The sequence below is a fragment of the Petromyzon marinus genome, chromosome 6 (assembly GCF_048934315.1).
Source record: "Petromyzon marinus isolate PM22_M1 ecotype Great Lakes invasive population chromosome 6, UKy_Petmar_22M1.pri1.0, whole genome shotgun sequence".
In the NCBI taxonomy this organism is placed as follows: domain Eukaryota; kingdom Metazoa; phylum Chordata; class Hyperoartia; order Petromyzontiformes; family Petromyzontidae; genus Petromyzon; species Petromyzon marinus.
Genome location: NC_133672.1, coordinates 17,142,207 through 17,394,160, shown reverse-complemented (window position 1 = coordinate 17,394,160; position 251,954 = coordinate 17,142,207). Strand labels below are relative to the sequence as shown.

General features: G+C 44.7%; 10 protein-coding genes across 22 annotated transcripts; 5 read left to right on the top strand and 5 right to left on the bottom strand.

Moving 5' to 3' along the window:
• The first annotated feature begins 44,953 nt into the window (after positions 1–44,953).
• On the top strand, positions 44,954–77,094 carry LOC116939370 (palmitoyltransferase ZDHHC17-like). 2 transcript variants are annotated; one of them, XM_076065146.1, is made up of 17 exons: positions 44,954–45,249; positions 48,058–48,152; positions 50,618–50,740; positions 53,401–53,478; positions 55,165–55,309; positions 59,252–59,316; positions 62,874–63,036; positions 64,221–64,346; positions 65,329–65,471; positions 68,030–68,131; positions 69,707–69,827; positions 70,543–70,605; positions 71,579–71,672; positions 72,349–72,432; positions 74,482–74,645; positions 75,396–75,493; positions 76,327–77,094. In XM_076065146.1, the coding sequence occupies exons 2-17, from the start codon at positions 48,058–48,060 to the stop codon at positions 76,340–76,342; spliced, it is 1,680 nt and encodes a 559-aa protein (XP_075921261.1). In that variant the 5' UTR covers positions 44,954–45,249; the 3' UTR covers positions 76,343–77,094. The 2 variants fall into 2 exon arrangements, with proteins under 2 accessions (XP_075921261.1, XP_075921260.1); XM_076065145.1 differs by having other exon boundaries at positions 44,954–45,514.
• A 665-nt stretch (positions 77,095–77,759) lies between these two features.
• Positions 77,760–96,160, bottom strand: LOC116939371 (cysteine and glycine-rich protein 2-like). Of its 3 annotated transcripts, none has more exons than XM_032947628.2 (6): positions 95,971–96,160; positions 93,310–93,457; positions 89,065–89,233; positions 83,980–84,109; positions 83,797–83,890; positions 77,760–79,059 (listed from the first exon to the last, which is right to left on the bottom strand). In XM_032947628.2, the coding sequence occupies exons 2-6, from the start codon at positions 93,422–93,424 to the stop codon at positions 78,983–78,985; spliced, it is 585 nt and encodes a 194-aa protein (XP_032803519.1). In that variant the 5' UTR covers positions 93,425–93,457; positions 95,971–96,160; the 3' UTR covers positions 77,760–78,982. The 3 variants fall into 3 exon arrangements, with proteins under 3 accessions (XP_032803519.1, XP_032803518.1, XP_032803517.1); XM_032947627.2 differs by having other exon boundaries at positions 93,310–93,444; XM_032947626.2 differs by having other exon boundaries at positions 93,310–93,426; positions 95,971–96,159.
• Positions 96,161–98,125: 1,965 nt separating this feature from the next.
• NEURL2 (neuralized E3 ubiquitin protein ligase 2) lies at positions 98,126–108,932 on the bottom strand. The gene is made up of 7 exons (XM_076065144.1): positions 108,401–108,932; positions 105,605–105,724; positions 104,738–104,909; positions 103,347–103,464; positions 101,000–101,084; positions 99,459–99,602; positions 98,126–98,467 (listed from the first exon to the last, which is right to left on the bottom strand). The coding sequence occupies exons 1-7, from the start codon at positions 108,603–108,605 to the stop codon at positions 98,355–98,357; spliced, it is 957 nt and encodes a 318-aa protein (XP_075921259.1). The 5' UTR covers positions 108,606–108,932; the 3' UTR covers positions 98,126–98,354.
• Positions 108,933–110,015: 1,083 nt separating this feature from the next.
• On the top strand, positions 110,016–133,233 carry LOC116939373 (inositol 1,4,5-triphosphate receptor associated 2). 6 transcript variants are annotated; one of them, XM_032947634.2, is made up of 18 exons: positions 110,016–110,121; positions 114,906–115,105; positions 115,427–115,882; positions 116,932–117,042; positions 117,700–117,877; positions 118,242–118,312; positions 118,827–118,902; positions 119,706–119,864; positions 120,540–120,657; positions 121,330–121,380; positions 122,185–122,262; positions 125,012–125,068; positions 126,409–126,471; positions 126,682–126,746; positions 127,964–128,054; positions 129,908–130,097; positions 130,883–131,027; positions 132,199–133,233. In XM_032947634.2, the coding sequence occupies exons 2-18, from the start codon at positions 114,949–114,951 to the stop codon at positions 132,425–132,427; spliced, it is 2,295 nt and encodes a 764-aa protein (XP_032803525.2). In that variant the 5' UTR covers positions 110,016–110,121; positions 114,906–114,948; the 3' UTR covers positions 132,428–133,233. The 6 variants fall into 6 exon arrangements, with proteins under 6 accessions (XP_032803525.2, XP_075921255.1, XP_075921256.1 ...); XM_076065140.1 differs by lacking the exon at positions 110,016–110,121 and adding an exon at positions 110,712–110,817; XM_076065141.1 differs by lacking the exon at positions 110,016–110,121 and adding an exon at positions 110,832–111,093.
• A 1,350-nt stretch (positions 133,234–134,583) lies between these two features.
• On the top strand, positions 134,584–151,153 carry LOC116939374 (uncharacterized). The gene is made up of 7 exons (XM_032947637.2): positions 134,584–136,050; positions 139,013–139,169; positions 140,820–140,956; positions 141,420–141,577; positions 142,771–142,874; positions 144,266–144,346; positions 145,103–151,153. Exons 1-7 carry the CDS (start codon positions 135,004–135,006, stop codon positions 145,372–145,374), a joined length of 1,956 nt encoding a protein of 651 aa, XP_032803528.2. The 5' UTR covers positions 134,584–135,003; the 3' UTR covers positions 145,375–151,153.
• Positions 151,154–156,359: 5,206 nt separating this feature from the next.
• Positions 156,360–166,561, top strand: LOC116939730 (RILP-like protein 1). 3 transcript variants are annotated; one of them, XM_032948492.2, is made up of 8 exons: positions 156,360–157,085; positions 160,210–160,348; positions 160,701–160,879; positions 161,745–162,083; positions 162,811–162,920; positions 163,543–163,671; positions 164,277–164,444; positions 166,279–166,561. In XM_032948492.2, the coding sequence occupies exons 1-8, from the start codon at positions 156,669–156,671 to the stop codon at positions 166,313–166,315; spliced, it is 1,518 nt and encodes a 505-aa protein (XP_032804383.2). In that variant the 5' UTR covers positions 156,360–156,668; the 3' UTR covers positions 166,316–166,561. The 3 variants fall into 3 exon arrangements, with proteins under 3 accessions (XP_032804383.2, XP_075921257.1, XP_075921258.1); XM_076065142.1 differs by having other exon boundaries at positions 156,369–157,085; positions 160,704–160,879; XM_076065143.1 differs by having other exon boundaries at positions 156,373–157,085; positions 164,277–164,364.
• Positions 166,562–167,500: 939 nt separating this feature from the next.
• On the bottom strand, positions 167,501–197,982 carry TRIP11 (thyroid hormone receptor interactor 11). The gene is made up of 20 exons (XM_032947639.2): positions 197,263–197,982; positions 196,117–196,193; positions 195,212–195,322; positions 193,542–193,847; positions 192,900–192,968; positions 192,183–192,354; positions 191,078–191,260; positions 190,432–190,469; positions 188,290–188,529; positions 183,996–187,109; positions 183,333–183,473; positions 181,883–182,076; positions 181,005–181,168; positions 180,750–180,853; positions 179,700–179,799; positions 172,718–172,799; positions 171,904–172,018; positions 170,843–170,959; positions 170,555–170,675; positions 167,501–169,453 (listed from the first exon to the last, which is right to left on the bottom strand). Exons 1-20 carry the CDS (start codon positions 197,402–197,404, stop codon positions 169,239–169,241), a joined length of 5,805 nt encoding a protein of 1,934 aa, XP_032803530.2. The 5' UTR covers positions 197,405–197,982; the 3' UTR covers positions 167,501–169,238.
• A 690-nt stretch (positions 197,983–198,672) lies between these two features.
• On the top strand, positions 198,673–206,061 carry LOC116939377 (presenilin-1-like). 3 transcript variants are annotated; one of them, XM_032947642.2, is made up of 11 exons: positions 198,673–198,805; positions 199,455–199,635; positions 200,671–200,918; positions 201,835–201,976; positions 202,066–202,133; positions 202,358–202,578; positions 202,695–202,793; positions 203,008–203,100; positions 203,836–203,994; positions 204,211–204,332; positions 204,827–206,061. In XM_032947642.2, the coding sequence occupies exons 2-11, from the start codon at positions 199,486–199,488 to the stop codon at positions 204,980–204,982; spliced, it is 1,458 nt and encodes a 485-aa protein (XP_032803533.2). In that variant the 5' UTR covers positions 198,673–198,805; positions 199,455–199,485; the 3' UTR covers positions 204,983–206,061. The 3 variants fall into 3 exon arrangements, with proteins under 3 accessions (XP_032803533.2, XP_032803534.2, XP_032803532.2); XM_032947643.2 differs by having other exon boundaries at positions 198,718–198,805; positions 199,458–199,635; XM_032947641.2 differs by lacking the exon at positions 198,673–198,805 and adding an exon at positions 198,964–199,004.
• A 124-nt stretch (positions 206,062–206,185) lies between these two features.
• On the bottom strand, positions 206,186–213,811 carry LOC116939378 (opsin-3-like). Its single transcript, XM_032947644.2, has 4 exons — positions 212,573–213,811; positions 209,408–209,727; positions 208,159–208,443; positions 206,186–207,475 (listed from the first exon to the last, which is right to left on the bottom strand). The coding sequence occupies exons 1-4, from the start codon at positions 212,907–212,909 to the stop codon at positions 207,179–207,181; spliced, it is 1,239 nt and encodes a 412-aa protein (XP_032803535.2). The 5' UTR covers positions 212,910–213,811; the 3' UTR covers positions 206,186–207,178.
• A 301-nt stretch (positions 213,812–214,112) lies between these two features.
• FOXN3 (forkhead box N3) lies at positions 214,113–249,114 on the bottom strand. The gene is made up of 7 exons (XM_032947640.2): positions 248,917–249,114; positions 238,926–239,636; positions 233,359–233,495; positions 225,877–225,929; positions 219,408–219,476; positions 218,156–218,234; positions 214,113–217,697 (listed from the first exon to the last, which is right to left on the bottom strand). Exons 2-7 carry the CDS (start codon positions 239,619–239,621, stop codon positions 216,959–216,961), a joined length of 1,773 nt encoding a protein of 590 aa, XP_032803531.1. The 5' UTR covers positions 239,622–239,636; positions 248,917–249,114; the 3' UTR covers positions 214,113–216,958.
• Between the last annotated feature and the right edge of the window lie 2,840 nt (positions 249,115–251,954).

Below are 251,954 nucleotides of genomic sequence, written 5' to 3'. Positions count from 1 at the left end.
TGCAGTTTGTGGGTTGACACAGCCTCATGAACCCTCCGGGATCGGTACAATGTGTATCCACTGTGGGGGAGTCAAGAGTGGTGTCGTTTGGAGAGATCCTCTCCCCGCAGTAGGAATGTGAAATGTTGACCACTGGCTCAGGACTGTGAACAGGAGATGAGCACCGCCTCAATTCTCATTAAAGCAGGAAATCACTCTGACCTTTTACTTTGCACCTCCCATGGTGATTGATAGGGTTGCCACATCTGAGGTACCAAATAACCCAGGAAGAAAATGGGAAGAAGAAGAATACAGGTTTCCCTCGCTTTACGTGGGTTCGGTTCGCGCGGTTTCGTGTGTATGCGGCAAAGCTATTTTCTGCCAAAAATTCGCTATGTGCGATTTAAATTCACTCATATGCGGCAATGCGATCGGACGTGGGAGAACATTGTGTGTGTGTGTGCTGTATGCGCTACTCAGCAGGCAGCTGTCTTGTGCTGTGTCGCTACGTGCACCCTTTTATTGGAATGCATCTGCCACATAAAGCGAGGGAAACGACCTGTATCTCAAGAGGGGAGAATTACATTAAATGCGTAGTTGGAAGTGATGTATTATTATGTAATTTACAAAAGTTTAGATTTTTAAAAATGTATTTCTCAGCAGCACGATCTCAAAAAGAGGATAATCCTGGGAAACGCCAGGACAGGTGGAGAACGCGTCAATTGACCTCTGATCGGGGATTTGAACTCAAGGCCTTCTAATAAGTTTGACACTGACCCGTTTTGGCTATACAGTAGCACTTTATGTCCATGTTGTTCCTATTTGCGAAATGTTTATGGCAAAAAATATTTTCAGATTGGTCGAGAAAAATCCGAGCAGGGAAGGGAAATAGTTGGCATGAATGTCCCATTGCATTTCTGTTAACAGACGTGTTGCGTTTTAATTTAGTTGCCTTACATTCTATTTCGGAGGGATGCTCCTTGATGTTCTCTTGGCACGAAACAATGAGGGCTTGTTTGCGCATCATCAGCAAGTGCACACTCGGTCATGTGGAACACCCACGTGTTCCACTTGCCCGTAGTGCTTCTGGCCAACAGCCCGGAGCCAGGGGTTTATATTCCACGTTTCTAAGGCAGGTGCCAGTGTGTCCAAAGGACAGAAGCACTGGCTTGGGATAGCCTAAGCCAGTGGCTCTTAACATTTTTGGTGACCCCCCCCCCCCCACACACTCAAGAACACTGCCCCCCCCCCCCCACCCTTGGTTTCCCCCACCCTAGGCCAACAGGAACCACATTCCAACATAAATCTCATGTACGTTGAACTTCTTTCGCACCGTACGCAAACAACCGTCCTAATAAAAGGTGCAGGGGAAGGACAAGAGTCAATGTAAGCATTTGGTTTATATTCTTGGTTCTTTCGGTAAAGTCACGTAGAAGGGAAACAATAAAATAGTAAAAAAATATAAAACAATCAAATTCTCACGACGTTTCGACTGCAATCATCACACCTGATGATGATGATGATGATTGCTTGTGTTGCATTCGAAACGTCGTGAGAATTTTATTGTTTTACATATATATTTTTTATTTTATTGTTTCCCTTCTACGTGACTTTACCGAAAGAAACAAGAACATGAATCCCTGCAGTCACGAAAGCTTTAAATCATTTGGTTTATGTTGCGTGTTAGTCTGTGTTGCTGCATCGTGCCACTGGCATTCCTCATACACACATTCATACATTTTCCTGCACGGTATCCATGCCACAGGCTGAAAGGCTTTCAAACCGCATGGCTTCAGAACTGCTGGGCTACGGTAACCCAAAGTAAACTTTTTTTTAAATGTTGTTACTCTACTTCTTTTCTTTCCACCTAGCATATAGTATAAATGGGACCACCACAATGTTTCAATTGGCAGGTGGCCTGTAAAGGGGTAAAGTGTGGGTAGCGTCACCTCTTCCAAAATGTTAGGCCAGCATGGACGAGCAGGCTGAAATGAACCCCCCGGGGAGCTGCCGAGAGTGTGGTGACACGACCGCAGAGTAACTCCGCAAGCGCCGCGATTCCCTCCCGGCCCCTGCACTAAACACACAACCTGCACGCAGCGCATACACTTGGTAGTGTCCTGGCGGGGGATTGCCTGGCACGTCGGGTTTTAATCCGAAGGGCCCCTAGAAGGGAAGTCCCACGGTTTCCCCGGTTCCAGGAGATTGGCCGACCCCCCTCATAGGACAGGTTACATTGCGGTGCCCCTAAAATTGGCTTAAACTTGTACGGGCGCAGAAAGGAAAGGTTCACTGGGCCGACCGCGATGAGTTACTGACGACATTGGGGTAGGACGGAGGGTGGTATATTAAGCAAGAAAAACGTAAGCCGGACGCCCTTCCAGACAATGGGCAACGAGGGACAATGGGTGGGTGACAACACAGTACACGGTAACAGGGGGGCGGTAACCAGAGGTAAGCGTATGATTGGCCGTGCGGGGCCACGTCACCCTGGGCTTTTGAAGTTTAAGGGATAAAAAGAGTGGCCCAGGACGATTTTGATCAGTTGTCTTCAACCTCCGGGCCGTCACCACCCACTCCCTGCCGTCCTGCATCCTCGAGCCTCTCGCAGCTCCGTGTGATGCCAGCGAGTGCTGCTACGAGGCAGTGATAAGTAACGTTCTCTCTCGTCCTTCTCCCTCCGACTCTTACAGCGTCCGTGCGACGCCGTGAGTACAGCTTCGAGGTACGTGGTAGGACGTTTGAGTGACTGGGTTTGTAGGCAGAGTTAGGCTAAGCTCTTCTCGCAAAATATTCCCCCCAGGTAGTGTGTACTTGCGCCATTAATAAACTTTAGTACAGAGCATCGGCGCAGTGTGATTTGTGTGTGTGTGGGTGGAACCTGGGCGTGGTGTTGGTAATTTGAGCATGTGTGTGAGGCGCGCATGTATTACAACATAAACGGCCGCTGACACTCGCGCGTCCGTGCAGCCGTGCCGCGCGAGTATCAGGGCGGGTCGCGGGGGTAGCGAACGACCACCCGCTGGCGCGCATATTCATACAGCCGCTTTAGCGCGAGCCTTTGTGTAGAACAAGCGCCTGCAGGGGCGCGCGCATGCACGCAGCCGCCTTCGTATTAGTGGTGGTGTACGTGGGCGTGTGCGGAGTAACCCCGTGTGGTGGTGAGCCAGCGCTGCAGCCACGTCCCTCAGAGAGAGCGCCAGCGTGCGGGGACCGATCGCCCGGTCGGTGGGGACCCGGCGGGAGCCGATTGACATGGTGGAGGAGGGAGTGGAGGAGGGAGTGGAGGGGGGAAAACGTCCGCCCCACCGCCCGGCAGACGTCGGCCCCCACAAAAGCTCCCACTAAAGATAGCTCTCGGGTGCTCTCTCTCTCTCTCGTGGAAGCCCTTTTATCAGCAGTGGCGTGAGCAAAACATTTCAGGGCTGCACCGTTTACCTCTATACAGAAATGTAGGCCACAGTGACATGCTGGTGTGGGCTGTGGAAGAGTGCCCCAGAAACAAACAGCAACCATTGACTCTCACTGGGACAAGTTCCCCGCTGAATCGGAAACTGAAGCAGTTAACTTTTTGTTTGCTATCCCAGTATTTTGGTGTCGTGCACCTGAATACCGGAATCCAGGTGTGCCACGAATCTGAATGCCGCTATCAACGTTTTAAAGTGGCAGAAGTTCATCATGCCACGTGGTACAATTTGTGGGTATGAGAAATTAAGATGACAGACGAAACTTTTGCCGTCTTAAGTAATGAAGGCTGCGACCTGCTGCACAGTGAATGCAAGATTGTGTTTTTTTTTGGAAAATAACGTTTTTTTTAACTTGGTGGTTATAAATGTTTCCAATTAACATAATAGCACACACCAAAGAACAGTGTCTAAAGCTGATTAATCGTGCATCCACTCCTGTAATACGAATCCAATTGGAACTCGCTGGAATACCACGAGTCGTCATAGCAAGAAGTCAAAAGCATTACTCAAAAATGACCGACTGTAATTTTTTTTTCGGAAGGCAAAATCCATCTGGTGTGGTGGACATCAAAGCAAATATTAAATCACCATGACAAAGGCACACATGAGAATGCTAAGAAGCAGTGCTGTAAACCGCATTTTTCAGTGGCCTCTACTCAAACTTCTTGTTGCACGGTGCTGAGAAGAGTGTCTTGGCATTTAGCTGTGGGTTTTACCGGCTAAATGCCAATACACTCTTCTCAAAAATCACTCTTCCTCAGAGCCCTTATCTTCCTCTACCGGAGCAGATAGTATTGCCGTCTTTGCTCTAATAACTGTTGGTCACCTAATATACAAACCTATAGCCCATATTTTCAACCTCTCCATCAAAGAAGCATCAGTTCCTCTAGAATGTAAACATTCCTATGTCCTTGGTTCTTTTGGTATAGTCACGTAGAAGGGAAACAATGAAATAATGAAAATATTGTTTCCCTTCTACGTGGTGACTTTACTGAAAGAACCAAGAATATGAATCCCTGCAGTCACAAAAGCTTTAAATCAAACTTCCTATGTCCATCCACTTCACAAAGTGGGCCCTAAAGATGATCCAAATAACTACCGACCTATCTCAATTTTGTCCCCGTTGATGAAAATTTTTGAAAAATTATTGAACTACCAAATTAGCAGTTTCCTGTCCACCAACAATCTACTACATCTAAAACAATCTTGGTTCCGAAAAAAATACAGCACCACATCTGCTGCATTAGACTCTCTGAATCACATTTACAGTAGCCTTGATAATAAGCAGTACTGTGCCTGTCTTTTTCTTGACCTGTCCAAAGCTTTTGATACAGTAGACCACAACACCCTGCTTAGTAAACTAAGTTACCTCGGTTTTTCCAAAAACCCAGTAAAATGGATACAAAATTACCTCTTTTCTCGCACCCAAATTGTATTCACAGATGGTTGGAGGTCAAACAGTGTTAAGATAACAAAAGGGGTTCCACAGGGTTCCATCATCGGCCCCCATTTGTTCTCTTTATGTCAATAACTTGGGCACTGACCTGGATCATTCCAGGGTAAATCTTTTTTGCAGATGACACGATACTGATTACTGCTGACCGCTCTCCGGATGACGTGATTGCTAAGCTCCAGGGTGATTTCAACAAACTACAACATCAGCTAGTTGCTCTTAAACTAGTCCTGAATACCTCCAAAACCAAGGTGCTATGCTTCTCACCAGGATTAAAGCAGGAAGTTATTTTTCCACAATTACATTCCTTAAATAATTATCAAATAGAGCAAGTCAAGATCTATAAGTATCTTGGGGTCATCCTGGATTCAAAACTGAATTTTGAAGATCACATTGATTATATTGGTAAAAAGACAAAAATAAAAATTGGTTTTCTGTATCGACACAAGCACTGCTCCCCCCCTATGTTCCGTGTGGAATTGATAAAAGCTACCATACTGCCTCTACTTGACTACTGCAACATCGTGTGTAAATCAGCCCCAAGTACTGTACTGAAGAAGCTTGATTCTATCTATCACTCGGCCTTAAGATTTACATTGAACTGCCCATATAGGACTCACCACTGTGATCTCTACATTGGGTCAAACTTAACATCTCTTAATGTTCGACGGCTTGTGCACCAGATCTTATTTATTCACGATGTACTTACAAAAAAATCCGCAGACTACCTGCTGAATCTCCTCTCTGTTTCAAAGAATAAATTGACCTCAGGTCTTCGCTCATTTACCAGCTTCACATTCCCTATTGCCGTACAAAAACTGGAGGAAGGGCCTTTGCTATTGATGTCCCCAGGGTCTGGAATGCTATTGCCAATAAAATGCAACTTGAATCGCTACCAATGAGATTTTCTCTCAAAACTGCTCTAGAGGAGTTGTACACCCCTAGCTGCCACTGCTATTCATTGGCGTAAAATAAAATAAAATGTTTCGCTCCGGATGACGCTGCAAAGTATTATCTGTATATTGATTTAGCGTGCTGATCTTAAAGGTGCATTGAAAAATTTGATACTCCGACTGATGCTTCTGTTGTTGTGGAGTAACTCATGCAGCCAGCTATGGCTCTAGGATTTGGTGTTACATGTTATTTATGTAGTTTATTGTAAAAATTCGGTCACAGTCCCTGTGACCACTGTTACGTTGCAATTATGGCTTTATTTTTTGGTGATTTCGAAAACGTTTTTTGGTTTGGCCATGTTTGTTTTGTTGTAATACAGCGTTAGACTGATGGCCTTAATCTAAGTTTTATTGTGGTTATTGTTGTTGTTTGACTTGCATTCCACTGGGATTTTTGCACACCGCCTTGGTGTACGGTGCTATTTCAGGAATATTTTTCAGTTTTTTTCATGGATTTTCTGTTTGCACAGTCACATAGTCACTTTAAGATATGTTCTTGTTCGTGTTTTTGTTTGTTGCGGTTGCACCCGATTCAAGAGCCGAATAGCTCACAGGTCTATACCAAAATAAATGAAACTGAACTGAACTGAAATTAATTGACACACGGGCGTATTGCCATTGCCACTGCTTCCGAGCCCAGTATTCCAAACGTGCTGTTCTTATTATAAGAGCTGTCCTGGACATTTGAAGGGGGAAGATTGATGCACGTTTGCACCGACGATTATATTCTTTGAAAATAAAAGACATGCATCTGGACAACGTGTGGTGAAAATACGGTGCTTTAATATAACGTTATGTTCATCACGTCTAAACCAACAAAAAATGGCTATTCATAAGTTTGAGTTAATTACAATAACATGTGCTTAATATACAGTATTATAATGTGTTCACAAATGCCGCTCAATATTGTTATTTATTCATTACATTTTCCTGAATAAATTTGCATTGTAGCAAGTTATAGATTCAGGGGCTATTGTCATTAATTCTTATTGATCTTTGCCTCCCTGAAGATTTCTTTCCATCAGGGTCAGCCTTTGTGGGGTGACCTTGTTTTAAGGGCAAGCATACAAAAACAGTTCACGACAGTCAATGTTAAACAAACCTTAACCAAATGTTAAATACTAAATGGGATGAGTAATGGTATTACAAGCGTCTGTCTATAATGCATTCTGCTCAAGCTCTCTCTCTCTCTCTCACCCACTTTGCGTGAAATTTCGTTTGCCATTTTATCCAGCCCCTTCCATCCATATATAGATCGTTTGTATATCAGGAGAAGCCCATGAATTAAAAGGGAGAAGAGCGGGAGGAGGAGGAGGAGGAGGAGGGGGGGGCTGCACCCTTCTCCAACAGCCCGCATGGGGCTGAAGAGGGCCATACAAAGGCGCCTGAGAGCCGTGAAGCGCTCGTGAACGTGACGACAACTTGCGGCCGCCGTGAGAGTGGGGCACACGACGTGCGATGAGTCTGCGCTGTGTGTGTGGTCTGCGCGCTCCAAGCATCTGTGTGCTGTGTCTCTATATTGCTCACGTGGTTCAGTGGTAGTTTGGATTGAAGGTGGAGGGGTTACCCAGACCCTCGCACCCGTCCAGAGCCCCAATTTGGCCGCTGTGGTGTTGGCTACGAGCATCGGGGCCAGTCATCTCATCAGTCACTCAACGCGTGGCACCTGGGTCTGTCCCGTGACCCTCCTGCCAGCGGGCGTTCGACACCTCACGTGGCCTTAAAGTGCACCTAGCCTGGCAAAAGCGCCGTGGAGACGTCACCGCCACATGGTATAGCGAAAGGCGGTTGTTGTTGTTGTGTCTGTGTATGAGCGGTAGTGTCGCGGTTTGCGCGCTGCACTACGAACCCGGCAACCCGAGTTCGAATTCTGCTCACGGCCAACACCAGTGACGATTATTTGAACCGGTCCTGGGCCTCCCCTAGGTCGACTCAGCCTCAAATGAGTACCTGGTGCAGTGTGTAAACATCGCCACTGGGGAGACAAAGGCTGCCGGGCGTGATGGTGGCCACCCATCCCCTCATCTGCCGTGACGGCCTTCGTACTGTAGGTGCTCGCTAACAGCACTTACCCCAAAAGTCTGTTTATGCTATACGGGAGGATCTTTGTTTTTTTTTATATGAGCTGTCTATTTGAGCCATTCCACACTCACAAACCTCAGCAAAACAAAGGCAGCATAATGTATTGCATGTGTTCAGAGCATTGAGATGGCTTCTTAGCATCGTAAATCAAAGTCACCATCAATAAATCTGCTCAGCTTCTATCCATCTGACTCCCTGCAATGATCAGTCTTCTATTTGGTCATCCTCGAGTATTAACTCTACTGGAGGCAATTCCATCAAATGCAATGCCCATCAGTTACCACGCCTTTGATTACTGATGCTTGCCCTGACACGAGTAATGTCTTAGACTTTCATGTCTTCCAAAATACGTCTCAATTCCAGTTGTTCTACACACATCTATGGCACATTTCAGAACGTTGTGCGTTCAAATCCTGGTTGGGGGTTGACTCGGATCATCATCCCTCTGGGGTCAATAAAACAAGTACCACTCTGTGGGGAAGTCAACAGTAGTTGTCCGATGGATACTCGCCTTCACCATACGAATGTCGAATTTCCACCACTGGCTCAGAGCTGTAAATAGCAATGAATAGCACCTCAATACTACTCATTTGAGCAGGAAATCACTGTGATAATGAGTTTCGTGGGAATGTCATTTGATAGCTCTGAATTACCATGGATTCCACAGCCATGTATTTCAAGTCGTCGCTCTCTTGTTCGCTGCCATTTACGCAAGAACCACGACAGACACCATCGAGTCACGACGAGCTTATGCCCCGAATACAAAAGATGTCCACTTCAATGCCTGCTTATTGGCTTAATTTGAGTATGTTTGAACCAGAGAGAAGGGGCCAGGTCGTAATGGAAATCTCATCCTAAGCATACTGGCCATACAACAACTATTTAAATGAATGTAGCATATAAATGCAACCACATCTCAAGACGCTTCTCAAAACTGAAGGAGGAAAGCGGCGGGGGGGGGGGGAGATCAGAGCTGGGAAATATGGCAGAGAGAGAGAGCTGTTGCACACAGCGTTGATATGCGGTGCTTTTTCTGGAAGACTTTGCTGTGTTTTTCCTGGATTTTTTTTTATGTTGCGCGTAGTCACTTTAAGATGTTTCTTATTCTTTTTTTAGTTTGTTGCGGTTGCACCCGATTCAAGAGCCGAATGGCTCACAGGGCTATACCAAATAAATGAACTGAACTGATATGAAGCAACCCGCGCAGTTCGGCGTGAATAACAATCCCCAAGGGAAACCGCGACAGAAAAGGCAGCATCAACAAGTCCCGGAGCAATGTTACACGCTTTTATTTAACTCACTCTGTCTGTTCTTGTTGTTGTCGTTGTTGTCGTTGTATCCTCAAATCTTGTAACTCAATTTTAACCCACTTCCCAATGTGGTATCGACTGCAAACTCGGTATACTTATGTCATACTGATGACAATACTATTTTCTATTATTTAAAAAAATATTTTTAAACAATCTTTTTTATACGCTATGTTTCGGCTTGGCTCTAATTGTCCACGCTCAACTGACGTTGGCTGTAGTTGCCCACGGTCCCCTTACGTTGTGGCAAGCTTCGGGGTCACTGCCTTGAGTCGTGGAGTTCTTCCATTACTAGTACATTTCATTAAAGCGTGTTTTTAAAAAAAGTTTTTTTTTAATATTACTTATTTCAGATACACTTCTGCTGCCGTCTGGAAGGCTCTTCCTTCTGAAACAGTTTGAGGAAGCCACGAGAGACATGCACTTTCTAATCTAGATTGAAGTCTTCTTTTTTAGAACCGCTTTTGGTGTTTAGTTTGTTGTCCTTCCGCCACACCCCCAATGAGCACGGCTGGCTACGTGCAGTGCTAAATAAGATGAACATACCTGCATACGAGTTCAATGTACATGCATGTGCATGCAAAGAGCCATCACCAATAATTCACAGGTGCAGCCGGGACAGCACCAATAGGCATCTGGTAAGCTGCAGGGGCACAAGATGCCCTGGACACTGATGCGAAGGTGACGGTGTTGAGGAGAAGTCAGGCAAGGAGTCCAAATGCAGATGGAGAGATAAAAAATATATAAAAAGTGGAAATAGCGACAGGGACGCAGAGGGAAATGGCCAGTACAAGTCTGGCGTGGGCAGCAGAAACCAACAGCTTCAGCGCCTCGACGCATAAACCCAAGCAGAGGACAAGAGTGGAAGGGGGGTGGGATAGGTGCAGTCAAAGGCGGAACAGGAATCAAAGTGCAATTCACAGCACGGAGTTCAGTTTTTTTTTCCCCGTTTATACCAGAGATGTAAACAGCAATCCTGTCAGAAACGCTAAATATCCTGCTGGAATTTATGTGGTAGCGAGTATGTAATGGTGCTTAACTTGATTAAAGGTCACCAGACACGTAACGCCGCCCTGCACGTGTGTTATTGAATGACTTCATGGACAAGTCCACGTGACGTTTCCGTCACTTTCAAAACAACTGCAAATTGCTCACCAACGGACATCGGGGCCAATGCCATGGTTGCAATTGTTTTTGTTGGCACGGGCGTCCCCTTGTTATTCTCTAAGTGAGCAGCTTCCCCAGGCACTTAGTGCCCTCTGCAAAGAAATAAAAAACAGGACACATTACTCAGTGCACTGGGCAAGCCGTAGCAGGGCCACTCACTTTGTTTGTCTGCACTTCCACCTACAACACATGCTTCAAGTGCTCCACAGATACCCGAGGGCCCGTTAATAAAGTTAAATTGTTTTTTTTTGTGAGTGAGTTAATTGTTTATGAAGTAATTTATGAGGATTAAACCGTACGCAAACTCACAAGTTGCCGTGGAGTATTGTAGTGTGTGGGGGGGGGGGGGGGGATATGTATAAGCAGAACTCCGTTCTCTTTCCACATATGAATATATATTTAGACCATCCGTGTTCTGTATTTGGTTTTCCAGGTCAATATCATCAATCAGTATTTGCATAAGCAAGCACTGGTTTGGTCTTTTGGGGTTCATCAGCAGAGGCAAACTTAAATTTTGATTTAAAGCTTTCGTGACTGCAGTAATTCATATTCTTAGTTTTTTCGGTAAAGTCACGTTGAAGAGAAACAACAAAATAATAAAATATATATTTTGTTATTATTTTGTTGTTGTTTCTCTTCAACGTGACTTTACCGAAAAAACTAAGAATAAGAGGCAAACTTGTTAAAGGTAAAGATTATTTAGTTACATCACAGCGTACCTTACATTCCTCGTAATACAACTTACTTTATGTACGTTTGGACGTTTTTAATCCACCACGTGGCCAAGCTGACGTCGAAGGCAAAATACAAGAAACTGCATGTGGGACGGACCTCACGAGGGCAGATGCAACGCCTCCTGCACTCCACTTGGCTCAAAGCTGACCACGATATTTTCAACCGTTGCGCCATGGTATTGAGGACGAAGTACAACACAATTGCAGAAAGATACGGGATATGGCAGATTGCGACCAAGATATACGAGCTCTGCCGTTGCCAACTTAGCCACAAGTGATGAACACTGTGGCTCAAGCAAGCGCGGTCACTCAGTCTGCGGCCAGAGACGCACCACAAGCGCACGGCACGTCAATGACCTTGGGCTCTGCCGCACTACCACTGGAGGTTCGTTCGGACTCTGGCTCATGCTATAAGCCACCGTGTGACATCCCCCAGGTACGGTCGACTTGCCTCCCCAGTAGCCATCTATAGACGTCCATCCTCACCACTGTTGACGCGAGGTTCCCGAGTGTAGACCGTACCGCCAGGTTCTGTTTCCGCAGAGAGGGCCCCGCATTCACTTCAGCCACACCGCCACGCTCAGGCTACCGCGAGAGAGTGTGTCACCAGTCTCACCCATCACCACTCACCCGCGAGCACATTAATCATTAATTAGGAATGTGATTGTCACCTTCGTCAATCATAATCATCATTTACATGCTCGCCATTATCTGTATGTTCGTGCACCTATTTTTTCCACATCTGGTCCCATCCTGGGAGGTGTCAACCCGTGGGATTTTGTGGTGAAATTTCTGACACATTTTCGGCAGAATGCGTGTGACGGAAAACAATGGGAATAGTGCAGTCGTGGGGCACCACGTCCTCTCCACTCCTGAGGAGCTATGTCCACTCGTGTACAAAAAAAAATCTGCGATGCTCAGACAAGTTATCATCTTATGGAGGCCCTGGCCCGAATCCTGCCCGAGCTCTGCACACGCTTTCACCCATCCAATCGGGCAGATGGAGGTACGGAGGAATATTATTTGCCACTGCGGGAAAAGAGTTGAGGAATGGACGGTGACTTTCCATCCCACTGAAAAAAGGTTGTAATGGTTGCCAAAGATGCTTATTCAATTGAACAAAGTGTCTTTCGCAAGAAATATGGGACTTGTTCCACACGCTGGTGAAAAGGAGGTTTCTGTGTATATTTTTGATATAAATAAATAAAATTGTTACATTGCTGCCGTTTATTTGCAATGGCAGAACTTGTGTTTTTCGCTAATGTGTGAATCTGGTCCGTGGAGGCCAATCGTCGGCCAAGACGGAGTCGTCGGTGGGCGCTAAACCCGAGCAGGGTGGACGGCGGCGACCACGTGGGAGGCAGGCAATGCCGAGGCTCTATGATGATGGGTGATTAATGCTAAAGATGTTCATCATCATGATGATAGCCTTGTTGATGGACGTGACGGTGGTGGTTAGTTACAGGCTGATGATGTTGGTGAAGGTAACGATGACGACCGAGCTTGATATTGGGAGCGACAGGGAGGGAGACAAAGATAGATGGAGATATACATGGAGTGACAGACTATGAGTCAGAGGGACACTCAAGCAAGGAGAGATTGGGAGAAACAAATTACATTCACATCTAGGAACATGATCAGAGACAGGGTGTGAGAGACCTGGAGAGACATGAAGAAACAGCCACAGATATGACGGATCCATAGACAGACACGGAGAATAATCGGGAAGAGATGGAGACAGAGGGGACAGACAAAATATGCAGCCTCACTTCAACCAAAAAGGAGAATTCCACGTGCAGCTTCAACACAGCGGTGGTGGTTTGGCAGTCCCAGTTTTAGCGGGAGGGGGGCATAGGCGCTACTTTATAGTGGGTGGGGGGTCATGCCCCCCTGGGCTTCCCGTGGCTATAGGCCTAGCCCCACGGTATGCCAATTGGCTCTCTCATAGTCGTATGGATAAATACAGAGCATTGCAATGGATTGATTCTGCTCAGTAATGTAAACTCCATAATGTTGGAAGATGCAAATTTAAATAATCTAATAACTCATATTTAGTATTTTGACAACGTGAGGAGAGCACAAGGAGTTGCTGTAAGACTGCCACTGGGTGTGTGCATTGATTCATCCCAGATGCTTCACATAAATCTGCATATTTGGCCACTTTTAAAATAAAAAAATTAAAGTATAGTATTTTGTAATGTCCAGTGACTGCTGTCCTAATAAATCTCTTGGTTTTTTTATTTTCTTTATCCGTTTTTCACAGCATAGTTCCAACAATATACGGTCACTTTCATACAATCTTTGCGGTCTTACCCACTTTTGTTGAGGCAACTGTCTGTATAAATCTTAATATTACACTTTTATCAGGTGACGCGATTTTCGATTGGAATTCCTTTAAATAACCACCGATTTCACTGCAGTCGAGATTTTTAAAGAAAACACAGCGTCGTAATCAATTAAACATTTATTCCGAAAATATGTAAGGCACTTTCAGACTTGCAATTCAGCACAAGCACGAATTAGCTTCTCGGCAAAAAGTGGAAGCTCTTCAGCAGACCAGAAACAATGGGCCCCCTTCATGCACAGAATTTCCCCCGTCACTCTGTGCCACATTTTTGACAGTATGACAGCCGCCCTGTTATTTTGTGCGGCAAACTTGGCCCCATCCTACAGTTCGAATGGGCGGCCCACTTCTGGGGCCCCGCGGAAGAAGAGAGCGTTGTGCCCCACTCCTCATCCTTCACAGCACCGACAGAACGGGTCGCAGCAGGTTAGGGTCATTTATGGCAGAGCTGGGGAAGAACATTTCCGTCCCCCCCTGTGGCTTTTCCCCAGCTCTGACATAACCCTAACCCGCTGTGACCGTTTACTCGCCTGGACGTGGTTCCGGTAGCAGAATCTACTGGACATCTGTGGTAAAAAAAGAGCTTTATAGATCATCGGATTCCTCCAGTATAAATAATAATTCTGATTCGGAATCAATCGCGTGAGAATTTTGTGGGCCCTCGTCCAGCCCTGTAGCATGGCCTTATGCAAACAAAAGAGAGCTGCCACCCCCTTCCCCACCATGCTGAACCTTCAGCAGGGGGTGGGGGACCTTGAGTTTAATAGCCCCCACCCCCGCACTGCTCAGGCCTCAAAAAGATGGGGGAAAGGTGGGGGGAGGATTGTAGGTGATGGGCTCCTGAACGTGATTCAGATGTTGTTGTTGATGATGATTATGTTAATCTTCTGCGGCCGTCTGGAACCCTCTTCCTTATTATATTAGGAAGCCACTGGAACTACGCACTTTTAAATCGTTTAGATTGTAAACTCATTTCATTAGAACAGCTGTTTGTGTTTGGTTTGTGGTCCTTCCCCCGCACCTTCGATTAGCACGGTTGGTGGCTATGGTGCGAAAGAAGTTCAAATCGCAGCATGTCCAGCAAAGCCTTATTGAGTATCAAGACCTGTTCTCATGAGGGTCCTTGCATTGGATTGTTTACACAGTCAATTCTTCATTCGGAAAGGTATGCATCTGGAGGTGGGGAGGGGTGTGGAAATTGTGTACCTGGAGAAAACCCACACACACACACGACGAGATAACAATTGACGTTCGTCACAAGCAGGGGGGGGGGGGTTATGGACCTACTTGCCGTACTGCAGTCTCGTGGCAAAGAGGAATGCAGTTCCAACATTTAATCTTGCTTACGCAACTCTGTGGGTTCGATCAATAATACGTTGGTGCGGCCAAAACGCCTGACTTGTCCATGGCATTGCATGGAGGGGGGGGGTAGTGGGGGGCACGTTGCCACTCTTACCAAGACCCCCGCGTCTTACCATCCCCCCCCTACTTCTCGTCACCTTCTTCCGCATGGCCCTCCACGGAACGGTGGACGAGCGCAGTAGGTCCACGATGACCACCACTGCACCGCACCGCTGGGTAAACTCGCCGCAACTTTTGCGAAAAAATGTGGTGGATGAGATTATTTAACTGGGCTGCCACTAACGGGGATATCCACAGATTAGCTCAGGTCTGCAGATAATAGGAATTGTGGGTATAATGGAAGGTCACCGATTAGAGGAGTCACAAGTTGAGAGGCGTTTCTCCTCGAAGTAAACTGATAATAGGAGAGACGAGGCTTACACGTTTTATTACTTGGGCATTATCGTTATGGAATGTTTTAATGTCGTCTTTCAGAACCCGTAAGTATCGTACAATTGGCCTGCAGATTTTTTTTCTGCAACAACTGTGTGCATTTAAACAGGGTACAGTCTTTGCACTAATTGTTAAGCAGCAGTCCGTTGAGTGGAGAGCTGGATGAACCCACCCATCGCAAACCAACGCGGTGAGGGCAAAGGCAGTGGTGGTGGTGGCGGCGGTGGCGATAAACACACAATCTTCCAACAATGTGTTTGCGTGCAGTTGTCCAAACACCGAACCAAGAATGAACTCGGGTAACACATTCGACATGGACCTAAGGAGCCCCTTGGAGGGGCGCGCACAGCGGGTCAATTGCGTAAGTGCCACTTGTTTGACGATGACAATGGGCTAAAGCTTTATGCTACGGTACAATTGCATGCGTGCTATTCCACAAATCGATTGGGTCCGTATGCATGAGCTGTATAAGTAGAGGTTTTTTTTGTTTTCTATCTAAGAGTGCTATTGTTAGCTATCAAATTAAAGACATCATTGTCTATTGACTTCCTAAGGAAAGTAAGTGGGCTAAGCCAAGACACGTCACTCGAAGAGACGATTGCTGACGGGAACGGCGAGGGGATTGGCAGCCCCAGGAGAGAGAACAGGCACAGACGGATGACCCACTGTGGAAATTGAGGGCCGAGTGAGCTCATCTCGTGTGCGGGAGCGAGACGGATCGCGGCATCGCCGCTGACCCGTTGGAACAGCGTGGGGGGCAGCCTTCGTTGTTGATGTCAATTATTTTTGGTGATGAGCTATATGGAAAACATGTTCGCTTGCAGAGGAACGATACATTTATTCAGGTTGGAAGCCAAAACAACAGAACCTACACCAGTTCCAAAAACACGGTGACCTTTCTGCAGAGAGACGATTATAATTGAAGGTATGCAATGAAATGCGTTAACACCAAGACGAGCACGAACCCCTGAAACACTTGGGCGTACGTGCACAGGCTGTGCGTGCTGATCGTTGAGAGTGCGATATTTAAATAAAAGCGTTTTGTACATTATTGCACTGTAACAGTTGCGAGTGACTGGCTAAATCAAGGAATATCTGGAAAACTGCACCGATGCTCGCAAGATCACCGACTTTTAACTCGGCTTTGTGGAGTTGCCCAATGTACCACGAGGGACGTGATGAGGTCATTGGGCATTATGTGAAAAACTAAAGTTTGCTTTCGTTCATTATATTTCACGTTAATATATAAATACACAGTACAATATATAAATACACAGTACAATATATAAATACACTACAATATATAAATACACTACAATATAAATACACAGTATAATATATAAATACACACACAGTACAATATAACTATACACTACAATATAAATACACAGTACAATATATAAATACACTACAATATAAATACACAGTATAATATATAAATACACACACAGTACAATATAAATACACAGTACAATATAAATACACTACAATACATAAATACACTACAATATATACACACACAGTACAATATATAAATACACAGTACAATATAAATACACACACAGTACAATATATATATACACTACAATATATAAATACACTACAATATATACACACACAGTACAATATATGAATACACAGTACAATATAAATACACACAGTACAATATATACACACACACAGTACAATATATACACACAGTACAATATAAATACACAGTACAATATAAATACACTACAATATAAATACACAGTACAATATATACACACACAGTACAATATAAATACACTACAATATATACACACAGTGCAATATATAAACACAGTACAATAAATATACACAGTACAATATACACACACAGTAAATATATAAATACACACACAGTACAATATATAAATACACACAGTACAATATATACACAGTACAATATATACACAGTACAATATATAAATACACACACAGTACAATATATACACACAGTACAATATATAAATACACACACAGTACAATGCACACACAGTACAATATATACACACAGTACAATATAAATACACACACAGTACGGCCAAACAAATGTGTGGGTTCATGGCCCTGTATTCGTCTCCAGCTGTTCCTTCAGGTGCTGTGGACCCAAATTCACGTGGCCGACTTGCACCCACACACTGTATGAATTCCCACAAGAAAGTGCTCGGATAATGGTAGCAGTCTTTCCATAGTGTCGACCCCCCCCCCACCACCACCACCACTCCACTGCCCCAGCTCCCTCCCGTTTTGTTTTTAAAAACCACAGCTAGCTCATGGTGGAGCAAATCCAAAATCCACATTCCCCGCTCACAGCAAGAAAATTAGATCCAGATGTAAAGGGAAGGATGAATGGAAGCACTGCAGCTGCCTTGCTTTATTTGTCCTGATTTTTTTTTATTTAGAATAGAATTCTCCTCCAAATCACCACTACATGATTGTGTATGTGTGTGCGTGTGCGTGTGAGATTTTGATATTATTGCCACACGTGAGAAAAACCCCACACACACACACAACAGCTGGCCACGCTGTACAAATAGTAAACCACAATAAGCTCCTCGACAAAGTGTTAAGTTCCACATCACAAAATAGCCTGTCGTATAATAAAGTGTTATTTCTATGTCCTTGCTCTACTTGGCCCTCGATGTAAGTGTATTTGCTGCAGGGAACACTTCGGTCGCATTAATACAGCAGAGAGGCAACGTCACGCTGCAGGGCAGCTATAGTGGGGTTCCGAATGCAAGGCGACCAATTGTTTGAATTTGAAAAAAAAACTAAAGTCTCAATCACGCGGTGTTTTATGAGCAAATGCGAAACGTTTCCATCATCCTACAATAATAATGGTTTGCATACCGCGCGGCATTATTTGCTCATTCCATCGCTATTCGGCAAGGGGTGAGCAAAGGTTCTGGGGTTGCCACCTGCGCGTGGAGTCGCTGCAGATTGCTGCTGAACGCGTGGATCGTGAGCGATTAAGCGCCTACATACAGCCCCATCCCGCACACACACACAGACACCTACAGCCCCGCACACACAGACACCTACAGCCCCACCCCGCACACACACACAGACACCTACAACCCCGCACACAGACACCTACAGCCCCACCCCGCACACACACACAGACACCTACAGCCCCGCACACACACACACAAACACCTACAACCCCACCCCGCACACACACACAGACACCTACAGCCCCACCCCGCACACACACACAGACACCTACAGCCCCGCACACACACACAGACACCTACAACCCCACCCTGCATACACACACACACACACCTACAGCCCCACCCCGCACACACAGAGACACCTACAACCCCACCCCGCACACACAGACAGACACCTACAGCCCCGCGCACACACACACAGACACCTACAGCCCCGCACACACACACAGCCACCTACAGCCCCGCACACACACACAGACACCTACAACCCCCACCCTGCATACACAGACACCTACAGCCCCGCACACACACACAGACACCTATAACCCCGCACACACACACAGACACCTACAACCCCGCACACACACACAGACACCTACAACCCCGCACACACACACAGACACCTACAGCCCCGCACACACACACACAGACACCTACAGCCCAGAACACACACAGACACCTACAGCCCCGCACACACACAGACACCTACAACCCCACCCTGCATACACACACAGACACCTACAGCCCCACCCCGCACACACACACAGACACCTACAGCCCCGCACACACACACAGACACCTATAACCCCACCCTGCACACACACACACGGACACCTACAGCCCCACCCTGCACACACACACACCTACAGCCCTACCCCGCACACACACAGACACCTACAGCCCCGCACACACACACAGAGACACCTACAACCCCACCCTGCACACACACACACAGACACCTACAGCCGTCACCCCGCACACACACACCTACAGCCCCACCCCGCACACACACACAGACACCTACAACCCTGCACACAGACACCTACAACCCCACCCCGCACACACACACACCTACAACTCCACCCTGCACACACACAGACACCTACAGCCCCACCCTGCACACACAGACAGACATCTACAGCCCCACCCTGCACACACACAGACACCTACAACCCCACCCCGCACACACACACAGACACCTACAGCCCCGTCCCGCACACACACACACACAGACACCTACAGCCCCACCCTGCATACACACACAGACACCTACAACCCCACCCTGCATACACACACAGACACCTACAGCCCCACCCTGCACACACACAGACACCTACAGCCCCACCCTGCATACACACACAGACACCTACAGCCCCACCCCGCACACACACAGACACCTACAGCCCCACCCCGCGCACACACACAGACACCTACAGCCCCGCACATACACACAGACACCTACAACCCCACCCTGCCTACACACACACACACCTACAACCCCACCCTGCACACACACACCTGCAGCCCCACCATGCACACACACAGACACCTACAACCCCACCCCGCACACACACATACAAACACCTACAACCCCATCCCGCACACACACAGACACCCACAACCCCACCCCGCACACACACACAGACACCTACAGCCCCACCCCGCACACACACAGACACCTACAACCCCACCCCGCACACACACAGACACCTACAACCACACCCCGCACACACACACACACCTACAACCCCACCCTGCACACACACACCTACAATCCCACCCCGCACACAAAGATAAAACAAAGATCTCCCGACTGTAGGGGTAAGTGATGTTAGGGAGCACCTATGAAGGCCGGAACGGTACACGAGGGGGTGGGTGGCCAGCACCACGCCCGACCGCCTTTGTCTCGCTAGTGGCAATGTTTTTATCCACCGCACCAGACAGACACCTACAGCCCCACCCCGCACACACACAGACACCTACAACCCCACCCTGCACACACACAGACACCTACAACCCCACCCCGCACACACACAGCCACCTACAGCCCCGCACACACACACAGACACCTACAACCCCCACCCTGCATACACAGACACCTACAGCCCCGCACACACACACAGACACCTATAACCCCGCACACACACACAGACACCTACAACCCCGCACACACACACAGACACCTACAACCCCGCACACACACACAGACACCTACAGCCCAGCACACACACAGACACCTACAGCCCCGCACACACACACACAGACACCTACAGCCCAGAACACACACAGACACCTACAGCCCCGCACACACACAGACACCTACAACCCCACCCTGCATACACACACAGACACCTACAGCCCCACCCCGCACACACACACAGACACCTACAGCCCCGCACACACACACAGACACCTATAACCCCACCCTGCACACACACACACGGACACCTACAGCCCCACCCTGCACACACACACACCTACAGCCCTACCCCGCACACACACAGACACCTACAGCCCCGCACACACACACAGAGACACCTACAACCCCACCCTGCACACACACACACAGACACCTACAGCCGTCACCCAGCACACACACACCTACAGCCCCACCCCGCACACACACACAGACACCTACAACCCTGCACACAGACACCTACAACCCCACCCCGCACACACACACACCTACAACTCCACCCTGCACACACACAGACACCTACAGCCCCACCCTGCACACACAGACAGACATCTACAGCCCCACCCTGCACACACACAGACACCTACAACCCCACCCCGCACACACACACAGACACCTACAGCCCCGTCCCGCACACACACACACACAGACACCTACAGCCCCACCCTGCATACACACACAGACACCTACAACCCCACCCTGCATACACACACAGACACCTACAGCCCCACCCTGCACACACACAGACACCTACAGCCCCACCCTGCATACACACACAGACACCTACAGCCCCACCCCGCACACACACAGACACCTACAGCCCCACCCCGCGCACACACACAGACACCTACAGCCCCGCACATACACACAGACACCTACAACCCCACCCTGCCTACACACACACACACCTACAACCCCACCCTGCACACACACACCTGCAGCCCCACCATGCACACACACAGACACCTACAACCCCACCCCGCACACACACATACAAACACCTACAACCCCATCCCGCACACACACAGACACCCACAACCCCACCCCGCACACACACACAGACACCTACAGCCCCACCCCGCACACACACAGACACCTACAACCCCACCCCGCACACACACAGACACCTACAACCACACCCCGCACACACACACACACCTACAACCCCACCCTGCACACACACACCTACAATCCCACCCCGCACACAAAGATAAAACAAAGATCTCCCGACTGTAGGGGTAAGTGATGTTAGCGAGCACCTATGAAGGCCGGAACGGTACACGAGGGGGTGGGTGGCCAGCACCACGCCCGACCGCCTTTGTCTCGCTAGTGGCAATGTTTTTATCCACCGCACCAGACAGACACCTACAGCCCCACCCCGCACACACACAGACACCTACAACCCCACCCTGCACACACACAGACACCTACAACCCCACCCCGCACACACACAGACACCTACAGCCCCACCCCGCACACACACAGACACCTACAGCCCCACCTCGCACACACACAGACACCTACAGCCCCACCCCGCACACACACAGACACCTACAACCCCACCCTGCACACACACAGACACCTACAGCCCCACCCCGCACACACACAGACACCTACAACCCCACCTCGCACACACAGACACCTACAGCCCCACCCCGCACACACACAGACACCTACAACTCCACCCTGCATACACACACAGACAGCTATAACCCCACCCCGTACACCCACACCTACAACCCCACCCTGCACACACACAAACACCTACAACTCCACCCTGCATACACACACAGACACCTACAACCCCACCCTGCACACACACACACACACCTATAACCCCATCCTGCACATACACACCTGCAACCCCACCCCGCACACACACAGACACCTACAACCCCACCCCGCACACCCACACCTACAACCCCATCCTGCACATGCACAGACAGCTACAACCCTGCCCTGCACACACACACCTACAACAACAACAACCGCCATTCGCCATTAAGTGGCGGTGACGTCACCACGACGCTTGTGCCAGGCTATGTGCACCTTGAGGCCACGTGAAGTGTCGAACGCCCGCTGGCAAGAGGTCACGGGGCAGACCCAGCAGGTGCCACGGGTCGACTGACTGAGATGCGTGGCTGATGCACCACCTGTGCCCCCTACTGTGCCAACCTGCTGTGCTTTAGCCACCTGGCACTCCGCTCATTGTTATGAGCGTCGCTCCCTCCGCCCACCGTTGTTGTTGGAGGGCGACTGCCTCCAACTGCCCAGCAGTGTCCTTCACGAGCCTCCTCCAGAGAGGCTGATCTTAACACCGCTGGTACCAGTCATCGGCAAGTCCACTCAGCTCCACATCCTCTTGTACCACATCACTCCACGTCCGTCTAACCCCCTCTATCCGGCCAGACAAAAGCTGTTTAGGCATGCAGTGGCTGGGCATGCGGGCTACATCACCCAACCAAGGCAGCCTTGTCTGCCGGAGGAGCTCACCATTGTATCTGTACCAGATGGAAATTCCACCGGTACAGCCATCGAAGGCTTCACGAACTACGTGGTCGAAATCTTTTTTTAAACAATGTGGGAGCCAGAGGACATCCCTGTCGCACTCCAAGGTGAATAGGGAATGGCTCTAACTCCCGACCATGTAGTTTTACTCGGGCCTGCCCACCATCATTAAGGTCCTTAATGATTGTCAGCAGAAAGTCAGGGAGTCGGAAAGCATGAAGAACAACCCAGAGCCCAGGCCCTGTTAAAATGTCCTATACCTCTGCTGGAGCAGACCAAGGCCGTAGCCATGGAGTCAACATTGGGGGGGGGACCAAATCTACCAGGGGGTCTGGGGGTCCCCCCCAGAAAAAAATCTAAATTTGAAAACGAATTTCCTGCCTAAAATATTTTTAAAAAGTTCACTAACACATGGGATGGACTTTTTATTATTTTTTACAATAATGTCTAATAGTGTATATTGTATTACATTGCTCTATTTTCTTGTTTACCTTTTCTTGTTTCATTGTATGTAATGGCAGAGATTAGGGATTAATAAAGTACAACCATAACCACAATCATATAAACAGAAATATATTTTATAGTAATATATTGGGGGGGGGGGGGGACATTTTGAGCATATTTGAATATTATAATTACAGCCTTGGAGCAGACGGACAGAAAATATGACATCTGTGCAGGACAGCCCTGGCCTGAAACCATATTGGGGTTCCACACGCCTCTCCTCAGCGTGCCTGGCAGGGCGATATTGAATAATCCTTGTCAGGACCTTTCCGGTACACTGAAGAGGAAGATACTCCTGTAGTTGTTACAGTCTGTGTGGTCGCCCTTTTTACAGAGGGGAACTACCAGGGCATACTTCCAGTCCTGTGAAACCCACCCAGTGGTCCAGTCTGTTATTATGATGTTAATATAGGGCAGTCTGCGCATATACGCCATCCACCCTCAGAACTTTGCTTGGGAGATCATCTCTGGCCGGCACTTTTCCTGGTTTCAGACTCTGGATCACCGTCTGTACTTCAACAGATGGCACTTCAGCTAGCCACTCACAGGGGGTGACTACTTATTCCATTATTTGAGGCACAGCAGCCTCAGCAGGATCATCCTTAATTTTCCCTATAATATTTTACAGGTTGAGGGATTTCCCCTCCCCCAAGACATCACAGAAATGCTCAGCAAATCTGCAAACCTGTTCTTGGGGGTCAGAGATCGGATCACCTTTCTTTCCCCTAATGATGGTGATAGGTGTGGCGCTGCAAGTTACTTTTTTGATAGAGTTAAAGAGCAATTTGTGGTTGCCTGCTAATGAGCCCGAATCCATCTCCCTAGCAACCCGCGACCACCACCGATCCTTACAGCGCCACATGGCTCTCCAAACCTCTAGGCAAAGGCTGCGGTAAGCCTCTTCATTCTCTGATGTGGGATGCTGTAGACGGTGGGAGTGGGCCTGTGATTTTTGGACTGTGTACCCAAAACAGCCATTGCAGCTGCATGAGCCACAGTCCTAAACCTCACCCATTTCCCCTCGGCATCAGGAGGAGGGAGGAATGATGCCAACCACAGCTGCAAGCGATGATGAAATTCTTGATTGAAACGTTAATCAGCGAACTGAGATCAGGCCAATGTGGGTTTGAATGGGGTCGTGGATGTACACCCACCACCGCAGTGGAAGAATGGCAGGCGCATCTTACAGATGACAGCCGATGGTCAGTGCGCAGATCAGCTCCACAGTAGGTCCTGGTATCGAGAACATGAGCCAGCATCTGTTGTTCTGTTACTATATAGTTCAGCAGATGTTCTTGCTTGGACACGGCGTGCATTCATGATGCTGTGTGGATGCGCCAATGCCAGAATAGCGTGTTGATAATTACAAGCCCATTGGCTGCACACAAGTCTAGTAGCCTCCTACCGTTGTTATTGAGCTTATCTGGCCCAAGCCTTCCAATCGCTCAAGTTTAGGTGCCAGCATCATGACCCACTCGGGCAATAAAGTCACTCAACGGGATGACTCTATCCCGAGGGGCCACATCAGCTAGCACCTGTGACAGGAGGTCATGGGAAGGCATCTGTCTCATCGGTTTTGCTTGAATCCCTCCACTGATGTTCATCTTCGGTGGGGGCATAATCACCACCACTCCTCGCCTCTGGTTGATGGGATGGCGAGCCCACAGTAGCCTGGGGCTTACAGGTTCCCACACCTCACCGCCACGTTCCCCCACCCCCTTCATTCCTTTGTTCATAAGAAGAGCCACTCCCTGTTGTTTGGCAGTCTTCTACCCCGAGTAGAGGACTCTCCCCTAATGGTGGCAGGAGCCAGAGCCAGTCCGTCGGACCTCCTGAATACCAGAGATCCAGGCAATACCGGTCTAGCTCCCGACAGAGACGTGGCAGCCTCTCCTTCGCAGTGAGCGTTCAAACATGCCACGTGGCCACCCTACACACACAACTACAACCCCACCTCGCACCCACACCTACAACCCCACCCTGCACACACCCACACCTACAACCCCACCCTGCACACACACAAACACACCTACAACCCCACCCTGCAAACACACATACTTACAACCCCACCCTGCAAAAACACACACACACCTACAACCCCACCCTGCAAACACACACACACACCTACAACCCCACCCTGCAAACACACATACTTACAACCCCACCTTGCAAAAACACACACACACACACACCTACAACCCCACCCTGCAAACACACACACACACCTACAACCCCACCCTGCACACACAGTCCTATAACCCCACCCTGCAAACACACACACACACACCTACAACCCCACCCTGCACACACCCACACCTACAACCCCACCCTGCACACACACACCCCTACAACCCCACCCTGCAAACACACACACACACACCTACAACCCCACCCTGCACACACAGTCCTATAACCCCACCCTGCGCACACACAAACACCAACAACCCCTACTATTACTACTACACACACACACCAACAAACTCTACTACACACACACACCAAAACCCCTAATATTACTACTACTACTACACACACACACACCAACAATCCCTACTATACACACACCAATAACCCCTACCATTACTACTACAGACTTACCAACAAACTCTACTACACACACACACCAACAACCCCTACTATTACTACTACACACACACCAACAATCCCTACTATACACACACCAATAACCCCTACCATTACTACTACAGACTTACCAACAAACTCTACTACACACACGCCACTCGCGGGGTTTGTACCTCCAGTAAATTTCAATGATGCAAATATTAATACAAACATTTGCAAATGATATGCACATGTTGTAGTCGTGTTCATCCTTTTGTGAACGCTCTGCTAGATCAATGCCTGCACCGCGCCATGTCAGTCACGGCGTGTGACAGGACCACAGCACCACCCTGTTAATGCGGGTTGGTGAAGGACGTGCAGGAGGGTACAAACCACGGACAGCGGTTCAGATATCACCCATCAACTGATGCTGGCTGTGAATTAATCGCAGGTTCGCCGGGCTCACAGCGCAGTGTGTATAATCACTGAACGACGATTAACTCCCGTTCATGCCTGTTTACACAGCATTAGAGAACACCGTTAATGGCTGTGCGTCTCAGCAGCAGGCAGTTTCCACAGCTGATTAAAGATCTCCCCATGCATAGCCGACTGCGCATCGCTATGAAAATTGTTTTTACAACTGTCAGCTATTCGGTAACGAGTGCTCGATGGATGCCTCCCTTGATGACACAATACAACTCCGTGAAGATGCAGTTACATGCACGTGTTCCATATGTGCCATCCTTAATTTCTACTGCTCAGTACTCCTGTTTGCTCATGCCCGCAGGGTATTATTTTCACGTGACATCGGTAAAACGGATAATGATTCACCGACATTCTCTGGGGCCGAAAGTTACCCTATGATGTGCTAATCCACAATGTGTTTTCGGATTGTACCGCGTGCTGTGTAGCATACTGTCCGACGTTTCGCTCCACGTGCTGGAAGCATCTTCAGGAACTGAACAAACACACGGTGCAACCTGAAAACGAACCGGAGACCTGTACGGCGCAACCGCAGAAAAAACCTAGACATTGGTATGGCGTTGCTCATTTGATGAATAATTCATTTTTGCAGGTATTTTTTTAGGTAAATATAATAACGTTGCAAGCGTTGCTAATATGACGAAAATTGTATTTTTGCTGCACTAGCGCAAACTAAGTGCAAGATGTTTTCAAACCTGATAATGTAAATATTAACCCATCTTAATTTTCATATACTCTTTACATAATATTAAGATGGCATCCTGATGTAACCTCACACTTTTTCCCAACGAAGTTATCGATGAATAGATTACATTGGCACCAATAAAGTTTCACTCCATAAAATGCATTTTTTTTATTAATATTGTCATCAGCCATCGTATATCCACTGCTGGATGAAGGCCTGGCCACAGTGTTGCCATCATTCATGATCCCGTAGATGCCACAGTCCATCTCACTGCTGCGCACGAACTGGTCCAAGTGATCTCGAAACACTGGTTCATGTCTTTGTGTCAACGCGTCTGGATTACGGAAACGCTTTATACGCTGAGCTGCCTCGTGGACTGATTCGGAAACTGCCGCTGTTGCAAAATGTGGCTGCCCGCATGCGTAGACGTCTTAGCCGTTTCGCGAGCATAAAACCCATTCTCCGTGATCTGCACTGGGCCGCCAGTCAGCTTCCGCATACAATTTAAGTAAGCTGTAATGACTTACAAAGTTCAACACCGCATTGGTACTCAGTACCCGCAGTCCCCTCTTGCCCAACCAGACGACGTCTGATAGTAAGATACATACCTTGCGCTCCTGGGGCTGGCCCTTCGAGCTCAATCTAGAATGTTTCCTTCTCTGCTCGGCGGTTGTAGTCGGGGGCCTTCTCGAGTGTGGCGCCGAAGATATGCAACTCTCTACCGCCGGCCCTCAGATTTGCTCCGAGCACCAAACAATTCAGGAAACTCTGCAAGACTATTTTTTTTCCTTTTAGCTTTTCCTCAAGTTTGTCCTCTCATTTTGATACATTGATTTTATATGTGTCTCGATATTATAGGTAGGACTACCTTGGTTTAATTTCTGCGATAAAGTATTGAGATGTTCTCTTTAGTGGGGGCGAGTTCTTCCTCAAAAAATTAATTTAATGAATATTGCTCAATCCATATTTGTGTTCTCACCGCTTTTGCTACCATTCCAGCAAGCCAATGATTTTCCTTCATAGTAGTTCCAGTGTCAAGTTTATTTTTGCTTAATCTGGTAAGGAACTCAGTAAACCAGGATAGTCTCATTTGCACGAGCGACCCTGGTGACCAAAACGACCAAAGCAAAACATGTGAAGTAAAGTACAGCAAAGAAACAAACGGACATCGATATGAAGTTTCTGATTTGTGTTTGTTTCATGTCTTTGTAACTCAAGAGCTCGTAATTACTGTCATGCCGTCAAGGGAATCACGTTGCACATTAAGGACTGATGTAAGTAACATTCGACATTGTTGCGGCACCACTTTTGAACTGCTAGCGTGGACAACAGCAATAATTTTCATTATGCGTCCGTCTGCTGGTGAGCTCAGTTGTACTAACATAGAACAATACATTTGTTAGAAGCATTATACGGTGATGTTTAATTGGTGGCCTGTCAAACATGTGCTTTTTCAATGGACATTTTTTGCAAAATGGCAATGACACCCTCCGGTCGGTTTTACGGTATTCCGACACACTCCACGTGTTGCTTCGGTGTTTCGTACAGATCCAGGCGCAATCCGTCATCGAAATTTGATGCGCAATTAGTACACTGCCAGATGAAATGACAGCTCTCGTACAGCGGGTAGAAACGCCATGTCCCGATGTTAACTAGTGGCAACGCAGAGCGTGCTGTCCAGACGCGATCATAATTTGCCAGTCCTCAAGAGAAAACAAACCATGGGGTCCAGGAAATTATTACACTTTCGGCTACTCCTCTTTATTACACTCTGCAAATTTCCACTCTGCACCTATGATTGTGCAGTTTCCCCTAATGAACATACTCTGAGTACACTTTAAGGTAGTGTAAGGTCAGAAACCTGATTACTGCTTATCGTCAGAAGGATGTCGAAGCAGTCAAAGTAATGTCGATATAATATGACCCCTCTTCTCTGTGGCTCGAAGCGGTGGCGTAGCGTAACGAGTGTTTATAGTAGCTGGATCACTCGGAGAAAACCCACTTGAGGGAGGGGGCAACACTCGATACAAAATAGATGGAACAGATGGAGATCAGTCCAGGTTTTTTTGCTGTACCGCATTCTCTTGACATGCCAGGGCATGTCACCTCGACACCGACGGGAAGGGAATTTCGCAAGATTTGTGTGATTCACCAACCCTCGCTGCCTCCACAGTGCTGGATTTCAAGCGTGTGCCACTACCACCCAACATTCCATCAATTGGTCAGCCCTTCCCGCCCCCGCTTCCTCCAATGTCCGTTTTTTTGGAAACTGAGAATTTGGAAATCTGCACTAATCCGAAAGGACTACTTGCTTCTTAGTAGCCAGAGTCTTGTTCTCCATTTTTTTCTCGGGTTTGCTAAAAAAAAAGCACTGTCGCATCATAAAATGTTCAGAGTGAGGCGTTCTCCTCCTCTGCCACTGTCTGCCATTGTTGAAGTCAGCCGTGGCCTTCACATCTGCTCCAAACCTCTATGCCAAGCATCGACAGCCGATGGATCCTGTGCCGTTCCTTGGAAAGCACAAAGCGACCCTTGGCCTTGGTGGAACACCTGCTGTACACGCCAAGGGATGCGTGGAGAGGCCTGGCTTTCTCGCACAACGCAGGGCCATTGAAGGGGGCTCGCCATCCGCACACTTCGACTGCAACCACTGGGGCAGCACTTGCTGCTGCTGCACCAATCGTCTTCCGTTTGGCGTGGGAGAAGGCTTGTAAAATGTTTAGTAGCTTGTCCAGGTCGTCACAGACTGGTTTGTAGCCGATGTCAAAATCAGTTTTTTTTTTGCTCTGGGCTAAATTGTGGAAACATAACAAAAAACGTGGCTTTTTCGCTATATTTTTTTCAAACTTTATTTAAAAGTGTGAAGCTGGGAAATCTTTTTTTTCAAAGATACACAACAGCAAGTCGAATTTTAATAAAATTATCAAGTGTGGAATGCAAAACCTCCACAAACAGAAAACAATCTACAAAAGGTTTAGAGAGAAAAACACCTTCAGTGTTGATTTATTAAAATAAATATGCAATGACATAGCATAGAGATATAATGCGGTGAGAGAAGACAGATGAAGACATGATCGAGATAAGAACGATTAATTGGATTGTATTGTATACAAACATAATTAGTTGGTTACATTATTAGTATTTTATGTTATATTTTATGCATCGCCATTTTTTTCTCTCAGAAATCCTGGGCACTTTTAGGTGATGGGGGTCCAAAGCTTTTGCTTGGTTTGCTTTTCCCTATCACTGCCACCGCCTGGAGGTTTAATTCCGTGGGCTTCCTCTCCAACACAGATGGGTCAACCGCCAGGTGGCTCACCGGTAGAGCAAGAGGCTCGCAATCGTAACGCTTCGAGTTCAAATCTTGGTCGGGTTTTGACCGCCCCATCATCCCTCCGGGGTCAACAAATGAGTACCACTTGTGGGGAAGTCAACGGTGGAATGTGGAATTTGCAACACTGGCTCGGGGCTGTAAACGGGAGATGAACACCAAATGCCTCGATGTCCATATTAGCAGGAAATCGCTTTGAATTTCGCACCACACTCATCTCATTTGCTGATCTTGGCGAGTGAAATGTGGTGTGTGTCCGCGGGACTATCCATGGACATATTGTTGTCTGAGGTCCCTCCCCGTAGATAGCAGGACAACTTTGTGGAGGTTTGCATCGCAATGGGTGAGCCGAACAGAAGAGGTGATGTTTCATCTCAGCCACGCGTATAGTTGTCTGTGCCCAGTGCGCTGCGGTGGAGTTGTGCAGCTCCATCACAAGACGGCGGCAACAGCAAAAGGCAACTTTCACCATCTTGTAATTATCAACGTCTTCATCCTTCGTTAAAATATTCTTCCTCTGCATTGGCTGTCCGTTGCGACGTGATAAAAATGCATCTCACTACTTTACACCCCAGGCGATCTCATCACTCCATCTTCACGCTGATTACACTCTCGGACGCCTTCTCTCTTTTGGCTGCCATTCGCCACCAGTTTTACCCACACACAAGGGCAGACGACTGTGCAATCTGCACAGTGGTGGCTATGCAGGGCGTGAGACTGCACAAGCTGGCAACTGTGAGCCATGAATGTCATCAGCAGCTGCAGCATCAATAAAGGCAACACACAGCACTCATGGCATGGTATGATGATGATAATCATAATTTTAGGCATCTTTATCATCATCTAGGTCCTCCTATGCGCAGGAATTACCAAAAAAATATAATAAGGTTTCAGTATTCGCCCGTGACCACATCCAGATGACTCCTCATATCCGAAATTTTAAAAAATGCAGATAAAGAAGCATCATCCTGGCGATAGCGGGAATTTCTGCCGATCAATTTGGATCCACAGATAACAGGAGTCACAGATCAAAAGACTTGTGGACAAAAGGAATGTAAATGTATCGTCTTACTGTATCCTACATTGCTTTGAATCTCAGTATAACACTCTTCCAGAGCCCCCACATCGTAAGGTCAGAAGCCGACATGTGGTATTACTAAACATTCTGTATTGAACCAGAAATGGAAAACTTAAAATGGTTGAATTCCTAAGCTGACATGCTTGTTCCAAGATTCATAGAGTATGGACAACTAATGTATTTAATTTACCGTGCACGCTGAATCTTTATTTAGATGATCACTTTCCCTTGCCAATGCGTATCAGGAAAAGTGTCCTTTTTCTTGCCTTCATATAGCGGCTCCATTGTTTGATGATATTAATCGGTTATTTTAGGAAGTGCTGCCTAGACACATCCAATTGGTCCATCCCATAATCGACTGTCTACAGTTGCTGAAACCCAAACAACTATGGAAGTGGAATAAACATTTGCAACTAAATTTGAATGTTGTTCGTACAAGGTTTTTTTTTTCACGAGAGTTCATCTATTTATATTCTTTAGGTCGGCAATTAGGTTCAGTCAACATTAAGGAGTCTGACTGGATATAAAAAAAATACAATGAGCTGTTTATTTCACTTGATTTTTAAGCTTATGAAGATACTGAGAGACTCATTGTGGAGTGTATTACAGTGCTTGAATGTACTTTGGCCCCAGAGATGAGAAGGGGCCATGTGGAGAGACGTGTTTTGCAAGAACTGCTTTCTGGCAACCATGCAGCCTTGATTCAGGTAGATTCACCAATGTGTAATTATAGTGGCTGGACAGTGTTTCGCGTACATTAAACGAGTGGTTCTTAACCTGGGGTGCACGCTCCCCCTGGAGGTGCGAGATGCCCTTTCTGCGGGTGCGAGACGTGGACAACTACTTTGTTTCATCAAACCTATATATTTATTACCATTATAAAAACAAATTACAATGCAGAACTAAAGGGGTGTAAGCCTGCAGTACAGGTTAAGAACACGTCGTGGGCTTTCGCGACCAATATCATCCATAATAGAGGCTTTTGGGTTAGATCGCGTAAATATCTAAATGTGTCGTTAAAACCCGCCACCACCCGACACAGCCAACTAGTAAGGGTTGTCACGTAAACATGTAATTACTGGCGAAACGGCGTACTCAGATTGCAAATGTTGTGGCTTGGCTCTCCAACACACTGGTGTGCTGTACTAGTGACGAATTGGCCACGTTCTGTTGACGTGACAACCCTTACTAGTTGGCTGTGTCGGGTGGTGGCGGGTTTTAACGACACATTTATATATTTACGCGATCTAACAACCAAACAACCTCCATTATGAACCACTGCATTAAAACAATAATATAACAAACTCTTCATGCCATTACACTTATAAGTATCTCATTTGTAACCAGACCGTAAATATTGCGTTGTTTGGCTGCTTTTAATGCCAGTGGAGTGGAACATTTCATAAATGCCCTTTAGAATATATTAAATATACTGCACCCATTTGGGGAATAGCAGTGGGGCAGTGGTTTGCGCATTGTGACGTGAAGCCAGCCCGGCCTCAACTAACATCACGGGTGAGTGATGTCCGAACTATTTCTGAGCTCTTCCGCATCCTACCTTCACCAACATGTACTGACCATCATGGTAAAGTGTGTGAAAACAAAGCCTTCTAGCTGATGTGGCTTGGGCAGGTCTACATCCAGCAGTGGATTAATCAAGGAACTACACATTTTTAAAAATGTTATTACAAATGCTATTTAGTTTAACACGTAGGCTTTCGCGACCAATATCATCCATAAGAGAGGTGGGTTTTTTTGCGATCTAACCGGAAAAAAAACCTCAACTACTATTTATACAGCGTTTGTATTTTTACTATTAGTGCAACTGTAGAAATGTACACGGTGCTTATAAATACAATGCAGTACAATTTGAATTTATGTAGCGTCGAAATAAAGACTCATTCCAAGACCGGCTGCATCTACGAACGTAATGCGGTGGAGGTTGGTGGCTGGCAGGAGGACATCGGATCTGGTAACTCTTCCACTCCATGTGCGTGGACTGCATTGATGTGCTGTCCGCGCGCATACCGAGCACGCATCTCACACAGAGGAGCACTGAATGTCAACTTCTCTTCAGGGTCCTTCTAATACAGGTAGTCCTCTACTTACGACGGAGATGCGTTACGACGGCCCTATCGTAAGTCAAAAAATATCGTAAGTCGAAGATGGCCTCATCCACCCAGGAGTCTTAAAGAATGGTGATAATTTAGCAAAACAGAGCAGTTCACAGTCCCGTACAAGGCGGGGGACGAGAAAATCCCGGCAGCGTCCCAACGTACAGTATCGTACCTCGTACGCTGCTGCGTTTGCCTGCCGCGCGAAATTGTAAAATATCATACAGGTTTGTCGTATCGCTATCGCCATCGTAAGATCGAAATATCGTAAGTCGGACCGTCGTAAGTCGGGGACTATCTGTATTTGGTCGATTCTTACCATCACGGATCCAGGCGAATAATGCACGCTAAAATAACGTGAAATTGGACAGTTACGTAAGAATATATTGTGCTCTTCTTTGGTTCTTTCGGTAAAGTCACGTAGAATGAGAATAAAATAATAAATTGATCAAATAAAATAACACAATGAAATTCTCACGACGTTTCGGCCACAACACAAGCGGCCTTCATCAGGTGAAGGGACGAAACGTCGTGAGAATTTTATTGTGTTATTTTATTTTATCAATTTATTATTTTATTCTCATTCTACGTGACTTTACCGAAAGAACCAAAGAAGATGAATCCTTGCAGTCACGAAAGCTTTAAATCGCAATATATTGTGCTTTAGCTTATTTGATTAGTTTTAATTAATTCAAGTGGCCGCAAAGGTATATGTGGCCGTTGTAGTCACGTGATGGTTGTGGGAACAGAGCAAAAGGGTGGAGGGGTAGCCAGGGTGCATCGTTCTCCCATGTCTCTTCTGAATACTTTCATCACATGAGCCATGATCAATCCACTGTTGGACGAAGGCCTCCCTAAACCTCCCAATCCCACAATGTGAAAAAAATATCAACATGGCACTTGCACTGCACATGAGCTGACATCATCGCTAAATCTCAGTTCCTATGATCACTGTTACATTGCTTTTATGGCTTTATTTTGGTGATTTCGAAAACGTTTTTTGGTTTGGCCATGTTTGTTTTGTTGTAGTACGGAGTTAAGGCTGATGGCCTTAATCTAAGTTGTCTTGTGGTTGTGGTTGTTGTTTGACTTGCATCCCACTGGGATTTTTTGCACACAGCGTTGGTGTACGGTGCTTTTTCTGGAATATTTTGCTGGTTTTTTTCCTGGATTTTCTGTTTGCACAGTCACATAATCACTTTATGATCTTTTCTTGTTCATGTTTTTGTTTGTTGCGGTTGCACCCGATTCAAGAGCCGAATGGCTCACAGGGCGACATCAATTAAATGAAACTGAATCTCTCTGGTAGATGTACTTTCACATGTATCCCATCCCTTGGCTACCACTCCATCGCCATTCTTGCCCCTCTGTCACCAATCCCTTCTCACGACATGTCCTGCCCAAGCACGCGTACTTTTATTAACAGCTGAATTATGTAATTGACCTGCACGTGTTCTCTAATCCCCTTCATCTCTGAGTAATTGCAAGCATGCATATGTCCATGCTTCTTGGCCACTTTTAAGTTTTTGCTGCATTTTCTTCATTAAAGTCCATGTTTCTGATCCGTATATCGTAGCAGTAAGTGCACGCTGATTAAAAAAACATTCTTCTTGAGTCTAATGGATATATTGCTTGTCATTATCCAAGTTCTGGTTTCTAAAATCACTTCCAGGCTGCTCACGTCTATCGCTTTATTTCAACGTTTGAATTCCGGTCCGCATTCAAAAGCTATCGTAGGCACACATATTTTACTGTTTACCAGATGTGCCCTTCCAACAGGTACCTCCAATTGCTTAGCGAACATGTTGTACACGTTCATTGTTTTACCCATTTATCCCGAGCCCGACTATACACCTTTATTTATTTATTAAGCTGCCCTAACATTTCCTGTAAATTCCTTCCAATTGGACGTTATAATGTTGATGTCGTCAGCACATATAAGATGGTTAATGTTTTCTGTATTTTTGTTCATGTCATTTTGCATCACTTTGGTATTCATTTACTTTCTTTTTAGTGTGTCCTGTTTTTATAAATGTTTTATTCTTATTTCCCTCTTCGTTTCTTTGGTTTGTGACAGCTTTGATAACTGCATCATTTCCATAGTTTTCAAAGTCTGCATGGTACAATAATGGTCGTTGAAAGTCATTCGTTCCCCCCCCCCCCCCCCAGAATTTGATCAACAGCATTCGTGTGGTTTGATGGTAGATAATCATCCCAAAAAACTGCTTGCTCCCGTGGTTGCTTGGCCTCAAAATGTCTCGTTATTGTGTTCCCAATAATCTTCGCGAGCAATTCGTAAAATCGCTATAAGCCATCGTCAATCACTACACATCTATATGTTCAGCTCTGTAAACTCACTGGATGTATATCACAGATCGACCGTCTGGCAGGGGTACGCAGACAATTGGTAACTTCGGTGGAAAGTACATGACAAGCGAAAACTACATTCTTAGTTCTTTCTGTAAAGTCACGTTGAAGGGAAACAATAAATATTATTTTATTGTTTCCCTTCCACGTGACTTTACCGAAAGAACTAAGAATATTAATTACTGCAGTCACGAAAGCTTTAAATCAAAATTTAAGCGAAAACTATTTTAAAAGTTTTTTTTCATTTCACCAGGTAAGGAACACTGAGCTACATAGCTCTTTTTCAGAAGCGGCCTGGCTATCACAAATGTAGGCACAATGAAGTGGTGTATCGTGTGGAAATGTATATCAGCTAAATACTCTAAACGCACGTTTCTAAATGTGGAGGAGAAAGCAGGAGGACCCGGAGTCAACACGGCCACGGGGAGAGAGAGAGAACATGCAAACTGCAAATACACAGCAGGCGTCAGGGTCAGGGTATCGAACCCACAAACCTCCTGTATACCAGGCGAGGTAGTTAACATCTCGCCAGGTTGGAAGCCACTGACCTAGGCATTTTGCACATGCACTGCAATGGCAAAACACATTATTTCAAATTAAACCATGACAATTCATAGAATTGTGGACGAGTGGATCGTTGCATCCTAGTTAATAACACAAAAGTGCAACACCAGCTGTTACATCAGGGATTACTGTGAATCACCTATGAAGTAACCAGCAGGAACCCCGTTGAGATTCGATGGTAATAAATAACTTCAATGGTGTTCTCCGAAAAATTCGGGTTTCTTTTTTCAATAGGATTGCTTTGAGTACTGGGATTTTGCAGGAGCTGCGCGGTCATGGGTATCTCATCAACCTTAACCCCCAATGGCACACATACCTATTCATTGTATGGTCTGGCGTCCTCTGGTCTAGCACCAATTGGGTCGAGGCTCAAAAGAAAGCCGTCCCTGGTGTGGACCAATCAGTTTCAAGGACAATGCATATATTATCATAGTGTGTTTTTTGTTTGCATTTTGACCACAAGTATTGTGGTTAATGCACACATGATTCCTTGTAAAAGGTTGCAGTTTTGTTGCCAGAAAAAAAGGGGAAAACCCCCTATTATTATATTTTGGTACTGGCAAAGGAGGTTTAATGGATTATACAGATTATCTGCTTATATAACAGATAATAAATTACAGCCCTTTGCAAAGCAAATGCTGGATGACAGATTCCCCATGCTGTGTGGATGATGTAGTTGTTTAACCATACTTCACCACACAGCTCAGTGCGGGTTTGTGTGCCAGGTAGCCGGGACAAGTTCAGATACCACGAGCGAACTCAGATCGCTGATTCATATTACAGTGCACTCACCAATGCACCGCTGTTCTCCCAAATTGATGTATTGTGCATGAAATGATAAATGAATACATTTCTACACGATCTATATATATTGAATTGTGCACGCAGAAAACAATGCGTCATGTTTTGCTTTTTTTTTGCACTACTGGAGATTCTAAGGATTCATACAACTTTAAACTCATGGCCCAGTGGCTGTCATCATCAAAAACTGCATCTCCCAAGTGGTTAAGTTTCGGAGCCTAAATTTATCATAAGTGTTATACTTTTTGACAAGGCGGTAAGACTTTTAAGGGTGTTTGTTTTCATAAATATAAAACAAGGTCTCAATATTATTCAACCAAAGTGCATTAAGCCAGCGAGTCACTTTAATATTCAGATTGAAAGATAGTATCTGCCATGATCACGAGTTTAGGAGCTTCATCCTAATCAGGGTTACTCTGTTTTTCTTCCACCAACAAATCCATGAGGTTGTTTGGCATCGAGTCACTCTATAGCCACGTAAAATACAGCTTCCCTTCAACGAAGTATCTGCATTGTAAATCTAACGTCGGTGTAGCTGCCAGTACCCGATCCACCCAATACCACATGATAGTTGATTATTAGCTCTTTATATTTCGATTTAAAGCTTTCGTGACTGCAGGGATTCATATTCTTGGTTCTTTCGGTAAAGTCACCACGTAGAAGGGAAACAATAAAATACAAATAAAACAATAAAATTCTCACGACGTTTCGATTGCAACACAAGCAATCATTATCGGGTGTGAAAACCACGGCAAGAACATTTTCACGACAAATCTACAGATTTTCTTGCTGTGGTTTTGTTATCAGCCTCCTCGGTGATGCTGCGATGCTCTGAAAGACAGGCGTAGAATGCTGAGGTCCATTCCAATTGACAACAACATTCCTCGCCTGAGGCTCACAAACCTCTGCAGGAATTTCTCGAGCCGTAGCTTGTTAATGTCACGAGTCGAGAGCTGTTGTTGTTTGTAAGGACATTTGGGATGCTCCAGCTCATCAAAATACACGGTAAATTGGGAACAAAAGCACCGGCTTGTATGGCATCCAGAATTCGAATTTCGCAAATGCAGCGCCACACACATACCTTTACCAACTTCTGCGTTTGACATACTGCAGATCTATATGTTGTCTTCGGTTTTCCGCTCCCGTATCAAACAATACGTGCGGTTTGATGTCTCGTGCAAACTTCGCCAGTTGGACATCGGTGTCTGACTTTTTGACAATCGTTGACTCCTGTGGCGACAGTGAAGTCACATTGCAGACGATGCAAGATCATTCACAATTAGCTTCCTCTTGTGTTGAGTGCAGTTCTTCTGCCTCTTCTATTTGTGTAACCTCCCTGCCTGAACTAAAACATCTGCGCACTCACGAACTGAATTTTCCTTCGTAGGCTCCAGGACTTTGTCATTTTTCCGTTCTTCAAGGATATTTTTTTTTAAACGCTGCTTATTTTATGGATTTGGACTAAAAGAGGCTTCCACTCCCATGGATCGTTGCTTGATCTCCTTGTGCTTGCTCCCTCGACTTCTTTGCTTGGCAGAGTTTGAGGCACGTTGCACTTGTAGAAGTTGGTTAAACAAAACGTCCTGCTAAGTCTACAAATGCGTTTGATACAACTACCTGTGTTTGGAGACGTTTGCAGATGTGTGAAAAAAATACTGTAATACACCACCGATAGTTATAAGAAATTGTTAACCTTCTGGGTGCCACAGTAGCGAGATGTTAATTACCTCGCCTGGTATACAGGAGGTCGTGGGTTCGATCCCAATCCCGACCCTGACGCCTGCTGCTGCTGTATATTTGGAGTTTGCGTGTCTCCGACCCCGTGTTCGCGTGGATTTTTCTCCGGGTCTTCCAGTTTTCCCCTCCACATTTAAAATCAACATCAAGCGTTTAGAGTGTTTGTTTGCGAAATATTCCACGTGATAGGCCACTTCGTTAAGCTATCATCTGTGGCCAGGTCGCTTCTGAAAAATAGCTATATAGCTCAGGAGGCCATACCTGGTCAAATAAATATAGTTTAGATGGGGTTTTTTTTAAACAGTTTTTTAGTCAGGTGTGATTGGAATAATGATTGGTGGTGTTCAATGTGTTTAGCAGGCATATGTGAAAATATATCACCTTCAAAACATCGCTAGGAGAGAGAGAGGAGAGGCGGATTAGGGCAGGCCTATGGTTTAATAGCTTCTTCTTTGTGGAGGGCTGTGTGGTTGCCTCACATGTGCTTATTTTCTCATCTAAATATCAGGGCCATGATCAGGACGTGACCCCAGCCTTGAAAATATCCCAATCCAATCCATGCATGGCCAGTATAATCATTCAGTTATTTCGGGGGGGGGGGGGGGGTGGGGGGAATATCAGGTGGGATATGATTCGAATCTGCACCAATGGGTGCACCCTCTCACACTGCTGCAATTTGGTTGACTCTGTAAAGTGTTTCGTGTCATTAGGAAAGGACTTTGAGTCCCTGTTCACCACGAGGCGGTAGAAAGCGGCTAAATGTGGTTCGTTGATGCGGACTCAGAGGGCAGAGCTCCAACTCTTACCATTTGAAATCGGACAAGCCCAAATCGACTGAGAATAGGCTGGAAATTAAACTTGCACTCAAAGCGCCGATGGTGGTTTTATGCGTTTCAATTTTTTGAGGTGTCCGTACAGCACCATCTACTGTAGCTGCCCAGTAATACCTAGTAGCGACACATTTTCTTCGTAATGGTTTTTTTTCTGTGTAAGTTTAGGTTATACGAGGGGATCAATAAATACCATGGTCTTACATACAGCATCATCGATGATTTAACAGAATGCCAAATCGCCCGATGATGCTGGATGTAATTACCAGTAAAACGTCGTACTCAAATTGTAAATGTTGTGGATTTACTCTCCAACAGACCGGTGGGCTGAAGTAGTGAACTCATTGGCACGTTTTGATTACGTGACAAACCTTACTGACTGTGTTGGGTGCTGGAGGGTTACGACACATTCATACTTATGCAATCTAACCCCAAACACCTTCATTATGAATAATAGAAAGGCTGTTTTTGTTATGTTTTATCCGTGGTCGTGCAAAATACATACAATGTATGAAACACGAGCTTGTGTCGCACACAAAGAGTTTATGGACACTGAGGAGTATTCCATTATGCAATGAACATGAGAAAAATATCACAGAAATAATGTGAGTATATTGCATCCGTGACATTTTGAGTCTCTTTTTTGCTGACAACAAACCGGATAAATTTAGACTTCCCTAAAGGCTCTCTTTCAGTGGGAAAGGGCCATAATACAATCGCAAGATATACGTGGTTGTTCAAAAGGGCTTCTTAAGGAGTTATCGAGAAGCATGGATCCTGGGTCTGCATGAGATAGGGTTGACCTGTCTCGTGCGACAGAGCACAACATTGCCGAGAACCAAGTGTAACACATTCACGAACAATGTGCGCGCATTGTGTTACAAATTCGAGTTACAATTCAGCAAATCCAAAAAAAAATCACTCATGTCAGGGTTTTCGAATTAAATTTTAAAAAGGCAAGCATATTTTACGTTTTCCACACAACAAAATTTTATTTTAAATATACTATACATCCACTAGACCATCGGCGTCCTCTGGACAGCAGCCACATCACTCCCCTAGCCCTCCCTGATTAGCCCACAAAGAACACACACGCACATCACCGTCTTAAATTGACAAAGTTCACCAATATTTCTCACGACGCCCTCTACTGGTACAAAAGCTGCGTAGGCGTACACTCGCCTAACTGCAGTATCATAAAGAGCCCTGCAAACACTTGATGACGGAAGGGCCTCAAACTATACGTACCTCTAGCGAATCCCTCGAGAGCGATGTTCTTTATTGCATGGCCCGCGGGCCACTGGCAGCCCCTGGCGTGCAGCCCCAGACAATACACAGCACGTGGCGGTGTGGCGGCCCTCGCACTGATGATGTCTTATTGACGAAAGTGCCCCCCCCCCCCCGGCCTGAGAATTAATGAAGAACATCGCTCTAGAAAATATTTTGACCATCTCTTTGATGCTGGACAGAGTTCCTGCGAGAGATTGGTGCATCCATGCTCTACCCCACCGCACGTTATCTGCCTTATTTTTTATAATAACATTAGGCTTTCTGCTGGATGCTTATAGATGCTACCCACGCGCAGCAGTGTTTGTTCAGCCTGCATACGCATCTCCCGTGTAATCGCGGACTGTTCCTTAGCCTATATTATAGTCTATTACTTATTATACTGTAACGCGATACCACGTTATAGGAGAACATACCACTGTGCAGTGGGATCCTTTCTCAGTCCATATGATAAAATGATTGTTAATTAGCCAAGCAGAGGACCTCCTTTTAACTTGGAACATATCCCACGAACAGGCATTGTATAAAATACTCCTCGTTGATCAAACGTCGCTGGAGAGCTTATTCAAAAAGGGGGAAAGACTCAATAATGAAAACATATGACAATTTGAAAACATATAAACATGTATGTACTGGATGTAGCCAACCATGCTAACAACAAACACACAAAGCTGTTCTAAATAAATTAGTTTTCAATTAAACAAAAATATTTTGGTCATTGCCAGAATTTCTAAATTGACTCATCATGATAATCAGGCTTGTGCAACCGAAATTACTCCATCACCTGATATCTGCTTCCTCAATCTCACGTCTGGTGCCCATTTGTCTAAATATTAGCGCACATTGTTGCAGATTTACTGTGCTACGCTGAAAATTTCAATCTTAAAGGACTGGAGAGATCGTAAACAACTGACCTTTGAAATGTGCGACTTAGCAAGACGTACAATGTGGCTGCTGAGCATCTGGGTTGGATTATGTGGGAAGAGAAATTCCTTCAGATAACCTTCTCCCACGGGGTCAGAAAGGTAGTTCACTTGTTTTCTCTCTCGCTGTGGCTCTTTAATAGCAGTGGTTCTGGGTATTATTTCATTTTGCCGTGCAAAAGGCTGTTTGGTACGTTACATTTTCCCCCCAAAATCAGCATTCCTATCAAATCATGAGTACATTTACAGCACCAGGCTGTGACGAAGGTACCAGGTTTCACAAGGGTGTCGAATCTTACCTTGCATTCGGGGCAATAATGCGTATGTGACTTTACCCAAGTAGGTACTTTGCAAGTACATTTTAAAGTTGGAAGATTTGGGCCTACTCTTATTCGAATAACGTCCACTGGGAAATACATGGAGCGTGTCTTTTTTTTTGTAATACACCCGCAGTAGTGACTATAAAAGTGCGTGGTAGCAGGGATCGAACTGTGAACACATCGCCACGTCACGGGAACGCGATGTTATTCTCTTCCTCGCCTGGTATACGGGTCGGGAGCTCGATCACGACCATGGCGCCTGTATATTTGGAGTTTGCGTGTTCTCCCCGTGGTATGCATGGACTTTTTTTTCTACCGGGTCCTCGGTTTTGTCCCTCCAAATTTAGAAACAAGCATTGAGATTAAAGTTTGATTTAAAGCTTTCGTGACTGCAGGGATTCATATTCACGTAGAAGGGTAACAATAAAATAATAAAAATATTGCTTTACATTTTTATTATTTGATTGTTTCCCTTCTACGTGACTTTACCGAAAGAACCAAGAATATATAGCATTGAGATTATTTATGTTATTTGACTGCTATAAATGTCCACGTGATAAGCCATTTTGTTGACCTTCAATCTGTGGCCAGTGGCTTCTGAAAAACAAGATAATAGCCCACTGAGCTATTATCTTATTTTTCAGAAGCCATACCTGGTAAAACAAAAATTATGTTTTTAGTGATTTTCTTACCTTTTCTATAATTTGCAGTCCTATCGTGTTTTGTATTGTTTATGACCCGCCCCTAGGAGCCGGCCATAAATGACGTCACGCACCTGGGGGGGGGGGGGGGGTCAGACATTTGTGACGATGTGTGACGAGGGGAGGGGGTTTGAGAAATGTGACGTCACGTCAAAATGCGCAACTTTAAACAAATATAGACAACACGTTCTACTTAATTAAATAGACTTTTTAATAAATGTTTTCTCCTACAACATCAGAGTGCAGCGCCACATTAAATACGCACTACAATGACAATAGTTTAAAGCGATTTGAAGCATGTTTTATTTTTGAGGGAGGGGGGGAGGCAGTGCTTTGTGACGTCATATTTGAGGGGGGGTCTGACTTTTTGTGACGCCGTGTGACGAAGGGGGGGGGGGGGTCAAAAATCGTCCAAAATCGCGTGACGTCATTTATGGACAGCCCCCTACTGGACATCTGTGCAAAAAAGACATGTGTAGCTCAGCAGATTCCTTCAGGATAAATACAGGTTCTGATTCTGAACCTCCTCTTCAACTAAAGGCAGAGACGCCACTTCTGCTGAGACGACATGTCTCCACCCATAGCGCTGCGATCGTGGACACTTTTGAGATGTTTCTCGTTTCCCGCTCTCCTTTCTCTCTCAATGTCAACAACTCGGACACTATCGACACGTGCACTTGTCAATGTGCATTGCTCGTCTAAAGTTTACATTAAATCAAGATGTGCTACCTTTCAGCTGCCAGCGACAGAGGCATGTTTAGGTGAACCAATCAAAACGGCGACCGCTGGATTGCAAATCCATCACGGCAGCATATTCATGACATTGCTTCTTAAACAATCCAAATGTCTTTGTATGCAACACTGAAGAACACCACAAGTTCTAGATCTGTCCTCCAGACAGTCTCGTCCCTTCACCTGATGAAGGCCGCTTGTGTTGTGGCCGAAACGTCGTGATTTTTGTTATTTTATTTTTTTTTACCTGCGTGACTTTACCCAATAGAACCAAAGAGTATGAACACCACAAGTGACGCATTGTTTTATTTGTGTGTTTGAGTGACTCAGGGAAGGGTGTCTATTACCTTTGTCAGCCCTCGTGTGAACTAAAGAAATTAATCATGATTCTGATGCCAATGTAATATTAGCCTCGAAATGCATCAATGAGTTTCAAGGGTTTTTTTTTTTTCAAGAGGATCCTGGGATGTTTGAGGGGCAGTGGGTGGGGGGGGGAGGGCAAAAAACAAAAATCCCGCTTGCCAAATCAGCTGTGGCTACAATGTGAATCATCACGTCCGTTGCGTGTGAACGCAAATTTCAATGTGCAGCGTGGTGGGGCTCACGTTACACGGCACGACTAATTACACTTTCCACCAGACCGCATGCACGACTTCCCGACCCATCACAACAGGCGGCGAATACACTCAGCTGCAGGTATCTCGGCAGTGATGCGGTTGTAACTGTCTGCGTCTATGTTACAGCATGAAGACAGCCCCAAAAACATCTCTTACCTTAACTAAAAACGCGTGCCTCGTGACGAGTGCGTGCTTACAGCTCTTCCTTAAGCGCGGAAATTTGCGGTAATTGAATGATGCAATGCGCGCGCGCACTATCTAGCCAGCAGTGGATTGACAAAATATGGCTGTTAATTATAATATCAAATCATTACCCAATTTTGTTGTTTCCTTATAACCACTGTTGCTGACCACAGGACCGAAATGGGGGTTCGTGTTCCTTTCAAAAGTGTCGCTCCGAGCCTTTCATTGTTGTTCCTCGCAGTCGCGGCACGACGAGACAGGTTGTTGCACGTCGGATGATTTTTTTTTAAACCAACAGAAAAAAAACTACAACCCTCTCATCTGGCGTGACACGGCGCGAAGGAGTGGCCACCCACCGCCTCCACTCACGCAGAGTGAAACGAGGAAGTGCGTGCGGCAACAGCAGCAGGAACAAGGCACGAAGCGTGAGATCACTGCGTGAGACCCGAAGATCCTGGTGAATCCAGGTGCCACCCCCCCCCCCCCCGGCGTGAGTGGGGTCTCAACGTGAGATCACGGCGTGAGACCCGGTGATCCTGGTGAATCCAGGTCCCTACCAGCGTGAGTGGGGTCTCAGCGTGAGATCTCAGCGTGAGACCCGGTGATCCTGGTGAATCCAGGTCCCCCCCCCAGCGTGAGTGGGGTCTCAGCGTGAGATCTCAGCGTGAGGACCCATCCAGGCGTGAGGTTCCAGTGTGCAGAGGAGCCACGCGCTCCGGCATCAGGGGACAGGTGAGCGAACTGGCCGGCGTGTCGCCCTCGTCTCGAGCACTGTGGGCCTCGAACAACCGTGCCTCAATGCAATTGCAACCTACGCCTTGTGTCTCAATTGTCGTGCGTCTCCATTACCCTCCAATGCTTATACCACTTAGGGCTGAACGATTTGGGGAGCATATCTAATTGCGATTTTTCTGACATTGCGATTTGATTTGCGATTAAGCTTCAGTTTAATATTCGCTGTGTAATAGATTTAAAACATGTCATGGAGCATATCGCCGGTCTGATGCTCTCTTATATAATGCAAGGATGAGAACTTAAAATATATTAATTGCTTCCTACATGTTTTTAAAAATAATAATTGAAATAGAACAATCAAACACGGAAGAAGTGTTAAGTTAAATAAGTAAAGTTATAATAATAAATAAAACAATTCCAATAAAAAATCGATTTTAAATCGATGAATCGTTCAGTCCTAGTCGCACTTGCGAATGCATTGCATGTGTGACAGCCGGTTCTCAATGACAGCGCTGTACAGGGTGGTCCAGCTGTCTTGTGGCCCCCAATTAGTTGATCCAGAACATTTATTTTCCCCTTTGCTTATTCGTTTTCTGTCTTTCACACCCATTGGAATGCAACGACATTACGTTTTAGAGAATGAAATTGGTGGGTCACAAGACCATCTGGAGCACCCTGTACAGTAGTTAGGGCTACGATGTTTGGGATGGGTGAAGGTGTGCTGTGTCACACACACACACACCTACAGCTGTTGTGAGCGTGGTTTCCCACTTGCACGATGGGCCGTGCCTGGCATCACGCTATTATCGCGTTTGCCAACCGTTGGCTTGAGCCGTGCCTGTGATGACGACTGGCACGGCAGGATGCTGAGGGCTGCGGCCAATTGTGACCCACGTGGCACGTGCATCATGTACACGGGCGCTGTACGGGGTGGCCTTATCGTGGAGTAAAACGTCTGGAGTTTTTGTGGTGGGGAGAAAGGGTGGTTATGATTCACAAAGGGGTTGTAAAGTCAAGTTAGTTGTTCGCTGCGTTCACAAGGCAAGGCGAGCGACGCCACGTGCAGAGTCCGGCGCACAGGTCAGCACGCGCGTGTTTCTGGACATGCGGTGCACGTGGAAATGGTGCTCGTGTGATTTGCTTGGGGAAAGGAAGCGGCCAGTTTACGTGACTTGTATTCAATACACGGTACACAGTGGGCGACTGCTACCAAGTGTGTTCACGAGCGTTGGGGTAAAACACTTCCGCGATCTTTTCGTCAAATTCTCTTGACCGTAACTGCGCGTCTTCACGCTAAAGCGACGCGCAGGTGATTGCCATGGACTGCGATAATGGCACGCAAATGCAACAGCAGCAATGCCCCCCCCACTCCCACTCTGCCGAGTCTTGGTGCAGTACAGCCCAGTCGGGACTCGTGGTCGCCGCTAACAGGGATGTGGAAGTAGTATGGTGTGTGATACCCTCGTCATTAACGTGATCATCGTCGTCACTATCATCCGTCTTCATCATTCTCATCATCATACATTGTCATCAGAGTCCATGGTGATTAGTCTTCGCCGGGTGGAGTGGTGCTATACAGGATTTGGTTTCCACACTGCGCTCTGAACATGCAAACCCGAGTTTAACTCCCATCCAAGACTAAAATCAATGGCAAATGATACCCTGAACCAGTCCTGGGCCCCCTCCTTCACCAAGCAGCACTGACCAGTGTGGCGAAGTATGGTCAAACAACCCTCAAGATTGGCATGGCATGAGGATGCCTTAATCCACGAGTGGATCGACAAACGGTTGTAAATTATAATGTATTATATGAGTAATAGGTAATAATCGGTTAAATATTGTAAAACAAAAGGTTTGAAACGAAATATATTCTTTTTTTAATCATGGTTGATGAGCACAGGGTACCACAGGCGCCAAATGCCAAGGAGCCAACAACAACACAGCATCATTGAAGGTGTAACCGATTATATATTTCCTGAATTGAGCAAGGTTCTAAGTACTTGGGGTGGGGGAGAGACCGTGGGAGGGAATTCCAAAATCGAGCAGTGCAAGTGTAATGACAACTTAACACACTTCTCTTGAGATGGCACTTTATTGAAGACACGTTCACTTGACATCAGGCAGAGACCCCACTGCAACAGCCCCGAGTCTCCTGCTCATCCCCCTTATATACCGACCGAGGCCACGCCCCCCTTCCCGAACCTTCTCGCTGACTGGACGCTCGCTCCACCGGCAGACTCTACCGCCATCTTCCGTCACCTGACCACGCTCCTATTCTCGAATATTCCCGTAGCCACCAGTCCCTTCGCAGACACAACTGACACCCCTGTCATTACCTTCCCGCGGCAACTAGTGCATTCACACTGTAGGCTGCCTCCCCTTGTCATTACCTCCCGTGGCGAAGAGTCCCCTCGCGCCGCATGCAGGCCTCTCTTGCCATCACACAAGGAGAGAAAAGCAGGAAGAGAAGTGTGTTTGCTCTCAGTGCTTGATTTCAATTGTCCGCGTGCGTACGCCGGTGCTGTCGATGCTGTGTGCAGATGGGTTGTGAGCACGGAAACAAAGAGCAGCCTCAGAAGTGGCAGCAGGAAGTGGGAGGCGACGTCCGTACGTGGGACATTGTCAAGGCCACTCAGTGAGTATCCCTGTTGCACGGTTACAACGAACTGGCTTAGTTAATGCGGTAGATCAGTGTTCTTCACTAATTTTCAGAGAGGGGGGGGGGGCACTTCTGCCGATGAGTTTGAGGGCCGCCGTACATTTTAAACTATTGGCTTTGACAGCATGATGGGGGTGTTTTCACATCTGTGTATTGTTGGGGGCCGCACACCATCGGCCGCACCACATGGGCCGCACTAAAGGCCACCAGTGGCCCGCAGGCCTTGCAGTGAAGACCACTGCGCGAGATTCATCGTTTAACTCCACATACATGAAGGCCACGTTCAACTACAATGTACATGGTCACCAACGCTCCCAACTATTTGATCACAGCACACGTTGCTTCGTTTTGACCAGAAAATAGCTTTCTGCGCAAGTGAGTCATTAACTGTGGAGACATCTGGATGCCACTTGGGAGCCAGATATTTCTAGATTTAAAGCTTTCGTGACTGCCAGATATATGTCTAAGAATATCTTCTTGCCATCCAAGTAGAAAACTCTACTTATAGGAAATGTCTCTTTTCTGTGAAAGTAACCAAGTAAGATGCCACAGAAAAAAGGGATTCGTGATGGAGAACACATTATAAGCAACACATAAAAACCCCACTCAGTTCTGTTTTTATCAGCAATTGAATATTTAAAATAAAAACTACAGATGTCATCCGATCCGAATTGCCTGTAGACATTGCTCATGACTTTAATATCAAAGATACTCACTTCACCTTAACCACAGATCACCGGGAGAGCCTAAGTAAGCAACCTTTATGCCTGGGCCACTTCATATTGCCCGTGACGATGGCAGTCAATGTCACAATTTTAAAGTGTAGAACCCCGATTTGATAGAAAGAGGAACAGATCAACATGTCATCTTAATAACCGAGCGAACTGGGTGTTGTAGACTTTAGCTGCCAGGTGGCCAGGAATTAGGAATGCGGCAGTGGGAGTTTTGTTGTTCTCATATCTGTCTCTGTGGAGCTTTCAGTTGTATCCGCCCTCATTTGCATCGGCTCTTTTGAAGGGACTTGTTTTTTTTCTCCCATATTGCAAAACCACTCCCTTAATTGCACCGGCCAGTTGTCTCAACGCGGGGATCCAGCTGAAAATGAGTCGTAAGGCTCAATGAGCCTTCTCCCGAGTAAAGGACGTTACAGTTGCTAAGCATTGTGGATAGGCTTTACAACCACGTACAACGGGATACAGCATGTTAATGTCTTGCGAATAAAATACGTTTTTTTCTTACCGTGAGTTCAATTGTTGCCATCCCAAACCCTGTTGTATTCAGCTATTTCGCAATGTTTGACTTGTGATGAGGGAAGGTTTAGCGCTTTAAATAGAAGCACTGCAGCAGCTGGGGCGGCTGCAAAAAAACCAGGTTTTCCAGTTCTTTGGAATTTGCAGCTACATCCACTGCACCGTCCTGGGATGCATAATTTCCGGTTTTGGTAGTGCATTGTCTTATCGTGTATGTGTATGCAAATGAGGCAAATTTGACATAATTCAACTAATAATAATCTGTTTCTATAGTGCAGCAAGGTATGTTATCATTCCATCGCTTGCTGTTTGTATTTGTGTCTTTATATAGAGGGCACTGCGTAAAACTACTGCTATGCTCCTCACTTTCACCCACCCGCAGTGATAGCACGGTGAAGTATTGTCAAATAACCCCCACGGTTGCACGGTGTAGACGGGGCATCACGCAGGGTTGGAGTCGCAATAAAGGCTGCGCGTGTGTCATATTCTGCTCGTTGGGATTTTTTTTTGCAATCATGCCAGCCCTGCCGGTATCAAGAGTGTGCCACTTCACGTCACATGGGGGATCTTTCTGCTGAGAAGCCCAGTGTGAGAGTTATTTGGCTTTTTAGCACCGAATTTAAGTCTGGCACTTGTGGCCCGTACATATGTGACCCAGTAAATAGCCTTCGTAATCCTGAATCGGTACATTTGATATTCACGGGCATTCTTAGAGCACATACGCTATTGCAAAGGTGCTATTTTTTAAGCATTGTAAGATTCAGAGAACATTTACGTTTTGAGTCTACTGCAGAACTGGCTGACAGTGACACATTCCCGAGAGCAACCGGTAACGAGTTCCAAATAGATGGGCCGAACACTGCCAAAGCCTGCGAGGGCTGTCTTGGTGCATGGGCGAATCGGGTCACCATGTGCTGCCGCCCGGACACACTCACTTGGGCAGCTGTGTGCAGATCCAAATGCATGCCTGGGTAATCTAGTGCCACGTGGCCCTGGCTGCTGTAAGATCTGGACATAACAATGCACATTCACGACTGAGCATGAGGCATGACATTATTTGGAGTTCAGTATCCCGGCATACATCTGTGTCTCTTTCAAACAGAGTTCGAGTACTCTGTTCGAAATAAAAACCCAGCGCGTTTGATTCGAGAGCTGCGGGCGCGTGCCTCTCTCTCTCTCTCCACCCGCCAGGTACGGTTTGTTGGAGCGATGTCGCGAGCTCGTGGAGGCGGGGAAAGACGTGCGGGAGCCGGACGCCGAAGGCATCTCCTTGCTTCACTGGGCCGCCATCAACAACCGCATAGACGTGGCCAAGTGCGTTTTTGCAGTGTGTTCTTCTTCGCCTCTGTCGATATCGACGATCCCCTTTGCCATCACAGCGGTTGCTGTCTCGTTGCCGTGGAGTCCCTGATGCCCGTGTGGGTCGATGCGGGGGTAGGCAGCGTGTGATCTGGTATTGTTTCACCGGCTGCTGTTTTGTCGCTTACTCTTTTGTCGCAGATGGGAGATTCTAAAGTTTTCAAAACATATTGTTCCTTCGCGTGTCTCTTTGCTCCCCACTGAACTCTTACCTGCTCCAATGTTTTCCCGGATGCACGGGTCAGTGCGGCAACTTTTCATCGTCTGCTTCAGATCATTTGTGTACCTTGTGCCCTTCTCCTTGCAAATGTTTTCCTTATTCTAACACAGACCAAAGAGCATCTGCTTAGGTAGGCCATGGTGGACATTCAAACACAGTATCGCATGTCTGCTGCACATTCAAAACATCTCTCATGTCTGCATGGCAAGGCACGGTGAGGCCGTCATCCAGCAGTGGATTGACAATGCGCTGCACAATTGTACTTGCATGGTCTTATTTTGCACCAGTGTTAGGTGCAGTCTCGGTACTAAATTGAATACCACATTTCGCTTTTGCTCACACATTAAATTCTACCCAGACATCTGTCTTAGATTGCGCCATTACAAAATAATGTTTTACATAGTCACACCGAAAAAAGCAGTGTGTTGGGAATTAATCTCTACGGATACATTATTAATACCTCTTTATTACCGTATGGAGGGCCGATATGAAATAAGCCTCCCACCCCACACACAACATTCCGTTCCTTAAAACATCCTTGCAAGAACAGCCCACGTGCTGCCGGGTGTGTCTCCAATGCGGTCCAAGTGGCTTGCGTTTGCGATTGCAGCAGCCTCGTGCCCTGTGACGATGACGGATTTGCGATCGCTTTTTCATTCTACAATCCATAATTATTTTTTTATTTTCTCTTGCAGCGAATGCTGTGTGCTCTCTAGAAGCAGCAAGGGTCACATTAACCCGATGCCTTATACAAGTTATCCGAGCAATTCGATTCTTACACGCACCATTCAATGCACTTATTTACGTAGCGTAAGAATTTATTTTAATTGAAAATTGGATACGATGTCACGGATATGCTAGTTAACGTTGGATTACACCGGTGTGATTCCAGCCGACGGGTTTTAATATATGGCTGTGCAACCTATTCCAGGCAAGGGCCACCTACAGAGTCTCTTAGATCCCCGCAGGCCAAGAAGGTCACGTGATTATATTCACAAACTTGATCTCACCCTCTTAGGTGCAAGTGGGCATGGTAGCCTAGTAATCAGCTCGCCGAGGTGTCTGCCGAGCGTAGGTGTTCCCCTGTTGGTCACGTGCTCGTCAAAACCACACTGTGGGCTCTTTTTCCGGCCCGTGGGCAGTAGATTGTACACCGCTAGTTTAACATAACGTGACATTTCTAGCTGTCACGTAGCCCTGAAATGCTGTTAGACTCTGCAGTGTTCATTGAACGTCAGTATTTATTTTAAAGTAACAACCCTCTGGAAACTTCTGCTCTCCGATTTGTGCATTGTTATGCATCTCCCTCCTCACCAATACGTCAGGCAACATCACCTCCCATGCCTTGGGTCACCATGTTCCAAACAAGATTTTGTGTGTCATTTGGGATCACTAAAAAGCCCAATTGAATCTAAATGTCCCAGCTTGTTTACGGCTAACTGTTGCGAGGATATTCATGCACTCCTCAGAATTCCCAGCTTATCATCCAAATAACCGAACTTAAAGAGACGTGATTAGTCTTAATATTCAGCTCAAAATTACACAATGAAGTGCGATATGGTATTTCATCATCGGTATTGATAATAATGACGCAGCTTATTCTTTTTAACAAGCTTTCACTTTATTATAACCCTGGTTAGTTCCCCTGCAACAAAGAGGTTGCCTTTGAGTAAGTGTGCAATTCTCTTTTGTGAAGAGGGCATTCACCGTCACTGTTGGCCAAGTCTGCAGTGTCGGTATTTGAATACAAAATGCAGTGAATTGATTAGAGCTGAGCTATCTGGTTAATAAAGTAATCGACTTTCACCGATAATCAATTGAGTTGCATGACTAATCGGTTAACACGTAAGTAGTTGGGGAAAAAAATATCTCACTTCTGTTTCCGCGTGTGCCACTGGACGGGAGGTGCTAGGCGGGGCTTGATTACGTCATTTGGATAACGGTCACGTCATGCTGGGCATGGCTTGCGGTGAGTTTCCCACCTTCAGAAGGCAGGCTGTTGGTACCTGAAATGTTGATCGCAAAATTGTAGCTGTTTACAATTTTGGGTAGATTAGTCAGCTTAAGGGACGAATTCATCCCATCTCTAGAATTGACTCTGACCCTGTCCATGAGTCCCAGCGGAGGCATTGGCAGCAGGCCGTCTCACCGCAGGCTGTCTCGCCCACGCCGAGTGGCAGGCACAGCCCCAAGAGCAGAACCCACTGAAGCCATGCGTGTACATTCATACCTGTCCGTGCACACACCTATGCCCTCGTCTTTTCCCACGTGACATCCCCTCCGCATCTGTACTCTTCCATCATCTCCGTATCGCGAATGTGGCTATGCCATACAAAGTAAGCATATGTGAGCGGTATCCATTCTGGTGATAACACTGTTTTCTGTGCCTGTCCAGGTTTTACCTGTCGAAAGGAGCTGTTGTGAACCAGTTTGCGGGGGTTTTGAATGCCACGCCAATGCACTGGGCTGTCAGGTAAGGTTCTGTGGAGATTGTCACTGTTTAACATAAACAGTGCAATCCTTGCGGAGTGATTACTGCCCGATGCCACCGTATTGGTGGCAGTTTGAAATATTCATAGAGTAACACTTAGAGCAATGGTCATTATTTAGCAAGGAGGCAGTTCATGGAACCTTCAGTCCTCTGGTCTCAGGAATTGTAATGGATTTCTGTGTGTTGATACTGCTCCATGTATTGCCCTTGCACATCTGATTTAATCTCAGATCCTGTTTTGTTGGCCCCTCATGCATTCCTCGTCTTGATTTCTCCTTCTTTCAACATTATTTGGTTCCTTGATTTTAGCTATCAGAGCTAGAATGGGGCCAAATGAAGTGAAAAAACATTTTTTACGTGTTGCTTTTTTAGGAAGTGATTTGTAACTTGACCGAGAGCATCAACGCACCAGACTTGAGAACACAGTTCGATCCCATGGGGCTGTCTGGATTGAACTCCATGGTCTCAGTGGTGCCAGCTTGGCAATTTCACATCAGAGTTACCCAGCCACCTCTTTTTACCATTTTAATCTCTTATCCACACAATATATTTACATTTTACTCTCATGAAAGATATCACATTAGCAGCGCATCTGTTTTCGAAAAAAAAATCATCAATGTGTAGTGAGTCCAACTGAGTTGCAGACGTTGTTCCTTTTAAAGGCAACACATTTATTTGTAACACCGTAACACAAAGGGTAACTGCCCCTTCACCAGATACAGCCTAGGATGGTGACCACCCAGCTAACTACTCTATACAGAGGAGTTACTGCTACGAAGGGTCGGGTCCCTACTCGGGTCCGTGACCACGTGATTGCCTCGAAGACGTAGAGCTTCCAGCGTGAGATGTAGGCTTCAGCTGGTGGACGTGGAGCTTCAGCTTGTAGAATGCAGCGACCCCGGTCCCTCTCAGGGACCCGCCTTATATCCCCCTACGGTTGGGGCTGCTCCGCCCTTGGCCCCGCCCGCCTTCTGGAGCCTTGTCGCTCCCTCTCGAGAGCTCTCCCTGGACACGTGATCACCCCCTAGTCCCCCCACCTGGGGGCCTCTCTATGGACACTCTAGATCACGTGTCTGCAGGGTCGACCAGAGTGCCATGGCCCGGGGCAACCTTGCCCTTGGGCTGACACTCTCCCGCTCCCCCTCCTGGGAGCCCCCACCACACGCTATGCGTGCTGCCCGCGCTATCCCAGTGCTCACCAAGCCCCGCTAGGGCTGGTACTACACCCGCCCACAGGGTTTATGCGATGACAATTCATCGCGTGCCCTGGCCCTCTCAGGCCAGCACCATACAGTGACATCCCCGATGTCACTACATATGCATTCTACTGTATTTGTAATTTTTAGGTATATATGCAGTAGCGCAGAGTGTGTGCCCAGCTCATGCGACCCATAATTTTATATTTTTTCCATGTCCTTCATTTTATCATTTTCACTGAGCCTGGGCTGTCAAATATATTCAAACAAATGGGAGTGCGCAAACTTTACCCTCCCCCCCACACACACACACACAAGTAACCTGCCAATCGGCTAACTGCACAAACAGTAGTCCAATACAATTCCTGATTATATTGGATCACTTGCAGCTCTCTTTCTTTTCCCCCTGGTGACCCCCTTACTCAACCGTCGCACGTCTTTCCACCTCCCGTTGGCCCGCTGTCCGTTGCAGGCAGGGACATCTGGAGATGGTGGTATTACTCATGGCCTTTGGTGGAGACCCTGGCCTGTGGGACGACGAGGGCGGCTCCTGCCTGCACACCGCTGCGCAGTTTGACCATCCGCACATCATTGCCTATCTGCTTGCAAAGGGCCAGGTGAGAGAGATGTCTCGGTAAGTTGGGTCCATTGGGCTCCTTTGCGTTGCCCGTGCCTCCAAGTTTAATTTTAACGGGATCAGACTTCAGACACTGAAGTATATTGCCTTTGGAAATATTACTTCTCGTACATGTTGTGGAAATTCAGAGGTTTTTTATTTTATATATACAGGGTGTTTAAAAAAGATGGACCCGATTTCAAGCAGTATATTTCACGATGGCAACATTTTACAATTACACGAAAAGTTACAAACGGTTTTAATGAGTTAGCAAGTTTTACTAACCATTTCATAATGCTCTATGTGCCCTCCACCTGCTGTACGGACAACATCGAGACGATAGTTGAATTCGTCCCAAACGCCTCTCAAAGTGTCTCCTTCCACTGAAGTCACCACTGCTGTGGTTCTGTTCTTGAGGTCATCCAGATTAGTCGCTAATGGTGGCACAAAAACAGGGTCTTTGACGTATCCCCATAAGAAAAAGTCGCGGGGTGTGGTGATGTCTGGAGATCTTGGGGGCCAAGAGTGTAGCGCCAGGTCTTGGGGTCCCGTGCGACCTATCCAAAGTTGAGGCAGTGTTGTCTTGCGAATGACTGAGGCTAGGAGCTGTTTGTGCACTGGGAGAGGCATCTAGTGGTAATCATTTGAAATTCTATGCCCTGCCCTTTCAAGTGTTAAGAGTTTCATTCATGGGTGGTTCGTGGTTGCAGAGTATTTATATGTATAAAATCTTGACTTAAAGCTTTCGTGACTACAGGAATTAATATCTTGGGTCTTTCGTTAAAGTCACGTAGATAGGTTCATAGAAAAATTTTAAAAACTACGACGTTTTGATCGCAACACAAACAATCGTCATCAGGAGAAAAAATAGCGGGAAAGCTACTGAGGTAGGATGTTTTAAAGGTTTGAAATGTTTGTAGCCCAAGGGTCATAAGCGAAGTGGGCTCGGCTAGTGATGTTAAAGTGAGAAATTTCCATATCAATGTAAGATCGGAGAGCTACCTCCACGACGACGAAACTGCGGAGGTGGCCATTTTATTGTGAGAGATTAGCATGTCAATGTAAGACGAAGCTGTGGAGGTGACCATTGTCTTGTGAGAGATTAGCATGTCAATGTAAGACGAAGCTGTGGAAGTGGCCATTGTCTTGTGAGAGATTAGCAAGTCAATGTAAGACGAATCTGTGGAGGTGACCATTGCATTGTGAGAGATTAGCAAGTCAATGTAAGACGAAGGTATGGAGGTGGCCATTGTATTGTGAGAGATTAGCAAGTCAATGTAAGACGAAGCTGTGGAGGTGACCATTGTCTTGTGAGAGATTAGCAAGTCAATGTAAGATGAAGCTGTGGAGGTGGCCATTGTATTGTGAGAGATTAGCAAGTCAATGTAAGACGAAGCTGTGGAGGTGACCATTGTCTTGTGAGAGATTAGCAAGTCAATGTAAGACGAAGCTGCGGAGTAGACCATTGTCTTGTGAGAGATTAGCAAGTCAATGTAAGACGAAGCTGTGGAGGTGACCATTGTCTTGTGAGAGATTAGCAAGTCAATGTAAGACGAAGCTATGGAGGTGGCCATTGTATTGTGAGAGATTAGCAAGTCAATGTAAGACGAAGCTGTGGAGGTGACTATTGTCTTGTGAGAGATTAGCATGGCAATGTAAGACAAAGCTGTGGAGGTGACTATTGTCTTGTGAGAGATTAGCAAGTCAATGTAAAACGAAGCTGCGGAGGTGGCCATTGTATTGTGAGAGATTAGCATGTCAATGTAAGATTGCAGAGCCACTTCCACATCGAGGAAAACCAGCAACGGTGGCTGTGTTAGTGAGACATATAACTTGTTCATGTAAAACCAGAGAGTTGAAAATAACTACTAACATCGGAAGGTAGGATGGAGACATTACAATCAGTTTTGACTTAAACTGGTTAATAACGTCCTTCCAATGATTGCTCAGTTTGTGCCCATCTTCTCGGTTGAAATTGTGTCTGTGTCTATATATGTGGATGCTTCATAAACGAATCTTTGTTGATAGCCAGTGGGCTTGCAAAGTACCTTCGTTTTAGAGAAATCAATTTTGTGTGATCCCACCGCATTAAAACAATGATCAGCCACGGCCGAGGTATTGGTCCTACCGGGTTTCAGATCTGCCTTATGTTCACGAACACGGTCCGAGACATGTTGCTTAGTTTCCCCAATATAATTACTGCCGCAGACACAACTTAGTTTACAGGAAAGCCACCCATACAGATGCCTACCTAAAACCTGACTTCCACCACCATCCATCCCAGAAAAATTCCTTCATCAAAACTCTACACCATAGAGCTCGATGTTTTTCCGCCTGTCATCACCTTGCCAGTGAACTGGAACACGTACACCAAGCTCTCAAGATGAATGGATATTCAGACCACACAATCCGTAAAGCTATCACCCCAACGTTGGGAAAGAACCATCTGAGGAGCCAATCAAAACCATCACCTTTCCATACATAGCAGGGGTCACTAAAAAGATTTCCAAAATCATGAGCAAACACAAAATCCAGGTTCGATATAACACAGTACATAAAATTTGTGATCTGATCCCATCTGTGAAGGATGTCATCCCTGACATGCAATACCCCGGCGTCTACAAACTAAGCTGTGTCTGCGGCAGTAGTTACATTGGGGAAACTAAGCGACATGTTTCGGACCCTGTTCGTGAACATAAGACAGATTTGAAACCTGGTAGGACCAATACCTCGGCCGTGGCTGATCATTGTTTTAATGCAGTGGGCTCACACCAAATTGATTTCTCTAAGACGAAGGTACTTTGCAAACCCACTGGCTATCAACAAAGATTTGTTCATGAAGCCACCCACATATATAGACACAGACAATTTCAATCGAGAAGATGGGTACAAACTGTGCAATCATTGGAAGGACGTTATTAACCAGCCTAAGTCATAACTGGCTGTGATGTCTTCATCCTACCTTCCGATGTTAGTAGTTATTTTCAACTCTGGTTTAACATTAACAGGTTAAATGTCTTTACATTCACAGGTTAAATGTCTCACTAACACAGCCACCGTTGCTCGTTTTCCTCGATGTGGCAGTGGCTGTGCAATGTTACATTGACTTGCTAATCTCTCACAATACAATGGCCACCTCCATAGCTTCGTCTTACATTGACATGCTAATCTCTTACAATACAATGGCCACCTCTAATGCTTTGTCTTACATTGACATGCTAATCTCTCACAATACAATGGCCACCTCCACAGCTTCATCGTCGTGGAGGTAGCTCTCCGATCTTACATTGATATGCTAATTTCTCACTTTAACGTCACTAGCTCCGCCCATTTCGCTTATGACCCTTGGGCTACACCCATTTCAAACCTTTAAAACAGCCTGCTACAGCAGCTTTCCCGCTATTTTTTCTCCTAATGACGATTGTTTGTGTTGCGATCGAAACATCGTAGTTTTTTGTTATTTTTTGTTATTTTCTTTGAAACTATCTTCGTGACTTTACTGAAAGACACAAGAATATGTATGTATAAAATTTGCTGATTGTAATTCACATTAATAGGTGATATAATAAATATATACTGTAATTCAAGAAATGTGGAATTCTTCACATCCTGTATCAGTGTAATATTGAGATTGTTTTCCGTCATTTGACTCGTTTGGTTGTACATGACGTCGTGCATGATATCTGCTTTCTCGTTATTGGGCAAACCAAAATTATTCTAAGCTGTGGACAATCATAACAATAAAACATGCACAGTATTGTTATTATCTGTATATAACTAAATGACAAAGTTCCTGCAAAGTTAATGTTTTTTTTTTCTTTTTCTGAAGCAAAGTAAATTTCTACTGTGTGATGTTGAGTCACGGGTACTTGTGACTGTGAATCCTGAACATGTGATGGAATAAGCGGGGCTCTAGCGGTGACAATGTGTGTCTATCATGCAGGACATTGATCTGCTTGACAAGCACGGGCGGACGCCAATCATGTTGGCGGCACTTCGGACTCAGGGGTGAGTACAGAACCACGGTCATTGAAAACAGTTTCACGTTGTTAGGGATTGTCAGCTTCCACCACCAGATTGCCATATATGTTGCCATCCATTGCCAACATGCTTGCCAGATTGTTATGACAAGAGCCAAACAAAAGGTTGATTCTTTTTAGTGCCTACATTTACATTAAATTAGTTGGCTTTGTGGCCGCATCTGTGGTACTGCTGCACGTATATGAGTCTATGCTTCTATTACCTTAAATCAATAGCAAATTGTATGTCTGCAGGCACCTTCCTTTCTTCCTTGGGCCCCATCCCTTCCTGATGAGGCCCTAACCCTTCATGATCAGGCCCCTTTCATCACTTCCCTCTTTTGGTTCTGCGCCTTTCCTTTTCAGGACCCACCTCTTCTTCTTTCAGCCCCGCCTCTCTGTTTAGGCCCTGCCTCTTCCTCAGGACACTGGGTTGGGCTTATTTGGGTCGTGCTGGGGGTTATGGAAGAGGGTGGAGGCAGTGTGCGAGCGCACCAGTTGGTAGTGGTGGCCGGAGACATTAGGGATTGGACGACTTCACTGCAATCACCAAATCCCTCTTTAGAGCCACAATATAAAAAATATATTAATAATAGATATACTGTATTTATCTTACTAGCTGATGAAGAAAGAGACATACGTATGCATTTCAACAAACCTACAGCCGGTTTTATTGCACGGACCCCACGTTGTTGGGTATGGCCTATTACGTTTATGCATTTATTTGGAGGGAGGGAATTGTAGCCAAGTATGGTCTGGAAGGAACTGGAAAGCGAGGAAGACCTAACAGAGAATGACTTGAAGACGAAAGATATTGGTGCCAGAAAGATGTGGCACACCTTGAGCATATTGGCACAAGACAGGAAAGCTTAAACAAATGATAAAATGTGCAATGGACACCTACGGGTTATCTGCCCATGGATCGTGATTATGATCGTTTGCTAATGATTTGCGAGTATGAAAATAATCCCGGTTCACAGTTACAAAATTGTCATTGGAAACCGTAACGCCTATCATCCGAAAATGTATCTCCTTTCATTTTTGGCATACCTCTGATTTACAACAATGGATTGTCAACTCACGTGGTAAAATATCGCGTGTACATTGACAGCCCTTGGTCAGTCCACTGCTGGATGAGATCCTCCCCACGCTGTGCGGGTCGTTGACGTTATTGACTTTATGCTAAACAGTGCATGGGGTGGTGAAGTGGGAGAGTGTAGACCCGTGGGAGCATTTGGGTTCACAGTGCAACAATTCATATTGCTGCAAAAGTAGATTGTCAGGAAACTATTGCGCTGTACAGTACACATGGCACTGCATTGTGTACTGTTATCAGCACATAAATGGTTTCGCGTGCACTCATATTTCTGCTAAGATATTTGTATAGGCAGAACAGTAAACGAATGCTTGTCTCTACATTACATTTCAGTATTTTCGTCTCATCAGCTGATGGTCTTTCTAGACCAGACTCATTCAGCAGCATTTGCTTACACGAGCAAATATTTATTAAAATGGTTTCGACTATCTGTGTATACTCAGCAGAGTTAGAACCTGTGAAACAAATATTGGTAGGTTGCCAGAATTATTGGCAAGAGCACTCTCTTTTCAAATAAGGGGTCTGGTTAATAACAAAAAAGCAATATAGGGTGAAAAATAAGTGTGTTATTGCATTATGGTTAAATACACAGACTTAATTAACTGACATAGCGTATGAAGATGTATTTTTATCAATGTTACATCACATTTATTACGTGCAAGGACTGATGGAAGCCTGTATTACCCACAATGCAGTTTGTGCTCACACCAATGTTGCACTGCCACCGTCTCATTTGATTTAACAAATCCAGCCATCACCAGTTCCCTCCAGTCACCACTGGCTCACCGGTGGTCAGTCGTCTTCTTCACTATCCTATCACAACTACCATGGTTACCGTTCCAATGAACTTCACTTATTGATTCCTCCACCCATGTTGAGGGCTCAAGTCTACCAGACACTGTTTCCTCTCATCCATACTGCATCAAACCACCACACTGTAGGTCACAACACTTATCTTTCTGATTTTAATCTTAAACCACCCAACTTTGGAATTCCCTCCAAATTAGCAGATTTTACAAAGTTTGTATAACCCTGCTATATTCAATTCCCTCATTAACGCTAAACAATTACACCTTTAAAAGTTATCCAAAAGAATGCTATGTTCACTGTCCTAAAAGCGCGATAGGTTTCAGGTAAATCTTCCCATCATCGTCGATATCATCTTACATAGCCATGATCTACCGACTCCCAGATTAGGCCTTCCCACATTGTTGCCATGCCCCCCCCACGGTCTTGCGATGCCGTAATCCATCTCGCATGCAGTGGTCATCCACATGGGGTGCATTCCTTTCTTTGGCTGCCATTCTATCACCAGCCTCATCTGTGGTCATCCCTTATCCCTTATAGATGTAGTGGAATAAATAGGCGCATGGGGGTAAATGGTGAGATCGCGCAGGGGGGGGGGGGGGCAGGACAGTATGGGTCATATGGGGACAGCCAGGTGCGATGGTTGGGACGATGAGGTAACGATTAGGCCAATTAAGCTAGGGAGCCAGAGACGGCTGTGATTGGCTGGTGTTGTTGTCAGGGCTGAAGTGTGATTGGCTGGTGTTGTTGTCAGGGCTGAAGTGGCGTCTTAAAGTCTGGAGAAGTAACAGGCGCACGGGCACGCGGAGCGTCCTTGGGACGCGGGTTAATTAATTGGAGAGTAATGAGAGCGGGGATAAACTGGGGGGACGCGAGGAGAAAGGGGGAGTTGGATTCGGGGGCTGGACGAAGCAGGACGTGGAGCAGAGCTGAAGTGAAGGCAGCCAGCAGTGGAGAGAGGAAAGCGGAGCTGAAGTGGAAGCAGCCAGCAGTGGAGAGAGCACAGTGACAGCGGAGAGCAGAGACGAAGCAGCCAGCAGTGGAGAGAGCACAGTGAGAGCGGAGAGCAGAGACGAAGCAACCAGCAGTGGAGAGAGCACAGTGAGAGCGGAGAGCAGAGACGAAGCAGTTAGCAGTGGAGAGAGCACAGTGATAGCGGAGAGCAGAGATGAAGCAGCCAGCAGTGGAGAGAGCACAGTGATAGCGGACAGCGGAGAGCAGAGACGAAGCAGTTAGCAGTGGAGAGAGCACAGTGAGAGCGGAGAGCGGAGAGCAGAGACGAAGCAACCAGCAGTGGAGAGAGCACAGTGACAGCGGAGCTGACGGAGAAGCAGAGACGAAGCAGCCAGCAGTGGAGAGAGCACGGTGATAGCGGAGCTGACGGAGAAGTGGAGATTGGAGAGACAAAGGCGGCGAGCGAGTCGAGTGAGGCGCGATGAGCGAGCCGTGGCAAGCAGGGGAACTGTGAAGCGTTGAGGACATGTGGAGAACTGTAAATAAAGTGGTGTCGGAAGAAAGACAAAAGTTGTCCGAGTGAAATCAACCACTACAGATTTATATATAAAAACGTAGTAGAAGTCATGCTATGTAATGTATAAACCCACTCCAACACGTCTTGCACGCGCGGACTCACGCGCACGTAGCCCGGAACCGACGCGCATGCTGGTGCAGTGTGGAGCATCTCTGGGGCGCGTGGACCAGCTGCACGGCAACTCGGTGCTGCACTACTCCGTGCAGGGCGGCGCGGGGATCCCCACACAGGTGCTGCTCGATGCCGGAGCTCCGATCGACATCGTCAACAAAGAGGTACCGCTTCTGCATGGGTCCGTGCCAGACGAGCCACTACGAGTTTAAGTAACAAAAACAAGGTCTGGTCGTGTGTAACAACAAAAATGTGGGTAAATGATACCCATGCATGGCTCATGTAATGCTTTTCCATCGCATAGGTCTTTTAAATGTATTTTATTGGTAGTATGGAATGCTGTGTTATATGTGTCCTTTTTGTGTCTCCAAGTTTTGGGTAACCCTTTGATCAATTTTACCACTTTTAAATTCAATAGGGCAAGTGGCCAATAGCAATACAACTTTCTTCGACAGTTTGGTTAATATTTGACCATATTCACAAAAGTTAAGAGTGCCCCTCCCCTCACTGTTACAGACAGACAAAGCTAAAGCATGAATGCTTTCAGCTTAAATTGGAAAGTGTAAAAAAAAAAACTATTCATATTTGTTGACCCACATTGATCTTCAGAGTCTGATCGACAAGCACAACTTAATATTTAAAATGCTTCATGCTGTCTACCAGGAAAACGTGGACCATTACGACATTTCACATTTATCTCTGCAGATCCGAACACCGCTTAATTGTCGGGTTCACTTCGCTTTTCCCTCGTGCACAAGTGTGTAGTGAGCGACTTCCGAAACACAGCGTGTAGAGGGCTTCTTATTTATTTCTCACACTTCAGGCACAATCACTGGGCGACATATATATACACGGCTACGCATGGCTGACCCATCTACACAGCCCCATCTTCAGCGTCTAACGAAATAGCTGGCTGACTAATATAGCCACGACGACGATGGGAGCCGTGCAGAGAATCGGCCATGCGGCCGGACGATGAAGAGAGATGACGGCGAAGACAGAGACGGCAGCCGGGACCCGGACCCCACGACAGCCCCGAACCTTCGGTCACGTCCCCCTTATATACTCCCCGGCGTGGCCAGGCCCCGCCTCCGGCCACGCCTCCTTCTAGAACCTTCGAGCAGCTTCCCGACTGACCCCACCTTTTACCTTTAACCCAGTTACACCCCCCTTCTGGTTGGTTATTATATAACGCGCCCATACTCGTGATTATCCCTCCTGGTCAACAGAGGGTACCCTGTCACTCTGGTCAACAGATGGCACCCTGTCATTACATCTGTGCAAGTGCCCGCGTGTGTCCTGAGACGAGGTGCGATACCCGCCCCTCCATCCCCTCCCGACCTCTCAGGGTGAAACGCCGTTGATAATGGCTGTACGGACGAAGGCCTCTTTAGTGGCCCGGCTGCTGGTGGAGGCGCGCAAGACACGAGGCCTCCACGGATCGCGCCTTATGCACGCACTCAAGTCCCGCAAGGCGAGTTTCACGCTGGGGAACGTGCGCGCGGCTTGCGCTGTGTTTGCACGCGCACAAGCGCCCGCGTGTGCTGGTGTACGAGGGTCGCCACCTCTCGGGTACAAAACAAACGGCGCATATCACGGGCAGAAGAATATCTCACAATACCAGAAGAGGGATGAACTACACGCTACATGTAAATGTATTATGGTTGCCACCTGTCCTTGGGAAACCAGAACAGGTGGCAACCATAGCAGGTACTCACGGGAGGCAGTCAAAGCATTATTAGAATTTGGCGTATAGACAGATTTGCACATGGCTTAATTCAGGAAGCATTGTTTAATAATGGAAGGATTAGAAAAGATAAAAAAAACTTCACAATAAATGATTATTTAGGTGCACAAGTTTTGTTTTCCTGCCATTGTTTAATCTTAAATGTATACCGTATATACTTGCACATTCAAGGGCTTGCACATTAATGAAGTGTAACCAATGTTTAACAGTTCAGTGATCTGTAGGCCACGTTTGGTGGAGGAGTGCTGTGTGGGTACTCCCACCTCTTACGAGACATCATGCAAGCCTGGAAGAATTGGCCAGTTTTCCACTAGAGGCCCTTCTGCTGGCAAGGGGTACCAGCAAGAAATTCATAGCTCAAATGGGATAATCCTGGGGAAAATATAAAACAAATTTAAAGAATAGTGGCTGTTCCAATCTTGAATTTGTTTCGGGTCAACCTTGTGTAATTTTACTTCTTCTTCGTCTTCTTCGTCTTCTTCTTCTTCCTCTTCTTCCTCTTCTTCTTCTTCAATCAATGCATATTGTTACCCAGTCTGGGTGACCACCATAGCATAAACAAGATGATCATATATAGAATGAAAACACTGATTCTTACACAAGCGGTTCGTCTCGTGCATCGTGAGCTTAAGAATCGTTACTAATCGATGGCACATCATGACACCCCCGGTCTAAACATGAAGTGCTATTACCTCCTGGATGCATGCAGAGTCTAGGCATGGTGCTGGTGTGGCTCCTTGCCGGGCTGTCGTTCGGGCTGGTGGGCGGCGTGCTGACGTTGAAGTCTGAGTCATGGCTGCTCAAAGGCACCCTGCTGTCCGCCGTGTGGGGTTCCAGTGCCTTAGTCACAAGGTACCACAATGGCAAAACATGCACCCCTCAGGCTTACTGCCACCTTATTCTCCACGGCCTTCTACACTCATCATCATATTGCAAGTCACTGGAGTGCAATGAGGAATCGAGGCGACTTCTTTCACTTCTATCTATTCACCCGTTAAATACTCGGCATTCATCCACACCTTTCAATGGATATTTCATAGTATGTGTATGGTACATTATCGCAATTATTGAAGGTGGCTTGAGATAAACCAAACAATCTACAATTTTCGAAATAAGCACAGATCGAGGTGACCGGTCGGAAACTCGCTGAGGAACAGAAAGGGGAACACGTGGCTTAGAGATATCTGCTCCTCCTGGTGCAGCCAACTCTTTGGTCCAGTCTGCAGCCTTTCCTTTAACACCATGTACTCTGCAAAGCCCAGTTGCTATGCTTCAGCTACCTGACAGATCCACCAAGCCCGGCCACTGCAGTTCATTAATACACATAAACTGTTTCACCAACCACGCAGCTGCCAATGCTCAGTTCAAAGTCCCAAGGCTACACTCATTGTAAAATCAGTTGCAGGTGCTGTCCGACTGGTTTATTCAGGGTGGTAAGAGAACGTACAAATGACACAGAACAAATGAGAAACAATTCAATGAATTGTGACAATTTAGTGGACGGAGAATAGTTACTATGGCTACAGTTCTAGATTTAAAGCTTTCGTGACTGCTAGGAGGACAGTGCTCCCACTCTAGCACTGTCCTCCAGACAGTCTCGTCCCTTCACCTGATGAAGGCCGCTTGTGTTGTGGCCGAAACGTCGTGATTTTTTGTTATTTTATTTTCACCTACGTGACTTTACCCAATAGAACCAAAGAGTATGGCTCCAGTGTTAACTTACTGCTGCCTCGGTGACTTAGATCACAACATGATCTCGCCTGCTCAGCCAGCTGTATTCAGTTGTACAGCATAGAATTTAGTCCGTCGACCTCTTTACTTTCCCGATTTAAGTTATCAATACAAGAATTTTGCACCTCCGATTAGCACGGTTGGATACATACGGTGCGAAAGAAGTTCAACATAAAGACATACAGTAAAACCTTGGATTGAGAGTAACTTGGTCTGCGAGTGTTTTGCAAGACGAGCAAAAAATTAAAATAAATATTATTTTTTATAAACGAGCGAGGTCTTGCAATACGAGTAGTACGTATACGCTTTGTCTGCTGAGCGTCACGTGATCACAACTGATATACGAGTGCTTTGATATACGAGTGCTTTGGATTACAAACACGTTTCCGGAACGAATTATGCTCGCAATCCAAGGTTTTACAGTATACTCGACCAGTTTTGATTTTCAAGGTCTCATCAGCAGTCAGGCTTGTTAAGTGAATACTGCTGGGCTTCCAGATGGTTTTTATCTGGGGTATTCCACATAATGCTCCATAACAGGGCATAATATATTTGTATAGTTTTCTTTTATGTTCACTGCTTTTGCTGAAAATCACATCAACTTCAGTTTCGTTTGTGTGTTTTTTCATTACATGACTTTAAAATTACTATGTCAATACACAACTGCACCCGACTGCCTCACGATATTTTTACCTGCATTTTAGGCGAGGGAGGGCAGGGGGTGGGTAGAGGGATTCCCGCGTGTGCAGCCAAACCACTGCAGTTCCTGTTTGCTGTGCTGTCAGCTTTCTTGGCGAGTAGAGAATGCAAACTTACCACGAATAAATGTATTTACAGCATCGAGATCTTTGCTCATCGAATACTGTAACCGAGCCATTTGACTCCAGTATTCAAATATTGCGTAACACTACCGTGTGTAAGGTTGCCAAAATAAAAACGGGACATATTGTGGGAAGATGGATTTCTCATAATAGCGGAATGGGGGAGAACTACGTGTCCATCCTTCATCCTGAGCCAGTTCTGCAACAGACTTAAAACAATGTTGTGTTATTCCACAGAGCTTACTCTGTGTGATCGGTGCGCATTTGTGATGGACTGGACTGAAAAGAGTGCGCAATAACTAGCGTCTGGAGTTACTTTAAAAGTCCATTACTACGCAACTGACGAAAAACCGGGACCAGCCTAAGCACAACAACCGGGACTGTTATCTTCCTCTGGAATTACAAGGTCGCAGGTTTCCCAGAACAGCTGCCTCAACAAGGTGATGATATAAGAATAGGTTTTACCCTTTTAACTGGCACAAAAACTGACACCTGTATTCAAGGCATCATGTTTGCAATAACCACAACACAAGCAGTCAAAATGCAAACAAAAAAGACAACTCTGATATTATTCTCTGATATTATTATTATGATATGATATTATTGTTATCAGAGTTGTCTTTTTTGTTTGCATTTTGACTGCTTGTGTTGTGGTTATTGCAAACATGATGCCTTGAATAAAGGTGTCAGTTTTTTGTGCCAGTTAAAAGGGTAAAACCTATTCTTATATCTTGTTTCTGGCAAAGGAGGTCTCATAAAGGTGATGATATCTTGCAAAAACCAGGACAGGTGTCAACTCCAACTGTGCGTAAAGACTGTGCGAATATTTTGTCTCTTATCTTAGTGATATTTTGTCAGGTTCCTGTTTTTCCAGGAAAGCCAGAAGATAGCGCGGCTCGCTGCCTTCTCGTCTACCTTGCTCTGGACGCACTTCACTTGGATTCTTTGGCTGTGGCCTCATATCCTTTGTCTTTTCACCCACAGTGAGATGAACAATGCACCGCATTTGAGTTTGGCTGTTTATATGTTTTTCTCCATCTTAGTAGGTCCCAGGACCAGAAAGCACATCGCTCTAATGTTGATCTCCAATGAACACTATGGACTACCATCTCGGCACAACCAACACTGTACACGGCTGGCTGTTGTAGTGTTTGACGACAAAAGCCTCTTGTTAAAATGATCACATTCGTATTCAAAGGTCTCACAAATTGACAGCTCGAGTGGCTCTAAGCATAGAAATGAATTAAGTCGTCCCATCAATACTCATGGCTCTCACCCCTGTGGAAGAGCTGAGGGTGGTACGAGATGCAGCGTCCATGCACAACACCTCGATGGCCACTTCCAGTCTCAGCAAAACATCGCCGTGACGTTATTGGCACGCAGAGGAAGCCAATAACGGCACTTCAAGGCTGCCGTCGTGTATTACTGGCGCTCTTACATTGACGCGGTGATGTCATTTGTGGACGGGTGGCAGTTTTGTAGCATGCGTACACAACAACGTGTGGCGATGTCAGCAGGTATGTTACCATAATTGTGTGATTGTTAGCGCAAAACAATAAAAAAAACAGTAAAATGATGCTTATTGGAATAGAATGTGCAAGTCAATTAACAACGCAGAATCAAACTGTTTATACTGGAGGATTCCGATGAGCTATGAAGTGCTTTTTCACAAATGTCCAGCATGGGTAGGTCAGAAAGTTACAACAACAAACAATATGAAAACATGATAGGGGTGCAAAGTATAGGAAAGGTAAGCCAATCGCTAATATATATGTGTTTATATTACCAGGTAAAGCACACCGAGTTATTAGCTTCTTTTTCAGAAAAAAATATATTGCATTGGGAGAGAGATGGAGGCAGAGAGGGATTGATGAAGTGGGGAGGGGTCCATGGTGGGAGAAATGGACGAGCGTTTGGGAGTGGTGAAGGCTGCGAGTAGAGGCAAGGGGGAGAGAGCCATGTGGGAATAGTCAACTCTACTCCCGACGCTTGGCATGTAGCTCTCAGGTTTGTGGCGAGAAAATCAATGTAACCTCATCACAGGTAAGTAATCAGAGCATCTAGATCTTCGTGCCTCTAATAAATGTAACTGATCCATAGTAATTGGGGATTCACATTTAATAATTACCTTGTAACTAAGATCTGTGCTGCATAACATCGGACGCCCATGAAATAGAGCCTAAAAGCTTCTACGGCCCTTCCCGCTGAATTAAGTATAATGTAAATAAAATCTAAATTTAAAGGGTTATTTTCAATATGTTGTAGAGTAATTTTACACACACACACTCAACGTTCTACACACTTTAATAAGCATTTTGTTGGTGCCGTAAACATTTTATTGGACCCCACCAACTCCAAACATAAAAAAACGTGGTGGCTGGAGGTGCCTGGAAGCCAGGGTTTTTATAGAGTGCTGAACACATGGTGCCCATCGGCACGAAAGAACAACCAGTTAAAGCTTTATTTAGCTGCCACGCTGTATTTGTATTTCCTTGCGCCTTCGCGTGAATTGTTTCTTTGACGGCCGTGTGCACACGTGGGTGGCGCGTGGTCCCAGCCGATGGCCGTGATTGTGAGCGGAGCGGCATTTTACTGCCTCGCAAAGGTGGCACGCCCTCCACCCGGCATCGCCAGGAACCAGCAAGAGCAGAGACAGGTCTGCAGACGTGCACCCAACACCGTCTGGAACGAGGTGCGAGCGTGCCCGCGCCGCGTTGGCCGGCTCTCTGAGTGAAGCTGCAGTGGCGTGGAGACCAGAGGCGCAGTGGTTCGTGTACTGCGATATGAACCCTGCTCGCCTGAGTTCGACTCATGGCCATGGCTTAGTGCAGAGTTTATTGATACCTAAATTGGTCCTGGAAACCCTCTCTCTCACCCCCCTCATTTCAGTAGTATGGTCAAATGGCCATCATGAATTACACGGTGCAGGGATGGCTCCGTTAAGCAGTGGATGTATAACTGTAAATTATCGCCTAAGGTTATTACAGAGTAAATGCCGACAGTCCTCGCCCCCCCCCAGAAAACACCGGCTCATTTTACCGGGCTCGCGTGTTTAGCACGATCAACACATAAAAGGTTACGAGAGAGTGGTAACATTCTCAGAACTGTTTTTGCGTCAATGTTGGCAAGTTTAATTGTCGGCAACAGGATATAGGGTAGACGTGCCGGTCGCAAAGGAGGTGGGGAGAATTGATTGCTAAAGCATCACTGGTTCCCCCCTGAGCTCCATGGTTATGGGACTGATGACGTTGATGATGATGATGGTGAAAATTGTAAACTTGCCGTGTGGATTTTCCAATCGATGTGCACCTGTGTTGGTGTTGATGTGCTTGTGTGTTGCGTTAAACTACGATTGCGTGCGTGGTTTGCAGACGGTCATCAAAATGGCTGAGGCTGGAACATTCACGGCGTCCACGTATTGCATAATTTGCCTGGTATGTTCACCCCGAACGGTTCGGTCCCAGCATGATACTCTCTGCTCTCAGTCCTTCGCTTGCTCAATCCTTTACTCCATCCTTCACTCTGTCTCTTGACTAGGCTGAACGCTGGGCGGGCCAGCGATGGGAGCGGGGGGACACTTCTTGACCTTGAATAAGCAAAGTGGAATGTTTGGCTGAGCTTTAGAAAGCACATTTGGGGTCCATATGAGAAGAAACGTAAGGCGAGAGTTGGGTCAATCAAGGCCACTCACTGGCGAACTTCCCGTCTCAGTCACGGAATAATTACAGGGCTCTACCGGGTACTCCCTGTGGAGGGCGGCCAGGCGAGCGTGGCATCCGGCTGTGCTGTCATTGCACAAACACAATCTTCCCATCACGATCTCCCCACCGGTTCTCCCTCTCCACGTGCAATTAAGAGTGGACGAGTACCACATGCTTGTTATCCATTTCAACGTGGGGTTCACAAACCACGAAAAAAAATCTGCTCTCCCAGAAACCCAAACTGTTTTACTTAAATCATCAAGCCTGCTGAAGAAGGCGCCTTCAGTGACGATCAGCATTTATATAAATCATGGGAGAGGCAATCGGGGTGGCGCTGTGGAAGAGTGTGACTCATTTACAAGTTGAGAGGTCAAATCCCTGAGGGCATCATGCCTCTGGGGTCAATAAAACGCGTACCACTTTGTGGGACATCGACAGTGGTGGTCCAATGAATGGACCGATTCCCATAGCGATTTGTAAAATTTTGATCATTGCCTCAGGACCGGCAATAAACACGACCACCGCACAATGTTCATTGGTGTACCGGACATATCTAACATATTGACTATTTAAACTAAACGCTGGCTCCTTAATTCTTACACGTTATGCGGCTGCACGATGTGCATTCGCACGCCCTGCTTTGCTTGTGTTGGCGTGCATCACGTGACTCGGCGCACCCCCTCTTCTGCTGCGTTTCACAAACCAGGCACCCAGGCCCCCCCTCTCCAAGCACTGCCCCATGTGTGGCAGATGCATCGAGGGTTATGACAGCCACTGCTGGTGGATCGGAAACTGTGTCGGTAAGTTGGGAGTAAGTGTGAGTTTCGTCGGCACCTCGTTGCATTTAGTTCCGAGTCTTAGCCTAGTTGACGACAGCCTGCGGAACTTTAGTAAAGTCTTAGTCTGTCGATTTTGTTTAGTCATTCCCCTTCGTCTAGCCAACTTAAGCAGTCAAACGTTTCGGCAGACAATATTATCTCCACCCCCCCCCCCCATTCCAAATATCATCACGTCAGCCAATCGGCGTTCACGTTAAATGTTTTTTTTATAAAACGAATGATCAATTAGTGTGTCCCTCCAGAGCACTGCTGTTTCAAATACCGTTGCTAAATTATCTTGGTCTGCGCCTTCGTTCAGCCTCATTTATTTACACCCACTTCGAGCTATCGTTGACTCAAGTTAAAATCGAACGTTTTTTTACGAATGTTCCCATTACAATTTCACTTACAAAATTAACACCGGTGTGAAGTCATGGACGCATAGCAGTGCGGCATCCAGTGATGCTCTGGTTGCAAGATAGGACATGTGCTTGCTTTTTACACTCCTGCTGCAATTGCATGAGCGTTGCAACAAAAAAGTGGGATTTTTTTTAAAATATATATATAGAAACGTTTAGTTGACATAAATGTATACATTAAAATTGTGTGTCCTGGTGTCGAGGGATAACGGACATCCTTGTTTGTTTGTTTGCGCTAGGTGCAAAGAATTGGAGGCACTTCCTTGGCTTGATGCTGTTCTCGCTGGCGTGGTTAACGTGGCTCCTCTGGGGATGCGTCTTTTGTGAGTTGAGACGATTCTGTTGGATGCGTTACAACGCCTCTGCACCGAATAGTTCTGCATGAAACTGCAAGGAACAAAGACGCCGCACGACGACATCTCCTGCGCCGCGGTCCTGTGTCGAGTCTCGATAACGCAACGCTGGCTGGCGTATATTTGAAGCGCATGCAAGTTGATGAATGTTTATTTTCATGGAAGGTTTACTGGAGGTGTCCACAGCCCAAGCTGGTTGGTCGGCGGCGGCGTAAAAATCACGGAGTAAGTTTAGATAAATGAAACAATCACGTGCAGAGTTGAACAAAACAACAGGATAATGTAGAAGACAAATATCAGCAATAGTTAAACATCATACAAGGGAGGAGAAAGGTTGATGAGCAATTTACTTGACTTCGAGTACATATTGATTCTAATAATCTGCGTTGTTAGTCCTCCTTCCTATTTGAAATCCAGTGCATGATCTGTTGCCCGCGTCTGTAGTGGTGACGAGTGTAACGGGAAAACATTGCAATTCACACACACGAGTGACGCGATGCATACAAAATATGAATACGGGTGCAAGTTATTGTCTCACCCTTGTGCCACATAACATTCCCCAACTCTGCCACACTGAGTCGATGGACAGGCGTTGAAATGGCCATGGCCAGTGGTGCCTGCTGCTGCTGCTGCTGCTTGTGTTTGTGTTTCTCGACGTAACGAGCGCAGGATCCCGCGCGTGCACGCGCCCCCGCGTGGCGTTGAGGCGGTCCCTTCATCCGTGACGCGTGGCGAGTAGGAAGGGACCCCTGTGGGTGGCTCGAGCGTGTGATGCGCTCTGTGGTCTCAGTGAAAGGGGACTGCGACGGAATCGCCGATCTCACCGATATTAGCCCAATCCAATATTTACTCGGTCCATAGATCGATTGGCGATGAAGTCGACGCGGCGATTGACCCCGCAAATTATGATTATCCCCGCAAATTATGATTATCCCCGCAAATTATGATTAACCCATGTAATTTTGATGCGTGTAAATTGTGGGTCGGCCGAGCGCAATCGATACAATTGATCTCGATTTAACGATCCGCAATGACCATATATGGGCAAACACACGCCCACTTCTTTCCGTGTATGGGAGAGGGCAAATCTCTGATTGGTGATTTTGTCGGGTGCATGGCTTTATCGTATATTATGGACTTTATCGTATTACGGTGCCTCTTGAACCAAGAGACCGTGATTGGGTCGTTTTTCCTCGTCCCATCGAGTGCATCTTCACACACCACAGAGTCGTGACTAGAAAAACAGATGCAATGGGGAAAATGAACAGTTGGTTCATCGTTGTCACTGCCTATGACCAAACTGCACAGGAACTAGCCCAGTCTCGTCAGATCTCGGACGCTGAGCAATGGACAGTGTGTGGATTGGTGACCTGGTACCATGCACAGAAGGTTGCTACGGGGCTACATGGTAGGCAGCAGAGGGCAGTGCAGCAACATTCAGTTGAATTGCACTTCTACTCTCCTACATATGATCCCCACCATCAATTCACACTGATCAGTGTGGTGGTACAATCATCTACCAATCCACTGATGGATGAAGGCCTCCTTGCATCGTCGGGGTCACAGGGGTTGTTGGGCCATGTTTCGCCATGATGGTAAGGGTCATTTGATGAAGTGGGGGTTGTGGGGCGAGCAACCATGACCTGTTCAAATATCACTTAGCACTGACATTAGCCACGGCTAGGAATCTAATTCAGGTCCATAGGTTCGTGGTGCAGTGCCCTAACCACTACTCTACGGCTTCACAAATGTCCTACATCTTTCCCCAAGTTCTTCTAACCTTTCTCAATTCAAGAAACGTATGAACACATCTATTACGCCTTCAATAGTGCTGTTTATTGCTAGCCGCTTGGATTTTTTTTTGCCCTTTGGCCCTGTGCTCAGCAACATAGATTTGAACAAAAACATGTTGACCAAAACAAACACAAATGTTGCTTAAATGTACGCATTGTACCACGTCCAGCCGCATAATTTATCAGAAGTGTTGAACGCGGGGGGGGGGGGGGGGGTGTCTCTCAGTCTGGAATGCAGAGTGTGGGGGTTGGGGCCCCGCAGGGCCGGACGGCACGTGGAGCCGAGTGGCGCGCATCGCCACCTGCTCCCCATGGGTCACCTGGACCGCCTTCAACACAGCCTTTCACATCGTGTGGTTGGTGAATGCGCTGGGCACGCAGCTCTACCAGGTTTGAACCGTGGCGTCGTGCGTGCGTGCGGCTGAGCGAGTCGCGAAGACAGAGTGGGCGAGTGTGGCCCGCGAGCCACGCCGCCGCCGCCGCCTCGCGCGTGCCGTGCCGGCCAATCAGAGGTGCTCGCTAACAGCACTCGCCCCAACAGGCATACGTAGGCTCGAACGGGGGGGGGATCTTTGTTTTGGTGTGATTCAATGCGCGCACGGACACATGCAGGCATGCTGGGGGAATCTCTCATCGGCGCCAAATGTGACCATTTAATCGCAAACCTTAATTGCAGCTCATTCAGCGTGTGCTCTTCAGGCTAGATCTGAGATATCCAAACTACAGCCCGTGGACAAAATCCAGCCAGCGATGTCACTGAAACGTACGACTGTATTGAATACGGCTATCCTCAGCTTTAACATTAAGTGAACATTAAATGAACAAATATTTGCGCGAAATGTGATTTAAATCAGCGACTGTATACATAGCGGAAGCTTCAGCCACATGGTGCAATTGGTTTGACCTCGGCGTGCCTCGGTCCGTTGTAACGTTCGTTGCATTAACTCGACAGCCGTGTGCGTTTTAAATTGAGTTTACCGTATCGGAAAGCATAACATTCCCCGCCAGTTCGTGCCTGAAAAAATTGGGGACCTTTTTGCCAGTATCAAATGAAAACCTATTCTTATTTTTTCAGACTTGTGTTGAAAATCGTTTTTTGTAAAGCTCCCTATCTGACCCGACTTTTTATACCTCTGACAGCTCCTTGTTCTGAGGATGACGGTAGAAGAGTACGTCAGTAGAAAGAGGTGCCACCACGAGCACGGGACGCATGCCCACGTGCCACCGCTTCTTCACAAGTGAGAACACCGCTCCGCTCGCTCGGGCCATGTCGCTCGTGTCGTATGCTGGCCGCGGTCCCGTCTGTTCATCGTGCTGTTGTTGGCCGCTGAGCGTGCTCAGCGACCGCGATATTTAAAAAAAAAAACGTACAAGCAATCCAACCACTAAAGCATTCACACCTGTTCTCTCCGAAATTAATTATGCCTGTGCATTTATACAATATAATAGTTTGTTTTGTAAATCATCTGAATGCAATCGGATTTCACATAAATACTGTGCATTACGGGAAACCGTTTGTCGAGCAACCATGCAAAGTGCTGGGCATTGCATTGCAGTTTCCACCAGAATGTTGTGCAATGTGCAGAGCTGGCTGAGAGAGCCAAAACCGTGGGGTAGTACACGAGCACAGTTGTTGCTCTCCGAGCCTTCTCGTAAATCATCACGGTCGTTGCTGTTGTGTATTTAACGTGGCGGTACGCACAATGGGGCGGCTTCGTGGCACAGTGCGAGCCGCTCGCCCAGACTCTCACCTTGTTTGAATAAATGATCCATTGCAAGATGTAACTTTAACACGTAAGCTTTCGCGACCAGTATTATCCATGAGGTTTTTTGGGTTGGATCGCGTAAATGTAAATGTGTCGTTATACCCGCCACCACCCGACACAGCCGGTTAGTAAGGTTTGTCACGTAAACAAAACATGCCAATTCGTTACGAGTTCAGCACACCGGTGTGTTGAAGGGTAAACCCACAAAAATTATCAATTTAATTCACAAGTACCTGTTGAACGTGGTCGTCAACATATCGTATCATAATAATCCAACTTTTTTGTTTCACTGTTTGAACTTTTAGAAACAAAGAAAAATGAAAGTGCTCACTCAGCCATCGTCATCAGGCTGTTCTCTGTGAATGTTCACGAGGTGGCCTTCGGGGGTCCTCGGTGAAGAGACCTAAATCTTTCCGCCTGGAAGAAGTCGGTACCAGGATGTTGAGTTGAAAATGTTACTTTAAAAAATTGCCAATTTAATGATTTTTTTGTTGGTTAATTTAATGTGTCTATAATGGGCTCATAAATCTGCTCGGTGGCTTATGAATTGAGAGTTATGTTAGTGCCTTTGGGTTTTTGTATATTGTTAATTAAAACTGAAAATAATTTTTCGTTGAGGCTTTATATATGGAATATTTGTCTTTTTACACTGTTTTATAATCGTACAACGAAATCGACAGACACAAGCAGCCACACTTCTATGCGATGGACATTTACGAAGCTTGCATTGCCAAGTCAACTTGACACCGATGCCCCCAGGACAGATATTGAAGCATTTGTAACAATGTCACGCTTCATTTACATGATGACACATTGATCGTACGCATGGATCACTCAACAAATGCAATTCAGAGACCTCAGATTGAATGTTGAGGGAAAGTAAAATGAGCTTGCCAAGGACACATCTCCGGAATGGGTGGCTGATGGATGGGATGAGCGACAGACTACAGCCACTGCAGATGTGGAGTGATGAGATTCGTTTATGTAAAGGGGGTGTCAATGGCATGAGTCCATCCAGCAACGGATACACAATAATGATCATATTGATAACCACAATAAACATTACAACACTGGATGTCTCTGGATTTTCTCCTTCGATAATATGTAATAACCTGTACGTACTCTTAAGGCCCCTTGCAGATGCTTGCCATGCGTGACACGGCCACAGAGGCACACTAGATTTTGAATAAATTCGACTCGTAAATACGTGACATTTGTTTACAAAAAAAATGCATTATTACTTTTGAATCCTCGTGGTTTTTTTTGTTTTACTTCAAAGACATTACCGAAAGATATGCAGGACACAACAGTCCTCTACTTATGAGCATTTGACTTACGAAACGTTCAGAGAGATACGAAAAAAACTGTCCGTATGCTGAGTTGCCTGCTCGGACCGAGAGTGGTAACTTCAACCGCCGTGCAATATATGGTAGTGGTGGTATCTACATCTACAGAACATGAAGAACCAGTGGCATCTACAAGAGATCTTACAACCTTTAAAGCCATTCCCCGTGTTTAGTGTACACGCTGTACATGTTTGGAATCGACAGGAGTAAAGTTGGACAAATCGACTTGTGAACAGACCTCGAGAACGTAACTCGTGCATATAAAACTCCACCTATGCTTTAACATGGTATTACCGTTTCTATAAAGCTTCACTCGTCAATCCCTTCATTTATGTCAAGTACCTTAAATACATTAAGCGTCCGAGTAAATATACAGTCCATGCATACAAACATATGTTGGGATTTTTTTTATTTAAAGCTTTCGTGACTGCAGGGATTCATATTCTTCGGTTCTTTCGGTAAAGTCGCGTAGAAGGGAAACAATAAAATAATAAAAATATAAAACAATAAAATTTTCACGACGTTTCGACTGCAACACAAGCAATCATCATCAGATGTGAAAACCACAGCAAGAACATTATTTTATTGTTTCCCTTCTACGTGACTTTACCGAAAGAACCAAGAATATATATGTTGGGATTGTTTTTCTCACTACCATGATAAATGCCTTGGCAGCCAATCACAGCACCGCTGTTGTGTGCAACAAGGTAAAACAACATTGAATAAAGCTGTGTGGGTGCAGACAATCGCAACCCGGCTTCATCAAGTGGAGTGCTGGGCCATATTGATAAAGCAGGAAAAGTGCTCCATTTACCTTTTGATTAAATGTGTCTGGTGTGATGAGGCGCTTGCATTTGACAGCGATTTAGCTGGATACACAGGTTGATACAAATGCATGGTAGAATTGTTAATGCTGGAATTATATTTTAAAAATTATGTTTTCATTGTTTGCTATCTATAATTAATACTTTACTCCAATTCAAAGGTGACTGAATTTACGTTTTAATGTATACTGTAATTGGTGGTAGATATTTTACAGCCCATATTTATAATATCTCTAACATATAAGTTATAAAAAAAGGTGTGGACATGTCATTTGCATTTTTATTTAAAACCTACACTTTGTTTTATAAACCAAAAACTTGGTCGTAGGTTTTACTAGAATTAAAAAAATTAAACTACTATAAAATGTGCACGGGTAAACTGCAGTGGCCATCTCTGAGTTATCGTTTAAGAACACAAGCACTATACAGTATCCTAAAACGATTGACACTGCTATTGTCCAGGGTAGCACTCAAGGAATTAAACACCCAATAAAAACTGTTAACTGCATGTAAATATAGCCACTGTGAGCTCGGATATGTCAAACTTGAGTTGGTTATTTAAAAAAAAAGGTTTTGTGAGGAAATCAAATATTTAAAAACATTGATAACCATGATATGATAATATTTTGTAAAACAGATGCCATACGATTATCGTGGATATATTTGCGGCAACCCTTGTGGGGGCGGAGATGTGGCTGCCTCGAGCGGTGAAGTATGGAGCTCACGCCTGCACCAGGCTGTGGGGGAATGCGTGCGTGTCGAAGAGCCGATCTTCACTCTGGAGACCAGCCTCACTGGGAATGCATGAGGGTTCCAGCACCCAGACCGTAACCCACGCCCTTGGGGCCAAAGTTCTTCGCGTAGCAGGCTGCAAATGCATGAGACAATGGGATGCAACGCTTTCATTTTGTTATAGGTTCAGAATAGTGTTTTGTTATACTATATATACGTACAGTGTGACATATTTTCATTTAGCATATCCGGCTGGGTGGTGCTGTGGTTAATGTGCTCAACCCAAAATAAATGGTGACTTTAAAGTCTATTTTTCTTATCGACAAAGCTTCAAACTTAAGTAGGATGGCCCATGATATGCAGTCCAGGCACGTATCTGTAAAGAATGAGGGGATGTCCCTGCATTTAAACACGTATATACTTTGAATGGGAGCATGCGGTCACCTCCATGTGTTATTTAAAACGTACTGTTATCGCTCTCCGCATGTACAGGCATAATCTCTATAGGCCACCATGCACACTCATCTATCCATGCCCTTCACAACTGCAAACACGTCCTGCCCGTACTTGCAGCCAAAATATATATATACAGTGAGGGAAAAAAGTATTTGATCCCCTGCTGATTTTGTACGTTTGCCCACTGACAAAGAAATGATCAGTCTATAATTTTAATGGTAGGTTTATTTGAACAGTGAGAGACAGAATAACAACAAAATCCAGAAAAACGCATGTCAAAAATGTTATAAATTGATTTGCATTTTAATGAGGGAAATAAGTATCTGACCCCCTCTCAATCAGAAATATTTCTGGCTCCCAGGTGTATTTTATACAGGTAACGAGCTGAGATTAGGAGCACACTCTTAAAGGGAGTGCTCCTAATCTCAGCTTGTTAGCTGTATAAAAGACACCTGTCCACAGAAGCAATCAGATTCCAAACTCCCCACCATGACCAAGACGAAAGAGCTCTCCAAGGATGTCAGGGACAAGATTGTAGACCTACACAAGGCTGGAATGGGCTACAAGACCATTGCCAAGCAGCTTGGTGAGAAGGTGACAACAGTTGGTGCGATTATTCGCAAATGGAAGAAACACAAAAGAACTGTCAATCTCCCTCGGCCTGGGGCTACATGCAAGATCTCACCTCGTGAAGTTGCAATGATCATGAAAACGGTGAGGAATTAGCCCAGAACTACACGTGAGGATCTTGTCAATGATCTCAAGGCAGCTGGGACCATAGTCACCAAGAAAACAATTGGTAACACACTACGCCGTGAAGGACTGAAATCCTGCAGCACCCGCAAGGTCCCCCTGCTCAAGAAAGCACATATACATGCCCGTCTGAAGTTTGCCAATGAACATCTGAATGATTCAGAGGACAACTGGGTGAAAGTGTTGTGGTCAGATGAGACCAAAATGGAGCTCTTTGGCATCAACTCAAGTCGCCGTGTTTGGAGGAGGAGGAATGCTGCCTATGACCCCAAGAACACCATCCCCACCGTCAAACATGGAGGTGGAAACATTATGCTTTGGGCGTGTTTTTCTGCTAAGGGGACAAGACAACTTCACCGCATCAAAGGGACGATGGACGGGGCCATGTACCGTCAAATCTTGGGTGAGAACCTCCTTCCCTCAGCCAGGGCATTGAAAGCAGGTCGTGGATGGGTATTCCAGCATGACAATGACCCACAACACACGGCCAAGGCAACAAAGGAGTGGCTCAAGAAGAAGCACATTAAGGTCCTGGATTGGCCTAGCCAGTCTCCAGACCTTAATCCCATAGAAAATCTGTGGAGGGAGCTGAAGGTTCGAGTTGCCAAACGTCAGCCTTGAAACCTTAATGACTTGGAGAAGATCTGCAAAGAGGAGTGGGGCAAAATCCCTCCTGAGATGTGTGCAAACCTGGTGGCCAACTACAAGAAACGTCTGACCTCTGTGATTGCCAACAAGGGTTTTGACACCAAGTACTAAGTCATGTTTTGCAGAGGGGTCAACACTTATTTCCCTCATTAAAATGCAAATCAATTTATAACATTTTTGACATGCGTTTTTCTGTTCAAATAAACCTACCATTAAAATTATAGACTGATCATTTCTTTGTCAGTGGGCAAACGTACAAAATCAGCAGGGGATCAAATACTTTTTTCCCTCACTGTATCCCCCGCCCCCCCCCAGCAGGTATACGTCACTTATGCAATGTATATCATGAGACCAACAACATCCCCACACTCCCACAAAGACAAAGGTCCACCCTTCAGCCCTTCAACAGACCGTTGGGGCAAGTGCTGTTAGCGAGCACCTATGAAGGCTGGCATGACATGAGGGGGTGGGTTGCCAGCCTTTGTCTTGCGAGTGGCGATGTTTTCACATCACACAGGTACTCGGATGAGGTTGAGTGAACTTAGGAGAGGCCCAGGCCCGGTTCAGACAATGGTCACTGGTGTTGGCCGTGAGTGGGAATAGAATTTGGGTCGCTGGGTTCATAGCGCAGCACGCTAACCGCTGCACCACCACTCCCCACAATGCTTTCCAACAGTAACACTGCCACCTCACTGATGCATGTTCTCATTTCCCACAGCACTGCAGTCATCAAAGGATAGCACAATGGCCAGTCTCTGCAATAACCTGTTTCTATACTATTACTTGTATACGATAGCATCTGAATTGGTTAAAATTTCAGACCCAATCCTAAAACCACATTATGTTCTAAACTTTAAAGATTAATTGAATGCTTTCCATTGAAGATGTTTGCATACATGGCTGTGGATGAGCCAAGTCTGATGTGAGGGGGGGAATTATACACTGGCTTTGAACACAAAGGGGCATGTGAATGCAGTCAGAATGCACAAAAACAACACAGCACCTTCAGATTTATGCTCTGCTCAGTTGTGCACATTTAATGTTACAATTCCCAACAAATATGTAATTTCTACATGAGTAAACATCTTAAAAAAATATCACCAACTAATGCAGACCCCTGGATATCCTTCTGTGGTCTTATTTCTACGAGCTCTCGAAGCACTTTAGCCATGCAGACGAGCTGGCGATTAGCTCTGTGCCTCTCTGCCAACGCCAAGGAACTTGACAAAGCCTCATTATTAACAAGACCCAAAGTTGCATAAGGGCCCCTTTTGTTAACGTGGCCAAACAGTGAGGTCAGCCAAATGAGAAACCGCAGTATACTCCATGCAGCACTCTGAGGCTTAAAAAGTGCAACGAGAGTGGATAATACCTGCAAGTGAAACAAGAGTGCTAATGCTGAACATGTTATTTAATTATCTTAAAGTTGTATCCACCAAGCACATGGCAAGTAGAAATATGTGCAGGATACAAGTGCCCCAAGGGGACGCGTTGCTCAGAGTAACTCCACTGCCTCATATTAATTTAACCAAAGCCCCAAAAATTAACACAAACATGTGGGAGAACGGTTTCAGTGACCAACAGCACTTTGCTGAGATGAAACCAACCAAAACAGGGGCGAGCGGTGCGGTGGTAGTACAGAAGATCTGTATTGAGATCACTTTGCATCAGATATAAATAAAACTCAACAGAGTAGCTTCAGAGTGACTTTTTAGAGCGACTCTTTCTTTAGAGTGACTCTTCAGAGTGACTCTTTCTTTAGAGTGACTCTTCAGAGTGACTCTTTAGAGTGACTCTTTCTTTAAGTGACTCTTCAGAGTAACTCTTTCTTTAGAGTGACTCTTTAGAGTGACTAACTCTGGCATCTCTGTGCTCTCAAGAAGAGCCATTGCCCGAAACGTCACCTCTTATATAATTTTTATTTACAAGGCAGTGTTGTTGACAAACGTGTCAAGTTTTATTTTTGTTATTTGTGCTTGTGCACCACTGGTCAACACAACATCACCAAATAATTCGCATCAGAATAGCGTTGTATGTTTGAGATCCTGGGATTAGTCTTTGGGCAGTTACCCAAGAATGAAACATTGTCTTTGAGCCTGTGGGGTTGGTAGGCTCAGACCAACAACGTGTGTAGAAAATACACATTGTGTAGAACAGTGCAAAATTTAGTTTCGCCCTTAATTTTGTGGGCTTTTTCAACAAAGGGGACTGCAAAGAGAGATCCCTGCTGCCACCAGCGATCTGTCACTGTGCTTATATAGGGTTGCAGAGGAAAACGGTTGCATCCTCTACATAGACGCATGTAAAACAAATCGCATCAAGTTCACCAACACTTATAAATAAGATGGAAGTTAAAAGGCCTTCCCATTAAAATTAGCTCATCTCCACTGATGGCCTCAAGCCAGAATGAAAAATTCCACATTCTTACGGCAGATGCCAGCATCTCTGTAGAATGAGCACTGGCAGTGTCACACAAAGTGGAACTCAGTTTCTCAATTCCAAAAGGGCTCCGACCCTGCAGCAAAAGCAGCTGATGAATCGTGCAAGGCATTAATTGACCTCACCAATGCCTGTGTAAAACATCAAAACATGTTGAACTAAAGTAAACATCTTGAGCATTCTGCTTTACAGCCTCAAAGTAGTCAATCGTAGATGACTCTTGCTCAGAATATCAGGTCACCTGGTACTACCATCCAGGTCAGACCATGCTTATAATAAGAGAGGTTTCAACCAGTTTGGGAATTACCTTGCTGAAACAAACGCCTGGCGTATTGGCTGGTGAATAAATATAAGTAAACATTCTTTCATTTTGGTGGTGAAACCACAAACGTGATTTTATTTTTTCTACTATAATTCATTCACTGAGGATGCACTTAATTCGAGTGCTACGATTCTAATTCAATTAACGATCAGCACGCTTGGCTACGTACAGTGCGAAAGAAGTTCAACCATATTGTGACCTTTCCCCAATTCTGTAAAACCGATAATGTGCATGCCGTGTGCTCAGTGATCGCACCTTTGCAGTAGATTTCACCATCGTTGTCATTCAGTGTTGTAGACTCCAGACTCTTCCCACACTGCTTGCAACGGAAGCAGCTGCGATGCCATGGCTGAGACGTACAATTCCGTGTCAAGGACGAATACGATCGTGTACTTCATTGACAAAAGTTTACAGGTAATAAAGTGTTGTTGTACGTACCTTGCCAGCCCCCATGACCTTCTCCGCTGCGTAAACAGACTGACTGCAACGTGGACATTTATCGCATCCACCAAAGGAGCGTGCCAGTGGGGATGGATTGGTGTTGAATGTAGGTTGAGGTGCACCAGGCCTGTATGAACACAAACCGCCAGATGTTCAGCACAGCAGAATCTACCAGGCATTGCTCAGCACGCCAGCACCGTCCCCTCCCTGCTGCCCCTAAAATCACGCTTGAGCCAGAGGAACATCCAGGACGAATCATCTGAATTCGTTCCACTGTCAAGTTTCCACTTTATAGCGGCCGATCTAGTTCTCGAGAAGGAACCACCAATGCCAGTTGGATTCCCACGTGCCCACTGAACACAATTCACAAGGTCTGGTCACCCACAGACTGGTGCGGCACGGTTAATCACAAGCCTGTGCTCTTTCCGTAGGATGCCTTGCTACACATGTTCATACTCTACACGACTTGGTAACTAGCTTGGGTGGAATACACCTTTCCAGGCAGATATCTAGGCAGGGTTAGCAGGGTGTTGCTTCGAAGTTGCTAATAACATCAATGTTACTTGAATATGCGTTGGAGTTTCATTTTGCACTGGACATTTTGATGAATATAATACAAGATGTATGTAATAAGGTGAATGTCACCAGCTGGCTTGCATTAAGATGATTTGGCTGCTATAAATTTCGCCATGATAAGCCATTTTGCTGAGCTATCATTTGTGGCCAGGTTGCTTCTGACAAAGAAACGAATAGGTAAGTGGGCTTTACCTGCTAAAATAACACAGTTTAGTTTCATTTGAATGTATTTTTTGTGATTTGTTTACCTTTCCTATACCTTGCACTCCTATTGTGTTTTTATATTGTTAGTTGTTGTAACGTTCTGACCCGCCCCTACTGGACTTCTGTGAAAAAGAGCTTTCTAGCTCATCAGATTCCTCCATCAGTATAATTCAATATTCAGATTGTTGTAGGAGTCAGAAAATACTGGCGCTGGAATGTTTTTGGCGCATTTCAATCAGTGCGGCTTACAAATCCATATACGTGCCTGACTCAGTTACTAATCCATATACAGTAAAACCTTGGATTGTGAGTAACTTGGTCTGCGAGTGTTTTGCAAGACGAGCAAATTGTTTTAATCAATTTTAACTTGATAAATGAGCGAGATCTTGCAATACGAGTACTGTAAAGGAGGCTAAAGCAAGTGTCATTGGATAGGTTCCTTGTTAAAGTCGCACAATAAGAAAAAGATTACAGTGAGCCAACAGATAGCAGCGATTCCGTTAGTGACAGTGAAAGTCGTCCTACACAATAACCCTCCTCTCCTCTCTCTCATCTCCCTCACACCAGCCACGATTAAGTTTAACTAATAAATTTGATTACTTTATATTAAATTAAAAATAATTTAAAAAGGCATTTTGCATTAATAATTTTTACATTAATATTTTTGGTTTGTGGAACGAATCATCCGAGTTTCCATTATTTCTTATGGGGAAATTCGCTTTGATATACGAGTGCTTTGGATTACAAACACGTTTCCGGAACGAATTATGCTCGCAATCCAAGGTTTTACTGTACTTGCCTGACTGTTACTAACCCATATTTGCCCGACTCGCTTACTAATGCCAGGGAGCAGTGGCTCCAGCTCACTGAGAAATGCTTTTTGAAATTAGACCGAAATGGCATTGTGCAGCTGAGCTTAATTGCACGGCCATTTGCATAATGACCATCGGATAATCTGCCACCACACAATCTTAGTTTATGTTGACCTAACAACATAATTAAGCATGTCTAGCCCAACAAAGCACAGCCATCATTGTAATCATACAACGCATCGGGTGTTCCAGAACATGGACAAAACACCAAGAGTTAAATATTCCGTATTTTTTTTTCGCTGTCAAACCACACTGCTTCTCAAATTAAACTGCAGGAGAATCCGCACTTCTGAATCTCCAGTAACGTGGCCGATATTTTAATGACAGATCAGAAAAAAAACCTGGGCGTTTGTACTACAATGCAACTCCATATAATGCACAATGGCCTTTAGGATCTGTATGCATATGTATGTTGCACTTCTTTCGCACCATACGTAGCCAACCGTGCTAATCGGGGATGAACAATGGCCTTCAGGATCTGTGCCCAAGTGCAATGTGGTCCGGTGGCCCAAGTGGTCAGAGAGCTGAGTTGGCACTGCTAAGGGCCTCGATTTGAATGAAAGTTTTAGCCACCTGTGATTAAAACAGGTTCTCATAGTGCAGTGAGTTGGCAGACTCGGCCACCAATTGAATAAAATCTCGCTCAATTATAGCTCTGAAAATATGTTTTATTGGTTTAACTGTGATGTGAGACAACCACAAAGCTGAGTGCATGGGAAAGTGGACAGAAAGGATGCTCAAATATATTTTTTACAAGTCCTGTGAAAAAAAATCACTTCAGCAGCCATCCCCCAATACGTGATGGTGCACGTGTTTGTCAGATTTCCAAATTAATCCTTTGTACCATGACATGATGCCAAAACACAATTGGAATACATTAGGGGAAAAAGACCAAAAGCCATTTAATAAAAAACGTCAATACTATAGTGACTTTTGAAAACAAAGCTAAATGTAGAGTGATCACTGCATAACAACAAAACAATTTACCGAGAGTGGGTGATGTCGTCCATGTAGATTTTAATTTGTTTCGAGAGCACAGCTTGCTCTCATAGCTTCTCTTCAGAGAAAGAAGCGAAGCAGTGCAATTATCCACAGACCCTTAAGTGTTGTGTTTACTGCACACCTCACGTGTTACACAAAATAAACACTGCGTTCTTCCTGCACCTAGGCTATGGTACCCGGCATGGGACAGTGTCTTGGCTCAACTTTTCTATTTGTGCGGGGGAAATGAGGCAGGGAATGTTTTAAATCCTCTCTGACCATGGCTTTGCATGGCCAGACAGGCAGCTTTCACTTCCCGCTATAAGTTCATCAGAATCACAAGTTAGTGGTACAGCACTTTCAAGATGGTTCTTGTCAGTGCCGTGTCGACATGCATAAGTTAACACTTATGATATGCAGTATGTGCCTTCAGGCATGTTAATGAGATTGACAATGTAACCTTAAAAAAAAACGTTCAACTCCTTTAAAAATAGGTTATCTTTCTACTACTAAGAACTAGGCCCCCATGAATTACCAAGGCCCCCATGAATTACCAAGGCCCCCATGAATTACCAAGGCCCCCATTAATTACCAAGGCCCCCATTAATTACCAAGGCAGTTGATGAGAAGGAACGCTGGTTCTGTGTCAGAGCATTATATCAAAGCAAGACCATGTCGGATTGTTCTGAAATGATGTGTCGCCAGGGCTGCACTTCAGGTTTGACATCAACAGGCAAAAGAACGAGAAGGTAAAAAGCCTTTGATAGCACTTGTAAGGGTCCACACAATCAGTAGCATTATAATGTTGGAGTGGAAACATTTAACAGCAAGAGTCGGTGTTCTCATTCAGTATGCACAGAAATAATAGGGTTGTGAAAGTGTTATTTGTAAATGCCTGAAAGGGTTCAAAAGCAATGTAACCAAAAACTGCACTGGCAAGGTAAGGGAGTTCACCCTCTCTGCAGGTGTCACAGGGATACGTGAACAGCAAGTCGATAACGCTCCAGTGGTTTTCCACACGGCGCTAATCTTTTCTCAGTTCATCATTTGTTATTTCAGTCTCTTAAGAAGAACATGTGGATTTCTCTCACTATTAGTAAAATTAGTAAAAAAAACTGGGGCAGAAAGGACTGTCCCAGTTTGTTGTCCTTCCCCACACTGATTAGCACGGTTGGCTATGTATGGTGTGAAATAAGTTCTAAATACTGTAACGAGGTGAAAGTTGAGGATCACATCCCTGGCTTCCCGATGGCGTTAGTGATAGCTGGTGGGACCGGTTGTGGGAGAATGGGTGGAGGGAAGCCAAATTATGCTAATGTACCGACTATAAAATGGAGGAAGGAAGCCAAGCGCGGAAGCCAACCAGCAAGAGGGCCTGGTCCACTACAAGAGTGTGGACCAACCACACTGAGTGCGGCAAGAGGGCCTAATCTATGGCTGGAGTGTGGAGGAACCACACAGAGTGTGGCAAGAGGGCCTGATCTATTTTTTGAGTGGGGAGGGACCACAACCAGGGCCGCGATAGCCTCAAGCAGTGCAGCCCTAGAAGCTGCGAGTGCTGTACCTGGAGCTGAGTGTGATGTGCTGACAGGTGTGGGTCCAGTCTCTACTGCTGGAGTGGGGTGGGGGTGACACGCCACACCCAGAGCCCCGAAGAGGGCTCTATCAACTGTTTGGAGTGCGGAGAAACCACTTCAAGAGCTGGGTGAGCGGTGTCTACTGTCGGAGTGCGGGGACTCGTCACGCCAAGAACAACTCGGCATCAGCAGATGTAAGGGCCTTCTCTTCAGCTTCCATGTATAGGGCAACTATTTCGAATCGCTATACATAACATAGATTTGTGACAATGAATCAGGAGCGCTTATCAATAGTTTTCATCACACCTCCGACGACGACTCCTGTCAACGCTTGACCGGCAAAGGGTCCAAAGCACCCTCCACCCCAGCCAGTCGCGCGCAGCAGTCGATGCCTCCTGAGCAAAGAGGCCTGTGTCCATCTCAATCTGGGCAACCGGGTGTGATGAGGCGAGCCAACTGGGCGCTTCAAACCACCAATGCAAGGGGATGTACCCAGGTATGTATTTTTTTCATATGACAATTTGGGTCAACATATTCATTTATCATTTGAGGGTCACAGTCCTCCAACTGAAGTGCGAAATTTGGGGGAGTTTGTACATCAAGACAGGGCTACGTGTCCAAAAAGTGACAGTCGTCTTCCTCGAACTAAGCTGTAAGTCACTAGAAGACTGGTCGCAGATGCAATGGTGACATTTCTGACGAAGTCGAACCATCGCATGCCAAGAAGGTGTCTTTGGCATCGCATGTGGAAGGACTACTGCTGATCAAAATCCGCTTGAACCAATGTCTAGGCCTCCGCACCATACAACAAAACTGACCACATAGGTGGACTCTTTATTTTATTTTTTGAAATGGTGCGCGCCGGTACTCACTCCTCGGGGCGGATGCCCAGGCGCTCCCCGCGATCGGTGCTCAGGACTCCCGCTCCCTGTCCGTAGCCGTAGCCCTTGGGGCCCAGCTTCTTGCCGTAGCACGAACGGCAGAAGATTTCATCCCCGTGCGTAGCCAGCGTCGTGCTGTCCAAGCCCTTTCGGCACACGGCTGCACCCACACAAGGCGCACGCACAGGACGAGAGTGAGACGTCTGACTCCGACGTTCATTGCATGAGTTTGTTTTGACGTATTTCATTTCCGGAAAAAGCGTGAGATATGCAAAGAATAGATTATAAAAAGTTGTTATGCAATGAACCAACTTGGCCATACTCATTGTGGAAAATGTGCGCACTCAGCGTGCACACTCAGCATGCCCACTTTGTGTAGCCAATTCAGAGTACTTCTTACACTCCTGAGTGTCCCTCCCTCGATAATGTCACACATATCCCACTTGTAGTACAGCGCTCAAGTAGAGCACACAGCCCTCATTCATTCCGCATGATGGATTCAGTTGAATTACTGAGATTAAGTGTCCTGGGCATGAACACATCAGTATATTTGTATCTTTCATCTCATCCTTCTCACTCATGAGCCACCAGCCACATCTGAAGGAATATTATTCGACGCTACAACTCTTGTCCATATCCACTAGTGCATTAACAACACCGTGTACTCCTTGAAACCCCTTGTAACCAGAGCCCTATTATCCATATTAACCTTATGGCGGTACCCCGGCTCTCGCATAATGTCCGTGATGCAGTGATTTTTTTAGTCTGTTGATGGTCGGCAATGCGGCAATCGACTCATCTCGACGAGCTGTACACGATACACTATGGTGCATACGAGCATTCAGGGTTTCAGCGCAATCGTCCTCGCTGTGTTTCGACATCGCGGAGTAGCACTGATTAGGGATTGATTGGTACACCCCAGTCGCGGAGTGAAGTACACCCCTGGAAAAAAATAGTGTACCAGAAATAAAATATTTAATTGCCTCTGCCATTTTGTATTATTTGGTACCCCGGGGTATCGGCATAAGGATAATTTATTCTGTTATCCGCAAGTGTCCAACTGATCAACAGAACGACCACTAACGTGCGTGTCTATAAAAGAGAAGGGGTGATTGCTTAGAATTCATCCACTGTTGGTATCCATGATTTCCTATGATAAGATGAGCTTTAGCAATGGTTGAGCTATTCCAGTGAGAAAAGCATTCGCCAAGGTGTAGGTGTGTATACAAACATCGGTGGCGGTACACACACAAGGAAGTTTGCCTGCATCGTTGCGCATGGCTACTACTGCACACTGTACGTTCATTATACAAAGTGCTTGCACAATTCAACTTGGCCGGTTCACTCGATATCGGTGAGAATCTACGACTGGCTACAATTGTGGACGTGGTAATCCACATAAACTGCACAGGTAGGAGTTCCCATCAACTACTTTTTTTTACAAATGAGCCAAACACCAACATTCTTTTATACACAGGTTCCTATGCAAATAAGGATTTCAGATCAATGTTTTTCGTTTTTTCAATGGGAATAAACGAATTCCCAAGGTTAGGGTGATTGTGTGTGCACACGTAAGCACACCTTTGCAATGCAGTTCTCAGCATGGCTACTACTGCACACTGTACGTTCATTATACAAAGTGCTTGTACAATTCAACTTGGCCGGTTCACTCGATACCGGTGAGAATCTACGACTGGCTACAATTGTGGACGTGGTAATCCACATAAACTGCACAGGTAGGGGTTCCCATCAACTACTTTTTTTTTACAAATGAGCCAAACACCAGCATTCTTTTATACACAGGTTCCTACGCAAAGAAGGATTTCAGATCAATGTTTTTCGTTTTTTCAATGGGAATATACGAATTCCCAAGGTTAAGGTGATTGTGTGTGCACACGTAAGCACACCTTTGCAATGCAGTTCTCAGCAGCACACCGAGATGGCAAAACATTGCAATGCCTCATTAGACCAAATTAACTCTATAGCTGGTGAAAATTGCACTGTGTGTAATCCCAGAGAGTGCACACATTGCAGACAACACCCTGCTCTGCACTCTTGCAGCCAGCTGCCATTGCAAATGTGGTAAATTACTGCATAGATATTCCTGGGTCTTTCGGTAAAGTCACGTAGATAGGTTCAAAGAAAATCTACGCGACTTTACCGTGAGACCCAAGAAAATGAATTCCTGCTGTCATGAAAGCTTTAAGTCAAGATTTACTCTAGATTTGAAGTTTTCGTGACTGCAGGGATCCATACTCTTTGGTTCTTTCGGTGAAGTCACGTGGCAGGTATAAAATAAAATAAATTAAATCACAATTAATTTTCTACCTACGTGACTTTACCGAAAGAACGAAAGAGTCAAGATTTACTGCATAGATTTCCGTGGTTGCGCTGCACACAGTTCTCCGATGTGTTTTCAGGTTGTACCACAGTGCTGTGCAGCACAATGTCCAACGTTTCCACCTTTTTGGGAAAGAAGCGCTGTTTTTTCATACGCACGTCTCTTTTGTTGAATAATCTGCTTGCCACAGCTGTACACAGCCTCAGCACACGTTAGAGAACGATACAGAATAAATACATTTGACTTAGACCTGCTATTTTTTTTATATTATTGCCCTGTGGCCTTCTTGACCTGTTCTACTCGTGTTAACCCTATACAGTCTTTCTGTCCCTGGGCAATCTGCTCACCACACTGGCCATGATATCAGTAACCCCCTCGGTGCTCTTAATGACCTCGTCTCATCCAACCTTGGCATTTTCCCCTCTTGTTCTATTCAACTAATGCTGCAATTGATACCATTCATCATGCTTCCCCTGCCTGCCTATCGTCAACCATTGTGTTGACATCTCTCCTATTCATCGTTTTTGGTCAAATTCAAATCGTTTGTCTCACTTTACCATGTCGTATTAAGGTTTTTCATTGATTAGCAGTCCATGAGTGGCCTTCCTTAATCGATCTACCTCGTTCCTCTTGTGACTGAGAAACTCCACTTTGAAAATTAACCAGTACATTTACATAAATTATGGAGTTTTTAAATGTTCATGATGTAGTGTTTGTTATGAGTGCTATTTCCATTTCAATGCACTCATAATAAATAGCAAAAAAATAAGATCTTCTAAAATCTCTACTTGTCTTGAGAATACAAGCTCTCTTAGTGTATGTTTTTTTTCCAAAACAAATCACAAATGTACGCACTGTCCTAACACGTTTTAATGCCGTACAGAATATCCAAGATATGAATCATTTGGCGGGACCCTGGGTCCCGCAAAAATCAGGTCAATAATAATTATTATTCTTCAGTCCGTCCCACTCGTGATCCCGACAGCAACGCGCCGCCCGCCCAGACTCGCGCCAACAAGCGCCAGCAGGTGGCGATCAACACGATGGGCGCCACCCCACCGGCCAAACGCAAGCCCCGGGGGGCGTCCGCTGCAGTCGCGCGCGGCGACAACGCCCTCCGGTCAGCCGTCGATCCTCAGCTTCTTTGCCAAGGCGAGCCCGCCCTGCAGTGAATTTAACGTGTTCATGTAATTTTTCAACTTTTTACGAAACTTAGTGCCCCGAGTAGTTCTCGACGAGGCCAATCGATTGACGCTAGTTTTGTTGTCGGTAAGGCAAGACTCGTGTCGCTACGCGGTTTTTCCCACCCCGGGGCAGTGATGGGACCCTGGGGTCCCGCCAATTGCTTCATATTAGCATTGTACTCACGCATTCTCCATGCTGACCTTATTGTCTAGAACTGCCTTCCCTCCAAACATCCATGCCCCTGTCCAAGTTTAGATTCATGACCTTACCTTTTCTTCTGCATATGACTGCCTCTTTATTTAAAATAAACATGCCCACTGTTTCCGTACAGGGTCTTGAGGTACAGACACATTTAGACATATGAATCCAAAAATGCATGACATTGCATTCTATTCTCGCATTTATGATGTCTTTAGTGTATCGTTGGTCTCGTGCAAAATGTGCCAACTTTCTAAACTTGAGAATCCAGTTTAGTCACGGGCGGCTGAAACCTAGAAATCCATATTTGAAGCAGTAATGCCGACTCAAAGAGCTCTGACCTCTGTGCCACCTGAACAACCTCCATTATCAAGTTCAAAGTCAATATTTGACTAAGCCCCACCGTCACTAGACATTGTCCATTCAGCGTTGTCTTTGTTATGTCCCCTTTCAAACGCAACGTGCGCGTGGTTCTGTCGTACCGCGATTTTACCGCGGGGGGACAAACTCACAGCAACGGAAGCAGAGACGATGGTAGCGCTGTCCATCACATATCACCTCCTCCGCCTGGTACACTGCCTTGGCGCACCTCCCACACCGAGCCGTCACACCACCAAGGGTCGACATGCCTAGACACCACACACGCACTAGACATCCCACCTATGGCCTCGTACAGACTTGTTGGGGAAAACGTTGTTACGGCTGGCACGGCACGCAAAAAGGCGGAGTGGCCCAGGACCACGCGGAGCTTAACTTCGTGTGTAACCTTTAACAGACACACTGAGGCAGGTGAAGATGCCACCAAACAGAAATCCGTGAATAATCAATGGCAGCACGAGTGGAAGGATGGCCTCATGGGAGTCCAAGAGACGTTAGAACGGAGGCGAATTTCAAGGAAACATCCGCAACAAATGGCCCCTGATGATAGCCAACAGTGGAGGGTTGACTGCTGCCACGCGTGCGCTTACCCAACAAGTGGGCAACTTAAAAGGGCTGCATGGGAAGAAGTTTAGTTTCTTTCTAAACGTAGAGGGGCGGGGGGGGACAACCCTCTCGTTGTACTCCAACTTAACATGCAACACCGGGTTGAAGTGGCAGGAAGTCACTTTGAATGCACTATCACATTCCACACTGCATGCACACACACGCACATGTTACTGGATTCATAAAAGAACATTCTAAACAACGCAAATACCCCCCCCCCCCCCGTATCGCCTTTAAAAGACTGTAGGGGCAAGTGTTCTTAGCGAGTAGCGCCGATGAAGACGGGACACGGCACATGACGAGGGGGAGGTGGGTGGCCAGCACCACGCCCGGCCGCCTTTGTCTCCCTCGTGGCGATGTTGACACTCCGCTGCGCCACAGGGGTGATTATGGATTGACTAATCAAGTTTCTTCCGTTTCTGTTCATTTATTTTGGTATAGCCCTGTGAGCCTTTCGGCTCTTGAATCGGGTGCAACCACAACAAGCAAACAAAACAAAAACACGAACAAGAAAAACATCTTAAAGTGACTATGTGTGACTGTGCAAACAGAAAATCCATGGGAAAAAAAGCAGCAAAAATATTCCTGTAAAAAAAGCACCGTACACCAACGCTGTGTGCAAAAAAATCGCAGTGGGATGCAAGTCAAACAACAACAACCACAAGACAACTTAGATTAATTTAACACGTAGGCTTTCGCGACCAATATTATTCATAATAAAGGTTTTTGGGCTAGATCGCGTTTATTTATAAAAGTGTCGTAACCCTCCATGATGATGTATTTAACCCTCCATGATGATGCATTTACCAGCAAAACGTCGTACTCAAACTGTAAATGTGGATTAACTCTTCAACACACCGGTGGGCTGAAGTAGTGAATTATTTGTCTTTTGTCAACGTGACACTTTTTTTTTGCTGATTGGCCGTGTCGGGTGGTGGAGGGTTACGACACATTTATAAATAAACGCGATCTAACCCAAAAACCTTTATTATGAACTTAGATTAAGGCCATCAGTCTAACTCCGTACTACAATAAAACACGCATGTCCACACAATCAATACAACTGTATGAACAGGCTGATGTACTCTGACGTTATCTCTCACAATCACCACTGCCGACAGAACACAGTGTCCACTTGGCAATCCTTATGCATAAACATTCTCGCAGGTTCTTTCGCCTCAAATATGTTTAAAGTTGGGTTTTTTTTATGTAACCGATCCCCACAAAAAGCTATTCAAACATTTTCCTATCTTTCTTTTGAAATTAAGATCCAACACAATTAGTAACCGCCCGATTGTAAGGCAATTTACGTTGAACTATGGGCAGAAACGTTCCCCCGGCATACTAACGTGTAATTTCCACCCTCTGGTTCAAGAGATGACGATGAAGGGGCCGGGTGAAGAAGCCGTGTGATGATGACGATGAAAATGATTAAATGACATCTGTGTCACTCTTAAAGGAACTCGTGACTCCTGAACGAAACAGCAGTCGCTAAACTAGAACCCACATTCTTGGTTCTTTCGGTAAAGTCACCACGTAGAAGGGAAACAATAAAATAATAAATAAAAACATAAAACAATAAAATTCACACGACGTTTCGACTGTGAAAACCTGATGATGATTGCTTGTGTTGCAGTCGAAACGTCCTGAGAATTTTATTGTTTTATATTTTTATTATTTTATTGTTTCCCTTCTACGTGGTGACTTTACCAAAAGAACCAAGAATATGAATCCCTGCCGGCACGAAAGCTTTAAATCAAAATTGAACAAGTACCCAGGTTAACTGATACAGAGAGCGCTCTTATAACAAACGACCCTAAAACATCGCTAACAAATACTGTGCGCGTTATTCCCTCGTGCCACACAAAGTAACAAGCGTGTGTTGCTTTAGAGGCAAATCATCAACAACAAAACCAGAGTTCGCAGCGGCTTGCTGGCACAACAACAGCCCTGCATGTCAACACGATGTCACCGCAGTTGATTTGACGTCTGTTCAATTCTCAACTAAGTTGTCCTAAGCTAAACGGAATCGACTCATGATGCACGGGGGGGGAGGTTGGAGGTGGTGGCAGCACCGGCAAGCAGACGGCTCGCACAGCTCCACTGCTGGACGACTGCGAGCGCAGGCGACGACGATGATCATGATGATGATGGAGCGTGATGCAGGATGAGTAGGGAGCCATGCTCACCTGGTTAATGATCGCCACGCGAAGTGCGCGCTGGCGGGAAGAGTCTCACGCCTGTGAAGGAGGAGGAAGAGGAGTAATCAGAGCCCGTGAGTAAAAGAGCCTTGAGAAAGACAGAAAGAATGAGTCTCCCGCGTGTTTAATGAATTAACCTCACTCGCTGGAGGAGTCTCACGAGCTGGGAGGAGTCTCACGGACTGGGAGGAGTCTCACGAGCTGGGAGGAGTCTCGCGGACTGGGAGGAGTCTCACGAGCTGAGAGGAGTCTCACGGGCTGGGGGAAGAGTCTCACGGGCTGGGAGGAGTCTCACGGGCTGGGAGGAGTCTCACGGACTGGGAGGAGTCTCACGAACTGGGAGGAGTCTCACGGACTGGGAGGAGTCTCACGAACTAAGAGGAGTCTCACGGACTAGGAGGAGTCTCACGGGCTGGAGGAGGAGTCTCACGGGCTGGGAGGAGTCTCACGGGCTGGGAGGATTCGCACGGACTGGGAGGAGTCTCACGGGCTGGAGGAGGAGTCTCACGGGCTGGGAGGAGTCTCACGGGCTAGGAGGAGTCTCACGGGCTGGAGGAGTCTCACGGACTAGGAGGAGTCTCACGGACTGGAGGAGGAGTCTCACGGGCTGGAAGGAGTCTCACGGACTAGGAGGAGTCTCACGGACTGGAGGAGGAGTCTCACGGGCTGGGAGGAGTCTCACGGACTAGGAGGAGTCTCACGGACTGGAGGAGGAGTCTCACGGGCTGGGAGGAGTCGCACGGGCTGGGAGGAGTCGCACGGACTGGGAGGAGTCTCACGGGCTGGGAGGAGTCTCACGGACTGGAGCAAGAGTCTCATGGCCTGAGAGGAGGAGTCTCACGGACTGGGTGGAGTCTCACGAACTGGAGGAGTCTCACGGGCTGGAGGAGTCTCACGGACTGGAGGAAGAGTCTCACAGGCTGGGAGGAGTCTCACGGACTAGGAGGAGTCTCATGGGCTGAGAGGAGGAGTCTCACGGACTAGGAGGAGTCTCACGGACTAGGAGGAGTCTCACGGGCTGGGAGGAGTCTCACGGGCTGGGAGGAGTCTCACGGGCTGGGAGGAGTCTCACGAACTGGAGGAGTCTCACGGGCTGGGAGGAAGAGTCTCATGCATGGGAGGAGTCTCACGGGCTGGGAGGAGTCTCACGGGCTGGGAGGAGTCTCACGGGCTGGGAGGAGTCTCACGGGAAGAGCGGGAAGCACGCGTGCAGTGCGTGCGGCGTTAATCCCGCAGATGCACGAACAACAAGAACTCCACACATTCGTCAATAACACTTCCTTGAAAATTAATACATATAGTATTGTATATAATAGGCGACGTTTCGGGCAATGGCCCTTCTACATAGCACATAAGAAGCCGTCCATAAATGACGTCACGCACCTGGGGGGGGTCAGACATTTGTGACGATGTGTGACGATGGTGGGGGGGGGGGTGGTGAGAAATGTGACGTCACGTAAAAATGCGCAACTTTAAATAAATAAATATAGTGAGAATTGTATTGTCTTATTTTGTTTTATTCTCATTCTACGTGACTTTACCGAAAGAACCGAGAAAATATAGACAACACGTTCTACTTAATTAAATATACTTTTTAATAAATGTTTTCTCCTACAACATCAGAGTGCAGCGCCACATTAAATACGCACTACAACGACAATAGTTTAAAGCGATTTGAAGAATGTTTTATTTTGGGGGCGGGGGGGGGGAGCAGAGCTTTGTGACGTCATATTTGAGGGGGGGGTCTGACTTTTTGTGACGCCGTGTGACGAAGGGGGGGGGGGGGCAAAAATCGCGTGACGTCATTTATGTACGGCCCCTAAGCCAGAGAGATAGAGTGGGTAAGAGTTAAGGACTACGTGGAATTCATCGACACATTTCGCAGATGCATTTCGTTCATCCTCGGCATCACCCCAGACAAAAAGGATTTTCACTTTATTTTTAAGCTTTACGTGACTGGAATGGTATTAATATCTGTGGCATCAAATAGGTACGAAAGACTGATAATATAATCGTCCCAGCAATAATGTAAACATTACTTTTATGGGTACTGAGATTTACATTTTGGGGAGACCTTCATCCAGCGGTGGATTGATCATGGCTGATATTTTTTGTGCTCCGCAAATTATCTCGGTAGAGGTAGTGGGGTTTTCTTATATTTTAATCAATAATTACCCAACAATCACCTAGGACCTCGAGTGAGGCCTTCACACAAGTAGCTGGTCTGCGCTGAATATATACAGCATATATGTACAATATAAAAAATAAACTCAACGTGCTGGTGATATTTTTAAAATACTCTTTAATTTGTACTAAAAGCACGAACATGTTTATAAATTACATTATATCTCACTTATGGTTGTTAAAAATGATCATTCCTGGCAATAACATTGGAGTGCTGCGGGCAGACCCAGACGGGAGATTGCGAGTCTGTTCACGGTCAACTTTTGGATCATCCGTCGGCAGATGGTTTGCAGGGATGGAACTGGATCCACACAGACAAAGACAGAGACACACACCAAAGCCAGTCATGCGACAGTACACGTGCAATCATCATGCTCTTAAACTTTTACAGACTACAGATTATTAAGTGCAAATATAAGTCCTTTATTTACTAAACATGAAGGGATTCTCAAAGAAGTATACAAAATATTTGGAATATTACTGCAAATATAAGAATACACTCTGTTTAACTGTGCCACTGTGTGTTTAACAGCTGAATGTTTATTACGTGATTTTATACCCAGCTGCTTGACTCTGTGGTCGGGACGGTTGACTCATAAACCACAGGGTTAAGGGTTCACATCCTGATCTGGAATCCACTTGCCCCACAATCCCACAATGGAATAGTTTTATACGGCCCATGAGATAAATCTGCAGCCCTGAAATTGGTTGTTCACGCCACTACTGACAGATGGGCCTCCGCTATTTTAAGCCTAATTATCTACGCTGGCCAAATGTCTTGCGAATGGTGGGAGTATCCACACTTTGTACCCATTTATACTGCTGGGTGGACAGAAGCAGAGGGATTTAAAAAAAGAATTGCCTCTTGCTTCAACCACCTTGCTCTTTGTCAATCCACTGTTGAATGAAGGCCTTCCCACACCTCATCAGTCATGGGAGTTAACTGACCACACTTCACCACGGTGGTCAGTGCATGTTTATGAAGACTGAGGGAACGAGGGGGAAACACAAAACCAGTTCAAATATCACTCGCTACCGACGTTGGATACGGTGGTACAACCCAAAAAGAAAATGGGAGAATAATAAATTCATATTACTTGAGTTTTTTTTTCATGCGGGTGAGTGGAGGCGCAGTGTTTAGCACGCTTCTCTATGGACCCGTCGACTTGAGTTCGAATCCTGGCCATGGATAACACCAACGGCGAGTGATCTGAACCATTCCTGGGAGCTGTACAGCACACATGTAAAAACCTCCACGGTAGCATGAATTAATGTTGGTAGGGAGCACACACCGGCGTACTCCACGTGCAGGACTGTGACGGCGCGGGTGCATCCGAACACGTCCACCACCGCGAAGATGGGGGTGTGTGTGGGGATCCCTCGCGCAAAGACGCCGAGATCCCGGCCATTCACGAGCAGGTGCATGACGCCTTCCTCTAATGACAAGCACACACAGAGAGAGAGAGCCCAGTGGAAAATACACGTGCAGTAGAAGGTCACGTATCCAACCGTCAAATATCCGCTCTGGCCAATCAACCACCGGCAGCCAGTGCAGAGTTTGTGCACGGTGCAACTGTAATATTCTACAGATGTTCACAAATCTGACCCTTTTAACATTTTAACCTCATGGCAGTACCCCGGGGTACCATAGTACCCCCGCTCTCGCATAATGTCCGTGATGCAGTCATTTTTAGTCTGTGTTGATGGTCGACGATGCGGCAATCGACTCATCTCGACGAGCTGTACTCACGATGCACCACCACGGTGCGTGCGAGCGTTCAGGGTTTCAGCGAAATCGTCCTCGCTGCGTTTCGACATCGCGGAGTGGCACCGATTTCGGATTGATTGGTCACCCCAGTCGCGGAGTGAAGTACACCCCTGGAAAAAAATTGTGTCCCAGAAATAAAATATTTAATTGCCTCGGCCCATTTTGTATTATTTGGTACCCTGGGGTACCGCCATGAGGATAATTTATCCCTCTATACGGTACCTCAGCACCCAGTGAATGAGATATGCGACTCTGGACTTTAACCTCTGTCCAAGTCAATTAAATAAGGATGTGTGTGAAATTTCCAATTGTTTGTAGCACTCTGATAATGTGTGCATATATAGGTATTTTGTCGATTCATGGACAGCATAGAGTAAACAACGTCGCAGTTCGTGATAGGTGGCAAGAATTGTAGATATAAACGTAAAAAAACATCAAGTTGTGATGGGTGGGATGTGTGCAGGATGGAGGAGAGCAACTTCTCAAGACGAGGCATTGGAGTGCTACCCAGGGGTTGACAACCACGGGAAAAGCTAAAGCCGGATGGTGGGGGTTATTGTAAGAGCAGACTTTTAAGGGCAGGTGTCGACTTTACGAGCACATCATCTAGCAGAAGGAAACGATGTTGGAGTATGGTGGCATCAACGGAATTTTGCTACAATGGCCTCTTGACACACAATAGATAAGTATATAGCTTGGGCATTGCTCGTGCACGTATGTCAATTGTATTCGTGACAATTGTCACACATGGCATCTTACACTTCGTAGTGTTGACACGTGATTTGTGTAGACTTCGTGTCCATGGTAGACTTATGCATGGGGATTGACTGTCAAATGCCACATCCTGCTGCCCACAGAATAATTAGAACAGCAACAGTGTTTTGGAAAGGAGTTTTTATTGAGATATGTTCAGGTAACCTTACCCCAAGTTTTGTCTTACTTGAGTCCAGCTTTATAAGGTGGACATTTATTGATAGTCATGATTAAGGTGCCATGCGTACACTTGTGTTTGGTGTGTGTGGGTGCACAAAACTTATGTGTGCATCAATAAGAAATGTCCCTTACGCTCTGTGTCACCGTATTTTCCTTCCAATATTCGCCAGATCACGCCAATACGAGTCCCACGTGCTGTCGTTGACAAGATGTGAGTCTTCGTGACAGCAACAGTGGTGGAGAAGCGAAAGCGGAATGAGAGAAACAGGAAGGGAAATTACTTTTTTTATATAAAATATACAATATACAGAAACATGACAGTAAAATACCTTAAGTTCGTCATTTTTTTTAAACATCACACGTAACACCGGCCACCCCCTGCCAATAGTCTGACATTTAATTCCGGAAATGCTCATTCATGCTTTCATTCATTTATTTGCTTGGATCAGGGCCACGCAACTGTCTGCTACAATGGTAGTTGTTATCAGATAATTACAGTGCACCTCGTGTTTTAATTCCATTGCAAATGCACTGCATTTACTAACTGACCCTGGACTTGGCATCCCCAAAATTTACTCGGCCTAGAAAAACAGCCTTGTGTGTTGAGGTCATGTATATCAGTACTGGGGAGACAGAGAAGGCTGGGTATGGTGCTGCCCACAATCACCCCTTAGTCTGGCCTTAATCATTTTACAACTGTGACTCATCACTGGTGATGCATACCACAACAGTTGCACGGTTAAACAAAGTATCCTTGTCTGTGCGTGTCATTCTCTTCCACATGTTTGTCGATGCATTAATAATGCCACGCTTGTGTCCCCGTAACCGGTCTGGTTTGCCAAAGCATATTTGTGCCATGACATCATGATGCAAAGCTGAAAGCCAACATGGTGTGCTCAGCCCGCTGATCGTGTCCAAGTGCAAAACGCTCAGTGACCACTTAAAAGTTTGCACGAAAACAAATAAGTATGAAGCAGAAAGGACAAGCTGCCAGTTTTCCCTTTGGAACTGCCCAGTTCCAGCAGGTACAAGTTTCGCTAGGCATGGAATGTACAAAATGCCCAATGATCATGGTAAAGAAGCACCTAAAAAGAAGACGATCCTGGGCATTCACGAACAGGTGCATGACGCCTTCCTCTAAAGGCAGGCACAGAGAGAGCCCAGCAAAAAAAATTGCACGTGCAGAAGAACGTCACGTAACCATAATGTTATACATATTTGTTTTCACTTCGCTTGTGCAGCAGAACGTGTTGGTGTCGTGTAAGCACACTCCTACACTGGCCTTGTTGCACATCGGTAATTGAACAGCTACCCTGTTGCTGGTGTAGAAAGTATAATTAAAATATTTGGTGTCAGCAATTGTGCTGTAGCAATCACCTTATTGTGTATGCACTACTGTAAGCCACCAAATGTTGGTTTTGCATGAAGATGCAATTGTGTGCAGTAGTTAAAAAAATGCTCTGTTTAGTTTTAAAACAATGTCACAACCGGAGTGTAATTTAGGAACATTCGAGTCTGTTAAATGTTTTTATTAGCACTATTTTGAACCTATATACGCAGACCTATCACACAGACATATCCAGTATCGCACATATGACTCGAAGCCTACGCATTTGGCACGATATATATATTTGTCGTGCGTGCCACGTTGTCCACTGGCAACAGCCATCATCACACATTTCACAAGTGTGAGAATCACTGCTTTTTAGCACTAATACATTACTATAGATGTGATAGCATGTTATTCGATTTTCAGGTTTTGGATTACTTCATCGGATTGTGGATTAATCCGTAATATCTGAAAACTTTATTTTAGATTATCTGAAAAAAATGTTCTTTGAGTTGATTAAAAATATTACTTCCCTTCCACGATGCTGTGTTTGCATATTTTCCCAGCAAAACTAGTGTCACATGGCATCGGGTAACATCAATTTGTTACCAGTAAGGGCAATGTCTGTTAACATACTGCAAATATGTATCATTTAAGTCAATCACACCACATCTTTTTTTAAGTGTCAGAGCTGGAATAGGCCAAATTAAGTGACGTTATCACGATGGGGTTTGTGCAGTCATTGGTGACCACACTGAGACTATCAACTTGCTGCACATGAGAATCCATTTTAATCACAGATGGTTGCTTGGATTCCAGCTCAGAATCTTAGCAGTGCAGCTTATGACTCTTGACCCCTAAGTCACCCACTCACCTCCCGATGCTGTACTCTAAGCATTACGTGCTCTGTGTATAGTCGTGTTGAATACAATATTGAATGTGTTATGTGTCTAAACACAGACCTATGTGCCTACATTCGAGAACACAGTTTAATCACCGGTGGCTGCCTGTATCTGAGCTCAGGGATCTCAGTGGCCACATCCCAACATAGTTTACTCCGCAGCATCACTCTGTACGTAGGAGTAGTGTGGAATAATTGAGCGAGTGGTGTGTTTAAAAATAGACTCGCGCTCCTGTGTAAAACGTTACCTTGAAAAGTGGATCCAATAAGTGGCTGTAGCGGCCCACTCTGCTCCGACCAACCAAGGAGTCCCTTACGATCACATGATTGCCAACCTTCACAATGTCTCCTTCTCCGTCACTCTCGCTGAAATTACGCACAGCTTTATAAATAAACACTCCGTTAACTCAGCACTAGTGCAGTCGTGTTGCCAAGCCACTGCTAGTTGAAAGCGGGTTGGTGAAGCTGAGGAACTTGCTCTGAGTTCCATGCCTCTGACCAGACATCAACAGTAAATGTTGTCACGTGCGCACCACGCAAGGCATGACCACAACATGGCATGGAGCATGCCGTGCCAATGGCCTGAAAAAAGAGTACAATTTTACATGGAAGAACATACTTTTGTCAGATGATTTTTTAATTCATATTTTACCCATGATTTTCCAAAATGACAAAATGTCATATAAAGCTATGACAGTGCTGCACATAAACTATCTCATACAGTAATGCAGAACTGCAAACTCACGTTGGTGGCGAAATATTCTAAGTAAGGTTCTGAGTAACTGTGCAGACTTCCTAAGCCTGCTGTACGGTAATGAACGTGCAACATTCTTTCTTAATGTAGCAAACTATTAATACAACGTCATGTACGTGTGTGTCTTGCCAGGCACGCTGCAGAGAAGCTCATGGAAACTCCAATGTGGGTTCGGGCATCGGTGGCCCTGTGTGGACGCCGCATTTTTCTGTCTGCTACAGCAAAGGTGTCTATGGAGTTTTTTTTTTTTACAGGAAATAAACTTCTGCTTTGTAAACCTGCTCAAGAGACACAACACGATCAAAGGGGTCAGTCAGGGCTTTGGGCCACTGCATCTATCCACCCATTAAAATCCATTCTTGCGCTCACAATCGATGCATGAGCATCAATGAACATTAAATTCGTGTGCATTACTCACGACCCGCACAGCGTGGGGAGGCATTCATCCAGCAGTGGATATAGAAAAGGGGCTGTACATGATGTAACATATATGTCACCCCCCCACAGCCACTAGAGACACGAATGCAAGTGCTCTCCAGTCAGTGGTTACAAAGAAAAACAGTTATTGAATGGAATCAAAAACAATTAATCGGTCACAAGGGGGCGATTCGTTACAGGTGGATGAGGGTTATCACCTCCGAGGCACACAAAAAATACCGTATCTCACAACAGTTCTAAGTGTATATTACAAGTGGGAAGAACTACATCCAAATGCATTGTCTTGACCAGTGCATGATTATGCATGCGACTAACAAAAAGCAGGACTTTAACATCCCAAGCACACTTACAAATCACACCAGGACAGCTACCACGTCATTCGGCAAAAAAAAACACGATAGGTGGCAACGCCAGGGTGGATGATGTTGCTGTGCACGAGTTGGTTACCCCAGCAGTGCGTCTGCCTCTCTCTGCGCTCCCAGCCCCGTGCTGATGGGCACCACCCACGTGCCCCCCAGGGCCTCCATCTCGGGAGAGGCGTGCGGGGGGACGGGGATCGGCAGTGCGGGGCCGTGCATGCCGTGCCTGCTGTGGGTGCACTGCCGGGTGCCACTCTGCTCTGCTGAGCCGAAAGGGAGACACACACACGGAGAGAGTAGTCACTGTGGTGGAGGGAGACGCTGCTAAACGAGCATTAAAATATGATTAACGAATGTAACGTTCATTCATGATCGGTTTCTTTTGGGTTAGATCGTGTATGAGGTCAATTTAAGCTGTAACCTCCCACCACCCGACAGGGCCAAACAAATCAAGTTGCCACGTGAACAAATGTACCAATTGATTTTGTTTTTCAAACAAACTGGTACGTTGAAACGCAAGTAAGATTTTGACAAAAGCATACATTTCACGGGAGATTACACCCAGATTCGTAAGGCGTTAAACAAGAGCTCAGATTTCACGTGGTCTTGCTGTAATGTTAAATATCACGTTGACATACTGAAGTTGATGGTGCAACTTATCCCGTACTGCACCATGAATGCGGTGATCTATGTTACATTTCTGGCCACGGCTAACATGAGTGGCAAGTAGGGTCGCCACCTATCCTGAATTCCCCAGAATCACCCTCATTTCGACGTAGTACCTCACACCAACATTTCATCACCAAGAGTGGCCTTCATGCTTCACTGCGTTAGTCGACGAAGGCTAAGAGAACGACGCAATGAAATCCAGAGACCAAGTGACTTTCCACATATTTCAGGTTGTCGCTGACGAGACTGAAACACAAACACTCCCCAGGAAATGAACGCTGCTCACCTGTACCCACAGGGCATCCCAGGCCATCGCTTCCTCCGGGACAAAGGCGCGTGAGTCCTACGCGGAGGTGTCCACACCACCCCGTCTCCTTCTGAGACAACTCCACGAGGAACACCCGGCCTGCGTTACGGCACACGGCGAACACACAGAAGACGCCAACACACACACACACACAACGTCCCACAGTCCCACATACACCACGCGTCAACAGCAGCACGCAACATGGGGGTTCGTCCATAAATGACGTCAGGCGATTTTGCACCGATCGTCACACGGCGTCACAAAAAGTCAGACCCCCCCTCCCCCTCAAATATGACGTCACAAAGCTCTGCCCTCCCCCCCCCTCCCCCAAAAGAATATAAAACATGCTTCAAATCGCTTTAAACTATTGTCATTGTAGCGCGCATTTAATGTGGCGCTGCACTCTGATGTTGTAGGAGAAAACATTTATTTAAAAGTATATTTAATTAAGTATAACGTGTTGTCTATATTTATTTAAAGTTGCCAATTTTGATGTGACGTCACATTTCTCAAACCTCCCCCCCTCCGCCTCCTCGTCACACATCGTCACAAATGTCTGTCCCCCCAGGTGCGTGACATCATTTATGGACGGCCCCATGCACACAATGGGACATTCCGTCAACAAGGAATAAAAACTATGCATGGATTCTGTAATGCGTGGATCTCATCATTCACCCTTCCCCCCACACCCCACCACACGCGTTTGTCCTCGTAGAATCATGGCAGAAAGGCACGCAGGAAGCCGAAATGTCCATGTGTCACGATGACACCGCGTGGATCACTGCTCGCAAGGGATCTCCGCTAGAGGGAGCTCTAGAAATAGGTGCACGGACTGTGCTTGAGCCGACTCTTTCACGCTGAGGGGTTCTGTTGACGTTCGGAAAATATAAAATACAGTACTAGCTTCACGACCCAGCTTCGCCCGGGACTTGGATTCACCACGCCCGGCCGCCTTTGTCTCCCCAGTGGCGATGTTCACACACCACAACAGTTACTCGTTTGAGGCTGAGTCGACCTAGGGTAGGCAGGCCCAGGACCGGTAAAAATTATCGTCAACGGTGGTGGCCGTGAGCGGGAATCGAACTCCACACACACACAGATAGCGCGCTAACCACTACACTACAATGCGTTACACTTCCACACACAAACACATACACAGCGCGCTAACCACTACACTACAATGCGTTACGCTTCCACACACACACACAGCGCGCTAACCACTACACTACAATGCGTTACACACAGACACACACAGCGTGCTAACCACTACACTACAATGTGTTACACACACACACAGACACAGCGCGCTAACCACTACACTACAATGCGTTACACTTCCACACACAAACACATACACAGCGCGCTAACCACTACACTACAATGCGTTACGCTTCCACGTGCGCGGGTCACGTGACAGATTTGACGTCACAGCTCACTTGCCGTGCAAAAAATAAATGCATTATTGAGCTGCCCCCCCCCCCCCCCCCCCATACAAAATTGTAGACACTCATATTCACAACTTTGTCTTTTATGTATATGAAGATTATTAAGTGCATCACCGTGGATAACAGGAGTTCCACTGGAATACATCTGTAAACTGAAACAATAATATTACACTTCAACAATAATAATTTTACAGCTCTTGAATGCAACCCTCTCCATGACCCCCCCCCCCCTTCCGACACTGTCAAGGAAAACTCGAGGGGTAATGGGGGACGGCAAGGTTCATGAGTTTGTGGGGGCTGGAAAATATCCCGTGCCAAATGAAGCCCTGGTGATAACACTGTGTAACAAAAAATAATTGTTGCTGGGGAGTGTTATTTCCTAATTGCGTATGCCTCAAAAGTACAGAAAATGGCTATTGTTCCCCACAAACTTTGCTTTTGTGACCAGGACAGTGATATTTTTTATCGTGATTTGATCTGGATTTTAAGCTTCCATCCGTTCTTTCGGTAAAGTCACGTAGGTATAAAATAAAATCAATCACGACGTTTCGGGCGCAACACAAGCGTCCGTCATCAGGTGGGAAAGCATGGTCTGCTGCTGAGGCAGACTGTTTTAAAAGGTTTAAAATGAGTGTAGCCCAAGGGTCATAAAGAAGTGGCCGGGGCTAGTGATGTTAATGTGAGAAATTAGCATGTAACTGTAAGATAGGAGAGCGGCCTCCACGACGAGGGCACAGAAGTGGCTATGTTCATGTGAGAGATTAGCATACATCTCTTCTATCTTACAGTTTAATGCTAATTTCTCACATTAACATCACTAGCCCCGGCCACTACTTTATGACCCTTAGGCTACACTCATTTAAAACCTTTTAAAGCGGCCTGCCTCAGCAGCAGACCAAGCTTTCCCACCTGATGATGGACGCTTGCTGTTGCGCCCGAAACGTCGTGATTTACTTTATTTTATACCTATGTGACTTTCCCGAAAGAACCAAAGAGTATGGTATTTTAAAATGTACCTATCTTCAATGAGAAAACGCGGTGTGCATTCGTGTATTTCGTTCACATAAAGTCCTGGTCACAAAAGCAAAGTTTGTGGGGAACAATAGCCATTATCAATACTTTTTTTAGGCATAAGCAATTAAAAAAACCACAACATTTAGTACCTAGTAATACAAATTGTGTCACGTGGTAAAATCATACTGGACGTCTGTGAGAAACTCCTGGAACGTCTGCGGAAGAAAAAAAAAGTGCTCATAGGATTCCTCCAGTATAGACATTCAGATCCTGCTAGAAACTCTGTGGACTGCCCCTGCTCCACTCATCGACGCACCTGGGGGAAGGGGCTGAGCGCTCATGCAAACCGCGTCCCCGAAGCTGCGGACGCGTGTCGCGTGCGTCCGCGTTGAATCCATGTGCATATTCCCTCCGTGCACCACGTGGAACTTCTCATAGGCAAAGTCTTCGCAGTCGTCTTCGTCGTCAACATCGCTGCTGCTGCCGCTGCAGCTGACGCCAGTGATAGCACTGGTTGCCATTCAAAGTTGACTCGGGCTTTCGATAAATACACACTCCCTTTGCTTTGGCAGCTCGATGTGTGTGTGTGTGTGTACATATATATGTCAAGTATCTATAAAACACTACATTCGTAAATGAACAACCAATACAGTGGTGGTAAGAGATTATCGTGTGTGCGTTGTCACTGCAAATAACGTGCGAAAATCGTGATGTATATATCTGTGCCACGCACACGCATCTACTACTACTATCGCCCTGTGTAGTGCAGCGTAATGCTGTCCCGTCCAGTTGTGTGTATATATATAGCAAGCACACAACTTGCATGTGCCCTCTTTTGGAAGGCTCGGGATTGGCGGTAGCAGCTGTTATCTCGTGTGCGTGAGAGTATTTATGGAACACTTTACACGCATCACACACACACACCATTTCGATACCTGTTTTTTTTGTATTGTGTCGAAGATGAAAACACGTGTTTTGTCTCGTGTTGTAAGTGTAATCTTTAAATCGTGTTTTGTTGTAAAACAATTGTAGATATACTGCATTTCAAGGGTGCAACGTACTACTTTGTTAAATACGTATGCAGTAAGAATAGCTTAATGCCAGAGTGCTGTACTTAGGACGTTGTAATAACATTATTTTGTTCATACATACTTTTTCAACTGCATCAGTGCGTTCAGGTTCGTTGTTGCGATTCATAATGGTTCATTTGAATTCTAACACAAGCCTGCATCTTCTGCTATTAGTTGCTTTTCATTGTAGTCTTCCGAATGAAAGGTATCTCTACTACTTATCGCTCTATTCTCCCACAACCATGACCAAAATTCAGGCCAGTGTAGAGGCTACCTCCCACACTATCTCAAGATCACAATGTTACAAAGGTCTCAAGATCACCAATGATTTGCAGAAAGCTACAAAGCTGGCTGTTGAAGATATAAATCAAACGATTATGATACGTAATAAAAACTCAACACGTCCGACAATAAATGGCCTTGGGCAGGACAAGTCACTACAGGTGATGATGGTCGATGGAGTGACAGAAAAATTAATTACAATGTGAATAGAGAGAGGCCCTCCATCGGCGAGACGGAGCGATGAACTTTCCTCGTGTGCAGATGCACCTCAGAACCGTGAGAGATGGAGACAACTTGGAAAGGCCTTCATCCAGCAGTAGATTGATCATGACTGATGATGATGATAATGGATGCATGCATCCATCGAGTGTGCATCCATCATCAATCCTGCGGGCTTTTAGCGCTCCAAAATTTCAAGACCGAGACTTAACTTTAAGATGCCCATCCATGCCTGAGTGCCGTGGATTGCGCGCATAAGGAACCTCATACCACTTTCGCACGATTATTTAAAAGTGAGCCGGTCTGGTGTACGAACCGGTTAAGTTGGGTCAGCCCGGAATCTCACAACAGCTTTACTCAAACAAGCCAGCACCAACAGGGTTGTTTCACCGGTTATGCTGGGCCACGTACCCGGGCCACCCTCAGAACCTGATGCTGGTATAGATTCAACACGGAAGGAAAAAAGGTGTGCTCATTCATTCCAGTTACAAAAGTAATAGTATATTATTTTTTCGAATAGCATAACGTCATTTCAAGCATACGTGTACTGTAAATCTTGTTTTAAATTACCACGAATGCTTCCCGGTAGCTGTGGAAGCAAGGCAGGGATGGTGTGGAAAAGGGTGAAAGGAGGCTGAAGTGACAGAGCCACGTGGTGGATCTTTAAAGCATTATTGTGGCAATACTGGGCTGTTGCAAGGATGGACCAGCATGGCTTGTTCGTCTGATTCATAGCCGTGGAAAGGCATCATCAGTGTATATTTAGTTACGTATGCAAGATCAGCAAATTACCAACAGGAAATAACCAAAACTCACGTCTCGTTCTTGGTGGGCAAAATGAGCGGGCAGTAATTCTTAAATATAAACAACTGTTGGCAACATCACCCGTTCTTAATTGCCTAAAACTTCATGCGAATATCTCAGACATGGACCCTTACATCCATGCAGTTAAGACGTAGATCACTGGATTTCTCGTACGTGTGGAAATGTTAACTCGGCTTATTCGAATCAAAATGTAGTTGAGTAACTTACCGTTATTTACAACAACAACAACAAAAACTGTTTGTTTTGTAATATCCAACGGTCAGCACTCGCGCCGTTAGTCGTGAGTATTACGTGGCCAATACAAATGAAGACGTTGGAACGTCTGTCACCGTTGCAGGTAGTTGCTGTTTTAATGTGCACCATGCATCCACTCGAGTTGCCACATTCACCACATATCCACAATGGCAACACGCAGCTCATAGTCTGTTGTTGCTCACAATGACATCGCGACCCCGAATCGTGGTCGTCGAATTGCCGTGGTGTGGTGGAGTCATCCGCGGAACGAGCGTGGGGCAGGCAGGCAGGCAAGGTGCCTTTGGCCCCACCTGGTGGCCAAAGCTACGAGTTGGGGCCCTCTTGACAACCACCGAGAGATAAGTTTTCAACAACAGTGGTAAAAGATTGTGAGTTTTGTGGATTTGCTCTCCAACGCAACTTGTGTGCTGTACTAGTAACGAATTGGCACGTTCTGTTTACGTGACAAACCTTACTAATTGGCTGTGCAGGGTGGTGGCGGGTTTAACGACACATTTATATATTTACGCGATCCAACCCAAAACAAACATGTATTATGGATGATATCGGTCGCGAAAGCCTACGTGTTAAACAGTGTAACAGAACACAAACTTATTTAAAACGCGGTTTACATTTATTTCTATAGTCCTGGTGCTACCGTGCGAGACAAATCAAATATTTGGGCCACCACCTGACCGATTGTCGCACCACCTGAGCTGAATAATGCAGTCACGACGCCACTTGGTGGAGTGAAAACTAACCATGAAAAATATACTTCACGGGGTGTATAGATATCCTCCAAAATAATGAGAGAAGCTTTAATGATAAACTAATAATTGATACAGTAATTATAATCTACCAGAAATGCAGTGCCGTACAGTATAATGAATTCATAGCCTCTACATGTGTTCCACCAATCTCAGATGCATTTAATTAGATTTAAACACTCCTGATACACTGAGCATCTAGAGTTCAAGTGGAGGAGGACACGTGCGGATTCTTGAATGTTGCGCGCGTAGGTTAACGACATCATTCAAACACAAGGATTGTAAAGTATGGCTTGGTTAGGAGTACGTCGTGGCTACATTAAGGGATGGATGATGGTGAATAATAATAATAATGGAGTGGCAGCCAAAGGAATGGAACGCGTCTGGTGGAGCGATGGAGTAACTGACATTGAATCAGTTCAGGTGCTAGGTGGTGATCGTGAGAGGTGGCCCTTGCTTGGGAAGCCATTCAGTCAGCAGTGGATTAACCATGGCCGATGATAACGATGAGATTTTGGGCACCACGGTGGCTAGGAGATGTTGAACTACCTCGCCTGGTATACAACAGTACATGGGTTCGATCCCGACTTTTACGCCTGCTGTATATTTGGTGGCGTCGATTTGTCTCCAGATCCTCCGGTTTTCCCCTCTACATTTAGAATCAACATCACGCGTTTAGAGTAGTTAGCTGCTATATATTTTCACATGATGATGATAAGCCACTTCGTTAAGCTATCATTTGTGGCCAGGCCGCTTCTGAACAAGAGCTATATAACTCAGTGGGCCTTACCTGATAAAATAAAAGGGTTTCAATGATGGCTGGATGATGATGGACGATAATGATGGATGATGATGATGATGATGGAAGATGATGAATGATGACGATGGATGATGATCAATGATGATCAATGATTATGGAAGATGATGATCAATGATGATGATGGAAGATGATGATAATGGATGATGATGATGATGATAATGGATGATGATGGATGATGAATGAGTATGAATGATGATTAATTATTATGATGATGGAAGATGATGATCAATGATGATGATTGAAGATAATAATGATGATGATGGATGATGAATGATTATGAATGATGATGATTAATGATTATGATGATGGAAGATGATGATCAATGATGATGATGAATGATGATCAATTATTATGATGATGGTCAATGATTATGATTATGGAAGATGATGATCAATGATTATGATGGAAGATAATAATGATGATGATGGATGATGAATGATTATGAATGATGATGATTAATGATTATGATGACGGAAGATGATGATCAATGATGATGATCAATGATGATCAATTATTATGATGATGATCAATGATTATGATTATGGAAGATGATGATCAATTATTATGATGATGATCAATTATTATGATGGTGGAAGATGATGATCAATGATGATGATGGATGATGATGAATGATGATCAATTATTATGATGATGGAAGATGATGATCAATGATCAATGATGATGGATGATGATCAATGATGATGGATGATGATCAATGATGATGGATGATGATCAATGATTATGGAAGTTAATGATCATGATGGAAGTTGATAACTCGAGTTATGGGCGGGGCGTCGCCCTTGCGTAGTGTGGCCCGATCATTGGCCGTGCGTTTCGCGGGAGTTTTGCGTTCGGAGAAACTTTGCAGGTAAAGTAATCTCGTCGTAAATGTATTTTTTTTGTCTTGTTTAAGGAGGTATTTTTATTTCGTGTTAAACCTGGAGCGGGGATATTAACGTGAATTGTGCCGTGGTGACCGCTTGCACCACCCATTAGCTCAGTAAACAATCCCTTGTCCGTGAGCTCTATGTGACTGTAACGATGTAGAACGTTTAATAACAACCTTGTATACGTAAAACGTGAGGTAAACTTTACGCAGCGCTGCTTATGCATGAGCATTGCCAACCAAATCGGTTGACGACGATCGTCAATTCTCGACTGCTGGATGAGGCCCAACTCCCCATGCAAGCCGTGCTCACGTTGCTTGCTCGTCGTGGGCCGCCCTCAGTTGACCATACTTCACCACTCCTGGCTCACTCGGTGCTTGTTTAGTGGAAGTAGCGGGGAGCAGTGGACGTGGGAGATCATAGAAGGTAGAGTACAACGGGAGTATTGGTTGCAGGCGTTTGGTGGCCGTGCCCACCCAAGAATTGGGGGTTGCAGGCCAAGCGCTTTTGAAACGATGCAACACTGCGGGTTGAAACTTTAAATTTACCCTAAAACAATTAAACGCATACCCTATATGTATGTTCTCGTACCAAAAAAATATATATAGGCGTTTGTAGCGTGGAGATCCGAGTTGTGTTTGCGCTGTTGTGACAAAGGTTCTTGGCCCCTGGAGACACGTATCTAGCTGTGGATAGAGCTCGCTGTGTCCTGTATCTTGTAGACCTAAGTGTCGTGGTACCTGTACACACCTAAAGTGTGTACAGGTCTATAGGCTCGGGTACAGTGGTACCTCGGAGATCGAACTTAATTCGTTCCAAAACCGTGTTCGATCATCGAATTGTTCGAGTTGTGGGGCGTTCGATCTCCGAGGTACCACTGTATATGTACACTTACCGCCTAAGTTTGGTGTGTGGGCACGCTTCGTTGTAGGGCCCACGATGTTGTTCATGGCCCATTTTGGGGGTTGGATGTGCCACCAGAAGTAACCTCGATTGAAAAGTGTGACGACTGGCTGTGAGGTTTGTGTAAGTTGGACGTGAGCTCAGTTTGGATGCTTGCGTTTTAAGCTCTTAACGTTGCTTGACAGATATATGAAGGAGTCACGTTGCTTATCTGGTGTGTTGTTTATGTCCACAGCGAATGATGGTACAAAGCGTTGTGCAGGATTAAGCTGCCTCTCATACGCTGCTCAACAATTGTACAATGATTCACATATAAAATGTCCTTGTTTGGGAAGTGCTATTGACGAATGTGTGGAATGTTTGTTACTTTTGCACGCTGCCAATGCAATATCACCATTTTTTTTGCTTCATATTCACATTATATGTACTGTATTTGCCCCTAATATTCGTTCATCTGTGTGCCCATGGTAATGGTCCGTACAGGCAGTAACGCAAACACATAGCTAAACAACGCACCACTGGAAATGTTGCCACATGAATGGGCCCTTAAAAGGGACACACACACCCTGATTGTGTATGGGTCTCCCATGAAAATGACTGGCAAACGTGTTTCGGGTCTTACCAATAGTGGTGTGACATACTAATGAAGTGACGTGGAAACAAATACATTCCTTTCTCTTGTTGACTTTAAAATAGAGTACTTTTTTTAATTAACGATATAATTTTTTTGTGTGTATTCAAGTTTGCAGGAGCCATGGTGACTGGGTTGTGATTAATTGCGAATTTACCATTTGTGGAATGTATGTTATTCCAGGTGTCTAATGGACCCTTTATGAGCAGTTTCTAAATCGGCAAACATGTCTGGTTTGTCAAAAGAGAGTCAAATTGCCAAGAGACACAATCCAGTGGAGAGCATCCGCCGGAAGATTAACACCATCAACTTGCGAGAACATGGAAGCAACCCCATCACACACATCCCCAAGTACCAGTCTCGCAACTATGAATGCCAAGGAGGTATTTGTATTCACATATGCAGATGTCCTATGTGGTTTACATAAACAGCGTTTATCAAAACTAATGAAAATGTGCATTTTATTTTGGATTGGTCCATAGAGTTTTCTTGCCAGACAGGAATATTGTTCCCAGTTATTTTTGGCACTTAAATTGTCATTGTAAAGTTTATTCTTTTAGAACCAAATTCGTGGCCAGCTCTCGGCCATAGTGTAAGATTGTATTTTGTGTTTAGTGCATTTATAACATCCACAACTGTAAGAAGCTCCATGGGTTTATTTTCATTCTAATTGTGGTCATGGTACTGCACTCTTTGTATTCCAGGCAGTGTACGGCGAAACCTGGAGTCTCTGCTGCGAATGCAGGGTACACCGGTCATCAATCCAAATTACACCCAACGCCATAATTACCAACATTATCAGTGGAATGATGAGTCACATCCAACAGGCGACCTCATAATCTTCTCCAGTCCAAATGTCCCGGTGGAGACAAATACCAGTTCCAGGCGATTTGATGGTACAATGCATGTCATGGACAGCAAAATGGTACAGCTACCAAAAAGACAAGGTTGCTCTACACCAGTGGTCGATGAAGAAGACAACGACACAGCAGGTGTTGACAGGCCCGCTGTGTGCCAGCGCTCGCAATCAGTAAAGTCGCCGACGGTGCGTGGTCTTTGTAAAGGAATTCTGAGGCCCGAGCCAGACCATCTGGAGGCCTGCAGCCCAGTTGCCAGCCTCGATGGTTCGTATTTTTCTCCTGAAAATCCTGCCAAATCAGGTCAGATTAACAGCCTGTTTTATGCAAGTCACATATCACAACTTGTGGATGTTTTTTTCGCAATTTAATGTTTGCTTGCCACTTAATTACAATAATTTGTTTAAGGCATTTTTTTTTATATTGTAGTTATAATGTACTGTATATGCAATGCTTATAACACTGTTCAGTCGCTTTAATGTGTTTAATACTGTATATATAGGGTTGCGTGCTGGTGTGTACCTATCATGAAACCTTTCCTCAGTGTTCAAACAAAGCATGTTCAAATGTTTCTGTGAAGCAAACTAAAAAAATCACTTGGTTATTTCAGAAAGGATTGTTTTCTCAATATATTATCACTGATCTGCAGCATGGGCTTCCTTGAGAGTTTACTGAACAGTGGACGTATTACTCCTGCTACCATTCAGTGGCTATTTGTGGCTTGACTTCCCATGATTCCATTATGTAGTCTTAAATTGATACATATTTACCTTCTTTACATTTTAAACAATAGTATATATTTGAGAAACTAGAGATTCGATACCTTCGTAATATGTGCTAATGGGAAACTGTTCATGTCAAGCGTATTAAATGTCCCAGTGGTTTCAAAGCATCACATACAATTTTGTCCCCCATACATGTCAGCCAATATCCAATTTCTCTTTTAATTGAATGGATCGTTGTGCAACATTAGCCTGTCATATTTCCATAGTATAATACCTATTATAAAGTTAATTTGACACCATTGGAACCTCCTTTGCCAGTAGCAAAATATGATAATTGTTTTTTTTACCCTTTGTATCCGGCAACAAAACTGACACCTTTGCGCCTTTTGGCGTCATCTGGTCCAACACCATGTGAGACTAGGCTTCTAAGGAAAGCTGTCTCGGGTGTGGACCAATCAATTTCAAGGACAGTGCATACATTATCAGAGTTATGGTTTTTTGTTTGCATTCCGACCTCAGGTATTGTGGTCAATGCAAACATGACTCCTTGTAAAAAAGGTGTCAGTTTTGTTGCCAGATAAAAGGGTAAAAAAGCAATTATGGTGTTTTTTTTGTTTGTCTTTGCAGAGAGTTTGGATGGATCGTCTGAAGATAGTGTGGTCTCAAGTGAAATTGGCTTCATTTCGGAGGAGAATCTCTTGAATACCATCTTCAAGACTTGTGACACAGAAAGTACTGGTATGACGCAAGTGTAGTTCTGTTGGTAGATATTTAACAGTGTTATAGAATAATGTTGGATTGGTTGTGTTGGTCCTGTGGTGTTGGAGCTTGCACTGAAATCACAATGCAGAAATACTATGTTTCATTCTAAGGATGACTGAAGTACTTTATCAGTGTTGTCTCAATCAGAAGAAGAATATTTATTTATACTGGAGGAATTCGAAGAGTTATAAAGCTCTTTTTCACAGATGTCCAGTCGGGGCGGGTAAGAACGTTACAACAAAAATTCTAGGGGTAGTAAGATAATACTGAAAGAGAACATTTAAGCCGAAGGGGAAAATGAATGTAAGAGTCCAGGAGAGAAATACTCTATGAAGAATAGTGGAGACGACAGAAGGAGGGAATGCATATGAAGAATATGGATGGAATGTAGATTTAAGATAAGAAATGCGAGTCAGGCATTTCAGACAGACAAATGAAAGAATGTGAAGCTGCATACAAAACAAATAATACAACTTTGCTGGCTGTAGAATATTTTTTGAAAATATTTTTTCTAATTAAAGTTACTTGACTTGTGTGAATAAGTGAACATGCTATGCTTTGTTGCATGTACTCTCTCGACGATTCCATAACAAATATAACTACCGTATTCTTTTCTCTGCAATGTTCCATTAGGTCATGTTGCAGTGGCAAAAATAATTGAGTTTGTGCAGCTCACAATAAGCTGTGGTTCAGAGGACAGTGGGCTGCAAGAGCTCCACACCATGCTTGACCCTGAGAGAAGAGACCTTTCCATTGACATGGACACCTATCAGGCCATAATGTGCGAGTGGATTGAACATCGTCGCACAAAGTACGATTTTTTTTGTCTTAACACATGGAACAATGTAAAATGTTTTCACAATTGAAAAAAACCGTACTTTTATCAAATATAGGTGGTGAGGTTTTACTTGTCCAAACTCTTGAAGATGATACCCACAGTATTGCGTGGCAAAAGCTTGAGAGAAGAAATGCAGCCTTGCTTGGAAGGCAACACTTGAAGTTGTTTGCATATATAATAATTATGAACAATGAAAGCCATCAATAATATAAGAGTTAACAAGTATTGTTATTAATAGCTTTGTAAGAATGATGAAACAACAATATTTTTACATTGTGAGTGCACATATATGTGGAATTTGGAAGTTAATTTTGTCTTTAAAACATCTCTGTTACAGAGCGGACGATGTGGAGACACAGGATGAGCTGAAACCTGTGGATGTCCCAGAATTTGTCTTGGCTGAGCCCAGTAAGTGAAGGTCCAGTCTTTGGAGTTATGATATCTATAATAACCATATTTTTTATATGCAGATTATAGAAAAATAAGTCTTCACATGATTCAAAGTGGCTTCCTGCTCAAAGTGCTGATGTTCATTGGCATCACTGAGCTACCAATGTAAATTCTACATTTCTGTGGTGGGGCCAGTATCTCTAAAGGATTATGCTATTGACTTCCTACACAGCGGTGCATAGTTTATCTACTCTGGAGGAATGATGGGCCAAGTCAACCCCTGACATGAGTACTTTGCGATTTTATGATATTTGAATCAAGCATTCTGCCCACATACCTCCCAGCTGGATGCAATACTATGTGTATATTTTTAAACACTGTAAATAGGTCTTAACAGCCATAGCTCTACTTTATTATCTCATGTTTGTGTATGTGTAATTCCATTTCGTGATCTTCAATACATGATTGTGAGAACAAAAAATGTTACGTATATTTTTTGAGAGGCACAAATATGACACGTTTTTCTTTACAGGCCAGAAAGCCAGCATGCTGAGTATAACGGTTGGAAGTCTAGAGGCTCTGGGTGGGGATATTTCCCGCATGGATTTGTAAGTGAGACTGCAGTGCTTGAGATTTAATGACAGGCAAAATATGATTTCATAAAAACACACATTAATCTAATGACTGATTGGCTTAGAGGTCTAATACACATGACAGAAGCTGTGCCAGTCCTGCTGATGTCCTTGATTTGAGCGCTGGGGTGGCCACCCATGCGGAGATATGTCCCAGCATGTTTAATTCTCACAAGCTAGTCATCAGCAACAGACCACAGTGATAATATATTGGGTTATACTCTGTCGTACAATTGCATAGTGCTAGTCGAAGTAAGTCAAACCTCCACACAGTATAACTCTGATTCTCTTTTTTTTACACAAAACATCTTGAGCTGCCCATGAGATTCAATTTGAATTGGGCCGCGTGCCGTTTTAATAGCAAGATTCAATCGTATGGTGTTCTCTGTTGATTATCAGCATCTTTATCTGCCATTTGTTTATAAACCACCGTTTGTGTGTATTATTACTCTTACCGAGTGAAATGTTATGCCCATTAGGAGTGCCATTTGTTTTGGGAGAAATTAAACTGTACAAACCCAGGCAGCTGGGATCAAGTCATTTAGTTTCAGGGATAGTTAAATCGTCAACTGGACTAAAAGACTGATTTTTGACAGTATACAAATTCAAAGAGTACAATCATAATTAATAGCTCTGATCCTACTTTAAGCCAGACCAGTGGAATATGGAGGAGGTGGTGGTGGTGGTGGTGGTAAACAAGACCTGCGGGCAAAGCAGTACAGTATGTAATTTCAAGTTGAAGTTGATGAAGCTCTGCGTTTTTTGTTCATGGGTGACAGAGAGACATCAGATCTGATCAGCTGCATAGCGGACCTTCAGCACACCCACATGCGGCTTTTGGAAGATAATATGAAGTTGAAGGGCTCGCGGGAAATGGCTGATGAACTCAATGCGAAGCTTGTTGAACAGATAGACACCCTCAGCATGCAGCTACGCAGGTGGGTGTTTTAAATACTTAAAAATAACCCACAGCAGCATTATTATGTGACCTTTGGTCTGTTGATGGTTCGTACATTTTTCAACGGCTTTGTGTAATTGTGTGCATATGTGCAATTATTTAATATGATAAAAAAAGGCTGTGTCAGCCAGCATAAAAGGAGCCTGAAACTGATTTTTTTTCATCAAAAGGCATTTATTGAATGTATTACAATTCAACCAAAATTTGGTTGAAAACTATTTATATCTATAACACCGTATGTAAGGATGCAAGTGTGTGTATGTATGTATAAGAATGGAAAGTGGTGGCATTTTGGCTACTGCAATGCTAACAAAACTGCTGCAGTGATCCACGTTAGATAGTTGGTTGTGCGCACTACAAGAATATAAATTATTATTTGGACACAGTCTGGCCTGTAACCTTCCTTGGGTCAACTACTTAAATACAATGCATGGTATGGTGTATCAGCATACGTATGCAACGGGAAGGCAATGGCGGCCAGACATGTAGTTGACCTCACCAGAATCGCCTTGGCAGTGGGGTGTGCGCGGAAGGAGAGCAGGACTCTTACAGATGTCACTCGCCACTGATAGTCGCCATGGCCAGAAATCAAACTGGGGTAGCGACGTGCACCACCGCTTCTATATGTGGGTTTACATGGCTACTATGCTTCCAGTTCACAGGTGCTGTTGCAACGAGACGAGTCACTCAAAGATGAAATTGAGGAGCTAAAGCGTTCCTTGGCTAAGGTGGAGGAGGAACATGCCCATACCAATGTCCTGAACAAGCAACTTGTAAGCATAGGGCTTCACTCTCTTGTGCGTTCTCACGATTTTTGTTGTCATACTGTTATCTCCTCAGGCCGTTACAATATAATGTAAATACATCTTTTTTGGCACTCATTGTAATAAAATGACACGGTAAATATTGACATCTGGTCCCATTTTATATCTGATAATAATTTGGATCGCTATTCTTGAATTTTTGTGGTATTTTTTCTGATCTTTGGTGCAACCTCTTAGTATTTCCTCCCTTCTGAGTTTATAGTTACTAATTTGCTCACTCCCTCACTAGACTTTATGCTTTGCCCTTTGTTGCTTGAGTTTAATAATTAGCCCTGAATTAAAACACCAGTGGCAAGTGGTCTGTGCCTCGAGTAGGTTAACTCAGCCTAAAATGTGTCAGCATCTGAACTGGGAAAGATAAATAGATTGGTATGAATGGTGTTGTCCACATCACTCTATTTTGTACAGTATGGGCTTGATAACATCACTTGTCACGGCAGTCTATGCTCCGGCGTCTGAGTATATTTATTCATGCGTTTTCGCGAATTGTAGCATATGCGTAAAAGTTCCGCATATGCTTGTATTTATATGCAAGACTACTGTGATTAACCAAAACAAATATCGATTTTTAATGTTCCTTCAGTGTTCATTCTGTTTCTCAACTTGACTCCTCTTTTGCAGAAAAAAGACAACCTGCAGCTAACTAGCAACATGACTACTCTTCAGGATGAGGTAACGTACATTGACGACATTCTGTTGCAGTCGTTGAATTTCTGTGGTTGTCTTCTACTGATCCTGTGGGTGGCTTTTTAATGGGTTTAATACCGTCCGCCAAGCACTAGTATTAACTTTAATTTTGATTTAAAGCTTTCGTGACTGCAGTAATTCATATTCTTAGCTCTTTCGGTAAAGTCACGTTTCCCTTCAACGTGACTTTACCGAAAGAGCTAAGAATATAACTTTAATTTGTTTATCTTGTGCCATTCACCACCTATCCTGCTGTCAAAAGATGAATTATAATACATTTGCAGTTTTTAAATATAATTATAATTTTAAAGCCTATGTGTTTTATTTTAAAATGTCGTCCTTGGAAAATATAAACACCTACGGTTTGCACCGGTTAAGATTATTTTTGTGTTTTATTTACCCATTTTCTGGGTGCTGCACCGTCCTGCTCAAACTGCTCTTGAGACATTCTTGCATTACAAATGGACTTTTGTAATGCTTCTCAAAGCTGGAAAGTTGCCAAATTAACTGGAAAAACGACATTTAATTATTTTTTTGGAAGTCATTAGGTACCATGTTAACATCAACTTTTGATATACTGGAGAATCCTGTTGAATCACCAGTGGCTGCCTGTATTCGATCTCAGTGGCCACCTACCAACATACTTTACAGAATGACTCTACAATCTCAGAGGAGCTGTCTCTGTGTGCAGTGCCTGAACTACTAATCAGCTACCTTTCCAAATAATGTCTTTTTTCCAGTATATATTCCTTAAAATGTTTAATTTTCAGTTTTCATATTCCTCACTAGGTCGTGAAGCTAAGATCAGAAAATGACTTTCTCTGTAAACAAGAAATTGAGTCTGGAATAACAATGGAAGATATCAAAGTAAGTAAAATAATATATTAAATTGTTAGATAAACACTAAGCCGTTAAAATACTGTAATGCTCACTTGCATAAGAAATACCTTGCACTGTTTATTTTTTCAACGTGTAAATTTCATGGAGATTCAGGCATTTACTTTTAATGACATTAATGTATACCCAATTCAAAGTTGCCATGGGCTTTATATAAATGGCCCGAAACTCCGCTAGAATAATGTCTTTAGAACCACATTCTGAAAGGGCCACTCAACAATACTCTTTTTCAGCATCTGAAGTGATCGCATATGTAGCCAACTTGTTTTGCTTTGTGTTGGATAACTCCCTGTTAATGCCTGCAGTTGTTAATACGGTTGGAATACATAGGAGGGTAACGAGCTATGGATTTTAGCAGCAATGGGTACGAGAAACACAGTTTTCATGGTGTGATGTAGAGAGATGAGTTTATAAAACTAGTCTTGAGTTGTAATTATGTATTACATTTTCTTGGTTCTTTCGGTAAAGTCACGTAGAAGGGAAACAATAAAATTATCAAAATATAAAACATTAAAATTCTCACGACGTTTCGACTGCAACACAAGCAATCATCATCAGGTGTGAAAACCGTAGCAAGAAAAATTTCACACCTGATGATGATTGCTTGTGTTGCAGTTGAAACGTCGTGAGAATTTTAATGTTTTATATTTTCATTATTTTATTGTTTCCCTTCTACGTGACCTTACCGAAAGAACCAAGAATATGAATCCCTGCAGTCACGAAAGCTTTAAATCAAAATTTATGTATTAAATGTTACAGTATTTACGTACTCTTTGGTTCTTTCGGTAAAGTCACGTAGGTATAAAATAAAATAAATCACGACGTTTCGGGTGCAACACAAGCGTCCATCATCAGGTGGGAAAGCATGGTCTGCTGCTGAGGCAGACTGTTTTAAAAGGTTTGAAATTAGTGTAGCCCAAGGGTCATAAAGAAGTGGGCGGGGCTAGTGATGTTAATGTGAGAAATGAGCATGTAACTGTAAGATAGGAGAGCGGCCTCCACGACGAGGGCACGGAAGTGGCTATGTTAATGTGAGAGATTACCATGATGTTAATGTGAAATCGAAGAGTGGTGCAATCCAAAGCGGCCTCCACGACGAGGACACGGAAGTGGCTATGTTCATGTGAGAGATTACCATGATGTTAATGTGAAATCGAAGAGTGGTGCAATCCAAAGCGGCCTCCACGACGAGGACACGGAAGTGGCTATGTTGACGTGAGAGATTAGCATGTTAATGTAAAATCGAAGAGTCGTGCAATCCAAAGGCATAAGAATGCAACCCAAAGGGTGCAATCCAAAGGGCATGTGAGCATGAGAGTGCAATCTAAAGGCATGAGAGTGCAATGCAAAGGACATGTGAGCATGAGAGATCTAAGAGAGAGGCATAGAGAGAGAGAGAGAGACTATTTTAAAAGGTTTGAAATGAGTGTAGCCCAAGGGTCATAAAGAAGTGGGCGGGGCTAGTGATGTTAATGTGAGAAATTATCATGTAACTGTAAGATCGGAGAGCGGCCTCCTCGATGAGGGCACGGAAGTGGCTGTGTTAATGTGACAGCAGCAGATGTGAGTGTAAATGCGATCGGTATTACCTTGTTATCGCGGCATCTCTTGAGAAAGGTTAGCGACTCGATCAGGTGAGCCTTCTTGTCTCGCAGTCTGTTAAAAGCTCTAACAGATGTGTGGAAACCCTCCCCGTAGAGGCGGTTCAATCTTCATTTGAAGCTTTCGTGACCGCAGGAATCCATACTCTTTGGTTCTTTCGGTAAAGTCACGTAGGTATAAAATAAAATAAATCACGGCGTTTCGGGCGCAACACAAGCGTCCGTCATCAGGTGGGAAAGCTTGATCTGCTGCTGAGGCAGAACGTTTTAAAAGGTTTTAAATGAGTGTAGCCCAAGGGTCATAAAGAAGTGGCCGGGGCTAGTGATGTTAATGTGAGAAATTATCATGTAACTGTAAGATAGGAGAGCAGCCTCCTCGACGAGGGCACGGAAGTCGTGATTTATTTTATGTTATATCTACGTGACTTTACCGAAAGAACCAAAGAGTATCCTGCAGTCACGAAAGCTTCAAATCAAGATTGAACCGCCTCTACGGGGAGGGTTTCCACACATCTGTTAGAGCTTTTAACAGACTGCGAGACAAGAAGGCTCACCCGATCGAGTCGCTAACCTTTCTCAAGAGATGCCGCGATAACAATGTAATACCGATCGCATTTACACTCACATCTGCTGCTGTCACATTAACATAGCCACTTCCGTGCCCTCGTCGAGGAGGCCGCTCTCCTATCTTACAGTTACATGCTCATTTCTCACATTAACATCACTAGCCCCGACCACTTTTTTATGACTCTTGGGCTACACTCATTTAAAATCTTTTTTTAAAACAGTCTGCCTCAGCAGTAGACCATGCTTTCCCACCTGATGATGGACGCTTGTGTTGCGCCCAAAATGTCGTGATTAATTTGATTTGACACTACGTGATTTTACCAAAAGAACCAAAGAGAATGGATTCATGCAGTCACGAAAGCGTCAAGTCAAGTATTTCCGTATTATGGACAGTAATTGTTGATGATTGCTAAAACCAGTGGAGCAGTCTTGTTGCAAGCAATGCATATCTATTTTTTAAATATCTATAAATTATTTTATCTACCATGCTCTGCTCGGCAAGGTCACTTCTACACAACTTTACTATGAAATAATACCTTTGTCATTCACAGAAACAGCTTCAAGAGTTGGAAGCAGTCGCTGCTGAGAGAAACAACCTTTTATTTGAGGTAAATTTTACACTTTTATTCACACCACACCATATAAGTCGGTTTGTATGGAGTCGTTTTATCTCTGACTAAACTCATGGCTATTTGACTTTGTTACAATACAGGGTGTCCCATAAGTCTGGAATCATAGGAAAAATAATACAAAAAAGGCAATAATAACGCTTTTATTAACAGAACGTGCTCAATGTGTCCACCATTGTTCCCGATACACAACTCCAGACGAGATACACAGGCAGCAAGCACACGGTAAATAGTATCAGGGGTAATGGTTATATGCGTGAATAATGTGCTGTGGCTGTGTCATCGTCGGTGGATCTCCTCGCAGGTCCACTGCGTGGTTTACCTTGTATGGATCCCGTTTCCCTAAACTTTGTAACAAATCTTGTGTTATTGGCTCACGGTCTGGATGCAGTCTGTTAAATTCAACAGCGACTTCCCTCTGACTCCGGTTTCCTATGAATATTATTATCTGGACTATTTCTTCCTTACTTGGAGACATCTTAGGCCTGCAGAAACGAAAACATATAGATTAGTTATTTTTCACTATGGTTCCAGACTTACGGACCACCCTGTATATATATCATGATGGGGTGGTGCTGAAGTGACTAATGCACAGTGCTGTGAACAGAGCGATCAGAGTTCAATCCCCGATTATTGATAATAACTTTACATTTTAAGCTGCACAACGAGATGTCACATTGTGCCTGACCTGTGTCGTGATTACATCACGTGTAATGATGACATCATGGGAAAGGGGAGGTGTGAGCTTCTGCCGTTATGGCACAGATGCCAAGGTGAATCGGTGAATCCTTAAAAGTGCTTGTATTTTTGTCTTCCAAGATTTGACCATTCCTTGGATCACTTTGATAGGATACATTAATTATTGTCCTCCCCCCCCATTTTAGACAGACAGGGAGAGCTCATGCATTAATGCTTTTAACCTTAGTTGGAAAGCATTCAACGTATTCTGCATATGGGAGAAATCCTAAGTACTCAAAGGGTTTGCACGATGGATGTAAGCACCCATGTGGTGTACTGCGATCTATAAGTTCAGCCCTTTGGCCTTAGGAGGTTCACATATGTACGCGTTCATCCTATGCTTGCCTTCAATGTGCTACATTATTACGGAGGATTATTTTTAGCCAAGTTATTTGGTCGTTATTGACAGATCTTTGACAGTCCTAATCCATACAGTTCTTATGATTCTTTGTTCACATATGGAAAGTCTGTCGTTTTTTAGTCAAATGTAATTTACCTTGGCAATACCTCGTACCGAATGACCAATGGTTCATAAGCGTTCATCATCAACGATAAGTTGTTTTGCAAAAATGTACTTTCAGCAAAGAAACAACCACCTAAAGGAAATGATGGAAACAGTGAGTGAATACAACTGCATCATTGAGGTAAGCCATGCCTGTTCTAACTTATTAAATGCAACTTTCTACAAGGCACAGCACCACACACAATGCCTCCCACCCATTCGACTAATGAAAATGCAGCACCATGCGAGTGTATATTTTTGCAGCACCAGATGATTAAGTGACATTGTGTTTCATTCATCCATCACTCATTGAGTATTGTGATCGTGTGTCTGGATGTGTTTGTCACGGTAGAGTTTGCGTGCTGGTAAAAGCTGCCTTGAGGCACAGAACCTAGATTTGCAGGAGAAGGTCGCGATGTAAGTACACTGCTGTCATCTCTTTGTCGGTTCCAAGTAAATCAGCGTCACATTGACACCAATGTTGATCCTGCTTTTGGCCAGTCCAGTTTAATACATGTAAAATAATGGATCGTACTGGCTTATTGAGTAAATAAGGGATTCAGTGTCTAGATTATTAGCTTATGGTTTTTGCAACGATTGTAATTTATTGACTATTTTAGGAGACATGAAGCAACCACCAAATTATGGCCATTAATATTTCACAGGAATTATTTTTTTAAAAGATATCACACATTTCTCAATTGCTACTATATTACTATTGTTGCTAAGAAATTCCAGTTCGTACAGACTCATGTGTGTCTGAATATATGAGCAGCACAACTGCACTGCCCCTGTGAACAATTCCTCACTTTGTGGAACCAGTCCACACATTGTGGAATGGCAAAACAAAAATGCTAAACATTATGACTATTCGACGCACACTTACGTACATACACTCCTACTTGTGTGCCATTCGGTTTTGCACCTGATTGATCAACTCCAGATGTTAATGTAGATCGTTCTTCATTTCAAGGCCCGTGGGCCTGGTGGCCTTTAGTTCGGCCCCTGACATGCTGTCAAACCCCAATGGTTTCAAATCTGTGGTGGCCCTCACACTGATGTCTTATGAAATAGTGAAGAACACGGATGTAGAAAATACCTTTTCCTCATGACAACACGATAGCTTAATTCCTGTGCTGTGCTTCTGAATTGGGACTGGTTACCGGTCGTGCACCATACATTGCATCCTACAATTACTTCAGGTGGAACGGAAGCAAAATGTACCCAAGAATTGAGCAGAATGTGATTTGCAGAAAGTGTCTCACGAGTCACTTTTCTCCCAGCTCATGACTTTGTCTCTGCCAGTTTTAACTTGATCTTGGGTCTCGGGGACCGTAAGGCATTCCTCACAGAGAAAACATACCCACAGGGTCTATAATCAAACCTTTACAGATGTATAATACATTAGTTGTTGAAGGTTTCTATTAATTTACTGATTTGAAAACCATAACTATTTTCTCTTTCGGGTAGCAGTAAATATGCTTTACTTATGAACGAACATCTGCCGCAAAATGTTTTACTCAATTGTTAATGTCCTTCATGGCTGCTTATTTTGAGAAATTCTTCAACTCCTGTGCTTTTATTCAGTCCTTCTAATGGTTTATGTATGATGTATCCTGTGTTGTGTGTTATAGGCACACTAAAAACAATTGTGAGAGCCCCGACCTATCCCAAACAATACTGATGTGCAATTCCATTGACATGGAGATTACACAGGCTGAGAAGGTACGCAACAATGTATAATATATTTGAATATGATATTGCCTCTTCCATGGATAGGCCTAAATTAGTAGTCTGGGCAATGTGGCCTTGGTGATTGGACCTGGAGCTATGAGGTGATGGGGACAGGGGAGTCGAGCCTGGAATAATTAGGCCTTAAGGCGATTGGGCAGTGAGGTGAAAGACCCATACGGACCTGATCATTAACACACTTGTTTTGCTGATGTTTATTCAACAATGTATTTATGTATGCACATCAACATCTGCCAGTGGTAGTGCCAGCTAAACAGAGCTTGTGTGAGCCTTTGTGAATCTACTTGCATTGCTTGAAAATTGACTGAGTTGGGGAGTAAGATATAGACTGAGAGCTATGGGTGGAGAGGTCAAGGCTGGCCAACCCTCCGTTCATCCTTATCTATATAAATAAAACCTTAATCTCTCTCAAAAACCTCGAGGGTATTTCCCGACAAGGTAGGAAGCTGAAATTTGGTACATAGGTAACTCTTAGGATACAAATAACAAGAAAACTGACAAACTGAGATTTTATATTTTAATACCCCCAAATCTCAATTTTACGTACACTATAAACGTGTCTGCGCGTCACTTAGAAACCGTAAAAAATACGAGATTTTTTTTTCGTTTGATAGAGCGTTAAACAGAAAATAAATTAAAGCTAGAACCATTGTTCTATATTTTATTTTTTTGAGATATTTCGGATTAAAGTGGTTTTTAATGAAAAACTACACATTTTATGATGTTAAAATCTGAATAGTTCGAAAACTGTAAAAGATATGAGTTTCCCCTCATAGAATATTAAGTTCATACATATTTCTCCTTTCTAATAAAAAAAAAACTACAGGAATCTTTAAATTGAGCGGTTTCCGATGGGTACGTCTTTAAATACAAGCAGTTGAATCAAGTCAACAATTTTTGTGTTTTTTGCGGAAAAATACCATTTTTGGAGTAGTTAATGTCTGATCGGAGATAAAAATTGTAACAAATCATGTCAGATTAATTATATTTATTGAAAACTTTCACCTGGCGAAGACAGGCTTTATGAACTAGTAACTCTATAAACCCTCAGAAATAAATATAAGCGTGTACCTATTAAGCGTTCAGTCAAGGAGACATTCTAGAAGTAATCGGGAAGTGGGGGTTGCATTGGGTGGGACACTTATGCAGGCACCCAGGGGTCAGCAGCCAAAGGAAAGGCCTCATACCAGAAAGTGGGATATGGCAAACAGCACACTTGGAAGCAGAGTGTCGCCTATATAACACTTGTAGTATCTGGCAGAAGGAAGGAAGTGATAAGTGTGGCACATATTCAGTATTTTTCTGGTGACCTCTTGCCCAATTAATACTTGACATGGAGAGGCTGTGGACATGACAACCGTATGCATGGTAAAATGTTGTGTGATGATAAAATGTTGATAGAATTAATTTGAATGTCAGCTTATACAGTTAGTTCCAGCTTATACTGGATCTAACTGTTTTACTGCCAGAAAACATGTGTATTAGTGTGTTATAAAGAAGGTGCAGTGTCGTTTTTTTATTACAAATTTGAATCCGTGTTATATGATTTTAATATTGGCCTTGTATGGTGTCATGTAATTATGAATTGCACCATGGGTAAAACAATGCATGGATGCCAATAAGTTTTCTCCATCCAGAAATGATGCAGTAGCCTTAACGATCTGACCATTGTACTATATAGGTTTTCTACACAGATCACCGGACAGATTTAGTCCATGTGCCGGGAGCTCAAAAGTCAGACATCGCACTGAGCAGCACACTGTACAATCTGAGAACACATTTGAGAGCTATATGCGTATTGTGCCCACGGTTTTTGTGTGTGACAGATTTGTCGGCTGCAGAATAATATGATTAACAGCCACGCTGATATACTTCATGTGAAGACACGGTTGTCAGAGACCGGCACAGACATGGTGGGTAAGAGTGCGTGCCAAGTTGAAGCGGTGCAGGCTACTACCACTCAGGCTGAACAGGCAGTTTCTACCCAAACCGATGGTGATCTTGGAAAAGAGACTGGTAACTCTGTGTACCGTACATTTTTAATGTATTTTCAGCATTTCCATTTTGAATTTATAAAGCTATCTGGTGTGCCTCGTGATATGTGTATCCTTAAATAATTTACATCCACACTACCGTGATATCCCATAATACATGATCCTGGTCATGAGCACCTTTGTGTAAATTGATATCAAAGAAAATCTGAACCTAATTCCTCTTTGTACAGCAGGTGGTGTTAGTGGCACTGTGAACTAGAGCGATATGGGGGCCGAATTTGCGATGGGAGTCTGCCCTCTCGCGCATCCTGTCACTCCCGTAACACATGTAGAATGAGCTGGCAGACAGTTGTGCTGGCGAGAGTGGCAGGAGCATCACTGGGTATCACGTGTGTGCCCGACTAACACAGCCAACCTAGTAATGATGTTTGCAGTAAGCATTCACTTAAATTTATAGAATGTGTTTTTTTCTAAATCTGCAACAGCATTAATATACTTATTATAGAATAAAGTATTGTGCAAATATTGTTATACTATTTCCCAGAAGAAGACCAGATGCTCAAATTTTCAAAACCTTCCTTTCCTGTCAGTGACAAATTTCGTTTTTTTTAATTAATTTCAATGACTTGTTATTTTATGTTAAGACCTATGCAAGGTTCAATAACATTAGTTAATATTAAGAATAAACTGTATTGCTTGCTTTGTTTACAATGTATTGCAGCTTTGCAATTTTTTTATATCTTAGCATACTTTTGTGTCATCCATTTAAAAATGTCTCTAAACAAATATAATTATGTTCCTTTGCAGCCACACGAGAGCACTCTACATTCCTTGTGGATATGTCCAGCAACTTGACAAGCTGCAGTGGCAGCAGTGCCGATGCGATGGAGTTACCCAGCGTGCCAAATGTTATACTTGATAACATGTCCCTATATTCAACTCCGCTCCACAGGTAAATATCTGCATGCACTGCACCTAAGAAGGCAGCCTCAGCTGTAAATGTAACCTGTCAAAGTCTCAGTCTTCCCATCCGGAAATATCAATTTCAACCCATGTAACCTTTTTGTTCGAACTGGGTATTGCGGTTAACTCGCCTATTTCTACATGAAGCTTATTTTGAATGATCAATAGCCCTCCAATGCATTGTACATGTCCCTACTCATTGTATTTAGTGCCTTCATTTGCATGAACGTTTTATTTAATAAACACTTATGCAGATGTATTACTGAAATATATGCCTATGTTTGGCTTCGTGGTAGTGGCATGCCATCTAATGGACAAATTTAAAATCGTATACTTTGTCTTTAAAAGTTTAGGCTTGAGGTTTTCAGGTTGTTCAGAGGTCCGAGCACTGAGACGGCATAATTGAGATGCTGGATTTAAATCCGGGTTTCTGCCACGGATAGTAAACCTGGGTTCTCACATGTAGCATCTTAATCGTCTCAGCTCAAGAGAGACATGGAGATAAAAACAGCACAAAAAAACATAAAAATTTGGTTTTGCACTTAATTTGCCAAAATTTTATCTCAATGATTTAAAATAGAAGTTTGGCTGTCCTGCCACAAACACAAATCTCGTAACAGTGTGTAGGAACACGTACCCTCTTGTGTAAGGATGAATAGGATTTTTTTAAAGAAGAAATCCTGTTTAAAAACCTCTTCTGCACCCACTTAGAGCTCACTGTTGTGCGATAGTTCCAAATGTATTCCTTGTCTCGTGAAATGTATGTATGTTGAACTTCTTTTGCACTCTACGTACCCAACTGTGCTAATCGGAGGTGCAGTGTTGGGTCTATGGGTAGTGGTAGTGTTAGTCTGTGCAGTATGTATGTTGAACTTCTTTCGCACCGTATGTAGCCAACCGTGCTAATCGGAGGTGCGACATTGTGTCTAACTCAATTGGAATAAATTGGGGAAAAAGGCCAACCTATTTTGGGGTTTTTCAATTAAGCTTGCAATGATGGCAGAAAGATGAAGTTACAATAATATTTCACAATAATATTGATTTGGTTGGATTGGCTTTAATATAATAAAAGTACTTTACCTAAAAAGCTGTAAATCACACTGAGTGATTGACAGGATGTTGTGTAACCATTGGGTGTGTGCGCGTTTGCTTGTGTGCAGTCAACAGATCCACGATGGTGTACGGGACGTAAAGCCATGTAACAAAATCTTTAGAGTAATCGTACCTGCCTTTTTACTGATGCTCACCACACTTGGGCTAATCGGTGCCATCACTACCTTCCCACACACATTTGTGCCAACTGTTGAACATGACTCTGCCTATGCCAGTGTAGAAACTTTGATATGGCCATATACAGACTTCCAATATGTGCGCCGGCCACCTATTTAGAGGGTCCCTTGAACTTCAGAATCTTTTGGCAGAGTCCTTAGAGCCTCACTTCTCACCAACTCATAATCTGAACTGTAATATTTTACTTTTTAATTGTTTATTGCTATAGCATTGCCTAGGGAGGTTATGGTGGTCACAGAAATTGTGAATTTGAAAACAGTCCATGAAACCTTTCCCCAAGCAACCATGAGAAATTGCCCCGTGGAGACTCGCGCAGAGATATGGACATGGATGCTGAGATTCACGCAGAGACATGGAAATATACACTGAGACACGACGTTACTGCTCACAGGCAGAGGTACACATGCATCGAGTCAGAGATGCACACGCATGGAAATGGACACAGGGAGACATGGAGATAATACACGGAAATACTTAGAAAGACACGACCATACAGAGACATGGAGATACACACAGGGTGACACAGATACATGCACAGACGTGTAGGTATACAGAGATACACAGTGCCGTGCTTTTATTTCTTGTTCAAAACATAACAATCGTCGCCGTAGTTACCTCCTGCTGAATTTATATGATGCTTAGAGCATACAAATGTCCAGTTACAGGTTAGCACTTTTTAACTGATTAATATGGCCAAACTAGAATATTAAATGCAAATAAAAGTTGTATTTGAATTGTTTAGTATGTCTTTTTTACTGAAGCTTTTGTATGTATATGTCTAGAGTGGTGAATTTGTTTGCCCTGTTAATGTGTTTAGCTTCTTAAAAGTAACACCTAGAGCTAGTTTAAAGAAGTGTTTGTCGTTATTTACAATTTGACAAATAAAGCATTCTTAAGCAACAAAATATTTATTGAAATGTAATATTGATGCAAGTGATTGCTTAAGTGTGGCCTCAGATATATGCTTGCAATGAAATGATAACCTTTGCTACCACGTGATCTCATTGAGGTGAAGGGTCATTTACAATTTTGACCTAAGGTCAATCCTGGCGCCAGCTCTTCTTTGATCGGGGGAGTGGCCAGTAGTGCTGTTACGTGGTGGGCCACCATATAACAATGATATACAGCTAAGACGAGTGACCTTGGGTGGGCCAAAGGGACATTTGGTGGAGCAAGGCCCACCCCAGTGCCGATCCCTGCCTAGGGTAAAGTTCAAGAGGCATGTTATTAACGGTCTCACTGATTATCGGCAATGCTGTTTTCGTACGGGACTTTTACCCCATAAATGTTTACAAATTTGGAAAAACATCGATACCACATGAGGCAGCAAATCAATCAGGATTGGTTTGCCGGTTGTATTCCTTTTGAAGCACATTGAAAAGCAATCCAGAATTGTTTTTTTTGAATATTTTTTCTGTGATCTGAATGCCAACTGTTTGTCGTACACATTCAGCAGCACTTCACATGCAACACATCCACATAAAATGCAGTACAATTATCTGCAAATTTATGCTTGGGGGTTTAGTAGAGTTTTGTTGGATAGGCGACATGCAGACGTGTGTGTTTAAAGTAAATCATTGTCGTTTTAATGATGGGAGGGGTTACAGCCAAACATTTTTATTGTCAGGCAGCTAATAGAGAAGCGCTGGGGATGTGAGGGTATGTCTTTGTAACAACAAAGGAAATTCATTTTAAGAGGTGCAAAAACTCAAAACAGGAATGTGCAGTAAAAATAACGTATACGTAGCAAGGGAGTGGGAGTGTGGAATAATGGTTGCATGTTTTAGAAGTGGCCGACATGCTGGAGGAACTGCAAAAGATAATGATGCATGGACGAGGGAAGAGATGCCACAAACTTTGTAAAAACCTTTCATCCAGAAAAAAAAACTTCACCGATTCTTCAGGTAGTGTTTGGCCATTGGGATTTTTGGCCATTTCCATGAATGAGTAGCGTGTGGAAGGAATCCATAGCGGTATAATCTATTGCTGTGCTGTCGTCTGGCCACCTCGCAGTCTAAGTCTGCAACACCTGATATCCAAGGTGGTCTCCCATCCCGAATGCGAACCAAGCTCAACGCTGCGTAACTTCTGCGATCTGACACTAGGCACCTTTACAAGTGGTGATTTTGGCTGTGTGATAGCAAACTGCTTCAGAACGTGTATCGTGCGGCGTTAGCTCTGTGCGCTTTATATGATCCAAGCATCAATGGTTGAGGGTACTGACCATAATTCGAAAAGCCTGGCCCGGAGAGTTATGCAGAGGTTCCATCATCGGGTGGCGCCACCCAACGTCTAACAGGGCCACGTGCGTAAAGGGCAACCCACAGGGTCAAGACACCAGGGTGAGGTGGGCGGGCCGCTTGGCGTAAGGGGGGGGGGGGGGATCATGGGGCTCTTGAGTCTCGCTCGGCTCGGCAGCTCAAGTGTAGCGGAGTGGAGCCACGCGCATCCAGACGCGGGTTGGTGCTGGGGGCATCAGGACGCGGTCACCGTGGCAGGGGGTGGTGCGAAATCATCGTTACTAGTCCTCTTCACAAATTTTTGTCTTCCACGTCGTTATTACAGCCTTGCGTTCATCTTTGTTTCGCTGTTCCTAAATCGTTTGTAAACGTGCGCAAACAGTGAGTTGGATCTGCTTGACGTCGCTGTAGCATCAGGTGCAGGCGCGCATTGCGATGGAGACACGTGCCCTCCCCATCCACCTCTTCATCATCATCATCCTCATCACCACCACTCGCCTCCCGCCCGTCTGCCTCTCCGCGCCCGTCTCCACAGCCGCGGCGGGTTACCTGGCGCAGCTGGCGGGCCGGGAGCGCCTCTTGGTGCTGGTGGCCCCAGATCCGCGGGACCGTAGCTTCCAGGCCATGATGTCCTTGCTGAGCCGCGACGCCTACTGCGAGCTCTCGGAGCGCCAGGTGCGCCTGCTGCTGGTCGTGGTGGCGCCGGCGCCGGGCGGCGTGGCCGGAGGGGCTCTTAACGCCACCTTGCGCCGCGTGTCGCACACGGGGAGGCCCCTGGACGAGCCCCTGCCGGCCTCGGCCCCCGTGCGTGCCGCTCTGGCCGCGATGCGCCTCGACCCGCGCCGCTTCGGCATGGCGCTGCTGCGCAAGACGCTGCAGGTGGAACGGCGCCTCGTCACCCCCGTGCGCTTCCAGTCTCTGCTCAGAGCCATCGACGTCATGCCAGCGCGCAGGCGGGAGCGTCTCGGCCGCCGGGGATGGGCGCAGCGGTGCCGGGAGACCGCGGATGCCACGGCGGCACGGGCGGCACCGGCGGCATCGGCAGGAGTCACGCCAGGCGCAGCACGGAGCCCACATCGGGTTCCACCGCCACCCCCTGCGCGGATGAACGTGCCCCAAGTTCCCCCGACCTTGGCCCCCGTGGCCCCTCCAGCTTCCAGGGTCCCTCCAGCCTCCAGGGCTTCTGCGGCCCCTCCAGCCTCCAGGGCCCCCGTGGCCCCTCCAGCCTCCAGGGCTCCTGCGACCCCTCCACCCTCCAGGGCCCCCGTGGCCCCTCCACCCTCCAGGGCTCCCGTGGGCGCGCAACGTGGATGCGGGCGCGGTGAGGCGTGCGGCGGCGACGGCGGCGGTGGCGCGGGGGTCGCTGGAATCGCGCGTGGAGGGGGAGGAGGAGGGGCGGGAGGCGACGCTGAGGCTGCGGGGTCTGGGGCGGCGCCACTCTCCGCCTTCCTGCAGCACTTCAGGGGCAGGAGGCGCCTGCTGGTACGCGTGCGTGCACCAGTGACGGCGGCTCTTTGTAGTAGCCACGAGTGGCGTAACTGCGCCCACCTTGCACACACACAAACTCGGGGCTGTACAGAATACAAGTTAAAAACGCAGAGCGTTTGATAACACGACATTTGGTGGTGGTGGTGGTGGGTTAGAGGGCATGTCTCGTCTCCGTTGCCAGACCTGTGCAAACGGTGGATATTACACGTTAGTGACGAGCGACGGTTTTGTCTATAGGCCAACAACAGGACATCTACTAATCAGAGAATGGTAGACCCTATATATTTAAAAAAACAACCATAATAGTTTCTAATCCACCTTTTTGTCCAAGCAGCACTATAAATGGGCCCACAAAAGAGTCGATCGACAGGTCGAGTGTGGTGGGATGCAGTATGGGTACTCCCACCTCTGCCAAGAGGAAGAGTAGGCCGAAAACTACACTCTCGATGAGCTCTCGAAAATTTCCAGCAGTGGCGTGAGCAAGTTTTATATTTGTATGATTTTACAGTGGACACAGCATTCATAATTTACCCAGTTTGCTGACAGGTAATCCAGCGATTAGATTCGGCAAGACACGTGGTAGCGCTCCTTCAAAGTGAGATGGAATGGCAGCTAGGAATGGAAGCATGCTCAAGACGATGACCAAACGGTTTGACGGGGCAATGAAATCGGAATATTCTATGTGCCAAACGTCAACCTGAGCTGTGCCGCACCAGAGGCAATGCCACCAACATCGGGGAAGGCCTCATCTGCTTTCTCATATTTTTAGAGTCACACTGCTCCAAAAAGGTACCAAAAATAATTCGATCCTGGGTGGCATATCAAGTGTACACGTCTGTGGCGGGGTAATGTCCGGAACAGGCCTGTGTGTGATTGGCTCCCCCTGCTCCCTGATGTCCCCCACTGATGCCACCGATGCAAGCGGGACCTTATCTGTAGCGCCACTGTACAAGCAAGCCGCGAGACGGACCTGTGCCGAGCCAACCTGGCCGGGTTGATTTTCCGCTGCAGAAGCCGAGCCGTGTCACTGACGTCATGAAATGAACGAGTCAAAACGTTTTTAACTGGCGGCGCCTTCACTGTGTGGGGACCAGCGTCATACGCAATGAACGGGTCAAAACCCCTCCACACCCTTTGTTCTGCTTGGCTTCGAGCCAGATTCACATGTGTTGTGAGCACTGCCGGATTAAGCTAGTGCGGGGCCCGTAGCATATGCTACTTTTGCTACTGGGATAATCCGACACTGGTTGTGAGGCCACCTTTGCATGGATTCGTTCTGGCTCGACATGGAGAATAGCCTGTGGAAAACCACCCTTTCCAGGGAGCTTGGGTCAGGTGGGTGGGTCAGAGGGTGAATTCGTAAGGGCACACATGCTGTTACCCGTGGTGGGTGTGCCACCCTCTTACACCTTGCTGGTACAATTTGCCACCATCTCTGGGCAAGACAGGACTTTGCACATGCAAAGAGGGAGTGGTAGCAGACACGTAAATCTCTCGAAATTGCAAATCCTTCGTCAGCATGCCCAGACCGCATTGCTATTCCACCTGGCTGCTGGTGACCCAGGTGGAGGTTCACTAGTTTTCAGTGGGAACTGTCAGTGAAATTGCTGTATAAAAACCTTTAAAGGCAAGGTGTGAGCTGCACCCACGTCTCACATCTGGCCGAGCATCGCAAGAGTTAAAGTGTCAGAATTCTAACTTCAACTCAGCCCTTCATGCCCCCAGCGTCATTAAAACGAGTACTGCTTTGTGTAAAATCATCAGCAAGGTGTATCGGAGAGTGGCACACCCAATTTGGGCAGCTACAGTATATTGTGTGCCCTACGAATTCACCATGCGATGGATAGACTTGTTCTTGCCATAACAATGTGGAATATCCAAACCAGCTCAAGACTATAAAAAGGGGACTAGCACCACCACGTGCTTGTTTGAAGAGGGAAAGCATTTTGAATTTGACGGTTTGTACTGAACAACAGCCAAATATTCTGAAATGTTATTTGTAACATGTTGTGGATATTCCTGAAGAGAAGTTTTATGTACGGCAGATCATTAATGCTGCTGTGTATTCTTGGGTCTTTAGGTAAAGTCACGTAGATAAGCTCAAAGAAAATAACAAAAAATAACAAAAAAACTACCTATCTACGCGACTTTACCGAAAGACCCAAGAATATGAATTCCTGCAGTCACGAAAGCTTTAAGTCGAGATTTAATGCTGCTGTGATTGTGGCTCCATACAAACGAATTGTGACGCAGTTGAAATCCGACACGTCCTATATTCACTCAATCACATATTTTTTTTCAGGTTTGCTGTCATGGAGTAATGGTTAGCAGCACACCGGACTTTCGATCCGGAGGTCACCAGTTCGATTTGATCTCCGGGCACAGAAGTTAAAACAATGGGCAATTTTCTTTAATCACTTCCATATCTTTCGATCCAGCAGTGTACATGGGTACACCACAGTTAGACAATCGCAGGTAGTGGTAAAGTATGGGTACTCCCACCTCTCCCAAGATATCTGTCCAGCATGAATGAGTAGGCCATTATACCCTCTTATGTATGTATAACTTATTTTATGCTAATCGAAGGTGCGGGCGAAGGACTAGAAACGAAACACAAAAAGCAGTTCTAAAGAAATTAGTTTTCAATTCAGATTTTTAAGTGCATAGCTCCAGTGGCTTCCTCATTTCGGTAGGGAAGAACATTCCAGACAGCCGCAGAAGCGCATCTGAAAGCGCGCGATGCAGTGTGGCCGTCTTTGTTCAATGGGTTAGCCAAAAGCCGCTGCGAGGATGACCGGAGTTTGCGTGTTGGTGTATGCTCCCTGATCTCTAGAAATCCCTCGAGGAGCTGTGAGCAGGCAATTGCATTGCTGCACCTTTAACCGTCCTGTTGAGGACGATGGCTCACGTGGTGTATTGGATGGACGTGCCTGCGCGCCTGCGTGTGTGCGCGAAGGTGCTGGGTGCTCCGGCCGAGGAGGACGCTGCTTACCGAGCACAGAAGTTTGTAGTGAAGGGTCGCGAGTGCGAACTTGCACTTCGCAAAGTGAGCGTCCTGGCGCTGCTTGGGAATGCGTCTGTGAGCACCCTGCGCATCGACCACCACCACACAGGTAGGCTTGACTCGCCATAGCACCGCAAAGGGTTTTTTTTTTTTGCAGAATAAGTGTAGATCTTGAGATCTTAACAGATGTCCTCTATTTTAATGATTCGTTAAATGTGGTTTGCAATAGTTTTTTTTGTCATTTTCCACGTAAAATGTCCCCTAAGTGTTGCAAAAGGTAAATAATAAACTGGAGCAAACGTTTTTTTTTGTCCGTTTGATGCCTTGGTCACGTGGAATGCTGCATCTGTGCTTCATTTGTTATCTCCATCAAATTGCGTTTCACAGATTAAACCGATAAGTGGTAGATAATGAACATATTTGATTTGTAATGGCTTGAGATGATTGCAATGTATGATATGCGTGAAGTATAATGAAGATACATGGTTAAATGTGTGTATTATACAGTAGGAATATGAATGCCTAAATGTACAGACACCTATTTTGATTAAAGTGTCACATAGCATCATCGTTATCAGCACACACGGCACTCTGGGAAGAGCACGTGGCACACCCGGGTGCACCGTGCGGGGCAACAATGATGTGTGGTGGAATTTCCTCGACCCGACAGCCACACAATGCGCCCCACAGTTATTCCCCTGCCATGCACAGCCCCTGACCGCAATGGAATGAGTGACACTCCACTGATGCCTCCGAAGCCACGGTAGAGCGAAGCCATTGGGCCGATGCATGGACAGGTCCCTGATGAGGTGTTAGCTTGGCAAGTCCATGCACCTCAGTTGCTCAACCCGGACCAGTTGCAGGCGGTGTTGTCGAGTGACACATTTGGTGCCTGCGTTCGTTTTGTCCGAGGGGCTTGACGGCGTTGGCTTGGCAGTAGGCGGCAGCGTTCAGAGATGATTCAGAGATTATCCTCAGGGCAACATTCATCTGAGTGTTGTTTATAAGCCGGGCATCGGCTCAGTGTTCACGGGCAACAGAGTGCTCCTCGGAGTAAGCCCAATACGAGGGCTGCTGCCGTGTGCCGGGCACGGGCACCAGCACCCCATGGTGAGCCATCCAGCCCGAGCCAGGAGGCAGTTCCACGAGCACACTTTCTCTGCCAATTGCAGCATCGGTCCGAGGAGAAGCCACTTAGGTTTGGGTGCCGAGTTGAAGAGACCCCGTTCGGTTGTAAACTTTTGAGCTGTGGCACCGTGTCAGGTGAAACACACCTGACACCGTTTAGCTTGCTCCCATCTGGAGACGCCGCTTGCGGCAGGTAAACGTGACGGCGAATTGAAAACGCGCCGTGGGGTTCCAACACGAAATTTCAGAGCAGGGCAGCGAACAGATTTTGTCGTCGCACAGTATTCTCTCGTTGTTCACGAGCTTAATATCCGCGATTTTGGCTATCCGGAGAATTGCATCTGGAGCTCGACACGACTGCATCGAGAGAGAGAGAGAGAGAAAATGATGACATAAAGTGATGCGAGAGACTTTGATGCAAGAAAGTGATGACATAAAGTGCTGAGATAGATAGAGAGAGAGAACTTTTCATACGTTCATTTTCGTAGGCCGATAACATTATCCGCCAAATTTTCTAGTCATGAGCATCTCCAGAAACGCATCCCTCACGATTAACGAGGGAGTACTGTACATCTATACTAAATCCACGGTGATGTCTCCGTGTCGTGGGTACTCTCCTCGCGCGCGCGAGGTCACGCGGAACAAGTGGCCCTGAACGTGCGGAATGAGCTCATCACCTTCGAGATGCTGGGCGCGCTGCGGCACGAGTTTGGCCTGCCCCACGCCACCTACCGGCTCGTGCTCACCGACTACGACATGCGAGCCACGGTGCGCGCGAGCCGCATGCATCCTCCCTCCCCAGCGTCACACCGCTCTCACCACAGCAGCCCAGCGGCAGTGGCGGTACCCATTGGGGGGGGGGGGGAGGGGAGGTTAAAGCAGACAATGCTTTTGGGTGTGCCACCTGATTAACAAGCAGTAGTGCGCAGCTTTACGCGGGACGTTTCACAGTCGTGTGAAATAGTGAAGGTAAAAGTCGAATTACAATGACATTTCATTTCGTTACGATTACGAGCTTTTGACGTTCAACGTGGAATCTGAACACGAGCAAAACATTTTCTGCACCCCTATCTTCTCATGGATCCGGGGCAAACCTCGATCTGTCCGCTCTAAGGCTCTAAACTTCCGCTTGATTCGCTATCGCCCGAGCGCCGCCGAACGAGCAACGCGGCGCCGTTTTTAATTGCTCGTGGCACGCGTATTGCGTGACGGTGGTGCCGTGCGAACGCAGGCGCGCTTTGAGAACCCCGTTCCGCTGGACACGCTGCTGCGGGTGCTCGACCAGATGCCCTCGCGCCTGCACGAGCTGGCGCTGGAGACGGGCGCCCGAGCGCGCTGCGGTTCCAGCCGTGGAGCCGCGGGCAACGCTCTCGTCCAATTGCTCAGCAGGTGCCAGGCGCGCGCAGACGTGGACGGGTTTGTTCGCGATAAACCCCACGCGTGTGTTGAAGTATAATAACAGCAACAGCAACTATAAGAAGAAGACATTACGTCAATTCGCTGCTGAATGATGGCCTCCCCACGCGTTATCGGTCATAGGGCGTTTGTTGGACCATACTTCGCCAAGGTGAGATTTGGGGAGGCTTACTGCAGCCTCAGCCGTCGCTCGGAGGTTTGGAGATGTTTGGAGGATGAGCGGTGGTTGCATTTTGCCGAGGAGATGGAAATTGCCTCGGCGGCCCAAACCACTCTTTAACACGATGAGGAATTGTTACTTTCAGCGCCACCTTGATTGCGAACATTAAATTGGGATGAATATCAATCTGCTCTCAGACGCCTCGGTAACATGTCTACAGATTTTGACGAGCATTTTTGTGAGGTTTTGCATATCTGTCAACCCCTTAACAAGTGCCTACTTTATTACAGGCCAATTCAGACCTTATTGGTCACCCGTGCCCTTATAAATCTCAACGTTCATTCTACAAAGTCCCATCACAAGCGAGAAACACAAACAAATGGACATTTTGTTTTGCCCGTGTAAAGGGAGAGCCGACGCAAGGTTGCAAAGGGATTCGTCTTTTAGTCCTTTCTCCAGTCCACACCTGTCCCCAGGCGTCTCAATCTCGTTTCCACCAAGATCCCCCCTCTTCCCGCCCATTCTCTCTCTTATATCTCCTCGCTTGCTCCTCCTCCTTCCCCTGTCACCGTCTCACTCCCCCTCCTTTTGGTGGAAATCCTTCCCCTGACATCGCTTACACCCGTATTGAAACGGCTGTACCCCGGATGGACCTGAAAACTAAATTTCCCTGTTAAAGAATACGGGTAAACCGTTTGGGTTGACAGGTATTGTCTTGGCGGAGGGAAAACCTCTCAGCTCAAATGTGTATGTATGTTAAACTTATTTTGCACCGTACGTGGCCAACAGTGCCTCCCGTGTCCCATCCTGCCAACAGTGGGGGACAAGGGGAGTGGAGGGCGGACTAACGCCGTGCTGGTTGTGTAAGCCCACAGGGTTCTGGAGGTAGTAGCCACCACCTCCTGTGAGCGGCTGGCTGAGAAGGAGAGCGGCCGACGGTGTGGAGACGTGCTGCGTAATGCTGGAAGTAAAGTGTACGTGCGCGTGTCGCGCGTGTCGCGCGTAGGTTCCACTCAAAGAAGCGACTCTTCGTGATCTCGTCGCCTGGCAAGAGAGAGCACAGCTACGTGCAGCAGCTCCACGCCCTCCGTGGCCAGGCCTGCTCGCTGGGTAGGAGTTTCACCTCGGCACTCTTCGCGAGTTGTTCCGGTGGGCCGCACGTCAGGGCACGCACTAAAGGCCAATGGGGGCCGCCAGTGGCCCCAGTTGGCCTTGCAACAAAGAACACCGGTGTGAACGATTCGACCTCGCGGCGATTTGAGAATAAATGGGTAAAGAGGTAAATCAGATTTGGTTCATCCGTGTCTTCTTGCTTGCATTGGCTGACTTGCTAGTGTTGTGTGTATCTCATTTGCTGTTTGTTTTTGTACGTCCTGTCATTTTATTTTCTGCCCGTCTGTCACGTTTTTCTTGCCTGTTCCACGTGTCAGCTTTCTCGTTTTTTTACAGTCCTGTTAGTCTCTCTTGTCTCATTATATCTCATTTGTAGTCCCTGTCTGATGTGGTATTTATCTTGTTTCTACAAATCACTGGTTTGTCTGTGCTGTATATTTCGTTTGTTCTTGCCTGATTTAGTACTGCCGCATTGTATTGTCTCTCACTCGTACTGTCTCTTTATTTGACTGTCCGTCACGTTTGTGTACTCTTCGTTTGCTTTGACTTGTTCGTCTAGTTCAGGGATCGGCAACCAAAGTAACAAGAGCCATTTTTTTGGAATTTGGTAAAAAAAAACACCTCAGTGGTCATGGCTGTCTTGTGTTGTTCATCTCATCGGTAATGTCTGCCTCATGTGTTCCGTCTCAATTGTAATTTTGTCCTGTTTATATTTGTTAGACTTGTGTAGATTTTCTATCTCGTTTGCGCCGTACATCTCGTTTGTATTGTCCGTCTTGTTTGCATTAGTCATCCCATTGGTGGAGTCTATCTCTAGCCCATCGGTGTGTTGAAGAGTGAATCCACAACATTTACAGTTTGAATACGACGTTTCGCTGGTAATTACATCCAGCATCATCGGGCAATTCGCCAGAATGGACTACAAATGCCCGATGATGCTGGATGTAATTACCTGCGAAACGTCGTATTCAAACTGTAAATATTGTGGATTCACTCTTCAACACACCGGTGAGCTAAAGTAGTGAACTATTTGCCTTTTGTCAACGTGACACTTTTTTGCTGCTTGGCCGTGTCGGGTGGTGGAGGGGTTACGACACATTTATAAATAACGCGATCTAACCCAAAACACCTTTATTATGAATAATATTGGTCGCGAAAGCCTACGTGTTAAACAGAGTCTATCTCATTTTCACTTTCCATCTCCTTTTTACTATCCAAATTTTAAATCTGATTAATTTCACGGTCTTATTTCCCCACATTTCCCAAGGAGAGCCACATCAATAAATGGGATGATCCTGGGAAAACCATCACGGGCGGCACCCCCAGTACACCGCGGTCTGTGCGGCGTGGCCGCGCGTTTGTGACGCTACGCTGCTGTGTCCCTGCAGGCCTGCGCCACGTGGTGGTGATTCAGCTGCTGGGCCTGGACCAGGATGTGCATGGCCAGCTGGAGATCTACTCCGCCAATGGTGTGTGGCTGTGTGTGTGTGGATGTTTATCAGCGCGCATAAGTGTTGGTAATCTTTGTCGGTACATAACCTGTTGGTACGTAACATAACGTAACCTATTGTGGGGAGCGGTAGTGTAACCTGGCGACCTGGGTTCGATTTTCGCTCACGCCCAACGCCAGTGACGATTATCTTAACCGATCCTGGGCCTCCCCTAGGTCGACTCAGCCTCAAATGAATACCTGATGCAGTGTGTAAACATCGCCACTAGGGAGACAAAGGCGGCCGGGCGTGGTGCTGACCACCAATCCCCTCGTGTGCCGTGTCGGCCTTCATAGGTGCTCGCTAACAGCACTTTTCCCAACAGTCTGTTAAGGCTATACGGGGGATCTTTGTCTTTGGATGTTTATCAACACATGGTGCATAACCTATAACCACCAAAGCTCACTTTGTTGTTGTTGTCAGCCTTCATCTTAACACTGCTGGGCTATGGCCTCCCCTATTTTTTTACTATTCCTTCCTTTCCTTAGTTTTTCCTTTCGAGTCGTGGCCTCCGAACTCTTTTATTCCGTCTCTCCGTACAATTTGAAAAATGACCCACGAATCACTCACTTGGGAAAATGCATAGCTACATCGCCCCCTGACTGCGATGCTTGGCAGGGCCCTCATGAACAAGTTCGAAGAATCAAAAGTGAGATTTTTTATGCCGGGGAATACAAATGTCATCAATCAACATCGATAAGTTTGATCCATTTATTTTCACAATTTGTATTTCAGGAAAGCCGCACGCGGTTGAGCGAGAGATGCTCGACAGCGTCATGGCACGCAACCTCCGCGCTCACTTTGGCCTGCGCGAGGATTACTTCTCCATGGTGCTGGTGAGCAAGGAGGGCGAGGTGACGTCGTGGTTCCCGTCGGCCATGTGGTCCATGGCGATCGTGTACGACCTCATCGACTCGTCGCCTTCCCGCCAGCACGAGATGGCTCTGCAGCAGAGCAGCGGGCTGCGTTGCCCAGAGAGGGTAAGCGCTGGCAAGGCGAGATTTTAAAACTCAGCCACGTTCATCGCAGCGTGGGATACCTAATCCTTTACTCCCGTGGTTAGAATCAGAGATGGCTGTTGTACTGTGTGCATTCAGGAAATCTGAAAAACCCTTTCTTCCACATAAAACCACTTTGGTCTTGTAACGACCATTCATAAAAGGAGCAATTAATTTACAAGCCAGTTAGTGTTCCCCTGTAGGTGGTTTTTCGGTGGGTTTTTTTGTCAATGTGTGCTGCAAGCAATTACACTTATTGATTTTTCAACTCAATGGAAAACAAATTGGTAAAAGTGCAGGTTGTTTATGCCGCTACTGGCAGATGCGCCTCCACTGGAGATAGCTCTAGAGATGTCCTCTCTAGAGGCTATTTTGGCCTACTCTTCCATGGAGAAATCTCTAGAGATGCCCTCTCTAGAGGCTGTTTTGGCCTACTCTTCCATGGAGATAGCTCTAGACATGCCCTCTCTAGAGGCTATTTTGACCTACTCTTCCATGGAGAAATCTCTAGAGATGCCCTCTCTAGAGGCTATTTTGGCCTACTCTTCCATGCTGGCCAGACTTATTGGAAGAGGTGGGGGTACCCACACGTTACTTCACCACACTCGACCTACCAATCGACTAACTGTGGTGTCCCTCTTTATACTATTGGGGTGGACAGAGGTGGGAGACTAATTGGCTGCGATTCTTGCAATAACGATAATCTCTTCATTGGCCACAGGTCACTTTGTTAATTTTATCGGGCTCATAAGTGGTGGGGAGAAAAGTAATCACTTCTGACATGAATACAGCAAGCAATATATACTTATTTGTTTATTTGAGCTCTATTCCATTTGAGCTGTAGACAGGTGACACTAGTTAACTGCATGCCCATGTTTTTGAAAACTTGTTATCTTCGATGGGCTATGAAATGCATCACATAACTAATTAAACAAAGTGTGCAACATAAACAGCCATCTCCATACACTTTTAAAAATACATTTCAGTGATGTTCGTGAAGCTTGTATGCAATTGAGTGAAAATATTTAATCAAAACCCTTGTTCACCCTGATTAAATTCAACTGCTCTATTAAAAAAATGTAGTAAAGGGGGGGGTGGGGGGATTTGCCTGAGATTCAAGTATCCACTCTACCACCACAACATGAGTTTAGAACATCGCATCATGCCAGGGAATGGCACCGGAAGATGACAGCTGATCTCAGACTTTTGATGCTGGGGGTGGATTTAACCATGGCAGAAGGTCACACTTTGTGGAAAACTCTCCACCGGAGTGCTGCTGTCTTGGGGCCCATGGACTGGATGGAGCACAGATTGACTCCACAAACAGTAACCAATCAAAAATGATGGGACGGTGAGGGGATTCTGCCACAGCATAATAACATCATGATACAATCTCATGATGTCATGGCCCAAGGCCAGAGATGACCAATAAGTTTCTGGTCTGTCTCATGGAGATGTGTGTGGAATTGTGCCCACAGCCTGCAGAGTGTGAGCCGCGCATTATGACTAAAGCTACGATTTTGGCATGACAATGTTTTGCAAAATATAAAACAATTACGAAACGTTCACGGAATAACTTGGGGCAGTGCCCCATCCAAAATTCGCTTAAATTTGAACATTATACTTACTTTGAAATGTAAAAAACTTAAAATTATTATTTTAGTGTATTTTACTGAAATGAAGTGGCTAATTTATATTTGATTTGAATATAACTGATTTGAAATTCACTTAAATACGTCCCTCCTGCCCTCTGCTACATGGCCACCATGGCTTTGGAAGTAATCAACATCGTGCACAGAGAATACAGATTTCTATTTTTATAATTCTGTAAACATTTTTTTTTTACCAATTATGGATGAGAATAACATCCATAGTGAGTGTGAAGGCCAGAGATAAAAACTGTGATTTTCCCACTCAGTGGGCAGTTGAACCTCCACAATCTCACGTCATTTTAGAATGTTTATCAGGCTTCATGTTCCTCCCACGTATGCGCCCCCTCCCAAAAATGAACACCCCCCCCCCCACTCTCTCTCTTTCTTCCTTTGTACAAAAGTGCTACACAGATGTTAGCTGTTTTCCACTTAATGGAAATACAACCAGTTGCATTATTTTGTGAAAGAGCGACATTTAAGTACCACATCAGCTGTTTTTCCATTTTTTTTAAACACCAACCAACCCCACCCATTTCTAATCCCATCAACCACCATAACAGGATCAACTTCACCGAAAACGACGTGTCGTTATTGGGCCAGCCTTACTCGCCAGTGGATTAAATTCCCCTTTAAAGCTCCTCACTGCTGCATACAAAAATCACACTGCCGATTAACATGCGCTGCATTCATGCGTGAAATCAATGAGCTCCTAACTGTAATATCGGTATGAGAGGCACAATGGCTAGAGGATATGGCTTTTTATTGGTCTGTTGTGAGCTTGAATCTTCGATGGGGTTGACCCAGTCCTTCATGGAAGATTACACTGCAGAACTGCGATATTGGATAAATAAGTACCACAGTGTGGGAAGACAACATTCATTCTGTCGATAGACTCCATCAGACAGATGCATGTGGAATTTCCCAACACTGGCTCAGGGCTGTAAAAACAGATTAATTGTTACACCTTGCTCACTTGAGCAGGAAACCATTTTATCTTGGACATTTTTGACCGTATGCTAAATGCCGCTGCAGAAAATACACACATAACGCATGGCACCTTTCGATTAGACATGTCATAGTCTACAACAAAATTAAACCAAATTGAAACAAATACCACTCGCCCACAGCAAGCTCTCTTCAGCGAGTGTTTGGGGTGCCCAACGGTGTCATGGTACATGCAAGAGGTCGTGGGTTCGATCACAACCCTGATGCCTGTATATTTGGCGTTTGCATGGCTCTCTCCCTATGGTCACGTGGATTTTTAATCCGGGTCCTCCGGTTTTTCCCTCCACATTTAGAATCAACACCATCCGTTTCGAGTATTTGGCTGCTCTAAATTTCCACGTGATGAGGCACTTTGTTGAGCTACCATTTGTGGTCAGGTCGCTTCTGAAAAAAAAAAGCTGTCTATCTCAGTGGGCCCTAACCTGGTAAAATTATAAATATATATTTAGTTTATAGTTTCACCTGTGTGCAGGTACACACACCCCGCGTGATGGGAGCGCTTTCCCCACATGTTGAAGCATTTTGCCGTTTGAGGCCACGTCGCTCGTTACAGAATCCCGCAGCTGCAGGAGCCCCCAGCCGCAGGGGCCCCCCTCGTGAAGCGTGCAGGCCTCCATCACAAGCCACGTTTTGCGCCGGGTGCGTGTGTGCGCGCGTGCGTGCGCGTGCGTGCGTGTGTGTGTGTCAGTGTGTGTGTGTGTCAGTGCGTCCAGTGTTTTCTATGTCCCGTGTGAACATTTCTGTTCTGACTTTCCCTGCTCTTTACAGCTGATGGTCTAATTCTCATTGGCTGGGAGTTGGTTATTTGATAGCCTGAGGACCATGCCTGCTCCTTCTGTTTTGAACCCGGCCCGCGATGTAGAGAAGGAGCAGCCCTCTTTGCACAGCAACAAAGCTCCGGCTAAAACTGGGCGATGTCCACACTCTTTGGTGAAGAAAAACAAGTTACATCTAAGATGCTGTGCTCTAAGATGCTATGCATGCACTCTGTTCTCACTGGCGCGCCTCACAAGGGGTTGTGTTCCCGAGATGAGGCGGTCCGAAAACCGGTCACTTCAGTGTGCATTACAGAATTTCACACAAACATGCAAATTACTTCTGTGGCAATCCATTACGCGGGTGACCTGTGATTTCTGCGTCTGTGTACAGTGCTGTCTGGCCTTACCAGTGCTTCCACATTAGGGTCTCATTATCATTGCATCGACGATTATTACATATGATTATTATATTCTAGCGACTACTTTCGTGAAATAATGTTTGTGCGTGGGAGTGTATACCAGACTAATACAACAACTTTGAGATAGCAATGTTAAAATAACCAATATGTACTGCAGTCCATTATAGTTCAATATTGTCACCCATATCATCAACATCGTTGACATTACCCTCCTATCTTGCACGTGGCTTGGGGTTGCTCATTATGGATTTGCAATTTTTAATACGGCGTTTAAATACCTCAAGCTCAAAGCTCCTCACATCACATCTCACCCCAACCATTCTCATGCCCTGCTGCAGCCGAGCCAAGGAGACTCCTGAGCGACAGCCGTCGCCATGTGCGGTACAAGGTGTACTCAGCACAGGCCTCCAAACGGGAATGAGTCGCGCTCATAACACACCGGGGTGATCCACTTGCTCCCGTCATTCTGCCGTCAGTAAAATCACCGCCGTTTCGCCGAAAGCCAACGGCGCTTTCCCCCGCTGTTGGGAGAAAATTGCTCCCAGTTTTTTTGTTGATTTCACGATACCTCGAGTGGGATTCTGGACCACCAATGGAGTACACAGTCCAGTGCTCAAAAAATGCTGTGGGAATACTCCAGGCCTTGCTTGCAGCTCCTCTCGTATTGTGATAAACAGCCATGAAGGGTGGAGTTGGAGAGGAGGGGGGGGGTTGCTAACGGGAACATTTGGTAGTTGCAGAGCCAACCTCAGCATCCCTCTTAACAGCGGACCTGCAAAACGATTGACTTCACGTCAAGTTGGGTCTTCGACATGGGCGCGATGTTGAGCTTGAGAGAAGCTACGTCGTGCAATAACACAGTCTCAAAAGTATTTTGATGACCTGTAATTTCATTGAGAACACAATGCGAAAAAGGGGGATTGCACGTCCAGTGTGTTGACGCTTACACACCATGGCAGCATCCATAAAATGCTGAGCTGACCTATTATTATTATTATTACTCGTAACTAAAAAGCCATAGCTTTATAAACCACCCAGATAATAACTCTCGGTGACTGTAATGAAAAGTTCGTACTCTTAATTTGGGCGTTTTTGTTTCCTACTTTAAATGTAAAGCTCTCTCACCCTTTTGTAGATTGTTATATGTGTAGTACATAACAAAAACGGATATTATGGCTATGCTGGCAGAATGTATATTGTATCCAAAAATGTTTGACTAATTTCATCTGTTATTGTTAAAACTCCATTAAGCCGCAAGTGCCTGAACTCGAAAGAACAGTTGCTATATTACATTCCCCAACGCATTTTGGTAAATGGATATCTACCAGTGAGAGAGCAGAGGGGTAAGTGCATCGATGTATATGTATGTATATTGAACTTCTTTCGCGCCGTACGTAGCCAACTGCGCTAATCAGAGGTTCAGGAGAAGGACTACAAACTAAACACGAAAAGCAGTTCGTGAGAAATGAGTTTTCAATCTGGATTTTAAAGTACAGAGCCCCAGTGGCTTCCCGATATCGGAATAGCGTTCCAGACGGCCACAGAAGCGCATCTGAAAGTGCGCGATGCTGTGACAGTTATTGTTCGATGGCAAGCCAGCAGCCGCTGCGAGAGATGACCGGAGTTCAAGTGATGGTTTATGCTCCTTGGCGAGATCAGCGAGGTACTGTGGTTCATCTGTCGCAAGCACTTTCCCAATGCAGCTTAGCGAGCCACTGGACGAACATTGTCGGATCTTGTTTTACCCATCAAGGCACGTGCCAGAGAATGGTGTACACTGCTACAGCTTGGTAATGTTTAGATGACACAATGAACGCATTTTTTGTGAACCACATTATATAAACGTATATAATTTCTGTGCATATAAACATTGCACATATAGTTCTAAACAACTTAAATACAGAACACATTGCACGTGTAACGGTATATATGCTATTAAACTTTTATAGTGAAATCTTGTGTTTGGTGTACCTTGCTTGATCTGGATATTGAAGCCATACAACAGGTCTTGGCCTCAGAGTTTTAGGGTTTTATTTTATATTTTACAGCAAGCATGAATAATGCTCAACTCGCACCAGGTGCTGGAAGCCACTGGAATTTCGCCGCATCGTAAGGCGACAGCTGCTGTGTGTGGGTGTTTTGCAAAGTGTATGTACAGCCCCTTTGTCAGTCCACTGCTGGATGAGGGCCTCCCCGTGTCGGGTCATGGGGGTTATTCGACCATACTTCACCACACCGGTCAATGTGGGCTGGTGAAGGTGGGGAGGAGCATTAACCTGAGAGTTGGGGGCATCTTCACCGCTGCCCACAACATTTGTAAAGTATCTTGCAGAACACTGTCACAATGTATAATTTAAAACTGTCAAATTTTTGTGACAGTCCAATACTTCATAATGTGGAAAGAGCTATTATTTAGCCATAAATGTCAACTTGTCACGAGCATGTGTAAATTAGCAGGAATTAGATAATAATTCTAAAGGAGCGAATACTGTGGTTAATATCCAAAATTTTCAACAAGGTCGTAATTACATTAGTTAATTCGTTGATAAGTCGGAGTCAACATGTCAACATGTATCCTCCATACTCAAACAAGCGTTTCTCTGTGGGCGGTAATGAGCCAATGGCGAAAATTCCACTTTCCTATGGCAAATACCAGACTTCCTCAGGACAATCATTGTCGGCTTACCATACTGTGGTTCTCATTTAATCAATGCTGTTGGACTAATGACCTGTGGGATTTCGACACACAGCCTTTGACTTGCGCACTTTACCATTTTCGCCATCCAGACGGAAATGGATGCTTATACATGAATTTCAACAAATGCCTTTAATGCACTAGAGATGCAGCTGAGTGCTACATGTCTCCTATAACAATGATCGTAAGGCCTGAAATGAAAGAATCCATTGACAATGTTTTTGTGGATTATTTGGGAGCATTGGAGAATAATTGGTGTATCACAATCCATGATGAGGTTGCATGTGGTAGGGTAAAGTGTGGGTGCTCCTACCTCTTCCAAAATGTTTGACCAGCGTGGAAGAGTAGGCCAAAAATCTCTCTAGAGCAAGTCATTGCCCGGCTGCACCTTTCCTTCTTTTTGGGAGCAGGTTTTGTAGGAATCAGAATAAGGGACACACATGGGACTACTCTTGTGAATCGGGTAACTTGCTCTTTAACTTGTTGGCAGGCAGCACTGCGGGCGTCCTCTGATAATATCCTGCGCAGGAAATTCAAACCTTTGAACCCATGCAAGTGCATTGACCCAGGGGCTCTCCATCTGCCAGGACCAATTACACTGCAAGAATTCCACACTGTGTTGAATGCAAGCTCTGCAGTGAAAAAAAATTATAATATGTAAACACCTTGAGTATTCGTGAACTTTTAAATAAGGAAAATAACATTTGCAAATCTAAATTTGTATTGAAATTGTAAGATGGAAGTAAACATTTCCTAACATTTAGCAGTAGTGGACTTTGACTTCCGAGACCGTATCTGTACATAATGGTAAATGAAAATTACTTTCTAATCGATTAAGTCTTAAGTTTATGATTTATGGAAGCGTAAATGATGTTTCAACAACAAGCAAGCCGCATTAAACACAGCTGACACAAATCCATCAATGTTGCTAAATTAAGACTGAAAAGTGTTAGATTTCACGTTAAGCCCAGCATATATATTTCAAATTACCATGGAACTGGAGACGATTGAAAAGACGGATGGCATGGGGGAGTAGAGGAAGGCGGATGAATGTTCTATGCAGGGAGAGAAACGTGGACAGGGGATGTGAAGGAAAAAGGTTCGTCATATGGGACACAAAGAGCTGTTTGTGTATTTCTCCTGCATTGGGAACTTTTTTCACATCGGGCAGCCCTCGCCTCGGCTTTCTCATCACCGTGTGAGCCGCCGAGTTAATGAGTGCGTTGCGCTAATAAGCCGCAGCTGAAGCTGTAATGGGATGCTGGCTCACGCCCATCATACGTGCGAGGCACTCACTTCCGCCCATGTGCCGAACGTTTCCAGAAAACAAGTCCATGTTTTGGAAGATGAAACCGAAGAGGTAGAGGACAACATACAGCTGTGTATAGCGACCTAAAGTGGAAACAACCCAGGCACCGAGCCACCACATTTTGCCACGCAATTCAGTTGAGTGTGGGAAAGCAACGGATTGCCAGCAAACGGCTGTACGTGTATAATAAGCGGACGCAATTTGTACGGGACAAATCGTAATAAAACGTGATGTCGTTGCGATTGTAAACTTGTGCGTTCGAAATGAGACGTTGATGTGGAGTTAAGGAATTGGGGAATTGCCTGGGCAAGGAACCTGGGAGATGCTATTGGTTGGGGCCCGAAAATGTAATATTGCATTGCCTGGGTTACTTCCTGCCTGCAGCTCTCAGAGAAGCAGGGTACCCACCCCAGTGGAAACATCTAAGCCGAGACTCGCGAAGTACAGTTTACCAACATTAAACACATACAACCCCCACGGTCATAAATATATTTAAAAATAAAGGGAAAATGACATGCCATATTACATGACCAGCCGGCAGCCATGATCATCTGGGCGAAGGCCTCCTGAATCCATTGCCAATGTCACGGTCTCGTGATGCGACGATCCATCCGGCTCCGGCACGCGAGTGACTTGGTTGACTGCAATCCTCTGCGGGAGGCCGACCTCTGAGGTGTGACCTCTCAGGTGTGACCTCTCAGGTGTGACCTCTCAGGTGTGACCTCTCAGGTGTGACCTCTCAGGTGTGACCTCTCATTTGCCTGCCACAGAGAGTGGCTGCAACAGTGGGGCTCGAGATCCATATGGGCTCACCGCAAGGACTGCACCGATTGTCCACGTGCCTGCATCTGCCTATTTGGGTAGGCGTCGCCGGGAAAGCATGGAACGTTTTGACCAACGTCGGGCCCAATGTTGCTTCCAACGGGCTCCACCCACGTACCAACGTTGGCACAAAAATATCGCATGCTTCACTGGGTCAGTGGCGCAACTGCGCCGGGACTCATGGGCCTGTGAGGCTCAGGGTCGGGGGACGACGTTTGGTGGCAGGTGGGGTAATTGGACAGCTGGGACCCATCCCGTGCCTTGCTCCAGGGCCAAATGCTGACCACTCGACACCGCGGTTCGGCGCGCAAGATGATGAGTCAACGTTGCGGGATTCCGGGCGACTCCAATCCACTGCTGACGTCTCTACATTATTGGACTCCCACGCCCTCCGCTGGCCGCTCGCACGCACTGCTTGACTCCCCGGTTGAATCATTTCACTGCTCTGTGTAACCTTGGCCCTCCCCCCTCTCCTCTCGCAAGGTGACTGGCTGCAAGATCTGACACTTGTCGCTGCCGGCACCGTATTCTCCGGATTATAAGAGACGCCTGAAAATCAAACGCAGCCCAAACGTGTGTCCGGTGCAAATAAAGGGATGCAAATCTGGTCACACGTACGTACCGGATGATAGGACGCACCGCCAACTTTTGATTTAAAATATAAGGGGGGGGATGCGTCTGAGAATACGATTATATTACAGGAATAACTCATTACCTGTGACTCCTATTATATGTGGCAGCTGTAGGGTCCGCGAAAACTCATTATCCGTGGACCTATTCCTATTATCCGTGGATTTTACCCACAACGCATAGGAAAGCGGCTTCCCAACAGCCGCGATTTTTTTCTTCACGTATAGTAGGAGTCGTGCGACAAATCCATCCCAAGAACCGCAAAATCTCAGATAACACTGCGGACAATAGGATCCAAGATATTGGTCCGTCAATGTCACCGCGGATAAGAGGAGTTCTGCTGAATAACAAGCGCAACTCGTGAGACGAGTCTACGTGGAGCACGCGACCTGCTCGTGATGATTCAGCTGATGTTGTTGAACTCATCGACAAACCTCTTGATGGCAGAGACTCCCTCCCGCGTTTGCCCTTGTGGCCCTTTAGAAGATTGTGGACCACGTATTTGCAAACTGCACCCATCGGAAAGGGGACCCGAATGCCAGTAGCCAGTTGCATAACACTCCATAAGTGACATACCTCGTCTCATGTAACACTAGTTTCACATCTGTTTTGTAACCGACTATTATGGTCCCCTCGTGGACAATATACCTATTTCGAAAAGCTAAGGGTCTATTTGAACTGGGCGATCCGATTTGTTTTTCCCTTATCCATAATGGGTAGGATGACTCGACTAATCGGATACCACGAAGATAGTTGGAAAAAAAAACCCCAGTATGTTCCCACGTGTGCCGCTGGACGAAAGGTGATGGACGGAGCGTGGTATTGGTCTTCGCATTATCAGCCGTGTGACGGTGGGAGTGGCTTGCAGGGGGTTTCCTGCCTTCGGGAGGCGGGACGGCGGGTGGGGAGGGAGGCGCTCTTTATAAATGGGGGACGGGAAATTGGCTACAAAGTAGTAGATTAAAATGGTTCGTTGATCAATTGCCTTCATATATTAATCATGCCAACTCGAGTCTTTTAAATAATACAAAATCTGGAGATGAGTCATGGGGCACCACGGTGGTGAGATGTTAACTACCTTGCCTGGTAAACCGGAGCTCGTGGGGTCGATCCCGACTTTGACGCCTGCTGTATATTTGGTGGCATGGATTTGTCTCCAGGTCCTCCGGTTTTCCCCTCCACATTTAGAATCAACATCACGCGTTTAGAGGAGTTGGCTACTATATATTCCACATGATAAGCCACTTTGTTGAGATATCATTTGTGGCCAGGTCGCTTCTAAAAAAAGAGATACATAGCTCAGTGGGTCTTACCTGGTAAAACAAAAAAATAGTTTATAGTTCAAGTATTATAGTCTCTTTTCGGTAAAAAAAAAACATTTTATTTATATAAAAATAAGCAAAATGTTACTTTTCAATTTTCCAGTTTTGCTGATGACCCAAATCAATTGATACATTTGTCCACGTGCCAACTTGATTTTATTGGCTCGGGTCGGGTGGTTGAGGGTTATAGTTTAAAAATGTATTCCAGTACCCCTACACAATCTAACACAGAACAAACTAATAATGGAATTATAAAAATTGGTCGTGAATGCCCACGTATAACATTTTCATCTGAAAGAGGCGTCTGCCTCCAGGACATGGCAAAGAGGGCTTTGAGACGGACGGTATGGACACTGTACTTGTCTTTTTTGCGGGGGAGCTGCTGCGTGCTGGGTATAAATAGACGCGCCCGGTTACCCGGCCACCCCGTGCGCCGCATCAGGAATGCGCACGGTCACCAACTCAGACCGGGCACCAACCACCGATGAATTAACAACGCCAGCCACGGCCACTCTTCTCTCCGGCCAGCTCGGAGAAAACCGCGCAGCTCGGCCGCGCGGCGTCAGTTTGAGACCCTGAGCCGTCCCCTCCACCCTCCCAGAGGGTGAACTTTCAGCAGGGTGACAACCGTTGGTCACTGTGACACACACACACACACAGACACACAGACGAACGGGCCCCGTCCGTCTTCATGGAGGCGGCAGCGGTAGACGACGACGCCGCCGCCGCCGCCGCGGCGCCGCGCGCGTGGTCCTCGCCGCCCGAGGGAACCAGCCCCTTCGACAAGCCCCCTCTGGAGCTGAGCGCCGCCGACGTGTGGGACATGGCCACGTCGTTCGGGGAGGCCCTGAAGCTGCTGGTCTCCAGCCGCGGCTACGAGACGCCGGGGGACTGCGGCGCCAGCAACGGCGGCTGCGGAGGCCCCGGCGACTGCGCCCAGGTGGCGGCCCCGCTCGCGTGGCGCGTGGTGCGCGCGCTCGAGGCGCTCGAGGCGCACGTGGCGCACGCGCGCAGCGCGAGCCGCGAGGCGCACGCGCTGCGCCGCGAGCTCGAGCGCGCCGCGGGAGAGCGCGAGCGCCGCGCGCTCCGCGACAGGGAGCACCTGCAGGTGGGTGGGGTGGGGGGGCAGGGGGGGGGGGGTACCCAGGTATGGGGGGGAGCATGGAGGTGAGGTTACGCGTAACGCAAAGCTTGATAGGTAACTAGAAAATAGAAAGTGTACAGACACATTGGATTACCTTAATCTCCATATATGTAAAAGGCAAAGTTGTGAATGTGTGTGTCTGTTCAAAATGTTTAGCGTACTTCCCGACATGCAACAAACTGGAAATTTGACATGTGGGTACTTTCCAGACTGCTCAATAATGCTTATATTTTTTTGCACGGCAAGTGAGCTGTGACGTCAAATCTGCTTCTCCATGGGAGAATGGAGAAGCATACATTTCTTTTAATTTTTTTGAATGATTGTTATTAAACATTTTGATGTTAATTATTCTAACCAGGGCTTTTAATTCTGTGGAATGAATATGTGATTGTTTTAATTGTACTCTCCATTTTTCTTCGTTCTACTACAAAGTTTTAAGTATTTTTTAAAATAGCTATAATTACTTTTAACATTTTATAATAAGATAATTTAAATTTCATATTCTGAACATCTGCAGTTTTAGTTAGACGTTGAATATGTTCAAGTGAATTTTATGCTAATTTTCAGCTTTCCGACCCCTCCTTTTTAATAAATGTTTTCTCCTACAACATCAGAGTGCAGCGCCACATTAAAACCGCACTACAATGACAATAGTTTAAAGCGATTTGAAACATGTTTTATTTTCAAAATGGAAATATGGTTTGGAGGGGGGCAGAGCTTCGTGACGTCATATTTGAGGGGGGTTTGACTTTTTGTGACGCCGTGTGACGAGGGGGGGGGGGAGGGTCAGAAATCGGACAAAATCGCGTGACGTCATTTATGGACAGCCCCACAAGAAAATTGAGTTTTCAGGCCCATACGGCATACAGCCGTTTCAATACGGGCAAACAAAATGCGTTTCCTTGTGATGGGACTTTGTAGGATGAACGTTGAGATTTATAAGGGCACGGGGTGACCAATAAGGTCTGAATTGGTCTGTAATAAGTTAGGGCACTGATAAGGGGTTGCCAGGTATGCGACTCATGACCCCGTTCCCAACACCAGGCAGATCTTCAACACCGCTTCCTGACCGTCCGTGTGTGCTACTGCCGTGGTGCTGCAGCAAAGACGTAATTACAATATTCAAATATGCTCAAAATGCCTCCCCCCCCCCCCCCCAATATATCGCTATAAAATAGATCTATGTTCATATGATTGTGGTTATGGTTGTATTTTATGAATCCCAAATCTCTGCCATTACATACAATGAAATAAAAAAATGTAAAAAAGAAAAAACAGAGCAATGTAATACAATATACACTATTAGACATTATTGTAAAAAATAAATAAAAAGTCCATCCTATGTGGTTAGTAAATTTTTGAATATTTTAGGCAGGAAATTCGTTTGAAAATTTAGCTTTTTTTTCCTGGGGGGGAAGATTTGTTCCCCCCCCATGTTGACTCCATGGCTACTGCCGTGGTGCTGCAGTGTCCACCTGGTGAATAGCGGCCCCTTGTTACTCAACTCGTGCCACTGTACCTCAAATGAGATGAGTGGGACAGACGAGTTAACTTCGTTAACGTCGTACTCATAGTGCCAAGTGATATAAGAACCGGTCCTGGTGAAGTATGGTCAACCCCCCCAATTACCAATATGGTGGGAGGCCTTCAGTTGGTGGAACGAGATCGGCTGGGGCTTCGCGTGTTCGTTACGTTTGTTATTATTATCGCTAAAACGAAGTGTCGCTCTTTCCTGTCAAGTTCTCCGAAATGCGATTTTTTAAAATTAAAAATTCTACATCGTTACAGAGTGATATAAAATGAAAACACACGCGCACAAACACACACACACCACAGACACAATATACTGTATGCACAAATAGACCCTGCGCGCACCATCAACTGAGCCGAGACCCAATGCCCCCTCCACCCCCGTCTCTAGCGAGCGCAGAGAGCTCGCTCGTAATGGGCAGCAAACGTCTGCACGACGGAGACCCCTCGTGCCAACTGGGGGAAAGAGTTTACGATGGGCCGGAGAGAGCCAGCCGGTTAACGGAGCCTCCGGCTTTGTTCAATTCACACCCACGGTATGAATGCAGTGTAGTAAGAGCTGAGCAAAGAGTGGTGGAGTCTCGTTGCGAAATCTGTAAGTCTTCCCGGGACATTAATAGTCCCAGTTTTTGTTTGCCATTTGCGTAATAATAGACCACTCAAGGGGATGCATTTACATGTAGTTCTTCCCTCTTACAGGCGTGAGATATAAATATTGCCATGATATGTTAGGTGTTTTGTAACCGAGAGATGGCAACGCTCATACAAAATCTGAATCTTTATCAGAGAAGTGGAAGGGGTATGCCCGGAAAATGGTTTGGGGGTTAATGCAATAGATAGACTAAGGTTAGTCTGTGATATTAAAAAAGCCGTTCAGAAACATCCAGATTTTTGTGCTTCAAAACGAGGGAGGTTTTGGGAAGAGATTTTTGCATTCTTGTAGAGATTATTAATCAGGTGACAGTCGATTGAGATTCACAGTTTTGTTTAGTTCTCTAAATATGTGGGGGCCTAGGCGTTTGTTAATTTCCCTTAACGGTGTGACGCCCATTGAGAGTAAATTATCGAGGTACTTTAAAGATGCGAAATCCCATTTATTTGCATGATTTGTTAATGTACCTTAACTGTATGGGGCTATTGTTGGAAAACTATATGTATGTTGAACTTCTTTTGCATCGTACGGAGTCAACCGTGCTAATAGGTTGCCAAGGATGAGTTCCCATATTAGTCCCCACTGATGTTAGCTGTGGCCAGGAATCAAACTCAGATTGCTAGGCTCATAACGCAGTGCATCAACCACCACTGTGCTAGCCGATTCAACATCCCCACTACGTCAATGGTGTGTGTGTGTGCGTGCCAACACCAGCGTATCGTTACTGTTTTGACACCTTTCTATAACTTAAGTACAAAAGCCACTATCAATGTTGATTTTAAATCTAGGGATTTTTTTTAGAGGCCAGGATACAGGCCACAGCGATTTAAAAAAAAAATCTGCTGCAGTGTACAGGGAGTGATGGAACGTGTGCCGGCATCCGGGATGTATTTTTTCCTGTTGCAGTACTTGGAGCAGGCCGAGGAGCTGTGGCGTCAGGAATCATGCGATCTGCGGGAGAAGCTCGCGAATTCGGAGCGCGAGAGGGCACGTCTGGAACGCGCTCTCGTCCTGTCACAGGCGCCTGTCGAGGATCTGTCTGACGGTCAGCACGCGCGGCGCACGCGCGTCACGATCACGCAGAGCACGCGAGCGCACGTTGTAGAAATTGCATTCGGTGTAGAAACTGCTCGATTTTGTATTCAGTGCAAGGTCGCATATCCGACTCGCTGGGGACCGAGCCATGGGGCGGATACGTGAAGGTGTCAGATATGCGAACGTCTATGAGGTGGCAGTTACGTGAAAGCAAAAATACTGCGCTCGGGTGTGGACGGTGAATTCGTCAGTGGCGGATATGCGAACGGACTGTGTTGTGGGATCATCAAAAGGCACGCCTGCAAAATGAAGTGTTGGCCTTTGCGGCATTTGAGCGTGCGTGCATTGGCCGCTTCTTCCAGCAGACACGTGGGACTTGGAGGACATGATCCGGCTCCAGAATGAAAGAGACGCGGCTGAAAGGAAACTGAAGGAACGGGAGCGTGAGCTCAGGGAGAGGGAACAAGATCTGAAGCAGAAGGAGCAAGAGTTGCGGGAAACGGAGCGAGAGATGGCCCTGAGCCAGCGCGAAACTAAGGCCGTGAGTCCCGGTTTGGCGACGATGTTGGGGGATAACGTTGAACGATTCCTACAGGAATCCTACAGGAATTTGAACGATTCCTACAGGATTTGAACGATTCCTACAGGAATCGTTCAAATCCCACCAATTCCGCTGCAGGTAATTCCTCCAGGAATTACGATTCTTCCGTGGCCGATTCCCATGGTTAAATCTCAAGTCCCTTGAGCGCGATTTTAACAGACTTTAGCGTGATTTGAAGCTTTCGTGACTGCAGGAATCCATGCTCTTTGGTTCTTTCGGTAAAGTCACGTAGTTAGAAATAGAGTAAAATGAAACAAATCACGACGTTTCGACCGCTGTCCTCCAGACAGTCTCGTCCCTTCACCTGATGAAGGCCGCTTGTGTTGTGGCCGAAACGTCGTGAGAATATTATTGTGTTATTTTATTTTATCAATTTATTATTTTATTCTCATCTGTGGTATCTCCATTCATTTCAATGGTCATTCCTGAATCTCCATCGAAATATAATGGGATTCCTGTGGAGATTCCAAAGGATCACGACTAGATGACACACTTTGCTAATTCCACTATTCCAAAAATCGCACAGTTCCGTGAGGAATTACATTTAATTCCAGGGAACGCATTGTGATCGCAGGACAGGGATAATCATAGGAATGGATCAGCATTCGATAAAAGACAAAGGTACAGCCCTGCAAAATTCTTGCTCACACCTCCTCTGGAGAACTCCTCGAGGGGGTGTCGTGGCATACTCTCCCGCGCTGCGTGAACATCTTGGAAGAGGTGGGAGTAACCACACCACGACCGCGGGCGGACGCCTGCAGCGTGTTCACCATTCAGTGGTCATGTGCGTTGCGTGTCTTTACAGTTGCAGTTGCAAGTGAGCCGGCTGGTGTGCATGAACAGCGAGCTGAGGCGACAAAAGTCTTGCCAGGCGCCGCCTGTCGCCGAGCTGGAAGCGAGGAAGAAATCATTCCGGGATTCTCCAGTTCTCCGATCGGAGGAGGAAGCCGGGCTGCAGCAAAAGCAAATGCGTGTGGAGGCTCCCCAGAAAGTCACTGCTCCCGCTACCCAAGCAGCGCTCAAGGCAGCACAGAATACTGACCAAAATCCTCCAGCGGAACCCAGTCAACAACCGAAAGTTGGCACGGAGTCTTCCGCAAACGAACACGGAAAAAGCAACCCTCCGCAAAACTCCGGAGAAAATGTTTGTTGCTATACGAACACGTTGCAGTGCTTGCCTCTGAATATTTGCACAATCTTGGTTTACTGTTAAAGTATTTAAGGACTTAACGAGCTTTCAAGCTGAAGCCATTACAGCATGCCTTCGCAGTAGAGAGAGAAATTAAATCAATGCAACAGTGGAGGGTTGCCACCTATTCTGGTTTTCCCGGAATGGACTCTTTTCGAGGTAGTTGTTGTTCTGGGATACTGTGTGTATGTCTCCCCCAGGGCATTAAGAGACCCGGGTATTTTCAGTCGCCTAATAATACCGCAAACAAGACAGTGCATTTCTCGATAATGTCCCCTCTTCTGATATTGCGAGATATTGTTCTTCCCATGATAGGTCCTGGTTATTTATGCCTCAGGAAGTGGCAACCCTCTCACAGTGTGGGCAGCAAACACCGTGAGAACAATGAATGTGTCAAGCAGTCCATGGGCCAGAGCAGAATTCGGTAACCAAGGGTGGCGACCAATTTCTGTAGTATACGGTTAATACAAGTGGATTATGTGATAATGCACTTAGTAAGCACGTTTATTGCATCATTCCCTCCGACTGGCAATGTTAACACGTTTGCGCAACTCGACTTTTGCCATCTCAGGTGATGCCAACGGGTAACAGCATTTTGCTCTGAGCCCATGGACCAAAGCGGCATCAAGTAAACCCGCTGGGCGAAATCCGCGCGAACGCTCTGCCTGATTCTTCCACACAGAGGGAGAGCCCTCGCTACACGGTGCACGAGTTGCGGCACGTGCTGGAGGAGAGGAACCAGCTGAAGGCCGAGCTGCTGTCCCTGCAGGAGGAGCTGGCGCTATACAGGGGGTATTGAACCAGTCGAGCCACCGGGCACGCTGTTTGCACCAGCTACCGTAAATAAGTATGTATGTACACTGTAATAGATGGCGTTTCGGCAGTGGTGCTGTCTCCAAAGCAGACATATCTCTCTGCTCTATTTCAGGCAATGCCCACCAGCTTATGTTCGTAATGGTCAAGCCACGTGCTCTCGGGGCCCATACCGCTACTCAACATTTGGTCTAACCCTGTAGCGTGACCTTGTTTACAAAAATCTCAGCGGAGCACGGCACAATGATGTTAAACTACACAAATGGTAAATGCTGAACAGAATGAGGAAATATATTATCTGTTTGTTGTTGTTGTTTCTGTATACCCATCATTCTTCTCTAACGCTCACATGCTGTGTATACGAGGAATGGCTGCGATGCCCATCCTTTAATTTCTACCGTAAGAATTTAGGAACCGGGCTGAGCCTTTATTATTGAGGGCTCAGCCCCGACCAGCCTTCCCTGACGCTACGGAGCCGCGTGGGCCCCCAATGCTCGTCGCTCAGCAAAACTTGAAAATATTTCCCGTGCGCCTGCTGCAACGGCAGTGCTGACGAGAGCAACGTTAATATCCGCTTCGTCGTCCCATTCCGTCGCCGCAGTGAGGAGGGCGAGCAAGACGTCGAGCTCACCAACTCGTTGCCCGCTGAGAAAGCGCCCGCGGTGATTCAGGACGTGTCCTCCCTGCTCTTTAAGACGGATCAGCAATCGGAGCCTCACATCAAGCGACTGTACGTGCACGCTGTAGCAGCACACACGGGGGTTTGTCTTTGCCGTGCGCACGATGGTAAAAACACGTGCATGTTGAACTTCTTTCGCACCGTACGTGTTAATCGGAGGTGCGGGGGAAGGACAACAAACTAAACACAAAAAAGCAGTTCTAAATTTAATTAAGACCTATCCAACTGTTTTAACATTCTTATATCACGCACGGTTATTAATCTTATCAAAATAACAAATCTAAATGTTGGAAACCCAGGTGGGGTCAACAAGTTGAATATCTTACCTGGGCAGAATACAATTAGGCAGCCTACGATTTAGTGCTCCCGTATGAAGAATTGCCAGAGATCTTGACAGTTTGGGGAAGCTTTCTCCTACAACAGTGGACGATGCCTCGCCGAGTCTCAACACTTTTTTTCAGGAGGGTCCCATCAAGGTTTTTTTTTTAATATATAATGGGGGGAAAAGGGTGATGTTCCGATGTGCAATCCCAATTGAACCATTTGCAGGTGAAACTATCAGCATGGGGCTATTTTGACATCGCTCTATTAAACGTTTCGGCTCTACAGTATCCACATTGTCGACATGACGTGTATATTTTCCCCACCGTTTCCAGGATATTTACGGCAATCATGCCACTGGTCGCAGCGGGGCTGCTCTACGATGACCCCACACTCCAACCGATCAGAAACTTCGTGTGCGACGTAAGCCGCCTCACCTCTCGCACGAAGCACCGCCACCTCGTATGCTCACTTCACCCTCCTCGAGACAATGAGCGAGAGAGGTATATGGCACGAGCGGGGCACGGAGAGGAAAAGCGTTTGAAGACAGGCAACGGGAGAAAAATAGGACAGCTATTTAGATGTTCTCCCATATCTAACGTTTTCCCACATCCATCGTTCAGTTTGGTTGGTCCATTGAAAAATGTTAAAAAAAAACATCTCCTGCCAAATTAATACTTTCATTTTATTACGCGTCATTCATGCTAATAGCATCCCACAACGCTGTACATTAATACATTTTTTACAGACCAAATCCTATATACGGCCACTACCAAGCAAATTAAAATCCTGCTACAAAGCAAAATGTAAAATTAATAAACAAATTTCGAAATGTCATCAAAACCATTGGAAAATTGTCACAATTTAAGCATCAATTCCTCTTTTTTTTAGTGGGGTGCGAATGGCAGTGCCTAAATGTGACTTCAGACGTGATGAGGACAATTACACTGACCATGTTTTGTTTATAATCATCATAAACGTTAAGCTCTTTTGACAATCAATCAGCTGTTGGATAAAGGGCCTCTCCACACCCTGTGTCGTGCATGTTCTTTTTACCATACGTCACCACACTGCTCGGGGCAGGTCGGTGAAGGTGCCGGCGGCTGGGGGTTACCGGTTCCGGGACCGGTTCAGATATTCACCACTGATGTTAGCCGTGGCCGAAAGTCGCTCGGGTTGGCAAGTTACATAGCGCAGCGCGCTGCTTATCCACCATGCCACCGCTCTTGCCTATCCCACCGAGGTTTTCGATTTACGGCCAAAATCCGACAGTCAAAGGCTGAACGTTATTTCCATATTCGATGGGTCTTTCGGTAAAGCCACGTAGATAGAAAAATATATTTTTTAAAAATCACGTTTCGATCGCAACACAAGCAATCGTCTTCAGGTGAGAGAGAAAGCTGCTGAGACAAGGTCTTATATAGGCCTGAGATGGGTGCGTCAAGGTGGGTGGGTGGAGCTAGAGATGGTCCAATCACAGAGGCTGGGGCAGTAGCCTTTGTATTGTGAGAGATTAGCATGTCAATGTAAGAGAATCATCGCAGCTTTCTCTCTCTCTCACCTGAAGACGATTGCTTGTGTTGCGATCAAAACGTCGTGATATTTTTATTATTTTTCTACCTACGTGGCTCTACCGAAAGACCCAAACAATATGAATTCCTGCAGTCACGAAAGCTTTAAGTCAAGGTTATTTACATACATTTCTTTTTCTTAATTAAATATCTCCTTCTTTGCTTTACTGAAAAGTATATAATTGAATATAGGTTATAATTACGTAGTTGTAAAAGCAATCATCGTTGGTTTATCCAAACTGAGGTGTTACACCCGGTATATAATGTGTAGAGTACTTTACTGTATAGTCGGCAGCAACGTCCCAAAGAGCCGTCCATAAATGACGTCACGCACATATGGGGGGGGGGTCAGACATTTGTGACGATGTGTGACGAGGGGGGGGTTGAGAAATGTGACGTCACATCAAAATGCGCAACTTTAAATAAATATAGACAACACGTTCTACTTCATTAAACATACTTCTTAATAAATGTTTTCTCCTACAACATCAGAGTGCAGCGCCACATTAAATACGCACGACAATGACAATAATTTAAAGCGATTTGAAGCATGTTTTATTTTAAAAATGGAAATATGGTTGGAGGGGGGGTGGGCAGAGCTTTGTGACGTCATATTTGAGGGGGGGGGGTCTGACTTTTTGTGACGCCGTGTGACGAGGGGGGGGTCAAAAATCGTCCAAAATCGCGTGACGTCATTTATGGACGGCCGCCAAGACACCCCAGAATGTGTTAACCTTCGTGTCCTTCATTTGTGCGTTCTTGCTAGGTTTAATGCCGACTCCGGAGAGGACTTCACAAGCTAAACGCACAACCACGCTATTGTGAGACGTACCATCAGCAAGGCGCACATGCTAAGCGGGTGCCATTTACACGTTGTTTTAGTCAATGATGGGGTCTCAAACTTAGATGCAGTTTTATATTGAAGTGAAGAGTTTGCCGCTCTTAATATTTCCTGTATATACCCATACACCATTGCCTTCTGTTTGAAACGCTACCTTTGTCAGTCGTTTAAAAATAAACACGCAACAGATCCCAACAAGTGTGGTAAATCCCACTGTCATTGTGACTGGTATTTCTATGCGAAGCATTGGCATCACCGGCATGCTTTTGCAGGTATGCCGAACTTCTTTCGCGCCGTACGTAGTAGCTCGCCGTGCTAATCGGAGGTGCGGGAGGACAAATTACGATGGAAAAGAGAAGTGTCGATGTTTACTCTTTGGTTCTCTCGGTATAGTCACGTAGGTATAAATTAAATTAAATCACGACGTTACCGAAAGAACCAAAGAGTATGGGATCCCTGCCGTCACGAAAACTTCAAATCAAGAGTGAAGTGTCGATGTTGTTTGGTGGGAAGACTTTGTGCTTCTGGGATATGACATTAGTTGTGCTGGTGCACAGGATCGACATCTACGAAAATAAAACTTGACGCAATTATCAACAAGCGCCCGAGGAGGGGAAGTCAACGTTTCAGGCAATGGCCCTTTTATTACGAAGGCCCATTGCCCAAACGTAATTTATTTTAAATATCAACTTTCAAACCCAATGAGTTGTCCATTACGGATACTAGTCTGCCGATGTGTGCTGTTAATCCGCATGCATGTGTTAAATACGAACCACGCACGTTAGATGATGTATCGCTTTCCAAGAAGAGTATTTTGTTAGCAGCATGGAAGCCACGAGCAAACACACATTCGCATCGACGTGGAGGGGGTTCTGCTGGTGAGTGTAGGCTGGAGGAGCCCAGCACCGGTTCAGATATCGCCACCGATGCTGGCGTTGGGCGGAAATGAGTGAGACACACTATTCTAGTGGAAATTAGTGACGAGTTTTGATTTGTTGTGAATTTTTTGCAGAATTTTTTTGGATCACCTGTGTTCCGTATTTCCTCAGGTTTTTTTTTTTAAATCAAATAATTATTCACACAGAAATGTTACCTTATCACATATCGATGCATCTACACTGAAACATATGAAACATAGAATGCTGGGCGTTTTGCAAAGGCCAGGGCCCACTGTTTCATTTATTTATTTTACCAGCATGAGCATGACACTACTGAAGTTATGGCAAGTGTTGCGTGTTTTTTTTTTAATAACAAATGAACACTTTAACTGTAGATGGCAGAGTACACCGCTGCACGCAAGAAAAATCTGCTACAGCCGAGATAAGGTGGTGAATGCAAAAAGTTGCTTGGCTTGGCGGCGCCTAGGGAACTGGGCCCCAAAGGTCAGCGTGGACAGGTTGCAACTGTGGAGACGTTCCAGTCCCATACCATCACTCCACTCCACCCGATCCACCGCCCCCCCCCCCCAAGCCTAAATACTCATCTAAATAAAGATTAACCCTAACGTTGACCCCAAAACCGTAGCAAACAACCCCGAATCCTAAACAGTTAACATATCCACATTGTTATCCCTAACTTCCACGATTATCAGTTTAACACGAAGCCTTTCGCGACCAAAACAGGATTTCTCCACAACTCTGGCTGTCCACCTGATGATGCTGGTTGCAATTACCAGCGAAACGTCGTGCTCGAATTGTAAATGTTGTGGGTTTACTCTCCGACAACAACGGTGTGCTGAACTAGCAACGAATTGGCATATTTTATTTACATGACAAACCTTACTAAGTGGCTGTGTCGGGTGGCGGCGGGTTTAACGACACATTTATATTTGCGCGATCTAACCCAAGAAAACTCTTGTGGATTCCATGATTTTAGTACTGTACTAAGAACGAACTTAATAGGCTCCAGAAGGATGAGTCCTGCTTAAAATCATTGCTTCACACATTGTAAACAAGCCAGGTAAACCGGAGTCCTATAAAGCCAAAGTATTACATTCAGTATTAATTTAGCCACACAATTTAATTTTAAATGTTAACTTATACATGTTGCCCCAATTGTCTTTACAAAACCATGCCCTTACACGGACCAGTAAAAATCCCAATGCTTTATCTTTCAATTTTTAAATAGGTATGTACAGATGGGTTTCACTACATTGCCAAGTTTTATACACCACGAAAGGAAACCCAAATGCAGTAGCCAATACATAAATCCAACATGTTCCATATATTGCGTACAACCTGGCTGCAAACTCGTGAAAATTAACTGTTTATAAAGGTGCACCTTTACTATATTTAGCTTTTTTAAAGTAAATGTATTGCCGGTAAAACAAGAAAGAAATCATTAAGATCAAGAGTGCAGTTGCATCTTAGCAATTCCGTGAACATGATGTTGAGAACAACACATATATACAGACACTGCTAAATACATTTAGCAGTTTTAGTCACCCGAACGATTAGAGAAGCTATACACAACAAAGATTAAAAGAGTATTTGCATAGTGTACTTGGACAATCTTTTAAATGAAAGAGTAGCCCACAACAAAATAGAGGATTGTCAACAATCTGTTTTGAAAACATATCTGGGTTTGACTTTTATGAATTACTGGAGGAATATCTCATACTTTAGATTGCACAAACATCTGACCGTACACAGGTGCATCGCTTAGGATTTATGGACCTAGTTTGCTTTTCCGTTGCAAACTATTTAGTAGTTACAGAACAGTGCAGTTGGTTCTTCTCATGTCCAAAAAGCTGAATTTGTATTGAGGCCAATTTTATTAATGAATGCTTGATAGTGCTTTTTCTTTATCCTTTGAAAGGCTTACTGATATACAACAATCTACCTGAAATATAAAGCAAATACTAAATCCCTGTGTTTTACAAAAAATCATTTCAGTAAATCCTTGAAGAGAACGTCTGAACTGGCATCAGTAGAAACTGGCAGTGGTGTGAAAGTTGGCAATGTATCAGAGATGGGCTTCATCAGCAGGTGGCTGGACTGTGGATGCAGCCCAGCTTGAGATGTCCCAGCAAGTGGCACAGCCGAGGAACGAGCTACCATGATTGGATGAATAATTTCCGGTCTCCGTGCCAGACCTGGACCTAAAAGACAGAATACAAATCTGAAGTAAGCAGGACAACAAACATGTCACTCGTGCGATATCTAGGAAACAATGAGCTCACATATGGTGGACTTGTGGAATGTTTAAATTCAGTCAACATGTTAGTTTTTTATTCGAGAATAGATTCACTGTGACAAAACTGTCATACAGTTTCATATTAAAATAAGAGTACATTGGTAGGTTACTTTAAAACTAGCATAAAATCCATGTAAGACGTTAACATGATAAAACTGTGCAGTGTCTCAGGGATATTGTTAGTCGCTGCATTGTCAGTGACTAACGGTTGCAGTCGTAATGACAAAGGAGAGGAACCGTGGCAAGAGACACCTGAAGCAAAAAGACATCAATGTAGGACCGACGAGGACACATGCATTTAGGGTGTGCTAATGTTCCACAAGTTTGTATTTGAGGGGTTCCTGAAAAAAATAGATCTGTTTTGGTGGATTGCCATCACAAAGCTCTCCAACCACACTGGTCAAGTGCCAAATACGCATGGCCATGTTCGCTGAATATTTAAACCAGACTGGACAAGGTTTATGATAGCATTGGAATGCCCCTGGGCACACCATTGGCGAGGGCTGGAACACCTTCACCTCTCTGCGGATGAGGACTGTACGTCATTGGGAACCTCACACCCAAGGCAGGACCTGAAGTTTTTTGTTATTTTGGCAGGATATTTTACAGCACTGCAGTTCGTGATCCATGCATTTCCTGCTGCAGAATATTTTCTGTGTGCTGCAAATAGGACAGCTGGCTACATACGGTGCAAAAGAAGTTCAACATAGTAAAGTAAAACCTTGGATTGCGAGTAACTTGGTCTGCGAGTGTTTTGCAAGACGAGCAAAACATTTTAAATAAATATTAATTTGATAAACGAACGAGGGTCTTGCAATACGAGTAGTACGTATACGCTTTGTCTGCCGAGCGTCACGTGATCACAACTGATATACGAGTGCTTTGATATATGAGTGCTTTGGATTACAAACACGTTTCCGGAACGACTTATGCTCGCAATCCAAGGTTCAACTGTACATACAAATAGCAGATTCTTCGCAGCGTGTATGCAGTGTTCTCTGCGCACCTGGAATACGTGAAGCTTTGTCGGTTTCGTACGTCTGAAGCCCTGCCAGCAGCATCTTTGGTGGAGGAGGAGAAGGCAAGGACTCGGTCTCCAGAAACTTTAGAAACATCTCTGAAAAAGACTAAACAGGGGTTCTCGATCACTTACAGACGAGGTCACAATGGTAAAACAAGATCGAGATGGTAACGTATGTAAAATATACATGAAATGTACCACGAAGAAAAACTACTTATGCCATTACATTGAAGTTAAGTGCTTCACAAATGTGTTATTTCAAGTTTAACATACGCTGTTCATTTCCAAGTTGTGGGATTTGTGCGAGGCTGCTGGATGGTTGTGGCTGCTCCCTCCTCCCAGCCAACTTGAGACCCACTTTGTGACAGTTACTTGCTCATCACTGACAAGCTGAAGGTGACAGACAACACGCAAATGCAAGTTCAATATACACTTGCAACAGATAATTAGTATCGTAACACACATGCCAGTAATTTATTTATGACAAGTTTCATATTTTAAAACATCCACATTTGTAAGGCCATCTGGAGAAATAATGGAACTCAAAAGCACAACAGCAAGCAACAACAACAGCAGCTGCATACCTGGCATGCAGCAAAATAAAGACTTGGCAATGGATATCCAGAAGACCGACTTTGATTTACCTAGGTATGCCAACTGCTTTTGCACTTTGAAATGCCTTTTGTTGTCAAATACAAACAGCATATCATCTTATATGAAATGACATACAGTAGATTATCGATTATATGGTGGCTTGGGGATGCCGGATTTTCAAAAATGCTGAATAATCAATCATTATTTAAAATTGCTTATTTTTGCACATTGTATTACATGTTTTTAGGTGTTGTGTATATGTTTTTTAGTGTTTTTAATTTGTTTATTATATGAAATCAGCATTAAATAAACATACAAATAGACAAAAATAAATATCCTACTTTAAAGAATTACTGTATTTACTGTACCGTACTTTGCCACTCCAATTTCGAAGACTCTGCATGGGGTGCAGCATTTTCATTTTTTGAAGTTGTATGTAGTGTATAATGTACTGTATATAATATTAAACACTGAAATCAAGCAAAGCTACTTTTTTTTGTCATACATGGTGCCCATCGCCAGACTGGTGCACAACCTTTGCAGTGGTTTTGCCGGTTTCGCCGGCTCAGCCCGGGACCGCCGGATAATGTCGGATGCCGATAATCGCGCGCCAGATAATCAATGTTCAACTGTGTGCACATTTTACCACCAAGGCCAATAAAACAAATAGCTTCGTTCCATAACCTCAAACGCAATGTTGGCATCCATGCAACTGGGTAAAAGCATGCAGTCTTCCTTACTTTGTCCATGTCTTCTCTTTTAACTCCAAGAACAACACCCATCAACTTAAGCACTTCGACACGCTTATTTTTTGGCGTGGAAAAGTATCCAACGAGAATATTCCGCAACAAGACCCTGCAGAGAAACAACAGACACTTATGTAGTTGACACGAGAGCAATGCAAATTTGAGGTTGACCGATGAGACGAACGTGGCTTAACATTTTGCGAATAAAATTCTACAACAAATTAAAAATACAGGTAAGTCCTCTACTTACGATGGAGAAGTCAAAAATATCGTAAGTCGAAGATGGCCTAGCCTACCCAGGAGTCTTAAAGAATGGTGATAATTTAGCAAAACAGAGCAATTTACAGTACCGTACTGTATAAACTATATACCGTATGTATTTATTAATTACAATACTGTATTGCACAGTAAAATGTAAAGTAAAAAAACACAAGGTAAATTCTTAGCCTACCTATATGAACTGCAATTTAATAGAAAGGTGGGAGATGCGTACATCCCGGCAGCATCCCAACGTACAGTATCGTACCTCGTACACTGCTGCGTTTGCCTGCCGCGCGAAATGTAAAATATCATACAGGTTTGTCGTATCGCTATCGCCATCGTAAGATCGAAATATCGTAAGTCGGACCATCGTAACTCGGGGACTATCTGTATACTGATGTAATCATTTCTCTTCTGTAATTTGTATGCCATTGTTTCATGTTGGGACTTCAATAATATAAACTTGGTAAATAAAATACTGTTTAAAGTGATACTGAATTTGACACTGCAATAAAGCACGAGAAAATGGTCCCAGGCTTGCCCTCACTTGTCCACTTTTCCTTCGCTGCTGTTAAGGAGATTCATCATCTTCGTTTGAACTTCTTCCAGCATTTCCTGCTGCAGCAGCACTGAAAGCATGACACACAAGACATCCGTAACATTACTGAATACTGTCAACGGCACCACAGACACACCATAACCTGAGGTCATGTTGCCATTAGATCACATTTGCGCATGCTACCTGCACTCATTTCACAGCCTGAAGAGGTAAAATGATTCAATATCCATTTAGCAATGGAAATCTGCAACATGATATGTCTGAAACTGAAACATCCTGTTTTGTAACACACCGTTTGTATTGAGTTTTGCATCTGCAACAATAATGGTCAAGCCGAATGTTAAAAACACGGCTACTTCATTGGCTGACGCTGTTGGTTTAGATGCTGAAGACAATGCATTAAGAACTGATGGCAATCCATCACTATCCAATCAGTTCCTGATGCAGTATCCACAACATCAAAACATACCTCCGATCTAAAGTTCTATAGTACCACTAGAGCTTCTTGACTACAGCCCTGAATGCCACCGAACAATGTGTTTATAACCCATCAAAATACCCTACATGCGCACACACACACAGATCATGAAAACAAAGTAAAGCCTTGGATTGTGAGTAACTTGGTCTGCGAGTGTTTTGCAAGACGAGCAATTGCCGAGCGTCACGTGATCACAACTGATGTACGAGTGCTTTGATATACGAGTGTTTTGGATTACAAACACGTTTCCGGAACGAATTATGCTCGCAATCCAAGGTTTTACTGTGCTACAATATTTTTGCTATTTTTTATTAGAATACCTGTATGTACACACTGTAAGTAGGTTATATGATTCATCCATTTTTAGTGTGTTCATTCATAAAAAAGGAGAATAATCCTATAGAACCCCCATCGGTTTTTCAAAGGTTTACACGCGACTTCAAACTAACAATGTGACATTATCACGTCTTTGTCTTGTGGATAGCTTTTTAACTAATACTTTTTGGCACAACATTTGCACACCATAGCCTGCTCTTGTAAACAATGAAGTTTTAATAGAACGAAATGCATTAAGGAGTCGTAAAGAATGACCAAAATGGAGTGAAATCATTACACCGTAACGCCCGTCAACTCGACACAAAGTTAAGCGTCTTCCTACATAAATGGGCTATGAGGCGGCACTCATCTCAGAATCCTCATTCATCAAAAGTATAAAAAAAGTCTCAGAATTCTGCACTGGGGATGTTTTGGCAATGCCATAAATGAATGTTTGGCATTTTTGGAGGAAACCTGAGAACCGGGGAGATCATTCGTGTACGTCTGAACAACGACAAACGCTCAGCACAGATATATTAAATAATATATTTTTGCTCTACTGGCATCTTCTGGCAACCTTGCAGCCCAGTGGGTTTGGGAGCTTCAGATATCTACGACTCACAACCATTTTGTGGCATCCATGGATGTAAGATACACATGGATTAAACACTTCCTTCAGTACACATGCCCATAAAAGCAGGTGAAAAATAAATGGGCATATTCTCCATAACAAACCAGTGCGATAACGACTATCGATGTCTTTGACTACACCACCAGTGTACAGCATATACTGAATGCACGTGCCCATCATTCTATTAAAGACTGATGAGCCAAAAATCACAAGTGACGAACACAACCCCAGCTGATTTGCACAAAGTGCTGCTCACAGCCTAATCCCAGTGACTCCCGTGGGCAATTCCCAACACAGCACTCACAGTTGCCAGCTGAGATTGGGCCGAGATCACAGCAGAGCCTTCACCAGCCTTTACACTGTCCGCAGGCATTCTCTTATTAGTTTAACACGCGGGCCCTTCACGACCAATATTATCCACAATAGAGGTTTGTGGGTTAGATCGCCTAAATATGTTGTTAAACCCGCCAGCACCCGGCACAGCAATTCGTTACTCTTATTAGTTAGCATAAAAAGGTTTAAACATACATACTTTCAATTTACGTTTAACAATGTGTTTAATTTCTCGTTAAATCTATTGCAATGGATGTTTGGAATATAGGATTGCCACAATAACTATATGCGACAATAAATTCAACACCTTACTGGACATCTGTGAAAAAGAGCTTCATGGCTAATCGGATTTCTCCAGAATAAATAAAGATGCTCATTTTGACGTTCATCAATAACACTGTTTAAAAACATATAATAGGCGGTGTCGGGCAATGGCACATTAATTAAAGCACATAATCCTTGTAAGGCAGTATTATTGACAAACGTGTTGAGTGTTTTTTTGTTATTTGTGCCTGTGTACTACTGACAATGAAGTTATCACGAAATAATTCACGTATACACGGTTTATTATCTGTATACCAATTTACCTAATGTGGCCTGGAAATAAACAGGTAGGAGCGGGTCCGTAAGAAGCATTTACAAATTTTGCGGGGCCACGATTCTCCTCCATGCCACAGCGCCACCCGTAGCGCTGCATAACTTATCAGCTGTCCGTCTGTTTTGTTGTGATACTCGCAGTCATAGACCACGGCGCACGTGTTGCTGGTGGTGTTTCTAAAAGCACTAAAGTGTCTTATGTGCCGTGCAACCATAACTGCTGCTGGCTGTATCAGTGGTGCTGATCCAGCCAGCAGCGCCACTGTGTCTGCCTCATCATCTATGCCTGTCTCCTAGTCTGCCTCCTCGCCTGCTCACTGATCTGTCACTGATGACCCGAAGGAAGAGGGGGAGAGGGTGGGCTGAGCCCCTCCTCCTTCTAACCACCCATTCATCTCGTTGTCATCGTCTACCCTCAATATTAAAAGTATGTTAAGTTAGTTTAATGTTTATTCAAGTTTGATTGTTACTATGTAATGTACCGTTTTGTATTCATGTCTGGTGAAGAAATAGGCAACTTAGTTAAGCTATAACGAGTCTGACCATGCCGTGGTCCCCCTAACCAACTACTTCCTATAGGCCCTGTACTTTCCCAACTAAGGATTTGCCTACCATGGCCGAACTCCCACAGTTGCCGAGAGATTGCTGTATACAACAATATCTGTGTTTACACAAAGACGTTGGTTCTTAGCCCAACCTGGTGAGACACAAATTAACCAGATGCAACACATATTTCGTTTATATTTGAGGTCACATCCATGTGAACATCTCCGCTGTCCGTTTTCTCTTGTGATTCTATACTGGGAGTATTAACCGAGTCTCTGCCTGTTTCAGTTATCTCTAGTTTCCTCATCTTCTTAACAAGTGCACATTCAATTTTGATTTAAAGCTTTCGTGACTGCAGTAATTCATATTCTTAGTTTTTTCGGTAAAGTCACGTTGTTATTTTGTTGTTTCTCTTCAACGTGACTTTACCGAAAAAACTAAGAATATGAATAAGTGCACATTCGTTTAGATAACATTTGCGAGAGTAAACAATGGTTTTGGATGCACTGAAAAAACGAAACAACTTGTCCTTTCATGATTCAAGAGAAGGATCGTAAAAGGCGTACCCCACTGCGATCCATCACTTCCCCTTCCCTTGTCTTTGGACTTGCCCTTCACACGTTACTGCTCACTAGTCACTCCTAAAATAGAATGCTCGATCATACTGTCACATTTTTAAAATGTTCTATAGCTTTGTTATCACCTCAATCCATAAATACTTATATTAATTTAAAATGCGGTCCCAGATCAACTCAATCACCCTCACTGTCTTCAAAATGCTACAGACTTGCCTGTGCCTGTGTTCCCCTTTCATCTCTCGTATTCTCTCCCCTTCCTTGTGGCGTCTGCTCCAGCAATTGCCCACATTGGTGAATGTATTCCATATCCTTATTATTCACAATGGATAAAAAATACTTCAAATGTGTTTTACTTTAGTTTATACAACCATATTGGACCTTCCACCGCATCTCCACTGGATTCACGATATAGTAACCTGCACATCTTCTTTGGTTCTTTCGGTAAAGTCACGTAGAATGAGAATAAAATAATAAATTGATAAAATAAAATAACACAATAATATTCTCACGACGTTTCGGCCACAACACAAGCGGCCTTCATCAGGTGAAGGGGGCGAGACTGTCTGGTAGGACAGCGCTGTCCTACCAGACAGTCTCGCCCCCTTCACCTGATGTCTCGCCCCCTTCACCTGATGAAGGCCGCTTGTGTTGTGGCCGAAACGTCGTGAGAATATTATTGTGTTATTTTATTTTATCAATTTATTATTTTATTCTCATTCTACGTGACTTTACCGAAAGAACCAAAGAAGATGAATCATTGCAGTCACGAAAGCTTTAAATCGAAATTTAACCTGCACATTACTTAAAAGAAACTCCTCACTTCCTTCTAAATATTTAATGGAGTGGCACTTATCTAAAAAAAAAAGATTTGGTGTCTTGCGGCATGAAAAGCATTTGTTAAAGGATCCTGAACCACTTATACTTATAGTTTCGGGTCTTTAAGGTTCTTTTTTCCAGTTGTCATTTCTATATTGGTTAATGATGTAAGCATTTTTTTGCTGTTCAGTAAGAAGACATTATGTGATAGTGATGCGTCTGCTACAGTTTGTATAATCCCTTCAGGCCAATGTGTGACAAGGTCACCTTTCCACAGTTGCCTGCAGAGATTTTACAACCCGCAGTATTTATCACCTATTTGCTTTGGCCACTAAGCTTCTGCACATTCACATGTCTTTGAAAATATTGCAAAAGCAAAAAAAATGAGTGTTATAGCCCATTGTCAATTCAATGCTGGATGAAAGCATCCACATGACATGTCGAGAATGGTGTTTTTTTATTTTAACCACACTTCACCATGCTGGGAGTTGTGGGTTGGTAAAGGGGGTGCCCCAAAGCTGGTGCAGACATCACACTCCACCGATGTCTTGGGTAGAAATGGAATTCAGAAAGCCGTGTTCATAGTGTAGTGTGCTAACTACTGTGCCACAGCTCCACCCCTGTAAATACATATTTCCCAATATAAAGGACACTATAAATAAACCAGAACATGTTACAAATTATCTTTAAACAACTGTTCCTCTATAATAGTATATAATATCCCTTAATCTCAACACCTGAAAAAAAGTATTTTTTAGTAGTTTGTTCCAGGTTTACCCACTGACCTTGCCTTAGCTGTGCACTCTTCAATAATGCAACACTGCTGTAACATTACTGTGCTATTTGTTAGTGGGTTAAATACATTTTTAGTTTGCTTACAAACTTGCCGACTCGATAATTTTGGTGTCAAATATATGGCTCTGCTGCGATGTCAAGACCAAATACAAAATGTAGAACATTGCCGATTGTGATAAGCTAATATTTATTAAGTATTTAATAAGCTCTTGAGGCTAATGGTTACTCCGACTACACAATCCGCAAAGCTATCACTCCAACCATGAAGAAGGACCCTCTTGAGGAGCTTTTCAAAACCATGACTTTACCCTACATTGCGGGGATCACAAAAAAGATCCCAAATCTTTTTGGGGGGTTCATCCCACTACCAAAATATGTTTTTAAAGATTCCTAATGTAGCCATAAATAAACTTAGGGACAGCATATCTCCCAGCCAGACTTCTGGTCTGCTCTGTATTTTACGGATTTCTTCATGCAATGCATCAGTTCCTTCTTCCGCACAGTTTTCATGTCTATCGATTGTTTTTTTTTTAAATTGCCTTGGTTTGAGAAAACTTGGATGACTGCTTCAATTTCGAGGATGGCAGTCTCAGTGGAATCACTTGGCAGAAACTAAACTGGACTGTACTCTTTGGTCCTATTCGGTAAAGTCACGTAAAAGTATAAAACAACTGGACTGGTTCATAGAAACCGATGAAAGAGGAAAATGGTGAAGTTTTGTGAAAAAAAGAACAATTTTGTAGGAATTTCCCAAGTAAATGTTGGCTCCAGATAGTCTGGATATTTGCAATTGTGTTGGGGATCAGTATGGATTGTTTTTTTTTTATCATGGGGAGAGACAGTCACTATCACGAGGGCTGGAGGAAGGATACCAGACAAGGTGGAGGAATCGACAGTGTTTGTGATGGGGAAACAGTGAGGGACTGTATTGAGCAGGAGATGAAAGATGTAAGCTTTTTAAAGAAATCGGTAAAAATAGCATTTAAGTTATTGATATTAAATTGTTAGTGGATCTGAAGCAGATGTGGTGGGGAGGTCGAAATAATAATAATAATTCTTATTAACTGCTTGTTGTAACGTTTTGACCTGCACCTACTGGAATCTGTGAGAAAGAGCTTTACAGCTCATCGGGTTTCTCCAGTATAAATAAATATTCAAATTCTGAATAATAATTATTTGGACTTATCTAGCGTCCTTCATCCAGGGATCACATAGCACTGAGAAAAGACATGAAGCACTAAAAACAGAGCCAGAAACTGAAATGCTTTTTCTTTATCTCATTCTTAGATAAATATCAAGCAAGTTCTTTACACACATTTGTTTTTGAAGGAAAAACAAATAAAGGAATAACATTTGTTCTTAAAGGAATGACAATGTGACTGGGTTCTAGGGATCTAGTCAAGGGGTGTATGGCGATGAAGAGGGAATGTGTGTAAATAACACCGCTTGTTAATTGGATGTAGTCGAGATCTGATTTGGTTCCTGCAAAGGTAACTTGATAAGATTTGATGTGGTCATTCCAGATCTGGTAGGATGCTTGTAGCAATGATCCAAATAGGGAAAAGAGACCAAAATAGAAATCATACTGACCTGTACACGTCTTATAACAGAATTCTCATCAATAACCAATTACATCTGCAGGTTTGACCGAGCACACAGGAACTTAGTACCCTCAACAATAACACATGCACCTTGCATTCAACACTGCATCCTCTAGAAATATTCTTGGACCATTTACAATGGAAATAATTCTGCTGCAGACCAAGAGCACTACTTACAGCAATTGTTCCTATCCATGGTCCTTTGTTCCAAGAACATACCAAGCTGAACATTAAAAAAGCACGTGATACGGTTATGAAAGCGGCTCCCCTCACCACACACCTTGCCGCTGCAGCTCCTCTATGCGCGCATCCTTGAGATCCAGCTGCTCGGTGAGTCGAGACGCTGACTCCAAGGCATCGTTGGCTTCGTCCAGTTGCTCCTGTCCGTTTACAAACTCGGCACGTTACCGTCGGTCATGGCCACTTGCGGCAAAGCAGCGCCGAGCAATTAAAAATGTTACCCGTCGTTTCATTGAAAATATAAACTGCAAATGTCAACGAATGCGAAGTATAAATTTTGATTTAAAGATTTAAAGCTTTCGTGACTGCAGTAATTCATATTCTTAGTTCTTTCGGTAAAGTCACGTTGAATGGACTAGTCCGTCTAAATAAACTGCCAAATCGCTGCGCGTGGCGCTAACGTTTTTTTATAAATAAAAACACCGTTTAAAAATAAATAAACTTATGCAAACCGACACACCTGAAGACGACCGTTTGTGTTATGGTCGAAACGTCGTGAGAATTTTTTATTGTTTTATATATATTTTATTATTTTGTTGTTTCCCTTCAACATGACTTTACCGAAAGAACTAAGAATATGAATACGAAGTAATTGAGAGTATTATATAGGAATGGATACATATGAATACATGCTTAACATGATGATAACATACAACTTGAAAAGGCTAATCACGTAACATACCATGTTTTAAAAATCATGTAAACTACAGCTTTATCTTCGCAAAGACTATCAAATATTACAAATTGTTAAAATGTGTTTATAAAATTTCGAGTTCACTATAATGCCTAATCGTTCGCTTTAGAGTTTACTATTCTTAGCTCTTTTGGTAAAGTCACGTTGAAGGGAAACAATAAAATAAGAAAATATATATAAAAAAATAAAAATATATATTTTATATATATATTTTATTATGTTATTGTTTCCCTTCAACGTGACTTTACCGAAAGAGCTAAGAATATGAATTACTGCAGTCACAAAAGCTTTAAATCAAAATTTAGAGTTTACTGTCAAGTCTGCAATCAGATATGAGCATTACTCATTCTTGAAGGTACAAATTAAGCAAAGAGCGAGATGGAACTTCAACCATGCCTGTAACTGCTTGACTTGCTGCTGCATCTGGTTGGCTTTCTGTAAGTTGCTCTGTGCTTCACGGCGATGTTTTTCTAACTCTGTAGCATACATAGATTTCTCCTCTGCAATGGAAGGTTGACAAAATAAGAAAGACATTTCAATTTCAGCAAATTGAAAATTGTCAAAAAATGCATGCAATCATAGCACACAAGCACCATCGAATACATGCTGCTATGATGCATCTTCAATAATGAATGAAAAGCCATTACTCACCCTGTTGAAACTGCTCAAGAACTGTCTGCAAGTTTGAAAGTGATGCTGCATACTGCTGCGCCTGCTGGCGGGCAGCATTGCACTGTTGCACAGCAGTATCCCTCTGCAAAGACACTGCCCTCAACTGTTCTTGCAGCATGTCTGCTCGCATCGAGGCTTCATAACTATGGCGAGCACAAAGACGCGCACACAGACCGGCAGAAACATGCAAGCATTAAAATATACGCGAAAACAAAGCAAATAAACACCATTCTCTGTGGCGGTGTAATATGTACCGATTAGTCGATTTAAACTATATATTTTAATCCCATGACACACACGTGTTGAAATGTAGATTAAAAAAATGTAACATGTTAAAAAACCATGTTCGTAAAAATCATTTTCATTTCCAAATTAAACCTTAAGAATAATTGCATATAAACAGCAATGTATTTGACTAGTAGGGAATATGAAAATCTGTTGAACAATTTCATGCACAGATGTATGTGCTAAAACGAATTGCTTTAATTAGTACTTTCCAACCGTATCTTTAATAATGTCTTGGTGTTCATGGCCACAATAAAAAACAAAATGCCTCTTGGCAAAAAAGCTTGAACATTAGTCCCATCATGAATGAAGTGGGAAAACATACTTCTAGAATGAAAGTATGAATTCAGGTAAAATAACATGTTTACATTCTCTATTTACAATATCACTTGTCTGTAACAAAAATGACCACAAACTCTATAACTCTAATTAACTCCTGGTATTTTTGGTGGGTGTTCACGGTGTTTGTGCGAGTGTAGTATGGCGATGATAAAGTGCTAGGGTCGTGGATAGCGGTTGACCTTGCTGAAGTGCTGAACCATTACAAGTGAAGCGTGAAGTGGTGATCTTGCCTGGTACTTTCACTCGCAGAGTAGGCAGCATTGAGCTTTCCCCGCAGGACGGTGACCTCGTGGCTCAGAGAAGCCTCGCGCTCCTGGCCGGCCAGATCTTCGAGTGTGTGCGCTTCTTCCACTTGCACGAGGTGTGCACGCAGGCGTTCCGCATCCTGCCGAAGGCGCAGCTCCAACTCCGCAACTCGTTCCAGCTGCACAGGTTCATTGTGACCACCGCAAGCACAAACAAAAACGAACATCCCACTTGAACCTGCTCTCGTTCCGTGCCATTTCCAGCGCACACCCCGGCTATTTGTGTTTGATTAAAATTGGTAGGGCTTCACTGCTGAGATCTTGCGTTCGAATGCAGGCAGCCGCATAGTTCACAAGTGTGGCGAGTTGATGGCCTCAGATCTGTAACCAATGACTGCACTTTAAAACACCCATCTTATTACTCTTTGGTTCTTTCGGTAAAGTCACGTAGGTATAAAATAAAATATACCTACGTGACTTTACCGAAAGAACCACAGAGTATGGATTCCTGCAGTCACGAAAGCTTCAAATCAAGACCTATCTTATTGTACTTAATTCGGTTAAATTCCAGCTCTGAAAATGTAACATTTCAGTTTGAGACATGGGGCAAAGTGTAACCCCAACTTTGTAAAGAATAAAAAAGACCACTTTGAACGACTTTCTGGAAGTCGTGAAACATCTCTTGCAGGGAGATTCTCCGACACACCCAGTGTGACTGACACACACGCACGTGCGTGCGTGTATGACAGAAGGTGTCAGAGAAGGTGTGCCACTCGGTGAGATGTATACATGGATTATTCATCTAATTACATAACGCTGAAAGTACAATTGCAATAAGTTAGATTTGTTTTTGATGTCAGTGCTCAGGCCATATAAATTGAATAATGCACATCAGAATCAAATCCTTTATAATTGATACAAATTGTATGTCACAGGTGCATAGATCTCTTTCAACCATTGGAGATATTTACATGCACCACGAAGCGGCAAAAACTTTTTTTGATTTTAATCATGGCACCCCACATGTGACAACTGTTTTTTATTCGTGTGAAACTGAGTTGTTTGAAGAGCAGCTCATCATCAATTCATAACAAAACAAAACGTATGTTTTGCAGCAGTAAAACAATGGCAGCATTTATTTAAATATAGATGTAGCATGTCATACACATGCAAAAGCAAATACTCAGCGCTAAGATATTTTTCATAAAATAATTTTGCTAAGTGTTCAATCACACACTTCAAAGCCAAAAGCAAACCAGAGGTTGTGAAGTGTGACAAGCTCTGCTGTTTCCCACAGTGAAAGGATTATCACACTTTCAGCTTCGTAGATGTGATCAAACCGAGCTCGGAATAATGATTCTTGTGCCAACGCCGTGATAAATGTCACTCTCAGAAGGACTCTCCACGCCACCTCCTCACTCCCAACCGTGCTTACATCTCGTGTGAGAGCCATGTTCTCCATTTGTTTTTGCTTCAATGCCAACAGCGACTGATCCCGCTCGTGCTGAAACGCCACGGCTTGTTCTTGTTGGCGTTTAAGTTCAGCGAGCAATGTTTCCAGCTCTCCTGCACTCCCCTGGAAACAACCACATCCAAGATTAACAAGGTTAATTAACTGGCAGGGTTTAAGCTAAACATTCATGCAACAAAATTATGGTTAATGCAGTCTACGTAGGTTGAATTTAAAAAATATTACGCAATTATATTTTATGCCAAACGTGACATCTATTGCAAAGAATATTGTCAATCTTCTTCAGATATGGCCCCATGTGGAAGCGTGCAACAAGATAATTCACTTCTCTTCAATTAAATGCTAAAGTTCCTCTTTCCCAGCGATGGAGTCATCCTTGTCGCAGAAAGAACATTCTTTGGCCACGTAGATTTACATTCACAACCTCTCAATATCTGATCCCTTCTGAAAAAAAGCATTCATTCTGCAATAAATCAACACTGAATAACCACAATGTTCAGTTGGTTGCATACATATAATGTAAAATGAATGTTCCACATTTAAAATAATAAACATTAAAACACGTACCACTGTTTTTTTTTTGTGATGGAAAAATTGAGTGAACTAAAAATACAATCAAGGGCATACCGCATCCTTTTCTCTCAGCAGCTTCTCCAGTGCAGCGGCCTTCTCTTTGGCAGAGCTCGTTTCAAACTCCTTCTCGCGAAGCAGCATGGAAAGCTGCATAGCAGACTGCTGGAGGGCACCCAGTTCAGAATGTTGTCCCTGCGCGTGCTGGCGAACTTGTTCTTTCTCCTCCTTGAGTTGTGCCAGATCAGCCTCCAGGAGCCGAGCCCTCTCCTTCAAATTTATCACCGCCTGCCTCAGCAACTCATTTTCACTGTTCCAAGTCCTCTGCTTCTCTGCCGTAGCTGCAATCTCTTCACATTGCCTTTTTATCGTGGAATCTTTCTCTTGCAATAACTTCAGGAGTTCTTCCGATTTCTTCATTATGTTTTCGGTCTGTTCATGGTTTGCACCGTGGTCAGATTGACACATTTTATTTTCCGATTTGGAGAGATCAGACAAGTTATTTAAAAGTTGATCGTTATGTTCTCGTAACTTTTGCAGATTGACGTCTTTTTCTTCCAAAATTTTACGCAAATTCTGCACCTCTTCTGGCTGAGAGCTCCAGTCAGCTGTCTGTGCCTTCCCTGGCTGGGTTGCGTGCTGCTCATTTGTAGGAACGGTATTTTGTTCGTCTAGATGTAGTAATTTTAGATTGTCGATGTTCATGTTACCTGTATTATCAACATCCGAATAATGAGTCTCCGAGACACTGAGGTTAGTCTGGTTATCAAAAGATGTATTTTGGATTTTTTCTGTAATGCGATTTCCCGTCGCCTGTAGGGAACAAAGACCGAGCTGGACTTTTCCAAGATCCTCTCGCAGGCTCTGCAGACTGTGCACATGTTGTTGATAGCCCTGAAGGAGACCATCATAACCCTCTTGAAGGTGGAAGCCTAACCCTGCGTCCTTGGCAACCTGGCCAGCAAGCTGGCGCAACTCGTCCTGCAGGTGTGCAGATTCGTGTTGCATATTTTGCACGGATGTAAGTGCCTGCTGCTTCCACTCCTCAACCTTCTTCACCTGTTGCCGAAGCTGCTCTCGCTCCTGCAACACCTCTTCAAACTGAGCACCGCTAACCAATCCTTCCATTTGTGGCTTCTGTTGTTGCTCTACTGGAGAACCATCTCTCTCAGCTGGTATGAATGGAGAATGCTCATTAGAAGCCTGCAGCACTGCTAGCAGTGTCTGGCATTTCTGCGATAAAGCATCGATTTCTATGTCTTTCTCGCGAACCAAGCGAGAGAGATTCTGGATCGCTTCCCTTGACATATCATAACTTCCAGAATTTTGTGCCAGGTCATCAGCCATGCGGCGGTTTTCCTCCATCAGGCTCTGCAGGCTGTTCTCCTTGGCTGCCATCATGTCCACAAGCTGGTGCTGCTCCGTCCGGAGTTGAGCATTCTCCCTAGCTTTCTCATTGAGCACCATGAGGATGTGTTCACGTTCACTCATCAGGGCTTGTACTCGATGCTGAGCTGTTGCCTCAATACCCGATCCCATCGGTGAGCCCTGTGGGCCACACTCTAAGACTCGTGTATGCAAGTGCTGAATCTCTTGCTCTCTGTGTTTAAGTAGTTGTGCAAGTTTCCCTACTTCCTCCTGCAAAAATGTCATCTGCTTCAACTCCTCGATGAGGGAGTTATTCCTTTCGTTGAGCGAATTAACTTCTACCTCTTTGTCATTTAAGCTTCTCAAGAGATGTTCAACTTCGAGCTTGGATAGATCTTGCTTTTCACTTTCTTGGCTCTCCGTTTGCTGTTTGTTACCATTTTCTTTCAAGAAAACAGGAACGTTCACTCTATCAATTATCTCATTGGAACACGGAGACTGGATGCTTGCTAGCACTTCCTGAAGGCGAACAATTTCACTTTCCTTTTCAGAAATTAGCTTCTGAGAAGCTGAGATTGCCTGTTCTTGTAGAGTTTTGGCTTCAGAGAGATGAGATTCCTGTTGCTGGATAGTTTTCTGCATCTGTACGATCTTAACATTTTGCTGTTCGGTCAGCTGCTTTTGAAACACTCTTTCGGCTTCCACACCTCGAATCTTTTCCATGAGCTCAGCAATTTCTGTTTCTTGCTCTGAAATTATGTCCATTGACTTTGGGTCGACTGTGGGTTGAAGGTGGTCAATTTCTTCTTTTAAATGGATGTTTTCTTCTCTCAGAGTACTCAGCTGATTTTCTTTTTCTTCCAATGAAAGTCTCAAAGCAGCAGCGTCTGTATCCTGAATGGCCTTACATCTTATTTCCAATTCCTCCTTAAATGCTGTTAACTGATTTTGCAATTCCTGATTTTTCTCATCTTTCTCAAACACGAGTTTCATCAAAGATGTTTGTTCTTGCACTTTTGAAAGCAGCATTTCTTTGGACTCCTTTAGTTCTCCCTGTAATCTCTCAACATCGTGTTCCAATGAAGAAATGTCCATTTCTTTCTCTCGAATTAATTGCAAAACTCGCTCGTTTTCTGTTTTCAGCACACTAGTCTCTGTGGCACACCCATCAGCGAGTTGTTGAATCGTTAGCTGGCACTGTTTTCGTTCAGTTTCCAGTTTGTTCTCAGCCTGCCTCAACTCAGCTTCCACCTGTGCCTTGTCAAAGCTCATGCTTTTGGTAATTTCATCTTTGCTCGTCTTTGCGTCTCCAAGCTGGCGATAGGTTTCCTTAAGTTCAGCTTCCACCGCTGCCAGGCTCTGTTCGCATTCTTGCCGAACAATTTTCATATCATTAAGTTCAACCTGCAGTTGTTCATTTAAAAGTCTAATATTCGTTATTTCTTCCTTAAGCTGCTCAAGTTCTGGTCGTGAGAGTTCTTCACATCCAGAAAGTGCAAACATATCCATTTCATGTGAATGCGTCTGCGTTTTTTGTGAGAATGCTTCCAAAGGTAGTTCTTCACCACAGATATTTTCCTGCAACTCAACGTCGGTGAGTCCCTCCACTGTCACCTCGCTCTTCACGAGCAGGAATGACGTGGAAGAGGCATGACTTCCATCAGTATCATCTCCACGAGCCAAGGCAGCGCTCGCCTCTGTCAACTGTAATTCCAGAGTACGAAGCTGCTCCTGGTGCTGTGTGGACATTAAATCTGCTTCTTGGCGGTGTTCCTTAAGTTGTTGTCTCAACATGACGATATGCTGCAAAGCAGAGGTATATGAGCAAGGGGTCAGAATACACCTAAGTAGACCTACAAAATAGGCTCTCAAATATGGTAAATCACAATTTTCGATTATTATATTTAACGCCATAATTAGGTGAATGCGCACAATGTAAAGAATGTCAAACACGGCAGCTTTTAAATGCAAGTTAACATGATGTGTGAATTTAAAGCAGAAATCATAGACAAATGTATATAGCCAAACATTTATAATGTAAATATATTTAAGACTCCAAAATGAGGTAGCAGTTTCATAAAGCTCACTATTCATCTAAAAGAATAGGTGAAATATGGTATTAAAGTTGAACATTTTGTTGCTGTTAATACGAAGTTGTGTTGATATCAAATTACTCTTTAATTCATTGTATTAGCTTTGCCTATGTGGAAATAATAATTTACATGTGTTCATTTGCCTATGATAGGCTAGTCATCGAACAAAGACCGTGACCTTTCAGATGCGCATCTGTGGCCATCTGAAACGCGCTTCCTTCCGATATTAGGAATCCACTGGAGCTATGCATGTTTAAGTCTAGATTGAAAACTAATTTCTTTAGAACTGCTTTTTGTGTTCAGGTTGTTGTTCTTCCCCCGCACCTCTGATTAGCATGGTTGGCTACGTACGGTGAAAAAGAAGTTCAACATACATACAATGCTACTGTTTGTATCTGGTGCTTGAAAAGCTATGACTCAACAGAAACGTATGCAACTCAACCAAGCTCACAAATGAAGGCATCCAATTTTTGTTTGTTACAAAGGACAAAATCCATTTTACTCAAATGGAACAACTACAATGAGACTTCACGAAGTACAATAAAGGATTTTAGAAGTTGGCAGACAAATGGGACACTTTAACCAGGATTATTACCAGCAACATTAGAAGACTTTTTCAGAACATTGGATTGGAAAAGAGGCAGAAAATATCAAGGGAAAATCCATTAACAACCACAGAATAGCTCATGACTGTTACAAAAGGAAAAATCAAGAAAAATATTAAATTTCCAGATGGAGCAGGGCCCAAAGTATGTGGACATCCAAAACTAAATATGGATCACTCATGCCAAAAGAAAAACTCATTTACACATAACCACTCAAAACTGTATGGAACATGACTGTATTAGAGTTATTGATGTAGACATTGGGGGGGAAAGAAATGTATTTACTTGAGTGGCCTCCTGGTTTTGCCTGTCGAGCTCCTCCAGCTGGGAGAGAAGCGAGTCCCTGTGTGTGATTGTGTGTCCCAGCTCCTGTTCTCGCTCTTGCAGCAGAACAGTCAGGGTTTGAATATCTGCTGCACTCCGTTGCCACGTGAGGCCTTCTGCCTCATTCGGCCCTTCCTCCACCTCCTGCCGCACCATCGCATCTCCCAGGCTGTTGTCCTCGCACTGGGATCCAGCATCTCTCTACAACTCAAAACGGCCACAAACGTCACGTTAAGACAACAGGCACCATGTCCATTGCAACAAATAAAAGCATTTCCACCTGAGTTACAATAATTTATACGAGCAAACGAGGGGGAAACGTCACTTATTTTAATCATAAAGGTTTTTGGTTTAGATCATGTAAGTATAACTGTTTCGTAACCCTCCACCACCTGACACAGCCAGTAAGGTTTTTCATATAAACAAAACGTGCCAATTAGTTACTACTTCAGCCCACCAGTGTGCTCGAGAGTAAATCCACAACATTTACAATTGTAAATGAAAAAGTCCAATTGTAAATGTTGTGGATTTACTCTGGAGTAGTAACTAACTGGCGCGTTTTGTTTACGTGACAAACCTTACTCTCTGTGTCGGGTGGTGGAGGGTTACGACACATTTATACTCACGCGATCTAACCCAAAAACCTTTATCGTGAATAATATTGGTCGCACAGGCCTACGTGTTGACTTTATTTTAATAAAGTGACCACAGTTGATGGACTGATAACAGCAGGGATTAACCTGTAACTGAGTTATAAAGGTCGTTTTGGTTAACTGGATCATTTAATAAATACAATGCTTGAGAATTAGTTTTAAATATATTGACTGCAGAGAGCAAAGTTTTTCAAATACTGCACGGAATACGCCAATTTCTGTATAGATGACACTCGTATCATCAAACGGTAAGGGGTCTTCAGAGTGTGAAGAACTGCAGAGGTATTCAGGTTAATTGTGGAATGTTATCACAGAGGTTAGTTGTGACAGTTTAGCTAAGAATGATGCCAAGTGTGTGTTATCTGCGCTCCTAGATGTACTCAAATATTATGTTAAGCTGCCATTCCAGAGTATTTGATTTGCAGCTGAACTACTGAAAGAATCTCAATGCAGTTTGAAGAAAAATGTCATATGTCGATGTTAAAATCAGTCGTGAAATCTTTAAGCCACCCATGAGGAGCTTGTTTGGAAATTGATGAATACATTGGAACGTTGGCATGTACCGTATTTTCCCGCATATAGCCCGCATATGCATATACCCCGCAAAAATAGCGTTTTGTGTAAAACAAATTTCAGAGAGCCCGCACATCCATATACCCCGCATGCATTCATATCTTTAACGTCGTTACCGCAGCTTAATTCCATCATATTAATACAAAGTTTATATTTGTAATATATTCCACTATCAAGTGTTAACATTAAAATCATAACGTGCACAAAGAAAACAAACTAACCGGAAACGAGTGAACTTAAAACAGTAAATAAGTAACAAAAGTAAATATCCAATAAATAAGTAACACATAACTGGTAGATAAGCAAGTACAGTTTTAGCACTGGTAGATTGCGCACTGCACAGACAATAGCGGCACTATGGGCACTAGGTAACTCCGTTGCCTCGCCCCCAACCCCCCACCTCTCTCTCCCCCCAGCTCTCCCGTCGCCGGTAAACAGAGTGCACCCACTTCAAACATTGTCGTTTCATTGTACAAAAAAATTCGAATAATTTAAAACGTGATAACATGTGCAATTTCAGTGCGAGTGGTTTATTCAGCAGTGCTTTAGTCAAAGGTAAGTGTTGCATAGTGGATATTCCTACCATGAAAAAATGTAACGAGTTATGACATGTCACACGTGTAAAATATTTTTGGGATAGCCCGCACCTCCATATACCCCGCAGGGTCTTGTATTGTTTGTAAAAAGTGGTATACCCCGCGGGTTATACGCGAGAAAATACGGTACATTGTAAATGTGATAATCTTGTCGTGTAGTGGAGGGTTAATGATAAGAATTTGGCATAAAACCATTATGCGGCCTAAACCAAAACTAAATATGGATAATTGAATGAACAGTTATTTTATGCATTAATGTGTTAATTAGAGTATTTGTTTACCACGGTCACTTTTGTCTTTTTTAACTCCATGCTCTCATCTGCAAAAGACAAAACACTTCGTTGTACAATGAAATACTGGTCGGCATGTTAATCAACATCATACTATATTAGAAAAGAGGTTTGCTGGCTGGCGCGTACACACATCTGCGTGATGACGTCACTCACATCCACAGCATTGTGCCGGATTCCTGGAACCCACCGAGGTCACAACTCCCTCCCCCCACCCACCCTCCATCCCCAAGTGAATCCCGTGCAAATGTGGGCAGTGCCAGTTTGTTTAAATGATGCTTTCAAAACACCATAATTACGTAAATAACGACTAAGATATGAAAATGACCACCTTGAATAAGCGATGGAAATCCCACATCCCAAAAAAAAGCATGAGTCTTTAAGAAGTCTATAGCAGGTAAAAGCTCATGCAATGTGGTGATTGTCCTTTGGTTAAGGTATGGTATGACACAGACGTTAGTGATCAATGGTAAGACCTAAAACCAAATAGTGAAACATTTTAGGAGCAGACATTGGTCGATTATTGATTGTCCAACAGTTATGGAATTTGGCATAAGATAATGGTGAGTTATTTATCAACAACATAAATATTTATTGCTGTTAATGTAAAATTATCAAGTGTCCTATTATAACTTACCTGCTAATCCTTGCCTCATTCTCGAGGGGGCTTCATGTGACGCTTCATCATCCTGTGCACCACTGCCCGTATTGTCTGAAATGCAAGGTCCGGTGCCTGCATCTTCGATCTCTTGCTCTGTGTGAAGCAAAGTTGCTGCTCCACTATTGTCAGCAGTGGTCTGTAGAAAATCACAGCTGGGCTCTGCACAGGACACAATCACATTACACACTTACTTGTATGTATAAACAATTATCCATCAAAATTTCACCTCAAGATAGTACACAGTGAGACCTCTCGAAGTTCCGCACCCCAAGTGGTCGAGATATCTGGTTATGGGGGTCTGGGGGATGTCCAGTATTCTACAAGCAATGAAATAACAAACAAATACTACATGTCAATTATATGTATACATAATTAAGCCAAAATCACTGCCGTACAGCTTAATCTAAGTCACGGTCACCATGAAGCACATGTGGAAGGCAAAGGGTCTTTGAATGTATAAGGTTGCTGGGATAGTCTTACGAATATGAAGCAATGATCTTGTTTATTTGTAAGATATAAAGTAAAATAAAGCATATCTTAAAAATACGACAGCCCTACATGGACAGGTGATGTTCAAGGGAACGGCTCGCAAACATCCATACACCAGAGAGGACTATATAGCTATAGAATTGTTATTTTCATCTCCTACAATAATAGTTAATGGTATTCTAGGCAATGTTTTTGGTGTATTTGATTCACTCATATGTAGCTATTTATGTATTTATTTACAAAGCCTTTTTGATTGCTCAGAATTCTGGATTTTCAATTTCAGCTTTGAGAGGATTTACTTCAAAAGGACCACTTAATGACTGAATAAAAGTAGTCAGAAAAACAAGTATTGAATCAAATACAAAACGTAGTTTTATGTTTGTGTGAGACATCATCATATGTGTTCAAGGTTTGCACAGACGAAAAAATAAAGTAATCAAAAACAAACAAATTAGAGGTTAATGGCATGTGCTGCTTATGGCACTTGAGCCAGTAGCAAAACCAGGCTGATACAGGCTGTTATGCGAGGACAAATCATCAGGGCTCCACCCCAAGCAAGCGCACTCTCGCGTAACCAGAGGCAAATCCTGACCTTGGAGAAGCTGCAGCTGCTGCTGTAGCTGGGCGATGTGGTCTGCCTGCTCAGCGGTGCGAGTGTGGTGTGCATGGGCGGCTTGGGCCAGCTGCTGGCGGTGAGCGTCTTGCAGGGCGGACACCTCACGCTGCCTCTCATCCAGCTCGGATGTAAGTTGCCTCTTCAGCTCCTGCCGTAAAGCAGTCAGCGGGCCCCAATGGCGTGCACACACAGCATCAGGACCTGCTCGGCAGGTTATCGTCGAGATTTACACGTGCGCAATATTGGAACGCCTCTGTGTGTATTATTTCTTTGGTTAGTTTCAACTTTACACACAGTTTTAGGTGCCTGTAATTTAGTTCATCCACACCATTCAAAACACTAAAGAAGCATGCGCAGTATGTGCTAATGAGCACATTCCGTGTAATGTACAGCTTAGTTTCTGTCATATCGCAAGCATAAGTCTTTTCCTTGCCATTTTACTCTGGAGATGTACCAACGACGATTAGGTCAGACACACTGTCATCAAACATGGCGAGACTAAACATAGTTCACATGAATACAATTAAAATAAATTACAGGAAAAATACATTTCTATAATAATGTAAAAGTATAAAGCGCCCTTAAACAATCGTTCTCAGTTCACCAAAGCATAGCACACAACCATTGAATGGCAATTGTACAATTTAGCGTATGCAACACTCATGGCAACAGAATAAATACAAATTGCTGTACCTTAACCATGGTCTGCAGCTTGTGCACTTCATTATTTTCTGAGCTGCCAGGTTCTTCACCAACAGCAGCCTTAAATACAACATTTTTTAAATAAAATATAAACATTATAAATATGCAAATGTTTAAGACTTTTTGAGAATTCTTTTTTTCGAAACATAAACAAAAATGCTATAAATGTATGTACAAAGTTAAACTCTACTACTGGTACTTGTAAGTATACATTTCCACAATGAAAGTAAAAACAATTGAAGCTGAAATACGTTTACATTTTTTCTCAGTATTCCTTGGTGTCCCTGCTGAGATAATTATCAATTGGATGGCACTCATAAACACTGGCAACACGGAACTTTGGTGAAAGTATCGAAATCCTTTGACAGGAGTCAGTCTCCATACGATGACAACTGGTTATTGTCAATGTGATTTCCACGTGAATTTCAAGTGAGAAATAAATACATTTACTGTATTTGTACACAACAGGTGTCTTTACAACGTACTGCATAGCAGTGCCACCAGTTAAACAAATTATGATTGATATGCAATTTGAATGAGAAATACCAGTCAAACACAGTGCAACAGCTGCCTATTCATGCACTGCATGTGTAAACGCATGCACACTGTGCCTGCAGAGTTGCTTTAGCAAACCTGAGCAAGCTGACGCCAGTGGTCTGCCTCGGTTTGAAGGCGCACCACCTCCCTTGACAACCGGTCCAGCTCGCGCTCCGAGAAGATGACCTCCTCATAGTCCACCTCATCATCGGTGTGGAAACCATGCGCAACCGACGTGCGGAAATGGAGCTGTCCCGTGGAGGCGGCTGAAGAAGCAGATGGGGAGGAGGTCTGAGTTCCTTCCAGGTTCCCCATGCTTTTCCAGCCATCTTGTGCATATTGTAGTTCCCGCAGCTGCTCCTGTAGGGCATTTTGTCTCGCCCGCAATAGGCTCACCTCCACCTGGTGCGAACGCATACACATACACACCCCTCACTGTTTCACCTGCAAATGTCATTAATAGTGATTCAATCACGTTGTACAGGTAAACTTCTTAAAGCCAGACTACAGTTAGCTGGAATTTTAAGCAAAACCTCTGACCAGAAGACTATTTCCACAATAATAAAGCGTAGAGCAGTGGAAGACTGTTTGTCAGTACCACAAAGTGTAAGACGCTATCCCCGACCATTGTAATAAATACAACTGATATGCATATGTGCACAAACAATTGTAAATCTATATAACTTGTTGCATGGAATTTGTTGAATCTTACCCTTCCTTGAACACTTAAGTAGGTCTTCCTTTTGCTCTTTGGCACTCTCTCCGCCGCTCGTTTTTTTATATTTTACAAATAAATGAAGCACATAACTCAAGCCCAATTGAAAATGTCTTCAATATTCCACACAACTCCTCTTCTGCTTCAGTTATGTGAAGCACTGTAGCTCAGATTAAACTATAAATTGTTTTTTTGTTTTATTAATTTATAAATAATAAAGTTTAAAATATGTAGTTGATTATATTAAGTGTTAATATTATGTGAATGCAAGCAATTCGTAGCAATTTTTCTTACTCATGTTTCCACTGTGATGGACATTCATTCGGTGCACTGTTACGCAGTGTTTTGTTGGTCATTGTTTGCGATTGTCATATTTATATTTTAGCCTTAGCAAATACAGTACAGATATTAGTTACGTATTTGCCCGGTTTTCAATATTGTAAAGAACAATATTTTATCACAAATTCATATAATTTAACACATTGCAATATTGATGTCATATCCAAACGTGTTCAAATATGACGTGGTCTATTGTTACAATATAAAATACAGCATTTTGTTTAAAATCATACATATGAAAAACAACTTCTTTGGTTCTTTCGGTAAAGTCACGTAGAATGAGAATAAAATAATAAATTGAAATTGATAATAAACAAAGCAACTAACTGGTTGTAATCCATATGCGTGGATTTCCGGGTTGGACTGCAAAGTTGAGAAATTTTTTCTCTCTAGCTTTTGCCATGCACCGCTGTTACTCAACTTCTGCAGATGCCTGCAGCACCCCAAGGCGAATGCTCGATTAAAGAAATGCTGAAACATGCAGCCCAACCCGCGAAACTGAACTTGAACTCCAAACTCAACTACTTTAAATATGCGAGCACATCTCTAAGTGGCACTAGCTGTGTCAGCATTTCTTTTCCAAGAGCGCTCCCCACAACACATTGATTTGACTGTGCCAATTGAGGCAACAAAAGCACGCAAGTAACCGGCCGTGGTGTTTTAAAACCCTGCACAGGAAGTGTGTGGACGTGCAGCCCGGTTAAATTGATACCTCCTTTTGCTGCAGCTGCGTTCGGTACTCGGCAGAGACGTGCTGCACATGCAGCTCAGCCGCCTCCTTCTTATCCTCCAGCTCCGCACACATGACACGTAGCCGCTCATGCTGCATTGCCAACACACACATAGGTTTACCAGAATGCAACAACTCTGCCCTCAACAGGCACGATGACTATACATGAAACGACGATATATATATATTTTTTTAAAATATAGATTATACTTTATATAAGGTTCAACATTTGTATTAGTATGCATTATAAAAGTGGCTTAAGTGTCCATCTCTGTACACAACAAAGATTGCAAGAGTTCCTACTCTCAAAACGAATAATGATTACATTAGTGGTTTTTGACAAATTTAACAATTTTATCAACGCAACTATTTTCACTGCATTTCAACAAGCTGTCTCATGGTGGGAAATGATGTAATATTAAGCAGCTGGATCACAGTTACTTTCATGCCAATGATGGAGTAATGAGCTGGCATGAATATTGTGGGTTTGAAGATACATTTAAGCAGTTTTGCTATTCCAGCCAACGTTGTAACATTGATTTACAAAAATAGTCATTAATGCAAGGCTATTCATAATATCGATTTATTCTTAAGGAGTGATCTCAGGCACTCACTCTTGCCGATAACACAATAAGGCTACAACCTCGTTAAATACGTTAAATGGTATTTATTTTTGTTAAAATGTAATGCGTTTGCATTAATTAAAGGCTTAATCAATGAGACTAATTTAATTATAAAAAATAACCTCAAATAAATATTAGTAATTGAACACGATGGTGACGGACAAGGAGAATCAATTTTAATTTGTTAAGTGATTCATTAAAAACTGAATCTCCAAAACTGTCCTTATGCTGTTGAATACGAATTCACATACTGTATATTATTACCTCTGATTTCTGGGTTGTACAGGTGGCTTGTAATTCCTGCAGCCTGGCTTTCGTCAGCTGGAGCTCTGTAGAAGCATCTGTTAAAAAAAATAAACATACATATGTGTTGAACAAATCATGCGCATTAAAGAGTACACAGGCATCTATATTAAATTTTAGTTCAAAAGTACTTGTGGACGTAAGGCAAATAAAACAAGTCAAAGTAAAAAAAAGAAATCGTAAACTTTCTATCTCTTAACACCTGACCCACTTGTGTTTGGTAACAGCAACAATAATGGCATCACCACCATCCACAGCAATCTTAACCACTTGAGGATGCAATATATTGTGATTATTGGCACATTCCATTCAGTACTCCTGTGCTATAATCCACAACTCCTATTTTTTGCCAATGTGATTTCTCCTCCACTGACTGAAGCTCCGTCTGTTTCAGGTTCAGGCCCAGTGGTAGGTTGGATACACCGCCTGAAGTTAAAATTTCCCTTAATTTACGCCTTTTTAAATAGTTCGGGGAAAGTTTATGCAACCGATCTCCCAGGCTGCAGATGTCGTGAAGAGTTTAACATTACTACTGAAACACAACAAAAACTAAACACGTTTTAGCATTTTGCTCTTCCGATTTTCACTGAATGTACCAATTTTACGGTCTTGGTGTGTTTTTGTTGCTGTTTTGCTGCCTTACCCAAGCTTACATTTAGTGTTTAAAATCCGGCAGGAATATAAGTACATTATTTATGTTGACTTATTTACTTTCTTACCTTTTCAAAACTGTACTTTGCACTCCTATCGGGTTTGTTTTTTTTGTAATTGCTTGTTGCTGTACCTTGCGGACCCACCCCTACTGGACGTCTGTTAAAAAAAAGATCCTCATAAATAAGCGAATTGGATTCCCTACAGGATAAATAAAGATTCCGATTCTGAATGAGGTAGAGGTCACGACGCCTCCCCCGTTGCAGCCTTATTTCCTCCCGTGTTAAACGCCCGTCGTAGGACGACAACATCCGCATTAAACGCCGGTTTAATTTCACGTCCCCGTGCACGTTCACCGACAGACGTGTGGACGTTTGAATCAACTGTCTGGCCGACTTTAAAACACCGACACCCACCCCCAGTCGCGTCCCCTAGTCGTGGGATCGTCGATCTCACCTCCGAGTTCCTCCGTGCCCTCCGTGAGCAGGTCCTTGGTGAGGCTGGAGATCTGTCCGCTCAGCGAGGACAGGCTGCCTCCCACCTGGCCCAGCGACTGGCCCAGGCCGCCGCCCAGACTCCCGAGGCCCAGCCAAGACATCGTCCACCACCCCGCCGCCACTGACGTTCGAGACGAGGCTCCTTAGACGCGACACTCACAACGGGTGGCGGACGTGGCCATGGCCACACGAACGCACGCACGCGGCTTCTACTCACGACAACTTCTGCCGCCGGCTCCAACCGCGGAGACGACTCGGATCCACCACGGGCTTCAACTGCACAACCACCCGGGGATCAAGTCCCAGTGCCGGCCCCACTCCGAATGGGCTCCACTGTGAGTCAGCCGCTCCGCTCTTGAGTCAACCGGATCCACTCCGAATCAAATCGTTCCACTCTTTGAGTCCACTCCGAATGACTCCACTCCGAATGAGTGAACTGTTGAGTCTCCGCTACACTCCCAGTCCCGGCTCCCACTCCGAATGGCGGCTTCGCTGCGAGTCCCGGCTGCACTCTAAATCAACGGCGCCACTCTTGAGTCCCGGCTCCACTCTTGTCTCTAAAGCTCCACTCGTGTCTCTAAGGCTTCACTGTGAGAGACGACAACGACGACGCCGCTCCACCTCGCAATGCCAACTCGACGGGCGCCATCTTCAGGGGTCAGAGGGCGCGGGGGCCGTCATCGAGCCACGTCACGCGTGGCTGTGATGTGGCGATTGCGCCTCTTGTCTGATGTGGCAAATGTAGCAGGTGATGTTTATGTGATATGGGAAATGTAGAATGTGATGTTTATGTGATGTGGGAAATGTAGAGGGTGATGTTTATGTGGTGTGGGAAATGTAGAGGGTGATGTTTATGTGATGTGAGAAATGTAGAGTGGGATGTTTATGTGATATGGGAAATGTAGAATATGATGTTTATGTAATATGGGAAATGTAAAGTGTGCTGTTTATGAAATATGGGAAATGTAGAGTGTGATGTTTATGTGCTGTGGGAAATGTAGAATTCGATGTTTATGTGATATGGGAAATGTCGAATATGATGTTTATGTGATATGGGAAATATAGAGTGTGATTCATATTCTTAGCTCTTTCGGTAAAGTCACATATTTTATTGTTTTATTGTTTCCCTTAAACGTGACTTTACCGAAAGAGCTAAGAATATGAATTACTGCAGTCACGAAAGCTTTAAATCAAAATAGAGTATGATGTTTATGTGATATGGGAAATATGGAGTGTGATGTTTATGTACTGTGGGGAATGTGAAGAAGCGTGATGCTTATACGATGTGGGAAATATGAAGCGTGATGTTTTTTACGATGTGGGAAATGTATAGAGCGATGTTTATGTGATATGGGAAATATGGAGTGTGCTGTTTATGTAATGTGGGAAATGTGAAGCGTGCTGTTTATGCGATGTGGGAAATGTGGCCTGTCGTGCTTAAATGGGGTGGGAAATATAAACGCTCGTGGTTGTTGTTGCTCGTAGGCCCGAGGAGCTGCGAGGTAGGCGGCGGACCGGGGCGGGGAGACTCGCAGCCAGCGCTTGCTGCTGCTGCTGCTGTTGTTGTTGGCGGCGGCGGTGTTGTTGTTGTTGGTGATGTTTGTTGCCGGTTGTGTAACTGCTTTACTTAGTGGCGGGCTCTACTCGTCTGCGTTGGAGTTTCTCGTCGAGTGTTATGGCTGGGCGCGGCCTGGCTTCCTGGTGTGGGCCCGGCCTCAACTCGGAACGAAACGGCAACGGGGATCGCAGGCTCCGCAATAATAATATCATCATCATCGTCGTCGTCGGCCTCAGTAACACTTCTAGTACTTTAAAGATCCCCCTTTGAGAGCGAATTGAAGGCTGTGGTTACACTGAGTGTGAATGAAGTGAGCTTAACGCTTCGGTCGCTGCGCGCCGTGCCGCGTATGGGCCGCATCGGTCAGCACCCCGGGAGGAGACCAGAGTCGGCTAGGCACGACGACGACGATGATGTTGTTGTTGATGTTGTTGACCACCCCACAGCTCGGTGCGCCGTGCCACTCCTTTGAGACCGCACAGCTCAAGCCGTAACACTTTCCCCGAGGAGGCTCATTGTGTTAACCAGAGGGCCTGTGCGTGCTGTGGTTGTGTCACAACGACGCGCGGCGATTCCGTGGTTTGTGCGTGCAGCAGCTGCGGAGCCGGCGAAGTTCGGCAGTGGATGAGCGTTTCTGAGAAGAGAGGAGGAGGCTGCGGTGAAGAGAGCTTTCTCATGGAGGCCGTGGTTTCCAGCGAGCGCCGAGCGGGCTCCATGTCCGAGGCGGTGGGCGGACAGGAAGGCGTCGGCATCGCCGCCGCACAGGATGGCCTGGTGAGCCCACAACTCTTCTCGCTCGCACGCTTTGTCAACATGTTTTGTGAACATGTTTTGTCCTTGAGAATGGGGTTTTGCCCCCTTTTAGGGCGATCAAACGGGAGGTGTAAAGATGTTCAAACGCCAAATAGAAACCTTTTGCCAAGGAATCAAGTACCGCATTAACCACACACTGGCGTCCTCTGGTCTAACACCGTTTTGAGACGAGGCTCAAAAGAAAGCTGTCTCTGGTGTGGACCAATCAGTTTCAAAGACAATGCATATATTATCAGTGGGTTTTTTGTTTGCCTTCTGACCGCAAGCATTGTGGTTAATGCAGACATGATTCCTTGTAAAAGGTTTCAGTTTGGTGTTTTAACATCTTAACACCTGTTCTGTTGCCAGAAAAAAGGGGAAAAACCTATTCTCATGATATGATACTATATGGCGTTGTCTTTGAAACTGATTGGCGGATACCAGAGACAGCCTTGTCCTTTATGGCCTAGTGATATCAGTGTCAGATAAGAGAACAACGCCAAAAGGCGAAACAGTACAAATACAATGCACCTATCAGAGCATGTATAGCTCCGGGTAAGAATGGGGTAAAAACTATTCTTATTTTCATACTTTTGATACTGGCAAAAAGGCCCCATGATCTATTTTGTCTTGCATGTAACACGCGGAACCCCCGAAACATGAATATTGTTGGACATTCTGATTTGTTAGCTGCCTCCTTCACACTGTGTGAAAAAAACATCACATGCCAGCTAGTCCCAGTTTAGTACCACGTATGTTCAACTTCTTTCGCACCGTACATAGTGGCCAACCCTGCTAATCGGATGGGTAATGACTGTAGCATTCAGTTGAGCATTCCAGAATTGGATTTCACATTTCATTAGTGTCATTGGGGTTTTTCATTGATTGTTCTATTGCTTATATACAATGATATAATTGCCATTTATCTCTTAAAAGTAGGAATCCAAGGAAACGAAACTCATTCAACAATGCAGAACATTGGCCGCAATGTGAATGGGTTGCGTCGCTTGTGTGCAGCCACAGGTCACCACCACCACCACCAGGCAGAGAGGAGAGCGCAGGGAGGATGGGGACGGCAGTGGAAGTGGGCGCGAACGGTCGCACAGCGAACCCCACACGGACGAGGAGAGCGAGGAGGAAGAGCTCTCCCTGAAGTATGGCGCCAAGCACGTCATCATGCTCTTCGTACCAGTCACGCTGTGCATGCTGGTTGTCGTCGCAACCATCAAATCTGTCACCTTCTACACGGAAAAAAACGGCCAACTGTAAGTGCACTTCACGTTAAGGCTCGCTGAATGATTACAATAGTTGTATAACTTAAAGATGCCACCTTCATCTCGAACAGGGGTCGGCAACCTGCCTCCGGAGCCGCATGCGTATCTTTAAGGACTCCTCTGTCACGTGATTCACATGCATTCGGCCCTTGAAATATTGAGTTTATTACCGAATTCTAAAAAAAATGTTCTTGTTATGTTGGTTGCCTATCCCTGATCTAGAAACCCATTCGAGAATAAAAAAGTAGTGCAGTTATTTACAAACAAAATGTCATTGTCTGCTTTGTGCTAGCCAGAATTGTGAAAGATTACTTAAAATGTAATATTTTGTGTAAAACATAGTTAAATGTGTTGGTGTGAGAAGAACACTTTCTCCATGTGGTTCCCAGCCACTTCAGTCGGCTCACATAAACTGCTTTCTAAAGCAAGTGTTGAACAGATTGAAAAAGTCATGGCTAATCAAGTAGTAGAGATTCACGTGTAGCCATTGTATATAGCTAGCGTGTCACTGGCCCAGGGAGGTTGAAGGAACCACAGTGACGTTACTTGGGGTTGTTCTTTTGCTATTTTCTATGCAATCCCAAACACAATGCCCTACTCGGAGCTACATTCCCTTAGGGTGTCGACATTCGATAGGAAAATACTTTTACCTGCTCACCTGAGGATACTATAACCAGCATCACTTGGGTGTAAATTATGACAAGTTAACAGTGGCATGGCTTTGCAAATTGTCTAACATCGTTTGACACGAGTTGTAATTCTGCATTGGTGAAAGTTCTACAGGAAAGTGATGTACTCCTAGAAAAACATAACCTTTTTTTCATGGGAAAAAGTCTGGAGTGATCATGGTTTTGAGTTCGTTTCTTAAGAGTTGAAAAATAACCACTACTGTTGTTCCCATAACCAGCATCTACACACCATTCACCGAGGACACAGACACTGTGGGACAGCGAGTGCTTAACTCCATTCTCAACACCATCATTCTCATCAGCGTCATTGTGGTTTTGACCATCTTCTTGGTGCTGCTGTACAAGTACCGCTGCTACAAGGTGACCAACATACCCACCACTCAACACAAACACATTGCAGATACTGCAGTTTCCATGCATTCTATTCCTAATAATCTTTCTTTCCACAGTTCATCCATGGCTGGCTGATTATGTCATCCTTAATGTTGCTGTTTCTCTTCACCTACCTTTATCTGGGGTAAGTAGAGAGGGGCAGTGGATGGAATTTGTGGAAAATATTTTTCTGGAAATATTTCATCTGTTAACATGCATATTGCGTCAAAATTAATGCGTCTAGGAGGCCTAAAGCATCATGTAATTGTAAGTTATTTATATGCTCAAAGTGCAGAATGTTGTAATACTGATCAAATAACAGAAAGTGCCATTGCTAATATTTGTTACTTAATTGTGTGCTGTGTTCAGAGAGGTATTCAAGACTTACAATGTGGCCATGGACTACCCAACACTCATTCTCATCATGTGGAACTTTGGAGTTGTGGGCATGATATGCATCCACTGGAAGGGCCCACTGCTTCTGCAGCAAGCCTACCTCATCATGATCAGTGCTCTCATGGCCCTGGTCTTCATCAAATACCTCCCTGAGTGGTCTGCGTGGGTCATCCTTGGAGCCATATCTATCTATGGTACAATAACACAGCATAATGCCTCGGGTTTCTGTAAATGTGGCATACCAATAATAATTCGCTGCAAGCTGTTTGTGTTGTACTGACCGCGACTTGGGGATATTTCATTCTTGTAGATCTGATAGCTGTGCTGAGTCCAAAGGGCCCATTGAGGATGCTTGTAGAGACTGCTCAGGAGCGGAATGAGCCTATCTTTCCTGCACTCATCTACTCCTGTAAGTAGGTTATTCTCATTTTCATTTCACATGTACCCTTTAAAAATGACATGCTTAATGTAGCCTCTGCATTTTGTGTATGATGGAATGTAAAATTATAAAATTATCAATAAGTATATTTGCGTGTAGAATTGTGTGCATATGTGTACATTTATAAGTTATGTTTTGTGTGTAATTTCTTTGTCTGGGTGTGTACTGTCGATTTATTTGACAGCAACCATGGTATGGATGGTGGGCATGGCCGACACAAACTCCACAGAGCAGCAGAGTACCAGGCCTTCCCCTGAGCCAAACAATGATGCACAAGGTGCCTTATACTTCACCTTTGTCTCCTCAATATGCAATGGTTGAGTGCAGAAACTGGTAACACCTAAGGTGGAATATTTTTAGTGGTACTGACGTCGCCAACAAAATGCTTTAATATGTAATAATATAAAATAAACCATCAATGGTAATAGACATTTCGAGTTTTACTAACTCATGTGATTATTGGAAAGTGAAAAATCTGACGTGGGTTCATAGACTATAAAATGTAAGCCACTACATGATTTAAGGAAAATGTTCATGACAATTGAGTTATTATAATATGGGTTTTCCCCTTTTTTCTGGCAACAAAACTGAAACCTTTTCCAAGGAATCATATGTGCGTTAACCACAATACTTGTCAAAATGCAAACAAAAAAACACTGATAATATATGCATTGTCCTTGAAACTGATTGGTCCACACCAGAGACGGCTTTCTTTAAAGACGGCTTTCTTTGGTGTGGACCAATCATATATTATCAATGTTTTTTTTGTTTGCATTTAGACCACAAGTATTGTGGTTAATGCGCACATGATTCCATGTACAAAGGTTTCAGTTTTGTTGCCAGAAAAAAAGGGGAAAAACCCTATTATATTTTGGTACTGGCAATAGGAGGTCTAATTATGTAATTGAGTTATCTGATAATGACTTTGGGTAATGTATTACAGGCAGCTAAAATATTTGTATTTCTGATTTAATTGTGAAAAATGGGATTTGTGAATTTGGTGAAATTTCAGTACCAAATGGCGGCCAAGGAGACTTCACGGGTAATTTCTTGGGGGACTCGCAGCCAAGTGAACCCGATGTGCCTCGAACCACTCACGAGGCTCGAGAACTAGCGCGGGAACGAGCACGCGCTAACCCCCCCATGCCACCGGAAGAGTCTGAGGAGGAGCGTGAGTGACTTGCAACGCAGCAACCACACTCGGTTTTCTCACAGCATCGGGGGACATGGAACCCACTACGGGACAAACACCATCGCTTGTTTGATCGCCCAAAAATAATTGCCGTGAAAGTGCAAACGTCATTCTCTAAAAAGTTGAAATCTTGGTTTATGAAGATGTCTGTAAAATGGAATGCTTAATGGTAAGCGTGTGTGTTTGAGAGTTCAGGAGGAGGTATAAAGCTTGGCCTGGGAGATTTCATCTTCTACAGTGTGTTGGTGGGAAAGGCCTCGGCAGCTGCCAGTGGAGACTGGAACACCACCCTTGCCTGTTTCGTGGCCATCCTTATCGTAAGCAGCCATGCTCCAACACATTTAGTCCCAAATACACTACTTCTCTGAATTTCTCCTGCAGTGCCATCCAACTGCTCTGTTTTTTTACATGCTTTTTATTAACTCACTCTGTCTGTTGTTGTCGTTGTTGTATCCTAAACTTGTAACTCAATTTTAACCCACTTCCCAATGTGGTATCGACTTCAAACTTGGTATACTTATGTCATACTGATGACAATACGATATTCTATCATAAAAAATAAACATATTTTAAAACGACATATTTTTTATGTTATGTTTCAGCTTGGGTCTGATTGTCCACGTTCAACTAACGTTGGCTGTAAATCACCACGGTCCCTTACTTTATGGCAAGCTTCGGGGCCACGTCGTGGAGTTTTGTCATTACTAGTACGGTACATTTCATTAAAGCGTGTTTTAAAAAAAGCATTTTTAAATATTACTTATTTTAAAAACTGATATTATTTTTTGTTTTAAACCCCCTCCCCTTCCAGGGCCTTTGCCTGACCCTGCTGCTGCTGGCAATATTCAAGAAGGCATTACCAGCACTTCCCATCTCCATTACGTTTGGATTGATCTTTTACTTTGCTACTGACAACTTGGTGCGGCCTTTCATGGACAGCCTCGCTTTTCATCAGTATTATATTTAGCTGTGCTCTTTCCCAGCGTTGCATTGTACAGTCCTTGGTCCATCTTCCACAGTGTAACCCTTAATCTGTACAGATTTCTATAAGTTAGATTTTTGTGTTATTGACCTGAATAAATGTGGGTGTACAACAGTATTGCTACTGCTTCCTTTGCATCACACCCGTAAAAAAAGCTCTTATTTTCAGAGATTAAAGCAAGCACAAGTGCTGAAATCACAGTCTGCAAATCTCAGTTTTTTTTACTTCATAGTGAAATACATCAATAATATCAGGAATTTAGTTTAACACGTAGGCTCTATTATTATGGATCATGAGTTTCATTGATAATGAGCATTATTAGAAGCCTGTATCTTTTAAAACAAAAAAAAGCAGATTTGACCTGGGCACGGTGGCACTTGCCTATAATTCAGTGCTTTGGATGCAAGAGTTGATGGATTGTGTCGATTATGTGCAACTCTTAACCACACTTAACTTGTGAGATGGACAGGAGATGTAAGTACGTTAAGTTGCTCTCTGACCCACCTGCGGAACCTTTGAGTATTTTCACTTTGCTGCACGCTTAATACTTTTTTTTTCTGCAGATACACGGGTTTCGGCTTGCATGCAGAACATTCCTCAAAGTAATTTGTCAAACATGCCAATGCAGCATCCTCCTGAAAATGTCTCGAGAGACGGCCTTTCCCGGATTAATAAATTATGTTATCATCATTAAATAGTGGCTGTGTCCCACACTGCTGCTGTGTAGACACCACGTTTTGCCAGTTATGAGCACACACTCAAGTTGATGTTTGACAAATGCATTCTGTAGCACACAGGACAGCTTCTACAGACGTGCATTGTATTAATGCTGCATAAGAAAAACTGTGCAAGACACAGTTGGGCAACAGTGTTGAACAAATTTCACTGCTTCACAGTTTGGGTGTTTAAATACAGCACAATTCTTTTGAAGCTGCAACAATTGGGTTTCTGGAGTAGCCTTAGAGATGGTTGCTAACACATTAACATTAATCATTTATTGCTATTTGAAATTATATGAAAAATTCATGTCATGTTAAATGTGATTAAACACTGCTATGTAATAATGTTAGTGTGAGCTGCTGTTTATGTAACTACTATAATGGAATACTGTATAACCATACTTATTTTTAATACAGCAATTGGAATACTTTAGATTGGTGGTTCTTAACCTGGGGTGCACACACTCCCTGGAGGTGCGAAACATGCCCGATTTTATTTCGAAGGTAAATCATCTAAACAAATTAAGTATGGGCACGTAAGTACAACTACTTTGTGTCATCAAACCTCTATGTATTTATTAACAGGTACAAAGCTGCAGTAAAGGTTAAGAGCTTTAGGAGTTTAGATTGTAATTTTTATGGGTTATTAACACTTTCTTTACATCAAACTATACATTTTGAAGTAATTTTAAAATTGCTTTGCTCGCGTTGACCAAAAACCAAGCGACACATCATCACATGTCTTCATTACATTCTATACTTGCAGACGGGGTAATTACAATTCACAGCGTTAACACCCAATAAATATGCATTGCTATTGTCACGCCACTGAGTAAATACGATTTTCTTAACTAAGTAGTCACTGATGTGATGGGTACATTGCAAACACTGACGAGCTGCCGAGTATAGCTGCTCACACTTGGGGATGACATTGGTATACGGTACTAGCCTGTGATAACTAATTTGTTGGGAAGGCCCAACAAATGATCTCGCCAAGAGAGCTGCTCAAGTGTTTGGTGTATGTTCAGGGACTCCTACTTATGGAGATTCGGTTTACGAATTTTCAGATTCGAACAAAACTGACCGTAAGTGTAGTTGAATATTCGAGCCGAGAGTCGTACATTTAACCGCCACGCATTAGATGGTGGTGGTGGCATCTACAGCACATGAAGAACCAGTGGCATCTACAGATTATACAACTTTTAAAGCCATTCCCCGTGTTTAGTCTACATCCGTACAACATTTTGGGAATCTACAGGCGTAAACTTGGACTTACGAACAGACCTCTAGAACCTAACTCGTAAGTAGAGGAGCCCCTGTATCACTAGCCCCTGTATGTTGAACTTCTTTCCCACCGTACGTAGCCGACGGCACTAAACTAAGTACTAAAGAAATAGGTTTTTAAACAAAATAAAATTCGTTTTCAAGAAATGTGTTTCAAGAAAACTGTGCAGGGCTCTCTCTAGGTGAGCAGCATACTTCCGCTGGAAGTGCTTGTGCAAGGAGCCACGTGAATGAGGCGAGTGGCTGCTACTTTGTGTGCCTCTGCCCTGGTCTCTCCGACGGCTGCCTCCTTATTGTGTGGTGGAGTCGCCTTGCTGAGCGAGCACGCGGCGGCGGCGGCGGCGGCGGGGACGTCGACGGTGTCGCCCAGCTCCATGGTGTGCGTCACCTGGCCAGTGGGTGGTGACCCCATTGCTTCCCCCACTGGCCACGCTCTCCAACGAGCCACGAGCAGCCCCCACGCACATCGGCGGAACTGCGGGGGGCGGGGGGGGGCGGCACGCAAGCGCGTGGACAACGCGCAAAATTCAAAGATTAAGGTCCATGTCATTGGCATTGATTATTGTGTGAGCTTAGGGGCCGTCCATAAATGACGTCACGCACCTAGGGGGGGTCAGACATTTGTGACGAGGAGGGGGGGGGGGTGAGAAATGTGACGTCACATCAAAATGCGCAACTTTAAAGAAATAGACAACGTTCTACTTTTTAATAAATGTTTTCTCATACAACATCAGAGTGCAGCGCCACATTAAATATGCACTATGACTAGTTTAAAGAGCTTTGAAGCAAGTTTTATTTTCAAAATAGAAATGTGTGTTTTTTTGGGAGGGGGGGGCAGAGCTTTATGACGTCATATCTGACTGTGACGCCATATGACGAGGGGGGGGGGGTCAAAAATCGTCAATCGCGTGACGTCATTTATGGACGGCCCCTTAAGTAATCAATGGTGAGGAATCGATGCATCTTTACACCCCTGACTCTTCCAAGGGTCGTTTGTGCTCATCAAAATGAATTAATTAGAGCATTAATTGGTTCATGACATCACACCGGCGGGAACAAACATGAACCTCCATTCCATTTGGGTCAGCAGCAACCTTGACTCGTGTTTGGGGACACGTCACCGGCCTATAATGCTTAGAATCGCGCGCAATGAGTCACCTGTTTATTCGTGAAAATATACAGCAGAGGGTGGTACGTTGCTGTTGTCCGGGTGAGCAACATTGGCACGGCGGAGATGACGGGAGCGGAGGACGACGACGACGACGAAGACGTCGAAGACCCCACGGGGTAGTCTCTCTGGACATCCATGAGCGCCAGCAGCGCGTGCGGTGTGCGCGCCGTGAAGCACAGCAGCAGCACGAGGACCCACGCGCGTGCCGCCTGCTGCTCGTAGCAAGCGAGCGCAGCCGCGCGCCTCGTGTGCGCTGCGTACCTGGAACGCAGCTGCGCTCCCCGGGCAGGGTGAGGTCACGGCGAGCAAACGAAAACGATACGATACAAAAGGACATTCAACGCATTTGTCAATGAGACTGTGGCCCCTTTAAGTTGCGTCTGTGTGGGGGGGTGGGTGGGGGTGGGGGGAGCTTAAGTATCCTCGGATTCCTCCAGGATAAATGAAGGTTGTGATATATGTGTAATAAGCGACGTTTGGGGACAATGGGTCTTTATATTTACGAGCGAAACAAGGACTTCACAATTCTGGCAAGTCGCCTGATGAGGCTGCTTGTAATCACCAGCGAAACGTCGTACTCAAATTGCAAATGTGGGTTTACTCTCCAACACTGTTGTGCTGAAGTAGCAACTCATTGGCACGTTTTGTTTACGTAACAAACCTTACTAATTGGCTGTGTCGGGTGGTGGTGGGATAACGACATATTTACGCGATTTAACCCAAAACAAAAAACCTTTATTATGGATATTGGTTGCGAAAGCCTACCTGTTAAACAGCTGTTGCTTCTACACACAGCACATTATAAATAGTGAGTCCGGAGAGAGTTAATCGAGTGGCTCATCAGAGTTGGGATATTGGCAAGTGCCATGTGGATCCAATATCAAAGCCCGCATCGGGTGGCACCGCTCCCAGAAAAAATAAAAAACACCCAAAAAGTATCTCGTGACATCGGTGACAGATCGTGATCCTCCTAATGGAGGCGAATGCTGCGTTGATTACACACCTGCCATGCGCATAAACAATACCATACTTGACACCCAATTGCTTCAGTGCGGAGGGGGAATTCTTTTCCACGAGGATCAATACTTTTCGAGAAGCCTTTTTTGACATGTTCTCCAACGTATTCGTTTTCTGTCTCGGTGGACTCTTACACTAACTTGGTGGCCGTCAGGGCACCACAAATCCTTGAGCGACGCACGTGTACATCGGTGCTGCAGACCCCATCACATCTCTCACCGCGCGGATCGTGAGCACGATGCGCCCGTAGCAGAGCGCAGTGGCAGCCACGGGCAGCACCAGGCACCCGAGGAAGAGCAGCAGCACAAAGACGTTCGAGGCCACGCCCTGGGGTCTCCAGTCAAGGGAACAACCCAGGCCGTGCGATTCGGGCATGTAGTGACCCCAGCCGAGCAGCGGGGCTGAAGACCAGGCCAGCGCGTAGAGCCATGCAGCAGCTGATGCCCGGCGACCCCAAGAGAGGTCGAGGTCCTGGGGCCGCGAGAGTCTGGAGCAGCGCTCGAAGGCGAGCAGCGCCAAGCTCCCCGCGGACACGGTGCCTGCAGTTTGCGCAGAGGGGTAAGAAGGACGACTCCCTCCACAGTTTCGCGCAAGATCTCTCTCTCTATATATATACACATCTCTCTTTTTACGGTTATGTATTGAGTAGCAACATTCAGCCATCGTCCACGTTGGAAATACAGCAGCTGCTGGCTTCGGAGGACTTCAAATGCATGCCACGCGTGCCATCGAAGAAGGCTCGAAGCGAACGCGCCGGGCACGACTGCGTGCCACCTTTTGCTGCGATTCTCCCCACCCGCACTCGTTGATTACTGGGATTTTTTTTGTTAGAATAATACTGGGTTCACACACGATCCATAAATTACCATAAGGAAACGTAAACCTCACGAACATGCTGAAAAGTTCACAAGACTGAACTTTACAGATTGGCAACGTGCATCGGCAGCCAATCGGGGCCGGGGTGACACAAAGGCGGATGAAGCAAGTTTTTTGTTTGTTTTCAAACAACTACCAATGATGACGGTTATACCTGCGGAATTCATTGAAAGATTGATAAGAGAGGAGGGATTTTTTTTCCACGGCGGTTCCAGATTACAGACAACCTCATATCTAGGACACAAGGAAAGGGATGTTACCGGAGTAAAACTCGGAGTTCACTGGAAGTTTGTTGGAGGCAGTAGGAGATGTGGGAGGTCTGGTCGTTGTAAACTTAGAAAAGTGTATATATACTTTTTAAGTCACACATCTAAAACAGAGCTTCCATGTAACTGTAAATTGTAATTACAATTCGACAACACATTCGTTGACAATTCTAAGCTTTAAATAAGCGTGGCCTTTATATCAAATTACAGGCAGTTAAAATGAAATCACCACCGTAAGCAAAGCATGCATCACTAAGCACGATGCAAAGCGGCAATTAAAATAATTCTGTGTTGAAGAACGGTAAGTTACTCACTCGCCTTTTGCAAATACATTTTTAATCGAATAAGTCGAGTTAAACCTGTTCATGGAAACCCTGTGATTACAGCCAGATTTATGGATTTACTTTCCAACACGCGTGTGTTGGAATCGTAACGAATTTGCACGTTCTGTTCACGTGACAAATCTTACTAATTGGCTGCGTCGGGTGGTGGCGGGTTTAACGACACATTTATATTTACGCTAACCCAATAAACCCCCTGTATTATGGATGACATTGGTCGCGAAAGCTTACGTGTTAAACCCAGTGAGCCTCATTTATGTAGATGGGGGTTCTTTTTTTAATCCCACACCTTTGCGGAATTCTGGCGTTTTCGCATCCATTCCGCAAAAGTGATCCCGCCTGATTCACGTCTCAGATTTTGACACCATTCGTCACGCGGACCTCGCGTTCCAACGCACTCCACACAATGACGTACACGCACACACACGTGGGAACAAAAAAAATATCCCACGGCCAAACAGCAGCCGGAAAAGTGTCGAGGAGAATCCAGGACGCGTGCTGACATCGGCACAAAGACAAATATGGTGCTGTTAGCGAGCAGCACCTGTGAAGGCTACCGGCAATTGTGGCACGCTAAAGAGGGTGGGTGGTCAGCACCACGCCCGGCCGCCTTTGTCTTCCCAGTGGCCATGTTTACACATTGCGCCAGGTACTAATTTTGCGCTGAGTCGACGTAGGGAAGGCACAGCACCAGTTCAGATAATCGTCACTGGCGTTGGCCGTGAGCGGGAACCGAAGTTGGCGAGCCGGGTTCATAGCGCAGCGTAGCGCTAACCGCTGCGCCACCGCTCCTCACATCAGCACTCACTCACTCGTGCTAATCTGCGTGCGTTTCTCCTTTTTCCGCTGAGGGGCAGAATGTCGCACTCAGCTGAAGGCGGCTTAGTGCTATTTAAAACAATGATTATGTTTAATATAACGAAGTGCACGAGGATACAAATTTTAAGTGAAAATAATCATGAAAATAGTCGTGGTTTGAATGAAGATGATGGTAATTGATGATTATGAGTGACGATGATGAAGCTGCACCTTGAACTACTGATGATCCACCAAACCACACCAACTCTTACCCCCGAGCTGCAAAATCGCGCAAAGCACCCGTTTGAGTCTTAAATCTTCACCATCGTATCGTCTGCAACTTCCTCACATTGTCAACATCAGCTGCGCGTGTGTGGTCGGGCCCTTCATTCTGGAATTTGGTGTGAAGTTTAGAGTGACGAATAGGTGCTGCAAAGTGTTCATACAAATTCAGAAACAAAAAAAATAGTTACGGAGTGGAGGCGCCAAAGGTGAGCATCAATTTGCGCCGTGGTGCCCGGCGCCGTGGTGCCCGACGCCACGAGCCACGCCTCTGTATTCACCATCAACAGGATTTCCTAGCATGCGGAGAGCGTCTGCGATTGTCGGCTCTGCTAATAAACCCCTCGTCACTTTTGGTGACATTCCCGCAATGGTGCCACGATTGAATGGCTGCAGTTCTCAGTGTTTGTATGCAGCGTCGGCTTGCAATATATGGATTCTACGATTTTACGCGGAATCGCCAAGCATTCCGCCTAAAGAATCTGGAATGTGAATGATGGCCAATAAGCCCAAGATAGCTGTGGTAATCAGGCCCACTATGTTCATCCAACAGCCACGCTCCATCTCTAGCTGCGCAGAAGCCTAAACATGACATCAAAACGAAGAAGCCAGAAGCTGCCATGCAAGGCACGTGTAATAGTGCGCGCACACGGGAAAGTGCAGAATCAGGCCCTCGGCTGTGTTATCAGTCCGATTTATTTAGAACTAATTTTTTGCTTTTACTTTGTCCTTCCCCGCACCTCTGATGAACACGTTTGGCTTACGTGCGGTGGTGCGAAAGAAGTTCAGCAAACGCGGCATTGTCGTTCTGTTGTCATTACCGAAGAGGGTGAGCGAGAATCCATCCCAAAGACACACGGCCTGGCCCCGTGCCCCGTGCCAAGGGCCCCACAGCAGCAGCATGGCGGTGGTGGAGAGGCTGCCCAACAGCTCGCTGGCACTCATGTTAGCCAGCAGCAGGAAGGAGGGGACGCGCAGGGCCCTGCGCCGTGCGAACAGCAGCAGCACCAGCGCGTTGGCGCCCACGCCAACGCACACGCTGAGCCACAGCAGCACAGCGACCACGACGTGAGCAGCTCGACTCAACCTCACTTCCGACCCTGGCCCCAACGCGGCGTCTCCCGTCGAGAAGGAGTTCCTCTGCGACACCGGCTCCATTGCTCTCTCCTGATGCGTCGCCGGCTGTCAAGGTCCCCCGTCGCCGCTTGTGCGCCTCCGCAGCTGCGTTCGGTGATCCTTCTGTCCTTTAATCGGCTTATACTGCCACGTTCACCAACATGCAGCTGTTGCCATAACAACCAAAAGGGACCCAACAACTGTTATGGAAAGGGTCACACAATAAATGTAAGCTCCTTTACGGCAGCGCTTACAGGGCCGGCTGTCTCTTTTCTCTCAGTTTTACGGCATGAAGTTGCTCAGTGGCGAGTGGATCTTAAATTATTAGGTTTATCTTTCCACAGATGTTTCCTTTCGGTGCTCAGGGACAATTGACGACTCTAAATAGAGTAAAAAAAAACAATAGGACGTGTCTTAAGTGCTTTTATGTTTTAATTTTATCAAAAGGGGCTCTCACTTGGTTTTACAGCAGTTTTTTTTTAAAACGACATGTGGAGTCATTACTACCAGAAATCTCATTCTCCAGGTTTCCACTATCTTGAGCTTGGAGGGTCAGCAATCCTATTTTTTCCATCATTGTTTTTTTCAGTTAGGTCGTGTAAAAATGTATCAATCCCACCTCGACCCGTGACAGCCTATTCATAAGTGTCACGTGAATAAAATATGCCAAATGTATTCACTGCTTAAGTCCCACCAGTGTGTTGGTGAGTAATCTTACAACATTGAAATGGGTACGTTTCGCTTGCGATTACATGCAGCATCCTCAGGTTAACGGGAGCTCAGATATAACCAAACCTGAAAAAACTATATTGAATATTGTAATTGTTCATGAACGCCTACGTATACATTCACACTTGTAAATCCGTTTACAATTCGAAAATCAATTGTGCTAAAGAAGAGAAATAGCTCAAAGAAGCACGTTTTACATTTTCTTCACAATGTTTTAGCATTTTTACATTTGCATACTGAAGGTCAAATGCATGGTAAAGAAAAGTCCAATACATTGGAAAATGTGTCATTCGGCTTTTTTTCCTTAAAAATATTATTGGAAACTACTTTCATGCCAAGAACATAAAACTTGTCCGATATCTGCCAGGGCAGCCATAACCATTTTAATTAGTTGAACTTGCGCGCTGTGTACATTCAGTGAACATGCACGCGTTTTTTTTACGTACAATCATTGAATATTGTATTAATACAATCAAATTAGGAGAAAAAAATGCAAATTAAAACACCACAAAGAGGGAAGGGAGCGAGGCCATGTTTAATGGAGTGGGTATTTACAACAAAGGACATGTCTTTGGCAGGACACGCCTGACGGAGGAACCGTCCCCGTGCAGGTCACAAACACCACTGCCCGCGCCACGCACAAGGGGTCACACAGCTCTCTCTCTCTCTGTGATTGGCAGGTTTTGGCAAAACATGACGATTCACAACTCAAAATAAAAACCAAATGGGACCAGAGTGTAAGAGGGATAAATGAGGGCATGTTTACCAGGGCGCGGGCAGGGCTGGCTCGTTCATGCAATTAAGTGTAAGTGCCCAAAATGTACACCCACAGCCAGCACTGCCCTGCACTGGCAGTGGGTCCACATGGGCCATCACTGACCGTAAGTGCAGCCAAGTGGCTGGCAGGGCCACCAAGTTACTCGAGCATGTGCCAAATACAAATGTGGCCATTGACAACACTTAGCACAATATTGCTACACGATAATACAATGTGCAAGGCTCTGAGTAACAGAAAAGGCAAATGTTGGTACAAAGTGTCAGAATACTGGATAAGAAAGTTAATAAATTTGCAAAAGTTTTGAAAAATGCTCACTGGAACATATACAGTAATAGTTATTACCAGCTACAGGTACTTAGGAGTTACACCTCACAACACTACTCATTGTATGACCAATTCCTATTGTCATATGCATTAGCTTAAACAACAAACAGCACACGGCTTTGGAAAGGTGATTACCTGGCACGATGTCATTAATACCTCGTAGTTATAAGAGGAAGGTTAACTCTGGAAGACAATCATTTAAAAAAAAAATCTCTGAACAGCACACCCGCCCGCCAGCGCAGGCCTGGCATGTGCTTCGCGAGCAACGCGAAGTGTTCACCTCCCCCCATGCTGACTGAGAGCGTCACGGCAGCGCCTCAGCATCATTAACCTCAGGGCAGTTTCTCATAGCTTCAATATATTTATCAGACTCGTGAGACACAAATACTGATGCTGATATTGGCTCCCTCTGCCAAACACGTCACCAAATCCCTGAACAAAACTTAAACATTGTAAGTTATATATTTACTATCGACCCAGGCAGAGTGAATTGCTTCGGGACTTGCTAATACAAGGTTAAAGCACCTTTCCCCAAATCTTAAATTGTAATGAATATGAAAAATGCATGCTGTCACTAACAACTCTAAGTCACATTACATTGACATACAAAAAACACACATAGGAGTCGTTTGTTCAAACAAAAGCATGCAATGGCAGATTGCGTCTGACGCTGGCAACGTGAACACAGTGGCACAAACGAGAAGGGCCTCACCCGGTGGCCCCGGCGAACCCAGCGCGTGTGAGGTGTTCCCTGCGCACAGCATAGACAAGATGATAGGGAATCCCAGTGCCCAGGAAGGGACCATGCTACCTGCCCCTCCCAACGCTGGAATGCTATAAAACGCTGTCCTTGAATCTTGTCCTAGAAGCATTTACAAGAATGCTCTCATTGTTTCGGTGAAGCACAGGCCAAGATTGCACATATTATTGAGACATTTTAAATAAATACTAGTCATCAGAGAGCACTGATCAAAATAATATTAGATTTATATGATTGTTTTATCTTTCCATCTATTTTCTTGATGTAAACGTAAAATAATTAATATAATTCAATGCAAAAGTGTCAATAGAGTAGGAATAATGTTGCTGTGGCACCGAGGTCACATTTAACGCGGTAGCTAATGTCAAGTGCAGTTTCCCACACTAGAGGGCTGCTGTCTGCCAGTGTAATATCTTAATCGATTCAGGAGCAGCCGTTTAGAGCACTGCAGCACCACATGCTCGTGAGGAGCCACACCCGTTACATGAACATTGCTTAAGAGCAGCAATAGCACGGTGTCACGGCGCCTGTCACTAACCTCAGGCTTCACTGCCCTGTGGCAGAAGCCATCGTTGCTTATGAACATGCGGCTTACTTGTGATTATTCCACCTTTTCGCAATGTTCTGGCAGTAATGGCAAAATTACCCTTCTATTTTTTACTCATGTACATGCTCTACATTGATTCACCTATGCATCAGTCCAGGTGATCGATACGTGGGGAGATTGTCTAATTACAGCAGACCCATTCAGGTCCACATTTAAAATTAAAAAGTCATATCCTGTATGTCATACTGCAATGAAATGTGCACCATGAGATTAAGATGGGTCCGAATTTTACATGGCAGAATTATCAGTCTGACCACAAATTAGCAAGAGGCTCATGCTTTTGCTGAGCTCCAAATACAAAGCCTGTTCTTGCAGTCTCTCGCGAGTACAAGAGGCAATGCCATACTTAATTCAAGTGCAAATGCACATTTCAGAAGAGAGAAAAAAAACCTCAACATAGTTAAACATTGCTATTAATTTTCTTGGCAAACTAGAACAATTCCGTAACACTCTGCACATCATCCTTCAGACGGCAAGACCCCGACAGGGGTTTCCACTTAATTTTTCTGAATAGGACTGAAATTATTGGTGTTGGTTATTGGTGTTAAACAGACAGAATGGACACACATAACACCCTTGGACTCTAAAAAACATGAAAACCAAGGAGATTTCAGGGCGTCTTATGGTCTGCACCGCAAACAACGTTAATTCAACAGGGAAGACCAAGTACAGTGGCCACGCTTCTGAAGCACTGATTCAGTAACTAAACAAAGTTCCTTGGGTCAACATATGGCTTTCATCCCCACTCAAAAAATATACTTGATTCTGAAAAATAATTTTAAAAACCAAAACAGAACAAAAACAAATACAAAATAAAAGTATTGCCCCATAATTGTATTTTTTTAATTGGCATGAGTCCCGTAAGCATAAGGGAGGGTTGGTGGTGACGCGAGTTATTTCTTCCTGCGGCTGCCCCTATCAGGCGCAGGAGCTGCCTTGGTGACAACCGCTGTGGCTGTGCTCTCTAGGCACTGGTGCAAACCGGCGAGGTGCAGCAGGGAGCCGGCTGCTGCCTTCAGCTCTTCATCTTCCTCATCCTTGTCGTCCAAGACCCGTCCAGCCCCACTCTTCCTGCTGCTGCTGCGAGGTGGCTCTTCAGAAGCCCTGAACATTCGTTTGCCCAGAGTGTCCCATCCACCCCTGCCTAGCACCCTCTGCCATTTGTCTGTTTTGGGGGCAGCAGCACCGCTACCCAGAGAAACTCCAAACTTTCTTTTGCGTTTCTCCTGGCTCTTTTCGCTCTTCCCTGCCTGGTGGTTCTGCCGCCTTAACGCCGATTCTTTACCTCCCCCTCCTCCCTCCCCTTGTTTCCCCTCTTCACTCCTCTCTACAGCAACATCTTCCTTCTCCTCACCCTGTGATCCCAAAGGCAAACCTTGCTTGCCTTTCCCACGTGCGTGTGCCGCAGTGCGACCACCTCGGATGGAAAGGTCATAAGGGCCCTGGAAGGAGGAAGGAGAGCAGGAGGAACAGGTGGAGGGCGACGGCACCAAGGGGGCATGGCCAGAGGACCCTACCCCTGATGCCACCACGTAGTTGTGGTCTTCACTGGGGTCACAGCTCACCACCGGGGAGCCACACGAGTGCTCGCTGTCGTGCCGGGCACGGCTCCGTTTGCGGCCCTCTCGCTCCCTACCAAGTGAAAGCAGCAAGAGAGCAGTGATGCATTTAATTGGCTTGATTAAAATCACCTTCTAAGTTTCAACATCGGCTTATTGTCTTAAGCTCCAATGTTCTAAATGTTGAATGAAAATCAGCGTATAATGCAAAGGTCATGCGTTAAACTCAGTCAATTTCGGCGCCTAAACATTTACGGTATTTCAAAAAACATGTGTAAAAGTACAGCAGCCTCACAGCAGAAAACACAACTGTTCACATTCAGTACAATGAGCTTAAAGCTTCTAACAAGCTGCTTGCATATGGCACATTCATGTCGGCCTCATAGCCAAACATCCAAATCACTAAGTATTTATTTTCTTTAACCTTTCTATATATTTTTTTATGTTATTTAAATCATTGGGCCCCTGCTAGTACAAAGAGACCGAAATGAGGGTTGAAGGTAGGTCAGGGTGTGATGCAGAGCGTAGTACCGTGTGCAACCCGTCGTGTGAATCTGCAGCGGCTTAAGCAACCCCCAGCTTCCTCCTCCATTCTGTTGCAGTCGTGCATCTGTTAGGGGATGACAGGAGTGGTTCCATCATGTATCACATACATTCATACCGGGGCAATCAACCACGTGTGCATTTGTGTGTGTGTGTGTATTCGATTCACGCTCAAAGCCAACGCCACCGGCAACGATGATCTTAATTGGTTTTGGACCTCCTCTAGGTCGACTCAGTCTCAAATGAGTACCTGGTGCAGTGTGTGTAAACATCAGTACTGGGGAGACAAAGGCGGCCGGGCGTGGTGTTGGCCACCCAACCCCTCTTGCGCCGCGTGCTGGCCTACATATTTAGGTGCTGCTCGCTAACAGCACCTGCCCCAACAGTCCTTTCACGGCTATATAGGAGACAAAGGCGGCCGGGCGTGGTGTTGGCCACCCAACCCCTCTTGCGCCGCGTGCTGGCCTACATATTTAGGTGCTGCTCGCTAACAGCACCTGCCCCAACAGTCCTTTCACGGCTATATAGGGGATCTTCGTCTTTGTGTGTAACCGTGTGTGTGTGTGTCTTGGGTCTTTGTGCCAACGTTGAGTCTGCATCATTGTACGTGCAAGAATGTGCTCAGAATCAGACTTTATTTAGACTGGAAGAATCCGATGAGCTATGAAGCTCTTGTCCAGTATGAGTGGGTCAGCAAGTTACAACAGCAAACAATACAAAAAAACAGTGGGTGCGCAAAATAGAGAAAATAGTTAGCAAGTCACTAAATATGAATAAATAAATAAATAATGCATTCATTATATAAGACCGATTTATAATGGTCGGGCAAGGCAGCAAAAACAACAGCAACAAAACAGACCTAGACCACACCAAGACAACACCACACAGTAGACCCTCAATAAAACTCCATAATTAACATTGAACAATATCGATACACAGGCAATGAGTTAAGCTAACGTAGCTTCTGCCAAGGCATGAGTGAGACCTTCTCGGTGGGGGATAAAAGCAACCACAGGGGAACATTGGAAGGTGCGAGAAGTAGCATTTGAGAAGCGCTTTACTGGCACATTTCTGCGGTGGTGGATGAGTTTGTTGTACAGTTGTAGGGACCTCACATCAGTGTGATATGTGTTTTGAGAGTTGAATGTGTGATGAGAGTTCATGTGTGTGGTTAGTGTGATGTGGTCAGCTAGAGGTGAGTGTGGTAAGTGAGAGAGGTGAGTGCGGTATGGTGACTCACATTCAGCAGGTCTTTGCTCTGGAGGAGAGTTCAGCAACATCATGGCAGTCACAGCATCAATATCAGATTCTGTTAAAATAGAAGTTAACAGTTAACATTACATATGTGCAATGCCTCTATACAATTTCAAGTAGTGCACAGTATTCACTCATTGTTGGAAAGTGGCTTCTATATAGGTATAACGTATTAGAGATAAAATAATTAGCATTAAAAAAGCATTCGTTTAATTCAATAACGCAAATATTTAACAACTGCAACCTCGAGAACTACAGATGTATTATGATCACCATGATTCTATAATTGTCATTTCACCCTTATAATGCCAATATAATGCTTTATAGCACCTAGTAAGAACCCATTCTAGCGAGTCTCTTTAAAAAAAAGGAGACCTGGGTAAAAGTGTATTGGGAAAACCAAAAATGCAAAGATTAGACAGATAAAAAGTGCCAAAGTCAGTATAAAACGCACAATAAATTGCAACCTTTAGTTACTCATCAAATATAATTGAATAAAGAAATTAATGAATGAAGTAGCAATGTGTTCTACAGACCACAATTAGCATTCACATTATCCAAAAGCAATCCAATACAAACTGCATCCCCCTACAAAGAAATCCATATTCAAAAGGAAGGCAGCAACACTGGAATTCACAACGTATACTACGATTTACATATTCTAAATCATTGAGTGCAACACATTGCTTCAGACTGTCCACATTTAAAGAGCAATTATATGCCGGTTTCTATTTTACAACATACATTTAAATCCAAAATGCGGAGACAGTTCATGTTGTCGGGTTATGTTCCTGATTTTCATATTCATCCGAAAAACATCCAAAACGAAGGGCACAGTACACGAGATTTCGGACGATCAAAACGTGGCACCCCAAATATGATGTCGCTTCCATGATTTTTCCCACCAAAAGTGGTGTCATGTGGAATTGGGTGACATCGCGATCTTTAGCACCACGACATTTTAAATACTTCACATAAATTATCTGAAATTGATTTACTGTCATTTTAAAATCCATCAACTTGCATTTTTGAATCGAAGAATTATTCCGAGCATATTGTGAAAGTCATATTCCGGAAAAAAAATGTATGTATGGGCAATGTTTGTATTTACTTTTGTATATTAATCATGCATCACTGCAAGAGTTTTTTTTAAATGATAGTTTGAACAACTGTGCTCAATTTCACATTGAGACTTTGGAATATGATTTTTATATTTCTACGTTCTAACTGCGGAATACATGATTCTATATAATGGACAGAACAGTTTATATCTAGCATGATATGCAGATGAATGGTCGTATTTTCAGTTCAAGTTGGTATTTTCAGAAATGTATCACGTGTGTAATCGCAACTTTCAATCAATGCAAGTAGCGTGTTATGCGGTACTGTATTGTATCCGTTAGCTTCACTGCAGTTACACAGAGCGGCCAACAGGAGTCTAAGGTGCACTGAATTTGAGCTTTCCGCTTCAGGGCTCGATTGCTAAATATCCGGATCCCTGATCCAGAACACTGCGGTACAGCAGACACCACCAGGCAGTCTGGACATCAAGTCGGACAAACGAGTACTATTCTAAAAGTACTGTCCTAGAATCCAATACCACACCTTGGTGAGAACACAATAGTCCCAACAAAAGCTACCGAGAGGTTAGATACAATGTACATAACAGTGAAATTTACCGAGAGAAAACAATGTCACAGCCACTATCCCACCATGTACACACACAGTGAGCATGCATCATCAAGTGGAGACAGCACATGACAACTATCTTAGATGGTCCTATGAACAGCATCCTTTACCAAATAACCACTTGAATTTTGTAATTTGGGACACAGGCGCAATGTGTCATCAACCGATAGGCAACAGGATAAATCAGCTTTAACGGACAGGCATTGCACCTGACTACATTATATGGCTGGTTTAAAGTACTAAAACGCCATGCACAACAAACATTTGACTTAAGTTATCTGAAATAGTATTATGACCACTGTGGGAACGTTTTGTATTGAAGAGAAAATGATAACAGGAGAGGCATGCTCAACAATATAACACTCGGTGTACTTAATAACACACATGTCCTGTATAAATACACATTTACTGTCATGTGTGAGTCACCATTGTACCATGTGGGTCTCTGATCAAGTGATGGCATCAGGCAACGTGGAGCCCTTCTGTTTCAAGGCTGCTTCTGTTTGTAAGGAAATCTGCTAGGGCCATATTATTAGTTTCTGTCTTTGACCAAATAGCTAAGAGAGCTGCATGACATGCAGAGAGCTACTTGAACACAAACACAGACATAGCAGGTAAACGGCATATGACAAACACATTCTGAATTAAATAAACAAAATAGGTGATGGAATAACTGCGACTCTCGTTTTTGTTCCCACTTAGTTATTCTTTAACAATACAAATTTTATTAATTATCTTTATGTTAAATTATGTTTAAAGATTTTTTTTTACAAAAATGTCAACGACTGCCCACAAGGGGGCAGCCAAAGAGCCGCAAGGGAGAAGCCAAAGAGCTGCCGCATTCGGCTCCAGAGCCGCAGGTTGCCAACCCCTGTGGCTCGGGTGAATGTTGCTCGATACACTTCATGCACTCCGCTCGTAAAATAAAAAATAAAAACTCATTTTGCTTTACACTTCATGAAAAGTGAGATATTAAAAAATACAATGTCCAATGCAAATAAAAAAATAACTAAGGAGCGCTGTCATGTGAAACACATCTTACAATAATGTTTCATTGCTTCGTTTCTATTAATTCAGCAACAGCTCCGTCAGAAATGTGCTCCTGCTCATACGCTGCTTCTAAATGGCAATGAGAACCATTTAAGTGGCCCTTGAGTAATCAATCTCAACAATAAATGATGCCCCACCTAAACACGCAGTCCCCAACAAGCACCCTTCACCCATTAACTGCTTATTTGTCCATTCAATAGGTTCTTAACAAGCTCACTTGGCCCACTCCACGAGTATTACAGCAACACATGCTCGCCCAATCCCTCCCCTACTACCACCAAGCAACTCCCCCCTCCCCATTCCCTTCTACCCTGCTATGCACTTCTTTTCATTCAAGCGTTGTGAACTGCTTGTACACCACTGCGGTCTCCCTTACCATAAGTCAGATTGGCACAACGCATGCTATCGCGTGCTGCTCATACCTCTTAAAGCATCTTTGAATTCATCTCCTTGGTCCTTTCGGTAAAGTCACGTAGAATGACTTTACCGAAAGAACCAAGAAGATGAATCCCTGCAGTCACGAAAGCTTTAAATCGAAATAATCTCTGAATTGTTAATTGCGCTCGGGCTCATTGAATATAATTTATATTTGTGAAAAATGTGTTACTTTCAGAAACTGTCCTTTTATAAATTTTGCTTGGCATGTTGGGCACGAGGTGAGGTAAAGCCCGAGGCTGTAATTCCACAGCAAAGGCAGGATCGTTATCGGCGAGTTCCACCCCCAACCAAACTTCCTGCCGCATGTACTGCGTGGGACAGCTGGTGAGTCTCACACTGAAATAACACATGCGGCATTGCACTTAGGCACGCGCTAACACACGCAGCAAACAACACCGCGCTCCCAAAGACGACAAAACAAAACTGGTAGAGTAACCCATGGCTGCAAACTCTTCGTTGCATGCCTGTCCACATTCCGACATAACGACAACAACGCAGTGTCATATCAGCGAATTCGTGGCTTTTGGTCTTCCGTTCCCTGCTGGTATTGCACAATTTCGAATAAACTACGGGAATATGAAGATTAAACAATGAGTAAATGATTAACAATTATAATAAACAATGATTCTGTTGGATTACAGCCGCTTCCCCCCTTCCCTTGCCATGCGAGTCATGGGAGGTTGTCCGTCAACACTTCACCACGCTGGTGAGTGTGAGCTCGAGAAGCGGGGACCAGGATTGGTTAAAATGTCACTCGCCACTCATTTTAAGCATCCTCAGGAATCGAATTTCGGTTTCCGGGCTCATAGCACAATGCGCTAACCGCTGCACCACAGCTCCATCCCTTATACATAACATAAATAAAGCAAATTACTTTTACTGTCAGCAGTTGTATTGTAGTACAATACTCTATTTACAGACTGCATATTCATTTCTTTTTTTGCATTTCTTTTATTTCTGGTACAGTGAATATATGTATGGCTTCAAGATAGTGTTCATATAAAACAAGCAACACTTTACATAAGATGTTGTTTTTTGGGTTACATCGCGTAAACATAAATGTGTCGTTAAACCCGCCACCACCCGACACAGACAATTAGTAGGGTTTGTCACGTAAACATGTAAATACGTTACTAGTTCAGCACAACGGTGTGTTGGAGAGTAAACCCACAACATTTACAATTGTAAACCCACAACATTTACAATTCTAAACCCACAACATTTACAATTGTAAACCCACAACATTTACAAGTGTAAACCCACAACATTTACAAGTGTAAACCCACAACATTTACAATTGTTGTGAGTTTACTCTCCAACACACCGATTTGCTGAACTAGTAACGTATTTACATGTTTACGTGACAAACCCTACTAATTGGCTGTGTCGGGTGGTGGTGGGTTAACGACACATTTATATTTACGCGATCTGAACAAAAACCCTTTATTATGAATATTGGTCACGAAAGCCTACGTGTTAAACTAAGCAACACCTTAATGCTTCATTTCGTCAAGGGAACTGGACTATAGTCACGTGTTGCACAGGTCCATGTGAATCTCTGTGAAATGTTACGCCCATGCTGGCCAAATCCAGCTTTCGTGTGCCTCCACTGCTCGAGCGACTCAAAAAGTGAAATGCCCAAAGTTGTCAGAATAATTTCGAAAGAATCGAAATGTAAAGCTCCCACAGTTTTTTTGCCCGTGGCGCACAGCGTTATTTTTTTCCCCTTCTAAACAGTAATTCGTTTCCACGGTCACTTCGAAATTCACGTTTCTCAGGAACACCCGTGACTTCTGCATGACAAGGCCGCAGCAGCATTAAAAGTATATGATCAATGGGTTCAACATTTTAAAAAAACCAGAGGAGAAAACGCGCACACAACCATGGTCTAGCTGCAAAATTTATGAACACAAAGACAATTAGCCTCCAGAGAGAGCCAGCAGGCCTTGCGTGTGCACTGTACACACGTGACTGTTTTCCAGAAGCAAGCCGTGAGAAAACTGGTCAAACTGGCAGTACAGGTCACACAGCTGCTGTCGCCTCAGCAAATTACCCACAATTACATGATTATGATTCATACACAGCAGATACAAACACAGTGTTAATACTGTCAGTTTAGTTTTGAAGTTTAGACAGTTTTACTACGGTATCATTTGCAGTGTGGGACACGTACACTGCTAACAAGACATTTTACTACGAGCCAGATTACGTGAGTTTTTAGACTGCAAGACAATATAACTTGGGACTGAAGATGATATTGAACTAGACTCTCCTGAGCAAGCGCCTGACAAAGGGTGGTGACGTGATCCAGCCGTAGCGAATTCGATGCTGATTGCAGAGGTTCGCTGATCGCTTTCGTAGGCCGCCCTAGTTAATTCTACCAGTGTATTCACCATAAATTACATTAAAGAATTCGCGGAATCAGTTGGTATCGTTCGAAAAAGAGTAGGCCATTGTTGCGATGGTGTCACAGTTCAAATTTGTCAAAATCCAGTTGCCGGTTTGCCACACACATATAAATGTCTACAGCAATAAGCATAGCATGTTTACCTTTTTAAAACTGAGAAACAAAGTCAGCTACCGGGATGTAGTGGTTAGCACACTGGACGCTAGTCCGACTTGATCTCCTGACGTGGCAGTTGAAACAATGGAGAACACTTATTTTTAAATCCCACCCTCCCCCACCGCTGTCAATCCATCCAGCGTTAGAAATTTTGGGCAGACAGTTAAACCAGCAGGTCACATCCAGTGGGTAACGTCGAGGTACTCCCACCTCTACCGAGAAGGTCTGGTCAGTGCGGGAGAAAGGACAAACTACCCCATGGCACTCCCTCTCGTGGAGGCCCTCCCACAAAAAGTGGGGTAAGCGAGCAAGCTATTGCAGGGCTGCACCTTGACATTTTAACTCTGGATTGAGGTCACAGGAATGTACTACGTTGGTTGACGTATGAACATTCGCACGTGTCAATGAGTGTTTTCATTACTAAATTCCCACTATAATCGATCATCAGTTCCATGCTTTTTGTATCGGTAATTGATTCTGAAAACGGTTTCTGGTTTCCTGGATATTGTTTACCAACTTAAAATAAGCTTACTCTGAAATGCACTAACTTCGGGAAAAATAGCCGTCGTTGTCCCCTCTTGGGGGGAATAAAAACATACCAAGCACTCCTAAAAAGAGTATTGAGCCTCCGTGAGGTTTCCAGGGTAAACAAGTCATAACAATAACAGCTGTAATGCTGCACACAAGTCATCAGCACGTGGGGGGATGGGGATACCTTGCAGAGCCGAGCCATTGTGACGCAGGCGGCCGCACACCGACAGGGAGGAACTGCAACACAAAAACACAGCAGACAAAACACTGATCACCCACAATAGGCACTCCTCCGACGGTAGAAAAATATCTCAACAGACAGCGGCACAGAGATGGCTCTGCACACACAGCTCGGGCAGTACAAACAACGCCTCTACAGTCAATAACACTGCCCTAGAGAGGTAAGATTATATAATAGGTGATGTGTTGAACAATGCTCCTCCTTCACAGCAAGGGCCATTTCCCGAAATGTCACTCATTGTATAACGTTTTCTTGTTCGGGGCAATGTGGTGCCTTCTTGCTATTCGTGGTTGTCCACCGATGCCTATTCAGTATCACAGATGTCTTTAATTTAGACAGCACCGAGGTCACGACACGCACAGCTCAGACAGCACAGAGATCACTATGCATAAAATGTCCACAAGATGAGGAACCTGTACACCAAGCACATTAGAATACAATTTTCGATTCGCATTAAATATCGTTTTCCATACGTGGAAACTGACCTGCACTTTCCAATGAAATTCCTCATCTTTTCTTCACTCGCCAGTTGAGGTTACTGCCAAACCGGAATTTCGCAGACTAGTTCCTGGATTTTTTGTCAATTTCCAATGTTCATTCCATTCATAACATCGGTTTTGAATTGTTTGTATAGCATTCACTGCACATTAAATAGAGCACATTGTGCTGGTCTACAGCTTTGGTATGCCTCAGTCACCAAGGAACCCATAACTCACAATATTTACGTGCGACTCTCTGCAGTGAGATTCAGAATGTGTGTTTGCCATGGTAACAGCGAAGATCCTGCTACTGCAGCTCAATCTGTGTTAACAGCAGTTGCATAACGCGATGTACATAACAGCCATGCCTCTTGCAATGCCAAAATGCCCCAGCCCGTGGGTGAAGTCTTAGCTTGCGAGAAATGCGGGAATCTCACACACACACACACTCAAAACACAAACCAATTACAAATGTGAATGGCCTCTTTTCACTGCCCAATATCAACAGCATTAGCACCCACTTGGCCGCATATGTTTGTTTTGTACAAACGCGTGGTCTGGATCACATTACACTGATGGAATGCTGACACTTTGGTCACATGGCCTTCCTACTGTAACCCCTGGCAACATTAAGCACTGTACCCACAAAGAGCTACTGTGTCAAAACGTGGCCTTGGAAAATTTAGCTAATTCAGCATTTGTCGGTGAACGCAATGGTGTTATGATCTTCGTTTGAAAGGCAAGTCCCGATGTACATGCTGGGAATAAAACACAGCTTTCTACTCACTAGCTTTATTTGACCATGTAAGTCCCACTGAGCTATAGAGCTCTTTTCAGAAGCGACCTGGCCACAATTGATAGCCCAGTGAAGCGGCTTATGTGTAAATTTATAGCAGCCAAATACTCTATAAATCCACGCAACCATGGAGAGAAAGACATGCAAACTCCAAATATATAACAGGCGTCAGAGCTGGGATCGAACCCATGTCCTCCTGTATGGCGGGCGAATTAGTTAACATCTCGCCACCGCAACGCTACATTTCCCATATCGCCATCGTAGGGGGCATTCAATCAGATCAGTGAACAACACAGCTTTTATGTGATATATACTGTACTGTAGTTTACAGTCGTGGCCAATCTTGTTTATGTGGTGTTTAAATCCACAGAACTTTACATAATGAAACATTTGTTCCAAGTTACATATTACATCAGTAATGTAAAGCAAGTAACACAATGGAATTGAGGCACTGTAATAAGTATAATTTCAAAAGCTCTGAATTATTGGGCATTACAATGTAGAGACGAAAGCTCAATAGCACTATCTCGAAAGGACTGAGTGACCATGTGTGTGATGATTCTGGGTCAAGGGTCAGGGGGTTGATGGACGGCTGGGTTCAGGCATCGAGTCAACTAATTTCAGACAAAGCCTGCTGCTGCTGCCTTCTGTTCCAGAGCACATCCTGCCTTGCACACAAAGCCAGCTGCACCCCAATGACATGACGACAACGGAAACCTAGAGGGGCACGTGATTTAACTCATAAAAGGGACTTCCCACAGTTAGCATGATTTTAACTGGTACCTGCCAGGGAAAGATAGGCGTTTCACGAATGCCACAGGGTTCTGTCGAACTCACGTTGGACAGATATACAATCTATAACCTAGCTGTGTCTGCAATATAAGACTATTGTTCTTTGGGTTTTGTCTTCATTTCAAGTTTTAATTCAGGTGGTGCCGTGGTTTGAGAACTTTATTCAAAATCGGAATCTTGTGAATACAAATTTTGGTCTGGAGTTAACTCATCCCATTTATACACCCGGCACCACTTTGAGGTAAGTTCATAGTGGTCATCCATTTAAGAAAATTGTACCTGCAATGGGGATTATCACCACTCCCTCCATTACACAATTGAGCTGAGAGACACTGCCTTTTAAACTTTGTAACGATTTAGTTGGTATTTAGGTCACAAGACCGTGTTGTGTTGATGTATTCCATTATCTAATTAATAGTGAAATGATACTAATACGCAGAATAGGATTCAGCAGGTATTAATTAGTTATTAAGCTTGATTGCCGAGAAAAGCATCACCTAGTCTCAAGATTTATTTTCAGGAGGGTCCTGCCAAGTTTACCCAGGACGGGAGCAATGCTTTATTTTGAGGTAATTTGATTTCTATGTTTCCCAATTAGGTAACTTGCTATTAATGTAGCAAATTTGGACACACAGACACCGGCACACAATTGCCTACTCTTCTTTGAATGGCGTCGGATGAATACATCCGAAGTAATTAACCTGGGTGGCCTGCCGGATTAAAACTGCAAACCTCTGCAACAAGCAGTGAACGCGCTACCGCCAGGGCATAAAGGGTTATCCCAGTTATTAGGATATTAGTGGGCAGTGTCATTGGGAAAACCTTTAGCGGCACATTCATCGCGTAAGGGTTAAACGTTGACAGTAGGAGAAAATCAGTGTTTCTACAACGGGTGGGAAGAATGTGTGCTTGCGTAGTAGATGAGACACAAAGGGCACGGTAGCAGAATGCGTAGCCAAGCAGAGTACACTTGCGTGCTCAATGACATTGCGGTAATTCCAATACATGGGAAGGCAAGCAGTATTGGGAGTTGCGTCAGAGGACGCACAGCGATCGCCTTGTGAGAAATTGCCAGGAGAGGTGCGACATGCCATCGCGCGCGGGTCGTGCAGCGTGAAAGGCCACACAGACAACTTTATATACAGAGGTTAAAAGTCCGCGCTCAGCACATTTAAACATCCAAAATAAACCAAACACAGAGTTAATGTAACGAAGGTAAACACATAATATGAGTGCTGCCCCCCCCCCACTCACAGGCCCCACAATCACCACCATCAGTTAAGTGCCCCATCCCCAAAGGCAATCGCCAGAATGACCCTTTTAGAAATCCTTAGCAGTCCCGCTTACAAATTAAATAGAATATCTCCAGTGTGCTGTGTTATGAGGAATGTGTTCATTCACAATGGACATCCAGCACTCAAATATTAACATCGAAATTGAAACACTACAGTTCACCATATTTTAAGTCTCAAACACCATTCTCCTAATTCACGAAGGTTATAGCGAATGCATGTGAAAAGTAGCATACACATGTGCCTATAGAAGACCGTTTTCAATCAGTGTGTACTACCTGCTATGATATATGGTTCACAGGCATGATCAGTAACTAGAAATATTGAGAATTGAAGAGCGTGTAAAGAAGCACTAAGCGATGCATGCTGGGAATTACATTAAAAAAAAGGGAGAGGAACATGGACTAGTGAGCACACACAGGTTAATGACATCATCCAAATTATTAAGAAATCTAAGTGTGCTTGCACAGGACACATTGCTAGAAGGAATGGTGGACAATGGTCAACAATAATGCAGTGGCAGCCAAGGCTTGGAACGTGGGGAGATGGAGCAATGAAACCAATTAATGTGCAGGTACTGGAAGGATTATTTGCAATGCAGGAATGTGAGAGGTGGTGGCGGTTTTGGTGAGGAGGCGTCCATATTGCAGTTGATGAATGATGATTATATGAGCCTATGTAAATTAAAATACCTCAATGACAGCCAAGCATTGTGGTCTCTATCTAAATGGCCATAAAAAAGCATGGCGTCAAAACAGATCTATACACAACGGCGTGTCAGCAGTACAATTAGACATTGCATTAGCCGACTGGTCCTTCCATGCCCTGGATAACAGCCCATACTACAATATTTCACCATCGTGGCGTCTGCTCATGGCACACTGTACACAAGCAGCTGTTTGACAAAAAAAAGTGATCTACGGGTGAAAGGCAGTATAGATGTGTAAATTATTAGTATGTACACTACACAAGGTGCACTGGGTTGTGCTCCCACTCATTGGTACAATATTTATAGTTGCATATACCTGCTCGTGCATGCTTTACCAAGCTCTAGCACAGCAACACAATTCTCATGTCAACACCAACTAACACGGACAAAAGTTCCCCCGTACAGACTGTTGGGGTAAGTGCTCCTAGCGAGCACATATGAAAGCTGACATCGCAGACGAAAGGGATGGGTTACCAACAACACATCCGGCCGTCTTTGTCTCCCCAGTGCTGGTGTTTCCATACCACACGCAATACTCATTTAAGGCTGAGTGGACCTAGGGGAGGCCCAGGACCGGGTCTAGTTCAAATATTGGCCACTGTTATTGTGAATTTAACTCGGATCACAGTGCGCTAACGACTACACTACCGCCCCCAACACCCACCAACAAGCGCATACTGACACAAAGAGCACACAAACCTCTGACTGGCAATATCACACACGACTGTTATGTATAGCCTCTCCATTGAACAGAGATATACTACCCTCAATCACTACCACCCACCCTTCTATGCTCATGTCGTTTCTTGGGAAACATGTAGCCACATAACCCTATGACGACTGGGGTTGCCATGCCAATGCACGCTGTCACATGGCAACCAGCGGTATCGCTAAAGCAAAAAGCTGCTTTCCATTACCTATGTTCAGGAGTGTGTGCATGTTTGTACGTGCTCACGTCCGCATATAAACTGTGTACCCAGATGTGTTTACAGGCAATGTTCATGTGATAATGCCATATTTTACACAGGTATGAGCATGTCTGCATCACGTGTGTTGATCTATGCATGTATACACTTGCGTGTACATTTCATTATGTGCGCACGTGTGTGGGTTGCGTTTACGCGTGTGCACACGCATGTACGTGTGTGTGAGTGCGTGAGTGTGCATGTGGGGAGCGGTGCTGTAGTGGTTAGCGCTCTGTGCTATGAACCCGGCAACCCGAGTTCGATTCCCACTCACGGCCAACACCAAGTGACGATTATTTGAACCAGTCATGCGCCTCCCCTAGGTTGACTCGGCCTCAAAAGTGACCTGGTGTGGTGTGTGAATATCGCCACTAGGAAGACAAAGGCGGTCGGGCGTGGTGCTAGCCACCCACCCCCTCGTGTACCGTTCCGGTCTTCATAGGTGCTCACTAAGAGCACTTGCCCCAAAAGTCTGTTGAGGCTATATGGGGGATCTTTTGTCTTTTGGAGCATGCATGTGTAGAGAGCGGTAGTGTAGCGGTGAGCGTGCTGTGCTACAAACCCAGCCACCCAAGTTCAATTCCCGCCCACGGCCAACACCAGTGGCGATTATCTGAACTGGTCCTGGGTCTCCTCCCCTAGGTCGACTCAGCCTCAAATGAGGACCTGGTGGAGTGTGTAAACATCGCCACTGGGGAGACAAAGGTGGTCGGGCGTGGTGCTGGCCACCCAAACCCTCGTGTGCCATTGCCGGCCTTCGCATCTGCTCGCTAACAGCACTTGCCCCAAAAATCGGCTAAGGCTATACAGAGGATCTTTGTGCATGTGTGTGCGCAGTGGGGTGGAGGGGTATACGGGCATGCGCACTTGGGCTCAGTGTGCATGGTCGGTGTGCGTGTGTGCATGCCTGCGTGGTGGCGTGCACGGGAGATGTGTGTGCATGCTTGTGTCAGTGCGTGCATGTAGGGGGGGGGGGTGCGGGTTGTGCGATAGTCCGTGAGATGCGATACGACGGCGCGGCCAGGCAAACACAGCCAGCAGTTTCCTCTCCAGCCCTCCCCAATCCGCACTTGCCCAGACGAATACATTTTTTATTGTCGTGGCAGCCATTTGAATTTTCTGAAGCAAAGCGGCCATCTGTGGTAATCTTTTATACAATTTATATTATGATTAAAAAGACAAGGTATTTTTAGGATGAAGTTGATGACGACACTGATAATGCCTGGGCAAGTACGTTCATAGTTAATACTTGCAGGTGTCGCCATTTATCGTCCCGTCAAAAGTATTTCTCGCTTCGCAATAACGCCACTTCAGCGCGAGCCTGTGTAATGCACTTGTGCAGGGGGCGATGGAGAAATGAAGCTTGCTGAGCTGTGTAATGCACCACTCATATAACTGCCTTTCCGGACACGTTATATGGTTTGCCACTGGCCTCCTTGAGTAACACCGAGCCAAGGTGAAAGTTATGTTCAACATACTGCCTCATTGACAACCAATAACGAAAACTACTGTGTGAACAACCACAGCATAGTACCTCTGGAAATGTCTCCTTTCCAGGATTTTGAAAAAAAACATTAAAAAACATTACATAGCTTTCAATAAACAATATATTGCAAACATTTACTGTAATTTACTACGAGCACATTAATTATTTTATAAAATGTTGACTTAATAATAATTTGCAAACATAATAGAATTACTTAGTCTAGATTTTACATACATTCAACAAATGTATGTTATTTTGTAGAACTGGTTAGTGCTATTAGACAATACAGACAGAAAAATTATACAAGGCTTGCTCATATAATATGGCATAGACAGCCTTGAAGTCTATTTATTAGAGCACGTGCTATTCGTTTCATACAAGAAATATCAGCAACATGCACATAAGTACGTGTCCAGATGTAAGAGGGACATGCCTTCCCCTTTCTACTCAAGAGCCTCTAGGTACCTAGCTCAGTTGTAGAAACTAGCAACATAAGTTAAATGTTGTATTACTCATGTAATGAAAGGCAATTATATGATTATAGACGACAGTGCTTACAAAGGAGTTTCTACAACATGCCTCATTGCTACACCTTCTCTAATCCATGTATCCCAGCCTTGTCAGTGCCCAACCATCATCCCAGAATGTCAGATACAAAACATAACACGTAATAAAGTGGCAGGACACTTTTATATAACAAGTAAATAAAGCACAGAAATATTCATGTCATTTGTTAACCACTCACCATGTTCTCTCATAAGCATCACGTATATGGCCAATAAGATATGGGTCGCTCCCGCATTCCCCGTTTGTCGATCTCAACATGCCCTGAAAATCACGCATGTCATCTCACCTGCATTCCACCATGGGCCTCGGGTAAGTGTACCTCTCTGCAAATGTCCTCACCTCTGTGCAGAGTCAGGAGATGCTGGAGGGGTGTTGAGGATGTGTGAGTATGGATGATAGGGTGCCTTCTTCAGCGTCTGAATGAGGTTGGGTCGGTAGTCTGGATCCACACACCACAGTGAGCCCTTCCCAAGACTCTGCAGGATGCATCACAGCAAGAACATTAAATACAAGATACAAGACAACTCCACCCTGCTGCATTCATCGCTAACATTGACCATCCATATTTCACTGAACACAAGTATTATCCAGTTAATCCGTTATGTATAATCTTCGCACTTACACTGTGGGATAACTGTTCTAAATGAATTTAAGATTTTAAATGTCCACCCTGCTAGATACCATTGGTGTTATCCTTACTATCCAACAACAGCCGGTAAGGAATTGTATAGCTCTTCTTAGTTCAATAAATGTAATTGATAAGAAGGCCAATGTGGAATATCGTTTTTGCTTCCTTTTGGCTTCAGTCGTTTTTTATTATTGTGTCTTGCATAACCTTAAACATATATATTTTTTTAATGAAAATTATTTGCAAACATTTCATAACATTATGTTACTTAGGAGAATGTATTATCTTAAGCGTCAAAAAAAAATCAAAATTGCCAAATGGATTTGCAATACAGATCCATGAGAGTGACACTAAAGCAGAGGTCGATGTCAAGTTTAGGATTAGGCCCAATAAACCTCTGAATGCACAGAAGGCGAACACATTCACCCTGTAACAATAAAGATGGAGTTTCATGCTCAAAGACCAGGCTCTCCAAGACAGTGTCACACCTGTACCCTCACTGGGCTGACTATTGACCTGTGTGGTCAAGGAACGTATGCACTGTGCAGCTTTGGCCAATGGCGGGCCCGTGAAATTGTGCCTCGTCCATCTGCGTCGCTGGCCTGGCAGATGGGCCATGCAGAACCAGGAGGCACTAGCAAACCAGCCCCATCCCATGGGAGACATCCAGTGTGTGTCTCCAGTGGGCTGCACATGCTGGGCATTTCTGAGGTCTGTCTATGGCATCAAAACGCAATATTCAATGTCAGCCAACATTATGGATGGTATCTGATGAAATCATTTACTCAAGGTTGCTGCTTTTAATTACACTCCATTAATATCAGCACCACTTTCACCGATTTCGGAATTACAAGATAAAATCAAAACGATTAAAAATCTATCCTAGCTTTTTAGACAAACTCCCAGGAAATATCTGTTCACGTTTACATTTGGCATATAGAAGGCCACCATAGAAATACCTCCATTTTAAAGGTATTATAGAACTTGTACAACATAACTAGAAAAAAATATGTCCTTACATTTTCTATACTGTATACAGGACATTTAAACTGCATCATATACCTGAAAATATATTTACATGTATAATGAACTGCTTTTTTTTTAGCAGAAATCTGTATATACCTGATATAAAGTTTTTTTAAGTGATGTAATTTTTGGTTATTATGTTCACCATGCCAATTCATAGTTATCACAAATGACTGCTGTAAGAAAGAGCAAAGCCTAACATTAGGTCGGTGTGGCTGTCGGTTTCCTGTTCTCAATACATATTAACCATCACTCGCAATGCAAGGACCAAGACCAACTTGTATGCTAAATAAGTATATAGGGATGAATGCTCCATTATTGTTCCACCTTATTAACAAGATAACAGGTCCCTGCAGGGTGGGCTGGTAGGAACATTGGAATTTTGCGCAATTTTATTACACCCAACAGCACGAGATTTCTATTGCAGGCTGGTACACTCAGTTTACAACTTCGTTCCTACCAGTATAAGTGTGTGTATAACCCTGCACCAGTTAAGTACGTGTAAGTTTAACATACACCACATTTACAATGTACCACAACTCACAACATGCAAGATTCATAAATAAACTATGGAACAAAAGCATTTCAAGAGGATGTTATCGATAATGAAAACAGTCAATAAAAATATACCAAATTACGATGATAATTGGTAGTGACAACAAAAAAGATTAATAAGCAAACGCTACAAATTATATAGATTTTGAACATGAGAGTAAAACAGTTAACTGTTAATAAATACATAATTGTAGAGTAATGTACAAAATCATAGGTAGAATATAATGCATAATTCACACGTGAATGGAAAGGTTTTTTTTTTCCTGAAGGCAAACAAAGCGGTGGTTGCCCCGAGATTAATTTGAAAATCTGATTCCATCCAGCTCATACACTGCTGCTATGATGTACCTATAATAAATGTAAGTGCCACTGAAGGAGCAAACGATGATCATTTAAGAACATGAATGAATGTGCCCCGTTTGACACTGTTCCACAACTGCAGGTTAAGGTTACCATGGTGAGCACTCACAACTCCAAGTTTGGGATAGTTTTGTTTTGGTAACTCGTGAAAAAGTTGGTGCATGTTTCATGAATGTACGCTGTCCATGGGATCTCGGTGCTTGACGAAATGCTGCCTCATGTGGCAACTAGAAATTCTACATTATTGCTTGACAGTCAACATAATTGTAACAGCAGATATGCATTGTTCATGAACTCAGAGGTTCGAGTCATTGTACAGCCCTTTTCGTCAATCCACTGCTGGATGAAGGCTTGCCCACACCATGCTGTTTGTGGGAGTTATTTGACCATATTTCACCACGCTGGTCAGTGCGGGTTGATGAAGGTGAGGAGCAGACATTGTACTGTGTAGTAATTTAACCATGTGCTGTGTGACAACCATCGTCAAAGCTTCTGTGACAATAAAGAGTGTGGTTTAGCCAAAACGCTTAACAACGTAGAGATGATATAATACCAACAACAGATCATTAAAAAAGTACTTTTAAAAAAAGTACTTACATGGCTCATCAGGCAGAGATCAAACAAATTAGTGTAAAGGGTTCCAACTAATACTGACAGTTCACATTACATCTTCACAGCACAGAGAGAATGTAGTATCACTCCACCTGGAATCCACATGACCACGCACATGCAAATAGGACACACACACCACACCAGAGGGTGCTTATAACAGTGTGCCAAATTAAACAACATTCTGCATATTAAGAAGCATACCGTGCAGCCTCAAACCCCCCCAAGCACACGATGACAATCGCCATCGGCTGCCGGTTGTCATACCACATGCATTATTTGCTGAGATTCCACGCATCTAGGCTACGGCCAGCTATCGCCCATGAATGTTACAAAGACTGTCAGTTAACTGGGCTTAGCGATGGTCTGAGCGCGACACTGCATTCCGCAAATGATAAAGCTGCTTTCTAGCTAGGCGAAAATGCACACGTTAAATGTATGTGTGTTGAACTTCTTTCGTACGTAGCCAACCCTTCTCATCGGAGGTGCGGGGGAAGGACAACAAACTAAATACAAAAAGCAGTTATATAAATAAACACTACTACTAAAGCAGAGTATTTATGAATCTTTACAAAGGCAAGAGGACAGGCCTATCGCTAAAATGTTTTGTGCCATTTTGGAAGGAAGCTGAAAAAATAACAGCTGCTAAAAACTACGATGAAGTCAGATATTGCTAGTTAATGCCACTGGAAGTCCTTGTCATACACTTGAATCCATTTTCCACAACCCTTATTACAAAGCACAATATTTCCCTGCAAATGGGCCCACGTGGATAAATTGAGCTATCACCGCATAAAAAATGCTGGTACCAGTAAATGTCAAATTGCGAATAAATATGCAGACATTCCAAGCCGCCATGTTTGGAATGTGCAGCTTTTAAAAATGGAAACAATCTACACCACACATCTTATGTATTCTAATCCACACGTATTTATGAATAGCGTGTGTAAGCAGTCACCATAAAACAGCTAAATCATAGGTAGAAAGAGGCCTGAATGGCAATGGAAAATAATCAGATGTTGCAAATAAACTGTGCAGAGTCTGTGAACTGTTTTTTGCCTAAGTGTAGCTATTTTGTGGGAATATTAAGCACTCATGCACACCTTTAGATGACAAAAGCAACTCTCAGGTACAACCTGAATTGAACAGTCTCATTCTGAGTGATCACAGGCCCTATTGGCTACGTAACCGAGTCTATTTGGTGTTGTGACAACCCAAGGCAATGGCGCACAACAGACATTTCAACACTAAAACCACAACTCTGTGGCAGGACGTACAGCCACTGGGCATCCTGCCAAGGCACAAAATGACAGCAGAGATTAAACTGTTTAGCAGGGCCGAGGTCTGCAGATCAACAACGTTGGGACATAATGTCCACATCATCAATCTCTTACAAGTCTAATAACTGTTCACATTATTTTTAAATAAGTTAGGCGCAGGTAATTTGTTCATAACGAGTAGAAGGCAGTTTCAAGGTGCAGGATGTATGCATGCATGCATGTTGAACTTCTTTCGCACCATACGTGGCCAAACGTGCAAATCGGGGGGTGCGGGGGAAGGACAACAAGAACACAAAAAGTGGCTTCACGTGGCACCGTGCAGCCCAATTCAGAAATGCGCGCACACAGCTACTCGGCCAGCCCGACGTGGATGTGCACGTTGTCGTGCGAGTCAAGAGTCTCCCCCCCATTGCGTGCAGATGCAGCCACCCTCCTCCTTTCCGCGGTCCTGGTGCACGGGCGCTGGTCGCCACGGCAGGTTGCCATGAGAACACGAGAAAAGTACCCACCCACTCCCACCTCTGAGCACTCCCCATCACCCACCCCCTTTCAGCTTGCAGTTGTGTCTCTATCATCGTTCGGTGCACCAGCATGCGTGTACGTGTCACTCATTAGGTTTGTCTTTCATTAATGAATGAACTCTTACTAATGTTGACTTGAAGCTTTCGTGACTGCAGGTGATCCCTGTTCTTTGGGTCTTTTGGTAAAGTCACGTAGATAGGTTGAAAGAAAATTAAAAATAACAAAAAAAACTACGACGTTTCGATCACAACATAAGCGATTGATATTTTCTTTCAACCCATCTACGTGACTTTACCGAAAGACCCAAAGAATACTCTTACTAACGGTCGTGTCACGATACTTAGCGGTGTTTTAATAAAGTAATAATTTTACCTTCCGTAAATGTGCTCCGACGTACACAATCAGGTGAAAAATATTCATATCCAGCTTGCAAAATGAAAAGATGGTTCCATTGAAATAATAAAATGCGTCAACGCTGATAACAATATTGTAACGTGCAGCAGCTTTTCCTTCTCAGACGTTGATAAAGATGCAGTGGGTTTCCTCACATTGTATTAGAGATAAATAGCACAGCAAGGAGAACCTGGCCTCATACTATACTTGGTAAACTCTAATGATGACAAATGTATCGCAACCTCTTAAATGACCTACAACTCCAAGAATGTCATCTTTACTGCGATTGATATGTTCCATCATGACAGCACTGCAGCAATTCCATTCTATGCCCATGCTGAAGAATTTACAGTAGGAATATTACAAGTAGTTAATCCGTTCAATGCTCCCAGACAAATCACATCCTGCATCTCATTCTATAACTTACCTTAAGTCTACTTTGAAATAATGATTTTGAGTAATATGTATATACACGCGAGACTCTTCACGAGAGATTAAGCATGTGTAGGCAAATTTTAAGGCACAGCTCTTACCTGATGACGGTCCTTGTCCACTTTCTTGAAGCATTTATTCAGAGACAGATTGTGCCGCACAGAGTTCTTCCAACCAGAGGGCGCCCCAACAAAGTAAGGGAAGTGGTCCAGGATCCAGTCATAGATGCCCTTGACAGGTAGTCGTTTGTAGGGCGATGCTTCAATTGAAAGGAAAATGAGGCAGCTGAAGGAGTAGGGTGGTTTTGCATTTGGGTTATGTCCTGCAGCAGTGGTAGTCGAGCGGTGAGAAGAGGGCGTACCCGGGAGGCCGGCGTGTGCATCTCCCTCCCTTGGCGGCAGGTCATCAGAGGGGGCAGGAGAGGGCAGGGAGTCTGGAGGCGGTGGTGGCACAGGGGGGGGACTCACAGCACGCAGGCCCGCCTGACCACCCAGCTTCAAACTGCCCAGAACATCCCTGCCTCCGTGCAGCCAGTCCAGGTTTGTGAGCTCCTCATCATCGCGCGGCTCGCCTGGGCCAGCCGCCGGCTCCCGCTTTGGGGACAGTGCTGGAAAGTGGCCCAGGCCCAGGTGAGTGAGGTCCAGTGCCAGGCCTAACAGGCCTGGGGAGTGATCCTTCACCTCATCCTCAAAACCCACAATCAGATCATTGTGCTCGCCAGTCTCCGGCTCTTTTGACGACCCTTGCATGAAACTGGATCGCTCGGTCTTCACTTCGGGCAGCACCACTGGACCCATTTAGATTTCGACCCCCTAAACATGAAAGCATGGAAACACAAATGCATAATTAACAGTTTTACTCAATACTAGGCGAGTTACTTCATAGTCATTGCCGAGTATAAATTGAATATTGGTCGCGAAAGCGTACGTGTTAAAACGAGTATAAATATTACTGAAAACACCGATTTAAAATAAAATATACGCAATCATATAGCCCAAATAAAACGGTACCATTATAAGCACAATACTATTCTTAAACATAAGCAGAGTATACAATACAAATGCATGAATACAAAAATAATGAAATACATTTTCAAACTACACATGGCTTCAGATGAAGTGTTTTTTTTTTTACAAATATATCTGGAGGCTCTAATGTCTAACCACGCAAAGATATATTGCCCACATATTATAAAACGTCAGCGTGCATAAAAGTACGCCAAAAAGAGGCAAACAAAGCAACCCCGGCGAACGAAATGCATTCCTGAAAGTGTCCTGTCATTTCTTAAGAAAAGGTGGTTTTTCGTTGTTTCCTACAGCATTAAACACGTAATATAATGTGCAGTGGCGTGGAGTTTTCGATTCCCGTGCCATGCAATCAGGAGTGTGGACAATGCATGAAGCCCGCACTCAGCAAGCGCTCCATCACCTCGGCCAGTAGCAACCAGCTAATTGCCAGGGTAACCATGACAACAACATTGCTCCATTCGTGCAGGAAGTGCTTATCTTCTCAGGCTCTCCTCTGGGAAATGTGTTAATATATTGCGAGCTTTCTTAAGGATGTTCTACCTCCACGTAGTACCCTTTAAACCATCTCGAGTTGCCCATACTGTTCCGAATCACCCACAAAAAGTATAATATTTTGCCATGCAGACTGGTTTCGCGCGCGTGCCGTTTACAAGTGCCTAAAAGCTGGGCATGGCACGCAATGGGGTGGCGTGGCCAGGTCCACATTCAAGCACTTTGGTTTCAAGTACTGATGTTTACACACCGCACCAGGTAAGTTGTAAAGTCCATAGACCAACCCACTATCTTTATGTCAGCACACAAAACCAAGGAGAACTTTAAAAAAAAGGCATCCATTGCTCACGCTTATTTTCTTGTTACAACAAAACGTGCCGCACTTCGTTCCCACCCGGACACGTCGTATCAATTTTGAACGGCGAAAAAAACAGCAACCATGGGGTAAACCATGGTGACAGACAAAAACGTGTGAGCCGACTACAACAACCCAATGTTATATACAATAACAACGAGTGGAACGACTGGACCTGGGCAAAGGAAAAGCAACATTTTCTTTTTCAAACAAAGATAAGCTGCGCGGAATCAAACTTGTCACGCCCTCTGTACAATGCTCTCAAACGACCACATGATTACGAGGGTAAAAGTTCAACGGTGAAACACCTAACAAACATCATAAACAATGGGCGCAGCATTGTGCCTCCTGAGTGCTCTGACATACACGACAAGGTGGGGAGATGTCACGTGCTCGCACTGGCAGCCAAAGATCCAGGGAAGGAAGGAAACCTCCCATCTTATGCACATCGCACAATGGAGTTTGGTGGGCCCACTCAAGCCGCCACTGGGAAACGCAGACGCAATTAGCCGTAGGTGACTATCCAGCGGGCTCATTTGACAACTTAGCATGGTCTCAGCCTCTCACCGTATCCGTACCAGCCAGCAAAGGAAGTTCTGTATCTGGAAAAGACGTAGTTGCTGTTTTACCAAACAAAGAGACCTGCAGTAACTGTGCACTTGGCATACTGTCACCTGTTCCACACCTTGTTTATGTAGGCGAATTTATTGTATTTGACCAAATTGTGCAGTGACTGCGTGCTCCATCCTCCCGGTGTATGATGCCAAAGGGTCTCACCTCTGTAGGACCACCAAGTGCGCCATTCACTCGCTAGAGGTATTTGGACAAGGGCATATTAAAAGTACACTTCAACTGTTTGACTTGCATTATACAAGTCTGAAAACCTCTGCATGTTTGAACAGACAGTTTGACTTACATTATACAAGTCTGAAAACCTGTGCGTGTTTATACAGACTATTCATGCAAATCAAGAGGCTCCCAGGCTAAGCACACGTAAGCTCTGGTGGCAGTGTTGGTTTCCAATAAATAATACTCTTTGATGACGATTGCTTGCGTTGGATCGAAACGTCGTGCTCTATTATTTTTTCTACACTACGTGACTTTACCGAAAGAACCAAAGAGTATGGATTCCTGCAGTCACGAAAGCTTAAAATCAATATTCCAAGAAATAACTTAATTATACAGCACAAGATAGTACTTCAACAAGCCGTGTTGCCAAACTAATTCACTTCTCAGTTGCCAATGATCTACCACAACACAACAGCAAAAAACCACTTCATTACCAATTAGAGCACATTATACGTCAAAATTAGGACGATGTTAAAAGGCAAGCTATTCCTAAAATGTCTACAGCACAGAGCTGCAAGGCAGAACAATGGACAGTGCTGAATATGGTGGGGGGGGGAGTACTCCCTGCACCCCGATGCTCATCCCCTCACATCCGCACCTCTTCCTCAAACCATGCTGTTGCTTCTCACACTTCCCGTTCCCACATTGCCATGATACAAAATGTGCTATTTTGTATAACACGTGAGGTCAAAGTTAATCCACCGGCTGGATCAAGGTCTTGCCAAACCATTGCCATTTCTCACGGTTTTGCAATGAATGTAACATTCCATCTAGCACTCTCAAAGCTGTTACACTATCATTAGTCTTGACTACTGGTCACCTTCTCTTCTAGTCACCGTCCTGCACCAGGCCATTAACTTGTACTCGCAGTCAAGATGCCTCGAACTTGCATAGAGGTTACCTAATAAATGTGTACTCTCCCAATGTCTCATTGGAATTCCAAGCATGGACATCTCTCGGCTTCTATGCATACTTTTGAGCTTTTGTTCCATCATCGTCTTCCATCATTGTCCATGTTTCTGATCCATGTCATAGCCGGTAATATACAAGGATTCAACTTACAGTATTCGTCTTTAGCCACATTGGTATAGTGCTTTTTAGCACTTTCCAACTAAGGTTGAAAGCATCAATTAATCTCTTCATTTGTCTGCCTGTGACATGGAGGAGCAATAACGCTCATAAACATGCTCCAATATCTTATCTAGGATTTTATAAAGCGCTTTTGTCCAAGCGCTTTACAAGAATTAAATGTAATTTTAGTACTAAGTTATCTTGTTATTATGGACTTGGCCTATACAAATACAGTCCAGCCAAATTGATCAGAGGGTTGCCCGAAACCTGGTGTTAAATAAAAGTGTGTAAAAAATAGCAGTCTTTTCAGCCAAGGCGATGATGTCACATGCCTCGCCTCCTCATGACACCACTACACTAAATCTTGTGACCACCTACATAATGCACCATCTTACATAATCTAAGTTGTACACCTCATCATGTTGGCAATCATTACAGTACCCATGCATATGCGTGATGTTTAGTTCTTGTTATTATTAAGAACAGTTAAAAAAAAAAAGCCCTGCCTCTTTCACTCACTAAAACATTGACGAAAAGGTTTAGGGAAAAAAAATCGTACTTTGAGGTGAGTACAATATATATACAATTTGGTCCATTACACCAGTTTCACAGATATATTGAGAAGGCTTAAACAAATGGTACTTGTAAAGCAGCATTATTTACTCAGAAGGCTCTTCCAGAAATACAGCTACACACGAAATTCACTTTAGATGGGCCTTGCAGATATCTCATCATATATCTCATTTTCTCCCAATCTACTTGTGTCTTCCCGTGTAATGTAATATTCCCTTCTCTGACAATTATGTTAGTTCCCTAGACAAATTGATAAAGGTATTGATTTAAAGTACACTTTACATTGATTTTGTAGATGGGTTTCATGTTTGTAAACCCTTTAAAAGCAGAGCGTGTTTAGGAGTTCTTTAACATTTCATGTCTTACATATAATCATAATAAAATGTACAAAAATTATGGTAGCTTTGTGTGTGTTAAAACTGTTTTCTTCACAGAAGGTATATTTATTCATTAGAGTCTTCACTGGAGGCCTACTCTGGGGGTGTAACCTAAAATGCTTGTGTTGGTCAATGTAGTTAAGCCACACTGCCAAATGTAACCATTACGTGGTGTCTCACACAGAAGTCAATTTAGACAATATGGTAAAGGCCCCCATTCGTGTACCCACAATGAACCAAGTGTGCGGTTTAGGCGAGCGGTGAGCACAGAGTCTCATTGTAAATCAGGTAATAAAGAAGCACTGACTTTATAAACGAAATAATAATCGTTAACAGCCCTTTGCTGGGTGAAAGCCTCCTCACACCATGTTGATCGAGGAGCTATTTGAAACACTTCAACCACGTTGGCTTGTGCTAGTTTGTGAAAGGGAGCTGCACAGGACTGGTTCAGATGTCACTCGCCACTAGCCATGGAAAGGAAATGAACTCAGGTGGCCGAGTTTTTAGTGTGGGGTGCTGACCATTTCAATAAGGAGGTTTTTCCCTCTTTAAACTTAACAGAAAGGAGAATGCTCACGAGGCAATTATTCTTTCTAATAGGAGCAGCTGCCCACTTGCATTTTCTGTGCGCCTCCTGGCTAAGTTTAAACTTACCAACAAACATCTCCATGGAGTAGTGGTAGTTAACAAGGGGCACTTCACACGGCAGGCTGATTGTTGGTCACGCTTCACCCTTTACAACTAATTACCGATCCAAACGTGGGAGGATAGTGTAAAGTCCCACTTGACGAGTGCACAGTCTGGAAACTAAGACTGAAACGATGAGTTTCAGCATCACTTTCCCGGACTTTCCCAAGGCCACTCTCTTAAATTGCCATACAGGCCAAGTCCTGAGTAAACTCATAATCTAATCCACTTAGGGTTAACTACGTTACACAAAGGAAAGGCTGTCATCCATTCATATAATTTCACCAGATGATACTTGTATTCAGATGTCTGCACGCACCACCACACACACAAAGTGATTCCATCAAATCATACCGAACAGCAAGTGAGAGTGCACGAGAATTGGTTTCAATGAAGCCAATTTTCTCACCTCAGTCATCCCAAACATACTATTTACCAAATACATATAAATACAATGCTACTTTTCTAGTAGTCAACAATGTATATCAATGTACTGATATGTACCTGTGGCAGAGTCGATGTGTTTTCAAATGTAATCATCAAACTGTGACGATGATCACCACACTGACCAATGTGATGAAGTTGATCAAACACCTCCCCATAACCAACAGAGCGTGAATATGTGGGTCAGAACTATATTGATGAAAGCACAACTCAACGGTACAGACCATTTTGTTTACTGAACACAACACTATAGGTATTAATATTGTGTATAGATAAGATACTGCAACACTTAGGACATAAACAAAACCAAGTAGGACAGAGAGCCTGTGCCCTTCACAGATGGGTATGACATTCCACTCATGTGAGCTTCCAGCATTCCTGGTCAGCACCGTGTGGGATGCTGCAGATCACTGCAGGCAGACCCAAGTTAAAAGGTTGATACCGTGTCCCCAACCATGTTAATGACTGAACAAAGAAGTGCAGTTAACTTTGTCACGGTCCGTCTTTCCTTTAATACTGATGACACTGCCACAATTAGGCTTAAATGCAAAGTAGTAATCTCTATAAGAGTATGACTACAAAGACATAAAAGGCTTCGCTATGCAACTCTGCAACTCCATTTGCGAAACGGATGGTCACCGAAGACTGCCAAACTTTTAAAATACACCAATACACAGATGTAAGAACTGTCAAGTGGGAACATCGTCCATTTCGGAGCAGTATTTCCACTTTATCCAACAGATGACATCCCCACCCCCATTGCCAGGCCACGCACCCTCTCCAACTCATCAGCAATTCTGAAGCAGTTGACAACCCATGGCCTCCTCTCCACACTGCATCATTTAAACACGTTTTCCAACACTCAGCAGCACAGTCCAAGTTATGTTATCAGAACTATATTTGGAACATTCCAACTGATGCAAAGCTACACCATTTAACATTCGTTTCAGAGCCTTGCCGAGTAAGAAACAGTTAGTGTATGTCCAGTTTATTTCTAGGTCTGAAACATGACGCTGGCTTCTAAAGACTGGTATGCCTGCAAAAGAGTGAACCTCATGGGTCTTGTTCTGGACAGGACACAGCCATGAATCATAAAAGTGTCTCCGTGTCAGCTGCAAACTCACCCATCAGCACATTGCCAACGTCAGACAGTTTTCCAATGATGGCCAGAAATAGAATGTTTACCGTATAGTTATGGTGATGCTGGTGAGTGGCACTCAAGCAAAGTGCTATCTAGACGTTGCAACCATGTTATCTAGATGCTAAATCTATTGGGTGTATGCTCTGCTTTCATTGTTGCATACAATCATGCCATACATCTGATAGTTGGTGCTCTCCATTTAAAACATCACAATAACAATTTGCCAAAGAGTGTCAAACTTTGGCAGGTAACTCCGATATCCGCTAAAAGTAATAGTCACTCCTAAAAAAAAAATCTAAATATTGCTTCACTGTTATTTTTTCAAGTTTGAACAACATTTCGTCATACGAAAAGTTCTTAAAAACCTTTACACGTGTACTGTGTGCAAAACCAATAAATTACATCCACTCTGCATGCAAGCATGGAGCCTATGCATTCTGAGTGTGGAGGAGAGAACCCAAAACACCTTCCCACAGTCATCTACGAAATTAACAAATAGTGCCACGAGGCTCCTGGGTTGCATGTACGTGCATACAAAATTGCTGGTTTGGACGACAGTGGCGAACAAGATTGCCAGCCCAGAATAATGGAACATTCATGCCGAGTGAAGCCGTGACATTTCATCCGTGTGCACACACAAGAGAGCATTGAGTTGGGCGCTCGGCTCAATGATTCCGTTATGCTCAATGGGCAATGCATGCAGAGCAACGAGAGCATAAATGACAATACAGCCACAGCGTACTTTGGCCCTGCATTGTCACGCAGTGTTGTTGCACAATGAGCACGGCTTAGCGCAGCAAATAAACGCTGAAAATGTACTCCACCAAATGAGTCGCGTTTGAAAAGTAATTTAAGTTTAACAAAAAATATGAACAACGCAAATTGCAAACTACTATACTACTACTGTATGAACACCAGTGGAAACCCATTTGAAGTAAAAAACAAACTATAAGCACAATGGCACACTAGTCATTATGGTACATCAAACATACTTAATGTGACAGCTCATATTTATTTTAGTGTTGTTTCCATAAGAGGAAAACAACACTTACTACATTGTCCAGGAAAGAAACACTATTAAAAATGTATAAAAACGGAGAAGGCTGCATGTTGGTTTTAATCTCTTAATTGTATGTATCTGTTAAAACAGCTCATTGGTGTCGAGAAGCTGTGTTGCCATTACCCAGGCATGCCAGTAGCCCTGCCCGTACAGGTCTGATGCTGACAGCTGATGCATGCGGCTCCTTCAATGCCTCAGGAAATATACACTGTGCCTGTCATGATAAACACGCCTGCGATACAGTACACACCACTAACACATGTACACACAATAGCGGGTCACTGGTAGATCAATTACACTGTACGCAGTCTACATGTGTGCAGTTACGTGAAACTTTAACAAAGATTAATATATATACGGACTTACAAGCTGGGATTTTTTTTTTCTTTTTAGAAATGCACTTTCATTTTCACGGTGGCATTAAGTTTGAACCAAAAACAGTGTCGTGGCTGTTGCTTAAACTGCGAGATTTACTTCACACGTACCCACACTGTGCTTTGTTTATTATACCATGTTGCGAACGTGCTTTTTACGGTGCCGTGGTTTACATCACACACCGTATTGTTTCACAAACACTTCTAACCGTTAATCATCACCGGGCCACCAATATACGCGGTTATAATGGTGCACTGCCATAACTTGGGTGATGGTTGTGGGGGGCGCGATGGTGCTTCTATGGCAGAGGGCACTGACTAATGAACATCACGTGGGGAATGTGAAGCCAAAACCAAACGGGCAGCCTCGGAGTTCATGGCCAGCGGCTGTGGCATCGCACGGGATGGCAACAGCAAAAGCATCACCGAAGCAAAACACTGCAACAACAACAACATAGCCCTTCCTGCCATTGCAGTCACTTCCTCCTGCTAGCCCCTCTCTCGCGGCCGAACATACTCACATTCACAAGCAAGAAAACGGCGAATAACGGCATCTTAAGCGGAACACATTTTCATTTGCTTTACTTTTCACATTTAATTTCAAATGCTGCAATACAGTTGGCAGAGAGAGAGAGAGCTGGGGTATCTTTGTCTTAAATAACACAATAAATACCAAAACAAAGGGGGCGATTCATGGTTTGTCGATGGTGCCAATTGACGTGTGGGTGTGCGGGGTAATTCGCCACAACCACCAGCTCCCAGAGGACACCGCTCCAGTCGCGGCGCCAACTGGATGGGGGGCGGCCTCTCCCCGCCTGGGTCTCGTGATCTCTTGCCCTCTATCCGCCGCCACGCTCCCTCCTCTCTCCGTGGGTTATGCAAACACGTTTCGCAGACCGCTTTGTCAACAGGGCGAGATTAAGTCCAGCGATAACAAGGGCTCGCTTTAAAGTCGCTTTGCCAACCCATCGGCAAAGTGTAACAGCAAACCTCCCACTGTCTATTCGACCTTGGGGCGAACCACTGTTCATGTTGGCGCATTTAGTATTTGGTGTTTTTTTTGTACTTGGCTAGTTTTACTGAGTTGTTCAAGTGTATTCGTGTTCTATTATGTCGCAATGTTTCAGTATGTTATGACAATCCGTGTGGTATGATGTATCGTGGCATTAAAGTCACATGTGATATCGTGTGCGCTCATCCGGCACCACGAGGTCCCGACGGCCTCAGGCCAAGCACCGTCCCGTCCGATCCCTGTCGGCCCGATTTCTCCCAACCTGAGACCCGATCTCTCTCATTACCTGAACCCCTTGCTGTCTGACTGCACTCGACATAACCCCTTCGCCGACCGAATCGGTGCTCCCCGATCCCTTCACGGCCTGCTCGCCACTGCAGCCACGTGTCGGCGTGGCCTCCGAGAACAGTGGCCGCCTGTTGACCACGGACAAGACCGCTTTGCTTGCTCACCAGACACGACCCCCCGCGCTCCACCTATACACACCACGGCCACGGGGCCCACGGGGACACCAAACGAACCGAGCGGCCGCCTCGGGTAGTGTGGCCCAGGCAAGCCTCGCTCTGCGTCTCGTCGGGTCGCGGCATAAACAGGGGAACCAGCGCGTACGCGACGACGTGACTACTCACACGGAGAGCCGGCGGGGGAGTGGCCGAGCGACAGGCAGTGCCGGCAAAGGAAAGCTCGGCCTCGGCCTCGTCGCCACCGCCGCCGCCGCCGCCTCACGTAAGATGGAGCCGCGGGACGCGCCCCGCGCCGCTTCCTCGTCCCGACCTGACGCCACGCGGGCCGCCCGTCTCCATGGCAGCGCGCTCGCCCCGCCCTCGCCCCCCTCGTCATACGCCGAGTCCGCGCGCTCGTCGCCAATGGCAACGGCCCCGCTGCCCCGCCCACGCCGCGCGCGCGTCACCGCGCCCCGCCCTCACGCCTGCCGCGGGTTTCCGTGGCAACGGATTCGTAAGCCCCGCCTTATCGCATCGGCACCGCGAGCGCGCGCGGGCGGGCGCGCATATCCGCTTCCCCCCCCCCGCCCAGGGTCTCTATGGCAACGACGAGGAAAAAAAAGCCTCCGCCCACCTGCCTCCGCCCGGCCCGTTCGTCGTCACGGCAACGGTTGTTGAGCCCCGCCCTCGCCTCAGGGCGCGGGGAGGGGGTCCCACGTGGCTGCGTCGCGTCCTCGTGCCCCGGCAGTCGCCATGGCAACAAAGTGCGGTTCTGTCGGCCCAGCACATCTCTGCACCATACTGCTGCAGGTGCACTCTGTTCCCTCTGCATTGTACCGCTTCAGGCGCACTCTTTGCACTGTGCTTGCTGCAATAGACCCTGCTCACGATGCACAATCAACTTGACCGTGGGTCAAACCTCCACAGCTTAGAGCGGGGTCAGAACCCCACCACGGCGGTTACGGAATGTGTGAAATCCTGTAGCATCGTTCTGGCGAACATGCAGCGACCTTTCTCTTCCTAATCACCTGACACCTGCAAGGGTAAGCAGGTGTAGCATCTCATTATCTCACCATACTTTATCTTAGTCATTCGTATTTCACATTGATTCGAACGTCACGTGTTACGCAGCTGCTATGGAAATTGAAGGTTTACAAATCCCTCTAATCGGCTTTTTATGGGCATGTTTTGATTAATATGTTATTAATTATTGCACTGTAATGTAATTCATTAATCAACGGTGTGGCTAAATCTACACAACTAAATTGTCCCGGGCGCGGGTGCTGTCACTCGTGGATAATGTTACCATTAACATACACAAATCTCGTGTCGAGCTATAGCCAAGCAAGACAAGGAAGAGAGACAAGGTCGCACGGTGGCCTGCAGGAGGGCAGGACAGAGCTCCTCCTCACGAAGTGGACTATTAATCCAGGCAATGCTGCCCTTACTTTATGGAGTTCACATTTCCGATTAATGGCCATCCTGGTTGCCAGGCAACTACTGCAATATGGTCCTGTTCTGGGATCGTCACGCGATGAGGCACCACAAGGGTAAACTGAATTTGTAAGCCTCGTCCACAGAGGCAATTGCGTTTGTGGCTTTAAAAATCAACAAAATAATCAAAATGTCATGTCTGCATATCGGGTACACATGCTTATTGCTTCTCTCTGAGAAGCGCACCATGCTTCGGAATATAAAGTATAAATACATGGTAAATGAATAACAAAAATACGTATTACTTTATTTTCATGTGACCACACATTGTTGTAGTAAAATAAAATGTATGGATGTGCACAATATATATTCAAATATAGTCATTCAGATACATACAAATTAAAAGCTTACACCTTTTAAAATTTCAGATTTCAATTAAATCTTTAAAATTAAGTATAAAATTAAATGTAGTCTGATGTTATCATTCCCTTTGTCTCATGAAGCGAATAAATGAACGAATCCATTGGACGTAAGCCCGTGTGTCAAGCACCGTTCTAGCAACTGCTCTGTGCTAATTATCCATAACTCACCTCATTACAACACGTGATCGGGCAGCCCGTGCACTGAAGCAGAAACTCAGAAGGTGGGAGGGATGGAGGATTGCAGGGAAATGTGAGATGGGAGGTGGAGTGGACAAGGGGAGTGGAAGGGCAGGAGGCTTCCTGCACTGCCGTATGCTTTCTGGCCCACGAGGATGGCAAATCACGCTGTCACGAAGAAGCTTTCAGCTGTGGCTGCATCACTGTGTGACATTCTGGACATTACAGCCTACGTGATAAACTTCACGTTTGATTTTTTTTTAATCAATGTTAGATTTTAAAAACTGCGGCTTCTGATATATCCATTGCAAAAGAGATTTCGTCACAGAACTATACTCTGTACCTTCGGCTGAAAGCTTCGCTAAGCAGTTGCGATCTCTCAGGGTGTCGTGATGCATGAATCCATTCTCGCCATTGCACGTGAGCAGATTGCATTGTTCTGCCTGTGGTGGATGGACATCATTTCATACGTGTTCCATCGTTTGGCCGCCACTCCATCGTTAGTCTTATCCATCGCACCTCCGATTACCACGGTTGGCTACGTACGGTGAGAAAGAAGTTCAACATACATACATATCATCCCTTCTAGCGATGTGTCCTGCGGAAGCCCATGTACTTTTTTAAATAGTGAAATTATAGTCTTTAAAACGTATATGATCTCTAATCAATGTCTTCCTCTTGATTTGAAGCTTCCGTGACTGAATTTCGATTTAAAGCTTTCGTGACTGCAATGATTCATCTTCTTTGGTTCTTTCGGTAAAGTCACGTAGAATGAGAATACAATAATAAATTGATAAAATAAAATAACAGCGCTGTCCTACCAGACAGTCTCGTCCCTTCACCTGATGAAGGCCGCTTGTGTTGTGGCGGAAACGTCGTGAGAATATTATTGTGTTATTTTATTTTATCAATGTATTATTTTATTCTCATTCTACGTGACCTTCCGTGACTGCAGGAATCCATACTCTATGGTTCTTTCGGTAAAGTCACGTAGGTAGAAAAAAAAATAGATCACGACGTTTCGATCGCAACACAAGCAATCGTTATCAGGTGAGACAACTACAGCAGTGATCTATTTTTTTTTACCTACGTGACTTTACCAATGTCTTCCTCTTTATCTTGCAATGTAATCACGGATGATGCACCTGTGCGTGATACTTTCGCCTGCGCACAAAGGATACATTTACTACA

Excerpts from the sequence above, each read along its gene's own strand:
- LOC116939377 (XM_032947641.2), top strand. The coding sequence starts at position 198,979 with ATGGCTGGGCGCGGCCTGGCTTCCTG. Across the intron at positions 200,919-201,834 it reads ACGGAAAAAAACGGCCAACT|CATCTACACACCATTCACCG; the intron begins GTAAGTGCACTT and ends TCCCATAACCAG. Across the intron at positions 203,995-204,210 it reads GGAAGAGTCTGAGGAGGAGC|GAGGAGGTATAAAGCTTGGC; the intron begins GTGAGTGACTTG and ends TTGAGAGTTCAG.
- LOC116939730 (XM_032948492.2), top strand. The coding sequence starts at position 156,669 with ATGGAGGCGGCAGCGGTAGACGACGACGCCGCCGCCGCCGCCGCGGCG. Across the intron at positions 160,880-161,744 it reads GCCAGCGCGAAACTAAGGCC|TTGCAGTTGCAAGTGAGCCG; the intron begins GTGAGTCCCGGT and ends GTGTCTTTACAG. Across the intron at positions 163,672-164,276 it reads GAGCCTCACATCAAGCGACT|GATATTTACGGCAATCATGC; the intron begins GTACGTGCACGC and ends CACCGTTTCCAG.
- LOC116939378 (XM_032947644.2), bottom strand. The coding sequence starts at position 212,909 with ATGGAGCCGGTGTCGCAGAGGAACTCCTTCTCGACGGGAGACGCCGCG. Across the intron at positions 208,444-209,407 it reads TCGTGCTCACGATCCGCGCG|CTGCGTTCCAGGTACGCAGC; the intron begins GTGAGAGATGTG and ends CGGGGAGCGCAG. Across the intron at positions 207,476-208,158 it reads ATATTTTCACGAATAAACAG|TTCCGCCGATGTGCGTGGGG; the intron begins GTGACTCATTGC and ends CGCCCCCCGCAG.
- LOC116939370 (XM_076065146.1), top strand. The coding sequence starts at position 48,058 with ATGGGTTGTGAGCACGGAAACAAAGAGCAGCCTCAGAAGTGGCAGCAG. Across the intron at positions 53,479-55,164 it reads CCAATGCACTGGGCTGTCAG|GCAGGGACATCTGGAGATGG; the intron begins GTAAGGTTCTGT and ends TGTCCGTTGCAG. Across the intron at positions 70,606-71,578 it reads CGTATTGCATAATTTGCCTG|GCACCCAGGCCCCCCCTCTC; the intron begins GTATGTTCACCC and ends TTCACAAACCAG.
- TRIP11 (XM_032947639.2), bottom strand. The coding sequence starts at position 197,404 with ATGTCTTGGCTGGGCCTCGGGAGTCTGGGCGGCGGCCTGGGCCAGTCG. Across the intron at positions 193,848-195,211 it reads CGCAGCTGCAGCAAAAGGAG|GTGGAGGTGAGCCTATTGCG; the intron begins GTATCAATTTAA and ends CGTTCGCACCAG. Across the intron at positions 181,169-181,882 it reads TCTGCGAGTGAAAGTACCAG|TTATGAAGCCTCGATGCGAG; the intron begins GCAAGATCACCA and ends TGCTCGCCATAG.
- LOC116939371 (XM_032947628.2), bottom strand. The coding sequence starts at position 93,424 with ATGTCGACCCTTGGTGGTGTGACGGCTCGGTGTGGGAGGTGCGCCAAG. Across the intron at positions 84,110-89,064 it reads CTGGGCATCCGCCCCGAGGA|GCCTGGTGCACCTCAACCTA; the intron begins GTGAGTACCGGC and ends GTGTTCATACAG. Across the intron at positions 79,060-83,796 it reads TGGTGAAATCTACTGCAAAG|CCTGCTACGCGAAGAACTTT; the intron begins GTGCGATCACTG and ends ATGCATTTGCAG.
- FOXN3 (XM_032947640.2), bottom strand. The coding sequence starts at position 239,621 with ATGGGTCCAGTGGTGCTGCCCGAAGTGAAGACCGAGCGATCCAGTTTC. Across the intron at positions 233,496-238,925 it reads TGGACAAGGACCGTCATCAG|AGTCTTGGGAAGGGCTCACT; the intron begins GTAAGAGCTGTG and ends TGCATCCTGCAG. Across the intron at positions 225,930-233,358 it reads TCTCCTGACTCTGCACAGAG|TTCCTCCCTGTCGGTGTGCG; the intron begins GTGAGGACATTT and ends TTTGTGTTGCAG.
- LOC116939374 (XM_032947637.2), top strand. The coding sequence starts at position 135,004 with ATGGAGACACGTGCCCTCCCCATCCACCTCTTCATCATCATCATCCTC. Across the intron at positions 141,578-142,770 it reads CTCGTCCAATTGCTCAGCAG|GTTCCACTCAAAGAAGCGAC; the intron begins GTGCCAGGCGCG and ends TGTCGCGCGTAG. Across the intron at positions 142,875-144,265 it reads TGGCCAGGCCTGCTCGCTGG|GCCTGCGCCACGTGGTGGTG; the intron begins GTAGGAGTTTCA and ends GTGTCCCTGCAG.
- NEURL2 (XM_076065144.1), bottom strand. The coding sequence starts at position 108,605 with ATGGCAACCAGTGCTATCACTGGCGTCAGCTGCAGCGGCAGCAGCAGC. Across the intron at positions 105,725-108,400 it reads CGCTCAGCCCCTTCCCCCAG|GCCGGGTGTTCCTCGTGGAG; the intron begins GTGCGTCGATGA and ends GCCGTAACGCAG. Across the intron at positions 99,603-100,999 it reads AAAATACGGTGACACAGAGC|AGGAAGGCGTCATGCACCTG; the intron begins GTAAGGGACATT and ends GCTTGTCATTAG.
- LOC116939373 (XM_032947634.2), top strand. The coding sequence starts at position 114,949 with ATGTCTGGTTTGTCAAAAGAGAGTCAAATTGCCAAGAGACACAATCCA. Across the intron at positions 117,043-117,699 it reads TTGTGACACAGAAAGTACTG|GTCATGTTGCAGTGGCAAAA; the intron begins GTATGACGCAAG and ends ATGTTCCATTAG. Across the intron at positions 120,658-121,329 it reads ATGTCCTGAACAAGCAACTT|AAAAAAGACAACCTGCAGCT; the intron begins GTAAGCATAGGG and ends CCTCTTTTGCAG.